Source organism: Microtus oregoni, unplaced genomic scaffold (assembly GCF_018167655.1).
Source record: "Microtus oregoni isolate MIOR12 unplaced genomic scaffold, Mior012 000014F_ref0000157, whole genome shotgun sequence".
Lineage (NCBI taxonomy): Eukaryota > Metazoa > Chordata > Mammalia > Rodentia > Cricetidae > Microtus > Microtus oregoni.
The window spans coordinates 8,796,417-9,084,774 of NW_024543073.1; the positions used below are offsets into that span (position 1 = coordinate 8,796,417).

General features: G+C 42.4%; 1 pseudogene; it reads right to left on the reverse strand.

The window, feature by feature from the left end:
• Positions 1-30,348: 30,348 nt before the first annotated feature.
• Positions 30,349-149,100, reverse strand: LOC121455603 (annotated as a pseudogene).
• Between the last annotated feature and the right edge of the window lie 139,258 nt (positions 149,101-288,358).

The window sequence follows — 288,358 nt, forward strand, 5'->3', positions numbered from 1 at the left end:
GGGTGCTAGACTACATATGTGGTTTATGGGATTGTCCCAAACCTGCTCGGGAGTGCCTCCATCTTGCAGAGGAGGAAGCAGAGTGGTTAGGAAGTGCCCCTGGTTTACACTGCCGTGGCAGAGCTTGAAGTGAACCTGGGCGGCTGCCTAACGCTGTAACTGTAGCTGGGCAACACTGCCCCTGCCGGGAACCTCAGTGGAAGTGCCAAAGTTCAGACCTGACCTGGATTAGCACCTACACTAGACCAGACCTGTCACTCCTGTGCCTATTGTGTCTTAGGAAAACCGCCCTTTGCTCTGTCCCCTCATGTGGAGAGATGCCACACAGATACATATTAAGGGCAGAGGTCATCTTGTTATAACAAGAACACACTGCATTTGCCAAGGCGAAGCACGCGGAGGGGAAATGGTCTCTGTTTAGCACTTTCTTCAGTCGTCAATTCTATTTTTCTAACTGTTGGCTTATTTACAGAAGAAGCCTTGTTTATTTGTCTTCCAACTCTGCCTGCCACAGGCCATTTTCACAGCCTTAATTCTTTTTATTTCATCGCCCAGTCACTGCCGTTTGTAAGTGATAATTGCTTCTTTGGCACCATTTTCCCTATCACCCCCTTTCTTCAAGGATTTAACTTCTGAATCCGTCTCAATTAAAGCAGCCTGGTTGTTTCCAGACCAATGGGCTCTGCAGCACCCTCTCCCTCTGCTCCTCTCCCGGTCTCCTTTTGTGGTTGTCCTGGAAAGCATTTAGTATGCATAAACTTAGCAACGAGAGCTCAACTCTCGCACGTTGCACGTGGAAACGCAGATTGGAAAACAGTTTGGCAATTTCTTGTGAACTTAAGCATATAATTTCTCTGTGACCAGCCATCCTGCTTCATAAGGAAATAAAAGCATACATTGACAGGAAAACCTGCATGCGGAATGTGTAAAGAAGTTGTATTAATGTTGCCAAAACCAAGAGCAACTCAAATGTCCTTTAAGTAAATGGGACTATAAAAGAGAATATTACTCAGAGTCAAAAGGGAATGAGAGAAGATATAAAGCTAAGTCAGCATGATAGAGCTATTTTTTTTCAGATTTAAACTCCATTATATTTTTTTTCTTTTTATGGTGGATAAATGAATAAGCATAATTGATTGTGAGTGTGTGGAAGCACAGCAAAGCTCCATCATTTTAGAATGACCATTCTAGCCGTGTAAGAGTTGGCTACAATATAGAGAGTTTGGGACTAGGCAAGTGTTTGAGTGGCCTCTTAATCTAACTGTGTGGTGGTTTTATTTGTGAGTTAATTAGAATAAATGATTTTGTTAAAGAAAAATTTAAAAAGTATCGAGCTGCTAAAACACTCAACAAAATGCATTCATCTCAAAAGCGTTATGCTAAGTGAAAAAGCCAGACACAGAAGACAGCTTCCCGTATATTTCCATTTATGTGAAACTCTAGAAAAGGGAAACCTGTAGTGATAAAAAGCCCATCAGTGGTTGGCAGGATGCCTGAAGTAGAAGCAGGAGGATGATTGCTGGGGCACAAAAGAACATTTTGATGAAAAAGTTATATCATGATTGTAGTGGTGGTTTCACTGTTTTATGCATTTGTTACCTTCATCAAATTGTGTATTTGAATCTGGTGAATTCAATCACAAGTAAATGGTGTTTAATAATATTAATAAAAGTATAAGTGTTTGGGATTTGTCATGTGTTGATATAAGGAAGAAGAGAAAGCACATCAGATCCACTACTGTAGCCGGGCACCCACCATTGCCAAATAAGAGGAGAGGAGGCAGACAAGTAGGCACCTCACGCTGGTGGAGGGCCAGACTGTACTCTAAAGAGTCTTACAATCCTGTGCTGGAATAAAACACATTCTAAACATGCTTTCAGTGTCCCCGAGGCTCTGGAATCTGAAATGAGCTCCAGATAGATACCATAAACATGTTGTAATTAAAGAACTGCTAAATGTCACTTGTATCAAAGCTGAGAGGAGAGAAATTCAACATCAGCGTCTAAAGCCATCGAGAGTCAGTGTCTCTTGATGAAAACTCCAGTCTTGATGGAATCAGGCCCCATCCCCTTGACTAGAGGGAAACTCTTTTCTGCAGAGTGCTCTTCTAAGAAGTGTTTATCAAGCAGTTTGTCACCTTATTTTGATAATTCGGGGCAAGCATTAGTAAGCTTTGAAGTCAAAGTCTTCTTGTACTTCTTAAATTAAGAAGAGCACCATTTCCATCACTTACTGGTTCCCTCACACGGAGCACCTGAATGGCCCTAGAAAACAGCCCTGTGAGTCTCACCTCTGGCACAGGACTGGTCTGGGGTCACTTTCAGCACTAACTGCTCAGAGAACCAGGGCTGTTGGACCGATGTGCCATGCCACAACTCCAGTCCTGTTTATCCAGAGAGTCCATCACCTTCACTCTGAAATCTGGCTCCCACTGGGCTTCCTCCAGTTCCCCTTGTATCTATAGATCCCTTAACATAAGTATGGGCAGGGGTTGCCCAAAGCCTCACCTTGTTCTTTGTGAAATTCAGGGTCCCTGAGTAGATGCCTAACACATTTATGCCAATAACACTGGGTTTCAATTCCTGTGCGGTCATGAACATATTAAATAGAGAAGGGCTTTTGTTCTTATTTTGTTTGGCTCTTTGGAGGTCTACAGACTATACTGTAGAATTGAGAAGAGGGTTGAATAGTCATTTTCTGACAAATGCAAGAACATGAACATCTCTGGGGGTCCTGAGTAGAATAAGGGAGGTATAGCCACATTCCAAACACATTGGCCAGGGGCAGGAAATACTGTAATGAGCAACTGCAGTCATTACCTAGTATTCTGAAACCACAGAAAGGTTGCTAGATTTGTGTCTTATTATATACTCGCTAGAGACTTTGAATACCCGCTGAATGCCTTTAGAAACGTCTTTGTCCCGAGCGTGGTACCACTGGGAGGTTATGGAACCATTAGGAAGGGAATTCTGCTTGGGAGTCTTGGATCACTGAGGCTAGGCCCTTGAGAGGGAGGGGATGCAGGTTGCGCAGCCTCTCTTCTGTCTCCTTTTGCTTCCTGGTCACAAGGGCAAACACATTTGTTCTACTGCATTCTCCAACAGTCATATGCTGCCTCAGCAAAAGCAGTGGGGACTCCTGGACTGACACCTAGAAACTGAGAGCCAGAATAATGCTTTTCCTTTCATAAGCTAATTGGAGGGTGATAGTTTGTCATAGTGCTGGAATACTGACCGATGTGATGGAGATCCTATATGGCACATCAAATATGGATGCCAATTCTTGTAGCTTTTTTTTTTTTTTTTTTGATTTTCGAGACAGGGTTTCTCTGTAGCTTTTTGGTTCCTGTCCTGGAACTAGCTCTTGTAGACCAGGCTGGCCTGGAACTCACAAAGATCCGCCTGCCTCTGCCTCCCGAGTGCTGGGATTAAAGGCGTGCGCTACCACCGCCTGGCTCTTGTAGCTTTTCACATCAAAGTTTTTCACATACTTTGCCTCCAGACTGGTCCATAATTTATCCACAAATAACAAGATCTGTTAAATGATACTACATGAATCCTAGTCTTTAGTCTTCTGGGAAGGGTTTTCCAGTGTCCTCACTCAACCTCCTGGAGTGATGCTGCTTTGTGAATCAGCTCATCCTGCCCCCTTGTCTTCCTTCCTCTTCATTCGTTATCCTGCCATCTATCCCATAATAAAGAGTTTGAAGATTAAACACTGCACTTCAACGACTCTTTGGAGGTAGTGATGAAGGTTCTGTCTAGGCGTGGCTGGGCCACTTACATGAGGCTTGGAAGGCAGGAGTGAGGTAGCTGATTTCCCACTGTGTCTATGGTCAAGTAGTATGGAGGGCTGTAGCTTTATTTGTGGCAGCAAGGCATGACGAAGAAAGCTTGAAGCCTCCACTGTCATCATAGCAGGAGCAGCATGGCTCTGGAGGTGGTGGCAGCTACAACAATAGCAACTTCAGCAACGACTCAGTCTTAGCACCCTCCCAAAGCTGATGCCTTCCTCTACAGAAACAGAGGAGGCTGGAGTTCTCTTGGTGACCTAGTTCTGCCAAGTGGTGCTCTGTTGGAGGTTCCTGCAAGCATTTTCAGCATTGCTACTCTGCCATTCAAAATTTGAGTTCACTGAGGGATGACCTGAGCTCTATTGCTTTTCAGTGGGCTTTTTAGCTGCATGTCAACCTCGTGCATGTTCCTTCAAGGCCTCTAGCCTAAAAGAAAAAGCAGCTATATAGGAAAAAGCCCATTATGGCTATGGGAGAATGACTAAAGGAATGAATACTTTTCAAATAAATTACTCTTTGGTAATTTCTTACATGAACACAGTGTATTTAGATCATATCCACCCATCATGCTTCTTCCAATTCCTCTGTATGCTGTGATCACTACAAGCTACAACAATGACTGGCTCTATGAGATATGAATGTCAGCAAGATGTGTCCTGACTCTCCCCTGACCCCAAACAGGCTACAAGGCACCTTGCAGCCAGCAAGTAGCTAGCCAGCAGGTAGCTTTCAGGTCAGTACCAGCTTGATGTTTCCATCTCCTATAAACAAAGCATGTGGTTTTCTTCAGCAATAGGGTTTGTGCCCATTAGAGAATATCCCTATGGAATAGTAAATCAGAGGGGTTCCAGAGACCCCCAAAATAATACAGGTTATTGTCATTGTCCTTGGCTACCCAGTAATGTACTGAACACACTTTATAAATTATACTTTCAAAAATTTAATGGAATATCACACATACAAAAAAAAAAAACCCTGCAGTACAATTCAGAACATTTTCCCCCTCTGAATTGTATGAAATTATTGCTACACATAGTTTCATCATTTCACCTCCCCGTATTTAATGTATATTTTTACAGATAGGGTGTGGTAATGTTAAGTGCCTATTCAACCCCTTGGTCTGGGCTAATTCCTTCATCTTTCTCAGATTTTGGTGGCTTAGGAATGTGTGATATTTCAGGCAGTATATTTGACAGAGACCCTGTTCCTACTTGTTGAATGGTTGGACTCCAGCACCTTTGGTAAGACTTTCACAGAACGAGGTTTGGATACTGAGACAGGTCAAGCGGTCCGCAAGTTGCATTTGACCTGCTATTGATGATGTTCACTGGAATTGGCCAGGCTTCTTTTCAGAAAGTTGGTTTTTATTCCTTTAAATTTAATAAACACATCTTTAATTTTATCCCCAAATCAGAAATTTTATTCTACTGTTTCTGTTAGAAGAGGCCGCTTGTTGGTTCCCAGTCCCTCGGCTAGCTTAGACCCGAAATAATCACACAGAAACTGTACTATTTAAATCATTAGCTCTAGCTTCTTGTTGACTAACTCTTATATATTAATTTAACCCATCTCCATTAATCTGTGTATCGCCACATGGCAGTGGCTTCCCTGCAAAGTTTTGACATGTCTGACTCTGGTGGTGGCTCCATGGCATCTCCTCCCTCCCCCTTCTTTTCCCAGCATTCAGCCTAGCTTTCCCTGCCTACCTAAGTTCTGCCTTGCTATAGGTCCAAAGCATTTTCTTTATTCATTAATGGTAATCACAGCACACAGAGGGGACTCCCACATCACTCTTTCCTTATTTATAAAGGCCTCTGCCAGCAGTGAGCATGGCAGCTCCCTTAACCATAGGGCATTTACTTACTTGAACCAGCTCTTCAAAAGGAAGAACTTCCCCGATGTTATGATTGTCATCCCTCATTGCATCTGCCCTGCTTACCCCTCATGGATAGATTCCCCTGCCTGATGCAGTGTGTTAACTGAGGAGAAAAGAAGACAGGGAAGAAACAACCTGTATTCTTAATTTCAATGCCTCTTCAGGGGATACTGAAGCACCACCCCCTTCCCCAGTGCCTATGGCTCTTAGATCTACTCTTCTGTGCCTTGTTGTCACTTCAGCTTTCTCCTGTCTTAGAGTCATGTTCCCTCAAACTGCTTTGATGTGGGATTTCCCCTCTGTATGTTGTGAATACCATTGGTGAATAAAGAAACTGCCTTGGCCTGTTGATAGGGCAGAACTGAGCTAGGTGGGAAAAGCTACACTGAATGCTGGGAGGAAGAAGGCAGAGTGAGGGAGAAGCTTTGTAGCCCCATGGAAGACAGATGCCAGAACTTTTCCTGGTAAGCCACAGCCACATGGTGATACACAGATTAATGGAGATGGGCTAAATTAAGATGTAAGAGGTAGCCAATAAGAAGCTAGAGCTAATGACCCAAGCAGTGTTTTAAATAATACAGTTTCTGTGTGATTATTTTTTTATTTAAATTTATTTATTTATTTATTAAAGATTTCTGCCTCCTCCCCGCCACCACCTCCCATTTCCCTCCCCCTCCCCCAATCAAGTCTCCCTCCCTCATCAGCCCTAAGAGCAATCAGGGTTCCCTACTCTTTGGGAAGTCCAAGGACCACCCATCTCCATCCAGGTCTAGTAAGGTGAGCATCCAAACTGCCTAGGCTCCCACAAAGCCAGTACATGCAGTAGGATCAAAACTCAGTGCCATTGTTCTTGAGTTCTCAGTAGACCTCATTGTCCGCTATGTTTAGGACTGAAATCCCAAGGTCCAAATCAGGAGCAGAAGGAGAGAAAGCACGAGCAAAGAACTCAGGACCGTGAGGGGTGTACCCCCACACTGAGACAATGGGGATGTTCTATCAGGAACTCACCAAGGCCAGCTGGCCTGAGTCTGAAAAAGCAGGGGATAAAACCGGACTCTGTGTGATTATTTTGGGCCTGAGCTGCCGAGCAGCCAGAATGACCAAGCGGTCCCTATAATGACACTGCTTTTTCTAATGTTCTCACAGACCGTTCCATCACCCAAGTTCTGCAGAAGAGCCTCTCAGGTCATCCACAGCCATCTGGCGTCTGCCTCTAACACCTGCTCACAGTGTCCTCTCCAACATCACTGAGGATTGTGGAAGGCTATAGCTGCTGTGGAGAATTGCCCTTCTCGCTAGCCTCTATGATAATGGCTCTGTGCAGAGAGCTTTTCGTTGTTTCCTAGTGGGTTCTTCCTCTGGCTGCCACCTCCTACCTTTACCATCCGTCCATCTCTCTATGCCGGCTCTGCCAACAACTCAAACTCTGTTTCTAGGAATGGATGTCCCCAGGGGTCTGTCACTGGGATTCTGCTCTTTTCAGTCCATATTTGCTCCCTCGGAAGTGGTATTTTGTCAAGGTCCTTTATTTCTAGGTGGATGACTTCCAAACTCATGTCACAAGTTTGATCTCGCTCCTGCGCTATAGGAGAATTCTCCACAATTATGCAATCTAAATCCTGCCCCCCACCAAGGTACCACAAGTTCAAATTTTATTCAGTGCCTCAAATTACAGCTTCTGCTAGGCGCTGTCAATACATAGATTAATAAAGCACACTTCATACAGAAAGAGGGACTTATCCAAGCTGATAGCCACAGAGACAGTGCTCCCTCCTACCAGAAGTCTATCCATACTAAATGTCACTGTAACACAAAGCTTCCCGAAGCATATTTTTTTAATCCTATTACTTCTTCCCCAAAAATGTTTTGGTCTTCTTACTGTGTATGGTTAAAAAATAAAATCAGGCTGCAGCTCTGGCAATATGCCATCTCTCGCCACAACTTGCCCTTCCTCTTTTCCAGGCAATGGGCTTCTTCCCACAACACAAAGAAAAGTATGTTTGCATGCCTCTGAACTATTGTCTGTGCTGTTTCTCCCAACAGACATGTTCTTCTTTCTGTTTATTGAACTCTTACTTTCTCCCCCCCCCCCCCCGATGAAGGGTCTCACTAAGTAACTCTGGCTGGCTTAGAATTAACTCTGTAGATCAGGCAGGCCTGAAACCTAAAGAGATCTGTCTGCTTCTACCTCCTGAATGCTGGCATTAATATTGTGTGTCACCATGCTTGGCTTAAATCTTATTCTTTTTAAAAGACTAAATTTAATAGCACCTTAACCTTTTCTGATTTTTAAAATGTTCTAGATGTTTTGATTTCTTCTATTTATGTTATGTTCAGATTTTTCATTGACTCTCTGAGCAAGTGAAAGGTGGTTGTCAAGTCGTTACAGTGGTTACAATTACTTTCCCATTAGAATAGGCATTTCCAAGCATTTTGGATTGCTGGATCATTCCCTTAACATGTTAGCATTTTTTTTATTGTGCCCATAGATAAAAAAAAAATCACCTGGTAGTTCTATTGATATAATAGTTCACCTAAATCAATAATACTTATGTCCTAATAAAATGGTAGTTTTACTTAAAAACATACTATTAAAGAGAAAGTAATATGTTCATTTTATTATTAGCCTTAATTACTTAGCAATGGGATGTGTGCACTTGTTAGACATCATGCAACGTAGATCTTAAGTCTTCACATCATTTCCTGTTCCGGCTGATTTCCTGGCAGCACTTCCAATTGTTAGTGCAAATGGCAAAACCCAGCTTTACAAACTACTGTGAACTGCAGTTCTCATGTAGCCTAATACCTATTGCTATGTTTCCCAAAGAAGGTAAGTGCCCTGCGGTGTCCCTGTGGCATGTAGGTGTTTGTCACTACTCCTGGCTAGAATACAGATTTAGTTAATAAGCCTGCAGTACTCAGAAAATTATTATTATCACGTGTCAGGATTAACTAAGACCCAAACCACACTGGCTTGATACAGTCTTAACCACTTACCTACTCACTTCACTAATTGAATTGGGTTCCCTGCCCTGTGGGGAGTCCAAGGACCACCCACCTCCATCCAGGTCTAGTAAGGTGAGCATCCAAACTGCCTAGGCTCCCACAAAGCCAGTACGTGCAGTAGGATCAAAAACCCACTGTCATTGTTCTTGAGTTCTCAGTAATCCTTATTGTCCGCTATGTTCAGCGAGTCCGGTTTTATCCCAGGTTTTTTCAGACCCAGGCCAGCTGGCCTTGGTGAGTTCCTGATAGAACATCCCCATTGTCTCAGTGTGTGGGTGCACCCCTCGCGGTCCTGAGTTCCTTGCTCGTGCTCTCTCTCCTTCTGCTCCTGATTTGGACCTTGAGATTTCAGTCCGGTGCTCCAATGTGGGTCTCTGTCTCCTTTCATCGCCTGATGAAGGTTAATATTCAGGAGGATGCCTATATGTTTGTCTTTGGATTCACCTTCCTATTTAGCTTCTCTAGGATCACGAATCTTAATATAAAAAACAAACCAGATATTGACTCCAAAATTAAAAAAAAACAACTTGTAATTTATCAGCTTATAATAAAATATTCAGTGTCTTCCATTCTATAAACCTAATATCTAACCAACTGCACTAATGGATACAGTAGTCAAGGATTAAGTAACTGCTGATAATAATAGGGATGAAAACAGAGTGACTCACTTCCCTGTCGCTCACTGTGTTGATCTTGCATTTCTGTCTAGCTCCTCTCTTGTACCATGTTCTGCCATTCTTGCTTTCCCAATTCAGGACAATACCTCTCTCCACTAAGGAATCATAAACATCTGTACCTTAAGAGAAAATACAGAGTCTCCTCCGTTCCTCAATTCCACATGTCACTTTTTAAAACATTACCTTGGTCTGGGGAGGCAGCTCAGTGTCTAAGAGAACTTGCTGCACAACAACAAGGACCTGAGCTGAGATGCCCCTGCATTCATGTAAAATCCAGGTATGGCTGCATGTGCCTGCCACCCAGCATTCCAGGGGCAGAGATAAGTGGGTCCCAGGAGCTCACTGGCCATCCAGCCTAGCAAAATGTCAAGCATCAGGTTCAGTGAGAAAACTGTCACAGAGGAGTAAGGCTGAGGGTGATGGAGCAGGACACCTGACATTGTCCTCTTATCACCATACTGCATACACATGTACACACAGAGAGACATGGGCACACACACACACACCCCACTCCCCTGTGGCATGAGTTCTAATAGGTCTTAATAATAAAAGTCCAGAGTCAGATATAGGGGAAAATGCTGAGAGACCAGAAAGATGAAGAAGCAAAACCACAGACACCTTACCTCTCTGCTTCCAGGCAAAAAGAGACTGTTTCTGTTTCCTCCCATCTTATACTTGCTCTCTCCACCCAACCATATCACTCCCTGCTGTCTGTATAGACCTCCAGACCTCTATGTTTAGCTTGTGGCTAGCTTTATCCTCTGATCTTCAGGAAAGATTTATTTGGGCAAACAAGATGTCACTACATTTCCCCTTTATGTCTAAAAATTAAAAAGGAAGTTTATAGTTAATATAAGAAAAACTATATACAATAAGTACAATGACTATATACAATATGTATATGCAATGAATACATCAACAATGTCTAGTCCATTAACAATTAACAAAATTCAGAGAAAATACTCCATATCTCTATCCTATCTTGGTGAGTTCAAAAGTTATACCTAATTTACTTTCTATTCTAACTTGCATTACCAAAGTTTCTGCTCCACAAAAGAAACTGCCAGACATTACGCTGGCAGAAGAAAGCAACCAATGAACTTGCCAGTGCAAGGTAGAACAGATCTTCAAATTTTCTGCTTCACTGAAAAGGCTTCCAAATGCTCTGGACCTGTAGATTGAAATGGATGCCCCAAAATTGCAAAAGAACTTTGGGTGACTGTTCAGACAGCAAGATGTCTCTGTCGTTTCTAAAACTTTGGAAGTTGCTTGCAAAACACTTCCTGTTTACTAAGGTAATATATTCTTTCGGTGTCTTTGATGGAGTTGAAGACTAGATATTTATAATTATAGTTTTCCTTAGTAATGAAAAAGGTTAAATTAGATTTAAAACTTTAGACTCACAAAGATAGGATAGATAATAGATTATTTTCTTTAATTTATCAAATGCAAACAGACTAAATATTGTAACTATAATTCTTGCTTAATAACTGTTTTGTTACATGTAATTTTACTATGTTAAAGTTAAAACCTTCTTTTTAATTAGACAGAAAAGGGGAGATGATGTGGGAGGTTCTTCTGTATGTGTGTTACTTTTATTGGATAATGAATAAAGCTGTTTTGGCCAATGGCTTAGCGTAGTAAAACTAGGCAGGAACTCCAAACAAAGATACAAAGAGAGAGTAGGAAGAGTTGAGGAGACACCATGTAGCTGCCAAAGGAGAAAGGGTCCAGACATTACCAACAAGCCACAAGCCTCATGGTAAAATATAAACTACTAGAAATAGGTTAATTTATAGTTAAAGATAAACATTAATAAGCCTACAACATTAACTAAACAATTGTATTTAATATATTAAATATATTATTTATTATATATTAATATATATTATATATTAGCCTTTGATTACTTCATAAGTGGCTGCAGGAGAGAAACTGGGGACTGGATGGAATAGAGAATACTTCTTGCCACACCCCCCAAGGAATCAGTTTGTCATCAGCCTCAATTTTTGACTTTTGTGCTGTTTCTCTTACATTGATAGACCATATATGTTCAGTAGTCAAGGCCAAAAGAGTTTATATTTCAAAAAATATATAAAAACTAGAGTGCTTTAATATCTACTGTTATATACTCAGCATAACATTATCATACATGTGTAAAACCACATAGATATAGGTATAGATCATTCCATTTTTTGTATATATCTACATGCATAATGGTATAGACCATTGTTCATATTTGCTATGCCCCTCACTGATAGCATTCCTGCAGAATTTACTCTTGTTATGTATTTAAGAAGTTCCTTGTCTCCTGTCCTTCTGTCCACCTTAGATGGACAAATCTTCCTACCTCTGTTTTCTTCTCCTAATCTGCTTAACACATCTTTGCAGTTTTACTCTGAATCAGCTCCTCTGAGTTGTTTGTGCTTCAAATGTCCTCTTAGGCTACCATTGCCTTTGGAAGCCCTGCCCACCCCCTGCCAGTTCCATGCATCATCTGTTCCTGTATTTCTCTATCAGAGACCTATATCCCTAATCTTCACATTGCAGCATCTTCTCTGCCCTTCTGTGGTTACATCATACCTAATCGAGTAATTAAATATACTTGTCCTACCAGTCTGCTCCCTTATAAGCTTTCTCCATGCAGTAAATTCCATCCATCCATCCATCCATCCATCCACAGTTCATTATTTAAGTGTGGATTGCTTAGCAACCAAGGCTGTCAAGGATACAATTCTCTGTCTTATTCCCTGGTGACAGTCTCTTGCGAAACCTGAAGTTTACCATCTTGGTTAGGCTGGCTAGCTTGCCTAAGGCTAGACCATCATGAGTAGGTATTCACTGAATTGTGTTTGTAATGACTTTTATTTATACACATATAAGCATTTTTGGTAAATTGAATTGGACCTCACTTTTGGTCCTTTCCTTTCTGGTATAATTAAGCCAGTCTTATCTCTGTAAAAATGGAGGAACTGTCTTTCTTGTCCGTGGTTTTCCCAGGTTATGCAGGCAGGTTAACAATGGACTTTCAACCAATCCACTTTTGCTGAATGGCTGAATGCTTCCTTTTCTTCTACAGACGCGATATAATGTTACCTGAGTTTGTCACAAATAACCAGAAAGTGTGAGCAGCTTCTGAGGGAGAACCTGAATTGACTATGTGAGATTTTTCAGGTATTTAATTTTCACTTTCACAGTCAGGGTTTTCTAAAGCCACGAGTATTTATAGTGAGCTAACCTGTTAGCCCATCATTTAAGTAGCTTAAATAACTGCTTAATTTAAAGCCCTTCCCGCTTTGATGACTGGCATACTTCTTGCTTTTTGGCTGATTCCACTCTCTGTGTGTAACATTCCTTGGCAGGTATCAGATGGCACCTTTAACAGTGTGGGATCTCAAGCACAATCCAGGCTTCACTTTCCTAACTTGGTGAAATGGCCTCTGTGGACCACCAGGCAGGGACTCCCCTGCCACACCTCTGATCTCAGTGTCTTGACTTAACCACAGAGTAAAACTCCACCACCCTTTAACTCCTGCATCCTTCTGGACTCTAAAGTCAGAACTGTGTGGCTGATGCTGCCAAGTTCTGCTGCTGGGAATGGAACCTAGCTTCCTCCGCTTCCTCCTTGAATTACATTTGCACAAGCCTTGACTTGTTTGTTGCTCTTTAGAAACAAAGAATTTCTTAGGCCTTTTCTTTTCACAAATTGCAAGATTAGCTGGATGGGGGTCTTGCCCTGAGGGCACCATTCCCTTATTTCCATTTTTCCTAATCTCTTTCCACACAAACCATGGCTCCAACATTAAATTTCCCAGTGCTCTTTTTCTTTACAAACTGTATTTTTTATTTCTTTTTGCCCTGCTTGCTCTTTTCATTATAGACCCAAATAAGAGTGACCACTAAACACCGCATGACAGAGTTCATATTAGTCTGTGTTGAAATCTCCTCAGCCAAAGAAATTTGTAACAAACAGTTCAATTTAGTCTCAAGCAGATTCTTAGGACAAGGACAAAAAGCAGACATATTCTTTGCTAAAACATCACACAAATAGTCTCTAGCTCAGTTGCTAATATTGTTCCCCTCTGAAACATTTTCAACTGGGTTGCTATAGTCCACACTGGTCTCAGCATTATTGTCTTCTAAGCTCCTACTAGCATGGCCCTTTAATTTCCCCATAGAGTGCTCAGTTGGTCCAAGATCCTCAAATCTTTCACACTCCTCCAAAAATCATATGACCATGTCTGCTTCCCACTTCCCCAGTCTACTTCCTGGCACCAACTTCTGTCTCAATTACTTTTCTATTGCCATGACAAAACACCATGACCAAGGCAACTTACAAACAGAAAAAATTTAATTTGGGACCCATGATTCTGGAAGGTTCGTTCGTGACTATCAATGTATGGAGCATGGCAGCAGGCAGGAAGGCATGGCATTGGAGCAATAGTTGAGAACCAACATCTAATCCATAAACACATGGCAGAGAAAAAGACACTAACTGGGAATGGCCTAGCTTTTGAAACCTCCAAACCTGCCCCCTGCCCCCGTGACACCCTTCTCCCAACAGGGCCACACCTTCTATTCTGTTTCATCAGAAATAATTCCACCAACTGGGGACCAAGCATTTAGATATATAAACCTATGTGGGGCATTCCCATTTAAGCCAATGCATTATTATTACAGTGTGAGAGACTGGGAAATGGCTTAGTGGGTAAAATGCATGCAACCCAAGAAAGAGAATTAGCGTTTGAATTCCTAACCCTATGTAATTAACAGGCAGGCACGTTGCCTGCCTGTAATCCCTGGACCCAGGTAGGGACAGGGCACTTTAGTGTACAGCTGACTATCAAGATAAGAGAAAGGCAAGATCACCAAGAGACTGTCTCACTGTGTAATAAGGCAAGTAGTCAAGGAAGACACTCCATGTTAACGTCTGGCCTTTAACATGCATGCATACACACATGGACCAGTGAACACACATGGACGCTCATACACACTCAGAAAAAGAAAAATCAACGTTAAAATAGAAAAATAGAAATAGTGAAGCACCTGATAGTAAAGACAAGGCTACAAGAAAAGAGAAATTATCAATAACCTATAACTAATGTGAAGCTCTGATCATGAACACAAGGCACACAATAAACATGAGATGATGGATCAATATTTCACTTGATCAATGTACCTGCTGAACATGCTAGTGATTTTTAATTATAGATAAATTGTAGTATACGAAAAACAGAAAAAACAGGATGGTAGACCATCCTGAAAGATGCTGTGGCCTTTGCCTGAGGCATCATGGGAATTCTTGGCTGTGCCTATTAGGAAGGTACACAAGGGAACAGAAGCCTAGGCTGGGACTTGTGAGGCTGGAAACTTGACCCCAAGAGCTGGCACTGCAGCTGGGCTACTCTGCCAGGAAATTGCCCAGCTGGGTGGAGACAGCCAGGAAGTTGCTTGGCCAGTCCTCAGGGGAAAGAAAGGATAGTGGTGCCAGGAATGACTGTCATCAACACCTACCTGATCAACTAAGCAAATGTGGAAAGGACCTTGGTAAATGCCAGCGGGGAGGATAGAATAATACTCCCTCACCACGGAAGCCTTCCCGGCATCGAGAACACACCATGCCAGACACTCCATTGCCATTTGTGTTAGAATTATGAAAAGCCTGATTGGCTGGGAGGATAAAGCTGTAACTGTTGAATGTTTCGATTTATTGAAGTCATAAGAATTAGCCGGGCAGTCTCATGACATTTTACTGGCAGAAGTTTGCTCGAACTGGTTTGGATCTGATTGTAATCACTGTGTAGGCCGAACACTGGATGGAGATTAAACAGCGCTTCCTGGTTTTGTGGAAAACAAATGCGGTCAGAGAATGGCCAAGGGTTGCCTTGGGGTAATAGTGGGTCTCCCTGTGGCTTCCCTTCCAGATCTACAGCCCCTGAAAGCAGCTGATGTAAGCTCTAGCCTTGGATACTGAAGCAGCTCTGGCCAGGCACTGAGACGATTCCTGGTGACATGTACACCAGCAATCGTGATAACTGGGAGGTTTTTAGGGAGTTGATGCCATTCCTGTTTTACCTCCAGGAAGAGTCCACATACTGAGGGGAGTTTTCTAATGAGGACTGTGTTAAAGCATTTTGTTATCTCATCATATAACCTCACTCAATTTGTGTATTATTATTTTATTGTGTTATAGATAAGGAAACAGGTTCAAAATTTTAACTTGAGTCTATTATAGAACCAAGCTGCCTCCTTCCCAGGCCCATGGTGTTCATCATTTGTGTGCCCTGCTGACTGTCTGCAAAGAAAGAATGAATCTGGGCACTCCCTGTATTCTGAATGGACACTTTGGATCATCACTGTTCTTCCCTCCCTAAGGAACTTGGAAAGCCCTATGGGCAGAGGAGATGCTGTTGTTGTTAATTTGAGAAGGGGCTTAGTCTAACGGTGGCTCACCTGCCAGAATTCGGAGACTGGTAAAAAAAAAATTCTCTGCTTCCTTTTTTCCCCATGGTAATGAACTTTAATCTTCAAAATATCTTTAGAGTAACATAAATATTATGAAAATTATGACTCCCAAATGGTTTCTCCTACTATTCAACACTCTATATACATATTCACAGTCTCTGTTAATGAACCAATAGTGATAAATTATTTGTAACTAGGGCAAATACTTCTTGTTTGCTTGTTTTTTTTTCCTGTTAGAGAATACCACATTGTAATTTATCCTTAAGATCGTTTTATCCAAGATTGTTTCTCATACTTTTTGTTGGTGACCTTGAAAGTTTTGACCTAATTAGATATTTGTAGGTTGGTCTGTCTTACCCTCATAATGAGATTGGTATTACCTTTGGAGAAAGACCTCCTGAGGCAAAATTTCGTTTTCATCATATTGTCCCAAATCACATGTGCTATGTACCTCTTGTTGATGAGTTAGTTACACTGCTACAAATTGAGCCTGGTCACCTAGTAGAGATTGTGTTTGCCAGGTCTCTTCACTGTTAACATGCTTAGTTTCCCCCTGGGTCCTCTGGAGAGAACGGACTATACGCAGCCCACGCTTTGGAGAATTGAACTGTCTACACGAATCATTCAGCCTTCTTCTGCAGGAAGGTTTGGTTTTCCTCCATTCATTCATAAGCTTACAGTATAGACTGGGGCTGTTTCTTTGCTTTGAGTTATAACACAATACTTCCATGTGGCTGTTGTGCTTTGAATGTCTCCACCTTTGGCTGTTAGGAACCCTTAAACATTGGTTCCTCAATCACTTTGAAATTTCTCCATATCAGCACAAGTTCAATATTTTCTTTAAGCATTTTCTTACTTTATGCTACTGCATGATGTTCCAGGTGCACCTCACGCAGCTCCCCAGTTCTAGAGCCAGCTGTTTCTACTACGAGATCCCCCAGCCACTTTGGGATGAAAGGGACCTTGAAGGATATTAGGCCAGAGAGTCTGGTTAGATATTTATTTTAGAATGATCACATCTGGCAGGATAAAGGTGAAACCGAAGGCCAGGGTAAGACAAGATAGGCTACTGCAGAGATCTATGCAGCAGGGACAGTGTGGAGAGGAGGTCACTAGGCAGGCAGAGGGGAGGTGACAAAGAGAAGGATCACTGTCTTAAACTGTGAGAGCAGCAATGCAGCACAGAGACGTGGGGGCCAGAGCTTACATTCCCAATCAAGCACCCTGGGTGTGCTCAGTACTAGGATTCAGTCTTCCTAAGCACACTGAGACTTTCTGGATGAAGACAGGAGATCCTATTAAGAGCTAATATTTACTGAGCACTTGGTATGTTCTATCTAGCTCTCTAAACACTTAATATGGTTTGGTTTGGTTTTGAGACAGTTTTGCCATGCCCAGTCTGGCCTCAAAGTCAACATTCTCCACCCCACTTTCTACAGTGCTGGTATTAGAGATGTGTCCCACTGTCCCCACTAACACTGAATGCACACAACTCATTCAGCTCTCACACACTTTGTACTAAATATTAACACTATCCTGACTTTTCAAATAAGGAAACAGGTGTTGAGTGAAGCAGCGAGGAGCCAGCTTCACAGTTAGGAAGTAGAAGCAGACGCTCAAGGGTGCCAACTGGTTGTGCTAAAAGATACTTCCCTGTTGAGCACTGTGCTGGTGAGCCACATATGGAGCAGATCTGCCTCAACCAGCTGCAGCCTTCAAATCCCCAAAAATTCTCCCAGCATCTCCGACCCACTGATTCCTTGCTCATCCCCAAAGGCCTACTGGATTGGCCAATGGCTGACTTGACACCTTCTTGCCTGGCCCAGTCCGGCTCACCATTTGGCTGAGTTCTTCCATTTCAAAAGCACTCTGGTGCTGGGCTCTTGGTGTTTTCAGACCCTCAGCATCCAGGTGTGTGGCCAGGCCCTGTCCCCCATCTCTCTATGCCTCTGAAGACTGTTCTTCCAGTCCATTACTACCTCCTGACCATACCTCCACCACTGTGAGTGCTGGGGACAGCTTCCTCCCTCTCTGCTGTTAATGGGTCAGGCTGGGGACAGTGCCTAACCAGCCTATTTCCTGACTGTTCTGTTTTTATAACAGACTTCAGAACTTTTTGTTCATTTATGCAACTCTTAGAGCTCCACATCATACTTCTTTTTCCCCAGAAAGATCAGGAAGTAACTTAGAAAGACTACCAGCTTCCATTTCTTCTTCCACTTCTCTCAGCTCTGTCTAGACAGAACAGGAAGTAACTTCGAATGACTACCAGCCTCCATTTTCTGCACCACTCCTCTCAACTCCATCTAGATTTTTTGATTTCATTCTTTTATGGTTTGAGCCTGAGTCATTCTATCACCAAACAGTAAAACTACTTAAATATTCTGCATTATTTGTCTGGTGTTTACATTTTAAAATCTAACTTATCCATATTAGTGAGTCCTATTACTGTCATTCCTGGTTGGTTTAGAAAAACGTCTTCTCAAGGTATAATCTGGAGGAGCATTTCTTCTGATTAGCATAGGAAAGTCCTTGTGAACCCTCACGAGGCCAACCTTCCTTTCCCCACCCTTCCAGAAGACTCCAAAGCCATCATAATTAGGTGATAGGAAACACCGCTCTGTGCAGTGACACATTTGAGACCCACTGTCCTCTTCTACATCTCTTTGGTCCTAGCCTTTTAAGACCTCATACAGTTCTATTTACTGAACTGAAAGCAAAAAGGCACCGTGGTTTTCTTTCTCTGACCTCTCTAGAAGAACAGTTACAGAATAAAGACTATGGGTCCTTAATTAAAAGACACATATAATAATATGTATAATAAAACACATATATAATTAAATACATATATTATAATTATAATAAAATCCATAATTATTAAATAATAATTACTTCATTATGTTGCTTGAGGAATTTATATAAGCATATAATGTCTTTTGATCAAACCTGCCCCTAATTTTCCCCTCCTAAGATTTCTCTCTCACTCACTCCCTTGCTCTCTCATTCTTTCACCCTCTCACTCTCTCTTTAAGCCCACTGAGTCCACATAATTAAGCTGCCAATATGTATATGGGTGTAGGGCCATCTACCATCTACTGGGCACGAGGGCAGCCTCTCAGGAACTGCATCCCTGAAGAAAACTTACTCCCCTCCACCCCCAACCCCAGAAGCCATCAGTTGCCAAAAGCTCACAGCTTTGGTGGGACTTCACCAGTCTGTCCATTCTAGGATTGGGGCTGGCTTACCTTTGTGATGGTCTTGTGCATGCAATCACAACCATTGTGAGTCCCTGTGTTTAATAGCTTTGTCATGTTTTGCTATGAACAGTCTACTCCCTCTTGCTGTTACACTCTTTCTTCCCCTTAGTTTGCAATGATTCCCGAGCCTTGCAGAGAGGTCGTGTGATGTGGGTGCCCATTTAAAGCAGAGAACACAGTGTGTATTCTCTACGTGTTTTCCTGTTGTGGATCTCTGTATTAATCACCATCTGTGGCCAGAAGAAGCTTCTGCACTGAAACATGAAACATGTACTAATCTCTGGGTAGAAAGATAAGAACTGAGTGGTCAATTTATTACTATGTCCATTTAACAGAATAATAGCACTAGCTTCTCTTCCTAGAGCCTATAGCTAACCAGTCACAAGTTTGGGTCCCAGTTAGCAGTACCAAGCATGAGTTCTGTAAATGGAATAGGCTTTCAATGCAAGTAGAAATGGTTGGTAACACTCATAACATTCATGCCTTTACTGCACAAGTGGGCCTATCTTACCAGGACAGTTATTGTTGTAGCTCAAGGGCTTACAAGTGGGTAAGACTACTGTTTACTTTTCTTCTCCACGAGCATACACAGGACTTTCCAGCTCCATGAAAGCCAGCAAGTAGGTAAAAAGCTTATAGGTCAGTATTAGCTATGATTAGCAGAATTAACTTGATTCAAGTATGTGGTTTCTCCAGCAATAGGGTCTCACCATGAAGTTCTGGAGGGTAGCCAAGAACAATGACAAAGGTCTGTGACATTTGGGAAGAGGAGGCTATGAGATTCCACTGATCAACAATTCAAAAGGAGGTAACTCATACCTGACACTGTGTGTTTGGCAGAGGAATTATGTTGTCTGGGTAGAGGCATCGCTTCCCCATTACAGAGTAACACCGTTTAAACTTCTTTTTTTTTTTAAATCCAAATATGTATATTTCAGGAAACTTTTATGGTAGTAGGTTGCTATATGTCCTTCTCAGAGGACTTTAGTGTTAGATATTGCTCCCACACTCCCTAGAATATGTGCGGAAGCTTAAGAGGGGACTTCTTAAATCAGTCTACACAATTTGAAAGCCTTGTGCAAGCTGAGGAACTGGGAAACCTGTTGCTGCTCTAAAAAGGAGGAGATAAGCCAGCCTCCTCTAAGACTGGAGACCTAGAGGTGCATGGAAGGATTACTGGAGCAAGTCCACCTTCAAAGGCTGAGCAAGCTCTATCTAATATTCATTCGCCATGCAAAAGCAAAAGATGTATCAGCTAAAAAAGGAGTAAGCAGACGCTTGAGTCTCCTCCTTCTACTTTGCTATTCCTTCCGGGGCCTCCATCTACGAGACAGGGTTTCCTACATTCAAGTTGGGTGTCCCCACCTCTATTCACTGGTACATGTAAGACTTTCTGTGCAAACCGCCACACCTATAAGTGTGTTTGATGGATTTTCTAGATGGGTCTCAATCCAGTCAGGTTGACAACCAGGATTAACCCTCACAGACATCCCTGTCCACATATCCTATCTCCAGGACAAACACTGGTAACTGCTTTTGGTAGTGCTTACTTATCTCAACCCCCAGCCAGAAAAATCTCAGCACCACTGTAAGATGGGAACGGACCAGCTGTGCAGTGGATCATGAGTGGACAACCTCTGCTAGGCCACAACTTCCTTTATGGAAGAGATTCGTGGACATCTCCTCTCCAGTGACTGGTAGTGACTGAGTGTGGGTGGAGCCAGAGACATACTCATTTGCCTTAAATGTGTCAAGAAGCTGGAGGGGAAAGAAGAGCGTGTTTGTCTTGCAGCGGACATGGGTCTAGGTGACTATTGCCCATAGGGACTGGAGAAAACCTTTTAAAGGTCTCTGTTTTTGGCAGCAGGGGGGCTAAGGCATAGAGGGTTGTGTTTGCTGCTTGTTTTCTTCACTTTGCTCTTTGAAGGGGAACCACACCACCTGTTCTTGCTCTCCTCCACCCATCAGACAAGTCCAGATGGACATTTCCACGAGTCTTTCCCATAAAGACAGTACGTGTCCACCAGAAAATGGGAAGCAGAGGCAGAAGCTGGGAAGGACAAGGGCAGGAGAATGTTTGGACAATGTTTTGCCTGTGTGCTGTCTTTCTGTAGCTAGCCACAGGAGACCCACAGTCAAGCAAATTCTGTTGTTAGTTCCCGTCTGTTTCAGAAATCAATATTAGGCGATTCTCCTTGTGCACCTTGTACACTTCAGGCATGTCTGCCAACGGCGCTGTGTGCTCCTTGAGAGCAGCCAACAGGGGGCTCCCCCAGGGCTTAGGAAGGGATGGGAGGCCAGTTCTTCTGTCTTCCTTGCCTTCATTTTTTTTTCTTTATAAGCACACTTTCAAACAGTTTGAAAAGATTTCTGGCGGCTGCTGAGCTCTGTGTCTGGCTGGTTGCGTACAGTCTGCTAGATAACCATCCCCTCTAGCAAGAATCTAGTTGTGTGTTCTGAAGCATGAAGTTGCTGCTTAAGGATATGACAGGGTGGCAGAGCCAAAGGGAGCAGGAAAGAGTTCTGATGACCAGGCGTCTGTGGGATGTGACTCAGGTCCCCGTACTTTATGTACCTAGCTTTCTGAATGTAGCTTACTCACTAGTGTGGATGAAATGATAATGATAATAATCACATTCTCATGCTTTAAAATTCCAACAAAACGTTTTTATGGCATTGCATTTTTGTAAGCTGGCCCCTGCGGAGTCAAACTTCAGCTGAAATTGTGTAGGTGAGTCTATGGGGGTGGGTGGGGGAACAAACCCTTATTCCATTGTCTTATACTGGTTCCCTGGTGCATGATAAAGACCTATTGAGAAAAAGTCTTTGGAAACAAAGTCTACAGAGGGAAAAGAGGGAGTCTTTAGAGGTTATGGTATTGGAGAAGCCATAGCCAGTTCCTAGTCAAGCCCCATAAACTACCTCTGCATAGATGTATAAGAGATCTCTGAAAGAGCTATGCTGTGCAAATAATAAAAACCCAGAGAGAGTAATTGGGGTTCAATCTGAAGATCAGAAAAGCAAAGCAGCCAACCACTAGAGAGAGCTTTTACGTCTACCAAATCTTCAGACTGAAAGGGTGAGATCCTGTTTCCATGAATCCTCAGACTTCACACTCCAGTGAGTTCCTTCCTGTCTCTTCCCCTTTGTATTCTTCTTTTTGCCCAGACATATTGCTCCTGACTCCACCTCCCTAGTGCTGGAATTAAAGGTGTGTGATTCCCAAACACTGGGATTAAAGATGTGTGCTATCACCTACTGGATCTGTTTCTCACATAGATCAGGGGAGCCTTGAACTCACAGAGATCCATCAGCCTCTGTCTACCACATCATAGGATTAGAGGTGTGTGCCACCACTTCCTGGCCTCTAGTGGCTTAGCTTTGCATTCTGATCTTCTGGCCAGCTTTATTTATTAAAATACAAATTAAAGCAGGGGAAGACAGATTGTGTTCAGATGTTAAGAAACACAAGTCCAGGCAACTTGTAAGTCAGATTTAGTTAACATTAGTATAAGACTCCCAAGTTAGCTCTATTTTACTACAAGACAAACAAACAAGCAAACAAACCAAAACTGAGGTCCCAAAGTTCAGTGGTCCTGGACAGACCCCACAGTGGTGGATCTAGAACATGGGTCTAAGTCTTCCACTTACAGGAACAGCACCCTTTTAGCATTTACATAACACCTCACACATGCCACATCTGTCTCCTCTCAATCCAGAGGCAGTCCTTTGTCCTGCTCTAGGACAAACAACCCTGCCTCTTCTCCCTTGGTCCCTTCCCCTTCTAACTTGGTCCTCTCTCTTGTCTTTTCTCTTATTGCCTGCCTCTGGAGCAAATGAATCTCCTTTCTGCTGAGAATTTAGTCTTGGGGGTCCTGAGCCAATACTGATCTCTTACCATGAGGAGCAGGCCCCTTATTCTTGTTCTTCTCAAACCTGTAACTCTAGTAGGCTGATCATAAAGCGTCAGACAAACATGAATTGAGACACAGTTGACAATGCTACTGACACATAATCCTTAGCCAGAAAGTTCGCAGAAAGCAGGACAAGAATGAGAAGCAGTCATGGATCAGAGAAGACTAAGGAATCCTGATGACTCAATGTGATATGCTCTTCTGGACAGAGCAAGACACGATGTGGAAAAACTGGTGACATCCAGATAAAGTCTGCACGTAAGTTACTGTATCTTCCCAGTGTCTATTTCCTGGTCTTGAGAAGTGTGCTGTGGTTATGTAAGATGTTAACGTCCAGGAAAGCTGGGTGAAGACTACACACGAACATTTTGTTCTAACTTTGCAATTTTTCCATAAAGTTAGATCCAAAGTTAAGAAAAAAACTTTTTAAAAATAACTAAGAAGTCAAAGCACAAAGAGAACCGGACAACCACGTAGAATAAATAAGCAGAGAATCATGGAAAGTTGGATGGGAGACACAGCATTCCTCAAAGGGTTTACTCCTCTGAACACTTGTGGGAGTCAACTGGATCATGAACGCTTTCCCACAGGGAGAGAATGAAGTCTGTGGGTGTGGAGATATCACAGACTACCCTCAAAAGTTTGAGATTTGAGAGACTGTGAATCCGTATATCATGGAGTAAACATTCTTAAATGCTTAAATATTCTTAAATACTTTAAAAGAACAATTTACATGGATTTTAAAAACAGGTTAATGATGCTTACTTTTTATTCACCCTTTTCTTGTACGAGAGGAAAGCTTTGTCATTACAGAAGCCAGGGCCCTCATTTATTGAAAATGATATGCCTGCACTTAGTACTATTAGTATAGAAAAAGCTAAGAACCTTCTCATTCCTTTCAAAGTGTAATACCTACTTGTTTGTGTCTTCCTTTGAAGCATGTAGAGATGGTAGCCTTAATGGCAATTCAGGATTTCTCCTGGGTCAATGGAAAACTGGACTATTGTTGGTTAGTTTCTTTTGTGTGTGTGTGTTGAGCACATCTCTTGATGGTCTCTATCATTTCTCCTATGTGTGACAGGGTGAACACAGTGGCTCCCACATCCTGGATCCTCTAGGAAACAGACCGAGAGTCTCTCAGGCTTGTATGCAAAAGGTTTCTGGGCATGTGCTCATAGGATTACCAGTTCTGGGTGACAAGGAAAACACAAAGCACTATTAAGAAGTCAAACTTTGACATAGTTGTTACAGAGACTTCAGACTCCTGCAGGAGATACTGGAGCTGTGTCGGCTCTGTACAAGTAGTTAAGCAGAGATAATGGGGTTCTACCCACGAGTCAGTGGTTAGATGTTAGGCATAGTCTAAACTTAATCAAGCAGGTGAAAACTACTGGGGAAGGATTTAGGTACAAGAGTTGTCAACAACCAAAGCCAGGCGGCTAAAAGGATGTGTACCTTGATCCTAAAAGGGACTCTCAGAAGCATATCAAAACATCCCACGCAATCCTACCATTGCTCCATTTATAAACTCTCCCAGACAAGCAGATGCTCAGGTTTTGACTGGTTTCTTTACAGAAAAGAAAAAAAAACCCTCACAATATTGTTTGGATTTGATTGTGACAAAGCAACAGATTTCTTTATGCATTCTCATCATCCTTTGTTTGGGTTGGTCCTCCTCCTCTGTTTCTCTCATGTCTCCTTGCCCCCCACTCCAATCTTTCTTTATCCTTCCGTTCCTAGTATTCCTCCCTTCCGTTTTAATGTCCACTCCTTCCTTAAAACCTCTCTTTCTCCTCCTGAGGTCCCCTTTCTATTTTCCTGTGCTGTAAACACACACACACACACACACACACACACACACACACACACACAAAGCTTGGCTCTGAATATGAGCCGGTACATGCACTATTTCTTTCTGAGGCTGGGCTGCCTCATTTAACCCAATAGTTTTCATTTTCCTGCAAATTTCATTTTTCTTGTGGATGGGAAGATCCCCCTGTGTATATGTACCACGATCTATTATCCTATCATCTGCTGATGGGCATACACACCGGTTCCATTTCCTTACTATTATGAATAAAGCAACAATAAACTTAGATGTGCAAGTATCTGTGTGGAAGAAATTGGAGTCCTTTAGGTATATTCCCAGGATATAGAGCTACACATTTTTAGTGCTTTGAGAAATCGCCACGATGATTTCCACAGTGACTGCACCAGTTTACACTCCCGCTAGCAGAGAGTGAGGGTTCCTTTTCCTCGTTTCCCTGTCCTCACCAGCGGTTGCTGTCATTTGTTTTCTTGATGGTAACTATCCTGTTAGATTAGATGGAACCTCAAAGCGGTTTTAGTTTGCATTTGTCTCCAAACTAAGGATCTTGAATACTTTAAGAAGCATTAGTTTGCATTTCTGCTTTTGAGAACTATCTGTTCAATTCATCACTGGCTAATTTGTTGATTGGCAGCTTTGTTTATTTTTGGTGTTTAAATTTTGCAGTTCTTTATATAATATAGATATTAACCCGGGTCAGAAGCATAGTTGGCAACAATTCTCTCCTGTTCTGTAGGCTATCTGTTTACTTAGCCAATAGTTTCTTTGCAGGAGCTTTTCATTTTTTATAACCCCTGTTTCTTGTGCTATCGGGATTCTCTTTGGGAAGTGATTGCTTGTGGGCTCTTTTACCCCAGTGTATGTATTTGGCTCCTTTGTCAAGATTAGGGAGCAGCTACAGCTATGTATACTAACTCCGGGTTTTTTATTTTCTTCCATTGGTCAGCATGTTTGATTTTATTTGGTTGTTGCCAGTTTCCAGCTATCTTTATCAATGTATGTATAGTCCGAGGTCAGATGGTGTTACACTTAAAGCAATGTTCTTTCTTCTTAAGACTGCTTTGGCTAGCTTTGTTTTTTTCATATTAATTTTAGAACCTAGTTCCGTGAAGAATGTCATTGGCAATTGTAGACACCACTACAGGCATTTTGATAGAGATTGCATTAAAGCTATAAATTACTTGTGGTAGTATGGCTATTTTTACAATATTAATTCTACCAACCCAAAGTTTTTTTATAATTTAATGTCTTTTTCAGTTGTACTTTTATTTATAGAAGTCTATCACCTCTTAAGTTTATTCCTGAGTATTTTCAAAGCACACCACCATACCCAGCTTAGAGCTTTTGTGAGTAAGATATTTTTCCTAGTTTGTTTCTCATTGAGTTTATTATTGATATTTATAAAAGCTGTTCCTGGTTTGTTTGTTTGATTTCATCTCTTGCAACTTTATGGAAAAATGTTGATCAGATCTAAAAAAGAAAACATCAATATGAAGTTGGTAGAATGAGTTATAACACCCATCAATAGCTGATTTCAAGGCCATGAATGACAATTTTAATTTCTTCCCTTTGCTAATCATCCTACATCCCCTACACTCTCAGCTGCATCTCAGATGGTTCTACTGGTTAAGCTGCTAAGATAAACCAGTTCTAATCCCTGAGCACTCTGAGACACTGTATTAGGGCATGGATAATTTTTAATTGTATTTACTATGAAGATTGGTCATAGGAATGTGAAGAGATGCACCAAATGGAACACTTGTGTGCCAGGGTGTTTCTTATTCCCATTGTGTAATCTCAAGATTTAGCTCAATGATGACTGCCAGGATGGTGACTCCATTCCTTGCTTGTGGTTTCATGGCATAAAGAATACAAAGGGATTGATGATAGCGGCTATTATACAATTTATAAGGTTTCTCACTATTTCCCATGGTAGAAACGATCACTCATTGTGGAACCAGCAACTGTAGACTTACAAAGCTTAGACGGAACTTTGTATCAGTAGGGACAGATAGCAGAACATCTCTAGATCACTGAGAGTAATATTATGATACGTGCATTTGATGGAGGAAGGTCATTGGTTAAATAAAAAGAAACTGCTTGGCCCTCATTGGTTAGAAGATAGGTGGGAGGAGTAAACAGAACAAAACACTGGGAGGAAGAGGAAATGAGCTCAGATTCCACAGCTCTCCTCTCGGGAGCAGACGCCTCAGAGAGAAGCCATGCCCCGCTTCCGGGTAGACGCATGCGATGAAGCTCCGACCCAGGATGGACATAGGCTAGAATCTTCCCAGTAAGCACACCTAGGGGCACTACACAGATGATTAGAAATGGGCTAAATTAATATGTGAGAATTAGCCTAGAAGAGGCTAGATAGAAATGGGCCAAGCAGTGATTAAAAGAATACAGTGTCCGTGTAATTATTTCGGGGCATAAGCTAGCCGAGCAGGCGGCCGGGGTGCTGGGAATGCAGCCCCGCCATTCTTATTACTACATGCATTATTACACAAGTTCCTGTGTGCATAGCACATTGTTGATTTCAGTATACTGCACCATGGAGGTTGATACTCATTCTGTTTCGGTATCTTCTCCAAGATTGTCAAACGATTCTTCCTTGTCAAAAAGGTATTTCAGGGGCTCAGGATATGACTTAGTATGTTAAGAGTATTTTCTCTGCAAACATGAGGTCTGAGTTCAAATCTGTAACACTCATACAAAAGCTGAGCATGGCTATATGTGACCACACCTCCAGTGTCAGGTGGAGATAAATATATTTGGCCAGCCAGTCTAGCCAAAGAGTGCTTGTCCTGTTCAGTGAGAGACTGTCTCATGGTAACAAGACAGAGAGTGATAGAGGAAGATATCCAGTCCAGCATCATGACCTGGCTTCAACATGTGTGCATCTGCAAACTCACATGTATGCAATACGCACATAATAGTTGTTCCAGAACCCCACAACTTGGAAGTGTCTGGACTCACACACCATAGTAGACCCTGTATTCATGTGAACACTGCTGTTCCTCCTTGGTAATGAAGGAATTTCATAGTCTAATGTACAATCTTGTGTTCGTTAGTCAGACACTGTAAGACAAACCCATCCCCCAGAAGCATGCCAGTTCTTATAAGGATAAATAGTTGCTTCTTTCAGAATGGAAGGAGTCAGCACAATCAGCTGTGACCACATGGCTGGTTAGTCTCTTCATGGCAGAGAATCAGGAAATGATAACATGTATTTTTAAAAATACTATAGCCTGCCTTCGAGCAATAGCGTTTAACTCCATGGTGCCATGACATGGTGATGACCTCAGTCAAGAAAGGCAAACCAGATCTAAAAAAGAAGGCAAGCTAACAACAAAAGTTATGCCAGAGAAATAAACAATATATTTTTATGTGCTGATGATAACAGGGGTCATAGAAAACAATAAAGATAATATGAACAGTACTGCCACCCCAGGCCACTTGCAGAGAATCATTAACACTTGTGCGTAAAAAGTTATTGTATGATTTTCCCACCAAAATAAATAAATACATAAATAATTCTCTATATCAACCAAATTGATTATAATGTGCCCTAGAGAATTTCTGTTTGTATTTTGTTGTTGTTGCTGTTAGCTTGTTTGGAGTCTGTTGAGATTAGTGTATGTGTGGGCTTATGCCTTCATCAAATTTGGAAGAATTTTTGGCTGTTATTTGTTGAGATTTATTTCCATATGCCCTTCTTACTCTGATGGGGACTCCAGGGTACCATAAAGTCTTCATCTCAAAAGCTATAGAAGGATCACTGGTGTCCTTTTCACCTCTGACATTGTCGTCTTCACTTTGGCATCTGCTTGGTCCCATCTCACTTGCTCCTGTTGCTCAGACACCAACAGTCTTTACTTCTTGATGTCCAATATCTTTAAAACTCAATTCAACTTTTTTTTCTGGGTTACCATATTTTTTCCAATAGTGTAGCAAATCTAGTCCCTGTTAATATTTCTAGCCAGCAAGTTGAAATCCCAAGTGGATTCTTTTAAAAACTCCAATCTTCTAAAAGTATAAATTTTGTTGCAAAAAAAAAAATGGCCCATTAAGTCCTTGGGACTTCAAGACAGATATTTATGGTTACCTACAATAATTAGCTATTATCATTTTTCCTTGCTAACATAGCCTCAGTTTTGTTTGGATATGAATGTCCTGAGCCTCAGGGAATATAATAATTTGCTCTAAGCTATTGGAAAAGTCAATGTTACCAAAGTATAGATATGTAACACAATGTGCTTGGGAATTTAGGGAAAATCGGTCCTCCCAGATAAAGAAAAGAGCTGGAGACGGAGCAAAGCTTGTTGTTGTCGTTCTTGCCCGTCTCCCATATTCTACACGTCTATTCCCATGTAGATTAGATCCATGTATGTCTCTTTTAGGGTCCTCTTTGTTGCCTAGGTTCTCTGGGATTGTGAATTGTATGCTGGGTTTTTTTTTTATATCTAAAAGCCACTTATGAGTGAGTGCATATTATGTTTGTCTTTCTGGGTCTGAGTTACCTCAATCAATAAGATGTTTTCTAGATCCATTCATTTTCCCAGATATTTCAAGATTTCATCATTTTCTTCCACTGTGTAGTACTCCATCATCTTTATCTATTATATCCACCATGTACCACATCTTTTTTTTTTTTAATCTATTCTTAGGTTGAGGGGCATTTAGGTTGTTTTCAGGTTCTGGCTATGACAAATAATGCTGCTCTGAACATAGTTGAGCACACATCCTTGTGGTATGATTAAGCATCGTTTGAGTATATACCTAAAAGTGATATTTCTGGGTTTTGTGGTAGGTTGTCTCCTAATTTTCTAAGAACTCGCCATACTGATTTCCAAAGCAGCTTTACCAGTTTGCAATCCCAGTTGCAATGGAGGAGTGTTCCTTTTACCCCAAACCTTTCCAGCATAAGTTGTCATCAGTGTTTTTGATCTTGGTCATTCTTACAGCTGTAAGATGGAATCTCAGAGTTGTTTTGATTTGCATTTCTCTGATGGCTAAGGATGTTGAACATTTCCTTAAGTGTCTTTCAGCCATTTTAGATTCATCTGTTGAGAGTTCTCTGTTTAGGTCTGTACCCCAATTTTTATTGGATTATTTGTTCTTTTGATTACTAATTTCTTGAGTTCTTTGTATATTGGAGATCAGCCCTCTGTCTGATGTGGGGTTGGTGAAGATTTTTTCCTATTCTATAAGGCTGTCGTTTTGTCTTGTTGACCATGTCCTTTGCTTTACAGAAGTTTCTCAGTTTCAGGAGGTCCCATTTATTAATTGTTTCTCTCAGTGTCTGTGCTACTGGGGTTATATTTAGGAAGTAATTTCCCGTGTCAATGCGTTCAAGTGTGTGTGTGTGTCTCTCTCTCGTGCGCGTGCTTGAATCTGCTTCTATTTCCTTCACATTAAGCCAATCATGAAATTCCACAGTGATTTCTGGGATGGGGCAGAAGGAAAGTGAATTCAGAATGATCCAGGCCACGGCCTGGTTGGCCTGAGAAGATGCAAGCAGGGGAGGCCTCACTGGGGAAGCTGGAGGAGCACCGACTGCCCCTGCTGGCAGGTAGGTGATGTTCCCAGAGCGGGAGAGCCTGTAAGCAATGTCCTCAGTTGCTTCCACAACTCAATCAGGCCATCGCCTGCCAAGGCCAGGAGTTGGAAATCAGCAGAGATGATGGCTGCCTTTTTTTGCTGCTCAGACTTTTCCAGCACAAATATGGCCCTCTCTGCTCCCTGCTGAGCCACCTGTTTGGCTTCCACTGCTTCTGTGAACTCCTTCCCGAAGGTCAGATGTGTCAGGGACACATCATCCAGGATGAGCCCAAATGTTGCTGCTCTCTCCATGAGGTCAGCACTCACCTGCTGGGAGACCAGTTCTCGCTAGGTGATCAATTCTCCAGCATCAAAACGAGCCACTACAGACTTGAGGATCTCTGTAGTGATGGAAAGCAGCACCGGCTCATCATAGCCCTCGCCGATGGAAGCTGGCTAGCCACCAGCCTGAAGAGGATACATAGTACTACCAGTGATGATTGGTACATTCCGTGGTCGCGAGTAGAAGTCAAAGACAATTGGTTTCTGTACCCAAGGGATGAGTTCCTTACACTACCATGACATCCAGCTCTGTGCCCAGCATCCACATTATACAAGGCGGTGTTCAGCACTCCTCCTGCAATACTTGAAGACATTGGCCAAAAGCAGCTCTTTATTCATTAACCAATAAAAGCAGCACATATACAGAAGAACTTCCCACACCAAAGTATATTCTTTTATGTTTCGATAGATGTTCTATAGTTGTCTGTTAAGTCCATTTGTGTCATACCGTCTGTTAGTTATCTTATTTCTCTGTTAAGTTTCTCTCTGGCAGACCTGTCTAGTGGTGAGAAAGGGTGTTGAAGTCCCCTACTATTAGTGTGTGAGGTTTAATGTGTGATTTAAGCTTTAGTAGTGTTTCTTTGACATGTGAGGGTGCCCTCGTATTTGGGGCATAGCTGTTCAGTATTGAAATTTCTTCTTGATGGATTTTTCCTATGACTAATATGAAATGTCCTTCTTTGTCTCTTTTGATTAATTTTAGTTTGAAGTCCATTTTGTTAGATATTAGGATAGTTACACCAGCTTGTTTCTTAGGTCCATTCGATTGGAAAATTATTTTCCAACTCTTTATTCTGAGGTGATGTCTGTCTTTAAGATTGAGATGTATTTCTTCTATGCAGCAAAAGAATGGATTCTGTTTTCATATCCGATCTGCTAGCCTTTGTCTCTTTATAAGTGAGTTGAGTACATTTATATTAAGAGATATTAATGACCAGTGATTGCTATCTCCTATTATTTTAGTTTTTGTTGTTGGTGATGTTAATTTGTGTGTTTTTCCCTTCTTTGGGATTTGCTACTGTGAGATCATCTATTGTCTGTGTTTTTGTGGATGTAGCCAACTTCCTTAGATTGGAGTTTTCCTTCTAGTGCTTTGTTTAGGACTGGGTTTGTGGCTAGTTATTGGTTAAATCTGGGTCTGTCATAGAATATCTTGTTTTGTCTGTCTATGGTGATTGAAAGTTTTACTGGGTATAGTAGTCTAGGTTGGCATCCATGGTCTCTTATTGTCTTCATAACACTTGACCATGACCTTCTGGCTTTCATTGTTTCAATTGAGAAGTCAGGTATAAATCTGATAGGTCTGCCTTTTTATGTTACTTGGCCTTTTTCCTCTGCAGCTCTTAATCTTCTTTCTCTATTCCGTATGTTTAGTGTTTTGATTTTTATGTGGCAAGGGGACTTTTTTTTTTTTGGTCCAGTCTATTTGGTGTTCTACAAGCTTCTTGTATCTTCATATTTATATCTTTCTTTAGGTTTGGAAAGTTTTCTTCTATAATTTTGTTGAATATATTTTCTATGCTTTTGCTTTGGACTTCCCCTTCTTCTATCCCTATTATTCTTAGGTTTGGTCTTTTCATAGTGTCCCATGTTTCCTGGATATTTTGTGTTGAACTTTTGTTAGATTTAATCTTTTCTTTCACCAATGAGTCAGTCTGTTTCCTCTATCATATCTTCAGTGTTTGTGGTTATTTCTTCCATCTCTTGTATTCTGCTGTTTATTCGTTTGTGGTTCCTTATCGTTTTCCCATATTTTCTGTTTACAAAATTCCCTTGGTTTGTATTTTCTTTATTGTCTCTATTTTGGTTTTCAAGTCTTGAGTCATTTCTTTCACCTGTTTGACTGCTTTTTCTTGGTTTTTAAGGGACTTGTTGATTTCTTCCAATTTTTTTGTTTGTCTTTTTCTCAATTTCTTTGAGAGAATTTTTCATTTCCTCTTTAAGGGCCTCAAACATTCTTCTAAAGTTATTAGAAATAACTTTATTATTGGGGTGTTCAAGACTTGCTGTTTTAGAACCCAACACACTAGTGTTGTGTTGCTCTTTGTGGTGTTGAGTGTGTTTCTACCTTATCTACCAATATTTTCCTCTTATTTGTTAGTTGGGGCTGTCTGTGTCACTGGTGATCACTCTTCCAGGTGCCAGTATATTCAAGGCTCAGATGGTTGCTCCTCATGGCGGAGTTGTGGCCATGGTTCCAGTCACCCTGGAGGTCACTTGGCATTCCAAGAAGTCATTCGATGCTCCTGGAGGTTGACGTATAATCCTGGAGGTTGTTTGGGCCTGGTCTCATAGAGTTGGCATATGTGTGCCTGCCCCCATGGAAGTCGCTTGCTCTGGCCTGCTCCTGTGGAGGTTGCTGGCTCAGGCCTGGTCCTATGGAGGTCCAAGATCCAATAACTTTAAAGATCATTATTTCACCTATGTCTTCTGGGTTATCGTATTTGAGAGAGGATTTGATGTCTGTGTCTGTGCCAAGTAACTTGCATCTCTGTGCTAACAACAAGAAAAATGTCTAATGCATAAGAGAAGCATGAAAAGTATAAATTGATTCCCCATTGAGAGTCATTCTTGGATTCACCTTCCTTTCCTAAATTATATGAGATATATATTACCTGTATTTAAGCCACTACTTTTCCATGACTTGTAACCAAATGTAGCCTGGTGAATACCTGCTTCTTTCATGGTTCATTTTCCTCACTCTTTGAATTTATTGATTTGTTTGTTTATTGTGTTCGGGGGGTTTTGTCTGCAAACCAGAAGAAGGCATGGTATCCCATGGGACTAAGTTATATTGTGAGCCTCCATGTGGGTTCTGGGAATTGAACTCAGGACTCCTGGAAGGGCAGGAAATGTATGATTCATTTTCTTAAGGTTTCCTGTTTGTTGTTCCTTCTAGAACAACAAAGCTAATGTTCTGGACATGAGAGCTGCCATCAGAGAAGTGGAATCTCAAATTCCTTACTTCATAGCTTTTCATAGGAATGGCATTATCTAGCTATGAACACAGGCAGAGAAACACAGGAGTTTTGCCCCTTACTGGTAGGGTTCTTTAACAGACTTGGGCTGTGATAAAGGTGTGCTCATAGAGAACCTGACGTCACTATCCTCAGAAAAACAGAATTGCGTTGTTCTCAAGGGGGATACTAACTTCCAATGACTGCAATCCACAGAGACAAAAGCTCTGACCAAAGCTACTTGAAATAAAATGTATTAATATAGTTCTATCATAAATAATACATACTATTAATATGACTTTAAATAATTTATCATGCTAGATTTACATAATAAATAATACATAAATATGTAATCATTCCATGAAGTCATGTGAAATTAGCAGTCATGTAAGAAACTTAACCTATTAACATTCTATGGGAGAGAGAGGCTTACAAATGGCTCAGGCTGCAGTCAGTATTGGTTTGTATTATCTCTGCCAAGAGAAACACCAGTCTTCTGTAAATTATTTGACTTATATATCTCATGACTGCAGAAAAGTAGCTAGAAATAGACTTTTCTATGCATAGCCAACAAAAAGCTCCCTTTGGTTATAATGGTAACACTTGTTTTTTCAAAAGGTCTCTAAGCCATCAATAATTGAAGGACTACAGAAGAATTACTCGATTAAAATTAAGCAATGCAAGCCATAGCCATCGACTCAATCCTTCCGTTTCTCTAGGGATTTGCTCCTATTGTTCCATCTAATCTTCCTGGGAGCCCTATGTAGTAGACATAATTATCCCCATTTTCTAGCTCAGTGACCAATGAATGGGACAAGTTGGAGCAGCGGTTCTCAATCTGTGGGCTGTGACCTCTTTGGTGGTCAAATTAGCCTTTCATGGGGATCACAAAGACCTTCGAAAATATCAGATATTTACATTATGATGCATAACAGTAGCAAAATTACAGTTATAAAGTAGCAACAAAAGTAATATAATCATTGGGGGTCACTGCAACATGAAAAACTATATTAAAGGGTCATAGCATTAGGAAGGCTGAGAACCCCTAGGTTAGGGAATTACCCAAGTCACATAGCTAGTTACTGCAGGCACAGTTTTTTTTAGCTATTCTGTGATTAATGCTTGCTGGTTTTCCTTGCATTTCATATCTTGTCTGTCTTGAAGAAAAACTTCCATGCAGTTTTTCTCTATGGATTAAGATTTGAGATATTCTCTAATTCAAATTCAACGAAACTTAAGAATCTCTTTTATGCACTCAACACTGTGTGAGGCCCTCTCATGCAGGTGAGATCATTTTTCCTTTGTAATAAACCAATAAACCTATGGGGTATTTGTATCTTCATTGTACAATGCAGGAAACTGGGGCTTGGGAAAGATGAAGATGCTTGCCAAAGCCGTCGTTCAAGATAAGCTGAGTAATGGGACTTAAAATGACAATCACCTCACAGACTTCATCTCTGGCAAAGGGAATGTTTTGTTTTTATTTTTGTTTTCTAATTTTTTTACCTTTTAAAAAAATATTTTCTTGACCCATTTCTATTCTCATTGATCCCTTTCCTCTTCCTACTTTCATGTCCTCTCTCTCTCTTTCTCTTTCTTTCTCTCTCCCCCAACCCTTTTTCTCTCTTTCTCTCTCTCTCTCTGCCTGTGTGTGTGGTATCCAGTTAGTTTGACTGAAGTTGCTTACAAAAGCATAGGTTAAGGGTTATTTAAGTAAGCATGGGAACCTTATCAGTGGCCACCCCACTAAAGATGCCACTCCATTCCCAACTAACCACTAACTAACTGCATATAAGTTCTCAGAGAGGTGCAGGGTCTTGTGAGCCCCTCCCAATGGTGGGTGTTAACACCAGGCTCTGGGTCTTCCTCCGGGAGCAAGCCCCTTTAGAGCACTGTTCTCTGACCTTCAGAAACATGAATAGATTCCTTCTTAATAGGAAAGATAATGTTCCAGGAGTAGAGCTTGTTGTCAAGAGACTTGAGGACAAATTTTCTATTTCATAAGTTTTCAGCAGGCTGGTGTTGAGTAGACTCGGGTACATCGGTAGCCAGGCCACTCAAGACTCTTTAATAAACACTCATGTGCCCAAATCTCCCTGCTCTGCTCTTCATAAACTATAGTTGGCTTAATGTCCCTATTCTTCAGAGAATAACATGTGTGGAAATTGTGCTTTGAGATCAGTCCTTCTGGGAAAGGTCCAACCTGCTGAAGAGGCACTGAGAAAGGCTGAGACCATAAATGTTGATCCTACCCGGGAGAGTAAATATAAACCGCCTGCCTCTTCCAGGCTGAATCATAGCTTATCAAGCACGCATTAAACCTTTAAGCTTTTTTCTCTTAAGTAAGAATAAATCTAAGTTGACTATTCCAGCATACGTATTTGTTTTCCCTGTGCCGTCTATAAACCATGTCCAAGGTGAGTATTTAGAAGCCTGCATGAGAACGAGCAAATTTCAGAGAATAACTGACAACCCTAACAGTTCATGACAAGACAGTCACAACAAAGGAACCGCTATGCATTAAGTGATTTCTCCTGCAAATCCTTTATGTGTACGTCAAGCTGTGTACCGGCAGAGCAAACGGGAATAAATCAAAGGCAGTACCCACACAAGAAAGGGGTTTTAGGCAAATGCTCTCCTCTTTGCATAAATCAAACAAATAGTGATTGAAAACACCCACAGGAACAGCCCAGATTTCTATGGAGTTTTAGCGATGAAGTTATTTTTTTCGAACTGTACCACAATTTACATTGATGAAACACTTTCCAAGTATTTGCTTGTGAAATCCGAAGACAGGCCTAGCAATTAGGTCAAAAATATTAGCAATTAGGCTAAAAAATATTAATTTTTTAGCCAAGGTAACAGAAGCAAAGGGTCGTTAAGTAACTATCCCAAGGTCGCAAAGCCAGATGGTGAACTGGGCAAGGCCTTCTTCAGAATCTCTGTTTTCATAGTCATGAGCTAGAGGCCCAAGTAATGGTGCTACTAAAGGCCTCTTAGTGACTTCCTCAGTGATCCCCAGAAGGGAGAGGGCAATTGCAGCAGACAATAGAGGCAGAGCCTCCTGGTAGTAACTCCAGAAGTGCCGCTGCTTTGCCCTGATGTTAGCCTTTCATGTAGACACGCAGCTTAGCATGTTAATGCATGCCTTTGGTATGCTAGCACATCTTTGTGCTGTGGCCTCCTGTGTGATGGTCAGAACAACAAAACTCAAACTGTGGTTCTCCATCCAGGCTGAGTACTGAGGGATTTTAAAGTAAGCCAATGCCCCGGGACCAATGAGGTCCAGTTGTCTGAGACTGCAGCTTAGATTACAAGGATATTGCTTTAAAAGAATAAACAAAGATCCAAGTTTCCCTAATATGTTGCCCGAGTTGAAACTCAGAATGTATGAGAATTCTTCCAGATTTGCAGGGAGTAGTTGGGTAGGCTGCTCACCATAGACAAACACCTAAACAAAGGAGCAAAGGAGAGCTGAAACCCAGCCCATACATGCTGTGCTGGGGGAGCACTTGCGCTGAAGAAGCCATCTTTATCCGGCTTCCAGAAAGGGGGTCTTGGGTGATTCTATTCTTCCATAGGCATCATTACATGTCCTATGAATTCTGTTTTCAGCTTCGTTTTATGCATCCAGTCAAACGTATATTTAGCCTCCACATATGCTGGCACTTGATATACATTGACCATGCAACTGTATAGTAACCACTGCTCCTGTATTATTGGATTCCCCCTTCCCAGTATATTGGTGAAAACATAAGATTATACAAGGAGTTGGTTAAGGCAATATGCAAAGTACTGGGATAGGTACAGGAAGCTGGGTAGACAGGGGTGGTGCCAGACCTGTCAATTAGTCCCAGGGCTCTGAGGGACCTCATCATGGAAAGGGTGCAGTTGCTGAGATAAAGAAGACACAGTGAAAGGTAAAAGAAGGGAGTGCCATTCAAGACTGAACAGAATTTTTATAGAGTGGGACTACAAGCATGAGATCTGCCGTTATCCCTGATCCTCTCTCGTTTGACTCATCACTGTTTCCATGCTGCCATCGTTTGTCCATTTTTAATCTGTTTTCATCTGATTTAGTTTCTACCTTCTACTTAAAAGGATCATGTTTGCCTCGGTTCATAAGCCATTTTAGAGAACTAAATTTCAAAATCTATTGGATTTGTAATTTAACTGATCAAAATTCACTTTGTTTAGGGGATAGCGTATTGTGCAAAGTGCCCATCCATCCCCCTCCTAATCCAGCCCCTCACAATGGACATCCCCCTTTCATTTCCTCCAAGGGCAGCTCCCAGAATTCAGTGAGACCAGTGCTTGAGATTATTTCTCCACTTAGGGTTGAAAGACTTCAGTGTGAATAGGAGAAAATGGATATTCATCATTTGAGCAGTTTCAGCCACCATGCTGCCCAGACTTTCTCATCCCTCTCCCATGAATTATCTTGAATAACTACCAAATCCCTAGGCCCCTACTTACCAGTACATGAAACCTTATCTCTGTAATCTAGAAGTTGTTTTCCTTATTTACAAATATCTATTTGAAGGCACAATTTACATGTTTGCCAAAAGACATGACCTCTGCTGAGAGGCATGAAACCTTGCTCATACATCTACCACCCATGGGTATTACATGCTCTACATATTTATCTATCCATGCTTCTTACCACAGAAGGGACTTCCTGAGGATAGGTCTTTTCTAATCCCCCGGTACCTTGTATTCTGTTGATCCATGGTATGTGATCCACATGTATGTAAGGAAATCATTAGTTTTCTTTTATTAAAAGTTATACCCATTTCCCTAAACTAGAAGGAATTCACTTAGAAATGTCATATTTCAAGATAAAGATTTTTTTAAAATGTCAGTATAATGATGTCTAATGATATTCTGCTATGCTCATAGATGGCTGCCTAGCCCCACTGTTGTCAGAGACTTCTCACCCAGCAACTGATAGAAACAGATACCGAGACCCACAGTCAAACATTAGACTGAACTCAGAGAAGAGAGGCAGGAACTGTAAAAGCCAGAGGGGTCAGGGCCATCACAAGAAAACCCACAGAATCAACTAACCTGGGCTCACAGGGACTTACAGAGACTGAACTGACAACCAGGGAGCCTGCATGTGACTGACCTAGGCACACTCTGCATATATGAGACAGTTGTATAGCTTGGTCTTCTTGTGGTACTACTAACAGTGGGAGCAGGAGCTGTCTCTGACTCTTCTGCTGGCTTTTGGGACCCTATTTATCATACTGGGTTGTTGTGTCCACGTAATACAAGAGAAGGTGCCTAGTCTTACTACAGTTTGATAGCCCATGTTTGGCTGATATTCAAGGTAGGAGGCCTACCCTTTTCTGGGTAGAAACAGAAAAGAAGTGTGATGTGGAATGCCCTTCTGTGTATGTGTTACTTTTATTGGTTATTGAATAAAGCTGTTTGGCCAATGCCTTAGCACAGTGAAGCCAGGCAGAAAATCTGAACATATATATATATATATATATATATATATATATATATAGAGAGAGAGAGAGAGAGAGAGAGAGAGAGAGAGAGAGAAAGTGTAGTCAAGGAGACGCCATGTAGCTGCCAAAGGAGAAAGACACCAGCACCTTACTGGTAGCCACAGTCTCGTGGCAACACACAGATTAATAGAAATGGGTTAATTTAAGATACAAGAGCTAGCCATTGGCCAAGCAGTTTTGTAATTAATATAGTTTTTTGTGTGATTATTTGGGTCTGGGAGACTGGGAAGCGAAAGCCCAGTCTCCTTTCACAGGATTGAATGGGGTGCAGTGGGGGGAGGGGCATTAAAAGGAGAGAAAGGAAGGGAAGCTGCAATTGAGATGTAAAATAATAATAACAATAATAAATCATTAAAAAATTTTAAAGATAAGGAGTAAATATAGAGTATATTTCAGCCCTGCAGCCTGCTCTCAGGGCTCCATTCTACCCATGTTTTGTTGGCTTCTGCTTCTCACTTGTGAGCTTTGCCTGGGCTTGTGGAAGCTGACCGGTTTGATGAGAACACGGTCATTCTGCCCCAACTCCCAATTCCTCAAAATCAGTCACTTCAATGAAAAAGAAACAAGGAGAAAAGTCAACTCTTTGCTAGTACTTGACAAAATTGAACACCTAATGTCCTGATGAAGGATGTCTCTTCTCAACCATTTCAACAGCTTTAGGCCAACACAGCTAAAGTCGCTATGGCCCTTGTTCAGGCACCAGGTCAATGCCGATTCATTTTAGCTCTGTGAAGTTGACTCAAAAGGGCACCAGGGAGGAAAGAGCCTTCTCAGCAACCCAACAGCAAGGAGGACAGCTTTCCACTCTGTGTGGGATTTTCTACAGGACATATAGGAAAAGGATGAGAATCACCATCCATAAAGAGAAAGGCCTTAGAGAAGAGTCGGGAGCCAGCAGACTGATCTACACTCTTGAAGCATTCCTGGATTACACAAGCATTCCCTTATTAATTTGCTTTCTCTGGCACAAACCCCACAGATATGACACAACTGAGCATGCACGGGTGCCAAGTCTGTGTTTGTGATTCTTTTGTAACCTTCTGAAGCCAGATCTTAAAACAAGAACTACACGGCTTTGAGCTTGAACCTTACATGCCCCCCATAAACTCCAAAAAAAGAGAGAACATCTAGAGAACGCCGCGCCCTTTCCCATCGCCCTTCCTGACAGTTCTGCATGCCCACCAGCCTCCGGACTGACTTTCCCACTATTCACTATTCACTGTAGTTCATTTCACAGATGATGAAACTGAGTCTCCATCCCTCACGGTGCTACTGTAGTCTCCAAAAAGATCACTCATTAAAACGCCATTTACCTGGGCCGACTCGGAGATATTTCATGAATACAAGGCAGCCCATCCTTCAGGCTGCCTGGGTTAGCACACTGCCTCTCTGGAACTCCGTAGCCATTCCTCCCGCCTTCCCCCTGCTTTTGTCACTGTCCTGACTGCCCTCAAGTTCCACGCCACATCTCTGTCTCATAGCACCCTCTCTCATTAGACAGTCAGGAACCGAACCGTTGTTGACTGACTGGCCGGCTGCCCATCCGGCTGAGATGGCATCTTTGACCAAGGACAAGTGTCCTTCAGTACCTTTATTTATGGCTTATGTCAAATGGTGCCATCAGCATGACATAATTTTTCCTGAAATGCATACCAGGAATGGTGAGTTAAAGAAATCAAAATTATTGGAGAGTATTAATGATTATCACCAACTGATCAGCAGCACCAGGGCTGTAATGTCTGATGAATGCAGAAGCCTTTGAGTTTAAACATGTTCATCTAACCCCAGTTTTATCTAACTGTCCTCAGACATTATAGTGACATTTATATGCATATGAAGGAATTTTCAACAGTGGTGTATCTTTAATGGGGGAAGTCAAAAAGTAGGTTTACGAACCAATTTCATGCTTTTTAATTAATGACGAGAATAAACCAACCGAAGCATACTCCCCATATGAATATATGCTTTCTTCTTGGCAAATTGTTAATATGCCTTGGAACCAAAAAGAAGGCATCTCTATTCCAATCCACCTACATCACTATTTTCGCCTATATGACTTGCAAGACGATGGGGGAGAAATATATTTAAGTTCTATCAGGCCTCTGGGCAGCTTTTACCTTACCAAAATATCAGATGAACACTCACACACAAACACATATATCAAGAACATAGTAAATCTAGTTTTATGAAGCTTATGAAATTATGAAATGGCTTTGAGTTTTAAAACAGCCCACCCATTTGTCAGTTGTTCCTGCTTGACATAAAAAAAAAATCCCCATCACTTTTTCTTTCTAAAGACTCCTAAGGGAATTGGGTTATCATGGCCTTGCACTTTTGTTCTTTTGTTCATTTGGGATAAAGTCTTTGAGTGTAGCAGTATTATTGAACTCATTTCTGCTTAGGTCTCAAGTTTCCATAGCTGCTCTATTACCAAGTGGCAGTGTACCCCATAGGCACAATAAATAAATAATACAACACCAAAGCTCTAACAAATCACCAAATACATTATTAAAAAAATTAAGAAATAAATATCCCCCTCTTACTTAAATAGAGATTGATTTTATCATGTGGAATGCTGAGGAGAGCTGCTGGGAGATATATTAAAGTCTGGGGACACGCACAACGCTCTGGAATGGGCATTTTGAACCCTCAGCTGGAGGGGGAAAGCCCTTCCACTGAATGGATGTATTTGTGAAATGGAAGCTGCGATTCTCTGTTTGTCCACAAGCCAGGTATGATGCACTGCTGGCTTCATCGCGTGCGGGCAGTAGGACCTCCAGGACACATCTGTCTTTCCTAAGCCCAAACCATTCGTCTGGACTACAGTGATGAAGACAAATGCTTTTCGGAAACTGAAGTTGGAGAGATACCGTCTCCCTGCTTTAACTTTAAATCTCGATGCTGGCTTCCAAAAAGATGTTCTCAACCCAGGATCCTGCCAAGCATCCTCCAAAATGTTTTACTGAATGGGGAGAAGATAGTGCCTGATCGGTCTACAAGGTGGACATTTCAAGAGGGAAAATTAAGCAGGAGCTGTTCTCCAAAGACTTACAAATTATCTGTTGAAAAGAGGTAGCATATGTAGTCCCTAGGTTCACAGGAAGTTGTCCTTCAGATTTGTATGGGATCCTGTGACTCCCCAGCTCCATCACCAGCCATGAAGATGCTACCACTGTCTTCATTCCTACTTCACCCTGGAAGAGTTTAGCATTTCTCTGTTCTAACCTTACATGTTCTGGGTCTTAGTCAATCTTGCTGACTTCCATGCATTCTGAGAATATAAGATTCGCAAGACCTCAACATAAGGGAAAAAAAGACGAACAAATGATCCTGACTTTTCTCCATTCCAGAGTTACACAGAAAGTTTATCCTTGTTGCAGATAGAAAGAACCACTTCATCTCCTGATCTCACTGTTCTCTGTAAAGGACAACAGCATCCTTTTGGGTCCCAAGCTTCCTCCCAAGGATGAGAGACTTCTTAACTATGGAATGGTTTATAAAAGACCACCAGAAATAATTACAATAAGTAGGTCCATCAGCAACAAGGAGTAAAGAAACCCTCTAACTCCCAGGTTCTTGGACACACCATTTGCCAGACACATGATTTATCTGTATGTATTTTATGTGATTGGGTACTTTATCTTTCTTAAGCACATACGGAAATACAGGGAAAAATCATGGTTATGATTAAACATTTGATATTTCTATTTTTGATGGAGATTGTTACGATTTGATAGAAAAATATCCCCCACAGGCTCATGTATTTGAACATTCATTTCTCAGCTGGCGTTGTCAGCTGGAAGGATATAGGAACGTTTGGGGGTGAAGATTTCCTGAAGAAAGTCATCACTAGGGGTGGGCCCAGAGCCTGTGAAGGATCCTGTTGTCCTTTAGAGAGAGCAGTGAGGTCAAGAGATGAAGGGCTTCTTTCAGCATGTAAGAGAGATAAACCTAGCGTGTGACTCTGTTTGTAGCCTCACCCCACTTCCAGTCTTTGCTCCCTCTGTTTCCTGCGTGCAGACAAAGATGCAGCGATCTTTTATCATTCCACTGCTGTCACTCGGTCCCTGCCGTTAAGGACCTCTGGAATCCTCAGCCAAAACAAACTCTTCTTTAAGTCGCTTTTGATCGTGGCATTTTAGCGCAACGGGAAAACATCTAATACAGATTTTCTGATCTATATCCAAAATTCCTCTGGTCTCCATAGATACAGACATCTTCATGTCAGGCTGTCTGATAGCTCCTTGTGCTTGGTAGCAGTTGGTAAGTGAATGAGAGATGGTTGGATAATTTAGGGGAGACTTTTTACCATGCCGTAACAAGTGTGAAGTGCTATTTCCATTCATGTTCCATTGACCAGAACCAGTTGCTTATTCTTACCTATTCCAGCTGGACGAGGGATTCTCTACCTTAGAAATTTATGAAGAATGCAGCAACAGAAAGCCAACTGATTAGAGAGAGCATCTGGTGACTGGTGACATCCCTGAGACGTTTACATCCCCCATGTGGATATGTGTAAATTATTCCCTAACCTGTGGTGAATACAAAATTCTAACCAAACTCCTGTGAATTCCAGAAGATTTAAACTCAGGAGATGGCCTAGCTTTTGGAGGCCCAGGGTCTGCCTGCCCTCTGCACTCTGCAGTGAGTTGGTGCATAAGGCAGCTTGTGATCAGTTTCAAACGACTCGAGGCACACACCCACACACACTTTGCTCATGCGAATAAAGCAGATTGTATTTAAGCTTATCGGTCTGGGAACTTACATTCTACTTGCAATGCACAAAGCAAATAACCCCCCACCCATACTAGTCCTGTCTTTTGAAAATTTCTCAGTTTCTGACACTTCTGAGAGGCATCCAAGTTGTAGAGTCCTCACCGGCCTGCTGGGCTCGTCTCTCTCTTCCCGTCTTCAGCTTTCCTTCTCTCTCCATTCTGGAACAGAGCACACGGTCTCTCTCAGTGTGTATGGGCACAATACCAAACCCACAGCAGGTTATCACGGTATTTTTCTGAGCGGAACTAAGAATGTGTTGAACTATGTTGCATCAGATGATTGTCACCAAGAGTGTCACCCTTTCTGAAGCACTGTCACAGCTGTTCCATCCAGCTACTCAACAGCAGCATCAGGACATGCTTGGTGCCAGAAAATGGTTCTGAAGGATACACGAATCCTCTGTCTTCCTGGAGTGTCTGCCTCTACAGAGATAGCTAAAAAACAGTACGTGCTATTGTTATAGCAAAAGAAGTATATAAAGGCTGATTAAAAAGATAATGGAAAGTGGAGTCTGTTCTACCTAGAGTACTTATTAAGTTCTGCTCGAAAGAAAGGGGTGACATTTCAACAGAGATGCGTAAGATGGCGAGGAGCTTACAGTGCAGAACCACTTCATACAAAAGAAAGAGCAGGGAACCCCCCGCCCCGCCCCAAAGAAGGGAGCTATGGGCCACATCCGCAAAGTCAAAGAAAAGAAGTTCAGAAATGTGAGTCTCCTCTCTACCGGAGCCCCCTTCTCCAGAACTCTCCTGGGGCTAAGAAGAGTTAAGTACCAGAGAGACAGTGTCTCATTTTACAGTCATTCTTGCCACTGCCCATAATGCATCGTAAAGAAACACACATGGGGGCTGAGAGGCACCTGTCTGCCAGCACAATCCTACACATTAAAGAAGACAAAGTTGGGGAGTTGACTTTGTCAACACAAAAACAAAATTCTCACCTGAAAGGGAATGAGAGATAGTTTATTCCAGAGCCAAATTTCTGTGGCCCAGAAACATAGATTTATGTTACCCCAAATCCACGTTAAAAGGTGGAAGCTTTCATGGAATTTTTGTAGTAATAACAAAGAAAGCTATAAATCAAGGCATTTTAAAATTTTGTCAGTAGAAAGATCAGAGAGGCAGGTTCACTAGACTGAAGAATCTCAAGTATAGGTCTCCCATGTTACCTGATAGCATTGTTAGTCCTTTAATTGGTGGAGAATGAGGTTTTGTTAAATTAATGCATTCCAAAAGGTTTTCATCTGCAGTCAGGATGTTAGAACCCACAGAGGTAGGCAAGGAATAGGTATTTAGGAGGCCAAAGGTCATCTACAATAAATTGTAATTTGTCTCTATAAAGGTAACAATCCAAATTCTACAGTCATTGAGATTTTAATTGGCCTTTGTAGACACGGCTTATTTTTGGGAATTTTCTCATTCACTGTTTTATATACCAGCACCGCTGAGCCTCGGTGCCTACTTATGAGACCAGCATTGCTATAGATGCTTCTGTGAGGGTGTTCAAAGATGAGATCAACACTTACACCAATGGGCTCTGCAGACTGTCTTTCACAGTGTGGGTGGGCCCTATCCAATCAACTGAAAGCCCAAATGTCACAAAAGACCAGAAACAAGAGTGAATTATGCAGCAGATGTCTGCTAAACCTAAATTACATCAAAGGCTTGGCCTCCAGTTCCCAGTCCACCGACCTGCCCTATGGATATGGGACTTTCTCCTCTGTAACCGTGAACTATTTTGTAAATAGGCCTCTGAGATCCGCTCTCTGTCCCAGCCCCACTCTGCAGGATGTTACACACACACACACACACACACACACACACACACACACACACACACCATCTCATCCAGTCATCTGGCTGAGAGACAGTTAGACCCATTTTAAAAAAATGAAGAGCTCAGAATTTAAAGAGTGAAGTGCACTACCCAAGGTCATGCTGAATAAATGGCACAATTGCCTGATGAATCTGTCAGGAACTCATTTTATTCAAATGAGTGAAGGAGGGAAAGAAAGAGTAGCAACAGGGACAACAATAGCAAACAACCTGATTCAGAGCCTCAAAGCTGAAACTCCCTTTTGCTGATGGTCAAAGGAAATTCAGTAAGCCCAGTGTGTTAAAATAACATTTGCAATCTGCGAGGGGGCTTTCTTTTTGCTTATGCGTGGCAATTATATCTTTATACTGCAGAAGCTGGTTTTCAGCCTCCCTATTTGTCTCCATATGCATACTTTTACAGCCAATTGTTAACAGATTAACAACTTTGGGCAAAATCCATCAGCCTGCTTTGCCTCGTGGCAGTGGCAGGGAGGGTCTGTCGACAGAACAGATCACAGGAGCTGGCTTTGAGCTGAGCAGGACAAATCCAACCCTGGTTTCTTGACGGGCATTTATTCCTACCTCTGCCAGTTCCTCCTCACTGCGCTGTGCCTGCAGAACACTACTTCAGCAGGCAAAACGAACCATTCTGGTCTCCTGGAATTCCAGGATTCAAAGAAGATTTTATCAGGAAGTGAATATATCTACACACACAAAAAAGTAGTATCAGAAATTCATTCTATTTGTATCCAAAACATGTCTGTTGATTATATATATATATATATATATATATATATCCATTTCTCACAACGGTTTCTGATTACTGGTTTCTTGATGTCAGTATTTTAAGATAATCAGTAAAATGTTAATATCTAAAGTCCAATCTCCTTTGAGCTTCTGTTCTGGAATCAACAGCTGTGGATCAAGTTAGCATAGAAGTCATTGAAAAGTGAGCCAGTCATTGCCAGCTTCCAACTTTTGTCCCCACACTCCAGCTTTTAAGGAACAGGAGCTCAGAAAAACATGCGTGTGTCCTAAGTGGGAAGGATAGATAGAGAAAGTTCAAGTATTTGAACATTCAGATTTTTCTTATATTTAAGTGGATAATATAATATTTTATTTATTTTTTGAGAATTTCAGACAAATATAGCACATATTTTGATCATAGTTGCCTCTACTTTCTTCCCCAACTCCTCTCATATCCCTCCAAGTTCTTCCAACTTCAGCTTCTCTGTCTCTCTTTTTCTGTCTGTCTGTCTATTTGTCTCTCTCTTTCTCTTTCTGCCTCTCTCTCTCTCTCTCTCTCTCTCTCTCACACACACACACACACACACACATACACACATACACACACACACGGGCGGGGGGGAGGAGTCTAGTTAGCACTATCCACATAAACATAGAAAAACATCTGTGAGAAGTCATCCACTGGAGCATGATCAGCTTATCAGGGATCACACCTGAGAGTATCTTGCTAAAGGGCTACACTTCTCAGCTTCTCTTGCAGCTAGGTGAGGTCAATGAGATACTGATAGGGAGGAGCTGAAGAAAAGAAACTTGGGCTGTGTGCTATATAGGGCTAAGTGGGTTATGTGCAGCAACCATTTCCACTTCTCACCCCACTCCCCCATAAAGGATGGCAGCCATATTTTTTTCTCAAACAGACAATTCAACTTACCAGGGTAAGAATTAGCCATCTAGATGTGTGTACCAATAAGCACAGTCCTGTCTGTTGAAGGTTAAGCTTCTGTCTCTTGTTCTGCCTCCTGTCCCTTTTAAGCTGCCTCATTAAACTAACAACACCCCTAAAGAAAACTGACTCTCTTCATAGCATCCAACAATGACAATCAATTGTTCCTCGGATAGGAGTAAGAACTTGTGTGACCTATTCTTACTCATACTGGTGTGTTGGCTGGCCCGATCTTGTGCAGGTCTTGTGACAGCAGCCACGGCTGCTGTGAGTTCATAAGCATATGGCTTCTGTTTTGTCCAGAAGACATTGTTTCACTGACCAGCTTTCCCTGACCTCTGCCTCTCACAGGTTTTCTACGCCTGATCTTTGATGATGCTGGTAGGGTATACTAAAGGAAGGGAGACCCAAAGACAGCACTCGACCTCAGCCCAGGCCTCTATGACACGGACAAGTCACTGCCATCACACACAGGACTAAATGAAAGCTTAAATAATAAAAGCCTGGAAAGGCAGAAAGTGGCTCAGGCCCAAGTGCAGTTGCAGAAGCCAAGTGAGGGCAGAACAAGCAGAAGGAGTCAGACTAGGTTACAGGAGTCAACTACAGACAAGCGTGCTTTGTATAATACAGAAGGGAGAAAAGCAACTCTGCTTCTCCATAAAATTCCTCCCTCTGCTCCACGGCCAGGGCACTGAAGGAGAAAGTATTCACAGACAATGACATTTTGGAGGAAGCGTTTTGCCCCAGGAATCAGCAGAATCCATTTGTCATCTGAAAGCAGCAGGTGGAGAGCTGCGCTCGCAGCTTCGCGCTGTCGGGAAGCATTGTGCAGTCACCAAAGGAACAGAAGAAGCCAGGAGGGAGTCGCAGAGGAGGGTGAGGCCGCAGGCACACTGTCGAAGGGAACTATTTATTCCAAGACTAAGTTTCTATCCATCGAGAGCTTCAAATTGCCCAGGACTGTGCCTCTTCTTTAGTGAAGGAAGTGGACTTTCTGGAGGGATCTAGCATGGGGACACCAGAGATCTACAGTGTGGGTCAGCAGTGAATTCCAGAGCAGTAGAGACAAGAGCAGCCAAAGGAATATGAAGGCTTGAGGAGCAAGCAGAGCCAATAAAGAATAGAGGAACCAGGTGGAAACAAAACCTCAATGCCTCATTAGAATCTCTACTTATTCATGCCTTCTTCCTCAACACTCTAACCTGGCAGTAACTAGCCATGCTACTGGTGAATATTTTATATGCTTCAATATAGTTTATGTTTATATAGAATTCAATCAGGTCAGTATGATGGTTCAGAAGTAAAAGCACTTCCTTAAAAAGTCTGCTGGGAGTTCAATCCCTAAAACCCACAGAGCAAACCAGCTCTCCAACTTCATGTAATTATGCCCTGATTCCCACACGAGTGCTCTGGCATGAACATACCCTCTTTTTCCACTTCACATCATGCACACACGATATAATGAAGAACTTAGAGAAGAGTATAAGCATAAACAACATATAACTTAATTTACCTACCTCAGGATAAGTGACATTGTTGCTAAAAGTAGCTCCATCTTTTTTAGCTTATTTAATGTGCCCACCAAAAATCTTAAAGTCATATCTGTAGTTCATGCTGGGTTTTTTTTTGTTCTTGTTGTTATTGTACTATACTACTTTGATACTTTGAACTTCTCTATTACAGAGCTTAATGGGGTAGGAGCCGGGTGTGTGTGTGTGTGTGTGTGTGTGTGTGTGTGTGTGTGTGTGTGTGCTTTATACCTGCATGTAACAACTGTAAACAATTGTCTGCAGCCATAATTTTCTTATAATATGGTAAGCAAATAAACATCATTCCACTTATGTATCTTAGGTACAAGCACCAATGGAACCAGATAACATGGTAGAAAAGACATCTATTTTAAAACTAACAAGGTATCCTTTAAAGATTGTAGGGAATATTCTATCTTTACTGGTATAGACATCAATTCACCTTCAAGAAAGACTTCCTTTGCTTCAGGAAAATAATTGGAAGAATATCCTTTCTTTGACCCAAAAGTAAAGCCAATGTATGCTCATTATTTTTGAAGTAGATTGTCACCCAATAACCTAGATGCAAATACTTCAAACTGACATGTGATAGATTTGTTTATCATTGCAAATTTATGTATTTTTTTTAGCAAGAGTGTGACCTTGAAAAGTTTTCTGAAGCCAAATTTTATTTTTAGAAACCCAACTGACTGTGTATTATTCTTTATTTCTGGTGTGTGTGTGTGTGTGTGTGTGTGTGTGTGTGTGTGTGTGTGTATGCCTACGTGCATCCACAAGTACACACACATGGGTTCCATCTTAAAGGTGGCCATCAAATATCTACATTCAAAACCAAATGAAGAAAGGATAGACAGGGAGGCATAACTTAACCTTATACTGGGCAGGGAGGTATATAAATCTAAAAGGAACCAGATGGCAAACTCTAAAGACTAGCCTGGTCTGAACACTCATATGTGATATTATTTCAGGTGGTGTGATCCGGACTTTGGGAAATCCACTGTGAAACTGTGTGACTGCCCTGTCTGGGCACTTAGAAGCAGACCACACAGTGTGGTGAGTTTGACGGCTCTTGAAGAGACTGTCTCTGGAGCTAAGAGAGAGAAGTCATTCTCATCTTTGAATGGCAGAACAAATAAGACCTCTGGATGAGAAGATCTGGAAAGCCACTGTGGTGAGAGCTGGTCACTACAGATGGGACAGCAGGCTAAAGAGACCAAGAACAAACAGGGTGACAGCTATGGTACCATCCAGAAGCAGAAATGCAGCTAACATCTAAGTGTCTCTCTCCTGCCTCAGAATTCTCTTTTAGCATTGCTAAGCTACCTGACCAATTGTATGTGAGGTTTAAGGCAATAGACGTGTCTGTACTGGAATATAGCAGAAAGAACAGTTCCGGGAAGTGAGATATGAGCAGGCAGGAGGTGCGCACCTCCCAGGGCTCCAGAAATCATCTAAAGAAAGGATGACTGGTAAAGGCGACCAGTGATCTCCAGGGAAGATTGGTGCAGCTTGCGATCATGACTGAGTAGCTGAAGAATTAATTCTCAGAAATTACTTGGCAGGGAGAACACTGTAGAAAAATGAAATTCCATTGGCTTTACTGAGTGAGGGTGTCGAGTATATTAGCTCAAGAACCTGGATCCTGATGCATGCTAGCAAAATGATCTAGCACTGTGCTATACCCTTAGTCCTGTTAACTACGTGTTGAAGTAGCTAATCTATAGGTATTAGAAGTAGTCATCTGTATCATCTATCCTGTGTATTCCTCCACATTCCCTAGTGTCTTGTACCTAATGCTGTAAAGGAGGCCATGGAGGAAACAAAGAATCCTTATGCCCTTCTGCACCACCCCTTCCCTGCTGTCACAATCTAAAAAGTGACATATTCCAGAAGCTCCAGGTAAACCATTAAAGAATCGCCATTTGCCTGAGCCCTATGTGTGGATCAGAGGCTAGTATCCACCTGTTTGGGGTATATAATATAAAAGAAAAATAAATGTTAGTGTTCATTAAACCACAGGGAACTTTAAAAATTACAATATTACCTAGTATTTTCTTTTTCCTTTCATAATGATGTCATGTAATCAATCAGCCCAGAAACAGAAATAAACACTTGGGAACATCAGTTGTGATGCAGGCCTGTTACTGCTTGTCCTCAGACCCTTTCTAGTCTTCTCCATGTTCTCAGTAGCATCACAAGAGAACTAGCTGCCTCTAGGGCTCCTGGGTTACAACCCAGTCAGCCAAAAAGAACTATGGGAGGCAGGGAGGAAGGGGGAAGCCAGGGTGCTCCACTCACCCACCCCGCCATCTTTGTACCTTGGAGAAAATCTCTAGCAGAAAGCCTGCCTGTAGATGGAGGGGTAGTGCATGCTTGTAATCCTAGCATTCAAGAGGTTGAGTATGAAGCCAGCCTGGGCTACACAGCAATACCCTGTCTCAGAAAGCAAATAATGGGCTGGAGAGATGGTCCAAGGTCAAGAGTGCTTGCTGCTCTTCAATAGCATCTGAGTTTAGCTCTCGGCACCTATGTAAGGAAATTCATCACTGTCTATAACTTCAGCTCCAGAGGATATCCTGCCCTGTGTGACCTCCATGAGTACCTGCACACATATTCCAGACACGCAGACACAAGCACACACAAAAATAGAAATAAATTAATAAAAAGTGGACCTTTATAATGTTAAAAGAAAATAGTGAATGAGCTAGAATGAAATATTCAACATAAATAACCTTCGAAATGAAGGCCAAAGAATAAGTGTGCAAGAGTTTTTTGTTCGTTTGGTTTGCAAACTTGTTCATCAGACCTGTGCTAAAAGAAATGCTGAAGAGAGTTCTTCGTGATCCAAACAATTGAAGAGGAAAGCACGGGTAAAACCTGAGTAGTCTAAACCACGTCAACAAAGGGGAGTGGAAAAAGCTGCAAACGGAACTGAATAGCAAGATGGTAAATATAAGTCAGATATATCATTAAGATGAATTACATGTAAATATATTAAACAATCCAATAAAATAAGTATTATATTATGAAACCAGTCTAGATGCCCATGAATAGATAAATAAAATACAGTATATGAACAATGGAATTTTTTCTCAGCTACAATGAAATTTAATTACATGTTTTGTAAGAAAATGGATGAAAAGGGAGATCATTACATTGGGCAAAATCAGCCAGACTGAACTCATCAACAGTAGAGTAGGGACTGAAGGTGTAGCTCAGTTGGTAGAAGCCTTCCATAGCATGCATGAAGCTTTGGCTTTAATCTTGAGTAACACATAAACAGGAACATATGTCTATGCGCTTAGCATTTGGGTGGAGACAGATTAGATGTTCAAGGTTATCCTTGGTTACACAGTGAGTTGAAAGCCTAAACTGCATGACACCCAATCACAACTATATATAATATGCTTTTTACCTAGAATGTGTGTGTTATGAATCTCTCCAGTAGTTTTCCATTACCCTTGCCCACTTACTTCAGTCCTTGCCTGGCTAAATCTCTCTGTTGTTTTTCTCCACTTCCCTCCTTTCGGCTCCTTGACATACCCTCCTTATGCTTCAGCCGTAACAAGAGTTTTTCAGCTCAGCAACTGAGCCAAACCCTCCCTTTGAGCTTCTTGGAACTCCACATCCAACAACCACTTTCTTCCACACGGTTATTCCTCTCATTTTCATCTCTACTCATCTGTCCTAGCTTGACCTGACACTAGCAAAGGCTTGGAAAGCACCTTCATATCAGGGTCTGTCTTCTCTCTTCCTTGTGATTTGGAGCTCTGTCACCAACAGGAGAAGAAGCCAATACTGCCTCACTAAAGGACTGGAGAGAGTGTGGAGTCAAGAATAGCCATCTCACTGAGATGCACACAGACCCACCTGACTGAACATCCCAGACCATCACCAGGCGCGTTGGTCTTCAGCTACAGAGCCACATCAGACAACCTAGTTATCTTACTTGACCCAGAGAGCAGTGGAGTAAAATGGAGGTGGTTATAAGAGACTATGTTTTGAAGTATTGTTTACATTATGAAACAATAATCAATAGAGAGCAACTTGTTTTTGTGTTAAATCCTAAAAAAACTTATAATTATGAAGATTCTTTTTTAAAAAACTAATTATCACAACTGAAATAAACTAAAATAAACACACACACATAGACCTTATTTTGAAAAGAGTATACAAAAAGAAACTGACATCTATATATGGGGACCACCTTCAACATTATTATTTTATCAATTATTATATACTTTATTAGGGGCTGGTGTTCTAGGGAGCACCAGTCTATCTTCTCCTTAAGACTTCCAACTCTAATAGTTGAGGCTCCACACTACTCTGCAAGTGTGAAAGGTGATCTGCTTCAGGTGTGCAGGTGCCATCTTCCTAGGATTGCCACTAGATCATTCTTTTTTTTTTTAATAGTCCATGGTTTCTGTTTATTTCCTCTAAAGAATGGGTTCAGAAAGCAGAAGCATACGTAAAAGGTACATTTCATAGATGTACTTGAATAGTTTTAACCTAGACATGCTACTAGATCATTCTTAATGAACCCTCTTGCTTATTTGAATCACAGATGTCTGTGATGAAGATACCCATACCTAGAGAGAGAATAACATGCCTGCCCTTGACTCTTGTATATAGTCTATATCTGAGTGTGATACCCAGAGTACATTAACGTTTTAGCTCAGATCTCTGTGTCGCTAACTGATACAACTGCGACCTTTGACATTTCATTACAGAGTTGTTCCGGGGGTATCGGTTGCCCTTATGTGTGTGTATCTGATACTGAGACATTTCTATTACAAAGGAGCAACTCTTGAATGCTTTTTGTCCCAGTCAGAATGAAGTTACTGAGCACAATGATGGCATGGCATCCTCCCCATTCATACCCGCAGCACTTGCAGTTCTTCTCCGTCTCTTCCTAAAGAAGCTTACTTACACAGTTACACCAGTTCACAGTAGAGACTTGCTCTGCAAAGGAGCAAACATAGCTAAGCAGCCCACAATCACAAATCAACTTATCAGATGACAGGTAACTCTTTTCTCTTGATCAACACATGTGCAAAGAAACAACACATTGAAAGAGAATGCAGTAGCGCCAGTTTTTAAAATTAATAGAAATGGATTTATAAGGAAATATATGAACTCAGAAATTCTACATCATCATTTGATGGGCAAGACATCTATTTTTCGAGATATCTCTTTTCTCTCCCTAAAGATGACAATGATACCAATACATTCAGTGCTGTGACAGAGAAAAGGGACTCAGGTGCTGCCAGCTTCTGAGTTGGGTCTGTGTCTGCATCTTCTGTTTCCAGCATGTTCGGCTCCTATTTCCAGGGCCTTTCTGTGTTGACAACACTTTGTTACCTGAACTACTTGCCACCTTTGCCCTAAGTGAGTAGATCTGTCCATTTGACTCTTACAGTAATCTCCTAGCAATCATCAAATTCCAGTCCCTGTTCTAACGCTCACTGGGTTTTCTGTTTGCCAGGCAGTATTTCTCAGTTTCTTTGTCACTTGCTTTTGAGCGATCCGTAAGCTCTAAGTCCTCTTGTTTATCACTACTTTAGAAGGTGATTATTTATGAGACAATACACACGTTGGCTGGCCTCGGACTACTACAATGACAGCTTATTCCAAGTATCGCATGTTACACATCCCTTTCAACGCAAGTCATCAGAAAGTAAAAAGAAACTGAACAATGAATTTTTGATCTGTGACTTTTCTGTTCTGGGAGTTTATTTTAGCTGGGCCTTCACCCACCCATCAGACTGCAGTAAAACCCTCAACTCCTAGGTCACCTCAATAGCAATCGCTAACTCTTCCTAAGAGTCCAAACAACAGAACGGAAAGTGCTTGGCGACTATACTCCTGACTCCGATGAAATGTCCATTGGGTACATATTCAAATACAAAGAGTAAATTTCAGTGTAGCAAAAATAAACATTTATAAGGTTTTTCAAATACTATCTTTTCCCCAAAATACAATTTGCATTTTCTACATTTGTGTGTGTGTATGTGCGTATGTGTATGCTTTTAAACATCTTGACATTTGAATCTCATGAGAACCTATTAGGTACTCCTTAATAAATTATTCTCAATCTCATTAATTTCTTATCTTCAAGGTGCTTCTTTTAACGAAAGAGCACTGAATGGTAAATCCATTTCAAGGCATTTATTAGGAGGCAATGCCTGTGACCTTTATGGCCATTATTTTGGCAGAACCATTATAAAAATAAACTTCGTTCCTGAAGTGTTTAAACTTTCCATCTAAAATCATGCGAAAATACTCCAAGGATACAGAAGAGCCATTTTGCTTAGAAAGTCAATCTTTTTAATTCTGTTTTTTCCCCCAGTGTAGACTAAACAAATAAGTCACCACAGGCACTGTGCGTTTTTTCTATTCCTTTCTCTTGGGATGAAATATGAAATAATCTACAAAGTAATTTGATCCAGCAATTAAAAACAAGGACATGAATTACACTAACAACTGTCACATAGGAAGAATTAATTCCCTCATAACGCCGCTTGATGTTACAGACCCTGGGTGATTACGAACAGATTGTAATTGGAAAAGAGCCAAACCAATTCAGGTATCTCCGAAACACAGGGGTAAGCCTCAACCTGCAAACAGACAGCATTTTTACTACCCACTGGAGTATCTTTTTGCAATCTGCATTCGGATGTTTACCTAGCAATTACCCAAGGCACCCAGCAATGCAGCCGTCCAAGGGACCGCACGTGGCAAGACCACAGATTCTGCGACAATGTGAAGAGTTAGCGTGCCACCGATGGAAGGCAGACTGTTTGGAGGCTGTTCTAGAAAGACCATCCCTTGAGGGTGGGACATTGGCAGCTTCCATTTCACTGTATAGTTTGTCGTTGGAGTTAATGTCCAATAGCTGGCAGAGTGTTGCCAGTCCAGGCACGCGAAGACATCAATATCTGTTACTTATTGGCAGACTTTTATTTTTTTTCCTAGTGGCATGCAGATTTCAAAGCCCTTTTCTGATGCTTGGTCCTTTCCAGTTTAAGCTAAGGTGTGAAATTCTTTACTGAGAAAGACTGTTGCACTTCTGTGTGGCAGGAAGAGCGCAGTCTAAGGGCTGAACGACCCATGGTGTCCCCAAACGCACCTACAAAAACAGCGCATAGGGTTGTTTTAAACAATAGCAAAAATAACCCATGACAAAGAAAAGAATTCCGCCATAATTAATCTACCCAGGACAACAAGCATCAATATTTTGGTGTGTTTTGCTTTTCTAGCGTCTGGTGTGGATTTTTTTGAGGTCAGGAATCATTCCTCTTATACAATTTTGCATCCTGTTTTGTTTTACTCTGTTTGCTTAGAGTTTGTCAGATACATTGTAGCATGTCATCAAAAATCCTCCTGACATGCAATTCATAGCAGCTGCATAACACTCTGTCTTTTGGATGGTCCAGAATTTATTTAAACAATTCCCTGGTGCTGTCTTCATTTTCAACCACAACATGTCAACATGTTTGCTTTTCCCTCTGAGTGATTTTTCTAAACAGGGAACCAGCAGGTCAAAGGATATGAGCAAATTTTACAAGTTTCTTCCTCTTTTTAAAGATAAAATTATTACCTTCCCTGATTGCAATATAGGAACACCGTAAACAAGCGACTGTGACATTTAAAGAAGAAAACAAAATCACCAGTTTGCCTTTGTACACACATATAATTAGCTCTCTTTTTTTCCTGTTTTCTTTCATCATTCCTTCCTTTCAAGAAAGAAAATGGAATCCCATCACAAAAAAAATAATGGTTTGCAATTTTCTTTTTCCAGCTGGAGATGTGCTATGGACTTGGTAGATAGAACAGTTTCAAGGATCATGGTGTAGTTAGGTCAGATTGGTTCCCAGAAAGGCCAACACTGTCAGCAGGCTGTGCCACCTCCTCCTGCCACCATTGCCATCACCAAACGCTGCCTTTACTACAGTGTTAGCTAGTTAATGAAAATGTGCGTGACTTTTCTTCATATGTGTTTGTACACATGACGTTCAATGATGCGTCTGTTTCTACTACCTGCCTGTTTTACTCACTACCGTCCTATTTGTATATTGATTTATAGGCGTTCTTTACATTATAAGTATCTTGGTTCTTTTTTCATTATTATGGCTTTTTTCTTGTTTGATGTTTGTCTCCTATTTTATGTATTATTTTAAATTTGATTTAAAATGTAATTCAGACTTTTATTTTCCTGTCCTAATTTTTTGTTGTTGTTGTAGCTTTTTTTTGTTTGTTTGTTTGTTTGGGGGGGGGGGGGCAATGTAGGCCATTCTTCTCTATGGAGACCAGGCTAAAACTGAGTTCATTTTCTCTTTATGATTTTTATTTGAATCTAGAATAGTCTGTGGAACATAAGGAAGGTCAGAATTTACACCGAATACTTTTTTCAACTATTCAACTTTGACTGTTATCATAGAGCATTGTCACACATGTAAAGATGGTTTTCTGAGGGCACCTTCCTTTCTACGTCGCTAGTTTCATCAGTCAGGCAAATTTCCCCCTTGTTGTGTTGGGCCTAGCACATGCTAGTCTCCCTTCAACCTAATGAAACACAGGGAAGCAAAGGAGAATTCAGCTCACGAGGGAAATGGGAAGCCAGCCCATGCTAAACTCACCAGAATTTGTTCTCCTGTTCCTACAATGCTGCAGATATGAATAAAATATTATAAACTGTGCTTGAAAGACAAAAGGGGTAGACAGAAATGTCAAATCCATGACGTGCAATTGTGTATAGGAAGAAAGAAGTCTGTCTGAAATCCAATTGTATTCTAGTTATATGGTGTTTTCCTGATGAATAACCATGGCCCTTTCATTTAATGTTAAGTGCTTAATCATAGGCCTTTAATTCTCCTTATTATGTTTTAAAGGGGAAATGCAAATGTTGCATGGGCTGGCCTGCAAGCAGCGGGGAGGAGATATTCCAGGTTAAATTTCTCTTGAAAGGGAAGGCCTTTTGGTTGCTTAGATTTCCTAGGAACCAGCTCACAAGTGCTGTTTATGTTCAGGTTTTGGCTTCTCATCACAGCCCACAGGGCATGGTGGGTTTTCATTCTCTGAGTGCCGTCCTTTTAATGACATTTTAAAGAGGCTACATTACTATTCGTTGAGTCTGTGGAATGAGAAGGCACAAACAGCTTCATTTCTGAGGCACTTGTAAGAATAAAACACTTGACCTTGTGGGAAGTAAGGTGAGAGAGAATTTGACCCATGAAAACCAGTCTCAAGTCATCAGGGTTGCTTATAGAGGTTATACCATAGAACCGTCACAGCCAATCACTTAAGCAGAAGGGGAGTACAAAGTATTAAGCCTGGGTTACGGTTTCATTTGGAATTAACACATTCACAATTCACTCTTGCTTATTATCATAGAGATCGCAGATTGCATCTGAAATCCCAGGCAGCACCAGTAGTAACACAGCATTGCTAATGCCACCTGCTGATGTTATTAAAAACTCTAACTCATACTTCCGATAACCTAGCTGTGCCCTGAGCAGTAGTATTAATGCAGAAAGGAAACACCCCACCCCCACCCCCGAAAACAAACAACAAAAAAAAAAAAAAAAAAAAAAAAAACTTGGGCCCAAATTTCCTGCATCAGAAATATTCAAAACGAAAGCAATTCTGCTGCCAATCAAACCTGCAAAGCTGTTCTGATGGAAAGACCAGATTTCCTGATCAAAACGTGCAATCAGAGCAGGGAACGGAAGATTCAAAGCCATGTGGGACGAGCAATACTAAACCTTTCAAAGTTCTAGTACAGGCACCTGAGGCTTTCCACCATGGCTTCTGGAGTCGCAGTCCTTTTGAAGGGTCTGCACCGTGTGTCTCCTTGATTATTATTTGGCATATCTGCCTTCATTGAATGTCACAACACTTCTCAAACTAGGCATCTGAATGACACAGCAGATATACAACTGCACAGAGTAACTCTTCCCCTAACCCATCCAAGCCTGTTAATAGCTATATTTATAATGTGGATGAAAAGATAATCTCATTTCAGATACAAAATTTGGTCATTACCCCTTTGAGATCAACCCCGGAATAAACGGGGGGGGGGGGGGGCATTTGGCTTTTTAAAAAAAAATCTAAGTGCTTAAGTAGCAATGGCAGAAAACAGAAACTACTACTTTGCACATTACAGAGACAAACGATTTTTTTTCCCCAAAGTGCAAATTCTTCTTTTCAAACTGCAACTGCTCTACCTAAATTTCCCTTGAAGTGTCAGACTTAAAGGAATCTGCTAGAGGAGGGGGCACCTCAGTATATGTTCTCGGTAATAAAAATCTTCCTGATATCTAACTTGAATCTCCTCTGTGCCTGCCAGGTAGCCCGTTCATCACTTCCCCGGGGCTATTCTGTGTCCAGAGCACCGTGGTAGTGCTCCTAGAGATGAAAATATGGCCTGGCTTTATCCTTAGAGCATCTTTAAAATATAGATTACAAGAGAGCCCTGACTACAAAGTGCTGCGCCGTGGTATTTAGAGCGCTCCATGCTCTGCAGACAGAAGCCTGCCACCACATTAATTCATCCCGCACCATTCTCTGTTCTCATTATAATTTTATCTTAGGAATTAATACATTCTGCCATCTTCTATTCTGGTTACAATCTAGAGAAATCCGTGAGGCTGAATACATTTTGTACCACTTTGTTCTGCTTATAATGTTAAGATGTTTTCAAGAATGGATTAGTTCAATGCCACTTTCCCTGCTTTATCTTGAGAATGAGAACTCAAACAGTTAGAAAACTCCATCCCGCATAGCTATGAATGTGTCTCTAGCACAAAGATTGGAAAAGAAGAGAAAGGAGGGAAATAGTTTCACTCGCCTTTGTTTTTAAGACTCTTTGACAAAGGGAACATGCAGCAGGCATACATAAATAGTGTTAGCTTGTGACAAAGGCCTAAGAAAGAGACATTCTCAGCAGGAGCTGCTCCCGCACTCCATGAAACAATTTGAAATTCCTCTACCACAACTCAATATTTAAAAAATAAAATCTAATCACTAGTAACACACAATAATCCTAATAAAGATTCAAATTCAGATTCTTTGGAACTCTCTCAAGACTGCAGTCACTGGGGCCATTTTGTTACCAAAATAAAACTGATTAAAAAAATGATTAAAAACAACAGCAAAAATAAAACAATAATAACAAAAAAACACCATAAAATTAGGAGAAAATGGAAAATAGCCCTCAAAATAATGGAAAATTTACAATAATGTGACAATCTCCCTTGGTTAGATTATGGGACTCGTTATTAATTGGACAGAAAGTCACACCACAGGGACAATTCCCTGCTTGAAGTCCAGCATAAACTTGTGGTTTGCCAGATGAAGTGTGTGCTGAAAACAAAGTCCGTTTCTTTTCCATCCTCTGCCCCAAGCTTCCTCCCCGTCACAAACGCCCTAGATCCTTCTGTGTGTTCTCCTCTTCTTCCCTCTTTTGTTCCACAGCACACATTCGTGACATGAATTAGGGGTGCATTTTATATCCTGAGAATAAGTAAAGGCAATTGGCTTTAGTGTCTCTAGTTAATTAACTTTCCGAGGCACAGACACCCTGCTCCATAAAGCCCTCCCCTCCATCTATCCAGTCAGTGCCCTTCTCTTTCCCTAGCGCCTGTTGCAAACCTAACATTTATTTTCTTATTTATTCCTGTTTATGTTCTCTGCCTCCCTGTTTCTCTCTCTCTCTCTCTCTCTCTCTCTCTCTCTCTCTCTGTCTCTGTTTCTGTCTCTCTCTTTCTCTCTCACACACACACACGCGTGTACCAAGTGGCTGTACCCACAGAGCCATCTCACCACTGGCCTATTGGTTTGTTTGGTTTAGTATTTTTTTTTAACCAGTTTCAGGTTTTGAACTTTTTAAAAATCTGTTTCATTTCCAGTTTCTTCTCTGTTCTCCATTGTAAGCTATAATTTTTGGAAATAGAAGTCGCCATGAAAGTCTTTCTCCAGCACCTGCCCCACAGATATGTTTAAATCCAGATCTCTCTCCCTCCCAGCCATTTAGGCACTGGGGTAGGTGTTCCTTCTCACCTTTGGAAGTTCACAATCCACCTGGCCGCTGCCTACAGTTTTGCCGCTCCCAGAGCTCCATTCCTTCCATTCCAGATTCGCCAGGCAATCAAATTCTCCTTCCATGGGGTTTTCTGTAAATCCAGTCTTTATTATTTATTTATTTATTTAAGCTTTTATTCCTTCATACACTAACTACATCCTGCCCACAGTTTTCTTTCACTCCACTCTGCCCAGCGATGATCCCTCACCTCCCCTCTTCCCCAGAAGAACTCCTCCTCTACTTCTCTGTAAGAAAGAAAAAGAAGAAGAAGAAGGCTTCCCTAGAGATATACATCCACTGAACATGACCTAACAAGAAACAATAAGACTGGGTACAAACCTTAAAATCACAGCTGGATGTGGTAATCCAGTAGGAGTAAAAAGGTCCCAAGTGCAGGCAAAAGAATCAGAGACACCCCCACTCCCATTGTTGGGAGTCCCACAAGGACACCAACCTACACAACCATAAGGTATATGCAGAGGACCTAGCTCAGACCTCACAGGGTCCCTGTTTGTTCGTCCCTTCAGTTTCTGTGAGCCCATATGAGCCTTGCTTATTTGATTCTGTGGGTCAGTCTGTAAACACAATCTTAATTATTTAAAATATACACAAAACAGAGAAGATTTTTTTCTCGCCCCTAACATTGCCCCGATTACCTTCCATTTTATCATCATTATTATTGTTGTTGTTGTTGTTATTTCACTTCACAGACAACCTTTTCCTCCCCTCCTGTTTTCTAACTTTGCAGTGCAGCTCCTGCCAGGGTATACCACAGACATTGCTATCAGAAACCCAGAGTCCCTAATGGCCCCAGCATTGACATATCTAATGAACATAGTTTCATCTACCTCTTACTTCTCCACAATGTTGACATCAGAGGTCACTCTTCCTGCTTAACACTCTGTGTCTTTGCTGAGGGACATGCCATTTCTTTAGTCTTTGCCTTCTGGTCCTTGGCTTCTTTATTCAATCTTTGTTCCTTCCTGAAATGTGGCTCTGCCTCGGGGTTCCACTGCCAACTATCTTACCTTCCATTCAACCTTCATGGATGAACTTGTTGACTTCTAGGGCTTCTCTGTGCCTTATAGCTCTGTTATTCAGATTCAGTCATTTCCCCTGAGCCTTGAGTGCTGATCCCCTGACTCACTCCCTCTCATGTGTCTGGTAACTTGCTGTGACAATTCATTTTATGTGTCAACCTAATTGGGTTACATGATATGGGATACACTGATGGTGGGCAAAGCATAATTTCTATGTTTTTCCATGAGGGTGTTTCTGGGTGGTTTTTGCATTTGCATCAGTAGCCTGAGTAGCAATGTGCCCTCACCAATGTAATGTATTCTACCAAGGGACCAAACAGGACAAAAAGAAAGATTCTCTCTCTCTCTCTCTCTCTCTCTCTCTCTCTCTCTCTCTCTCTCTCTGTCTCTCCCTCTCCTTCTCCCTCTCCCTCTCCCTCTCTTCTTCTTCTTGAGCTGCAACATCTGTTTTCTCCTATGCTGAGAAATCAATGCTCCTAAGTTTGGGATCTTATGACTCCAGAACTTACCCTTGAGGCCTTCAGGTCCTCAGAATCAGACTGAATATACCACAGCTCTCAGGAGTCTCCAGCTAGCAGCCGGCAGATCAGCCTCTAAAATCATGTAGGCCAGTTCCTATAACAAATCCTCTCTTACATATCTGTCTCTATCCAATTGGTTTTTATTCCTCTGAAAGACCTTGAGTAGTATAGTTGGGATCCTACTGGCTTTTGTTCCTCTGAAGGACCCTGACTAGTAAATTGGGATCAGCATGACTTCTTCATTGATACCACCTGTCTGTTAAATCCCAGCCACTTCCACACTGTGGCCATGTTGAGGTGAGATACAGTAGCTCATAACATTTGTGGGAAACCCCTTAAGTAATAATGCATGTTTTACAACTGGCCAGCTCCAAAACAAATAGCAGAATGACTCAATTTCTAAACTTCCTCAAGTCCTGTATCATAATTTTTTGGAATTTGTCTCATATGTTAGATATCTATCATGCAAACCATCACAGAAGCCCATTCAGTCCACCCCTGTATCCTGACTACCTTCCAATTCAAAGTCTCTGGCTCTTGGATTGTGAACATAAGCAGAATCTCCCATTGGGTACAGCTCACCTGTGGTGCTGTAACAGGAACAAGAGAATCACAGGAAATGGTTCCAAGATTAGGAAGTAGCTAGCATAGCAATAATCTTTCTGCAGGATTTTTCCCAGGGAGGACCGTTTTGCTTAGAAGAGTGGGAGAGTTAACATCTTACAATCAACTCTCAAGACATTGAGTGTCCATTTTAGACTCAGGGAAGACTTCAATGAGCTGCAAGTATATAATTTCAAATTTCATCTCACTTAGCAGTGTGAATATGAAGAAGGTAATTGCATGTCACCAATTTAGAAATGTCAATTGGGAGAGAAGTTGTCCACATCCCTTACGGCATTTCACAGGACAGTTACATAGTAGGAAACTTCTTTACAAATATGAAAAAGAGCCCAGGCTTAGTTCACGCCACTGTTTATATTGAGTTGCCTCTTTTATTCTAAAAATGTCTCATTGTTGCTGTTTATAGCTTAAATACAACCTCCAGTAAAAGAGGAAGTGAACAAACCATACCTCTAAATGTCCAACTAAAGTCAGTTTTAAAAGCCCTCGAATGAATGTTCTTCTGAAGAACCAGCATTGACGTTTATTGCCAGAACAAGCAGTAGTTAAGATTCTTTCCCCGGAAAGAACTCGGATTTAGTAGTAGCTGTCCACAGTGATACTTGATTCTCACTGGAAGTAGACTGATTGATTTACCTTTCCCTTGCCCATGGTTTCAACACAGATGGGACTTTGATAAAATGGAAACTTGTATTAAAACACTATTCTGGATGGGAAGAAAGGCTTTGAGACTAAATTTATGAGTAGACATTTTCACGCTTCCATTCATTTTCTCTAATCTTCAAAGGTGATTTTTTCATCAGCCTTGGAGAGGGGCAGCCTTTACCCGCTCTGAGCTATCTTGAATGGTCCACGCAAGTAATTTCAGTGTGCCTTCTCATCCAATACTGTTTCCCGCAACACCAGTGGCAATTAGCTGTAATTGTAATGGCAGCCATTCTGATGGAGACTCCAGGCTCTTTGGGGATGGAGCTGAAACCACTTTACTCATTTCCCCAAAAGATCCTGGACCTTCAGGGGGTAAAGACTTTGTATCATTAGATTCTGAGCCAAAATCCAACAGATAGACTGAAGGTTAACTGTTCTATTTGCCATTGCCCAGAAGTCCAGAATGGTAGTTCTTATTTGTGTCACTATCACACCCGATAAGTTCCTTATCCAATTTATTACCTCTTATTGCTTAAAAGGTTTCCTCAGTGCTATCCACATTAAAAACAAAGGAAGGTGTGTGTCCATGTGTGCATGTGTGTGTGGTGTATTTATGTGTGTGCCCATGTACATGAGAGTGCATATGTACATGTGGTCATGCATATGGAAGTAAGAGATTGACAGGTGTCTTCCTCAATCATTCTTCACGCTGTATTTGAGACGAGGTATCTTGCCAAACTCAGGGCTTGCTGTGTGACTACACCGGCTGGCCCATAAGCTCCCCAAATTCATTCCTTCTGCACAGGGGTTATAGACATGCACTGCCACTCCTGAACTTTTTTATGAGTGCTGGGCATCCCAACTCAGGTTCTCATGCTTGGACAGAAAGGGTTTTAGCAAATCAGCTATATCATGATCCTAGAAGTAGAGTTTGAAAATGGAAAGAAAAACTGTAGGGAGGGTACGTTAGCCTACGCAGCATGGCTTTCTTTTGTATATTAGCTGAGAAAGAGAAAATTATGTGGATGTCAACTCCATCAAAAGAGAAGCCCATCATCTTACTACATTATTTTCTACTATATTAGAGTTTATGTCGGTAACTAAGAAGATTATAAAACTTTATTCTGCATCTCAGACACTTTTTCACCAGTGTATGTAAAGTAGAAGCATAAACATATTGCTTATTTAAACTAAGCATTTGACTGTAGTTCAGAAATTCAGAGATTACTATAGAAAGTTGGTAAGTGGATCCCTGGGGCAAGAGAAAGCAGATTCTTTTATTTATTTTATTATTTGGTTCCCATAAGACTCATTTCCAAATCCTGTGGGGTTTTTATCAAGCTGAGCTCCAAGTATCCATCTCTTCTCAGACTCCAATTAACTTGTGCTGTTCTATGAGTTTTAATTTGACCCTGTGTTGCTCATCTCCAGTGAGAAGAAAACTAACGTTGGAAACATAGTTAAGCAAAGTGGTGGCTGGGAATTTATATATAAAAAGGAGGGAGAAAAGGAATTGGTTCCCAAGAGAGAAAACAAGCATCCTAAGCTACTTGGACAATTACACACAGAATCTGTGAAAACCTCAAGAATCAGAATAAGGGGTGACAATGTAAGTGTATGCCCACCCAAAGGCTCTTGCAGGATCAGGGATGGTGTCGGGCTGTCCTGCTGAAGAGAAGCAGGCTGACAGTGTTCTTCCTGGGTCGGGGGGAAGGATCACATTTCTTTGGTGTCCCTCACCCTTTGTACCTTGTATCTACACCTTCATTGCTCTCCTTTTATTGGTATCAGCCCATTCTAGAGCCTTAGAAAGAAGATTTGCTTTTGTTCCTGGCTGCTGCCTGGCCACCCTTAACCACCCAGCAAATTTAAACTCCTAGTTTGCTTCAAAAGGAAATTCAGGGGAAAGAGCAAGAGAGAAAGAGGGTATCCAGCTCTCAGACAGTAGGGAAGTGTCTCCAAAGTTTTTATAGAGAAGATAACCATTGCACATGAGCAGGCCAAACAGGGTTTGGAAAAGGACCTAGACTTGAGTCAACCATGAGTAAGAGCCTCTGAGCGTGGTGGCTGCAGCTGGTCATACACTTAGCAAGTCTTAGACTAAACATTGTGGCCGGAGTGCCTTCTCTAGTGTTTATTATATTTCATTTGCAGAAGGATCCATAACATTTTTAGAATTTTTCTGAACATGCAAGTTTATAACGTTTCATTTCCATGAATGCAGATGCTCATATAATGGCTGACATGAGTCAGAGTTTACCCTGACCTCATAACCAGCATTGGAATAAGCATTTGTCTTCTCTGGGTTTATTTTTACAACAATCATAGAAGACAAATGTCTCTTTCCAATGCTTATTTGTTAAAATAGTATAGAGTCACCTCATTTGGTTACTATGAAAACCAAGGGTAACTTGCTTACAGGGTTACTCGACGGATAAACGATGGGAGAATTGCACTCAAACAGAGCTATTTCTGGTCCCAAGGCCACTTTCTGAATCCTTACCCAATACTATTCTGAGGGTAAAGCTTTAGACCTAACCCTTCTTAGCCTTGGATTCCACAGTCAGTTTAATGAGAGGTTTGGATGCCACGATTGGTCAAGTCTGGGATGATATGGCCTCTTAAATCAAAGCCTGCTAACTTGGTAAGAGCAAGAAGTGCTCCTGGACCCTCCTCCACCCTGACTGCTCAGCTTAAAGACATGGGCACACAACATGGTCTTGATTTTGTTTAAAACAAACCCAAGATCTACAACCAGATCTGTCTTTTGGCGAGAACCCCAGATATATGGTTAAGTATATCTCTGTTTTCCTTCTGACACCTGAGTCTTAGCAGGTTCATCTTCTTACAAAAGAGTCCTCTCCAGATTTCATCTACTGCATATTGCCTCTTTCCTTTTTCTTTTCCTAGTTTTGTTTGGTTGGTTGGTTTGTTGGTTTGGGTCTTTTTGTTGTTGTTGTTTTGTTTGTTGGTTGGGGGTATTTCTTTTTGCTTTTAAAAATACTTATAAAAGTTGTAAATGCCCTTTTCCCTCAAGAATCAAGAGACATGGGTTCCAGGACGCCTATGGTTGCCAAAAACCCATGGATGCACATGATCCTTAAGACATACTATTATATAATCTACAAACATCATGCTATGTTGTTTAAAATTATCTCTAGATCATTGATAGCATGAACAGTTGCTATCTGGTTTGTATAAGAAGTGATGACAATAATAAAAAAAAATGGTACTATACATGCTCCATACATAATTTTTCTGAATATTTTCAACCTGTGCTTAGTGGAATTCCCAGATGCAAAACATGTAAATACAGAGGAGCAAGTATGCCTGCTGCTGCCATTTCTTCATTTGTGTGTGTTTGTGTGTGTGTGAGATGCGTGCTCTAATATTCACATGTGTGAGAGTAGACATCCACGTGGAGACCAAGAGTTGGCATTGAGCATCTTCCTTGGTTGCTTTCTACTTTATTCACTGAGGCAGAAAGTCACTGAGCCAGGAACCTGGCATTTGACTAACCAAGCCAGCACACCCTGGGGAATCCCATGCCTTCTCCCAAGCACTGGGCATATAAGCAAATCTCCATGCATTTCCAGCTTTTCTTTCTTTCTTTTTTAATTACATTCATTTCTTTATTGAGTAGGGCACACCACCGTGTAGGTGTGGCAGTCACAGGCTGACTTGCAGGAGCCCGTTCCTTTTCTTCAACCATGTGGGTTTTAGAGGTCTTCAGCCTCAGTGGCAAGTGCTTTACTCTCTGGCTCATTTTGCCAGCCTGGCCTGTGCAGCTTTCATGTAGCTGTTGATGATCTAAGCTCTCATCCTCACATGTGTGTAGTAAACACTTCATGAATTAGCCATCTCACTAGCCCCTCCCCTCCCATTCTAGCCATCTCACTAGCCCCTCCCCTCCCATTCTAGCCATCTCACTAGCCCCTCCCCTCCCATCCTAGCCATCTCACTAGCCCCTCCCCTCCCATCCTAGCCATCTCACTAGCCCCTCCCCTCCCATCCTAGCCATCTCACTAGCCCCTCCCCTCCCATCCTAGCCATCTCACTAGCCCCTCCCCTCCCATCCTAGCCATCTCACTAGCCCCTCCCCTCCCATCCTAGCCATCTCACTAGCCCCTCCCCTCCCATCCTAGCCATCTCACTAACCCATCCCATTCTTCTTCAGCCCACCCCAACTAGGTTTCCACTCTGTCAGGCCCACAGAAAGCTCTTATCAAGTTCACCATCAACCTCCATAATGTCCTTTCTTCGTCTGGTCTCTTTTGAAGTGAAACTTTAGTGATATGATACAGAGGAATGAATATTAAAAACAAAAACAAAAAAAAACTTAAGTATCTAAAGATTAAAAAAAAATACTCATGAAAGACCTTCAGTGAAATGTATAAGCTAAATGTTAAAAGCATAAATATGTATCTTTTCATAAAGTACCTCACTGTTTCAAACATTTATCTTTATGACAATGCTATTTATTGGATTAAATATATATTTAAATTTTATTGGATTACAAATTAAATTATGAATATATATTTATATATAATCCTAATACATACCAAGAGATATTTGAAAACATTTGAAACTACCTAAACTAAAAACAAAAAAAAATCCCAATGGTGTCTAGCCACAGGAGTTCCTCTGAATTGCATTTTCCATGCTCAGGTAGGAAAACAGATTAGGGAGTTAATAATGTCTGCAGTGCAGCACAGCTGCTAGGTGGGCTTGGGACTAGAAGCCATTGCTCAAAGTTTGAAGCCAGAGGCATCCCACTATAGAATGCTTCCTTGGTATTTCTCAAAAGATTGATAGGTTTGACACAGTTGCTGTTTCTTTACCAGTCAGTGCACGGTCCTGACAGGACTTGAGACTCTCTCTTCTCTAACCTGTCCATTCCCAACCTGTTCTGGGTAATTGCTTAGCATTTGGCAAGTGGTCCCACAACAGACAATGGGTGTGTTAACCATAGTAATTGGGTTTGGAGCTGTTTTACCATTTTAAAGATTAGCTCAGACTTAATACTGACAAGTGATACTGATACTAACGCCATTTTTATTCATATGTAGCCCAATATGCCCTACTGAGTAGCACATATTACGGGAGAGGGACTTAAATTTGGCACACTAGGAACTTGTCCTAAGGGCTTCATGTTTCAGCCTGTCACCCACATTCTCCCACAGGTATGGAATCTCCACATGTGACTGTCACCATTGTGTTCAGCAAATTATTGCCTTCAGGTTGGTTAAGAGGCAGCTTAGGAGACATTCTCATACTGCTTGGGTCTTGTGGTTATTAAACACACTAAAGCAGAGATTTCTTGAGAAAGAGAAAAGTTGGAGCTAAATTTTCCTAATTCTCTTGGTTGGAGGACCACTAGAGGACATAACTCTTCATGTAAATCTCATTGCATCTGGCCAAGAGCCAGCTGAGACACCTATTGGGTGGGTGGGTGGGTGTGGGGAGAGAGGGCAGCACTGGGAAGACAAAAAGATATTTCCAGAGAAAGGAGAGGTTGGGTTCAGGAGAAACACAAACCTTTGGCCATTTTCCAAAGCATGGTGCCACACTGAAAACCATGGTAGGTTGTAGCTATGGTAGGTTGTCCTTACTCAAATCTTTTCACTTCCATCTCTGGAATTAACATCAACAAGGGATTGCGGAAGAAACTACCCACCTCCACCTTCCTGCAGGCCCCAACAGCAGGTGCGCCTATTTTCAGAGGTAAGTGAAATATTTGCCAAATCATTTGGCACACTCCAACTCAAAATGTGCCAAATTACCTGTCAAACTTAAATGGCCTTTTAAAAAGAAAGACAAATGCCCCACCACCCGCACCTGCATGGACCCACAGTGCCATCCTGTGGCTTACTGTGGCAGTCACACTGGGGCTCCATTGTCTTCCAGGGTTTGGATTCAAGCAGTGCTCCCTGTCCATGGCGCTGGCGACCTTCCCTACTCAGAGTCTTTGAATTTTGAGAAGAGGCAATGCATTGGATATAAGCTAGGTTGGAAAGGAGCTGGTGCCAAGGCCTGGATGTCATACCTATGGCTTCCAAAAAAAGTGTAAGCTGCCTGTAGGATTTTCCAACCAGCAAATATGCAGGTACCTTCCTTCCACAAAATCAATGACAAAACAAAAAAGCAAAACCAAAGAAAAGAATCATTACCATTCCCAGGTGTTTGGGTTTTGCCCCTAAACACCTTCAACTCATGGGTAAGTAGACCAAGCAGAACACCCCAGGTCCATTTTACTTCCACACATCTATAAGGCCTTACTTGCCCAAGTTCTCCCCTATAATGCCCTGTTTAATGGAATGAAATTTTTCCCACAGTGAAGGTAAGGAGTTCTGGCCATATAAGCTGGTGGAGCATAGGCAAGGAAAAAGAAAGAACATAGAGGAAGGAGGAGAAAGAGATGAAGAGGCAGACTCAATGCTCTTCTAGGCACACAGCTGCAATACCAAGGCATGCCACCTAACGTTGGTCTCAAGAAACCATATTTTAAGTGGGGCTTTTGGAAGGAATACAGATCGGTGTGGTAACAGCCAAAACAAAGAGATGGGTTCCTTTTCAGCTAGAGACTATGAAACGTTTCTGAGCTGGACCAGTTTAAACTGAAATGAGAGCAGATGAGCACTAGGTTGGCTCTGAAGTGATCACAAACATTAATGTGAACAAGAACTATAGACTGCTGAAAACTCAGCTCCTAGCTCTGGTTTTTCCCAGTGTAGCTTAACCAAGACGGGTAGCATGGTCCACCTCAGGTTGATCTGAATCAGAGTCAGACAAACCACTGTGCCATTTCTTCATCTGTTTGAAAAGAGCCGGTGAAGAAGAAAGCATCTGCTCTGATTACAGGGCTCTCTACTTCCCAAATAAACGAAACCCATCTGCTTCCAATCTTGACAGACCCTCTCTAGCTTAGGCTATGTCCACACCCATTTTCCCATCACTATTTGGTTTTACTCATTTTTAACGTATTGTATAAAATAATCAGAAAGGAAGAGAACTTATTGCTTGTCAGCTAGGCCATCTCCACTTTACAGATGTAGAAATGGAGGACCATTTCTCCATCTGGAGTCCAAAGCTTTCCCATAACAGAAGACAGAAGAAAGGACATAGACTCTCTCATACTTCCTATAATGCAGAACTATTCCTGATCTGCCTAACAACACCCCTCCATTCCAACTTCTTATCCTCACATCCAAGGATAAGTAAAGTTTTCACCTCTCATCAACGAAGGTTCTCTTTGCAACATTGGAGTTCACTGCATAAAATCCCAACTGGTCAAAATTCTCAGTCAAAATTCCACAACACACCTGCGGTACCTAAGGCTCAGGAAACACAAAAGAAGAGGCGATGGAAAGAGTCTACATGCCAGAGGACCAAGACATCTGCTAGGAAGTTGCATCTCCTAGAAATGACAGAGAAGCCGTACCCATGAAACTTGAACACTATGTCTGCCTAAACAAAGCCTGAACAAGAACAACACCAACAGATATGTTAAAAAGTGGAAGGAGGAAGCCCGGGTTCCTCTCCTGGACAGGCAGCTAAGGAATGCTGAAAGTGGGAGAAATAGTTTTGCCCAGGAATAACCCCTTCCCCTGATTGGTTAGCCAATACCAAGTGGTCAGGCCTGAAATCAGACACATACAAGCAACATTAAATGGACTCCTCAGGTTGTGTGTGCTTGTATGTAACGATAACAATTCATGATTTTTAAAAAAAAAATCCATGAATTTAAGAACAGGGAGCTGGTAGAGAAGAATGGGAGACGTTGGGGGAAAAAAGTGAAGGAAGGAAACCATCTAATTATATTGTAATTAGAAATTATTTTTAAGAAATCATGGAAACAATTTCATCCACAGTAGCATCAAACACTACATCTCAGAATAATTTGTGAACAAGAATATTAATAACTCCTTCTTTGGAATTATTCTCTAGTACTATTTTAATAGCTTACATATTTATTTAACCATTCCGTTAGATTCTCAAGATATATCATATTAGCATCTTATAAATTCAATGTAGTTGCTTTACATAAGGACGGATTAAATCAAATGGTCATTAAAGAGAACAAAGCTTTAAAAAAAACAGACAAAAAGGAAATATACCCAAAGTTGTTATTAACAAGATAATCTAAGAATTTGGCAGACCAAAAGGTGGTATAATTACCAATCTTCTCCCCATCTCTATTTGGGAATGAAGGCAGATAGGAAATCTTCAGTGGAACATCCATTTGTGCTTAGGGACCAGAGATTTTTAAGTTGTCCAACTTTGGTGTGACTAATATAGACAAACCACCTCATTTGGACTTTGGGGACTTCTACTGAGGAAATTGTGGTTTTTCTGCCATTACAAAGCGGTTTAATAAACAATGTCTGCTCAAAGTCTAGGAGAATACTACATGAATGCTTGTCTTGTGAGTAGAACCGCAGTTAGGAAGTCATGTGGGAAAAATCCCTTCAAGGGGCCATGGTTAGACTCCAGGATGCCCAGAATATCTTGTTAGACAGGTTACACATGTTTCCCTGCTGGAACAGGGCTTTCTAAAGCATTAGCCGTAGGATGAAGTAACAAGTGTAAGTCATGAGCATTTGCTTAGCTGTGAGATTCAAGGAAGAGGTCCTCACATCAAAATCTCATGCTTAGAAACTCTTGTTACATCTACCTAAGATTCCAACTGCCTTGGTAACAGCAGGCAGATGCCCCATCTAAGCAAATCAGAGAGGAGAAACAACACCACTTAGTGATAGACTTCAGATAGCAGCTGCAGACTGCCATCGCAGAAAGCTAAGCACAGGTAGTCCTTATTGGGCCTGAAACTTAGCAGTCTTAAGACATTTTTCTCTTCTTACCTTAGAGAACAGCAACTAAGCATGACCAGCCATTCCAGTGACTGGCTAGCCTTGGGTCAGAACCATCCCTGATTTAGATTGTAGGATACAGCTATGCTGGTGTAGGCTGATTTGTGGGTCTCCAGTCATTGATGGGATCATCAACAGATACAGTTGCTAGAAAAAAAAAAAATGTGTATTTTTGAGGTAAATATCCCCAGGACATCTACTATAATATATTTTCTTTGTCAGTGTTCATAGAAATTTTGATTAGTTTTATGACAAGTTCCTGACTCCTTTAAAATGAAGTCCGCAACTGTCAAAGGTTCTTTCATTTCTGGACCATGATCCAGTTCTACCAAGTTGGTCAGAACTGAGAGTCAAATAGGAAGTTATCCCACGCCTTCTTGAACTTGTAAATTATGAAATTATCAATGGAACAAGTCAGCAATTTGCCAGGTGCTCTGTTTTTTGCAGAATAAGACTTCCAGCATCTGTCCAATGCAATGAGGCATTTCAGCCACTGTGCTCCTGGTGATTGTTGATGTGAGAGGGCATGGTGCACACTATCCTCAGTCTCTATGAGTCTGTGCCTAGTGATGATGCTATGGCAGCTAAATGTGACAATTACATTCTTATTTTAGTGGGTTTTTTTTTTTGCTTTTGTACTCCAACAAACATTCATTTACAAGTCTTATCCTTAGATTTTTACATATTTATCCCTCTCATAACAGGGTTACTTAGAAGAACAGTCCATACCGAAGTCATTTCCAATGTCTAACCATTTAGGAACAAAGTAACTAAGAGATGCAATATGATAAGGAATCAGAAATGGTTTTCTCTTCCCTCTGAGATTAGCCACTATAATTATGAGACCTTGTCAGGACTTGCTGTGAGCCATGAAAAATCCTTCCTAAAGCGTTTTGCTTTGGGAAAACTCACAATGAATGCCGAAGAATGGTTCAAATTCTGCTTTGCAACACTTGGGACTTGAAAGAAACTTCAAACTGGTTGATGCTCAGTTTTGTATTTGAAGGCATGCAGAAGGGTTAACAGGCATAGCTGTGGGGTCTATGCTCAGGAGAAGCCTCCGGGGAATGAGCACCTTGAGGAGGATGTGAAGAATAAACTGGATCACTCTGAAAGGGAATGGAGAGCACTTCTGGTGAGCAGACAACTGACAACTGACACACTTGCGATACTAGGGGTCTCCAATTTTAGCATCACAAATACAGGGTCCACAGACATCGACCGTGACAATCAACTTGTCACATAGCAGTACAGCAGTTATACATCTGCCCAGCTCCTGGCAGGATAATTTCCTTCATCAAATTTACCCAAACAGGAAATCTGTCTACAGCTGATGACAGCAAGAATTATCCTTTGCAAAGGAAATGGCAGCATCATAAGAAGGTGACTGGTAATCCAGGCAAGCTCAGGGCCTAGGGCACAAACGATTTCTCCTTCTGATGCTATTGCATTTGAACAGGCAAGACTCTGGAATGCCAAACTGAGAAACTTCTCTTATGCGACATCACCGTCTAGATAGCTGCTCTCACTGGGTCAGATACACATTGTTTTGCCGTAACTTGCAACAGTTTTAAAATGATACATGTTGCTCAAGCATCTACTAGAACTAAGCCCCTATAATAACCCTGTGAGAGAGAATGCTATTTACTCCTTCTCAGTAGAGGAAGACACTGAAAGACTTGAAAGATTGTGTCATTGGTTCGCAGACTTGAAAAATTACCTGTTATTCTCAAAGTCATCTTTCCTTGTGAGCAAGGTAACCAGAGCCTTTGTCATAATCTGACTCCTACCTTGCATTCTTTACCCTTGAAATCCATTTTCCTTTTGCACATTGAGCAAATCTGATCTCTGTACTCTTTGGGCTAAAACAGCTGTTCTGTCTCCTGCTTTCATAACTGTACCTCAGACATAAAGGATAAAGCCACAAGGTGCGACCTATCTACTTACCCTCCATTGGTGAACATTTAACTCCATAATCTACAAAATATGGGGTTTTGATGACCACATGCTCCACTAAATTCAAGGAGAGTTTATTTCTAAAAGAAGAAGAAGGTGGGTGATGGTGGCACAAGTCTTTAATGCCAGCACTCAGGAGGCAGAGGCAAGTGGATTTACGTGAGTTCAAGGCCAGCACAGAGCAAGTTCGAGGACAGGCTTCAGAGCTACACAAAGAAACCTTGTCTTGTAAAACCAAAAAGGAAGGAGGAAGAGGAGGAGGAGGATAAGAAGAAGGACAGTACAACTTTGAGCAGACATGTAGTTGTGCCCTGTGCATCTGGAGAGAATACCAGGTAGAAACAGGCCATTGGTGAATCCTAGCTGTGGCAATACAATTTTCAAGGCAGTATCTTCTAGGCTTGAAGTGGGACCTTCTAAAATGCCTCCCAGACTGTCCTGAAGCATAAGAATTAATCACAGTTGTCTTATATTTTGGAATTTATAAAATAGTGTAAAAAACATTTCATCAGCCCGTGTTTAATATGTATCGATTAGATGTCAAAATGGGGCAGTAAGGAGAAAGTCAAATCACAAAGGACAAAGGAAGTTGGGCCCTGAGGAAAATATTGTGTCATGGAAGAGCCCCGCACAGGCCTGGTGATGCTCAGCTAATGATGTCAGATGGTGTGGATGGTGATGGGTACCACTTGCCTTAACTGCCTTTACCTGTCATGGGCATTTTTGTGTCTGTCAGTTCCCCTTTCATTCATTCTCCCTACTTGAGGATTTCCATCTTCTCAATGTATTTTGAATCATCTTGCCTCATAGTTCGTGATGATGACTGCATCAGTAGTCCTTCACAAGAACAGTGTGTGCACGTAGAAACAAAGTCTTGCAATGATGTGAACGGTAAATAGCTAGAGTTCTTCCATTAGTCAAGGGCATTGTTTCTCTTTAGGAGTTCTCTGGAATACTCCTTGATAGATCAGAGAGCAACAGGTGGGCTACCCGCAAGGCAACCATCAGACCAAGTTCCACATGAGCTAGGCAGACTGGCTTCCTTCAACTCCCCACATACCTAGGATGATTATCATTTTTTTTAATTATTTATTTATTATGTATACAATATTCTGCCTACACATATGCCTGCAGGCCAGAAGAGGGCACCAGACCTTATTACAGATGGTTGTGAGCCACCATGTGGTTGCTGGGAATTGAACTCAGGACTTTTGGAAGAGTAGGCAATGCTCTTAACCTCTGAGCCATCTCTCCAGCCCTGGGATGATTATCTTAAATGCAGTTAAAGTTGCTACCTGAAGAAAACACCCAACAATGTCAGCGGACTGTTCCAAATCGAGAGTGCGGTCTACATGAGCTAAGGTTTACTGAATGTTTCATCTCAGCCCTGTCTTTCTCTCTGTAGACACTGGTAGTTTTTGTTTTCTAGTATGTTCTCCTGAATGAATCATCCCTGCTTATCACTTCAATACTAGATTTCTTTGGGTCAGTGTGCTGTCTTCTAAGCCAACAGTTTCCTCTCCCACCAAGAATAAAGCTGCAGGAAATGCAAGCCTATACAACTGTAGATAGCTTCTTCCACACCACTTCTAGGCTCCTGATGCCTTAGGCCCGCCACAGCTTCCCGCAGGCCCCTGCTTCTTTCATGTAAGCTGAAACTTAAGGCCCTGCCTCACTGGCCTAGAACCTATGCCTAGCACAGCAGCTGCCTTCTGATGCTGGCCTCTGGTGAGATTTCCTTTGACAGGATGCCTTGAGAGGACACAGATTCCTCCAAGTGATGTAGGAGTGTCATATATCAATCTGTTGATTTCATTGGTTAATCAGTAAAGAAACTGCTTGGCCTGATAGGTTAGAACATAGGTGGGTGGAGTAAACAGAACAGAATGCTGGGAGGAAGAGGAAGTGAGGCAGACGCCATGCCACTCCTCTCCAGGGCAGATGCAATGAAGCTCCAGCCCAAGATGGACGTACACTAGAATCTTTCCTGGTAAGACCACCACCTCGTAGTGCTATACAGATTACTAAATATGGGTTAAGCAAAATATGAGACTTAGCCAAGAAGAGGATAGATATAATGGGCCAGGCAGTGTTTAAAAGAATACAGTTTCCGTGTTATTATTTCGGGGCATAAGTTAGCCAGGTGGCCAGGAGCTGGGTGGCAGGACGCAGCCCGCCGCTCCTACTACATCCAAGGATCTCTGGGTGCTCGCTGTGTCCTGCACCCCTAGTTCCTCTCATATTCCTGCCATAGTGGTGCAGACTTTCTTATTTTGGCAATTTCCCACCCTACCCACCAATGTCCTGTGCATTATTGAAGACAGTCCCCCACCCCAAAACACCCTTGGCAAGAAACTAGGATGTTTTCCTCTCCCTGAAATCTTGTTCCCAAAGACTACCATTAATGATCCATGTGAGCTTGTTTGCTTTTAAGACAGGGCTTCACTATATAACCCTGCTTGGCTCAAAGTCATGATCTCCCTGCCTCAGCCTCTTGGGTGCTAAGACCACAGGCACATGCCACCATGCACAATCACTACACTCTTGGCTACTAAATCACAACTTACACAAGAAGAGGGGAAATGTTCATTTTTTTGTGTGGAATGTACATGCAGGCCCTGTGTTAGGCTAGAATTTGTTCTATTAGTAGCAGGGAATTACACACACAGGAGGTGATCTTTTATTTTAACTACCTTCAAAACAATACACACAAGGAAACATTGGGCCGCCCAGAACTGAAAAAATCACACAGAAATTGTATTAATTAAATCACTGCTTGGCCCATTAGCGTTAGCTTCTTATTTGCTAACTCTTACATATTAATTTAAACCATTTATATTAATCTGTGTATTGCCATGTGGCTGTGGCTAACCGGCTAATGTTCTGGCATCTGTCTCCAGTGGGGCTACATGGTATCTCTCTACCTCCATCTCCTTTCTCCCAGCATTCAGTTTAGTTTTCCCCACTTAGCTCTGTTCCCCTATAGCTCTGATATAAGCCCAAAGCAGTTCCTTTATTTATCAATGGTAATCACAGCATACAGAGGGAAATCTCACATCACAGTCCTTCATTTATGAAAGATTATGGAGGTTTAGGTGAGGTGGACTGTGCCAGCAAGGAACGTCTGCAGCCCGGCTTTCTTTCCCTGTAACTTCCAGTCAGGGGTCTCAGTGAATCTGAAGGAGAAATGTTACTGAGCCGTTTACTTTCCCCTCTACAACCAAGCTGCTTTGGGCCTCACTGTTCTCTTGCTTCCCTAAGCTAGTGCCTCTCAGGAAGCCTACCTGATGCACCACTCACCACTCAGGCCAACCTCATCACAGTGCCTCTCGAAATGGCTGATGGGTAGAAGATCCTCTTGCTCCTTTGGTGTTTGTATGTAGACCAAATCTAGTTCAAAGAATCAGTGGTGAGAGAGAAACGGCAAAGAGAATTCTGCAATTAGGCAAGCGGATCCTAAGGGAGCTGACAAAGATAAGGAATTGATTTTGGCTTTGGGAGGCGTTAGTTAATTTCAGGGCCCTGGAAGGCCAGCTTGTTGCTCGCTCATCTCCTTCATAAGATTTCTATGCATAGGGATCTCTCTCTCTCTCTCTCTCTCTCTCTCTCTCTCTCTCTCTCTCTCCCTCTCCTTCCTTTTGAGCACGTCATCTACTTATTAAGAGTTGCTATCACTGGAACACCACTTCTACAATGTTAGTTCCTCTGGAGCAGGGTCAATTTTCATGGGCAAAAGTAAGTTTCTAGATATGTCTACTCATTTGCCTTGCATAGATGGTGCCTGTGACACAGTAGAAAACCGAGACCCATTTGGCAAAAGAAAGAATGCAAGCATAAAACACAGATTCACTAAATCTAATTCTCACCCCTTTGCCATTTTTTTTTAACACATCAACTTTGTTTCCTGAACAAGAGTATTTATCAAAAAGAAAAAAGTCGGGAGGGGATTGGAGAGAAGGCTGAGCAGTGAAGAGTACTTGTTCTTGCAGAGGACCTGGGTTTGGTACCAAGTACCCTCATGGCTATTTACAAGCATCCATAAATCTACTTCCAAGGGATCTAACGTCCTCTCATGTACTCTGTGGGCACTGGGAGTATATATGGTGCACATATATACAAACAGGAAAAACATCCATATACATAAAATAAAACCAATATATATTTAAAGACAAGGAAAATATGTCAAACAGGAATGTCCAACCCATGGTCTATAGGTCATATGAGTCCAATGATGGATATGAACACAGTCCAATAAAAACTTACTTAGAATAAATATCTTTTGTGATTATTTTTGTAACTAAATCACACATTTTTTTTTCAAGTGTGAACATTATTGTCACAATGTGTCACAATGCCTTTTGGCTAGATATAGGGCTTATCTGGTAAAGGGCTTGCCACAAAAGTGTGAGGGCTTGAGTTTGGATCCCAGTATCCGTGTAGAATGCCTGGTGTGGTGGCAAGCTTCTGCTAAGCCAGCACTGGGGAGACTGAGGCAGGAAGACCCTGGGAGCTTGCTGGCCAGTGTGACTAACTCAGCTAGTGAATTCCAGTTCCACTGAGAATCCTCGCTCTAGAACCAATTGACAAGACACTTGACATTGACCTCTGACCTCCACATGAACGTGAACAACAGGCATATGTATGTGCGTGTGTGTGTGTGTGTGTGTGTGTGTGTGTGTGTGTGTGTGTTTGTGGGGAGACTGGCTCTAAGTAAGACTGTACAGGAAGGAACGGGTCAGGAATACATGACTTCTGCTCCATACCAGGTGGTGGCCTCACTGTTACTTCCTCTCTTTTTCTCCTCTGTTCATCTATTGCTTTTGACGAGGCAAATGCAACCAGCATTAGGAGTGACAAGCTCACCTCTCCCCTGCACAGATGCAAAAAGCCTGGCCTTGTTGCTGAGCTCTGAAGAATTGTGGGGGCTGATAGAACCAGTCAGCTGTGGCTGTGCAGCTGGAGGCTGCAGAGGGAAGGGCTGGGCTCTCATCCTGCTTCCCAAGCATCCCTGGGCACACAATCTGGTATATTATTGACAATGCTGAATGATGTGGATGGCATTTATTAGTTTTCAATGGCTTCTATAAAAATGAACCTCACACCATCTGCAGAATTAGGATGCAGAAGCAGCCCCGGATATAAAATATTTGCGGCTGCTCCTGCTATTATATAAGATTTTACATTTTATAGCCGCCCCGTGGGACTTGACATGTAAATTAAGATACATATTTAGAAGCAGTAAATAAACTTAGGAGAGCAGCAGTACAATTAATGAATGGACAGAAAATTGCATATGGGCGGAGAGAGAGCTTTTCTATAGAGAAAGTCGGCCATGAAATGAGGTTTAAATAGTCTCCTGTCACTATCATTAAGACATTAATAGTAAACATAACACACTGGAATTCATCAGGAAGATATTTCAGAGACGAGAATAAACACCTCTCTATTACGGAGAAATCCAGTGGGTATGGCTCCCTCTCTCTCTCACCGCCTCGCTGGATGGCAACTTGTCTAATCATACACAAGCCTACTGCCGACTCTGGCAGAGGAAATGTTTTGATCAAAAGGATTTCCACGGGAAGCATTCAAGGCCTTCTGCTGCCACCACGCAACTTTTGGAAAGGATTGCCAGGTTGCGCCACTTCCTCCTGAATCTGCACTCCTGGCGAAGACCACATCACTGCCTGCTTCAGAGAAGCAGAGGCAGACCAAGGCCAGCCCGAGAAGCTCACATTCGCTAGGCCGTGAGGTTGCCCTCTGAGCCCTCCTCCTGGGCAGGGCTGCCACTCTAAAATGACTGCTAATTACTGTAGTCTTCACTTGGCTCTGATAGTTTTTTTTTTTTTTTTTTTTTTTTTTTGGTTTTTCGAGACAGGGTTTCTCTGTGGCTTTGAAGCCTGTCCTGGAACTAGCTCTGTAGACCAGGCTGGTCTCGAACTCACAGAGATCCGCCTACCTCTGCCTCCCGAGTGCTGGGATTAAAGGCGTGCGCCACCATCGCCCGGTGGCTCTGATAGTTTTTCAGAGAAATGCAAACTCTCTAGCCAGACTAGGAGGTTTTGTCTCACGTCCCTCTTTCCACAGAGGCTTAGCCATCACTTAGAGGAAGCCATTCTTTCCTCTCCAGCAATGGCATATTGTGCAATCCACGCTTATTTTTGTCATTGGCAGTGTTTTCGGTGGTGGTGGTGGTGGTGGTAGCGGTGGTGGGTTTTACGAGGGACAAAGGATCGGTATATAGCGCTGACTGGCCTGGAACTCACTATTTAGACCAGGCTAGCCTGGAACTTTCCACGTTTACTTTTGACGCCTGTAATTTTGTGCTTTAGAACACGTGGCAGTGGAGTCATTTGATGGTGGTGGTGGAGTCTAGGAATAAACCTCTGTACCTCCCCAAGGCTGGGAGACCTGTAAACAGGATGAGCGGAAACTGGAGGTTATGAGAAATGAATCTTTTCATGTTGTGGCCAGCCAGGATGAGGCGGCCACTCAGGCTCCCGTTCTCTCCCCCTGAATCTACTCTTTCAACTCCAAGCCCAGCAAGCTTCAGCCTGGAATGCCAGCTTCTCTTGATCTGCCTTGAAAGGCTGATTGTACTAATGGCGTTTGGAGCCTTAGGAACCAGTCCCTGAAGCATCAGGGAACTAAAACATAATCCACAGATAGAAAGGGCTTCTGGTCCACCGCTTTATATTAGAACAAAAATAATCACGGTAATAGCTTGCATTCTCCTTGATACCTTTCATTCACTAATGTCAAGTAATTTGTACGCGAGTAATTAAGAAAACACTCCTTTGCGGTAAGTTACTAATTTAGCTCCCATTTTAAAGAGAGACAGGAAGAGCCTTGATGGTTTCCTCCAGGGAGCAGCAGAGAGGGGAGCAGAAGCGGTGGGTGTGTGCTGATTTGTGGAGAAAGGACCGCTCGTGTTCGGCTCTAATCCCCAATTTTGGGCTTACAAAATTGCTTCAGCGTGGGAGTTGGCCTCGGGTCTCTTGGGTGGTGTTGCTGTTGTTGTCAAGAGCTGCCTGGTTTTGCCGTGGCGCCGGCTGCATTTTCATAGCTGTCGATACAATTTTTTGTGCTCCCTTCTCGTTGTGTGATGTATAGCATGCCTCTGGCTGCTGTTTCCACTCACCTCGAGCCGTGGAACCATGGGATGAACTGGAATACTGTGATTTTTCCCCACTCATTGATTTGGGAGGAGGAAGGAGGTGACGGCGAGAGCAATGGACGAGGCGGACATTGCCCAACCACAACACACCTCCATTTCTCCCTGCTCTTTTCATTCTTTGTGCCTCACCTCCCAAGAGCCAATTTTAGCATTGTGTGACCTGAGTGACCAGGACACAGTACCCTGGACTCTATCTATGCATTCTCATCCCCCTCCTGCCTCTGGACTCTATTACTTGTCAGAAAGTAGTTTTAAATGAATAACTGGGAAGATGGGTTCAATGGATAAAGTGTTTGCCATGTGGGCACAAAGACCTGAATCTGACTCCCCAGCAGTTACATAAAAAACACAAATGACCATGTGCCTACACTCTTAGTATTGGGAACAGTGGCAGGATGATAGGTAGGGCTTGTTGGTGAGTTAGCCTAGCCACATTGTGAGTTCCAAGTTCAGTAAGAGATCCTGCCTCTAGGAATAAGTAGAAAACAATAAAGGAAGACACCTGATATCAACTTCTGACCTCCAAATGTATGAACAAATATATGTGCATTCATTCACACATATGCACACAAACACATGCATACGAAGACACACACACTAAAGATAAATTTTGGACGATTACTGAGAAATGACACTCAATAACAAGACAGCCTTCTTTTGACAGTGATGTCATTATTTGTAATTATTCTTTTCATGTTGGAGGGCTGTGTATTTTGAGACTGTTTTTATGAGATACGACATTCAATTTCTATCACATTTGTACAAAATTTAAGCTGACAAAGGGGGAGAGACAATTACTAAATTGCTTTTAAATGTATTTTTTCACTCTTAGGCAGAACAAGAACTTGGAGAATATTGGATGGAGGTATAAAATTTCTTTGTGAAAAAGCAGATCTTAGAAAGGGGAGATAGAATTTATTACTCTTATTAAAATAGTAGTTGGTAATCTGAAGGTAACTATGAGTTGTATTCTTAAACAACTTCACTAATTATAGCAGTAATTAGCATAGGTAGGCAGATAGGAAAGCATAAACATGGAAATAGATAAATATACTGGCAACTACATCAATAAAGCACTCTGCAAACATAAACTGCTATCTAAATGCTAATTAATTATGTAAGTAGGCATACAGGATGGAATGGTTATTCATGTTACTGCAAAGATAAACAAGTCACACAAATACACCACATGTATTTGGAAGCAGGCTTCTCCTCAATTTATATCTGCAGCCTCCTGAGGTCCCAAGCACACTGTCAAGAAGGCTGAAGGCTTCAATTTCTACTATCCAGCCCAACAACCAGGAGCCATGTGCCTACTGAGCACGTCAAATGTTGATAGTCCCAACATTTGTGGATGTGCTGAGAGTATGAACAAGGCACCAGGTTTTACATGCTTGGTTTTAGTATCTTATTAATAATTTGTGTTGACTCAAACTGGAAATAATAATATTTTGGACATCTTTGTTAACAAAGTATGTTATTGAAAAAAAAATTTCCGTCTCTGTTTCACTGTAGCTACTAGAGCTTCTCTGAACTGCTGAACCTGAGTTTGTTGAAGCAATAGAGGAAGTCTGAGATGAGGGATGCCCTTCCTAGACTGTGCTCTGTCACTATACTCCACCAGCCTATAGACCTGTACAGTATGATAAACCAAAGTTGTTCCATGATCTGATGGACAGTGGTGAACAAAAGGATCAGGCAATCTTATCAGCCTGGGAAAGACTGCTGTGGGAGAATGCTCTAGTACACTGTAAAGATTTGTCATTCATATTGGTTTAACAAAACACTGACTGGACAGTAGCCAGGCAGGAAGTATAGGCAGGGCAACAAGACTAGGAGAATTCTGGGAAGATGAAAAGAAGAGACACAGTCATCAGGTAGACACACAGGAAGCATGATAATAATGCCTTACTGAGAAAAGGTACCAAGTCACATGGCTAAACATAGACAATAATTATGGTCTAATTTAAGTTATAAGAGCTATTTAATAATAAGCCTGAGCTAATAGGTTAAACAGTTTATAATTAATATGTTTCTATGTGTTTCTTTGAGACTGAACGATAGTGGGATTGAGCAGGACAGAAACTTCCATCTACAAAAGACAGTCTTTGACACCAGACACACTAAAAATCAAGGGATTCAAGCTTGTTAGGATAATTTGGATACTTCTCTGTAAAGCTAAGGAAATCAAAATACAAAGTCTTTGGTCACTGGATATGACAGGTACTTATTTATGAGGGGAGAAGACAGTGTGGACAGAAAAGAAGGAATGAGAGATGGGAGAACTTTGGGGTCAGTGAGTCTTCAGATTCACCCTACTTGCCAGTCATTTGTGTGTCCAGAACAAAAGAAAATATTTTCAAGAATTCATTCAGGTGGTAAATTATTTGCTAATTTGTTAGATAGTAATACATAGATGGAAACCGCTACATTGTGGAGTATAAAATAAGTCTGACAATTGTGACATGAACTCTAGCTAGGCTGCTAACGATAAACATAACTCAAGTTTTGATACTTAGTCCTGTTTGAGTGAGTTGCTTAAAACACTTGAATTCATATTTACATATTGTTTTCATAAACTCACTCAGTAAGTCCAGAAGGCTGTAATATCAAGAAAGAAAATTAGCTCTATTAAGTTAATTACTTCAGCTCCCAACAATTGTGAGCAAGTATAATAGGCCAATGCCACTGTATTTGAAGAATATAACAAATTACCAAGCCATTCAGAACTGCATATTCAAATTACCCAGACCCAGCAGCATGCACGCTCCTTTTCAAACCAGGGCTCCTGTGGGTGCACAGGAGAATCTTCTTCAAAGACCCCCTTTCCCATGATGCTTATCTTCCCTTCATGTTCATCCAACTCAGTTTCACCCTAAGGAGGCATCTAAGACTCCAAGGAAACCAATTCTCCAGGATGATAAGACACTCAAGGCTGGCAAGAAAATATCCCTGCTCACGTACCCTTTCACTACTATTGATACAGAGGCTCAATGAAACTCCACAATGTAGAACCAGCTTCCAAAATGTCATAAGCAGAACCAGCAAACCACAGAATGCAGTTCATCATCCTCCTTTGACCAGAGGAGTGACTTCCTAACAAGTCAGCTAACTTCAGTGTCAGAAAGCCTCTATTTCCCCGGTGTCCAGAATGCAATGCAGAATGGAGTACAAGCTCTGGAGGGATACGTGCAGATGGCCTTGTAGAGACCCGGGCAGGGGACTGTCAGAGATGAGGCCTCTAAGCTGTGGCCTGGCTGGGCTCAGAATCAGAATTTAAGGGAGTTCTCCTCCTGCCTTGATTTCTAGCTCTGGGAATCTTTCCTGAACTGCAGCACAATTCGTTTCACTCCAATAGTAACTATTGCTCCAGACATGGCAGAGTTTTGGGTCTCAGGGAATAGTAAAGGCACATGAGGGGCTCCTTTCTTTAGTTCGGTGAAGTCCCATCATTGTCCTCACATCTTCTTCATCACTTTATACATGCTATGCATAAATACACACACTCACACACTCTCACACACACATGTACACACGCCACACACACATACACACTTACATACAGTTATACACACATACATGCTATGCATAAATACACACACTCTCACGCACACATGCACACACGCCACACACACATACACATTTACATACAGTTATACACACATACATGCACATACATACACAGTCACATGTACTCATTTACACATAGTCCGTACATACACCCACATTCACTTATAATCCTATGCACATTATACCCTATACCCATACACACACACACACACACACATTCATATACACTCACACACACACATCTTCCTCATACACAGACACACGCACACACAGCACACACCCCTGGACGCAGTCAGGAATCTCCCATTAAGGCATAGTAATCGCTCCCTTTCTTTCATATGTTTGTTTATTTGTTTTGAGTCACTAGAACTCTACTGATTTACATGCTGTTTTCACAAATTTGCATAGTGCATTCAAGAGGCTCTGTCTCTCCAGCAACCCTCACTGCCATGGAGATGTGGCTGCAAAGCACACAAAGGAAGTCTTTATTTCCGCAAACATTATTACAATGACGCTTTTAAATGCCACAGAACATAGAAGGATTTTCTTTTAATTAAAGTACCAGTGTGAGAAATTTTTATAAAGCCATCCCATTCTTATTGTGGCCATTGGGCAGCTTTGAATCCTGAGAATGGGTGGCCTTGGGGAGCACAAAGCCTCCCTCTCTGCAAAGAAAAGTTTTAAATGATCTATCTGGGACAGTCTCTAGACATCCTCTCAGCCACTGTGTCCTCAGAGCCTCTGGAATCGCACACCCCTGCGCTTCACAAACGAGAATTCCCATGGTCACACTCCCACCCATGCCGGGACCACTGCCCATCTGGCTTGGCTCAGGACTCCACCATCCATAAGCGAGGTTCAGCAAGCTGTGTGAAGTGCTCGTGCACCTGTTTAGGTCTCATCTGGGAACAAGGATGACACTGTGTGTGACAGACCACCTGATTCGACTCACTCAAAAGCATTAAGCAAAAGTCTTTTTCTCAGCCCCAACATGAATGTGATATTATGACGCTTGTTGAAAATTAGATTGTATATGCATAGCCCTTGTTGTCACTTACATAATAGGTTTGACTGTATACAGTGCCTCTTTGCCTCCAACCACGTAAGTCACCCCTTTCCTTTGGCTTGATCTTTTTTCCCCTCAACACCGAACCATTCACAGAAGGAAGAAGCAAAAGAAGATATAAGGGTGAGGTGTTTTTTTCAGCCACTGCACAAAAATGATCAAAAATGAATAGAAGGAACAAAAGTTTCTCCCATGGGAAGAGTAGGGAGGAAACTTGAGAGAGAGAGAGAGAGAGAGAGAGAGAGAGAGAGAGAGAGAGAGAAGCTTGAAGAGAACAGCCTTCCTCCAAGCCTCCTCTGTGAGCTGATGTACCATGGGTAGCACAATGGCTCTCCTTTGCTGTGGAGTGGCAAGTCCATCGGCTGAGAGCACCAGCCTGCTGGGGAAAACTCTACATTCTGACCAATGTGAACTGGGTCCCCTTGGCCAATTTGATGAGTTCTTAAAACTGAAATAGCCAACACTGGAAGGTCCCAACTTCATTGAGCAATAGGGTTAAGCTATGTAATACCCTCTTTCCTTTTTGTTGCTTTGAGACAAGTCTTGCTATACAACCTAGGCTAGCCTCAAACTCTTGATGTTCCTACCTCATCCTTCTCCTCTCTCTCTCTCTCTCTCTCTCTCTCTCTCTCTCTCTCTCTCTCTCTGGTGTGTAAGTGTGTGTGTATACCACAACTCTCATGTGGTGGTCAGGGAATAACCCTTAAGAGTCCTTTGCCCATTATGAGGGTTCCAGCCAGTACACTCAGGTAAACAGAGTTGGAGGCAAGTGCCTTTACCCACTGAATCATTTCATTAACCCATTTACCATAATATTTTTGAGAGGAGTCCACATTGACCATTTTCCCCTCATAAGCTAATCTACAAACATTTCTGGGCACTCTACTGTGTCTCGACCTATAGTATAAACTACAACATGCTTATAAACCCACTATCCTAGCCACTTCAGACCTCTCCACTGTGGGTTGCTAAGGTTCATTAAGCCGTGCCCGAGGCCGTTGCATAAGAAAATGGAAGAGTAGATGGGAGGGTTCATCTTAGCACTCGGGAGGCAGTCAGATAGCCACAAGTTTGAAGCTAGTCTATGACAGCAACCATGCTAGTCTTTCCGAAAATGGCTAAATTTACTTAGTATGGCTATCTCCAGTTTTCTACCCACTTTTCTCTAAGACATGCCATTATTCTTTATGACTTATAAAAACCAAATTACAATATGTCACATATTTTTATCCATTCTTCTGTTCTTAGACACCTACATTGTTTCATAATCTATATATTGTGAGTAACACTGCGATAAGTGTTGGTGTGCCACAGTCCCTGATTTGCTGACTTGGAAACCTCCAGGTAACCCACCACCACTGGTTCGGTTGCAAAGCCTGAAGTCTAAACCTCCGTATTGGTCATAACGGCTTACATTCCGGACTTTCTTCACATGTTATAATTCAGAAGTCTTACTCCCATCTAGACGGGAAGATGGAGTCTTCTTCCCACTTGCACTGGGCTCTTGGTGTGCTAAGCTAAGATTCTTTGATGGAGAGCTAAAAAAAAAAAAAAAAAAAAAAACTGCTACAAGCTGAGGGCTGCTGGCCTTGTGTCTGCTAGAAGTGAAACACATGCTGTACCTGGCTGAAAGGATCTTGGGGAGTCCACTATCCCACATTCTGATTTTAAACATAAGAACAATCAGAGGAGCAAATGGACTTGTCCAAGGCCACAGAGTTTTATATCAAATGCCAAAAGAGGAATCTAGATTTCATGACTACTAGCCCAGTGTACAGTGATATAGATATAATGGGCAGAGCACAGTAATCTATAGAAAAATTTCCCAAGTATATATCTTAAAGGCTGTATCATGAACAGTATAATTTATAAAAGCTATAAATATTTTATAGATATCTGCACAACTATCAAGTTGAAATTGATAAATTGATTCTACAGTCTCAAGGCCATGTAGCATTTGAACGGTCTGTGGTTATACACTGGGGTCTGGGCAGGCCTCCACATAGCACTTCAATGCTATGCCATTACGTCCCTAGCTTGTGATTGCATTTTTCTCCTGTGGCAGAGCTCATAATATGCAGGCCACTCACACTTCCATTCATAGCCACAGAGGAATTCTATCCATAGAAATAGCTGAGCACTGAGATTACACATTCCCAGTAGAGGAGGCTGCTTCAGCAGGTAAAATTCTGGCTGTCCTAAAGGACCCAGACTAGAAAGGCAGAGATGGTCAGACCTTCTGGACCTGTCCAGGCCACTGTAATCCCAGGCCGACCTGCCAAGTCACTCTGTCAACTTAATGTGATGAGGAGAGCGATCACATAGCCATACTGGAGAATGGAGCCCTAGGCTTTACCCAGTCTCAGAATGGCTTGTGGGACTCTGACTCTGGGCATTTTTTCCTCAGGTTTCCTTTTCACAAATCCTGTTTCTGATTGTCATTTCTCCATGAATTATAAGAGGTCAGTGGTGACCAACCACAATGACAAAAGCTATTACTTCATTGCCAGCAATAATCAAGACCTGCTCCTTCCCTTCATAAGCCAAAAGAAAGAAGGAGGAGGAGAAAGAGAAGAAAGAAGAAGAAGAAGGAATGGTAAGAGGAAGAAGAAGAGAAAGAAGGAGGAAGAGAAGGGGAAGAGGAAGAAGAGGAGGAGGAGGAGGAGGAGGAAGAAGAAGATGAAGAAGAAGAAGAAGAAGAAGAAGAAGAAGAAGAAGAAGAAGAAGAAGAAGAAGAAGAAATCAGAACAGCTATTAACCAGTCTGTATCACACTGCCTTCCTGAACTTGCACCCGGCCCCACCTCTGTCAGTTCATTTTGGAACCTCAGAAAGAACCTGGATTCCTCAGTTCCTGACTTCAATATCTCCTTCTAATCTGGGGTGGGGGAGGTTGCTCACTGATCTGCTGAGAAAACAATCCCATCTCATCTGTGAGGCAAATGAAACCCTTCGCAGCAGGTATAAGTAGGACACGCAGACGTTAGTCCAACTTGTTTCTGATTCTAGGCTCTAGCCATGGGACCCCTAGGGCTCTCTTTCTGAGATCAAAGACCCCAGTCCTTATTCCAGGAACTAGGCCCCCATCTTCATCCTCTTGTCTGAGTCTCTCATAAACTTTTAGCAACCTTAATCACACTAAATAACATTTGACTTCATCATCTTCCATTCTTTATCATGTGACTTAAAATAAAAATGCTACATCATAAAACAAAGTTCTGGAAATGACAGAAAACGTCATGGGTATGGACGGTAAAGATGCCTGCTGCCTTTCCTTTTGTTAATGAATATGTGTGACCTGTGTCCTTGCTTTGCTGAGGCCCAGACTAGAACCCAGTCTCACCAGATCCCACCCTCTCACCTGTAGCCTTATGTTTAAATGCCAGAAACCAGGACAAGCACTGGTTAGTGACAGCATTGTGTCCCTTGTGACCCACAGTCCTGTCTCAGAGACCTGGCCTCTCCTAAAGTCTGCTTCCCTTTCTCGTGTGCAGTTGTGAGAAGATGGCCATTACAAAGGATTCCATTGCTCAACCATAAGTGTGAGCATCAGCAACCATGTAACTGGTCCTCCCTTACAGAACATATGTAAGACTTCCATGTGTCTTTCAGGTCAAATTTTAAAGAAGCAGGGTCATTTTTTCTGTGTTTTCTTCCCCACCAGCCGGATGACTAGGATGAGGACCCAAGGCAATGACGGACGAAGATGATGGTGAGGTTAGGGAATAGAGAACCATTGTTGAAAGAGTCGTTGGTATCTAAGACTCATATCACACCATACCTGTGAAACCTCCTGCTGAAGGGGAACTCACCTTTCTCTAGGTAGGCAATGAAATGGGAGTGTCTGTTGTGCCAGGGCATTTGCTGTGGTGTAATGTTATCCTTACATTTCCCAATGCAGCTGTGTAATTACATATGATGGGCAACTACATACTTTTGTTCTAATTCAGAAGCAATCTACAGACGCAGTGATTCTGTGCACAAACGTTCTTCTTGAAAAGATGACGAGCCCTTCTGTGGGTCTCTCAGGGGTCAACATTATCTCTCTCCATTGAGGTCTGCCCCTGTCATGGGTCACTATATCTTTTCCTTCTGATGACAATGATTCCCTTTTCTGATCTCTAAAATATAATCACCTCCTGGTTCCTTTACAGGATCAATGAGTATAAAGAGTAACCACGAGGGGAAAAAATGTATACTTGGTGGATTCATGAAAAGACGGTAACAGTTTAAATTCACAAAAACACATGTTAGAACAGGTCTGTTTGAAATTATCCACAGAGGGTTCTCGGCTACTGCTACCTCAGCCAGCCGTAAGCACTTCATTTGCTGAACCCTCATCTTTCCATCTTTGAGGGAAGAGGGAAGTTCAACCATTGGAATTCTGGGAGTTCTTGTCCATGATAAACTCAAATCTATGCCAATCTCTTTCTTTTGACTTTTGGGGTGACAGGGAGGAGTGGCGTCTGGCTTGGCTGCCTCCAATTTTATGTTCTGTAATGAGAAAGAAAGAGGTACACCATGCAAAGATAATCTCACTCTTTCATAGCGAATTCCCGGGGTTTCCAACTCAGCGCAGGGATGTTGCCAGCAACCTTGCAACCTTGCGAAGACTGAGCGGAGCACGTGAAGAATGGGGAGGAAAACCCACCGAAGGAGCTGACATTAAGAAGGTGGGTAATTTAACTCCAGAGCTGCGTAGCTTGACTGTGATGCATGTGACCCAGGGTGTGGGACTCTGAGGAAGGACAGCCTGATGAGGTGGCCTGACAGGGAGAAGCGGAGTGATCGCAACCGTGCAGGGTGGAAGCTGACAACAGCAGCTCAGGGTAGAGGGACGGCAGCAGCGCAGGGTAGAGGCTGCTAGCAAAAACACAAGCACACTGGAGCTGCACTTCATCACCTGGACCATCTGCTGGACGGTTTAGAAAGCAGAGGACCATTTGCTAAGTGACAAGCTGATGTCACTTTATTCTAATGTGTAACAAAGGAAGAACTCCGCCAAGCAGCACACAATAACAACAGGCTCCTTTGTCACTTCACATCAAGCAATTTGTGGGATGTTTTGAGTCTCTTAAGTATTATCTTTGCATTATGTTTATTCTTTGATAGCATCTGTAGAACAGAAAATGTGTCCCTAAATATTGGATGTCATTTTGAGGAAATTGTTTTTCATTAAACCTACTGTAGACACTGTTTTGCTTGGATTTGTTTTAGCTGCCACGGGGATTCTTCATCAGCCTTTCCATGTCTCCTGCTCTTACCTTCTCATGCACGTGACCACATACACCTGACACACACAGGTCATCTCACAATGCTGACCATGACTTGGGCACGCACTGAAGCTGGACTGTCTGGAGCTCCAGACACATAGTCTGCACATCTGAAAGCAGAAGCCAAGTGCTTAGAAATCCCACAGGCACCCCTTTATCTTTGTGTTGGAGAAGTATGTGCATACATTTATATCTCTAGAGGGTGCCTATTTCTTAGTGCTCTGATATCCCTGTTGATCACACACACATACACACACACACACACACACACACAAATGGTAATTCTTTACACAGGGTGCTTTGGCTATACTTCTTTGTCTTTGTCTCTGAGGCATCTATACATAACTTGCAACTCCAGATTTAAAATGATTTAAGGATAAAACTGCTATTTTTAAAATTGCAGTGGGGGAGGCACATGCATGACACAGCACAGGTATTGATGTCAAAGGACAATTCGAAGGCATTAGTCCTCTTCCTTCACCATGTTGGTTCTAGGAACCAAAGTCAAAATTGTCAGGCATGGCAGCAAGCACCCTTATCCTCTGAGGCATCTTTTTGGCCCTAAACTAATGCCTTGTTTTGATTTTTGACCAAATGTTGGAGCTTGCCTTCTCCTTCACTCCCCTTTGTTTCTTAGAACTTGAATTTATAATTATTGGTACAATTGTTAGCTTGTGTGGCTATTAGCACATGGACAAGCTGCTGCAGAAATCTATTCAAAACTTTGGGCTGCTTTCTTGGCTGTGGGGACCCCTGACTTTTGTGTTGCCCTTTGGAGAGGTTAATTCTGAGTCACACTGGATCTGTATGCCATAGCCAATAGCACCATCGTGACACAAGGAGATGCCAGGGTGAGCCTAGATAGAAACCCTACGACAAGGAGAATCACACGTTACAGACAGAGGATACTCAAAGTCAGCTCCCACAGAGTGCAGAACCCTCAACCGAGAATCCCTGCAAAGGTCATACATCTTAAGACACCCTGTTCCGAGCTGCTGAGAGAACAGCCCCTGGGATACTGATTGGTGAACATTCCTGATCCTTGGCATAAGTGATCTACCGGCATAAATGTTTCTGATGGATTGTGAAAAGCCTGCTTTTTCAGGACAATCCCTTCTCCAACTTAACCAGCACCTTATACCTGTTTATCTTAAGCCTTCTACAACCTAAGCCAAGCCAGGACCACAACAGGCTGTGAACAGATGTGCTAGTATTTCCCATGTTCTACCAACTGTTCATGAGACTGTGAGTCCCTTGAGTTCCAGACTGTGTCTTCCTTGTGTTCAGACAGTACTGCGGTATCTCTATCTGTTATATAGTAGATTCTCTAGAAGTGTTTGTACAGACTAATGTCAACACTCTTTGCAAGAATTACATACCTGGGCATTGTGGCTAGTAATTATGCTGGAAGCTTTGATATTTTTTGGGGGGGGGGGAGGCAACAAAACCTTATCCCATCAATTTCAGTTCAGGCAGGGTTTGTTATTTTGAAATGTACTGTCTTGGACCTGGATTAAAACATGGTTAAATTCTTCTCTGATCCTAAAGGCTACCCTCATGTGAAGAATACAACATCGTGCCATGCCAAACCCAAGAACCAATTCGCATTTAGCAATGAGACATAAAAACAGCAAGCGTGCGGAGAAAGAGGAGGGGCAGCGAGCTTCTGAGGCTATGCAAACCCATTTCAAGCTGTCAGATCCCAGAAACTGATTGGCATGGAAAGATCTGTTGATTCTTCCAAGGGCTAAACAACCCTCCCTGCAGCAGAGTGTTTGTTTATGAGGCGTGCTGGAGGAGTAGGATTTCCTGGTTTCTCTGTGAATGTCTCACTTCAGAAACGACATCCTGGACAGCAGGGAGCAAGGAAAAGTTGGGGGTAAGAAGGAACGCTTTTCCCTAATCCCTGCAGTCGCTATCCCTGACAGTGTGAACTGGAGGGCTGTCATCTGCCAGACTAAGTCTCCATGAATCACTGATGATTTTAATGAGGATCTTTGCGAAAGCTCCCGTGCAGTTTGCCAAGATATAATCCTCACCCTGATGATAGCAATTAGTAATAAATGTTCTCTCTCGTTCCTTTAAAAATTCTGTTTGGAACTAATGTATGTTTTACACATTCGTTATCTTCTGCTTTTGAAGGAAGGATGGGAGGGAGAGAGGAAAGGAGGGAGGGAGGGAGGAATGGAAGGAAAGAGGAAGGAAGGAAAAAAGGAAGGGAGGGAGGGATGAAGGAAAGAGGAAGGAAGGAAGGAAGGAAGGAAGGAAGGAAGGAAGGAAGGATAAGGACAGAAGTAGGCGTGAGTGATCTGTGTGTACATCTCAAGCTCCCACTGACCCCTTCCTTCCGAGAGATCCTTCCAGCCAAAGTTGCCTTGATGGGATGGCAAATGTGGACACTTCCTGTTTCTCCTCTCTTAACAGGTGGCCAAAGATAGATTTGAAGATTAGAAGAAGCCAGCACGCAAGTCTAGCACCCCCACTGACCCCACCCTCCCACAGACTTCTCTTACCTTAGTTCTGAGCACTGCTAACCTTCCTGCCAGCCAGAACTGACATGATATGCCCGAGAGTTCTCTCTGGTACTGTGTCCCAGAGAGCTGACTGGACATCCTGAAGGGCCAGTGCACCCCAGAAAGTAGACCTTGACTCCCAACAGGATTGATGTATAAATACCCCCCTGCTTCTTTGCCCCCATAATCTACTAGACTCCCTGGGTGGTAAGTGGGTGGTGATAAGTCCCACCCACTTTGGGCACCTTCTTCGCTTCCCAGTAAATTACTTCTGCTCAGATCCTGAGCCAGGAGATGATTCTGGGGGTCCCAATCTGATATAGATTCTAACCACAACAAAAACAAAATAACAACAACAACAACAACAAAACCCAAGCTCCATGTTCAAAGGTTGTTGAACTTCATGACATCCTGCTATATCAGAGGACAGAGATCAAAAAATTGCAAACACACACACACACACACACACACACACACACACACAAACTGTGTCATAGTTCCCCAAAGATATGTATTCTTCACACAAAACCATGAGGGCTAACTTAATCTGACCCCATCTCCTATTTCTGTCCCTAGGATAGCCACTTGACAACAGCCACTCTGTCGCCCCTGCTGGTCTTGAAATAAACCTGGTATTCTGCCCCACCCCTGTGCCTTCACTCTTTCTGTTGCCATACCGAAAATTTCCTTTTCCATGTATCATCATGGTTTCCTCTCATCTCTTTCCAAAGGGCTCTGTTTCAATGTCACTCTCTCACTGAGACCTTCGCAGACCGCCTGTACAGAATCATCACCCTCCCACCAGACCCAACGCTTCCCATCTCCGAGAATTTCTTTATTTTTCTCCACGATATCTATCACTATTTGGCATGACCTATTCCTGGTGGGGTCGAAGAATATATTCAGCTCTGTCGTGGTTGACCTTTCAACACTTCCTCCCCAGGTTTCATTACTTTGACATTTTTTTGCTTCAGAATTTTATTCCTTAAACAAATAGATTGATACATGAGGCAATACTTTGAGGTTGTTCTGAGAGGCTTCCAAAGTAAAACATAGACTCCAGGAGAACTTTTAACTCTTGTAACCCAGGTCAACATCTCATTCCTTTACTGATGCAAAGTCTTGAGTGAGTCTCTGACCCTCACTTTTTGCATCTACAAAATGGAGACACTGGCTCCACACTTCAGGATTTTGTGATGCTTACATGAGAAGTGGGAGATGCACACTTAGCAAGTGGCTGTGTGACAGGCACTCAACGGTATCTATTAGGGTGATTGTCCAGAGCCATTTTACAAAGGCTTTGGCCCTAAAAGGTATAATGAATGTCTCTTGGAGATTATCATGAGACTCCTCAAGAAAGTTTAAATCTCTTCCCAAATCTTACCCTGAGCAAGTACCTTTGTGGATTTGTTTACTGTCTAAAGTACTATCAGCCCAATTAGGACAAGACGAATGATACATAACAGGGCAGTCTGACCTTAAACTGTAATGTTGATCTGCCAGTCACTGGGTCACTCACCAGAGGAGGCCCAGGAAAGCTGGAACAGTCAAAGTTATATACATAAGGCTTGATTTAGGTCTAAAACATGAACCAGACTTTTTAAGGCCAAATAAACCCAAGACAGATGGGCAGACAGCAAATGATGCAGGCAATGCTCAGTCTGAACCACTGGGACTGAGGGGGACACTGAAGGTCCGACAAAGGAGCAGGTGTGACCAACCTGAAGATGATGAGAGATCCAGTGGCATATGAATGATGTCAGTCATAAAGCTAGAAGGGAGCTACGAGTCATACCAAAAAATTCCTGCATTTGTAATCACCAACCCCCATAATTTTGTTATTTGTTTCCCAAATCCACTCTTTCTTACTCCCCCCCCCCCCCCGCCACACACACACACTTCAAATGCTATGGCTTTTTTTTTTTTAGCTTTTTTGTATTTTTTTAATTGATTTAATTGAGCTATACATTTTTCTCTGCTCCCTTCTCTTTAATCCTCTCCCATGGTTTCCATGCTCCCAATCTACTCAGATCATGTCTTTTTCTACTTCCCATGTAGATTAGATCCATGTATGTCTCTCTTAGGGTCCTCATTGTTGTCTAGGTTCTCTAGGATTGTGATTTGTAGGCTGGTTTTCTTTGCTTTATGTTTAAAAAGCACTTAAGAGTGAATACATGTGATAATTGTCTTTCTGTGTCTGGGTTACCTCACTCAAAATGATGTTTTCCAGTTCCATCCATCTGGCTGTAAATTTCAAGATGTCATTATTTCTGCTGTGTAGTACTCCATTGTGTAAATGGACTACATTTTCCTTATCCATTCTTTGGTCGAGGGGCATTTAGGTTGTTTCCAGGTTCTGGCTATGACAAACAAAGCTGCTATGAACATAGCTGAGCACATGTCCTTGTGGCACAATTGAGCATCCTTTGGATATATACCCAAAAGTGGTATTGCTGGGTGTTGAGGAAGGTTATTTCCTAATTTTCTGAGAAATTGCCACACTGATATCCAAAGGGGCTGTACCAGCTTGCATTCCCACCAGCAATGCAGGAGTGTTCCCTTTTCCCCCACAACCTCTCCAGCATAAGTGGTCATCAGTGTTTTTGATCTTGGTCATTCTTACAGGAATAAGATGGAATCTCAGAGTTGTTTTGATTTGCGTTTCTCTGATCACTAAAGATGTTGAACATTTCCTTAAGTGTCTTTCAGTCATTTTAGATTCTAGTGTTGAGAGTTTTTTGTTTAGAACTGTACTCCATTTTTTATTGAATTATTTGTTCTTTTGATGACCCATATCTTGAGTTCTTTGTATATTTTGGAGATCAGACCTCTGTCTGATGGTGTTGTGTGTGGTAGCACATGCCATTAATCCCAGTGCCTAGAAGGCAGAGGCAAACAGATCTCTGTGAGTTCAACGTATAGTAGCTTACACCTTTAATCCCAATGCCTGGGAGGCAGAGACAGGCGGATCTCTGAGAGTTCAAAGACAGCCTGGTCTACAGAGTTACTTCAGGTCAAAGATACAGAGAACCTGTCTCAAAAAGCAAAAAGTTAAAAGTAAAAAGAAACAAAATAGAGGTTAAAACAAAGCTGTACAAAGATGGAAAATACACAGAGAATCTTGATACTGTATGCTATTATGCTCTCTTTGAATTATTTGAATGCTGAGGAAGGAGCAACAGCTGCTAAAAGATATTTATTTATAAATGCTGCTGAACTAATCCAACATAGATATTTTGAATTTGGATCTAAGGATATGATACTTTGGAAAGGAGTTTCTTATTTTGTTTTCACAGAGGATGAGACGCTGTTCATTTCTTCTATTCCGATTTGGTATGATGGACCACATCCTCCTGAATGGTTCCTGTGCACACCTTCAAAAAATTGCTTCGCTCAACTGCCAACTGAGATGAAACTAGCACACAGGTTATACCATGAAAGACCTAATTAACGACGCCCCCATTCAGCAGGAAGCAGTTTGGAGAGAAAAAACTGCACCCATATTCCCAAATATGGTTTATAAATGTTCTTTTTCATTTAAAGGGGGATATGATATAGGTATGAATAATTTGCATTAGTATAGATTTTGCTTTATTGATAGAGATTTATGGTCAATTTTGTTATATGTATATGTATTTCTGATCTTTATTAAGGTATTGTGATTGTGTAGTTCATTATTAAAATGTAATGTATAATTAGGAAATATAGGTTGTTGATAGATAATCGTAATAGTCAAGTTTGTAGTCATGTTAGTTAATATTTTCTAGATATATAGAGATATATTGTAGATAGACATTCTTCATGTCTTTCAAAGATTACAGAATAGGACATTTAATGTTTTAATAACTGATGACTTTTCATGACAATGAGACACTCTGCTCCTGGCAGCACCAATGTACTTCAAGAGGAAGATGGGCATCGAAGAGGCACCTTATGGAGTTTGATAGCCATTTGGGCAAGAAACTGCTCTTGCCTGGACTATTGCATAAACTGGACACAGAGAACCCACAGAGAGAGGACTACTGAACTTGCCTAAGGTGAGATGATCTTTCGGGGTTCCTGATTCATGAAAGAGTCTGCGAGACATTCTGCAGGACACAACAGATAGTGACTGAACTGACTTTAAATTTTCCTGCTTTATGGAAATGTCTGCTGGATACCATGGGCCTGAAGGCTAAAGATGGATGCCCCAACGGTACAAAAAAACTTTGGGTGACTGTCCAGGCAACGAGATGTCTTTGTCATTTCTAGAGTTTGAAGTTTCTTAGTTCTTGTTTACTTAGGTAATATTATATCTTTCTGGAGTCTTTGATGGAGTTAAGAATAGTTAGTTATAGTTATAGTTTTCCTTAGTTATGATAAAGATTATTGTAACTTTTACTTGATAACTGTTTTGTTATATGTAATTTTGCTATGTTAAAGCTTTTTTTTTTGTTTAAACCGAAAAAGGGGAAATGATGGAGGAAGGTCATTGGCTAATAAAGGAACTGCCCTGGCCCATTTTATTGGTTAGAGGATAGGTGGGAGGAGTAGACAGAACAGAACGCTGGGAGGAAGAGGAAGTGAGGTCAGAGTCTCGACAGCTCTCCTCTCGGGAGCAGACGCCTCAGAGAGAGACGCCATGCCCCGCTCCCGGGATGAAGCTCCGACCCAGGATGGACATAGGCTAGAATCTTCCCAGTAAGCGCACCTTGGGGTGCTACACACAGATGATTAGAAATGGGCTAAATTAATATGTGAGAATTAGCCTAGAAGAGAATGGGCCAAGCAGTGTTTAAATGAATACAGTTTGTATGTTGTTATTTCGGGGCATAAGCTAGCCGAGCAGGCAGCCAGGGTGCTGGGGACGCAGCCCTGCCGCCCTTATTACTACATGATGGGGGTTGGTAAAGATCTTTTCCCATTCTGTAGGCTGTTGCTTTGTCTTGATGACTATGTCCTTTGCTTTACAGAAGCTTTTCAGTTTCAGGAGGTCCCATTTATTAATTGTTTCTCTCAGTGTCTGTGGTACCAAGGTTATATTTAGGAAGTGGTCTCTTGTGCCAATGCATTCAAGTGTACTTCTCAGTTTCTCTTCTATGAGGTTCAATGTGACTGGCATTATGTTGAGGTCTTTGATCCATTTGGACTTGGGTTTTGAGCATGGTGATAGATATGGATCTATTTTTATTCTTCTACATATTGATACACATTTGTTAAATATGCTTTCTTTTTACCATTTGATACTTTTTGCTTCTTTATCAAAAATCAGGTGTTCAAAGGTGTGTGGATTAATATTCAGGTCTTCGATTAGGTTCTATTGGTCCTCCTATCTGTTTTTATGCCAAGACCAGGTTGTTTTCAGTACTGCAGCTCTGTAGTACAGAAGTTTAAGCACAGGTCTTGATCAAGAATTTTGATGCAGATACTTCCTTGTGAACTGCAAATGAATTGGCCATTACTATCCAATCATAGTTTTGTATATGCTCTGTCTATTTTTTAACTCACATACCTGGGGAGAATGGCATCCCCAGAGTTATCTCCCGCTCTACTCATCTTCCTTCCTAGGTCAGTGGTCTTAGATGTCTAATTTAGTCCCCGACTTTGAGTGAAATCAGCAAAACATAATAAAAAATAATTATAACATCCATTTATTCCACATTCTAGGAGCAGGTGAACCCCCCCCCCCCATACTTCAGAATCTTCTGGAAGGTCTATCAAAACACAGATTGCCCCAAACTCCAAGTTCCAGATGTTGAGGCAGGTGATACTTCATGTTTCTAGCTAGTTCCCTGGAGATGATAGTGATTGGTCAACAGATGTCTTAGTCAAAAAAAAAAAAAATACATAGGGCACAGTATTGTGTTTCTCTTTGGGAGGAGGGCTGTAGTTTTGTCAGAGTCAGAAAAGAAACAAAAGAACTGATGTCTCAAATACCAATTCTTTGCTCCCAGCCATGTGACACCACTCTCACTATATACGTGAGTAAAGGCCAGCAGTTTGGAGTAACCTCACTTAATGCTCAGGTCTACTAACTCTTGCCACTAGTTTCCCATCAGCACCCCAGTACCCAGCATTTCTGTCCTGTGATGCCCTCTAGCCATGGCTGATTGTGAAAAATGAATTGGCAAAAACCTGAGGCCACTCGGGTGTTTGACCCCTGATATCTTTGCTGCTACTCTAGTAGTATTGTAATCCTCCCAAATCATAGAAGTTCAGTTTTAACTGAGAACAGCTAACACCAAAAACAATGGACCTCACTCACAATCTTTCCCAGTTACCTGAGAAGAGAATACCAAGAATTTAATGGCTTCTCGTTGAGTTCTTGGATTACTTATGCAAAAGCATAATTACAATGAGACATAATCCCAACTCTTTTAAAGGCAGATCTCCCTTAGCCACGATTTATTACCTCCGTGTCCCTCAAGTGCAGCTAACACAATTAACCAAGCGCCAATTGCTGCTCCCCATAGCTATTTCAATCCTTGTCTAGCTTCATCTGCTGTTGGAGAGCTTGTCAAGCAATCTTATCTGAATGTGAGTTCCCCTCTCTTCACTTACACCTCTTCAGGGAGAAATTGAATTCTTTTCTGGAGCAGGTTTGTTGGTTATTTAGAAAGATACAGGTAAGGCAGAGGCAATTGCGCGTTTATCCCTGAACTTTAAAGGGACCATAGATTTGAAAAGAAACTATATCTTTTAATCCCTCTACAGCTATTCTTCCTTTTAACAAATAACTGACATTTGAGAGAAACCATTATTGAATGTGCCTTCTGAGCCCCTTTGTAATTGTTACAAAGGACTTCTCAGAAGACGAGCCTCATTGTGAGTATTTAAGAAGAAGTCATAGTTAGTCAAAATAGACAATTATGTTTATGTCTTCCTGAGGTTTGTTCGCCCAAAGTGAGAACAACACAAAGATAAAATGGATCTGTGCCAACACTGCAGGCTCTTACAGACTTCAAGCACCCAAGTCAGAATCCATGTTGGACAGAAGGTAACAACGGAAAGTGTCAACTGGTGGTGTGTGCCAGTGTGCACGGGGGCAGGTGATGCAGTCTGGGGGTCTCAACAGCCACCTCTCATAAAGCCAGTGAGTTGGTATCAAGAGAAAAATTCTGCCAGTGAAGAAACTAACCGAAAAACTAAACAAGCAAGCACAGGGGAAACATAAGTGACCCCCCAAACCAAAATCTACCTCTAGGAAACAGCAAACTTACTGATGCAAAACCATAACTCTTACCTCAGAAAAAAAGATCATTTATTGTGATGTCAAATATGAGTGACTATGACCCAGGAACACAGATCTATTGAGGTCATTCTAAATTCCATGATCCAGCTTCAGTGGAGTCTCATGAAGTTTTTATAGTAGCAAAAGTCATAAATCAATATGCTTTTCAAATACATTGGAGGAAACAGTAGGTACTTATAGCTAAGTGGGGAAATCTCTACTGTAGGTCTCAGGTGACAATTTTAGTTTATTGGTTGATGGGTACTGGTGCTTTGTTAAGTTAATATGTCACAAAAGGTTTCAACTGCTATTCATAGTAAGTAAGTAAGAAAGAGAGGTGGGCAAGAGATGGCTATTTAGAGAACTAAATACAGCCCAAAATAAATTGTAATTAGACTTTGGACCCACAATATTCTAGCCTCTCCATAGTCATGGAAGTTTTAGTCAGTAATCAGCCTTGCAGAAGGGCCAGTGAGACACGAGCTTTTTTTTATTACACATACCAATCCCAGTTCCCACTCCCTCTCCTCCTCCCATTCCCTCCACCTACCCACCACACCCCCTATTTACTCCTCAGAAGGGCAAGGCACATCGCTTTGAGGAAGGTCCAAGGCCCTCCCTACTATATCTAGGCTGAGCAAGGTATCCATCCAAAGGGAATAAGTTCCCAAAAAGCCAGTACAAGCAGTAGGGATAAATCCTGGTGCCACTACCAGTGTCCCTACAGTCATTCAACTGTCACCCACATTCAGAGGGACTGGTTTGAACCTAATGCTGGTTCCTTCCCTGTCCGGGAAGTTGGTGAGCTCCCATTAGCTCAGGTAAACTGTTTCAGTTGGTCTCCCCATCATGGTCTTGACTTCTTTGCTCATAATCTCACTCCCCCCACTCTTCAACTAGAATTTGGAAGCTCAGCCTGCAGTTATAACTTCCATTTACAGCAGTTTACTGAGAAATATAATCAATGATTCTAATACAAAGACAAATTCATAACATAACATTTCTAACTAGAGAGACTAAACAGAGACTGTTGACTCTTTCTTCCTTAATATATTTAAGCATATTTATGTAATTCTAATTTTTTAAAATGCGAGTAGAGGTTCCCAGAAGAAAAGGAATTTGATTTAAAAAAAACCGTGTGTGTGTGTGTGTGTGTGTGTGTGTGTGTGTGTGTGTGTTGCTTGACTACAGCTTAGGGGCAAGAGGATCACAAGTTCAAGGCCAGCCTGAGCGATAGAATAAGAGTCTATATTTTAAAATGATAGCAACAAAAGCTATTTAGAATGCATGGAGTGGCTTTAGAGACACAGCTGAGAGCATCTGAAATGGAGGGCTGGTGTATCTAACACCAAACCTTTTAGCACCATCACAACTATCAAGACCAGAGGGTCACACAGGCAGAAGGATGGACTAGCACAGGGAACTCTACACAAGATCAATCAAGTAAAAATTTAACAACGTTGTGGCAATTTTCAATTTAAAAAAAAAATAAAGTTTTATTCAAATTACACCAGAATGAATTTCAGTTATAGTATCACTAAAAAGAAAATATTTGTGACTATTCTCTGATAAAATGGGGAGTTTCAATGCTACATATACAAATAAAAATTGTTGGCTGTTTGAAAGATGGCTTGGGGTTAAGAGCATAGACTGCCCCTGCAGAGGACCAGAGTGCAGTTTCCGTCATCAACATCAGGCTGCTCAGGGTCTCCTATATCTCCAGCTCCAACAGATCTTATAACCTCCTCTGGCCACACCCACAGAAGTGTACACACAGAGAGACACAAACAAAAAGTAATATAAAAATTTTAAATTATGCCTCACTCCCAAACCATGGTACATAAGATTTAACTTTGTTTTAGAATAAGGCATCAAGAGTCATGTTGGAAAACGGACTTCTGAGTTTGAGCGTGAGTGAAGGCCAACATTTTGATGGAAATGGAGAGCGAGAGCAGGTCTCAGTGTGCTGACTACCAAGAGTCCTTAGACACTGAAAGAACAACCTGACCACTTCTAACCACCAGGGGAAGCCAGCAGCAGATTGAAAAGATGAGAAAATGACCTGCAGGTGAATCATGAGGTTAGGTCTCTAGGTTCCACTGATGTCAAAGTCGGTGGCTGGGCCAATTTTTATCTTACCTCCAGCAAACAAAAGTAGCACCAAGTTGAGAGGTTCGTCCTCTGCAGGATGGAATGAAACAGAGACCGCACAGAGGTAGGATAGCTGTTGGTCCACATGGCGAACTCCTGCTCTCCGTTTGTCTGGGAGGAGAGAAAGGAATGGGAAATCAGAAATGGCATGAGGAATGGTAAATGCGTGACTTGCTTTGTACAAGTTAGGTCTATACAAGGAACCCCCTCCCCACTCTGTCAAAACACAGCTAGCGCCCCACTGAACAGCAGACAGGAGATGCTCCACGCTATTCTGCTTATGTGAGTCTTGAGAGCTGGAGCTTGGTAGTTTGTTGTTGCTGCTCCTAAAGTTGGAGACAAGCACATCTTTAATACAAAATAACGGAGTTTGAAAAGTTAGGGTTTTAAGTCACAGCACTTTTTTTTTTTAAAGACTTTCTTTGGTGTTAAAAGAAAAAGGTTCTAATAATGACATTTTGTTCCAAGAGTCGTTAGAACAAAGTACTCGCCTAAAGCAAAATTTTATAGCCAAGTTATGAACCTGCAAACAGAACCTTAACCACCGTGATAGGAGCTGACTGTAGTAATAAAAAATGAATTTGTTAAATAAAATATGTTTATAATTCACTGGGCCCGGAATCAGGGAGGTGGAAAGAAACCTCCAGTGAGTCGTTATGATTTTGCGAAACAGTCAAAAGAGCAGTTCACTCTGTAGGCAGGTGGAAGAGTCAGTGCCCTATTGTCGCTAGTACAGTGTGTGATTTCATTTATTCGTGGGGTGCCCGGGATATGGGGCCCTTTCATGCTGCTCAGACACAGCGGACACAAAGCAAGGGATTGAAATGAAATCTTGGCCTTAAAGAGACTGCGAGAGAAATGAAGGAGCCGGTCCGGTTCGGCTGACGGCAGGAAATACCGGAAGAACATTAAGGCAATGAGCTTTTTCCAGATCCTGGTGGGTTTAAGCAATGATTGTGAAGGACGAAAGGAAAGGAAAGATATAGATTCACCTGGAATTTAGTCAAGGCAACATGAAAAGTATAAGCCTACCCAGAAAGGAAGACTCTCACTGGAATGTAAAGATGAGATACAAGAAAACAGAGATCTAAGGCTGAATGTAGCAGAGCATAGGATTCGACTCTGACCTAGTGTAGAAAAAAAATAGTCTAGCCTTTCCCACAAATGACTGGTCCTGTGTAATTAGTTGGTAGGACATAAGGCTAAAACCCAAGGAATCAGGCCATAGAGGAGGGAATCAAAATTTAGAGAAGCGTGCATTTCCAAACACGCTTAGCCATTTCTGTTTCGGCATGGTAGGAACACCAAAGGAGGTACAAAAAAAAGTGGAAGATTATGTGCAAACATGCTTAACCTCCCACCCTTTTATATACTGAAGCCTTAATCCCCACCACCTCAAAATGTATTGAGAAAGAAAGCCATCAAAGAGATGTTAGTTAAGATGAAGCCCATAAGTGGGTCCTGGGGTGTTTTTGGGAGAAGAGGAAGTCAGATCACCGAGACACCAGGAGAGAAGACTGTGTTAGGACATAGCAAGGATGTTTATCTAAATGCCAAAGAGAGAGCCACGGCAGACACCAACCCTGCTGACACCTTGATCTCTGACTGTGAGACAATAAATACATTTCTGTTTTTCAGGCCACCCAGAACGTGCTATTTTGTTACAACATCAGACTGAGGGAGAGTGTCATATCCCATGTCTGGGTGACAATATCAACCAGGTCCTCCCTGGCTTATTTGTATGTTCTTCTAGGGATGTGTGAGGATTAGAAGCATTAAGCAGAAAAAAACAGAACTATAAAAGAAATAGACAGAGACCCAGAATAGAGTCAGGAGGGCAACCCAGTGAATACTGAATCCAGCTGCGTTTATTTTCCATAGCTGTATATACCCCAATCCAAAAGGGGAGAAGAAGACAAAATACTGCTTTACCATAATACAGACAAGGACCAAACAAAGTAATTACCTCTTCAGTACCTGAAACATGAGGTAACTATAACCTGAGTTAAGCATTCTGTTGTTTAGGCAGGACATGCAATGCCCACATCCTAGGCCAAGCAACCTGAAGGTAGCCACACCCTGGGTCAAATCTCCTGTCATAACCTTGAAAGAGCAAAAATAGGCCTGAACTCTTGGACCTTTGGTCAAGGTGGAACGAATCTACATCCACAGGCTCCAACTCGAGAGGAAGATGAGAGAAAGCAAGAGGTTGGGATAGGCTCACCTGGGACTTAGAAATGACACAGAAACCAAGTTTTATGCCGGTGATGGCTAATCTTGGTTGTCACCCTGACAGCATCTGGAATTCACTAACACTCAAGCTGCCAGGCACTCCTGCGATGGATTTCCTTAACAGAATTATTTGAAGGAGAAAGACCCATGCTACGTGTGAACAGTTCCTTCTGGTGGCATCCGGGATAAAAGGACATAGAAGAAGGGGGTGTGCTTGTAGCCTGCTTGCTCTTGCTCGGGGAAGTTCATTGTCCTGCTGCTGCAGCATTCCTTCTCCAGTATTAGAACCAGCTTCTCCAGGACTCCAATAAAGACCAAGACCAGCAGCGGTCCCGGAATCCCCCGCATCTTCAGCACCAGACTGGAATTCCTTAGCCTTGTGGACTGAGCACCTTCTAGACTCCTGGCCTCTCCAGTGTGAAAGAGCTAGTATCAGACTACCCATAGCACATCCTGTAAGACAATCTAACAAATCATTAAATCCACAGTCTAGAGTTAACCAGGTAAATTGGCAGCTTCTTTCCTTTTCAGTCTCCTCCCGTGCTCCCGTGATAACTAGAGCGGTCTTTCTGGCGGCTAGTGTTCTAGTTTCCTGTCTGTGATCAAATGCTGGGATGGAAAGCCACTCAGGAAGAAAGCATTTGCTTGGTTTCCTCTTCCATGACTTGGTTTCCTCTTCCAGGTCACAACCCATTGCTTCTGTGTTCAGCCATCACTATTTCAGTCTCCCAAGTAAGGGCTGTGCTCACCTTTCCAACAAGCCCTGGAGGTGCCGCCCTTTGTCTGGAGTACTTCCTACCCTGCCTTGCACCTCATTCTTCGTATGCTAAGTTGCTATCACCTTTCTGGCCATTAGATCCCCTTTTAAAGGTCACTCTTGTGATTTGGTTCTGAATCAGTGGCTGAATTTCCCCCACTGAGTGTTCATATTATATCATAGTTGAGATTCTTAGAGTCAATATGCCAGACAAAGACAAAGCCCATGTTTGTCTCACGCTTTGTAAATATAAATTGAGGCATTATTATTAGGTGTGTTTTGGAAAGGTTACATTTGGACTGCCTCAAATTTCACTGGATGTTCATTCAGCTGACTAGTCCATTGTAGTCACGGAGTGGAGTGATAAATACAAGTAGAATAAATAGAAAATAAGTGTGAAAAGACACCATGACCACAGCAACCCTTATAAAGGAAAACATTTAATTGGTGCTTGCTTCAAGTTTCAGAGATCCATTATCAGCATGGTAGGAAGCATGATGTCATGCAGGCAGACATGGTGCTGGAGGAGTTGAGAGTTCTACATCTGGATCCACAAGCTGCAGGAAGGAAGGAGACACTGGACCTGCTTTGAGCACTTGAAATCCCAAAGCCCACCCCTAGAGACACACTTCCTCCAACAAAGCCACACCTCCTAATCCCTGCCAAGTAGCCCCACTCCCTCATAACCAAGCTTTCAAATATATGAACCTGAGGCTGGAGAGGTGGCTCAGAGGTTAGGTTAAGAGCAATGACTATTCTTCTAGAGGACCCAAGTTCAATTCCCAGCACTCACATGGCAGCTCATAACTGTCTGTTCTTCCAGTTCTAGGGAACCTAACATCCTCACACAGATATATGCAGACAAAACACCAATGCACAAAAAGTAAAAATAAATTCATGTGTGTGTGTGTGTGTGTGTGTATTCCAATATAGACCCAGACTATCAGATGTCCAGGAATTCTCCAGACTTTCAGCACCAGACTGGAACTATTTAGATATTCAGCCTTGTGGACTAAGCAACTACAAGATTCCTGGCATCTCCAGTGTGATACAGCTTTTACATACATACATACATACATACATACATACATACATACACACACACACACACACACACACACACACGCATATATTTACCCCTATGGGGGAATTTCTATTCAAACCACCACATTCCACTCCCTGGCCACCATAGGCTTGTAGCCATAACATAATGCAAAAATGCATTCAGTCCAACTTCAAAAGTCTCCATTCACAGCTTATCACAATTTCAACACTGTTTAAAAGTCCAAAGTCTCTTCCGAGATTCATGGCAACCTCTTAACTGTAACCCCCTGTAAAAATCAATCAAAAGCAGATTACATATTTCCAATACACAGTGGCACAGAATATACATAGTGAGGAAATGCTGGAACAAAGCCAGGCCTAAGACTAGCAGGGCTCCAAAGTATGCATCTCCATGTGTGATGTCAAAAAGCCATCTTCAGGTCTCCAACTCCTTTCAGCTTTGCTGACTGCAAACCCACTTCTCTCTCTGGTCTGCAGTTTTCCTCAGCAGCTATCCCATGGCTGCTGTGGCATCTCCAACATCCTGGGGTCTCCAAGACAGTACAGGCTTCACCTTCACTGTTTCATGAAAAGGCTTCTCTGGGCCTTCACACAGGGACACCCTTGACACATGCCTGGCCTTTTCTTGTATCCTTGACTCTAAAACTGGAACCGCGTGGCCAAAGCTGCCATGTTCTGCTGCTTGCTGGGGCTGGAACATGGCTACTTAGTTTAATTACAGCTGTGTTCTGGTTCGGTGCTTTCCTTTGCTGCTTAAGCTTTTTACAATTTTCTTTTCCCAAGTTGGAAGCTTACTAGGTGGGGTCATACCCTGAGGTCACCACTCCTTATATTCCATTTAGGATCAGAATATTCCTTAAATTTTTTTTTATCTCCTTGAGCACTGGATTTAGCTCCATTCTACTTCCTGGCGCTCCTTTTCTTTTCAGACTATACATTTTGCAATTTCCCTTTGTTAGCTTGCTTGTTTTCTTTTTAGATCTGCCTAAGAGTAACCACGAATAGTCACACAACAGAGTCAGTACTGCTGCCTTGAAACCTCCTCTCTGCCAATGCCATTAATCCAAACACTCTTCAATTTAGCCTCAGGCAGAATTTTACAACAAGAGCAGAAAACAACCGAATTCTTTACCAAAATATCACAAGAACAGTCTCTAGGCCATTTATGAATATTCTTCTCTAGATCCTCTTGAGCTAAGTCATCAAAATCTACTTGACGTTCAGCACCACTATCTTCTATGCTCCTCTTAATTTGGCCCACTAGGCCCCACTTAAAGCATCAACTCCTTTCCTAATCCAAAGTCCACATTCCACCAACAAACACCATCGTCAAGCCTGGCACAGCAATACCCTTGTCCCTGGTCCCAACTTCTGTCTTACTCAGTGTTCTGTGCTGTGAAGAGACACCATGAGCCTGGTGACAACCCTTAGAATGGAAAGCATTTATATTGGGACTTGTTTACAATTTTAGAGATTTAGTCCGTTAGCAGCATGGTGAGAACTGTAGTTGCATGCAGGCAGACATAGGGCTGGACGAGCCCAGAGTAAAGGCAGCCAAACTGATCTGGGCAATGTGGGGAAAAAGGAGAAGGCAGAGCAAGAGAGGAGCCACCAAACAAAAGGGGAAAGTCTGGGTCAAGAGACCAAAAGGCCTAAAAAGGACTGGCATAGCCAAAATGGCTGGGTTATATAGGGAAGAACCTCTGGAGAAGGGCAGCCTAGTACAGGGCAGGGGGCTGGATATGCTAGCCAGTAGGGGCCTCTCACAGGTAGAGACTGAGGGATGCTGGGAGAATCTGGTGGCCAGTGTCAACGATAGTGTGTTAATAAGCACCTCAGCTAGCCTTTTGTCTCTGCTTTGAGACCTAACATCGTTCTCATGTCAGAACCTTTGAGGCCACAGAGCATAGGGAGATGAGGAGCTCTGGAGTCACCTAGGAAACCAGTCTGCTGCAAAGGGCCTCAAAAAATCTGGAAGGAAAGGAAAGAGAGGCAAAGTTATCCCCTGGAACAGGTGTTCCCAGGAATGGTCTAGATTCTTCACCATGCTAACAATATTGTATGAGCCTCAGGAAAAAAAGGACAGAGGTAGAGGTGCCCACTAGCTGAAAGGGTTCAAATATAGCCTAAGCCCCAAGGTGTGGAGAGGTGAGGTGGCTCATGGAAGATAAACAAAAATGCTAGCAAAGTTGGGAAGAAGTCTGAGCCTGGGGCATGGCTCAAGGGAGCATTCTATTGATCTGGACGCAGTAGAATGGACTTCCTGAGTTCTCACTGCTGGGAGGACTTGGTTGTATCAGGCTGTAGGCTCATACTTCCCTAACGGAGATGATGAGTCTTTGCTTTGCACATTAGACTTTTCAGAAGGCTCCAGCAAGCACTTTCCAAAGAAAAGACTTTCTCTCTGTAGGTCTGGGTTGCCTCAAATGGAATGTCACCAGTCAGAAGAGGCAGGTGGCAAATCTAAGCAATTAGTAGAAATCAGGACTCATAGTCTTGAAAATAATTAATGCTGCCTTCTAATCTCTTTTCTCCGGGGGAAACTTTGCATATTGCTTAAAAGAAATGTCATCTACACCTCACTGTTTCCAGAACCTGACTGTGAAGAACAGCATGCTTCTCTCAAAGCACTGCAAAATTATCCTTCCAGGGGCCTTTCCCTTGCTCCCCAATCAAGTCTATACATTTCCGTGCAGATAGGATGCCAGATCTACTGAGACGATGTGAAATAGCCAGGAATGGTCAGGGGTGAGACTGACGGCTGCAAGAAGGGAAGAACCTTTGTGGCTTCCATCACCATTGTCCTCCCACTGCCAGCAGGCCCCTGAAGGACGGTGACAGTGACCAACTGACGATGAGAGCACAGACACCTTCTTGCAATGGTATCACCTACAATACAGTCAATGTGGGAGGAATATTCACAGAACAAGGTGGGTCGGGGTCAGAGAATTTTGAAAGAGGAAACAGACATAGGCAACAGGCAGGGAGCGTCAACTCACTGTGCGTGTGGTGGTTGTGTTTGGTATGGGTTTGTTCTTGGGACCTGCCATACAGGTGTGGAGACTTCATGAAGACATATGGGCTCCAGACATTGAGAACAGTTCTGTGGCACTGGGTCCACTCAGGACACAGCAGAATATTTATTGCTGAAGTGGCCACAGACCTCCACTTCAGGGAGCACCAGAAGGGAACACTAGAGCACAGACAACAGATACTGTGGTGGCCTCTTCCCCCACTCAGTAAGCACCTGTGTCTGCTTCAGGGGCACAGTGAACCTAACAGCAGGTTATAGGAGATGGGGTACAAATACCATCACCCTCCATGTTCTTTGTGAAACACTGAAAAAGTGGATGGAGTAACCAAAATGGAATACCTTGTAAAGTATGGGTGACTAGAAAAATGAACATATTTCCCCAAGATTCCTTTAGTCACCTCTTTACCCAATGTCAGAAATTTGAATTTGGGGCTTATAGTAGCCCAGATTCTGTCATTTCTACTGCTTACACAAGAGATTAGGTGACCCGCTAGCCTAAATTTCAGTTTGGTAAAGCCAGCAAGGTAATTGAGTCTCGATCTTATTATCCTGGAGACGTAACTTGTTCATAAACCCCACACCTATAACCAGGGCTTCTGATAAAAGTATTTCCTCATTCTTAAATATAAAATATGTAAAAAGTCCTTTGATACTTGAGGCCTTGTGACTTTTCATATGAAATCAAGGTGATAAGAAAAGGAGGGTTCCCCAAAGCAGCCATCAGTGATGTGGGGCAATAAAAGACAATTGTATGTCCCTAAAATTAGTCAGGATACTCAGAAGTCTGATAGTAAGAGGTTTTATTTAAAAAGTCACATCTGACACCATAAATATATAGGCAGAAGCCAAGTGTTTTGACACATAACTGTAATTCCAGCATTTTCTAGGTGAGGCAGGAGGATCATGAATTTGAGACCTTATCTCAAAACAAAAACAAAAATAAATGCATAAGCAGAAGACACATTTGAAAAAAAATCCAAAAAATAGTTTTAAGGTAGACCTTTTTTGAAAAGGAGGAGTCTAAAGATAGAAAACAAGTAAGCCTGAACAAGAAAACAAAGTGATTCAGTGCTAGAAAGATGGCTCAGGGGGCAAGGAAGACTGTTGTGCAAACGTGAGGACCTGAGTTCAGATCCTGAGAACCTAAGTTAAAAAGAGAAGGAAGGAGAGGAGGAGAAATGGGGAAAGAGGAAGGGAAAAGGGGAGGAGAAGAGTAGAAGCAGGAAGAATTAGGAGGAGGGGGAGGAGGAGAAGGAGGAAGTTGCGGCTGCTGTCACCAGGTCTAGCGATACAGGTCTGTAGCCTCAGCATTTGTGGACAGAGGGAGGCAGATGGTGGAGGTTCTTGGCTGGCTAGTAACTCTTTCTGAAACGGTGGAGCTCCGTGTTTACTGAGGAACGCTATCTCAAAAACAAACAAACAAACAAACAAAAAACCAAGACAGGGAAGTGATTGAGGAGGATACTACAGTTTCAGCCTCTGACACATCCACACAAGGAAGCACACCCATATATCACAGACACACACATACACACACAGAGAAAGAGAGAGAGAGAGAGAGAGAGAGAGAGGAGAGAGAGAGAGAGAGAGAGGAGAGAAAGAGAGAGAGAGAGAGAGAGAGAGAGAGAGAGAGAGAGAGATCTTGTCCAAAAATTCTTCTGTGGCTTCCCTACAAATGTAAAAACACAATGTCCTCTGTGACCTAGGGCCTGTCACCTTTCTGATCTCATCCAGTCTTCAGGCTATTGTCCTGACTTCTTAGAATACACTTAACATCCAGGAAGAATGAGGAGGGCTTGCGAATCCAGCATATGATTACAAGGAGACCCTTGTGGCTGCGCTTCTCAGGCTGGTGCCTCGGCTACAGAACGATAAGCATGGTTATCTGATGGGATTCAGCCTCGGGGTGCAGGGACTGCCAATCGTCTCACCTGAGAATGTTCACGTAAGTGGCAACCCGATGGAGAGATCAGGGCCAAAGGTGGGCACCAGTCAAACCGAACACCAAGCAAATGGCCCCACCCCCTGTTTGGTCATTTTGTCAAATTTCTACTTACGGAGAGGAAGACAAAAATTCCATGTTTTATATCATATATAGATTCTAAATTTAAGTCTGAGAAAGAAAACATGGCAGTGGAAAGAACTTTACTTAGAAGAGAAGAGAAGTAGGGGGAGGGGAAAGGAACCAGAAAGGCCGGTGGGTATGAACATGATTATGTATATTGCATAAATGCGTGAAAATATCATAGCAAACCCACTCACTCATGTAAACAATATACTCCAATAACTTAAATAAAGTGGCGAGTATCAATAGCTGGTCTTTACCAAAATAAGCATAATAAAATCCTCTGTCTAGTACTTTACGTTTCTCATATGAGGCTCTCTACCTTCCTTTCTTGCTTTCCTCTATGAACTGCCCTGCTTACAGTTTTATTCCTGTTTTCTGAGCATCCTCCTACACCTGCGTCTTCCTACCTTCACCCCTTGGCTCATCCCTTTCATCATCTTTGAATGTGTGGCCATCAACTGCAGGAATGTAGATTCCCATTAAGGTCCCTGGTCTCACCCACCAGATGTGACTTCTCCCTCCTTGATTTTCGTTTAGCCTTCCCTTCGGGGATTTGCCTCTCGTCACCTGACCTGCCGGCTCTATCAGCCTTGTCTACAGCCTCCCGATAGACTGAATGTTCTCCAGCAAAAAATGTAGGTGCTGCATAGGTCGCTTCTGCTAATGCAGAATGAGCTTCATGATGCACTGCCTCGGTAGGCAAGAGACGATTCCTGGAATGAGGGGCTGGTTTTCTGGGACAATCTCTAACTGTACTTTGTCTTCCTGTCTATTTAGAGCCCCATTCATTCACTGTCAGTGTAGCACCTGTGATACCAGAAACAGCAGAGTTAAAAGTCAGACTGTCACCTTCCAACACCCAGACTCCCATAATTCCTCAGAACGCTGAGAAGCCTGATGACACTGGACATTCTCTCATGGTGACCGTCAGAAATGGCCAGTCCAGCCCTGTCCTCTTTGGATGTGGCTTGCCTGCCACTGACCCCACTCTGCAGTTCTCTGGGGGCTGGCTGCCTCCTTTACTTATGTCACCCACGGGGCCCTCCAGGTGTTTAAATCAAGTCTGGCCTTTGCCATTTCAAAAGAACCTATATTTGATGTTACTCGGAACAAAAGCCGCTACTTAAAGCCTTGCAAGTCATCTTTTCTCCAATCCACTCCTCTGAACACCAGCACTGAGAACCCTGAATGATTTCCCAATGTACTTCTTCCTGAATAGGTGTCTCTAAGCACCTTTAGAAACGGTAAATCACTAGCACACAAAGGCCACATGAAAGTCACTTCAATGAATATAAAAATAAAACAAAATTGTAACATGTGAAAATGTCAAAGCCTCATTAAAATACTAGAAATGTCATTGAATCAAAACAGCATGGAGATTCGCACAGTTGAGTGGAGATACCGAGGAACCGCATGCCCAGATTTTTAACACATAATCAAGAAGAAGAAAAAAAAACTGAACTGGGAACTGTAAGAAAAGTGATTTTTGCCATATGTACCCCAAAATGTCATAAATAAACAATGAGCAGAGATATGTTTTTATTCTTTGCGTACAGCAGCAGGTCCTCAGAGCTTGCTGCGAGTCGACGGTTTGTATTATAGGGAGAGAAGGAACTCACTTTATTAAGTATCAAGAGAAAAGCCGTCCACAAATGCCTGCTCTAATAGAAATCAGCTTCACTACTAATTTAGAGTTAGGAGCAAAAGCCTCTTATTAAACTATTTACAAACAGCATTTTATACTTTGGAATATATCACCATAAATCAAGCACAGACTATTGCATTAGTCTCAGATAGACTGTATTAGAGAACCTCAATAGAGATTCTTAAATGCTCTTCCTGCCAATTGTACCCATAATTCCTTGCAGTGCAACTTAATTTTCATGCCGAGTCTTTCATAAAAGTTCTATCTTGACTAACTCAAATAACACTGTCAAGAAATTTAAATGAAAAAAATCATGGCAAGGGGAAAAATTAATAGGGAGAGTCAAGAGACTCCCAGCACGTCTTCAAGTGAAAGCAGAAAGAATATGGAAAGTCAATAAAAAAAAAGTCGGAAAGCAGGTTCCCACATTTAAGTTACAAAGCTAATGAAGTCCCACCAGCAGTAGTTCCTGGCTTGAAGAAGCTCAACAGAATGATGAATGAGCATACATGTGAACACACATCTGCACACAAAGGAGGCATTTGAAACCAAATGGTCATTTACAAGTGGACGCTGCTATGATCCTTCCAGTAGTCCAATTTAATGGGCAAGAGCCCAGGCTTTGGAACTGAACATCCTAGTGATTGATACAAAGCTAGCTACTCTTCCTGACTTTGTTTCCCTAGCTATGCCGAAAGCAGTAGGATTGGGGCTGGCACAATAGCTCAGTGGTTAAGAGCACTTGCTGCTCTTGCAGAGGAATGAATCTCTTCTTGCTGATTCCTCCTCTCCCGGGTCTCTAAGTAGACTTCAGCAATTCCACCTCCTGTGTTTTAGGTTTGATCTCCCAGGAATTATACTACCCAGTTTGTACTTCTCCAGAGTCAGAATTCTCTAGGGTCTACCTTACTGCCTCCCTGGCCCTGTACCTTACAAAGGGAGGAGAGCAAGAAAGGGGCAGAGAAGACAACATGTTTCTACAGATTGGAGCTGAGCTTCCTGGCAAGAACAGAATGGAGATGCTATATCAAGAAAATGCTGCTCTGCCTCCTGGCCTTGTTTCTTTCATATCCCTCACCCAGGTTTTCTATAGGAAGATGATAGAAAGCTGATGGTGCCCCCGGATATCCTCTTAATGCAGAGCTACTCACGCTACTGCAAGCTTACTAAAATTACCTTGGCCCTTCAGGTCATGTCTGTCCTGGAATGAGCCCTCAGCTGAGGAGTGGCTGGGACAGAGGTACAAAGGCACACACCTTTTGTCTCAATTCAGGCCACCTGTGAAGGCCACGCCAGTTCCCCAGTGTTCTGCAGCACTGGCTGGTCCTCAGCGGCAGTGACTTGACACTGGAGCTTTTCCGCCAACCCTAACCAAAGAAATCCTACAATTCTCTGTCTCAAAGACTTGTTTCCATGGAACCCAATCAACAACAGAGACTACATATGTAGACATATGTCATATGACTTACATCAATTGCTGGATGAAGGTTCTATGATGACATTTAAGCTAGTCATCAATCTGACTACAGGGCAAGGCCAGTTAAGGGACCTCTCCACTATTGCTTAGGGTCTTATCTAGGGTCATCCTTGTAGATTTCTGGGAGTTTCTCTAGTGTCAGGTTTCTTGCTAGCGCCATAATGGCTCCCTCAATCAAGATATCTCTTTCCTTGCTGTCTTTCTCTGTCCTTCCCCATTTCGATCCTCCCATTCCTTCAAATTCTCTTTTCCCATCCTCTCCTCCCCTCCTCTCCTTCCCCCTCCCTCCTATCCCCACTCCCATGCTTCCAATTTTCTCAGGAGATCTTGTCTATTTCCCCTTCCCAGGGAGATCTGTATATGCTTCTCTTAGAGTTCTCTTTGCTACTTAGCTTCTCTGGGGTGGTAGACTATAGGCTCATTATCCTTTGTTTTACAGTTAGTATCCACTTATGAGTGAAGCTATATCATGCTCATCTTTCTGGGTCTGGGTTACTTCACTCAAGATTTTTTTTTTCTAGTTCCATCCATTTGCATGCAGATTTCAAGATATCATTGTTTTCTTTTACCACTGAGTAGTACTCCATTGTGTAAATGTACCTACCACATTTTCTTTATCCATTCTTCAGCTGAAGGGCATCTAGATTGTTTCCAGGTTTTGGCTATTATGAATAATGCTGCTATGGACACAGTTGAATGAATGTCCTTGTAGTATGACTGAGCATCCTTTAGGTATATGCCCAAGAGTGGTATTTCTCGGGCTTGAGGTAGATTGGTTCCCAATTTTCTGAGAAACTGTAATACTGACTTCCAAAGTGATTGTATAAGTTTGCATTTCTACCAGTAATGAAGGAGTGCTTCCATTACTCTGCATCCTCTACAGCATAAGGTAGAGTTGGTGTTTTTGATCTTAGCCATTGTGACTGGTATAAGATGGTATCTCACGCCGGGCGGTGGTGGCACACGCCTTTAATCCCAGCACTCTGGAGGCAGAGGCAGGCGGATCTCTGTGAGTTCGAGGCCAGCCTGGTCTTTAAGAGCTAGTTCCAGGACAGGAACGAGAAAGCTACAGAGAAACCCTGTCTCGAAAATAAAAAATAAAAAATTTAAAAAAAAGATGGTATCTCAGAATCATTTTGATTTGCATTTCCCCAATGGCTAAAATGTTGAACACTTTCTTAAGTGTCTTTGGCCTTTAGAGATTCTTCTGTTGAGAATTCTCTGTTTAGATCTGTACCCCATTTTTAAATTGGATTATTTGGTATTTTGAAGTCTAACTTCTAGAGTTCTTTACATATTTTGGAGATCAGTCCTCTGTCTGGTATGGGGTTGGTGAAGATCTTTTCCCTTTAAATAGTCTACCTTTCTCTGGCTTTGGGGAGCCTAGGCAGTTTGGATGCTCACCTTACTAGACCTGGATGGAGGTGGGTGGTCCTTGGACTTCCCACAGGGCAGGGAACCCTGATTGCTCTTAGAGCTGATGAGGGAGAGGGACTTGATCGGGGGAGGGGGAGGGAAATGGGAGGCGGTGGCGGGGAGGAGGCAGAAATCCTTAATAAATAAATAAATTAAAAAAATGAATGAAGTATTTTAAAAAATAGTCTACCTTTTTGTCTTATTTACTGTGACAGTGAGGGAACCAGCATATGGACCAAACTAGGCCCTCTGAATGTGGGTGACAGTTGTATGACTGGGGCAGACTGTGGGGGTCACTGGCAGTGAGACTAGGATTTATCCCTACTGCTTGTACTGACTTTTTGGAACCCGTTCTCTAGAGCAGAGCCTTGCTCAGCCTAGACATAGTGGTGAGGGCCTTGGTCCTGCCTCAAAGCAATGTGCTGGAATTTGTTGACTCCCCATGGGAAGCCTTACCCTCTCTGGGGAGCATATGAGGAATGGGATGGGGGAAGGTGGAAGGAGTGGGAAGAGGGGAGGGAATGGGAACTGAGGTTGATACGCAAAATGCAAAAAGATAGTTTTAAAAATAAATAAATAAACAACTTAAAAAATAAAGCAAACCCTTCCTCATTTTAAGTGATCACCTCAGGTTATAACACTGACACCAGCCATGCCCCCTTGGTTCACCAGCCAGTTAGACATGAGAGCAAGAACTGGGATTAGCCTCTCGGAACAGTTCCCAGCCACAGTCCTGACATAAAGAACAACAAAACAAAACAAACAAACAAAAAAAAACCCAGAGTTCTTCTTTTTTCCCCACGGACAAGAATAGACAACAAAACCAGGGCAAAGTTGCTACCTAGAAATATTTTATGATGTCTCATGTTGCTATGTAATTGGGATGTTCTCTCATTAAATATAGAATAGCATAATCTTACTGAATTCAAACAATTTTAGGAATATTATTCCCTCAAAAACTCAGCCTGCAAACTTTATGTAAAGCTGTGGCTAGCTGGGATTTAATGACTACCTTGGGGTTTGGTAAAACTGTGTGGTGTTATTTGGATGGTTTTGTCCAGGAATAATTGTTTCATTCGTATTGAACACCAGGAAGGCTGGAGGAATTAAATAATTTATATTGAATTAAGTTAAATAATCTAGCCAGCACACCTAATGAATCATGAACTGCATCGTGATTGGTGGAGATGAGGTATTAGCCCTCCAGAGAGTAGCTGCTTTCTCTATATAACCAACCAGGCATACTGCCGAGAAATTTGAAAGTTGGCCAATATAGCTGCAAAAAGATGAACTGAATATACAAGACAGATACGGAATTCCCCAGAGAGTGAACTGACCAGTGCAGATTTGGTGGTGAATACTAAACAATTATTATAGAAACAATTTAAAGTTAACCCTCAAATTCATTAAATAAATACAAGTTATGTTGCCGGAGAAATTAACCATGTTCGTCTTTGCAGGGTCGCTAATTACTGTTAGCAAAAGCATGTCTCTAAGGCAAGTGCAAGAATCTTAGATTGGCTTTTGTAAGAACGGCTGACCATCTATAGAGATAAAAGATCCAGTTATGAAGAGCAAGGAGACATCTATGGAACATGTGTATAAAGTCACCACTTATTAACTGTGGCCCTTTCAACAAGTCATTCAGAAATATCCCATAAGAAGTGAAGAATGAATGAAAAAGGAATAATGATGGGGCAATTAACGCGCTCTCTATAAACAAGTCATTTGATAGTTTACATGAACTCTGCGTGGTGTGAAAATAGAGATCTGATTGTTGCCGTTGCTTTGTAAGAGGGGCCTGCAAGCTTCTCATTTTCTTCTTGAGGGTTTTTTTATTCCCTAGGAAAATAGTCACTGCTGGGTCTGTGGCTAGACAGTCCAGCTATGCCTTCCTTGACATCAAAACCCACCACCTGGAGAGAAAGTGCTCACTTTCTCATGCCATTCTGCCCCTTGCCCCCATGGGACTGAATTATAAATAAAAGAAAATATGATATTTACTAATCAGTATGTCTATTAAGTGGATATATAACCTTGAACAAGACTTTGAGCCATTAAAAGCCATGTGTGCTTTCCCAATTTTTATCTAATAGAAATAGACAGATTTTCTAACCCGTATTTTCTCTCAAAGGCAAATCATAACACTGTAAATTTTAGCATCAAATAGCTCTTCCTAGATATTGTCACAGTCCACACTTTAGACCACCTAAAAAAAAATGTTGCTTAATGTTTCTTTTCTTTGATAGAAAACTCCACCTACCTTCTTGCCATTTATTCATAGAATGACTGCAGTCATACTTCCAAAGTCTAGCCCCAAACACCTGCTACTTCATTTTTAAGTATATCTACATCTGTTTTTGGCACAGTGCTTCCTGATTTCACAGGAAAGATACATTTATAAGAAGTTAGATATGACAGATATATTGCCACAGGGGAACAAAACTGAGGATGTTTCTGGAAATTACACTTAAGAAATCAGAAAAGCATTTGACATTATTTACTCAAAAATACATTCTGATAATGTCAGTAGCACTACAAACTCAAAGACTGCACAGTACATACAGATTCAGGAATTGCTGTAATTACCAGAGTCACGAGGACAGAGAGGAAAAAAAAATCCATCACACAAGAATGAAAAAAAGAAAGAAAAAATCCAATAATGATTTGAAAAGCTATTTCTCCTTAGTTTTTCATTCTCGTATTCTGACATATTTCTGAGACAGCCTTGCAATCACATCGCAGTGATGCATTCCTGAAGCTGCCAAGCTTACATCCAAAGGGAACTGCCAATTCCCCAAGAGGGTTACTACTTAGAGTGAGTTTTGTCACGCCACTTCATTCAAATGTTGGCATAAAACCCACCACGATCTGATGTTACCTCCTGCGTTCACTGGTTTGTTTTCTGAGCTCTTGGTCCCTTCACCTAAACTTACTGAAGGCACATTCTTTATCTTTTTTTTTTTGTTTTCTTTCAGCTCTGTCCCAAATACCACTAACATGAGAAGTATACAATAAAATATCTAATAAGTAGAAATTAATGAATCTTCTGGAACCCCAACTAAAATTATAGGCCTCTCCATTTATATCCTACAAGAAATTACTGGACCAGAAGAAATTACTGTGCTCGCAGGCAACAACAATAACCTAAAGATTCTTTTGGGTTTTTGTTGGGGACTTGAGACTACTGACAAGCTCTCTCAAAACAATCATGACAAGAATCAAAGTTGTTACTATTGACATAAAGTGATCATAATCCTCCTCAGAAGTTTGTGAGAACAGGAAGAGAATACACTTAATCAAATCACAAGTCTATTCATGAAGGTAAAGAGACAGAATAGTTAAAAGGATAATGCAGGATATCTCTGCAGTGTGCAGTAGGATAATAAACATGGGTGTACATAAATAGTCCTCCTCATACAAACGCTTCCAAAAGTCTTTGTGCTTAGGAAAAACATTGTCACTCCAACCCCCAGAAAAGACAATTCAAAGTGTATTCCCATTACTGAATTCTGGTCTTAGGTCCCACATTCCTAGATGATGTACCATCTACACCATCAGCCTGGATGATGCATACGTATGGGTTGAATGATGGGTTGTGTGTCTCTAAAACATGCATTATGAAAAGATGATGGAGGATATTAGCAATAAAACTCGTGTCTTAGGGGAATATATTATTGGAAACCAAAGTAGGTTGTTACTAATTTATAGTAAGATTGAGTCGTCCAAGAATTCTTTGCCTGGCCAATAAAGTCAGTACCTAGGTTACCTAACGTTAATGCCTCAGATCTGCTAAGAAGCATGGCCTTTACCCTTGCCTCCGCTGGACATATTAATGATAGACATAAAAGAGATTATTCATTTCAGGATCTACAAACTGCTGCCCTGCCCTCTCTTCACTATCCTCCTCTTCCTATTCCCATCCCCATTTTTTTTTTTTGTGGTCCTGTGTAATAAATCCGCAGCCACAGGCACGCTAGACAGGTGGACACTGACCACAGGGAAAGGTGGAAGAAGTTGAGAATACACCTCCTCTTAACCCATTTGCCAACACATCTTCATCAGTAGCTTTTTGACATGTCATGGGTGTTTACAGAATGCCATTTGCAGAAATGTCACAAATCAGGAGCAGAGGATGGGGTAGTTAGTGAAGATAACCATAGCGAAGTCCTCTCATAAAACTACGTGGCAACACTATTCAGGGATCCTTTGATTTCGGGGAAAAAAATGGGCTTAGAGTCTCCTTTAAAATAAAATAAGTTTTCCTTGCTTTCACTGTGTTCTCTTGAAGTCTCTGGAGGGACCTTAGGAAAGCCAAAGCTGTTATTAAAAAATCAGTAATATGTGCTGCTTTGCACGGTAAGGTCAGTGATCATTTGAGGTGGTGTGTATTCTAAATGCTAATATTGCTCGGGAAGCTTAATCTATGTAGGCTTCAGAAAAGAGAAAATCAGTTTGCCTTTTGGGAAAAGGATGGTGAAGGAAGACGGGGTTTGTATATTTGTAATTAATGGAGTTTACAAATAGCTCAATCTGCTTCCCACCTGAGTCTAGGCCACGGAGGGCTAAGTGATGAATGGCCAAGAGCACCGTGTTAGCCAAAGGTAACTGCGGTGCAGAGCAGAGCTCCATTCTTCCTGTTTCAAAGACTCCGCAATGCATTTAACATGTGTGTAGCTTTAAGTTCTACTTCTCAGGAGTTGGGGGCGGTGCTCAACAGTGGGCATACCAATTACTTTCATCACGGGAGTGCTAGGCATCCATTCCCTGGTGATAAAGTGCCTCGGCCATGATTAAGATCTCAGAATTATTAAAGCACCCTGAGTCATAAAGATGATTTAGAGGCAAACCCCCAGAGACTCGCCTAATTGGGCGCTAACAGAGGAAGGTGGTCCATGGGCACACAGTCAGCCTTGATCACTTTGCAGCCAGCAGCATCCTCACTTTCTTGATGTTTCCCAAGTGCTCTTAGAGTTTAACTTGGCCCTCACCTTTCGTGAAAGGCACATACATACAATTTAAAGGTATGTTTCTACAAGCACTCGGGAGGCAGAGGCAGGCGGATCTCTGTGAGTTCGAGGCCAGCCTGGTCTACAAGAGCTAGTTCCAGGACAGGAACCAAAAGCTATGGAGAAACCCTGTCTCGAAAAATCAAAAAAAAAAAAAAAGACATTTGTTATAACCGTTATTTTCATTTTTTCATCCGTTGGCCCCCAAATGTGTTTATACATCTTTAATTGATTTTTGCCACTTTCTCTTTTTTGTTGTTTGTTTGTTTGTTTGTTTGTTTTCTGGTTTTTTTTTTTTGAGACGGGGTTTCTCTGTAGCTTTGGAGTCTGTCCTGGAACTTGTGCTGTAGATCAGGCTGGCCTTGAACTCATAGAGATCTGCCTGCCTCTGCTTCCCAAGTGCTGGGATTAAAGGCGTGTGCCACCACTGCTTGGCTAGTTTTTTGTCACTTTCTATACACTTCCCTCTGTCTCTCATTCTCCCCACTTAGCCAAGAGCTCTTGCGCTTTCTAACCCCAGGGTCAGCTGTAAAGCTATCCCCCAACTTTGGCTGAAACAATTTCAATAGTCCCATTATTATAGCTTTAAATTTTCTGAGGGTTAATAAGATGCCTGGGTGGGTAAAGGCTCCTACTGACAAGTGCAAACACCTGAACTTGATCCCTGGGCTTCGCTTGGTGGAAGGAGAGAACTGACTTCCACAAGGTGTCCCCTGACCTCCCCACGTGAGCCACGGCATGTGCGCACATACCCACAACACCAAAATAAGGATTTTTATTAAAGATGTTTCAGATTTAAAAAGTTTTTGTCTAAGCCTTGGTTTCTTTTTCTTTCTTTCTTTCTTTCTTTTAAAATAACATTCTAACATCAAGGGGAATAATATCTCTACTTATATGTGTACATCTCTGTGTGACTGCTTAGTGTTCCGTGTACTTCCCACTAAATCAGCTGTGCTCTCTCCCTACCAATATAGATCATTCTAAAATGATGTAAATGGCAGGTGGGTTATCAATTTAATTGTGCCTAGCTCTCCTGGCGTGTGCCAGCTTTAGTTCCCACCTTTACTTTTGGAACTTACTCCTCCCTAGAATGCTGCCCCATGGGGGTCGGAGAGCCTTCTTTTGCCAGCCACTTGAGGTGACCTTCTGCTTCTGATGTCTTGCCCCTTCCTTCACCTCCTTGTTGCAGTGCTGTGACTTTCTCTAATGACTTCCTAGAAACATTGATGCATACGAAGAAAACCAAGACCTTGCACACTCCAAAATCCATGATCTCACCGTTAGTCTAAATCAGCGGCTTGCTAGCTTATAGAATTTTAGGCTTTAAGATAATTTTCCTCAGTACTTTGAAGGTGATTTCTCTATTTTCTACTGATTTCCAGGATGGTTACTGAGAAAGCTGATGTCAGTTTGGTTCCTAGCTTGCTTTGAAAAGTTCCTTTCTCTCTTTTAAATTAGGAATCTTCATTTAGTTAATAATAAATTGTGTTTTATTTATTATGTGCTCAAAATTATTTTACAGATCAGGTTTTTTTATTGTTTTTATTGAGCTAAACATGTTTATCCCACTCCCCTCCTTTCCTCCCCTCTCCCCTTGCACCCGTCCCCCACCCCCATGCTCCCAATTTGCTCAGGAGATCTTTTTCTCCTTCCTAAGTGGAGGAATTAAATATTTATATATGACCAATTTTATCACTGGTCATTTTAATACACTTCATTGAAGTAAGACATCTAAATAAAGTCAGGTTCTTTACTCAGAATTTAGTTTTCCTTCTAAAGAATCTTATATAAATTTAATATTTGAGTCAGGTAGTGGTGCACACCTTTAATTCCAGCACTCGGGAGGCAGAGGCAGGGAGATTGCTATGAGTTTGAGGTCAGCTTGGTCTACAGAGCCAGTTCTAGGACAGCCAGGGCTATGCAGTCTCAGGAAAAAAAAATTAATATGTTTTATAGTTACTTTTCTTTTCTCTTTTTTTTGTGAAAAATACATTTTTTTCATACAATATATTCTGTCTACGGTCTCCTTGTCCCCAAATCCTCCCAAATGCTCCCAAACTCCCCACCCACACAAATTCACATCCTTTTAGATCCAAATTCACACATAGATCCAAAGACACACATGTGTGCACATACAGAAATTTCACAAAATAAAACACCATAAACCATAACATAAACACAAAAAACCTGTAAGGAAATAAAAAGAAAAAAAGAATTTCGAGACTAAGCATTATGAAACAAAGGACCTCCACATATCTGTTGACTTTGAGTTTGTTTTGAGTGGGCTATCTACTGTTGAACACGGGTCTATCTTTTGACTGGTTTGTGTACCCAGTGAGACTGTTGGAGAAAACAATTCTTTTCTTTGCAAGTAGTTATCGACTGGAAATAGCTTCTGGGTTAGGGATTGGTGCTTGTATGTCATTCCCCTCTCAGTGCTGGAAGCCTGTCTGGCCCAGACCTGAGCAGGCCCTGTGCATGCTTCCACACTCTCTGTAAGTTCATATATGCATTGGTCCTGCTGTGGTTAGAAGGCCGTGTTTCCCTAAGCTCTGGGGGGCGGGATGGATTTAATGGAGACAGTCCATTTAGGGATGAGTGTTCCAAGGTCTGTCACTTTCTGTACGTTGCCCAGCTGTGGATCTCTGTATTTGTTCCCATCTACTGCAGGAGGAAACTTCTCTGATGAGTAAGCCATTAATCTATGAATATAGCATACTATCATAGAAGTCATTTTCTTGTTCTGTTTCTTTAACAGAACAATAGTATTTTTTTTCTAAGTTCTTGGCCTATCTAGTCTCAGTGTCTGGTATGGGTTTTATCTCATGGAGTGATCCATAAATCCAGTCTAATATTGGTTGGTTATTCCTGCAGACTTTGTGCCACTATTACACCAGTATATCTTGCAGGAAGGTCACTGTTGTAGATCAAAGGGATTGTAACTAGGTGGCTGCTTACCTTTCTTCTCTGGTAGTATGAAGAGTACATTCTAGTACAATGAACACTAGTCAGTAGGAGTGAAGGCTCTGGGTAAGTGTTGTCTCTGTCTCCAATGAGTTGTGTAGGTATTGTCAACAGAGCCTTACCATCAGGTTATGAAGATCATCCATCTCTGCTTACGACGTTTTATATATTGATACAATTTTAGGATATATTTATCATACTGCAACATACATTTCTACCTCTGATCAAGATATGTATACATTGTTTACATTTTGAGGTCATTGTCCTCATTTGTTGCATGGTTGTTTATTGCATAATAATCTAATATGAAGTCTTAGTGTTTAAGTTATATAGGTATTAAGAATTATAGATCAATAATCATCTATGTTTGTCACACTTATAGTTAGACTAATCAGGTTCTTTAGATACATATAGATTATATTCTGCATAGATAGGCAGTCTTCAACCACTGTGAGTGGTCTGTCAGTTACTCTAGGCAGGCCTTAGACAAAGTTTGTTGCTCCAGTGTTACAAATGGGACTTTGGGTGATTGCCCAGGTAGCCAGTTGTCTCTGTCATTTGTTGCACATTTTGGAAGTTGCTTGATTGTACTTCCTGCTTACTCAAGTAATACTATTTCCCATCTTGGGTCTTCACTGGGGTTGAAGACTAGATAGTTGTAGTTACTTTCCCCTCATAAGTTGGCCAAGTTATTTATTATACAAGACTTAAACTCATTAGGATAGAATAATTATTGAAACTTTTATTACATGTTTCTTGCTTGATATTGTTTATGTTGGTTGTAATTCTAATTTTTATATCTGATATTTGTTTTTATTGTATATAACTTTGTATTAAGCTTAGAACTTCCTTATTTAAACAAAAGGGAGAGGTGTTGTAGGAATTCCTACCACCAGTAGCCTTTGAGTTACCCGCCCACTTGGGTGTGGCCTCTTATACTATATATGCTGGTGAAAAGTACAAGTCCGGTCTCTTTCCTGGATGTTGGATTCGGTTGCTGCTCCCTGTTCAAGCAGAGGATTGTGATCTGTGGGTCTACTCCTAAATAAATAACCCTCTATTATTCCCAATTCTGAGCTAGTGTGGGATTTCTTTTAATCCTTCTTCATTTCTTTGGGTTCCTCATCATTTAAATCGATGCTGGCTATGAGCTTACTGTAAATTGTCTTTATTATGTTGAAGTGTGTTTTGTATTTCTACTCTCTTTAGGATTTTCATCATGAAGGGGGTTGAATTTTGCCAAAGGCCCTTTCTGCACCAAATGTAGCTTTTGTGGGTCAGTCTGTTTATAGGGTGGATTATATCTACTGAGCCACAAATGTTCAACTATCCCTGCATCTCTACCTGAATCTACTTGATCACGGAGAATGATTTTTTTGTTGTGTTCTTGGATTTCGTTTGCAAGTATTTAATGTGAATTTTTGTACTTTAGTTCGTGAGGGAAAATGGTCTGTAATTTCCTTTCTTTCTTGGGATTTTATGTAATTTAGGTATCAAAGTAACTGGGGCCTCATAAAAAAGAATTGGACAATGCTCCTTCTGCTTCTATTTCGTAGAATAGTTTGAGGAATATTGTCATTAATTCTTCCTTGAAAATCTGGTAGAAGTCTGTGCTAAAATCATCTGTCCCTGGGGTTTTTTTCGTTGGAAGACTTATAATTACTGCTTCTATTTCACTAGAGGTTACAGGTCTGTTTAAATTGCTTATCCGTTCTTGATTTAACTTTGGGAGGTGGTATATATCAAAAAATTATCCATTTATTTTAGATTTTCCAATTTGGTAGAGTATAAGTTTTAAAGTACGTTCTTATGATTCTCTTGATGTCATCAGTGTCTGTTGTTATATCCCCTCTTTCATCTCTAATTTTGTTAATTTGGATCTTCTCTCTCTACCTTTTAATTTGGCTAAGGCTTTGCCAATTTACTGATTTTCTCAAAGAACCAACTTTTGTTTTATTTATTTTTATTTATCTGTATCATTTTTATTTATATTTAATTAATTTCAGCCCTGAGTTTGATTATTTCTTTCTATATACTTCTTTTGGGTGTGATTCGTTTTTGTTGTTACTGTGGTAGAGCTTTCAGATATGCCATTAAGTTATTAATATGAAATCTCTCCTTTTATTTTCTAATGTAGGCACTTAGTGCTATGAAATATTCTCTTAGAACTGCTGTTATTGTGTCTCATAAGTTTGGGTATATTTTATTTTCATTTTCATTCATTTAAAGAAGTTCTAATTCCTTTCTGTTGTTTCTGTTGTTGCTAATATAGTGCTCAGATAGGAATCAGAATATTATTTCAATTTTCCTATATCTGTTGAAATTTGCTTTTTCTCCAAGCATGCAGTCAGTTTTGGAGAAAGTTCCATGAGTTTCTGAGTTTGGGTGAAATATTCTATAAATATAGTCCCTTTGGTTTATGACATTGGTTAGTTCCAGTATTTTCCTGTTTAGTTTTTGTCTGGATAACCTTCCTATTGGTGAGAATGGGGTATTTGAAGTCACCCACTATCACTTGGTGAGGGTTAATATTTTAGCTTTAGTAGCTTTTCTTTTAGGAATTTGGGTACCCTTGAATTTAGTGAATAGCTATTTTGAATTTTAGCATCCTCTTGGTAAATTTTTCCTTTGATGAGTATGTAGTATCTATCTCTTCTAATTAGTTTTGGTTTGAAGTATATTTTCTGACATTAAAATGGCTACACCAGCTTGCGACTTAGGTCTATTTGCTTGAAATATCTCTTTCCATTCTTTTAATTTGAAGTGATATCCATCCTTGATGCTAGCGTGTGATTCTTGGATGCATCAGAAGGATGGATCCTGTTTTTTTTTTTTTAATTTAATGTGTGTCACCAAGTGGCTATGGCTTACCAGCAAGGTCCTGGTGAGTCTGTCTCTGGTGGGGGCTACATGGCTTCTCATTGACTCCACCTACTTTTTTCCAGCATTCAGTTTAGTTTTCCTGCCTAGTTCTATTCTGCCCTATCACAGGCCAAAGCAGTTTTTTTATTCATTAATCAATGAAAGTAACACATATACAGAAGGACTTCCCACACCAGGTAACTGTGGCCTCATAAAAAGAATTTGGCCCTATTCCTTCTGTTTCTATTATGCAGATCAATTTGAAGAGTATTGGTATTCATTCTTCTTTAAAATTATGGTAGAATTCTGTGCTGAAACCATCTTCCCCTAGGCTTTGTTTGTTTGTTTTGGTTGGAAGACATTTAATTACTGGTTCTATTTACTTAGGGATTATAGGTCTACTTAAATTGTTTATCTGGTCTTGGCACATATTTCCTGCCTTCCTCATATTTATTTTTACAAGTATCTGTAGGAGACTTAATTTTATTTCTTAGCCTCCTGATTAGTTTTTTATTTCTACTCTCATTTGTTGTTGCTGTTTTCATTTCAGGAATTCTTTTTGTTTTTGATGCTTTCTTTTTTGAGGTCATGCTATTCTTGTTTCATAGGTACAATATTTTATTTTATCTCTCTGAGGAGATGCCATATTTCTTCAGGTTTTCGAATTATATGTGATCTCTGTTTCCTAAAAATTTCTTTTCCCTGGTGGTTTGAGCCTATGTATTCACATTATAGATAATCTTTAACATTGGTGCTGTGTCTGATCTTTTCTTGTGAGTGGAACACAGAAGTTCTTGAAGCCCTATGGCATGTAAGTAGAGGTTGTGAATGGGAAGCTTTCTTGTCATTTTTTTACTGAATACTGAATGTCAGTCTTGCTTTATTCCTGTGTTTGCCTGATTCTTCAGAGAACGTTTCAGTGTATTTATACTGATTGAACAGTTTGCCATCTTAAGTCTCTGTGAAAGTCTCTAATGCAGTGATGACACATGCACACAGCAAATGTTGGGTGCAAGTTTTTCCTCATTCTTTGCAAATGAACTGGTCTCATGGATGCTGAGACAAGAAGTCAGGCACTCCTCCAGACCTCCGAGTACTTGCAGATTGAGATTCTCTTTCGTGCTTCAGACATGTTGAAAGAATCACTGTGCCCTTTAACTTGAGTCTTGCAATATCAGAATCAGAACTCAAAACATTCAGGCTTTGAACATACACTATAACTGAGTTAACATTGCGTGTGATTTTTACTTTGCAGACATAGCCTGCACCTTTGGCTACCCTCTCCACCTATTCTCTCTTGGGCCTTGATTTAGGAGGCAATTTTGAACTTATCTCTTTCATCTCTCCAGTTTGTGATTGTCATTTAAAAACTCTCTGGAGTCCCTTGAAGAAAACACCATAAAGGTGTAACAAGCAAATCGCAGACCCCAGTGATAGAGTCTGGATGACCTAACGTGCCAACCAGGTTAACAAATACATCCAGCGATTGCATATTGAGAAGGTGCCAGCAGCTCAGAACATTTGTAGCACCTCTCTCCAGAGCAAGTGTCAAAGTTGAGCAGAGAACTGGGGGGTGTGCACGAGCCTTGTAGATCTCCACAGTAGACTGTGTTCAGAAGCTTGGAGGGAAATGGTCCAGCAAGATGACACTTAATATGAGACTCTATTTAATCGGAAAGGCATTTATTATTCTAAATATTCTTAATTTGAGTGAAATCTAATAATTTATTAATCAGGATCACTATTATTTTTTCAAAAAGTCTTAACTATCTGTCACTGAAAAGTCAACTCAAGCTTAAAATTATATACCTAAGTACAAAGTTTGGGTACATTTAAAGGTTGGGCTTAAAAGTTATAATTATGTTGTCCTACCTGCCTTAATTAGCTAGCTAATGACCTTCGCAACCCAATTTAGCTGCCAGACATCCCCAGTTTCTGTCTCTGCTAGTCCTACTGTGATTTTCCTGTCTGTGGTCTCCGTTAAAATGAGATAATTCTATACAATACACATTCGTTCATTCAGCCTGTAGGCATCCATTCCACAAGCATTTACTGAGTTCTCCCATGCAATAAGCACTGGAAGCGACACCGTGGCTACCATTAGGAGCAAAGGAGCACCTACCTGCTCTTCTGTGGGCCTTCGGGCTGAGAGAAAGACAAGCATTCATAGAGCATTTAGGAAAGTAGCTACAATACACCCTGTGTCAGAGGGTGTCTTGTAAGGGAACCAGAGTTAGGTAGGGAGAAGATTATGAGGAGAGAATTTAAGGTGTCATCTCATGTAAGATGCTCACTAGAATAAAGGAAAGGAATGAAGTAAATACTGTTTCAGAGCTAAAAGCCATACCTTGCCAGGAATCAAGTGTGAATGTTCTCTAGAGGTCAAGAAGGTGCGGCTCAAACACGGTGCCAGAAAGCACTGTGAGGCAAGCTGGCAAATAGTCACTCAAGGGAGCCAAGGGACAGTTTGGGATCCTAACTTTGAAGATGATGAGAAGTCACTGATGTGTCTGTATGGGAAGGGTACCTCTCTTGAGCACACATTTTGAAAGGGCCCCTCTGTCTCCAGAGAGCAGACTAAGAACCAATGCCAAGAGGCTCCACACCGAGCTGTTGTGGAGGTTCAAATGAGGAAGGGCTCAGTGATGATGGCAGCTGCCACTACTGGAAACGCGGTGGGCAAGGAGAAGGGAAGGCCTGCAAAAGGCTGACTGAAGTATCTTTTAGGTGTTCAACTCATCGACATTTTGGCTATCATTTTAATACAGGAATCCGTAAGTCAGATACCTTTGTGGTCCATACAGATAGAATTAGGAAGATATGGTATGATGGACAAGCTAGACACTAGGAGTCTGTGGGTCCAGGAAATCCCCATGTAGAAATGTCTGACACTCTCTGGTTAAAGCACAGAGTTCTGGTGATATCTCAGAACTACTGAATCAGAGTTCTTAAAAGTAGAGCCCAGGGAATCTATTTTCTGCAACAGCTGCTCCCAAGGGATTTCTGAAGCAATCTCCATTTGAGGTCCATTGCAGAGAGCCAAAGACAGGCTTTGAAGAACACCAACATTTCCCCTCCGAAGGGGGAAAAACACACACACACACACAAAGAAGACCACAATATTCTTCCCTCTCCTTACCAAATTTTTTCATTTTAAAAGTAAAACCCAGACATCTCTTTAGAGCTGATTAACTGTCGAGATTAATCTCGCAATTCCCCTACAATTAAAATTCTATGTCCCTAAGGTCTACATGAAAGCGGCTCTAACTCAGCTGACTTGTCCTGGTCCCCTCACTTCAAGGCCTTGTCCTTTGTCTCACACAAACCCTTCCCTTCCTCTCCCTCCTGGGCACTGACCTTTGGACTCATCCTTTCTCCTAGAAAGACAGCATTTCCAGTGAGCAAAATGTCACATTACCTTCGCCGAGCAGGACATTTCAAATAAAATATTAGCAATAACAATTACCTCTAAGCCACTAATCCTTCTGAAGCTACTTTAAACCACCAAAGGATTTAAGGCAATTCCCTGAAAAATATCTCAGGCTTAATAGATTATGGGGCCGGGCAATGAAATAGTGTTTCCCGTTGCCTTAACTCGCATTATGTGGCATTTTCACCTATAAAAGAAAATCATGACACAAGCTGGCTCAAATATTATTTAGTGTAAGAAATCGGGTCACGGAAATACATATATTCTCTATAGTCTTGCAGGACAAATCACACTGCAAGGCTATCTCCATGACTGGTGTATTACTGGCAAGTGAAGCCACTGAAAACAAAATATCTATTCTAATATTTATCTTTCTGAGCCAGTGAGCAGTTTGCTGCGCCCCACACATACAAGAGATCTCTGAAAGGATGCGTTCAGAGATGCTGTGGGACAGGGGCTAGAAGAAGGCGGGTCTTTGAAAGGTGAAGCTGCCCTTGTAGGCAGGCTATGTGTTTATGTTGGTTGCTCCTGTATAAATACGTACCCCATGCATACAAATATGTACCCCATGCCCATTTTGACCAGGAACTGTGCTGAAAGCTGACAAGAAACAGTGTCTGTCTTCTGGAAGTCAGAAGACAGGACACAGATGAGTGAACAAAAAAATAAAATAAAATGAGTATGACCAGGCATGGTAGCATATCTCTACTCTCATCCCTCGGGAGGCTGAGACAGAAAGATCATGAGTTTGAGGCCAGCCTGGGCTACACAATGAGATCCTGTCTCAAAAACTAATTAATGAACTACTAATAAAAAGGGAAAGACAAAAAGCAAAAGGAGTATGGACTAATTGTCCAGGGATAGTGTGTGCACAGTGAGGCCAGAAGAGGGCTCAGGGTCCAATCCTAAGCAGGACCAATGCTTTTAGGCTATTTAATGCATACATGCAACTTCTGTGGCTCGAAGAAGCCTTGGATGAATCTTTGAAGTTTGTCAAGTTTGCCTCTGGTTTCTAAAGTGACCTTTTAACCACCCGCTCCATCCTTATTAACACCTGCTTACATCCTTGTGTCCCTGTCCCTGTCCCAGTGCCTAGACCCCTGTGTGCAGCTGAAAGAGCAACTAACAGCCATAGCCTGACCAGGAACTAAACACATTTAGTCCTGCCATTTATGTTCAGAGAAGCCTCAGTAGACAATCTAGTGATAATTACCATGGTACATATGAAGGTTAAACCCAATTCTATCTTAACGATGAGCAAACCCATATTGATAAAATGAAGAGATTTGCCTAGAATTTCCTAGTTAGTCATGGAAAGGCCTTTATCTGAACCTCCTCTCCCAGCCTTCACCATTGTCCCAGGGAAAAAGATCTTCCTGGTCCACTGAATCAGACACAAGTCAGGGGCATATATGGTGTCTTAGTCATTCAAAACAAAGGCTAAAAGCTTCACAGTCTCAGATTCACACTCTCTACAGAGGTGTTTCTATTGTTCGTGGCCCTTGGAGTGAAACATAAAAATGAGTCACTCTTGCTCTAACTGTCCAAGGAGAAAATGGACCCAGCCCTTGAAATCTGTATTTTCATCCCTTACTGTTCAGTAAGGTGGGGTGGTTGCGTGGCATGAAAAAATGTCACTGTGATTTCTGGTACAGCTGCTGGCTGAAAGCAAGAGTGATGCAGGTTTTGACTAAGCTAAGAAAATAAACAGGAACTCCAGAAAGCACACAGACTACACCAAAGAAGCAACAGGTCTCCTCTCTAGGCACACAGACAGGGCTGTGGATAAAGTCAATAGTAGGATGCTTATTTCACCTGCGTGAGGCCCTGGATTCAATCCTCAAAACTGGGGCGGGGGGGAGTATTACTGATAATCATTGGATCATCAATACAAATTTTTAGTGGGATTTTATATCTCCCCTAAAGAAGAGGGCTGGATAAGGGAAGACAGTAACTTCTATTTAACAGTGGAAAGAGAGAGTTAAATCATTTTCACAGTACGCCAAAGGATATTCTCTGTCTTTTAATGGTTTTCTAAAGAAATCAAATAATATAACAGAAGCTGAAGAAGTGTCTCATTTCACTAATACGAAAGGAGATATATGCTAATGTCATATGCCTAGACAATAGATTTCGAGCAATAATGAAGATTCTGCTTTATTATACTAAGAATAATCCAAGCAATGTAAATGAGACCGCACGCAGAAGTTGGCGTTCTTAATGTTTAGCAACGGGAGCTCCTATTCACTGGGGGAAGTTGCTTATGGTTTGTTTTGTTTTGTTTTTGTCAAGACAAAGTCTCACTATATTGTGCAAACTAGCATCAGGCCCATGATCATCCTGCTCCAACTTCTTAAATGCTAGAATTACAGATGTGCGACCATCACACTTGGCAAAAATGAGAGCAGAGATGGAGAAGTGAGACCACCTAACACTTCCTCATTGCTTTTCCTCCTCAACTTTACCCCTTGTTCGTTGCCAGTGGGATTTAAGATTCTATAAAGAACATAATCAAAGGAGTGGTTTAAGCACCATGTTTAACGCTTAAATGGAAAAGCAAAAGGTTCTTTGGAGACTTTCTATTGGGAGCAGACTAAGTGTGGCATGCCAATGCTGATGTGGGTTGGAGGACCCTTCAGTGCACTTCTGGACATGGCCTTGAAGTCACAAGAGGCAGAGCTGGCTTCCACCCCAGCCAATATGACCTAAGGTGCATTTTTATAGCTCTGGTTCTCTGGAAAGATTTTCAAGCTCTCTTGGAATTCAGGTGAGCAGGTTGGATGAAGGAAGAAGGAGGCTGGTGAGGAAAGAAAGGTAAGAATACCATGAGACCACAATATCTACAATGATTTCCATGCTCATCGCTCAGGTCACAGAGTGGAGTGGCATCTCTGGGCAAGAAAGGAACCAAGTTCCAGCTTCCAGAAACTTTCAGTTATCCTAATTAAGACACAATTCTTCGGAAGATACCTGTAGGCTGTCAGTGATTTGCCACTCTGAATCTGTCTTTCCTACTCACTAGGATAAGTAGAGACAACCAGTTTCCTTCTTCACAACCTGTAGTACAGTTTTTTTGAAATACCGCTTCCCCATGGCGATTGCTTCCATTACCCAGCTATTGGGGAAATATTTGTATATTGCAAAATATACAAAATATTTGTATATTGAGGGGACTGAGTTCCCTCTCTCCTGTGAAAGCACACAGCCTCAGACACTGCTAGACGGCCAATGGAAGCCTAGCTTGTCTATGTGCAGGAAAGGGAGAAGCGGTGTAATCCTCTTGTCCTTTGTCCTGCTCCTATCAGCTGGAACAATTGGCTTAACCTTCTAGCCAACAGTTTCCTCTGCAGTAAAACTGAACTTTAATCTCCATTCAACGGGGAGTGATGAGGAGGCAGAGGGGAGGACCAGTCTACACAGGCTGTGTTCAGAGGCCAGCAATATTAGTTGCTGGAGAGGTTAAGCCTGTGGCCTCAACCACTGTGCTATGTCATGTCTGCAAGCTTGAATCTTTCCTGGTGCCTCACCTGAGCTCTTGATCAGGTGTAAAGCTGTCTAGTGTGGCATCTCGCCACCTGAGCAGACAATTCAGTTAACTGCCCGGTGTAGTGTTCTGCCTAGTGGCTTGGGACTCGGGACTTGGAACAATTTTGCAACATGTTAGCATAGGCAGGAGGAAGGAAAAAAAGCAATGGAGCCCTGAAGAGGGTGATGATAGCCCCTCGTGTGTGAAGGCTCCTGGAAAGGGTATAGGAAGATCACCAGGGCCCTCCTACTGGCAGGGTGCCTCTGCCCAGGAGAAACTTTCCAAAGGAGTATAGATGCCAGGTGGGGAGGGGGAATAAAAGCCAACCCTGACCGCCTTTCTAGGCCACTCATATAGTAGTAGTGTTACAGGTGAGGATCTCGGTTCTGGGAGGAACGAGTGAAGTTTCCCAGGTTCTAGAATCCCAGACTAAACGTGCCAGACTGAAGACAAACAGTAACAAAAAGACGGGTTATTAAGGGAGACACTTCAGGAGCTGTGAGCAGGCTGCGGAGCTGAGGGAAGGCTCACACTCAGCCGCTCTGGGCCGCGAGTCCTGTGGCCCTTTATATGTCATTTACAGAGTATCTGCCTCACCCACATTTGTATGTGGCAGGCTGTGCTTGTGCAAGTTCTGTTTGTTACGTGTAGGAAAAAGCAGGCTGTGGATGGGGCTCGTGGTCAGCCTTAAGGACCTTGGTCACACAGCAACTTCCTGCCCTCCTTCCTCTCCACACACGAAAGCTCTAGCATGCACTCTCTACGTTAGCCGTTAGCCGCTCCTCCATCTTACTTTGGGAAGCATTTCCTCGTACTCCTTATTTCTCATGCATTTCCTTTTCTTCTAATACATGCTATATAACACATATGTCAGGTTTTGCTATGGAATGGGGCCTCTGTGAATTACCAGGAGGCTCATTAGTTCCTTAAACGTCATGACCAAAGAACAATGGCATGGGCAGCAATTAGATACTGTGATTGTCTACACGATTATTACCCAGATAGAACTCACATCCGTTTTTTAATAATCAGATATCTCTGGGTTATTGATAACAAATAGCAATCCCAGCTTCAGTAGATGAAGCTTAGCTCTTTCCAGTCACCACGGCTCATGTCTCCTCTTCCCAGCCACAGTTCCCAATAATAGCTACCCACCAATTTAGAACAGACCGGGAACCACTGCTCCAACAATTTTGCCCACACAGACACTATTTACAGCAGAGTTTGGTATGCTGTGGCTACATTTACTTCCCTGATGAGCTCTCTGTTTTTCCTAAACATTCACATTATCTTAAAGTATTTGTTCACTTACGCGGCCTGGCACCTATATATCCTCATTAAAGAACTCTAATCCTGCAGAATCCCCACCTCCCGCATCATTTTGAGTTAGCTGCTCTCTACAAAGTGCTGTGTAACAGGATTTTCCGTGATAACAGAAGGGTTTGCATTTGTACTGTCTGGCGTGGTAGCCGTTAGTCGTGTGTGGCTATTAAGCACTTAAAGTGCAGCTCCTATCACTGCGGCATTAGACTTTTTAATTTTTGTTATTCTAGTGGAAGAGTTTAACACATTTACATTTAATCTGATCATTAAAATGATTGGGTAAAAGCCTTCCATTTTTTAAATATTTGTGACATTTATATTTTGCTCCTCTATCCATTTCTGGCTACTTTGGGATGAATTGATTCTTTTGTAACCATTTAATCTCTTATTGACTTATGCTATATAGTCATAGCTAGCACTTTTGCTATATTATATTATAGCTATATAATACCTCTCTCTTCCTGATTGTATTTTAGTGGTTTATCTAAAAAATTATAATGTACATTTTTAAGTCATCCAAGTCTGTCTTCAAACTGCACTCTCGTAGTACATATTTCTTCCTGTGTACCTTCATAATACATATTTCTTCCTATGTACCTTCACTTATAGTACATATTTCTTCCTGTGTCCCTTCACTCATAGTACATATTTCTTCCTGTGTACCTTCACTTAGTGTACAATAAGCTCTCAAAATGCATTTGATTACTACTGCTTTAGACAGTTCTCATCATTTTTCAAGTAATTAAAAATTTTATACAAATACACACACATGCCTATACACAAAAGTACCAAAAAGTAAAATCGCATAAAAATGTCCTTAAGAAGTTCCTTTTACTGTTCTTAATTCATTCCTAGATGTTTGGGGTTCCATGGTTCCGAAACCGTTGTCTCCCCAGACTAAATAGCTCTGCCTGCCTCTCCTTCGTCCTTCCTCTTCTCACCCATCTCTCCTTTGATTATTTAACTTCAGAGTCTTTGCATGACTGAGGGACAGTTACCTGTGAGGACCAACTCCTCTGTCTCTACTCTGCCTATTCAAAGTACCAGAACCCATTTTACTGGCCCCTAAGAGGCTCATTTTCTTTCAACCCTTCCTTCAAGGTTGTCATGTTGCTAGTTTCAAATGGGCCATGGTGGTGTATTTCCACCACAAAAAGCAGCAAGTGCTATACATGAAAGATTTCTTTCTTTCCCTTCAAAATCTCTCTCCATGAAGCTGGAGAGATACATCTGAGATTGAGAACACTTCTTCCCAGCACCCATATGCTGGCTTACAACTGTCCACAGCTCCAATTCCAGGGAATTCAATGCTCTCTCCTGACTTCCTCAAGCACCAGTTCATTTGTAATACACAGACGTTCGTGAAACCAAAACACTCAAATGTATAAACCAAAATAAATAAACCTAAAAATCTATCTCCTCTATCCCCCTCTTTTTCTCTCCATCTCCTTCTTCTCCTTCCTATTTCTTTTTTAGAGAGATTGTTACAAAGCATTTACCGGGACACCACTGCCTATACTTCACCTCAGAAATCACTTCTCTTCTTTGCCTGATAGCACTATGTTGTGGAGATGGAAGATGACTATTCCTGAAAAAACAAACACACGCATGCGTGCACTGTTCATGATACGAGTTCACTTGTCATAAACATGTGTATATCCATTGTCTAGATCCAGGGATTTGTCTTGAACCCTGTGAGTTTATATGCTCGTATCGCTACTCAGTGGAGCCTTAGAAGGAGGTGAATGAACTACATGTGTCTAATCTATCATCTTTTGGCTTTGAAGGTGGAAATTTCAAAGAAACGGAGCATCTTCAAGAGTCTGAAGCAAGACTAACAAAAATAATAATCTCCACATTGACCCCCAGCTTACCTTTGCATTTATTTTTAAGTAGAGATCACTTCGATGTCAATAATTTGATTCTAGTCAACATCTGCCAAGCAATTCCTACATGCTGTGTGTTATACCAGATGCTAGAAAGAACAAAGCAGACACGTTCCAGCTGTGGACAGCTTAGAAATCGACAGAGAAGACAGTCATTTAAGACCCTTGTATACGTGTGATACACCTAAGGGAGGAAAAGTGTAGAGCAAGGAGTTCCGTGTAACCTGAGCATCAAAGAGCACTTCCCTCCGAAGACTGTTCTGACTGTGACTACAAAGGGGAGGAAGTGCCCATCATTCAAGCCCTGGAAGAGTCATCATAACTTGTTAAAACAGATAAAATTGATGAAGGGATGCTGGGAACTGTTAACCCATCCCCCAGGAAGGTCAGAAACTAGGCCTGGAGACCATGTAGCCATAAATAATGCCCAGGTGAGATGATCAGAGCCCTCCAGTAAGGCCCTCCCCATCCCCCGCCCCTGCCCTGCCCAACACAGCTCTCTGCTCAGCACCTGACAGTACTTAGCATTAAGGCTGTTGTCAAATCCACTCCTAAGAATATCACCGTTTTCCTGTCTTCCTCACCAGAATGCCTTTTTTTTTTTAATCTTGTTACCTTTTTTTTTATTTTAATTTAAAGTTCAGAAAAGGTGTACTTGTTGCAAGTTTGGACTAACATGAGTTCTAGCTCCACTGGAAGCTGAGACATTGGGTTTGTCTCATCTGTTTGGCTTGTAGGAATCATGAGATGGGAAACTTCCAAACAATATGTCAAATAAGAAAATAAAAAAAAAGAAGGTGCTTAGTTGCCAAAGGACGTGAAGAGTTCCATCTCAAAACATCCCATCGCTAGCTTTCTCTGCTGTTTGGGTTTGATCTGTATGAAGCTAGCTGCTGCTTCAATGTGTCACCGTACCTGAGATCTTACACTGAACTGCAGATCCTAGCATTGTTAAGGGTCTTCCAGAAAGAAATCATCTGGAAGAAACTCAAGACAACCAATTACCCTTTATTCATTCTGCACCAGAGTAAACAAGTGGGTCGTTGCAGGGTATACACTCTGTCGAAGCTGACTTCTTTGCGATTGGTTGAGTCAAGATCAGACAGTTTATCTCCTGGCCATTCGCCTTTCTAGCCAATGACTTGGTGAAAGGCAGTGAATGGGCCTGGGTGTATGAGGATGGCTAGAGCCGGTGAAATGAAAAACGATGTCCTAAGATGCTATCAGGAAAGATGAGTCATGGTTGGACAGATGTGAGATATCTCTGGGAGACAGATAGGCAAAAGTTTGCCATACAGGGAGTGCTTGAGGGGGAAGGGTTAAGATCGGCCCCTATTTTTTGGCTCTCAATCCAAAGGGATGGTGATGAACTTTATTTTGATAGGCAATAGAAATAAAATCTGAAGCAGAAGTGGAATTTTGGTGAGGGAAATGGGGGATAAAGCAAATGACGATGTGTCCTGCATGAGGACAAAACGAGACACAAGCTTAGCGGCCTGGAGATAGCAAGACCGCAGGTCTGGGCGACTGATCCTGATTTTGTCATTGGTGGCATTTTCATGGTGGGTGAAGTCAGTCAGGGGGAACAAAGGCAGAAATGAGAGGAAAGTATGACACCCAAGGCCTAGCGAGGTTGAAAGCACGGAGAGGAAAACTGAATACAAAAGAGGGGATAGCAGAGCAAGGTGGGAACTGAGGTGCAAGGAGCCATAGGGACCATGGCAAGCCCTCTCTTCCTGAGACGCCTTGGTACATGGTCAGAATGGACTAGAATCCAATGCTTTTTTTGTGTGACTCTTTGGGGTTGAGAAACTGGACAGTCTCTTGAGGCTACGCAGTTTCCTTGCCTTTCTAAGGCTGTGCGTTTAGTTGGATACAAATGTCTGGGGCCACCGGTCATGACTGGTCTGTCTGGGTCTGTCTGGCTTTGGCTTTGCTCAACTCGGTTACTTGCCTGGGTTTCCCCCAAGGAAAAGTATCACGTGGCCCAAGTTGGCACTGGTTGTTTCTGATGAACATCAAGTAACAGACAAGAAAAGCATCATGAAGAAGATGAGGGTGGCTTGAGGGTTGTCCTGGGCCAAAACTGAATTCTGAGAGGCATTCCTGCGCTCCTGGATGTCTGGGAAGCCCCGCAAGCCGGTAGGAATGGATTGACTCCCAGCTCTACCCACGGCTTCTGTGAACTCAAAGAAGTTGCTTAACTTGGATGCAACTCAGTGCCTCATTTTGCAGAAACAAAAACAGCATAATAGTATTCTCTTCCTTTAATGAGAGAATGCCATAGCTATTTGCTCTTTGGAACCAAATGGGAAAAAAATAATAACAGTTCTGTGATTGCTATCCTTGAAACTTGGAGCCTTTATTATAGATCTACAGAAAATACTAAAGTAATAAGCCCATGTTATTAGGTTATATGAACCAAAGACTGGACATTCAGGATCCAAATGAGCTATTTCCCATCTGTCAAACACATTAGGAAGTTTGATTCAAATATGGTCTACACACAAGGACCATAGGAATCCTGACCCTTGTAAGCAGTCAGACATAGCGCAGAGTGTGATATAGCTTCCATTCTGACTGGGTAATTACATGAAATTTAACATCTCTCCCTCTTTTTATGATTGAAAAGAATGCTGGAATTTTCCAAGCCATAATTCCCATCTAACACAAACATTAGAGCTGCATGCTTTACTGCACGTTGGGGACCATTTCTAGGCTAAGTGTTTAGTAAGACACATTGGAAAGTGTCTGGTCTTGCACATCCCAGAGGAATTTACAGTGTTTCTTGTGACTTCCTCACCAAGCATATGACTGCGTTTCACATTGATTAATATTAGTAATATCTTAATAATACAATTTTGTTTTACATTGTGCCTTTATCTAAAGAGCCATGTACACTATATCAGCAAATCTCATAACAGCCAGAAGAGAGCAAAACTATATTCTTGATTTATTTAAATGAAGAAACTGAAGTAGTATCAAGACTAGCTACTGCGGTACGCCTTTGTCTTTCTGGAGACATCATCTTGCTAGTTCCTTTACAGAAAAGGGGGGCATTTGTAGTGAGAAAATGATGCTGGGATGGGAAGCAGGAGATCTAGTCCTTCCCTCTGGCTCAGCCACTAGTTGTTCAAGTTCCTAAGGACCCCAAGCCAAACAGATTCAATTGAGTGCTCAGAAAAGGATGTAGAGCCCCTTCAAACCTGCACTCTTGAAATAGACATTCAACTTTTAGAGGAAAGATTGAATATAGGGGGAAGGAAATGGACACGCCCTAGGCGCAATAATAAGCATGTTCATCCTGGCTTGTTCCCCAAGACCCTTTCTTAACCCTCTGCTTGACTTCACACACATGTCTCTTCAGGGTTAACTCCATCTTTACAAGCCCTAAAGAGGGCTGTTCCCTGCCCACTGTCCCCCCGACTCCTATCATAAGTCTATTACTTTCTATTCTGCCTTCCCCTGAAGCTAGGCTGCCCTGCTGGGTGGTCTTCCTCTGTTTTCACAGGTCACTCATGCTCACTGGTCCTTATCCCCACAGACTTCAGAGCAGTGCTAGAGAAACCCTTGGTAGAAACACAGCAAGGACTCGGGAGTCTGGCAGAGTTGAGAGAAGCACTGGAAACTCTCCACGCCTCCATTAGTGGTGTCAACCTTTACCTTTGCGGAAGGAGTAAAGACATCTACTTGTTCATGGAAACCTCTGAGCTGAGTTCTCCCCAGGGCGAACTCCGCCTTTCCCAGAGTATAACTCTGCTTGAATATCTTTATGAACTCGGTGTAGACAGGAGATGGGATGAGGCACATGGAATTAAATGGTGTCATGAGGTGGTTCCCCAACCTTGAGCTAGGTTGCCTCTGGAGAGTTGGACTGGCCTTATCCCCTGTGAGGCAGGAGTATTAGATGATTCCCCTCGTCAGATGCAAGGAAAAAGAAGAAGCATAAAGAAAATTGTTCAGACCAATGCAAGGCCTGTGGTTCACCAAAAAATAAGTCCCTCATCTTCAAGGAGGGCTGTCAATTGCTTCCATCTGCAGGTGGGAACTCCACTGTTGAAATCCAGACCTAGTCGTTAAGAGTCATGCCACTGCAGCTTCTGCCACCTTGATGACAGAATATATATATACACTACCTTGCTATGTAGATGCTTAAGTCAGAATGCTCAAGGTGAGGGACCACACGGAGACAGGACACAGAGACGAGAGCCCACCCACACATTCAGTAGCAGATTTAACTTTAATGAACCACATTCCTGAGCTCAGTCCACCCACTGAAAATGATAATAGAAAATCACTGCTGTTCTTCCCCATGTTTTTAATGGTTTTTGTTGTTGTTGTTGTTGCTGTTTGTTTTGCTTCTTTGTTTGTTTTTTGTTTTGTTTTTCCAAACAGGCTTTCTCTGTGTAACAGCCCTGGCTGTCCTGGAACTAGCTCTGTAGACCAGACTGGCCTCAGACTCACAGAGATCTGTCTGTTCTGCCTCCCAAGAACTGGGATTAAAGGCGTGCCTCACTGCTGCCTGGCTTTTGTTTTTTGTACGGTTTTAATGTTTGTTTGAGTTGGGATCTTTATGTGACAGCACCCTCGGGAACATGGGTCACCATCTTCCACATGCCAGAGGAGTGTACAGTGTTTGCTGACTCCCTTACCTTATCACACCGTTGCATTTGATAGTGGTTAGTGTTCATAACATTTTATTAACACAAATAGACAGATTCAAATTCAAAGAAAGCAATAGGTAAATGAAAACAATCACCATCAAATAGACCACACTCAGGAGGAGAGAAAAGAATCCAGGCCAGGTTTCTCTGTCCAGGGACTCTGCAGAGGGAGGACCCTGCAGGGTAGGTGTGTGACAGTCACAAGAGCATCAGTTCTTTAGGGGGGTGTGCCACCAGCACTGCAGAGCCCCCTGTGTATTTGGAAAACCCTCATTGCAATGGCAAAAGCAAGCGCTTACTTATCCAGCCTGCCTGATGCCAATGCCTGCTTTAGGGTCCTTGCAGGTCCCTTCCCCCTTCATCCACAGCAGCTCTATAAGAAACATGCTGATATCTTTCCGTTTTACAGACTAGAAAACAGACGCGAAGAGCTGAAAGGATATTTCATCTCGGGAGACTGGAGGACACAGCTGAATGTGGAAGGAGATAGACTTTCCAGCTCCAAAACTTACAGGACAGTGGAGCCTCCTTCCCCACCACCTCTGCGCTGTCTCTGGTGAAGGTGACAATGAACAGCATGGCCTTAGAAAGCAAGAAGTCCGGGGAAGTCTCGGAGCAATGGGACTGCATAACCCTGACCATCCACCTTAGATAATCCACATTGACTGCAACATAATTCCTTTTTAAAAAGGAGATTAAAAACCAACTAGACCATCTCACCCTACCTAAGAAGCCCTATTGTGAGAAGTAAGATAGATACATAAGTGAACTTGCTTTTCACTCTCGCCAAGTCTTACATGATGCACTGTGACACAGGAGATGAAATTTGAAAGGCAGAGATCATTCTAGTAGAAAGTAATATGTTGTTGCCCAGAACGTTCTCTAAGTTTTTCTCATTCCTGTTTTTATCATGTCCATCACAAAAAGTAAAGACTTGAAATTGTTCTTTGTTCCTTTAATGATTTTGAGTCAAAGCTGTCTTTAGAGTAAAGAAGCTGTGCCTGCCCCAAATAAGGGCAGCGCAGTATGTTTGCTCTTTAACCCCCGTAAGTCCTCAAACTTTTCTGAATAAATGGTGCAATCTTCCCTGGTCTTTCTTTGGGTCTCCATGTGTTCAACAAGATTGGAATCTGGGTGCCAGTAAGTCTCTTTCTGCTAAGATGCACAGCATTCTCAGCTGCTGACTCCTTAGAGACAAATGGCCTCACCACCATGCTTCTTCTTCAGATGAGAGAGATGCAGGACATTGTGTGCCTGGATCAAAGCTGCATGGTGAAGGAGGGAGGGAGAACAGGAGTTCTGACTCAGACAACAGAACCAGGGACGGCCACTCAAAGAAAGAAAGAAAAAGAATAAAAATAAAATAAAATAAAAAAAAAAAAAAACACTGGCCATTGGCTACCTGGCGACATCCTAAAAAGTAGGGCTTGTTTCTGAGAACCCAAATGTGAACTATGGGAGAAATAAGACCTACATGGTTTCTGCCTCTCCATCTCTCCCACATTCAAGGCTTGGAAAACCGAACACGAGCTCAAATCTTAGCACCAAATCTCCTTTTTTTCTTGACTAAGAATGTCTGTCCACCCTGTGTACCCATCAGCCCCACTCTTACGCCCTAGGCTGCAAGAGCAAATACAACGCCATGTTTCCCTCCCGTAAGCATTTTGATCCCCAGCCCGTCCCTGGAAGATGGATTGCTATTCTGCGGTTACCGCCAGCCTGTTTTAAATTCCACAGAAGCCCCACTCACTCCCTTAAGCCAAACCACACGAAACTTTATCAGACAGCAGCAGCTACTCTTCCATCCAGGTTCTAGGGAGGAGGAGATGCGCTGTTCTAAAACATCAGACTTGGGCACTGCGTTGGGTATGATCATGTGGTCTCATCTAAATGGTTCTCAATTTAATGTGTGACAGGATGAAAATTCAGGAGATTCTTTTCATTTCCCAAAGATATACTTATTCTTTGGGGACACATTCATGGTTTGCTTTTCCATAATCAAATCGGACATGTTACTTATCAGACTCTAAGTTCCCCCAAAGAACGGAATTAACTAGTCAGTCTCCATTAGACATGCGAGGAACGACCAAACAATTTTAAGTGCCTTTCTCCAGCTATCACAATCAAGAACTGTTGCTTCATGGTTTGGAAAATAATAAAAAAACTGATTTTTTTTAAATAGCTGAATATCCAAAGAAGGCCACAATCATAAGCAATTATCTTTGTAAAATAAAACAAAAGTTGGACAATTCTTCCTATAAATATAGTATCTTTCATTAGCAAGGTAAAATAAATCTACTCACATACACTGAGTCAGAAACACAGACCCAAGACCCAAGCCTCAAGTGGATAGACAGTGTTTCATGGAACGGTAAAATGCTTTTGCACAGGCTCCTTTAAATTCAGTGCCTGGTTTTATTTGGGTGCCACACAGTGGCACAGAAATGAGCTGCCCAGCAAAAGGGCTGTATCTGATCCTGAGAAACAAGCAGTCACCTCTCATGGAATGTTCTAAGATCTCTAATCTCTCTTTTTTGGCACAACTTGCCTCTACCTGGGTATTTTCCCACACACAAGACAGAGAAAAGTGCCAGCCCTTCCCTTCTCTTAGCAGCTTGTTCCACCAATCAGGGTTGACCTCTCGCACTAGGAGAAGATAATCCTCAATGTGGTAGATGGCGCTCCTGCGCTCTTGATGTTTCAGTCCACCTAGTTTGGACCGAGATGAGGAATGTGTCTCTCCAAAATTACCTTCTCCGGGAACTTTGTGATGTTTGTTTTAAAATGGCAGCACCTCCACAAAACTTCCTTTCCTGCCTTTCTTTTGCTTTCTATTGTACCATTTGCACCCATCTTTTAATCAGCTAACTCAAAGAAACCAACCAACTTATCTGATTCCTTATCGGTTGTTTGTTTGTTCTCACTCGAATTGAAGACCCAAGAGGGCAAGGATCTTGATTTGTTTTGTTCACTCAACTGTAACTATTCCAAGTGCTAGAGGGCTGCCTTAAAATCACCCCCAACACACAAATACACACACACGCACACGCACACACACACAAACTCACTCCCAGGGAAACGCTTCTTGGCAGCATGGAAAAAAGACGGCTGGAAACAAAGCACCACGGTCCAGTGTATAGACAGAGAGGATATTGCCATGGCTCCATCTTGCTGTTTATGCCTCTTGAAAAGGACTGTTTACTTTCTGGTTGCTCAAAAACCTTCACCTTACAGGAAAATAGAAAATATGCAGAGGGGGAGAGGGAAGGAGAGAGAGAGAGAGAGAGAGAGAGAGAGAGAGAGAGAAGAGCCACACTGGGAGAGAGAAGAGTCAAATCTAGATGCCTATGCCTGACTTCTGCCAGTGGTGAGCGGTCTATATTTCCTACAGTTGGCGGTGTTTCCTCTTAGGACAGCATATTCCATTCAGAGAACCTGTTAGCAGGAACAATTATTATTTCAAACACGATGATGTTCTTAAAATGGTGGGACCAAAAGATGGGAGAACTTACATAGACATAGAAGTTTTCCCCTCCCATTTCCACCCCCTGTAAATATTAGGAAAGTTGAGCAGGAAGTTTAAAAATAAACAGGAAGGACTGGAGAGGTGGCTCAGAGGTTAAGAGCACTGGCTGCTCTTCCAGAGGTCCTGAGTTCAATTCCCAGCAACCACATGGTGGCTCACAACCATCTTTCCTGAGATCTGGCGCCCTCCTCTGGCATGCGGGCATACATGGAGGCAGAATGTTGTATACATAGTAAATAAATAAACCTTTAAAAAAATAAGTAAATAAATAGGAAAATGACGAAGGAAAAACTCTATTATGGGTATAATAATATGGAATAAGCATGTATTTATTGTTCCTCAATTAGTCTGATATTTTTATTACTACATTTTGATCATTTTTTTTCTTCTTACTTTTATAAAATGACAAAGAACAGCAAATCAAATAGTATGCAATGTCAGTATCCCCTCCTTACCATGTCCAGGGCACTGCTGGCACAGAGGAAGTGAACTCTTCACAGTGATGGTTTTTATGAATGAGTTAATAAACATGAGAACACTGAAAGAACCGGGATGAAGGAAAGTGCAGAAATGAAAGCACTGAGATGTGAATGAGGAAGTGAAAAGAAAAGAGAAAGAAAGATGACTCACAGAGGCGAGGGAGGCAAGTAGATTATCCAGCGGTTCCTGTTCAAAGCGCTCAGAGGACTAAGCCCTTCAAAAGTCACTCACCGGGTGGAGCTAATCCTTGAAAGGACGATAAGTGAGCGAGAAAAATAGGGGTTGATCATGGTAGATTCTTTCGAAGCCCGAAAGCTAAATTTGATGGAAGAAAAAACATTTGATGTAGATGGTTTGGGACTTTTTATTAAGTGCTGGTAAGAGCTGTTCCCCTAACAGCTAACAACACTCAGCCTTTGGTGTATACAGGGAGTTGGCACAGCAAACACACCGCGCGAATATGCTCTAAAACTCAGAGCGTGGATCTCCAGCCCACCCTGGAGGACCACCTTTGTCCCTCCAGGGGATCCTTCAGTGCTCCTCCTCCTTGAGCTGCCAGCCTCCTTAGCTTGAGGGCCTTGGGCTCTAGGATCACTGAGCAAGCTTGCCTTTGGAAATTTGAAGTTCAGTGTACAAGTCGTGTGCTTTGATTGCCTGCGCACGGAGACTCTCAACTCTATCAGATGGAGTTTCCAATTGCTGGGACCTCCTGTAGGGAAGAGGAGGGCCACCCTGCTCCTGAGACAGGAGGATTGATTACCTGATTAGTGCACATGAGCAGTGCACAGCAGTTCCTCCGGTCTTCATGAACTTGCCTTTGGCCTTTTTGCTTGTCCAGGCATTATTAAAGGGATGTCAAGAAAGGACCACAAAACTAAAGATGATGTTTCTAGATCTTTAGGTAAGGCAATCTCCCCTTTAAATTTATCTAAACCAAGAACTACTGGTTCTGTCGTTTCTTTTATTTTATTTTTTTTAAAAAGCCCCGTGTCTTGTACTGAAACTGAAAGACCCTGTAGTTTTTCTACCAACCCTCAGAAATGCATCATGGGTATGAATAAATCTGAGCTTTGATCTGACCTTTGTCTGTACAATATAACACGAGCACAATAATAATTTATAGGGCTCAGTCCTAAGTGTTGACATTTCAATGAGCTGGGCAAATATCATTACCCGAAGCCAGTAGCCAGCATGGGCACAGCCCTAGAGGTGGTGGCTGCATTTTCTGGCAGAGGGTTGCTCATTTGATGATAGGGAGAGTCCTGAAAGTAACAAATGTCTCACTTGCCAGAGTTTGGGGTTACAACCTACAATAGAATAAAAACAAAAAGAAAAGGCCAGCAGGGACAGTGATTTTCATTTTGAAAAAAAAAAAAAAAAAGTTCTAGTCTGAGCCAGGGTGATTAAGCACAGACAAACGACCCAGAGACCTAGGTAACGGGCCAGGTTGTGTCCCCCTTTGATTTGTTTAAACAAGAATGTGACAAGAAAGGCAGACATGGTGTCAGGAGTGGAGCAGAATCCCCCAGGAAACTGGAGATTAGGAAAGAAGAAAATTGGGGAGTAAAGAGAAAAAATATGAACCTATGGCTCTCCTTGTCTTCAAAGCCTGACAAACGTGTAAATCACAGACATGGAGCATCCTGTCTTGCTTTACTCGGGAGTGCAAAGAAGTGTATGTCTGTGAGCAAGATTCTCTGTTGCCGTGGAAGTCAAACATTCTTTTCCTACCTTCCCAAATGTCTTTCCTGGTTGGCATGTGAGCCTGGGAGTTCACCAGTAGCTAAAACGCAGCCTTTTTTCACCTTCTCCTCTGAAGGGCTGTGGGAAACCCTGTTCCTTAGAGGGGCTGACGGTAGGTTCTTCCTTCTACGTAATGAAGTGTGGACTGTCCTGTGCTGACTGAAATGCTTAACAGCCAGGCAGTGCGTACTTTTCTTCCTGTTTGCCCATTAGCACTGACTCACAGGAGCCCCAGCTCCACACCTCCGCGTTGAGTTTGTCGTTGAGTTTGTCTCCAGTGTGGAGTGGCAGTTCTCCTGTACGCATCCTAATGATGTATAGAAAGTAATTTAAAAAAAAATCATAACTATCCAAAAAGAATGCTAAATAGCAAGAGCCTGTAATGACATGTTCTCATCGAGTTTGACACCTTTGATAAAGAAATTACTCTCCAAGAGCAAAAGTTGTCTTCACACTGCAAAAACACCCTTGGGAGTCCCCTGCCCTCAGTGAGCTCTGAGCCACTTCCCACCGCCAAGATTTCAAGCATCAAGCTTGGGTAGCTCTCAGCACTGCCTTGACAGCACTTTCCTTTGTCCTGGCAGAAAGGTTTAGATGTTTGGGGATTTGGTCTTTGGGGTTTTTTTGGTTTGGTTTGGTTTTTGGTTTTTCCATAAAATACATTCATACACTTATCTTTCCCACAATCAACAGGATAAATACACACGCATGTCACTTACGAAGAGTTCCAGCTGTTTAGATTTTCACCCGAACGTGTGACTAAAAACCGCTGGCGAAACAAGCCCTGCCTCTCCTACCTTTTATGGATTAACAAATAGCCCTTACCCCACTGCTGCCCGCTCTTAATTGGACCACACTGTGAGGAGCAATTAAGCCTAAATGGCCACTTGCTGAGAACTAGTGGAAGAAAGGCTGCTGGAGGCATTTGCATTCTCCAAATAGAGCACACATGCTCAGCTTCGGTGCCCATAGAAGAGAGAGAGAATGACTTAGTTCCTTTTCTTTTTCTTTTTTCCTTTTACCGCTTTTGAGAGTAGGAGAGAGCCATTGTTTCATGCACTCAGTCGAATTGTTAGACACATATAATTTTTTTTTTTGCAACTTTTGGACAAATAAGAGATGTGCAGATGAAAGAGCTCTTTCTGTGAGGGAAAGGCCGCTTCCAACCCCCGCCTCCCATCCTCCATGGCTCGGCTACACTGTATGTGCAAATGATAGATCCGTGCTGGCAAAATGAAGCAGAAAATGAGACAATTCCTGGGACACAAACAGACCCTCACCTGAATAGCGGGAGACTGGAGAAGGAACACACGGAGGCGTTATCTTTTGGTGTGTTTCCACTCCCGAAGATGAAGGGAAACAAGAATCAAAAGACTGATGTCGAAGCCATCAGCCCCTCACATCCCGGGAAGGTGACTGCTGGCAGCCTTCAAGACATTTCCAAACCATGGGGACATGCATATTGTTGGAAGTGGTTGCTGGGATTTGTATCATTTTTATTTTTTATACAGACAAAGGAACAGAGGAAATAAGCTAGAATTTTCTCCTGAACTGTGTCGAAAGAACCATTGAAAAGGTTGTTGTTGCAGTTGCTTTTCTCTTAGCAAGGAACAAATCCACCGCTTTTATAAACATTATATTCATCATTACAAAAAGTAGGCTTTAAGTAGTGCCGGGAGCAGGGGCAAATAATAGGAAGAAAATCACTCCAAATTCGACTACCCACAAATATCCACCATTTATTATTCTCTGAGCACCATTCAAACATCCTTATGCATACATGTATAGATAAAAGAAGCAGCAAAAAATCTATAAAACCAGAATCATAAGGCCTATGAGTTCTTAAGCTTTTCCGTTTTATTTTATTGTACACTAAGAACATTAAAAATCTTATATTAAATTTGATAAATTACTGAACTGCAGAAAAACTACTCTCCCCAACAAATAGTTTGTCAATGAAGAAAATAAAAATGGAGTCACACAGATTCAGAGCACTCAGAATGGAGTAGGGGCTGGGGGACATTGCTGAATCAGATCTCAACACACGCCCAACTGAGTCTTCAGACTGGACTGAAGGCCAGCTGACATATGAGCTTTGGTCTGGGTCTTCTAAAACATCACTTTGTAGACCTATGATGACATTTCGTGTAATAGACCATGTTGTAGACTTATGACGACATTATGTGTAATAGACCATGTTGTAGACCCATGATGACATTTGTGTAATAGACCACGTCGTAGACCTATGATTACATTCTGTGTAATAGACCATGTTGTAGACCTATGATGACGTTCCATGTAATAGACCATGTTATAAACCTATTGTGACATTCCATATGATAGACCACTCCCCTAAACTGTTTGACTGCTGAGACTACAGCCAATCTCTTATTGAAACACAAATTAACTTTTGCTAGCACCAATCCTAATTCCTTACGAACAATTGTTGTAATAACCAAGGTCCTTGGCAGTTCAAAGCTACACACACAGCTACCATTTTGTAAAAACACAGAATACCTTTTCCCATCTATTGCAATCTGCATTTCTCCAGATTGCAGTCCTAATTAGCCCCAAATAAATATAATTGCCCTTGTTTTTGACTAGGCTGATTTTACTATCAGTTGGCATATTTTAATATTTAAGACATGTCTCTTTGCTCAGTGTACTGAAAGTGTGGAGAAGAAAAAAATTTCCTCTGCCCACAGAGATTCCGATGGATGAATAGTAAGGAGCCTGAAAACAGACAACTAGAGGTTGACAAGAGTTTATGTTTACTCATATGTGTGCACTCATCAGTAGCTAGCTGAAATCCAGTTTAGACAAAGTAAGTATCTGTATATGTATGGATAGACACACACACACACTCAAAAGGAGGTAGGATTGGACTTCCAAGGAAAGTGTCAGGGTCTTCTGAACTCTTTGATGCTAAAGGAAGTCTTCTCATGACCTTATCTTGGAGAGGAGTCAATATGTGTCCACGGGCATGCTCAGTGTGCACAACTTGAGAAAGAACCAATGACAACTTTGTTATCAGAACTTTCTGCTTAACTTTAGGTAATGTTTCTCTGACTTCTGATTTGTTCAGATGCTTTTTCTGACTTGTTCACTTTAATCTTCATTGTCCTTTGGGGGATTATTAATCACTTTGTCGGTTGTTTTTTTTTTTAAAGTATCGTTCATGGCCTCAACTCACTAGGTACAAGTAGAAAAACGCACTTCCCTCAGTGTGACAACCACAATGTCTTCAAATGTAGCCATGTGTTCCCTGGAGAGAAATAGGGTAAAAACCACCTCAGTTAAGAGTCATTAAAACTGAGAAATAGAATGAAGGGCAGAAAAAAAAGCAATAGATTGTAATGATCATTTTTGACTATACAGTTGAATTATTTTACAACTGCTTATGGACTGCTTGTTGTTAGAGCCTGCCTGGACTAGCTAAGATTGTGCCCAGGGTCTAACTGAGGTTGAAATAACGAGGTCTATAAAATAAAACAAGAGAATTCAGAAGATAGTAAGCAACCCATATTCCAGATATGTCAACGATAAGATGTATGAGTTTCTTCTTGGGGAGAAGAAATGCGATTTCTCCTCAATCTTCATAAATCCATAGCTGGGACAAACTTCTGTAATACAAGACAGATGAGCAGGAGGAAGACCAAACATGCCTATTTATGTGTGCAGTCATATCACATGGGAGAAGATTCACGAAACTCACTCAAGGCAGTGGCTGAAAACTCTGGCTTTTACAGCATCTTCAACAAACAGTAATAAATTTTCAGAGAAACGACGAGACAAAGGGGAAGTGGTTCCAGCTTCCAAAGGCAAGAGTCTACAAGAAGATAAATGTTTGGGGAAAAAAACAAATGGAGTAAGGTTTGTTTGTAGATCCCTTAGGTGCCACCTCTGCGCTGCTGAGGGTTGTCTTCAGTAAAAGGGAATTTATTGTCTTGGGTGGACATAGAAGAGCTAGTTCTCTGTTGCTCCTTAACTGCTTTAGGTTAAGAAAATCTTCATATTTTAGGGAGGTATATTCTGGTCTCCCACAATGTCAAGTGCCCACAGGATAGCCACGGTGTTATAACTTAGCTGTAGCCTAAGGGACAGGCTGCTTCCAAGCAAGAGGATTTCAGCAACAACATTCTAGAAGACTTCAGAATGTTCATTGGAATCAATCGCCAGAGTTAAGAGCTGAGCTGGAGTTAGGAAAGAAATTTCTTTTCTAACATTGCTTGCCCTCTGGTCAGAAAGAGGACTTTGAAGGATGCAAAAAGAATTCACATACCCCTATTGAGAATGCTAACATTCCACTACAATCACAGAGAATGGGTCTGAGATAATAACCACAAAGTTATCAATTGGCACCACCAAAGTAGAACTTGTCCTATTTTTCCCATCTCTCCAGGCCAGAGGAGGAACTCAGAAAAGAGAATCTATGAGAAAGCTGAGGGCAAAAGAAAAGAATTTTTGGCGTAGGGCACTAAGTTTATATCGGAGAGCAAGTGAGGATTAAGGTATGTCTTACCCAAAGGTCATGTGTCAAAGCTTAGTCCCCAGTTTGTCCTACTGGGACACGACAGAACCTTTAAGAGGTAGGGCTTGGTAGGAGATTTTAAGTCATTGGGAGCTTGCCTCCTAAGAGACTCTGGGACCTCAGCCCCTTCACTTTCCTCTCTTTCACTGTCCCACCATGAAATAGATATTTCTGTTATGCCACACCCTTCTAATGTGACATTCTCTGCTTCAAAGACTTAAAGGCAATGAGTTCACCCAGTAATAGACTGGAACTCGCAAAAGTGAATTTAAATAAACTTTGTCTCTTATCTTGGGTATTTCACCACAGTAACTAGTGAGCTGACACAGACAGGATAGGAGTTCCACATCATTTTAACTGCTTGAATTTATTGAAAAAGTGGTAGGATTAAGATAATCTGTAGTTAAAAGATTTAAAAAGAAAGGCTTTCCTGGAAAAGTGTGAAGACCGTATTGGAGAATGGGGGGGGGGGGATTTTAGGTCTGTCTGTATAAAACTCAAACCATTTAATAAACTAAGTTCATTTATTTTAAAGCAGATCTTGATCCATTGGATTTTTTTCCCCAGGAATTCCTATACCTGTATCACGCAATACTCTCATTATGAACATTATCTGTTGCCTTTAGACTTGACTTTGCAGGGATAATCAATTATTTATCAACACTTTGTTGCCTTAAAAGTTTTGCCAGTATTTCTTTCATTTCATTTGGCATTTGAACACTGTTGCAAAGAAAGACAAAGACAGCCATACTTTCCTGAATCTGTGATTTAATTTGTTTTCTTCATGCCCATACAAACTCTTCTTTATTTCATGTTTAATATCTTTCTCAAGAGAGGCCATTGTTGTTGAACGTGTTGTTAGTCTTCCTTGAATTCCACAGTTACTCTTCCATGTGCTGAGCTGGGCTTTTAGCACGGGGAGATTGATCAAGAAGTGGATGCCTTTTATTATTGAAATCATTTCTGCTTCATTCTCTCCCTCAAAAATAACAGTGAGATTGTATTTCTTCTCTTTTATTTTTCTTCTGAATCCAGTGCTTTGCTGTAATCTTTTTATGCCTTTTTTTTTCCAATTTCATTTTGAGTGATATTGCCAGACCTGCCACTGTACACATAGTTGTGTTGTTGGTCACGTTTACTATTTCTGAACCGGGTTTCCTTCTATTTCTCTATGTTCATGCCCCATCCCTTTCTATTACCTTTTCATTTTTCTCCAGCCTTTTCTATTGCTTCTCGGAAATATTTTTCTCTGACTTTAATTTTTGCTATGGGAAACTTCACAAAACTGAATGGAAATCTTTTCTCAAATTCTCCAGGAAATTCTTCCTGTGGTGTGGCTTGCACTCACTCTTTCGAAGGCATTTCTCTCTTACTCATTCTCCTCTTACGAGTCAGCATCATCACCATTATCATTATGCACTCTATCAACAGGATTCATTCTGTTTACTGGTCACCTGTGGATGTCTTGCTAGTGTACTGCTAAAATTCATGCGTGAGTTTGCTAGAAAATGCTGTGTGCAGCGCGTACACTCATAAAACCTTTATTTCCTTTGCCTTTCAGCACTCCGCTCTGTGTTTTAGGTCCACAAACACACCAGCTGAACATTACTCTTTTTTCTCCCTCACCTCTGGGACTTTTCCCTCAAGCTGGAGTTTAAAGAATCCATTGAAGTTTTTAAAGGTTGGAATGCTGAGAACTGGAGTTTGGGGCCAGTGCTTGAGAAAGCAAGGTACAGAGCACAGAATGAAAACAAGTGCTTCTCTGACTAGCGGCGCCTTCCTCAGCCCCCACGTTTCTCAGTAACAGATAAAACTGAATTGTTTATTTTGTTGTTTTATTGCAAAATAGTTTTAATTAAAATTTTATTTGACAATTTCCCATGTATATACAATACATACTGACCGGTCTCGCCTCCCACCTTGTTCTCATTTCCCTACCACCCTGGTTTTCCTTCGCCCTTCCCTTTCAACTCTTTTTCTCAATTTCTGTCTGCTAGTTTTAAAACTGACTTCTTACCTGAATTTTTAGTCCCCTCTCCCTCCTCTCATAATTAAGAAGTATAAAATCAGAGTAAAAAAAAAAATGGACACGTCCTGACGTTCCTGTCAGTGAACAGTACAGCTCAGTCGCTGAGAAAGAGGTTCATAGAACAAGGAGCTGACTTAGAAGATAGCCCCACAAGGACTCTGTGTGGTCCACATCTTGTTGTTCCGTGTTGGTGGCCTAAGTTCAGAGTCCCCAGTCTCCCTTTATATCTTCTGCATCTTATTTTTCTTCAGTTTGCCAGAATCCTGAATCCTTTCTAGAAAGACACATTAAAGAGGTCGGAGGTAGAGAGAGGGCTGACCACATGCATCTCATGGATCTTGTGACTGGTTTTCTCCTTCGACAATACAGTGTAATGGGAATGTGTGCAACTTTTTCACAACTAGTGAAACCTCTGATAGACTGGATGATTTTTTTTTTCTCATCGAACATTCACAGTTTTCTAAAAGGCAGTTCTCAAAGCAATGTGGTCAGGGTGGAAATTGTCATGCTCAACACTTTGAGTTAGTAATAATCTGAGCAAAGGTGAGAACCCAGCCCAACTCGTCCCTAGGCTGCTATCTACTGCAACAAAGGCTACTCCTATACAGAAGAATACGGCTAGACAGACAAGCTAGCATCCTTAGCAAAGTCTAGGGAAAACATATTACTGGATGTCTTAGCAACTTTTCTATTGCTGTGAAGACACCATGACCAAGGCAGTTAAGAGAAGAAAGAGCTTGTTGGAACTTAGGATTTGAGAGGGATTAGGATCTATCCCACCATGGTGGGGAGCATGGCAGCAGACAGGGAAGCCTATCATTGGAGCAGTGGCTGAGAGCTCAGGTCTCAGTCTACAAGCATGAGCCCAAGAGACACTGGGAATGGAATGGGCTTTTGAAAGCTCAGATCCTGCCCCCATCGAGATATCTCCTCCAACAAGGCCACACCTCCTAATCCTTCCCAAACAGTTCCACCAAAGGGCACCCAAATATTCAAATACATGAGGCTAAGGGAATTCTCATTTAAACCACCACGGCAGAGAAGTTCTTCCCAAGGTTTTAGTAAACAGCAACTAAGAACCACTGAACTTACTTCAATGTGTTTCTTCCAACAAAGCAGATGGTAGATTGACCATAAACTTCTCATAATGCTGGCCGCACCTCTCCACACACTTCTAAGTGCTTTAAACTAGACTTGGAACCTCTCAATGCTACTACCTCTTGAATCTTCGAGCTGTGAGTAATTCTCCTGTCTGTGAGCTCCTGAGCATGTTATTGCCCCTGTATAGCAGCCTGTATCAATGCTTGCCTGAACATATCTTATTTATGCACCTAGTGACACTATTATGTTAATCTCTAAAGATAGGAGCCACGCCAGTCTCCAAATGGCCACTAAGTATCAGGTAATTCATGCTTGTAAAGCATGTTACCTCTAAGGTTTTTAGACCCTTCCTGTGCCATTCAACAATCTGGCAAAGCTACAAACTTCTTCTTATAATAATGTATTTAAATAAATTAAAAGAGGACATGGAATACCAAAGAAAACCAAGTTTTTAAAATGTTAGTAAGTAAAATATTTTTAAAATGTATTTGCCATGCTTCTTTATCCACAAATAAGCTTAATAGCAGATCTATGGACTATTAAAGTTTCTAAATATTTGGGCCCAGTGAGATGGCTCAGTAGGCAAAGGCACTTGCCACAAACCTCATGATCTGAATTTGATCCCAGTAACCTACATGGTGAAAGGAGAGAATAGATTTTTCACAAATTGTCCACTGACCTCACATGCTCACAAAAAAATAACTGAGAATAATATTTTAAGATATTTGCAACAAAATGATTTCTATTGGTGGAAAAGTCATACATCCTGCTAAAAGCACTGGGCTGTTTTCTGTTCACATTTAAAATGAAAAGAAATAATAAATTTTGATTAGGGATTAATGAATATAGATGTGATTTTTTTTCTACACACTGTCTCTGAACCCTGGGTTAAGCACCCCATATACACCAGAGAGTCAGCAAGTCCAGCTCAGAAGGGCCAGAAGGTAGCTCTCCAATGAAGCAGCAGGCTGTCAGATGGTCCTCAGTAGTTGAGGGAGAAGTTAATTACTGGGGAAAAGCAGGGAATTCTTAGCTATATCTTCCAGAGGGCCAGGGGCTTGGTACAGGACTTGGGTCTCTAGATCAAGAACTGAAAATAAGGGTTGTGACAGGGAATAGTAGTCCCAGAGAGTGATGGAAAAGAGGAGCGTACAGAAGGCCTGGTGACAGGGATTGTAAAGAATTTTCCATCTCCTTCCACTTTTTCCTCTCTTTCCTCCTCTTTCTCCTTTATTCCTCTCTTCCTGTAGTAGCAAGAATAAGAGAAAGGGCAGTAGACAAAATCTTTCAGAGGTTTTTCTCTAGTGGCTACTGAAACAGCTCAGAAGACCAGTCCTCTTCAGGATCACTCAAAAGAAAGGACAGGATATACACCATGAGGTCAGGGTTATGTTTCACAATTGTACTTCAAATTATGAAATACTGGATAATTAAAATGCTATCAATAAATAAATGACTATAAATTGAGGTAGCAAAAGACATGATAAAGACCAAATTGTCAGGTAAGACACACCCATTGGAGACCGTGCACCTGATCCAAGCTCTCCTATGATTTAGACGATCCCCATAATAAGGAAAAGTGGATACAGGAGCTTGAGATGCATCAAGACCCCCGGGTCTTTTCCCACCCTACAGCAGAGGGTCTCTGGCCTGAGAAAATAATGTGTTTTCTCCAGAATGGTGTGGCCACCTACTTGCCCAGAAGTCGCTGGAGTTCAGGAAGCATGCGAAAGATCTCCGCTTTATACTCAGAGATTCACATCATTTACAGGACATTTTCCAGAGAGCTAGGTCTCATAAACCAGCAGACTCCAGCTTTGTTTACCTAAGAAATCCTAGACACCAAAGTACACTCTGCTAAAAGCATTCCACGGATAAGGACTCTCCTGCTAGCAGAAAACATTTTGTTCACCAGGAGGCCTGCCATTAGTATCCTTATGAGATTAAATGGTTTGTTTATCATCTTCCCAGTGTAGGAATGTGCCCTCTCCCCTGGAAGACTGGATCGTGGGCGAATGTTTCCGAGGTATGCTACACAGACCGGGTTCTGGGTATTTTGGTTTTAGGTTGTGTTTGTTTTAAGGTACATGGTCTTGCTCAGGCTAACTTTGAACTTATGGCAATTCTCCTGCTTCAGCCTCTTGAGTACTGAGATATGGGCAGGTACCTAGGTATTTTTAACCATAAGAATTAACATTGGCCCATCCTCCAACAGTCAAACACAAGACCTTTGAGCGATGGCAACATAACACGCTGCAAATGTGAATTATCTTGTCAACAGAGAAATGAAAAGATTCCATGTTTAAAAGATTATTTTTTAAAATGGAGTTTCAATATGCAGCCCTGGCTAGCCTAGAATTCACTCTATAGATCAGGCTAGCCTCAAACTTGTGATGACCTTTCTGTCTCTAGCTCCTAAGTGCTAGGAATAAGGATCTGTGCCACCCCACCTGGTTTGAGGATATTATTTTAAGTCATTTCTGGATCCACAGATTGGTGATGATTGTTTTATAGTTTACATTTTTCTACAAGAACCATGTGTTCACTCTCACTGAATCCCATTCATTTTTTCACTGAAACGTGTTCATTTTTTCACTGAAATTAAAGCATCCAGAGGACCCTGTGAACACATCAGAGGACAGGACTTAAGAACAGACTGCTTTGGAGTCAAACCCTGACGTGGCCAGAGCCTGCTCTGGGATGTCAGACAGATTAGCCTATTTCTTCCATTGGGGATGGCTAACTCTCACCTCTTAGGGCCTTTGGACAACACAAACAGATACATGGGCACAAATCACACTTCTTCTGATACCCCCTGGTCCGTAGACACCACCTCCCCTTCCCCGGCCCCAGATCACGTAGCTATTCCAGGGCACCACCCAAGGACCTTCTTTCAGAAAAGCTCCTCCCTCCTCCACCATGTCTGCCAATTTGGCCCGCCAGCCTTGGCTTGGAGTTGCTCAGGTGTCCTGCCATTTCCAGATTTGAAAGAAGTGGAACGAGACCCGGAAACCTCACATTCTGGCAACTAAGAGTGTACCAGGGGATTCGCTCTCAATCATTTGACGTTTTGGTCAACAGAAAAGAGGGACTAAAGGAGACTAGGGGAGAGAGGGCTCAGTGGTTAAGACGGGGAGGACTGGAAGAATGTAGGGAAACAATTTGCCTCATGTTCTGTTCTCTGATCAGTTAGCATGAGGCATGGCTTCTCCACCCGGTCTTTCTAGAAGAACCACACCGGCTCTTACAGCACACCTGCTGAGTAGACTGCCCTGCTCTGCTCATCATGAAGACAAGGACAGGGCTTCCCATCTCTGCACATGACTTTTGCTTCTCTGAGTTCCCAAATAAATGACCAATGCTCTATTCCTTGCCTTGGGCCATGCTCAGCTACGGGGGAAACCTTATATATATAACAGCAGATAATTTATATAAAGTGTCAGCATGCATGCCCTCAGAACAGACTGTGAAATAGTAGGAACAAATTGTGGGGAAGCTACTGGTTTCCATTTCTAGCACAGCAAAAGAAAAAGATAAATGAAAAGGAACAACCCTTTGGGAATACATGAGGTGGTCCCTCCCCCAAGTGGGGTGTGTTATACTTCTTCCTCTGTACAGTGGGATTTAAATACAATTTGTTTTATTTATTTGTTTGGTTGTTTGTTGATACTGCTGTTCCCGTTACCACTCCTGGTGCACTCCTATCTATATGTAAGATAGAAACCCTTCACAGGAATTTAATTGTAAAACTGTCTCCTAGTATGAATTATTACATAAAGTTTTAACTCACATACCCACTGCATAGGGAGTCTGATATCTTGGCTGAAGCACAAGTTATAACATCAAACAGACTTGAATTAGAATCTGTATCTCTGTGATCAGATGGGAATCAACCCCAGAGTTGCTTTCTGCATCTCGAAGCTCACCAAATTAATATCTTCCCCATGAGGTTGAATTAAATAATAAATATAAACCCTTTAATAAAATCTTTAAATAATACAAGTGAAATAATATTATTATTTCATTTATTTCAATTATTACTATAATTATTTTAATTATTACTATATCTAATTATTATTATTATTATTTCAACTATTACTATATCTAATGTGACATTTATAGCTGGGTGTGGTGGTACATGCCTGTAATCCCAGCATTTAGAGGCTGAGGCAGGAGGCTAGCCTGGACTACCTAGTGAGACTATCTCAAAAAAATTGATAAATAAAGGGTATTTCTAATACATATTCTAAGTAAAAGCTATACTAACCCTTAAAAATGTGATCTTGAAGAGTGGACATCATTATGATGTGGATTGGATTTCATTCAGGTAAAAGTCTTATTTCCATGCCTATGTGAGGTCCAGGGGAGGTCTCATGTACTAAGTAACATGTCAGAGCAGTGATCAGATGTGTGTCATGCTAACACATTAACTCAAAAAGATGGATAGAAACTGGCAACAAGGGTGGGTGAGCAAGGCCTGAGGCCTGGAGACATTGGCCCTGATCTGTCTGAAACCAGCTGTAGGGGCAACAGATGGAGGAAGGAGAATCTACCAACCTCCACTGGGACAACACGGCCGTGGCCAAGTTCATTAGGATTCTTACAATTCCATTCCTCATTTATGCAGCACCGTGTCAGGTAGGGAAACTGAGGCAGTCATGTACTGTTCTGGGAGAAGCCTCCATATGCATACTCAAAGGTGCCCTCTGATGTCCTTGTAGTCTCCCAAGTGCCATGTCTCCAGAAGTGCATCTACTCCCAATTCTAAGAGGTCTGAGGCCACTAAGATAAGTGAGTGCCTGGGTTGAGTTGGGCTAGAGCCCGAGGTTGAAGAAGAGGAGGTACTTTGGGATTTAGGTCAGATCATTAACAAGCAGTAAGGATGAAAAATGGACCTGTTTCAGATGAGAGAAGCCAGTGCACTTAATGACAAGGTCAAAAAAAAAGAAAGAAAGAAAGAAAGAAAGAAAGAAAGAAAGAAAGAAAGACCAGAACCTTGGGATTCCCAAGACGAAGTCACTCTAAAAAGTCTTTGTACCTCATGTTAAGTGTAAGATCGGGCAAGTCACAGCAATAGCCCTAAGATGTGGTCTCTGAGGACATTGGGTCCAAATTATACTATGACCAATTTCCTGCCTAGGGACATTTGAACTCACATCTTTCCTGAATGATTCATTCCCCCAAGTAAACCTCTTAAGAGAGTAACAACCCAGAGAAAAGAGTCTCTGTTATTCTTCATCTTCACACGGAAGAAGTATACTGCAGAGCAAAACTTCAGCTTCTCTCCACTCCCAACAAATACTTCAAGCCTAGTATCATTTGCATCTTTTCACAGAAGGATCTCATCCATCTTGTGGCTTAACATGATGAGATGATGCTTGAGGACATTATTATTTCATGTTTCTATTCTGAGAAAGATGTCTCTCTTCAACTTAACTACTAGCTGACAAAAATAACGTTGAACATCTGCAAGAGATAAAACAACTTGAATCCAATTTCCTTTCACATAGATTAAGAGCCCCATTCTCCTGTCACTTGTGTAGCATATAACTCAATTTTCTGCAATATTTAAATGAGAGGCTAGTTTTTCAGGTCTGTCATGTGGATGACATAAATTTTTTATTTTGTCCCTTCCACCGATGTAGGGAATATATGAGCCCCTGTCAGGATGTGGCAGATCACAGAGAAAAGGGGATTCACACAGGAAAAGACAGAAAGACCAATGAAAGGGAGAAGCTGTAAGAAAACCTTCTCTCTTGAGAAAACAAATAAGTAAAGCACACAAGGGGACGAGTCCTGCTGGGAAACATGAGAGGAACCCAGGGCACTTGCGTGAATCAAAGACATCATGGTCTATGATTTGTAATTGATTGGACAGTCGAGACCCCTATACACAAAGGCAACAGTTAAGACTGGACCAAAGAGTCCTCTTCTTGGTTCTAGTAAGTGAAAGCCCAAAGCCATCTTGCATCAGATAGAGGTGGATCAAGGGCTTGCCCAAAGTCACCAGGATCTGTTTATCTTCTGGCTTAATTTCTTTTGTGTTGGTTTCGTTCTTATATAGGGCTCATCAAAATGGGAGAGAATTGACCACAATATCTCCAGGCTCTTAGGTTCATTAAGGAAAACCAGCTTCTTGGTCCATTTTCAGGGTTAAGTTAGGAAAACACTGGAGTCTCTTAGGTCTTTAATTCAATGGAAATTTAACTTTGACAATTGTTTGAGTGGGTGATAGAATAACTAAGGATGGAAAAAGAAAGAGTAAAGAAGTTAGAAACAGGGGAGAGGGCCACTGCCACCAGTCTTGGAGCTGCCAAGATAGAGGGAGAAGGAGAGGATGCTACCATCATCATCATCATCATCAGATTGCAGGAACGTAAGTCTTTATCAGAATCCAGACCATGACAAATATGTCACACAAACACTGCTCCTAAAGAAGAAATAACCGTTCATGGAGAAGCCACCCAAAGCACGGCTTCCTCCACCTGCTCTCCAAGCTGATCTCTGTGTCTCCCCTTGGTCAAGGCCAGCTGGAAGTCAGTGAGTAAAGCAGCCTTGAAGTGCGGTCACCTATATCACACATTCTAATAAGCAAGAGAGAATCTGTACGTAAGACCACTTCTGCTTTTCTCCCCCGGTTATTCAACCATGATCTGTTGACTCTCCTTTCCCTAGTCAATAGCATCCTGATAGGATTCCCCTAACTTAGTGGAGCCCTTGCTCTGTTTAGTGCCTGGGCAGCCTGTGTCCACACACTGCTGAGAGTGAGGGATTTCCCTTGGTCAGATAGTTATAAAGCTCTATCCAGCATGTATGGGGTAGGAGAGGGTGACAGAAATCTCTGTTCTCGGTGGAAACACCACTGGAACTGACAGAAACTACTGAATGCTTCCGTGGGTGAAGAACTTTCAGCCAGTAGAGGCTGTTAGGAATTCAGGCTTGGACAATAGGGGGCGCTAGACTAGCAAATGCCTGTGGGGAAAGGTATCTAAGCAGCATACCTTCAAGGGTGAGAGGGTACATGTGATCTGGAAGCAGCTTTGAATATGGAAAACAGGAAGACTATCAGATTGCAGTTGGAGATGCCTATCTAAATTAAATCTATAGATTAGAAGCTATAGAAATAACTAGTGTATGTGTATGCACATGAGTGCACACACACATATGTTTACTTGTCTATTATGTGACTCTGTCTGTCTATTGAGGTATAATCGCTAACACAGTGTTAACAATGAGCACTCGTCCCCACCTCTTGGTTTGCAAACACCACTTTATTTTTATCGAAAGAAGCCAGGAGTACTGGGGAAAATGCAGATTTCAGCTCTAGAAGACTGAAACAAGAAAAGCATAAAAGAATACCAGAACATCATGTATCTGAATGTAAGTTCTCAAAGAATAATAAGGGCCTGATGAAACTATATAGGTGCCAAACTGAAGAAGCTCCCTGTGACTCAAGCATAAGGAAAAAAAGCATTGCAATAAATAATAATAATGCTGGATTATGACACATCAAACAAAATAGGAGTCTAAAGGTCTATACTAATATAAATAAATACATATGCCTAAAAACAATGGAGTAAGGACAGAAGTCTGTGAGAGATTGATTGGTAAGTAAGTAAGTACAGGAGGGGTAATGGATTTAGAACACTACTATTCGGATGTTTGGTAGCCAGAAAAGTAGTGATTGACTTACCAAGGACTCCCTGAATGTTTAAGTGAAATTGTGATGAGAGTTAGGATGTCTACACCCACAAAACACTTATGCACAACAGAAAGCCAAAGGCAGATCTAGTAAATAGCATCTTAACCCATTATAAGTGTTAACATACCCAACAATGGAGCAAATCAAAGTCATGAACGCCCTGGCTCTCCTGTGTCACTACAAAAAAAAAAAAAAAAAAAACTCATCATGCAAATGCAATCTTGAGGAAATATCAGACAAAAGCAAATTTAGGGACACTCCACAGAGAAACTAGCTTAGATGTTTCAAAAATAACAAGGCCTTGCCGGGCAAGGAAAGACTAAAAAAGTGCCTCAAGTTGAAAAAACTAAAAGAAATAACGACTCAATCCAATACGAAATTTGGGGTTGGGCTCTTGACCCATAAAAGTTATTATTGTGAAAATATATGGTGACTTAAGGTCAGTGCCAATGTTTACTTTCATAGGTGCACCATGGCTTTATTAGAGGATTCTACTGTTTAATAAGAATACATGAAGTGGGTGGGGGCAATTCTCAGTTTATTGAAGAAAAAGAAATTGTGTGTGTGTGTGTGTGTGTGTGTGTGAGAGAGAGAGAGAGAGAGAGAGAGAGAGAGAGAGAGAGAGAGAGAGAGAGCAGCTTGTTGACAATGCCACTCAGGACTCCACAGTTCTCAGCTGGTGCTGTACTTTTCTGTCCACTTTTAAAAAGATCTAATGATAAAAATCTCCTGGACACCTGCCCTCAATCTTGCAAATCCTTGTATATGTCTGGAGCCCCCTCTTCCTCTGGATACCTATGTGTCTTCATTGAACTGGGATCCTGTTGACTGCTTAGAGCAGCCATACTGTATGCAGGAAGAGACCCCAACCTAACATGTTAGACAATTCATGGAAGTACTTTTTTAAAAAATGAATGTGAAATTTCAAGTTCCAATTTAGAAGGATTTAAGATTCTGAGAGCGCCAAAGTTCAGTCTATGTGAGTGCCATACCAGCGAGCAACCTCTGCGATGATGAGCCAGGTTCTACGCTGCCTTGGGCATGAGTAGGATGGACTGAGCAAACACAGAAACAGTCTGTTTCTTCCCATGTTTCTGGGAACTCTCACCAACCGAGCAAAAGCTGAAAAAGTTTGGGGGTTAGATTTAGGGGTGAAAGCAGCATGGCAGCTATCCAGCCTTTAGTGCGCTCAACCGGAAGCTACCCTTAGCAAATAGACCAGAAAAAATTATAGCTTTAGCCCTCTTACAGGTAGAAAAGACATAAATCTCCATAAGGAAGGAGGGGAAGAGTCTACCATTTGGCACAGTTCTCTGAGTCAGGACTTCTTTAACTTTTTCTACTCTTGACCCAGTTTCACACAAGAAATTTTTATGTGACCCTAGGTATATAAAACAGGTAAATAAATAAAAAATTTTGTGATAATAAATCATAAATAAATAAATGTGTTTTAAAATACTTCTGTGGTACATATAATTTTACCACTTACTAAAGATAAGTGTATGTTTACAAGACCATGGGATGTGTTTGTTTATTTTTACCTAATGAACTAATCTCACTTGAGTATTTTACACATGGGTCAGGGCATCTTCAACATTTTTCAAAGTTGACCAACAAATACTTAGACGTTATAGATACCAATTCAGAGAGCATACTTTGTGTGAATAATATATGGTATAATGTAACAGAAGCATGTTTAGGGTCATCTCAGAAACTGGTAGAAATTCTGTCTTAATTTTTAAGTCAAAACATACTTAATGTTTTTTTTTTTCTAAAACTCAACTAGAGAATTAAACATTGGCTCTTAAAATAAACCATTCTAACACAATACAGTGTAAGCAAACACTAACTTGGCACTTCCATGCTGAGGAATGATGGGAAGAAAATACTCAACTTCTTTTGTTTTCCGTAATGAAGTCTGTGTGTCTGTATTCGAGCAGGGAATACTCTATGTGAAAACATTGCCATTCAGAGTGTACCATAGCCTTGAATCTGAGTCAAGGTGTTTGAGGCAGCGCTTTCTGGAGAGCCTGCATTGTGTGTGTCGAACCAAGGCTAAACTGAAGGGACATCGAGGAACCCCACCAGCAACACTTCAGACCCATTGTATGCCCTTCTTCTAACCGGCATGCCAAGGTTGAGAAAACAGCTGTCCATACGCCGTCCTCTCCAGCCCCTCCCTGTCACATGACAATGGACCAAGAGAGGTCCTCGTCTATTCAAAGAGAATGCTGTTTGCTATGCATAAGGGGCGGGGGTGAGGGGAATAGAACGGAAAACAAGAGGGAAATGTAACTTGAGCGTCACACTAGAAATACTGTTCCCTCCACTAAGCACTTCACCAGGATGACTCTTCCTTCACTTTTATGTCACAACCCATCACAGAACTGAGACAGTTCATAATATTATCCATCACACCCTACGAGTGTCCTTGCACGCTACAGAAGAACACATGTGGGTGTATTGCCAGTTTGTTATTTTTAGTTCAGGAAAAATTTGACTATGGGGAGAAATTTCAGGAAAATCACCCAGTCTCCAGCCTACAGACCTGGTGCTAACGGCACATCTGTCACCGAGAACCACCAGACACTCCAGCAGGTGTATGCAGGCGACCAAAGCTTGCTTCCCGGCCTTTGCTTATCCCAGCTTTTCATGCATTTGCAGACAGCATCCCCAGGAATGGGTTTTCTCCCCAGAACTTCTGCATCTGCTTGAGACTCCTCCAGCCCGACAGCCAGAAGTCTAGTGCTTCCGGTCATGCCTGGCCCCTCCTTATGCTCTCGAACTCACCCAAATGTCAGCTCCGTGTGAATGTCTTTCTAATCATCTTCAAGAGTCACACCCGCTCCTAACAGCCACTGTTTGTCACCTCACCCTATCGATTCAGGTCATAAAACACACCACTACACAGAGCAGCTTGCTGCCGGTGTCCTCCACACTAAAGCAAGGACTTTGTCCTGTTCAACACTGCCTTTCAACCCAGCACATGGCCAGGCACACAGTATGTGCTCAAGACACTGGCAATTTAACAGCCACATTGAGAGGAGAAGAACAGAGACTCATTAGCAGGAGAGCACTTCACTTCCTATAGGAAGTTCTTTTGGTGAAACATGCCAAATAGGACCACATAACTTCAAAAGAAGCAGAGCACCCATTCTTCCTCCAGTTCCTTCAGCCATACTGAAACCCCAACATCATTTTAAAAAAGACATATGGGACAACCCAATCACTTTGCTACGGTGGCTGTAAAAATGGATGGGTGATCAATGGAGAACTCACAGTGAGCAATCAGATAGAAAAACTGGAAAGAACTGGTGACGTAGAGCTCCTGTTCAAATCCAGATGCTCAGCCAGCTATGGCCAGCTCCAGGTGGCCACCAACCCTATGGGGATGCAAGTTCCTAGCAGTCCTAGAACTGGGCGGATTTGGACCATAGTCATTAAATGGGCTCCAGTGAGGACAGGGCATCTGAAGGACTGAAGGATCACCAGTCGCCATATTCTGGATTATTCGACTACTAAAAGCTCTGGTCATTTTAGCATGGTCAACCTGTGCTCTGGATGGGAAAAGCAGGTGTTTCTTTAACCTGAGGCTTAGAATGGCATTACGTCTCTAAAACTACATTCTCAATAGGAAATGATTAACCTATTAAGCATCATTGTGCATCCTAACTTCAAACACTTGCATTCGCCTACGGTGGGTCAAAGCCATATAAAGCAAAGCCTATTTAAAACGAGTACTGAATATTTAAGGTAACTTATTGATTGGCTATATCCATAAAATGTTGGCAACTCACTACATAGTAGAATATTGATTATCTGCTCCCCTGCAGCTGCCCAAACCTACTATGTATCACTAGCTCAAGCAAAGACTGAAGTTCAAAATAGGAAGACAAATTTCTAGACCATCTCAAAAGCAAAGAATTATAAGTCAAATCATCCCTAAATAAGATCCATCTGTCCTTATCAAGCACCTACTATGTGCAAATAGTGTGTTAAGCAAACAGGGTGTTAAGTACTCCCTCCCTAACTCAAATTAATTTAACTCTTGAGCCTCAAATTTCAGTCTCAAGTACTGTTAGATATGTATCCACCATTCCAGAGTCTACCAGGAACATCCAGTCTTTGGATGTTGCGATGTGAGGGTGCTGTCTTCTCTAAAGGTGTGTTGTTCCCAGCTATCCTGGGATGCATGTGACACATCTAGACAGGGCAGAAATAATACCTGCCACAGCATCTGTTTATCACAAGACTCCATCCCCTCTGAAGTAGGCAAGGAGGTGCAAGACAGCCTCCTCCAGATTATCCCTGAAATGAGCAACCCCAAGTGGTCGCTCCAGCTGGGTCCTCAGTAAGTCTTGCTTTAGCCAGTAAAGATCAGGGCAACTGATCCCTCAAGTACTAAGGCTTCTGAACACAGACCATGACTCCCCTAGCTAGGGGAAAAGAGGGGAACAATATGAGCTTTATCCCTCAAGTACTAAGGCTTCTGAACACAGACCATGACTCCCCTAGCTAGGGGAAAAGAGGGGAACAATATGAGCTTTATGTTAGCATCCTTATCCCTCTATTGCTAGATACTCTTTCATATATGTTTTGTGGGCTTACAATACAGAGACAGTCTTTTAGATAATCACTGTGTTAGAGGCCTGACCAGTTTGCAGTGGTGGTTGCTTCTGTTTTATAGACCACACCTGCTTGGAGCTGAGAAGACCAAAAGCCATTGCTGTTGGAGTCTTCAAGAGAAAATCAGTGCGATAAACTGATGATGGCTGAAAGCTGTCTGTCTCCAAAAGGCATCGTCCGAGCCCCAAAGACTATACATGTGCTATGATCGGGATCTATCATATACATACTGAGGACAGACGCACACAGATGGCGCTGAGATCCTGTGTCAGAGGCAGGTCTACACACTCAGCTAAGGTTCATTAAGGCGCTAACTACCCTCCGCGGTGGGTGGGTGGGTGGAGTCTCCTCCTTACACAGCAGAAGCTAAGTTCTAGGATCTCTGGTTGTTTACTCCTCATTGCCTATATTTCTGACCTCCAGACAAGTTTGGGCATTTGTTTCCCCCCCCCCCCCCCGCGCCCAAAATGTTGGAATGCTGCAGTGACCATGGCTGTCTTGGGAAGGCCATCCTTTTTTTAAAAAAAAAGTTACTGTGGTTGCCAAAGTTTGCAGCTTTCAATGTGGCGCCTACCCTGGTGTGCGGTGGTCTTTCCCATAGTTCTCTAGCAAGGGAGCAACACTTTTTCTTCTGCATTTTGCAAAGTCTGCCACTGAGATTTCTCTGGATCTATAATGCCCTCCAGGGAAATCTGCAGCTTGGACGTGAACTCAGGAATTCAGACAGATACTGCATTTTAAGTACAGTCTGTCAATAATCAGCAATTTCTATCTAAAACAGTTGTGATTTGGTTGGGGGGGGGGTGTAGCCTTAAAAATACTTCATGTACTTGTAGCAGTGACTTGGAAGCTGCATTTTCTGGAAAGTGCTGACTCTTCACTTGGACTCCCCGAAGGAAGGTTAGAACCTGGACCTCTGTCTTCACTTCACGTGTCTCCTCTAAAGAGTCAGATTCAACTCGGTTCCAAGCTCGGGGATGTTATTCACAGAGGGGATTTTCCTCTAATAAATGGTTGTACAAAGCTGACTGGCCCTCAGTTTAGCAACATTTCCCATCCCACAAAGACAAAGACACAAAGACAAGGATGACTAAGGTATTTCAAGTCAGCTTTTACAGCATCTTCTTCCAGGCACCTAAAAAGATGCTTAAGTGTCTCCAGACACTCAAAATCTGCAGTCACCTTGGCGCTCAGGGACAGCACAGCCTAAAGGACAGATCGCAATGGAACCACTCTCCCGAGTGGGAACAACTGCCCTGTGATGGGACCTGAGGCTGGGTCCCAAGCATGACAGTCCTAATGGAAACCAGATTGTCCCCTAAGTGATAAGGACTTCCTGGAGCTAACTACCCTTCAGAAACAGGCCTAAGATAACAATCAACCAGATCACAATCTGGCCAAGACTCTTTGATCGCACATCAGCCACTCCTCTGCCTGTCCAGCCATCCTCCCTGATCAGTAAGCAGAGGGATTACGTCAGTTTCCCCAGGGTGGACTGGGATGCCTCATCTTCCCAACTCGGCCATGTTGATTAAAATCTCTTCTTCCTTTTCACTATTTCGTTGGCTTTTGCAGAGTGACTGGACCTGACCTGTTGGAACCCTCAAAGTAGGATCTCTGTCCTGGAAAGCCGGTCACATTCCAGCTACCTACACAGCTTCAATTCATGCTTATGTCCAAGTTTACATACAGGTGAACTGGGGAGTTAAAGGCTATAATACTTCCTAACAAATTCTCAAATGTTTCTAAGCAAATGTATTGCTTGCTATTTATTACTTTACACGAATTGTGGGCGGTGTGGATACTTTAACAACTTAGATGTTGGTTAAAACGATCTTCAGATGGGCTGTGACTGAATTTGGAGGAGGATTAACATTTCCCCAAAATGGATACAGTGTGTCAAGGCTCCGGGTGTCCCTTTTAGGAAAAATGATACAAGCATCTTTGCACCTAAGAAGGATATTTGAATTTTTTTTGAGAAGACTATACTGAGTGTTGTTACTATTGAACTCTACAGGAGTTCAAGTATAATCTAGAAGGATGGCTATGGACCCTGGGTACCTAACTGTGAGGATAATGAAACTGTCATATAAACATATATAATTTGCATATATTTTATTTATTTATTTATTTATTTATTAGCTGCACACTCACATTTCTATACAGGAACAAGGACCCTGCAAGCCCCAGTTCTCCCTTTCACAGCTCTTGCTAATAGGAAATGCTAGGAAGGGCTTGGGGACTTATGACATCTCCCTGGCTGCTCTGTCTCCTTGCTCCATCCATGATCCTTCATGGCAAGCAGCAGAGATTAGTTCTACCAGCAGTCTCCCGTCTTTAGTGTCTTCCCACATGGCCAGCCTCATCACAGGCCACTCAGCAGTACCAGCAACTGACAGGCAGATCACCATCTGAAACCCTGCCTCCTGTTGTTCTACCTCAGAGTTCATGAGATACCAGTGTTAGCCAGGAAGTTTTGCCTTCAAGGATGTGATAAATATATAAACAGGAGCTAGGGGAGGCCCCAAACTCTGAGGTATAATCCCAACTCCACGGGGTCTTTCTCAAATAATGTAGGTTCTTCAAATACCAATCAGGCCTCTTCCAGTAGCCATTGTCTCTGAACTGACTGGCTCTCCCTTTCATGATTTTTAAGGTAACATTTATTAATCAGTTTCTGAAAATGTCTCCATCAATATAGCCAGTGTGGTTTCCATCCATCAGATTGCTTCTTGTGTGTAATAACAATCTCAGGGAGTAAAAAAAGTAAAATAGGGGAGACTTCACCAGCCTAAGGATTATTTAATAACCCAATAACTTCAGGCATCACTGGGTTAAGCAGAGTTAAGAATGAGTTCTTTGGAAAGGACTTGCTAAAGCCTGGGCAGGGGCTGCTGTCATTGAGGGCTTACAAGTGAAGGGCATCCCTCAGATTGACTGAGCATCGTGCTCAGTGTGAGACATGTCATGAGATTCGTATTCCACAGAACAAGAGTTCACAAATGCTGGAATCAAACTACTGGCCCTGGACGACTCAGGATAACTTACCCATGATCAGTACCTTGGAGTATCTCATAAGGCACTTCCTTTAAAACAGAGAAAACCAAAAAGCTGATAGATGCACTTTACACTTTTCTTCCAGGTCGGCCCCCTCCCCTCTCTAGACACAGCACAAAGGAGACTACAAACTATCATTTTAAAAAGAAAGTGCTAATATTTTAGTAACAATCCCAGACAGGCAGCTTTGCTTTTTAAATCATGAAGTATAATGCTACATTCTGGTAATAATTTTAAGTTAAGGAAAATAACCTTTGTTTTTCTTTCTAGTAATGCGTTATTCCTTCTTATTAGTGAGAATTCTAGTCCATCTTCTGGTCCAGCTAGTCTCAGCATTAAGCCTCCAATTTCCTACAATTGTGAGTGCCACAGACTGAGAAAATATTATTTCCTTCTTATGCATAAAGCATACAAAAGTTTACATGTTTAATCTCAGGGGTAATGTGGAGCATAAAGAAATGACAAAGCCTGCTGTCAAAATCAAGTGGCAAGCATAAGAAATTGCCTAGTGAATGTGGCCACTTCCTGTCATCTGTTATTCTTGCAACCTCATCCCCTCTGTCACCCTCCATGTTTATCTGGGGCCTGCTCATTTTGCAGACACAGCTCAGGTACGATTTCCACCAGGGAACCTTGTTTAGCTGCCGTGATTCATCAAGTTCTCCCATCTCTGAACTTCTAACTTGGGTGTGTCAATAATGCCTTTGTGTGATTGTGGCCAAGTTTCAATACTGTGTGTTCAAGCACAGGTCGGACGCATTGACTGCAAGGAGCACAGCCTACAGTAACCACACCATCATGACATGGTCTGGAAAAGAATTGGCTTCTTGTTTTCTAAATTTTCCTATATAAAACTTGCATACACTTAATATCTAGCATTCACAGTGGTGCAAGAAATTTCATGGAACCCAATTTCCCAGACCTCGGTGAGTTATGAGGTCTTGGCGAACACCTGCTTATTTTAGAACTCAGTGCCTTGCTTGTAATGAACGCTCATCAGATGGTTGTTGCTGGTGACAATAATGATTGCAGAATCAGAATACTTGGGATTCCATCTGGGATCTCAAATGGCTTAGATGAAAGGTGTGCTTGTTTGAACAATATCTAAGTCCCAATGATGGAAAACTAAGCTTAACAGTAATATAAAAAGAATACCAATTCAGACTCAGTCACAGTGTGGTTCTTTAAAGCCCCAACTTACTATGTGACTTTGTGTAAATAGAACAATGGATCACTTAGACGAGGCAATGTCATCATTGTGCACATACTGTAGAAGGCTCTTTAACAACAATGACTGCAATGTCACTAGGTGACACAAATTTATGGGACTACCCTCTTATGTGCAGTCCAGTGCTGACCAAAACATTGTGGCACATGACAGAATCTGACTTTCCCTACAATCAATGTCCTTGTTTATAAAATAAAGATGACTGAACAAAGAGGTACATACCTGTTATCCCAGTATGTCAGAGGTAGAGGCAGGAGGATCAGGAGGTCAAGGACAGCCTCCGCTACATAGATAGTATGAGACCAGCCTGGGCTTTCATCCTGGAGAGAGAGTGAGCCAATATTCAAGTACTTGGTGTGATGACTGATTACATAAAATCAAGTGCTGTTCTGTTACACATTTGATCCATAATAAGTGATCAACAACTAGCAGCCATAGTTGCTATTGCTATTACTTAGAATAAATTTACACTCAAGTGAGCAAAACTGATAGTCCCCTACCTAGAGAGAAGGTATTCTCCTGCCTGAAACAGAGTTCATTCCTACAGGTTTAAAGACTACTCCTTATTAAAGCACTCAACACATCAATCCCCCATCAACATTTTCTACTTAATGTGGACTTGTGCAGCTCAAGTAGCTTCATAATGTATAGATTTACTCTTGTAGCAATCATGTACATCTGGGCATGGGAGCATTCCAGAAGTGTCAATACAGAGTTACATAAAATGTCCATGATCCTTTCTTTTTGGGAGCATGAAGTCTTGCATACTGCTTGACAAAAAGCAGAGAAAATAGAGGTAAACCAAGGTTCACCAAGGTAGCTAAAACACCAAAATGATGGCACCAATGAGCAACAGTGAGACTGTAACCACTAACTACCCACCATTAACTACTAACTAGCTACTACTAATATTACTATTAATGACAACTGACTACCCACGCATGCTGCCTAGAAACCAACTGCATTAGTTACTTCTATACCGCTATAACCAAGTACCTGACAGCTAAGGAAGGAAAGGTTTATTTGGGCTCACAGTCTAAGGGGATACAATCCACCATGTTGAAGAAAATGTGGCAGCTGAAACTCTGCCAATAGCACCAGGAACTTCTGGCATCTCTTTTTTTTTTTTTTTTTTTTTTTTTTTGAGACAGGGTTTCTCTGTGGCTTTGGAGCCTGTCCTGGAACTCGCTCTGTAGACCAGGCTGGTCTCGAACTCACAGAGATCCACCTGCCTCTGCCTCCCGAGTGCTGGGATTAAAGGCGTGCGCCACCATCGCCCGGCCTTCTGGCATCTCTTATCATGTCTTGGTAGATTGGGAAACAGAGAGCTTGCGTTGGAAGCTTGGTCCAGAAGAAAGATTTGACTCAATGTTTGGATAGTTAGTTCCTTTCTGCAGCTACACCTCATTTCTTAAACATTCTACAACCTCCCAAAACTACAGCACTAGCTGAAGACAAAGTTTTCAGACCCATGAGCCTATAGGGGACATTTTACATTCACACCTGTCCTTGTCCCCCATAGACTAACAGTCATCTCATAATGCAGAATTCATTCGGACTAGTTTTGAGACTCCATAGTTTTAACAATTTCAACATATTTCAAAAGTCCAACGTCTCTTCTGAGACTCAAGGCAAAATCTTAACTATGAGCACTTGCTTAAATTAGAAAACACATTATTATAGTTCCAACATACAATGGGGTAGCATAGAGACTCTTATTTCGGAGTAAACACTCTTGTGAAGTGGAAGAACAGGAAGACAGAAGAAGAAAAACATGACAGGGAGCAGGAAACCCCATAGTTCCATGTTGATGTCATCACCTGGGCTAAGGTGGGCTTGGGTTGACCCACCCCTATAGCTCTGATATCTAAAGTACACATGACCTCTCTCTTGTGCTGGATTCCTTCTTTGCCTAGAGCTTTCCTCAGTAGGTATCCTCTATCCCTGACATCTCCAACATCCTGGATTCTTCTGTTGTTTAGACTTCACATTCATGGATTCACAAGTCATTCTCTCAGCTCCTCCCATGATACATGTTGCTTGGCTTCTTGGGATTCTTCTGAAATCTTGGAACAAGCCCTCATGATCGACCCCATCGCTTCTGCATCCCAAATATCTACAAGACTAATATCATGTATCTGATGCCAAATTGTTATCAATCTGAGATGAAGTCTTGCCCCTTTAGACAATGATTATCCACCTCTGAGCACAGAAGTGGCTAAACCAAAGGAAATATTTCCCAAGGCAAACATGTTCAAGTAAAAAAAAGGCATGTGGTCCTCTCTCTTCGGGTCCTCTTCTACAGGCCCATCTGATGGAAGCATTTTTCTCAAGTGATGTTCCCTCTTACCTGACTACTCTAGTCTGTATCAAATTGACAGAAGACTAGCCAGCCCAGTGAGGAAGACATGGTAGGTGAGGTCCACCTGTGGCAATAAAAATTTATGGCTTGGCTTCCTACATCTTGTAGACCTAGAAGTCTGGATCTTGTACTAGAAACAAGGCCAGGCTGTACTCAAGGCCATCCTGAGTGAACCACTCTCTCTAGCTAAGCCCTACATTCTAGAGATTCCACAACCTTCCAAAACAATGCAACTAACCAAAACATATGCAAGGAACATTTTTATATTCTACATATAACACTGCCCCATCCGACTGAGCAGGTATGGAAGTAGTGGACATAGGAGATTTGGATGAATTATAACATATGAAAATGTTTATGTGTAATGGTGTTTTGCCTGTATGGATTTCTGTGCATCACATGTGTGTTTTGTACTGCCCACAGAGGCTAGAAAATGGTGTTGGATCCCCTGGAATGAGGTACAGACTGTTGTGAGCCTCTATATGGAAGCTGGGAATTGAACGTGGGTTCTCTCAGTGAACATCCTCCAGATTCTGATAAATACAGAACCATCTCTCCAGTCCAAATATAGGCAATTTTGTAAATATTTCACTATCTGGATATTTTTAAAAACAGGATAGTGGATATGTTTTGAATTCCCTAAGATGCTGTGAAGCTATTACAATAGCAAGACTAGCAATGTCTGGGGTTAGCCAGTCTGTACCTATACTAGCACAGCAGAAACTGGTGATTCATCCCTCTGAACATGGCCGAAATTTTCTCCTAAAAATGGGTGGGACTTATCTTCTAAGTTAGTTTGGTTGTCAATGATGACAATGAAGATCTTCTTCTTCTTCTTTCTCCTCCTCCTCCTCCTCCTCCTCCTCCTCCTCCTCCTCCTCCTCCTCTTCCTCTTCCTCTTCTTCTTCTTCTTCTTCTTCTTCTTCTTCTGGAAAACTTAAAGGCTGGAGAGAGATAGCTCAGCAGTAAAGAGTACTCACTACTCTTGCAGAGGACCTGGTTCCTGTACCCATATGCCATTTTAAAACTGCCTTTAAGTCCCATTTCAGAGGTTTTGATATATGTGTGATGTGCATATATACACACAGACACTTGCACATATACATAAACAAAGCCAAATAAAAATTTTAAAGTAAAGGCAAATTAGACCTATTTTAAAGAATGGGGGTGGGGGCTAGAGAGACTGTTCAGCAATTAAGAGTGTTTGCTGTTCTTGTAGAGAACTGGGGTTCAGTTCCCAGTCCCCACATAAAACAGTTCACAAATACCTGCAATTCCAGTTCCAGAGGATTCAATGCCCTCTGTCCTCCATGCATGCTTTCATGTATGTGGTGAACATGAATTCACATACATAAATAAGGATGAGCAAATCCTTAAGGAACTAACTGTTATAAAGTCTATACTAATAAAACTAATGAGTGGCATGGGAACAACAGTTAGCACAACTAAAGAGGCTTGGTCATGCCTGTGTTTTCCTTTTTTCTCATACCCATTAATTTTGCAAGTCTCTTCACTTCAAAGACTACAAAATTAGATGCCATTTAAAAGAGTGGAAAAGTCACTTTTTCAGGAGTCCCCGCTCCATTCCTCCACATTAGTTAGACATTCAACAGAGTTTCCCAAAGACTTCGAGGTCTGATTCAAATCCACTCACACCATCTTCCATTGTCTTGCGTCCCCTCCAACTCCATCACATCAAGTCAGCCCTCCCTCTGCCCGTTTTATTTTGACTGCATGCCTGTCTTGAGAAACTTGGGGCTAGTACTCTTATTCAAAACCATTTCTTCCTTTTACCCAGAAGATCATCAAATTACAGCTGCAAATTGGAGTTAATAACCTGATGTGTTTTACAATTTATGAGCATGTGGCATCTGATGAGAAGTGATCAAGTTTTATGATCTATGTCTGCGTTGGCAGTGTATTGACACAGAGTTTGGGTATTTAGCTTCTTAAAATGGATTTAATATGGACAGATTAGCTGGGCCTTTCTAGGAAGGCTATTCTAAGTAACTACCCAATGGTTATAGAGACCCTCCTAATCCCTCCAATATCCCCTCAATATTAAGGCTAAGTCAAGGCTGTGTGTGCCCTCCATCAGAATAATAACAGCAACAATTCTTCATATTTGTATAATGCTTAATATTTTTTTTTCCAAAGCCCTGTTGTTAAATGTCATACCTTCCCCATCCGGGTGCGATGATAAGAAACTGAGAAGAATTTCATTTTCCTCATTAAAATAAAGCAAGAAAATGTTAATGCCAGAGGAAACAGAGCTGCCGGCCCACGGTCCACATTCATTAGCAGAATCCTGCTAAAAATTGCTGAACTGCAGGACGCATCAGGCACCGTGGACAGCTGAACCTGTCTCGTTACCTCACCTCGGCTTCTCCAGAGAGCCTGGCTGCTCTTCTCTTTAGCTCTCCTCCGCCGATACAGTAGTCACCTGTCAGGGGCAGAGGGTGAGAAGCAGCAAGCTGCTGCGTCTCCTCAGCAGGCCCTGCCTGCTGTGATCAGCCTTACTCGGCAAAGGCCCCCACTGCCCCGCAGACTGGAAATCCCACTTCTGATTCGGCCCTGCTCAGCGCAATCAGCACAGAAGTGTGAGGCCTTCCCAGTCAGCGCAGACACGGCCACGATTCTTCACCTGCTAAGTGGCTCTGGGACATGCCCCAGTCCTGAAGATCTGACATGCCCGATTCCCTTCCATCGCAGCTTGGCTGAGGTCGCCGCCACCAGCGGAAGCAGTCACAACAGGCTCTGCTGGCCAGAGCAGAGTCTGCAGAACCCTGTGAAGCTTAGCAGACAGAGCAGGCAGGCAGGTCGGCTCGTGGACCATTCCAGAAGCCTTCTTTCTGCTGGTCCTCATATTGGCTTTGCTCTGGACCTCACACTGGGTGTGACCTCTGCCTGGCTCCAGGGACTGAAAGAACCTGGATAGCCATGTTCCTGATCTTACTGACCCTATCCCAGTGTCCTCATGCTGTGGCACTTCTTCAAAACTCTACACGTTATTTCAGGACAGCTCCTCCATTATTAGTAGGTAAGGAATCTCTAGGACCCTGTGGATTCTTGCTTTCTTCCCCAACAGCTGCGCTAGCGCACCTAGAGAAAGTACTGAGTGTCTGATGACTACCATGCGTACCGCCCGCTAGCATGTACACTGTCTGCCCATATTTCTGACAGGCCTGATCATCACTGATGCTAGCAGCATCTGTCTTTCTGTTCACTGAAACTGGGCGTGGCATGGGCCTATTCTGCCCAATGAGTAGAAATCAGAAGTAATTCTGGTACTTCCAGGGGATACTCTCACAGCCAGAGGGCCATTTATCACACCTCCAATTCACATCTGTGGTGATACTAAACACGTATATTGAAGCAAAGCCTCCATGAGTCTGACCCAGATTACTATGATGAGCCAACACCCTGACCAACTACCGAAGGACATACAGCATGAATAGAAAACACGGACATACTGTCTGTCCAGTGAGCTTTGAGTTATTTGTTACTGTGGCATAGCACGGCCTATCCTGACTAGTCCCTGAAAAGAGGGAGAATCAGACTGTGGAAACTTAGTCAGGTAGGTGGATAATGCAGGTATTGACCTGACTGCCAGTTCAAGAGGGAATATACCCAAGTTTGACCAGGTAAGACAGTGGACAGACACTGCTGCCTCTAGTGCCAAAATAATATGAGGGGCGCGTGGCTTGTGGAGACAATCCCACTCGCTGGAAGTCTCGTTTTGGAGAGGGTGCACATTACACATTTTCTTTGCTACATTTTCGGAAACAAAGGAAGAGGAAAAGGGATCCTGCCAAGAAGCACTTATATTTAGCAGGCTCCATATGCACATGTGCGGTGCAGAGCACAAAGACATGTGTGGTCCCGCCAGATTGAAATCAGCAGGGTGGAGCGCAGGAGATTCGGCACCGAAGTGTGAGACTCGCCGTAGCATAAATGGACGCATTTCTGAGAACAGAATGGCTCTTTGTGTCTTGACTTCACAAGTGTCTCCAGTAACCACTTCAGAATATTCTAACAGAGCCTAATCTTTACCTGCAAGGCCATGTGTGAGAGGAGGGGCTCTGAAGTCACACAGTCTTTGAAGTGGAGGGCAGTTACTTAGGGGCCCAGAAGCTTCTTACTAATCTATTTTTCTATATCCTCTCTTATGGAGTTCTCTTCAGAACCAGAAGCTTTCTCCTTAGAGTAACGGGGGGGGGGGGGGGGGAGAAATTTGGAGGCAAAGATGATGTCTGCCAACAACAAAGCCATGCTTAGGACGACCATGCACTTCGTGATTATGAAGGGAGCCCAAGAATGAGGTGTTGGGTCCCTGGAGATGGAAAAAGATCTTAGCAATCACAAATAAGGGGAGAAAAACAAACACACTACTACCCAGCTGACTGTAGGATGGTGTGACCACTGTTACAAACAGAGAGTTGAACATCAAAAGAAAAGGCTATTACCCTCCCAAGTTACCTCAAGGAGTTTTCCTAAATACATAACTGGTTGTGCATGGCCCTTAATGAGCCAAAGTGATTTAAAGGGTGCATATAACTGGACGGCAAATCAGGTATGAGTTTCTTCCTCTTGTGTGAGCAGTGCTATAATAGCCATATGGGAGAATCTGCCTTGTCTACATGACACTAAAGTCATCTCCCCCCACCTTCATATTTCTTTCAGGAAATGAGACAATGTTTCATTCACATTTTGCCTTTTAAAATCCTCAAATTGGGCAAACTGAGAAGCCAAAGATAATGACACCGGGTTTTGATTCTACTGCATGTACTGGCTTTGTGGATGTTTGGATGCTCACCTTCCTAGACCCGGATGGAGGGGGGAGGACCTTGGACTTCTCACAGGGCAGGGCACCCTGACTTCTCTTAGGACTGGAGAGGGAGGGAGGGAGTGGAAGGAGTGGGAGGGAAATGGGAGGATGTGGAAATTTTTAATAAATAAATAAATTAAATTAAATTAAATCCTCAAATTATTGTTATTCCCCTCCTATTCTTCTTTCCAAGCACTCTGAATCATCAGTCGTCATCACATTAGAATACCTATCTACTGCTACCAACACGCACGGACATGCAGTTGGAGTAATCAAAGGAAGCTACTTCTTTCTGGGATCTAGACTTGCGAGCAGCACGTGTTTTATGCCTCAGACTCATTAGACCGAAGCTGACTCTTACTGAAAATATGGCAGTGGGCTTGGTGTTTGTGCCACCGCCCCCTTAAATTCATCTACTAAAAGTCTAACTCCCAGGGATGGTTCGACGAGGTGATCCCTTTGAGCGGTGACTAGATAATGAGGCAGAACTCTCATAATGTGGAATCATTGGTCTTAAAAAAGAAGCATGAGGAAACACGGTCTCCCCTCTCATCACGTGAGCACGGGACCAGAAGGTGTCCTTTATGTAGCAGAGAATGAATCCTCACCAGGCACCCAATCTGCTGGTATCTTGATGTTGGTCCTCCTGACCTTTGTAACTAAGAGATAACTTTCTGTTGTCTACAAACCATTCAGTCTCAATATTTCTTCACAGGTGCTCAAATGATCAAAGATTAGTTTTAAAACAAAATGATCTTACATGATTTTAAAAAATCACTTTCTGGTGATATTTTAAAATTTCAAATATGATAGGAATATCTATTTCTATCTTCTGACTTATACAATGGGAGACTTGACCATGTCCCACCTTGCAGGTCAGAGTTACGCAGTCATACATTTGAGTTGTTCCAATGGAAACCAGGAAAATGAACTCCTTGGGAGAATTTATATTGAGGATAAGAGAGACCATAGAAATGCCAATAGGTTCTGGTTGCCCAAGGTGAAGATCATTCCAGTAAGTACAATGGCTTACACTGGAACTCTCGTACCCAAACCTGCCTGGAGGCTTAGAATCACAGTAGCAGAAAGGAGCTATGTGCATAAGCTGATTGAATTCTATAAATCCCTGTACTTTGGGGTGGAGGTCTCAATAAGCTAAGCAGAGCCCCAAAGGAAGAACCTTCCTGCTCAGTTTGCTGGTTGCATGATGGATTTCCCAGCCTTGAGGAGAGGCAGGTGCTATCCTTTCCACAGACGCCGAGATTCCAGCTGCAAGGTTATCCAGATGACACCATCGAAAATGATGAGCAGAGATGTGTTGAGTACCAGAGGAAGACTGTGGAATTGTAGCTCCTAAAGGTCTGGACTTGCAGCCCACATAAAATGCAGTCTGCAATAGAGTTCAGCGTGGGAATACAGCAGATTCCCTGGGTAATCTGGAGGTACCTGGAGAGAGGGAAGATTCCACTGCAATCCCTCTGTCCCCAGGAATGGTGTCATAGCACCGCCTTCTGAAAACTAATCAGAGAAAAGTCACCCATAGTGACTGAGACTCAGTTTAATGGGTTTTTTTTTGATACTGGGATTTTTCTCTTGAAATTTTTATTCTAACTTTGCTAAGAGTGGGCTGCAAGGTACAAGGCACGTTCAGCTCTATAGAGCAGAATTAGCTGGAAAGAGCCATTCTTTTTCCTCCCCACAAGACTTTTCCAGGTGACTCCCAACCTCATCTGCTCCATGATAAAAGATTTCAGGACCCATAAATTTTCAACCTCACCTTCCAAGAAGCCAGTCTTAGGACAGCATAAGTTCCTACACAAGTGGTGAAAATTAAAGATTCCCACAAAAGCTTCACTCATAAGCTGTTAGTGGAACAGGACAGTAATTCCTAGCACTCACTGGGGAGGCTAAGACAGGGAAATTATAAATTCAAGGCTAGCCTGAGCTACACTTTGAGACACTGTTTAGAATGGGAAAGTAGCACTCACTAATTTCCTACTCTCTTGTCAATACCTAACTCCCTACAGCTACAGATTCATCCATTTGACCTTAAACCTCATCCCAAGGAAAATGCAGACAAGGAAATAAAGGTAGCAGGGACCACTGATTGCCCACTCCATATCCATTCTTCACTCCCCCAATACTAATAAAACATCAATAAATTGGAGGTGGTTCATAGATTGGAGAGTAACGGCTAAAACAGTTGGAGGGGAAGCAAGACGATTTAGTATACAACAGTGTGAGTGTCTTTAAATCAGACTTCAAAGGCTTTGAGAAACTTTGTTAAACAGTTTACATTAAGAAACAAACAGCAAACAGGATTTCTCCAGAGCTTTAGGAATTATGCAAAGTATTTTTTAGGACAAAATGCAGTACCACAAAAGAAAAAAAATAATAAACCTCATTTCACTGAAATTAAGAGCTTCCTAGCCCAAATCATGGTACTCATGGGGAGGTGCTCTCTGGGACCCACTGTGTATATATACCAAGGAGCTGGTGACAGTTGATAGCCACCGGGGAGGGACAATCGTTGTTTTTTGAGGGTGTGGCCACTGGTAGGTTTCCCATGCTACTGTACATGGCCCCAATATCCATGCACACATGGACATCAATAAAAGGACTGAGTAGGCTATTAAAAAAGAAACTATGAAGTTGGGAAGTGGGAGGAGGTATGAGGGAAGATGGATTCAATATGTTTTTATTATATACATGTAAGAAATTTTCAAGGATAAAGAAAAATTTAAAAATATAGAGAAACTAAGAGTGACTGTTCATTACAAAGCACCTGAAGCACAAGGCATTGCTTCTCTGAGTGGTGCTGCAGGCCCTTGGTCCCAGCTCCTGGGAGGCTGAGGCAGAAGGATCACACATTCAAGGCCAGACTATCAACACAGTGAGATGGTATCTGGACAAACAAATGAACCACGAACACTAATGCAGCTATACCTCTCCAAAGAACAACAGCAACACGGAAATGGGCCTGAGGGTGAAGCTCACTCAGTGTGGGCTATCTACCCAGCATGCATTAGGCTCTGGGCTTGATTTCTAGCACTGCGCATAAGCAAAGCAGAGGCAACGACAAATAAAACGAGGAAAAGGAAAAGCCATAGAACAGAACTGTATGGCGTCGACACGATAACGGGCCATTTCTAGACCAGGAGAAGAACTTCTGAGTTGAAAGTAGAAAAGGAAATAACCTAGTAGTACCAGTGAGGAGACAGGAATAGGCAAGTCTTCATAACTAATTAGCATATGAAAGACAGGCTGTATATCTTTAGAAGGAAAAAGGTGTTTGACATAATTACAACCTTCAACTGAGACTACCCCACATTTACCACGAGTACTAAAACACAGGCTGCAAGCACAACCAACACACAAACCTCAGGGATAGTTCCAATTATTAGTGAGGCTATGGAGCAGTTATAACAGTGGTTCTCAACCTGGGGGTTGAAAGACCCTTACACAGGGGTCGCCTGAGACCATTGGGAAATATAGTTATTTGCATTACAATTCATAACAGTAGCAAAATTACAATTATGAAGTAGCAATGAAAATAATTTTATGGTAGGGGGGTCACCACAACATGAGGAACTGTATTAAGGGGTCATAGCAATAGGAAGGTCAAGAGCCCCTGAGTTAGAACCTTCCCACACTGATGGTAGGATAGTAATCCAGTATGGAGTGGAAGCCTATTGGGAAGTAGCTAATAAAATCATATGTGCTTTTAGCCCAAAGGCCAGGAGTTTCACACATGAAAGTAGACTTTACAAAGATAGGTCGGTATATACACTAATATATTTTAAATAAAGAACCAGCTGAAAATTTGCTTTTGTCCATTAAATGGAAAATCTATAGGTCAGTACCTTGTCCATTAGAAATCTGACTTGTACTGTATAGATGTGTGCAGATGTTCCTTTCAGGAATAGACATTTTTAGTCACAGTAGAAAACTCCACTGTGTTTAGCTTGCACAGAACAGGGAAGGAATGGCCTATGTACATCGGTTGGCATGTGCCCATAGTCTGACTCTAGGTAAAGATCTAGAACCAGATTTAGAATTGTCATCTGTCTCAATCTTCTATGGCTGTGAAGAGACACCATGACCATAGCAACTCTTACAAAAGAAAGCGTTTAATTGGGGCTTGCTTACAGTTTCAGGGGTTTAGTCCGCTGTCATCATGGTGCAAAACACGGCAGCATGCAAGGAGACGTGGTGCTAGAGAGGAAGCCGAGAGTTCTACATCTGGACTGGCAGGCAGCAGAAAGGAGAGAGACAGACACTGGCTCTGACTTGAGCATTTGAATCCTCAAAGCTCATTCCCAGTGACACACATCCTCCAACAAGGCCATCCCTACTCCTACAAGGCCACCCCTCCTAATAGTGCCACTCCCTGTGAGCCTATGGGGCATTTTCATTCAAACCATCATAACATCAAAACCCAAGTGTGATGACGGATGTCAGTCAAGAGAAATGAAATTGTGTGCCAGGAGAACAACTTTGAAAGCTTTCTCAGAAGGGCATGGTACCATTTGAATCTGCAGTGTCCACACAGACTCATGTTGGAAATGCTTGTTCCCCCAGCTGGTTGTGCTACTTTGGGGATGCAGTGCAGCCTTTAGGAGAAGAGGCATGGTTGGGGAGAGCTTACTGGATTCTGCCCAGATCTCTTTGCTTCATGCTCTCCCTTGACGTGAGACATCTCCCCCACCATACCTTGTCTATTATGCTACATCAAATTTTCTGAAGCAAAAAGCCAAAACTAATCTTCCCTCCTTAAGATGTTCTCTCAGATATTTGGTTACAGTGACAGGTAACAGTGCTTGATACAGGGGTAGCCGGAGGGGTGGTGATAACAGTAAGTGGCCTGGAAGGAGACTGGGTGACCAAATACTTTGAAATCTCCCATTTGTTAAGCCTTTGATTATAAGGATAACCAAACTGAAGGATATAGGATAAAAGACCAAGACAGGGGAAGGCTCTGTTACTGACTAATGGGGTTTCTTAAGGTTGACAGAAGCACCTTAAAAGACACGAAGGAATTAATTCATTTTATCAAGCTCACTTACTCTTAAATTCCCTTAATGTATGCTTGCATGGCTATTTTTTGGTTGCTCGAGGCTGTGTGTTCATATTCATGTTTACTCATGTGTATTCATGTTTATCTTGCCTTTTCTATTCAAATACTATTCTGTCTTGATTCGTGTGTTTGAAGGGAAGCTCAGATGAGAAGAATTTACCCACTGTGTTTAATGCCTGGTCCCTCTTTCTCCTTCCTGCCTGGACTCTGCATCTTCTCTTTTTATCTTGTGGTGACCATTATTGCACTTTCATTTCCTGTTCTCCCACAGGAGCCAGAATTCAGGGAAAGATCTGATCAATGCAATCATCAACCGCGTTCACCTCTGATAATGCTGCGCATCGGCGGTACAGGAATGCATTCAGTGCCTAATAGGGAAGACAGAGCCAAGGTGGCTTCAGAACGGGGTTTCCATTTCTCCAGTAATGAGAAGTCTGGAAGCTCACATAGGCGTTTGCTACAGAAGCTCGAGGTCTCTGTTACTATCTAGACAACAACCTCATGATGCTGAGAGGGCTCTTCCTGCTCCCACTTCTATCCATGAGCTTAGTTCTGTGTCCGCAGTCACAAGTTTTTGAAGTTGCTTCAGTATGGACTAGTAGCCCCCCAAAACTGAGCCAGGTGGTATTCTGGGACCCCCACACCCTTTATTCCTGCTAAAGCTATTGCCTTCTCACTACCCCCCTCCCACCCCTGTGTCCTTCTGTCTTGGTTCCACTCTCTCTGAGTGGAACACCTTCCTCAATTGCTCCCTTAGGAAATATGCATGCAAGGGATGCTGCCGAGATAAGACCTGCCAAAAATATATTTTTCCATTTCTGTTTGATTGGCAACTGCTTTAGAGATAGAATTCTGGATCAGAAATAACACTGAAGGCATTATCCCAGCAGAGTTGCTATTGAGACATCAAGAGAAATTCTGATTGCTGGTACTTTGTACGTGACCCACTTCTCCTCCTCCCACATGGAGATGTCTAAGAGGCCCTCCGTACCCTCAGTGCTCTGAGTTTCCCAGTAATCTGTCTTGATGAGAGTCTATTTTCATCTGTCTCTGAAGCATCTGGAGACTGGAGTTCTTTGGATCAAGGGAATTATTTCCAATCAGCATCCCCTTCATCTACCCCGCCCCCACCTCTCTCTGACTTTCTGTCTGTCTCTCTGTCTGTCTCTGTCTCCCTTCCTCCCTCCCTCCAGCAATGATTATCTGCCTGCATGTGTCTAAACTGCATGCAATCTGAAAGAAGCAGCCTAACCATGCCACCCAACAGGCAACTCTCCTGCATTCGGATCCCCTCGTCCTCTACAGGGAGGTGAGGGAAGCTGCTGAGTTCCGATCCAATTTGATGTAGCTGCTGGCAATACTTCTGATGACCTCCAGGTTATAGCGGCTCCTCATCCCCTTTCCTTCCCTCACAGGCCTCTGTGTGCCAGGAAGGTGGCACTGCAATGATGCTTGTGCCTCTGATTCCCCCCCCCCCATGCCATTTGCACACCCATGGCTCTACATTCTTCCTTTGGCCATGTTTTTAGAGACTGAGGAATGGCTGCTGTATTAATTACAATACCTAGTTGTAAGAGGAATATGGAGCTTGAGCTAGGGTGACTGAACAAACAAACTAACAAAGACTGTGGAGGAGAGCTTCCTGGACGGGTACACCCAAGCCCCAGAACATGGACGGGGGCTAAGCATTACCTACATCAAGCCTGCATCTCCTGTCTGCTTCTCTCTCTGCTTTTATTCTTTTCTCTAGAAGGTTCAGCCTAGGGCCAAAAGTCATGGCTACTAATAACTTCTAAACTTTTAAATTTACAGCTTAAGGCAGGTGATGAAGCAGATCAGCTCACGGAATCCCAAACTCCAAAATCCTGGATAAGACTTTGCCTAGCCAAGTCCAAAGGTGCCTACTCATGGGTCAGTCTGCTATAGGCAGGAAATTGGTCATGAGACAATAATGCTGGCTAGGTTGCAGGCAAAAAGGGCCAGACCTCATTGTTTTCTGGTGCACATTGGAGAACTCCATAAATACTTCTTGTAAGAAATCTTATTTTCAACACAAATGTTGAGCTGAGCCTTCACAAACAGACTTTGCTCTTCTCCGAGAAAGTGGACAAGAGTCGTCACATGCCTAAGGGACACTTTGGCATCCACAGCCTCCTGGGTATAATCGGCAACCAGGACAGGAATTGGACCCGACCACTATTACCTGTTTCCCTGTTCCTTGTGCACATACAAGGCATCTCAGTAAATTCTTCTGGCAAAAGCATTCTTAATAAAGTGTGTGTCTACACATACAGATTTGCCATAATAGGCTCTATTGGTAATTAACCACTGCCTACAAAAGGTCACCAGATAACCCCCAGACTCTATCTGACATCTGTGTAGAACTGATCTATCAGTCTAAAGGGAAAAGAATGTCTTGTGCTAAGCGGGTGTTGACTTCCCAAGTGGGTTCCGATTTTATACAGGGTGAAAGAGATCTTCAAAACCATCAACACCGGCGCTAATAACAGTGGGGGAATCCTTTCTGTGCCAGGCTTCTCTTATTCCTATATAATTGTGATGCTGAGTTCTTGGTTTTTTCTGGATTCTTTTTGGCTTCTCCTAAGTCATTTAGTATTCCTCTTACCTTTTGCTTTGTTCTTGATTCTTCTTTTAGTTGTTTCTCTCTCTCTCTCTCTCTCTCTCTCTCTCTTTCTTCCTGATTCTCTCCAACTTTTTGGTGAGATGATTATCTAGAAGAAAAACAGAATTTCTTCCAAGGAAAGCAAAGCTGAAACTTGCAGTTGTGAACAGTACTTTACACTATTTTCGTATAATTACTTTCGTTTTCTATAGTGGAGCAGCTGAGGAAAAAAATTGCTCTAATTGTGTGATTTTCTGCAACTACTCTGGGACAAAAATCTGGGTAATTGGATTTTTTTAAACTAACAAGTTGTCACAATTGGAGAGTTCTTAAACTATTGTGCTTATGCTTCAGGAATTTTCGCTTGGCTGTACAGTGTATTTTAAATGTTTTGCATCAGCTTGTGGCCTCAAATTTGATTTATTTTAACTTCGAGTTTTAAAATAGATTGACAACTCTGATTATACATTGTCTTCGGCAAGGGGACCTTTGCTAAGTTTCAAAGAGTGCTCCTCTCCACCCCACACTCCGCGGTTGCTATGGGAGCTGAAATTCTGGCATGTGTAACTCCAGCTCCCAAGTGGCTCCGTTTCCCAGAGTGCTTTGCTGTTACTATGGAAATGACTGCCCATTAATCTTGCTGTCCTTTTACTACCAAGGCACCTTTAACTGTCTGAAGCAATCAAGTGATGTTACCTACAACAGAGCGAGGAGGACGAGGACCGCTTCCCATTCAACAACTGCTGCCCTGATTTTAATCAAGATTTAATCAAGGAACCGAAGGAACTAAAGCTGCGGCTTGAGAAACATACAGAACAGGACGCTCCCAAAGGCTGAGCACGTGCTCTTGTTCATGCCCGAGGTTGGGACCTCGGAACTTGCACACTCTGTATTTTTAAGATTACATTTGTGCTTTGTAAATATTGTCAAATACCACCATGGAGTAAGGAGGATGAGTGACCAACCATTTTTTAGTGATGAGAAGAATTGCCAAGCTTACTCTAAATTGTCTGAATAATGTATTATTGAAACAGGAACACTACCCCCTCTAAACCTGCCTGCTGATTTGAACAAAACCTGATCATCCTACCATGATTGAGACATTGTAAACACAAATCCAAACAATATGAGCTAATGAGTTAAGGATGGTTTTATGAACTTTGCATCTTTTCCTCTTCACTGGTTAGGTATTTGTGTAATTTTTTATTTGATTGTGTGATCATTTGTCTAGGATGAAAACAGAATTTATTGGTAATTCTGGAAAGAATTTCCAGGTCACCATTGGGGAGAAATTACCTGAAAACAAACCTTGCTTGGGCCCACTGCCGGATGTGAGCATGCGTATGTGAGATGATTAGACGGACTCTGGGAAGCGAGATGTGCCCAATGTCTGTTTTCAGATTTAGGAAATTTTAAGTTGTATAAATATGGGATATAGTCAGTACCTACAGCACAGAGAAAGGCTATTTTTGCTCTGAAAATAATCAAATGGTATCAATGTTAGGTGGCTGAGGAAAGAATCATGAGGTAGAAATGAGCAGAAATGAGCATCTTCTCTCCAAATAAGCACAGGGAAAGGCACACTTGCCATCTGGAATGTTTTAAACAATGTTGCCTGTTTTCCTTCCACTCTGCCTCCAAGAAAGAAGACAAGGAGGAAGCAGGAAGGAAGGGGAGAGAAAGAGGGAAGGAGGGAGGAAAAGGAAAAGAAGGAAAGAAAAGTGTAAGATATGAGATTCATGCAAATGTGTGCGAAGAATGTGTCCATAAAATTACACAGTCTTTCCATAGAGTGAAGTTACTAGTACACCGGGAGAAGAAAATTGATTGGTGATCAAAACCTTAAGACACAATGTGTCTGATTTGCGGAATTTCAGCTTCATCTCGCTTCAGTGATCTGACTGGTTGAGTCAGAATCCAATTTGCTGCTCCCAGTGGTATCTTTCTGTTCCCTTCAATATCATTTGCCTATGGCTGCTGCAACCAGGTACCACAAACTGAGCATCTTACGAGAGGGATTTATTGCTGTGAGGTTTGGAAGCTAGAAATCTGAAATCAGGACAGGGCCAGGGTTATGTTCTTGAAACCCATGGGAAGGCACCTTCCATGCCTCTTTAGCTCTGGTGTTTGCCAGTGACTCTGGGCATCTGTGGTGTGGACATGTAGATTCTCATCACTACGTAGGTTTGCCCTTGTGTCTTCAACCCAACACCATCTTTGGGCACACTTGTGCCCAAGTCTCACCCTCTCCATAAGCACTCTAGTCAGGCTGGGTTGGGAGCCCCTACTCCAATAAGATGTCATTTTAATAATCACCTCAACAACGGGGTTATTCCCCAATAAGATCGCATCCTAAGAAACGAATGGTTAGGACTTCAGAGCATCTTTTGGGGAGATGCAATTCAACACGTGACACCTTTCTCCAAAAATACTGTGAGGAAAAGTATTGAGGGAAGTTAGTGGAAAATTCTAACAGTTATTGAATTTCTTTATTTCTTCAAAAATAAAGTTGGGGAACACAAATTATTGGAGTTGTATTTAAGCCCAGCTTCTTCTCCTGCCCAGAAGACTGCACATCGCATACAGATTGGTAAAGGTGATGACCATGGTGACCATGCCGATAATGGGGAAGATAAGACCAGATGCCCCCAAGGAAGGTAGTATTCTAGCTTACAGATATCAGTTCCTTTCTTTCTATGATTGCTCCATGAGCAACGTTGCTACCATTTTACACATTTTATATATGAGGAAATTGAGGCTTAGCAAAGTTAAATAACTGGCTTGAGGCAAATTGCCCAAAAGAAATGTAACCATTGCACCTTAATAAATGGAGCCCAGTTTCTGTACTAAGACTTCAATATAATCATGTTGGCACCTGGAAGTTCCATAAATGTAGGCCCATTTCTGAGTTAAAGATTTCTACATAACCATACCAATATCTGGAACTTCCTGACTTAGGAAGCAATTTTCACCCACACAATCCCTGAAAGATAATTGAAGGAAGGAACTACATCGATGACCTTTTACATCTTTACATTGGTCCCCTTTTCTCAAGAGAAAATACATTCACGTATCCCACCGTAGCCAATCTCTGTAAAAGGATGTAAAGGGCATTTTGACTGCACCTCGGGTGCTTAATATCAGCATTTCTTATTGTTTCTACACCGGCAGGATAGATCTACATCTAGGGGCATGTGAAATATGGGAGCGTGAGTTCCTCTGCCAATAGAAAAATAATAAATTCTGGGTCACTAGAAGTAATACATTTCAAAAACGTGTACTACTCACAGGTTATTATTTATTGAGATCTAGGAGAGCCGGGATGATTCATAGCAATTAAGGTATCAGTAGAGACAGCTTTTATTCCCTTGAGGTTCCTTGGATGAATTAGAGGAGCATCCTGGTTTGACTTATTTGTCCATCCATGTGTTTAATTAGTTCCACAAGGCAACAACAAAACAAATACTTTGTAGAATGTTCATCGGATCTCCAGTGTCCTAGGCTAGCTATGTTAAAGCATCCATCCTCAGAAACACAAAGCCATACAAATGTATTGTCTCATCACTGGAGTCCAAGTGGTAAAGGCAGAAACACACCATTCACTTGACCAACAGGGTAGCTCAATGAGAGAGCTTCTGTCTAGATGTGTGAGCCTTGGGTTCAAATCCAAGCACCACAAAAACAAACTAAAAAAGAAGGGAAATTTGTATATTATAAACATTTCTCTTTTTTCTAAGATTTATTTATTATGTATACAACATTCTGCCTCCATGTATGCCCGCACGCCAGAAGAGGGCGCCAAATCTCATTACAGATGGTTGTGAGCCACCATATGGTTGCTGGGAATTGAACTCTGGACCTTTGGAAGAGCAGCCAGTGCTCTTAACCACTGAGCCATCTCTCCAGCCCTATTATAAGCATTTCTATACAAACTTCAAAAGCTTATCAGTTGTGAAAATAGTTATGAGACAATATTTTCAACTAAACAGAAAGCATTCAAATAAGAACATTTAGAATGAGCAGACTGGGAGAAATGGCAAACATGAGGTCAGACATCTTTTCTCCCCAGCCCCATTTAGGGAAAGCGTTTTGATTGACTGGCAGTGATCTCGACCACAGTTCAACTCATCTTTTCCCCAGGTACCTTCCAACTTATATGGGCAGTAAATACACATCAATAACTACCCTTTAGGAAATGGTGTCCTGTAGACTCGTGACCACAGAAAAGCATGTTTTCAGCTCATTACAACAAGAAACAGAGCATTCTTAACTTAGCAAAGAATAGTGACCATGACTGTAGTTGCTGATACCTTTAGAAGCTTTAGAAGAAAAAAAAAAAAATAAGAAGAAAAATGGAAATTGAGAACAATTCATTAAGACCATAGATGAGCTACTGCTCCTGTGGTTGTAAGAAAATGTTCTGACAAAAATAACCTATGAAATGGAGGGGTTAGCTTGTCATGGTTTGAAGGGGCAGAGTACTCATGGCAGGGAAGGCGTGGAGATGGGAGTGTGGCCTGGTAGTCACGTTGCCTCCGTAGTCAGAGCGGAGTGAGAAGAGAACTAGGGCTCAGCTAGCTTTCTCCTTTCTCCCTCTTCTGACCCTTTCCTGAATCCCACCCCTTCAGGATGGGTCTTCCTCAGGGAATCCCCTTTGGAACACTCTCAAAGTTACACCCAAATGTGCACTTCACCGGTGCGATGGGCGTTTTTAATCCAATCAAGCTTACAACCAGAATTAAGACAGGCTTCTGCTGTGCCCCCGAGTTCCTGCCTCCCCCTTCTTGCTTCTGGATCAATGATGGTCACACAGCCCCAACCATCAGTGATGAGGGTCACACAGCCCCAGCCATCAACAACAGTCACACAGCCCTAGCCACCAATGATGGTCACACAGCCCCCGCCAAGAAATTGGGCTGCACGCCAAGAAAAAAAAAATGTACTCAGCAAGAGGACTGCAGGGCCACCTAGGGCAGAGACCACATGCAAGAAAGAGTGGGAAGCCTATTAGAAGGGTGCATGGACGCCCGAGAGAGGCATGACTTCAGAACTAGATGGAGAGCACCCTGTGAATATACCGTGGGTCTTGCTGTGCCTCTAAGCTTAAATATAGTGTGCTCAAACTAAATGGAGACAAAGTTGCCTTTTCAGGGTTTTGAAGAAGGCATCACAAGGTTCGGGGGATGAGCATGAGGAGGTTATAGTAGACAAATTGATTCAGATTCTATTTACCAGGAAGGTCCACAGAACATTCCTATTGTGGGCTCTACAAAGAGAACACTGGAGCAACACTGGCCTATCCTTTGGGCAGATCAGGCACAATGCTTTAGTAGTCTGTGAAAAGCATTTTAATTCCTTCTAAATTGAGAAAGAAAAATAAATGAACATTTAGAGTCAAGGGTCACATTCATTTGATGCCAGTATAATGGTAAATGTGTTTTTATGATTTGTGGACGTCGCAGGGAGCATGAAGGCAACAGAGTCCAGGTCCCCACATAAATATTCCCCAGTGCTAGCAGGAAGAGGGTACAGACACCAAGCCGTGAAGCTGGGTGGCTGTTCTGCAGGCCATGCAAGTTAAAGCGATGATAAAGGACCTTTCTGTTGAACTGGAATGCCTGGTTACTAAGGGATACATGGTGTGGGGGAAAGAGGCCAGGTAGCAGCACAGTGACCAAATTCAAAATGGATGTCATACGGGAAGATGAGTATATTCCCAGTGCAACTTGATGGTGTGACCCACAGCATCCTATGCTAACAGCTGGCAGAGTGTTTATTCCTGGCGGCAGAGCAGACAAGGGCTGGCTAAAGGGATCTTGGCTTACACAACAAGGAACATGTCCACACCAGGCAGAGAGCCTCTTGTCAGCTATTAAAGTGTAAAATTAATTTCTACATCCAAATGTCAATCATGAATCATTTCTATGACCTGGAGTCCATCAGTTAAGGATTAGACAAGTTCTTCCCCGAGGAAGATCCTGAAGAACTACAACAAGCATATGTAATAAATACGGTTCAGGTCCTCCCCAAAGGGACCCACCCATAGATCTTGTAGCAAGCAACTCCACACTAGGAAAAATAAAACACCCCAATGGTGTCCTCGGAGGGAGGATGCCTACAGTGGTGCCGAAAACAGGATCTGAACTGACTCCCACACCAAAGGGCATTAAAGTTGGGGTTCTAGGAGCCCAAGTAGGTATATTTTGGATCGGTGTCCCTGTTAAACCCTAGGCCTGTTGGATGCTAGCCAGGCAGCATGTTAGTTCTCTCCTCACTACTGTGACAGAATATTCTACTGTGAAGAAAAACTTATTTTGACTCAAGCCTTCAGAAGCATCAGCCCTTGGTCAGCTCAATACAATGCTATGGGTTTAAGGGAAGGCAGGACCTCATGGTGGGGAGAGAACAGAAGAGCAGAGCTGTTCAACTTCTGGCCTCTAGGAAGCAGACAAAGGAGCAAATAAAAGGGGCCAGGAACAAAAACACACCAAAGGCAGGTGCCCCTATGACCTATCTCCTCATACCAAGCCCCATCCTATAGTCTACTAACATAAACATGTCAGTGGTTTAATCCATTGATGAGGTTATTATGCTCATGACGCAATCTTTTCTCAATGGTGCCACCAGGTGAAACTAAGCCTTCAACATACTTTCAGGACATTTTGTGTTTCAACCACAACCCGTGAGACAGGAGGCATGTGCTCAAACAGGATTATGGGGCGCTGAGCTCACCTTCTTTTTCTTCCTCTTCCTTCTTCTTCATGATCATGAAGTAAATGGTTTAACTCCATACACTCTTGCCATATTAGTTCCAAAGTAATAGGATACCTGGTCACGGACTAGATCCTCCAAACAGTGAAGTAAATTAACTTTCCCCTCTGTTAATTATCTAAGGTGCCTCATTATGGTAACACAAAGCTAACTAATGCAGATAGTAAATGGAGTGTTAAGTCAACTTTACAGTAGGTCTCATGGATCAATGGCTCCATGAAGGACCACTCTCCTCGATCCTATATAATTGCTATAGATTTACCTACCAGAAGATGCTCACATTGGCTTCACAACCAAATGAACAAGAGTTATACTAGAAAGGATGAGACCAAGCCCTGGGAGTTTTCTTCCAAACCAAAATAATAAATTGGAAATGGTCCCACACCTTAGGTAGAGGCACAGAGGTCAGTGCCACGCTCAGGGTCTCAAGGCATTCCACTCTGGAAGAAACAGATATTTGTCCTTAATGAAAAATAAAACCTACTCTGTACATGCTCGCCTTCCCTTCCCACTCTGTGAAGACTTTCAGAGCTCGCGGTCAGCTTCACAGCATCACCTTGCATGAAAGAACACAGTTGAGAGCGAAAGGTGTGCATCATCAGAAAAACGTACAGCAGTGAGAACTGTGTGCCTGACACAGCTCACCTCTCCCAGAGGCAGTAGCTCTGATGGAATGATGGAGAGGCATTAAACAAACAATGGAGATGCAGTCCACAGACCCACTCCTCAGACAAGAAGCAGCAGCTGCTGCCTGGTACCCAGCCCCAGCAGCAAGTAGGACCAGAGATGAGATGTGGAGGAAATGGACTTCTGTCGTCATCATGCCCAGAAACTCACTGACTACTTTGCATTCTTTTCCTTCCATCCCTATGGTTACCGGGTGTGCTCAGCTTCTTGACAATGCATCAAGACTTTGCCATCTACAAAGTTCCTGATCAAAAGATGCACAATCAAGTTACAAAAAAAAGTGTTGGGCCTCATTTATAGTTATCCTAGGCCATGTGTACTCTGTGGGCTGTGAGTAGGACATTCCTGGAAGCCTTGGGTTGTGCAGATGAGGTGCCCTAGCTCCTGGATAGGTTACCCTTCTGCCAGAGTGTGGAAGAGAGTCCCACTGAAACGGAAGCCGTTATTGCCAACTGGTTACTCAAAGCTCATCATGCCTGAGGATAAACAATCCTAAGGAAGGAGACTTTTTCCTGATCATCATGGGAAGCTGGAGTGATGATTCCTCTTGGGGACACTAGCACTGTGCCTGCATGGAGAGGCTCCTGCATGTCCCTTGGTGCTTCCACTCGTGATAATAAAAGCTGATGGAGAATTTCAGCAAATGACCTAACCAAAGCAGGGTAGCCAGGAAGTCAGATCCACAGGTATAAGCCCTGGCTTATCCCACTAGAACCAAGGTGCTGGAGAAGGATGGAGACATCTTGAAAAGAGTTGGAGGAAGATGACAATACCAGTTACATCATGGGGGTAGTGAGGGTAAGATATTTCTCTGGATTCTCTTGTATCAATGTAGTGAGATGTGGCGGGCCGTGAGGCAGAATAGGTTTTGTGTGAGCTGTAAGCAGATCTGAGAGGGTCATACAGCAACCATTATATCTAAAAGTTCTTCCAAACAGTAGCTTGAGTAATTCACCAGACACAGTTGGAGAATACTGGATATTGCTTGTATCTTAAATCAGTTTTGCTCGAGGGTGGAGCCAAAGACGCTTCCACAAAGGGGAATGGGAAGAAGAGTCCCTGTCCCTGTCCCCATCCCCGCCACCCCAACCCCCCACCCCACCCCCGGCACCTGCTCCCATCAGTAACTCCTAAACCATATATGTGTGGTGCCACTTCTCTTCGTGTCTGCCTGACTCTGAGCTCCAGAGTTTGGTAACTGAGAGTTACTTTCGGGACATTAACTCTTCATTCAGCTTGTCTGATATCAGGCTGTATGGCATGTATCTATAAATATTTGAATCTACCTGTGTCTTCTTTTTCAACTTTTTGTTTTCCTCCTGGATATTAACTCCCTAATTTTCCCCAGTCCTTGTTCATAATAAATTCCAGAGCACTACAATATATCAGGTCTTCCGCGCACCGTAGAACGCACTCTCTCCCATCTGTCATTTGAAGGTAATCAGACTTCTGTCGTGACAAAACAACAAAGCAATGCGTCTTGAAAGCAGTAAGTGACAAATTTCCCTTCAAAATACAGTCGAGAGCAGTGTGGAAAACACTGTGTCCACTGTGACAGTACTGAAAAATAACAGTAATTCACTCTCCAAATGCACGCAACACATGGCTCATCCTACCTAATTCGCCCTAAACTCCATCATGTCCACAGAACCACTGTATGCTGACCTATTGCCAAGTTTAGTTGCATTTGTCCAAGCCAGTGATAATCATGAATATACGTGAAGTTCACCAGGTGGTTCCCATTTGCCGGGGGCTTTGCACACATGTGCACACTTAATCCCTTTCCTGCACCTCCACTCTTTATTGTAAGCTGTCATTGTCGGTGGCTTAGGTGACAGCAGCTTCCTAATGGCCTGATTTCACACTTAGCCCCCTTACAATTCATTCTCCACACAACAGCCAGAGTAATCTTTTATAAAGCATTTCAGATTATCTCAGTTCCTGCTTAAGACATTACCCACTGTATTTAGACTCCATCCCAACCCCAACACCTTACACTAACTGGCACAATAGTAGCTACTCTCCAGTCCATAGCTGTACCGGCTCTCCTCAAACATCAGACACAGCAGGCCAGGCCCTTCCTTTGCCAATTTACTCTCTCTCTCTCCTCTCCTCTCCTCCCCTCCCCTCTCCTCCTCCTCCTCCTCTTCTCCTCCTTCTCCTCCTCCTTCTTCTTTCTTTCTTTTTTTATGTTTGAGACAGGGTTTCTCAGTAGCTTTTTTGGTTCCTGTCCTGGAACTACCTCTTTTAGACCAGACTGGCCTCGAACTCACAGAGATCCGCCTGCCTCTGCCTCTGCCTCCCGAGTGCTGGGATTAAAGGCGTGTGCCTCCACTGCCAGGTCTCCTCCTCCTTCTTTTCCTCCTCCTCCTTCTTCTCCTTCTTCACCTTTCTCCCTCCTTTCTATTCTCTCTAGCATTTTATGCTGATTCACCTAAACTAACCACACAAAACTTCCTACTGTGTCACTTCTGTTTGAATTTCATCCATCCCATTGTACAGTCTGTTTTTCTGTTCTAAATATTTCCCTGGAATATTTGCTCCATGAGAATAGAAACATGTTTTTTTTACTCACTACTAAAACACATAAGCATGTGATGAATGAACAAATAAATGAACACACAAAAACATCCTGAGCAAAAGAAAAAGAAAAAAGAAAACAAAAACTATGCTAGGGGTGAAAACCCTTGCTGTTCTATGTGAGGAAAGCAAGCCTTACATAGGGCAAGTTCTGTGCAAACATCCAGAGCTTTAATTCTTGGTTTGAGGTAGAGGACTTAATAGAAAGGGATAAAGGTGTAGGTCAGGCAAGCAAGCCAGCATCTGTATTGTCAAATAAGGGGAAAGTTGATTTACTCAACGGACAAAAACAATAGCATCATTAACAAATACAACATTCCCACCGTAGAGAAAGCAGCAGACTGCGGCGGGAAAGAAGCCATTCTCTGGGGCCCATTTTCAGGACTTCTTTACCTGCGACTTTCTGAAAGAATCTTCTAACCCATTTTAAGAAAACATTTTTGGCGACACTTCTGCAAGAGTAAGAAGGCTGAGAACGGGATTTCAGAGGAAACATTTCTTTAAGAAAAACAAGACAGTTCGTATACAAATTCAGAAGACCGTAAAACAAATGAATAGTCCCAGCATTAAAAGAATTTTTGTTCTGCTCCCTTGCCCTGATGGCATTAGTAAATTTTGTCTCACTCTTCTGAGCAAGACAAACAGGCAGACCCTTCCCCTTTGTGCAGAAGTAACGGAGAAATGATAATACACTGATAGCTGATAATTCCTTAATTTTAAAGAGAGAGCCTTTTCTATTTATCTGGGCTGATATTTTGGGGATCATCACTTTTCTTTCATTTAACAAAATCTGTGAGCATCTCCCTCATGACCAGTGACTGGGCTCAAGGACACTGGTGTAATTCCTGCCTTCATGGGTTTCACAGGCCGTAGGGAAGGAAATGGACAGGTGACAGCATCCAGAACTCTATGGACACAGCCTTCCTGCTGTCAATGCAGAGTACCTAAGTGAGCAAGCATCCTTTAACCAGGGGAGGAAAAATCCACTGGCCTTGGCCAGGTCAAAGGCACTCTGGGTCAGTCTACAAAGTTATTTGTAGACTTTATAGGTTGTGTTATAAGGCATTCATGATTAATGCAAATTACACAGAGCATCTGGTCTCAGCCTTCCTTCTGGAGGAGTGGGAATAGGGCTGCAGGAAGCAACCCAGAATATTTATCTCTTAGTTCTACTCAAGCTGGAGGAGCTACATTTTTCTCAGAACTGAGAAGTACCTGGGGCTCTGGGGAGAGAAGATTCCTTTTAGCTAAAAGCACTTTATAAATGTTTATAGTACGGCATATAAACAGCTTACATTATCTGGCTACCTTCCCGCTATTTACCTCCATAAATGCGGAAAGTGACTAAAGAGGGAACAGTTGTGAAGAACACAGATGATGCCTCTCTCTACACCTAGGACTTGGGTGGGAGTGGGTCAGAAGAGCTCTCCTAAAGAAAAACCTAGAGCTAGCTAGCTTCTGCATGGGCTGTGCCCAGGGAAAGAGACAATCAAATACAAAGACGGCAAGCCAAGAAAACACCCAAAATTCTGTAGGCCACCTCCACCTTGCTGGGGTAGGTCTTCCTGTAAGTGATAGCACGGGACGACCACCTAAGTTTCCCCAAATCCCCTGCAATTCCAAGTACACATGTCCTTGTTTGTCGTTGGTTTGCAGCATGAACAAATTCCATACATTCTCATTCAAGTGTAATCGCCAAATACCTTCATATTTTGGGGCTAGAGATAAAAAATAAAACCTCTCATATGAAAATATTTTTGAATGTTTTGAAAGAAACAGTTTCTTGGACCAATTAATATAAGAATTCATGGTTCTTGTTCCAGTGCCTAATGTTCATGTACTAAGAACTTAGCACTTTAAAGGATTGCTTTACTAGAACTCACAGTATGTTCAAATCCCCATTCTCTCCAGCCCAGCCCAATAGGAGGCTATAAGGAAATAAACTTATTTATTGTGTTTACAGTAATGTCTTTGATTGGTTAACCACTTTTCATATCAATTTCATATATGTCCTCTCTGTAAGTCTACATACCTTTGGAACCACTTTTCCTGGGGTACACATGAGGACGTTGAAGCTCAAAGACACTAAGTGACTTACCCAAGGTCACCGTGCACAATGGCAGAATTTGGCAGCTGAACTCATTTTCATAAGACTTCTGGTCATTAAAAATCACCTTAGGTTTCATGAACCACCTAAAAAAATATATATAATTCTGAGCTCTGAGTGTTACAAGGTATTTCCTGTACTGGAATTAATTTACAAAAAGAGATCTCACACTAGGAAAACTGTCTCACTTATATGTGGAATTTTTAAAAGTCAAACTCACAGAGAGTGGAGTAACCAGCATTTGGTAGGGGCAGAGGCAGAGAAAAATATTAAAGTTTAGTTAGATACAAGAAAAGAGCAGATGGGTTGGGATGAGAGGAAGGTGAGGGAGCAGGAGGGGAAGAAGGAAGAACAAGAATTAGTATGTAAAATAAATAAAAATAAAAATAAATAAGTTCAAGAGATCTAGTGTACAACATAGTAGCTACTGGTAGTTACAATATATTATTTATATGAAAAGGCCCAAAGTAGGTTTTAAGTGTTCTTACCATAAAATGTAAGTATATGAGATAATACCTTTGTTAATTAGTTTGATTTAGTCATGACACAATGTGTATATATTTCAAAACATGATATGTACCATGAATTCATTTAATTCCGATTTATAGATTGCAAGAAAAACAATTGTTTTTAAAATGTATAAATGAAAACAATGATTTTGGAGGCAAATAAAATAGTAAAACTACTGAAAGCCCAAGATTATAAATTTTGCCTCCAAAATTGGCCTCCGAATGCCTGTCACCTTCTGTACTTCTTGAGTACATGAAGACCTTGCAAAGAAAATAATTCTTCCTTTCAAGGAACAAATCTAAGTTAAAACATTAACTCTTTAAAAAAAATTTTTAGATTTCCAGATCAGAAAAGAATCCTCTGCTTTTGTGACTCAGGAGTGAACAAAGGGGAAGGGTCTGGCTGAATGAACCTACCCACTTGATACGTGTGAATATGAAATGTCTTCCTAGGCTTGTGTTTTAAATGATGAGCGCCTGGCTAGTGGTGCTTGAAAGTGTGGAGCTTTTAGGGACACATGGTATGGCCAGAGGAGGTAGGACACTAGGAGCAGGACTTAAGTTCAAACCTGATTCTGGTTCCAGCAGGTTTTTTCTGCTTTCTATCAAATTAACAAACTTCCACAGCAAGCTCCCACCAACATGAACCCAGCTGTTCTCACCACCATGCTTTCCCACCCGTGGTGTGCGAAGACTCTGAAGCCGTGAACTGAAATGAACCCCTTCTCCCTTAAGTCACCACTGCAGTGTATTTTATCACAGCAAGAAAACAGTAGCTAACAGGGCACCTAATTTCTCACTTTACAATCATCCCCACTTGCCTTTTTCCTTTCATTCTCCTAGACTAGCGTCTCCTGGGCACTGGAGCTACTCCATAATCTATCCCAACCACTAATCTGCTCGGATTTTCGACGTTGTAATGAATGCTTGTAGGTTAGGCCTTCATTATGTTAACCAGGAGAGAGTCCGTGAACACCCAGCAAAAGCTAGTGGGACTCCAACCTAGATCAGGAGGGATTCATTAGACCCCAGCCCTTACTTAGGAGGTACTGGCAACAGATGACTGATTGAGAAAGCAGAGTCCGTTTCCTCCTTCCGGGGTATGGTTACTGGTGGGCTGTTCCTGTTCCCCAGGATGGCCCCACCCCCAAGCACATGCAGGTGTTACTAATTGGACTCTGGGTTAATTTTTAAAAAGAAAAGGACGTGACAGCGGGAGGGGAACATGTTGGAAAGATCTGAGGTTAGCAAGCGGGGGACCTGAAAGTGGATGTGGCCAGATACCTTGTGTATATGTGTGTGAAATCGTCCAAAAATAGAATTTAAAATTTCTTAAAAAAAGGAATTTCTGTTACATGCGCAAATTACTTCCTTTAAAAAAAATAATAACAATAATTTGTACTCACACTGAAAAATTAATGGAAGGAATTATATCAAACATGAATAATAGTTCTCGGTGGCAGCAGAATTATAGGTAATCAGTTTTCCTTTTGTTTTGCTATTTTCTATATTAGCTGTAATTTTCAAATTTTCTTCAATGACATTGGCACTCTTTAAATAATTGGAACAAATTATGTTAAAACATTGAAAAATCTAAATTAACTAGCTAACATACAAAGAGATGGTGAAGGGTTTTATTCTCTTCAGAAGTCGTTGCCTTTTGTTCGGGGAAGTTGAACTTCACGGGACTCTTTTCTAAACCCCACCACTATTGACACACACCTCTTTCCTTCTGAGTACTATGCGATTCCCCTTATTGTCCTTTCTCCTCGGTGACTAGTGCTCAGCACTCAAATTCCTTCAGATTTTCCTGTGCTAGAAAAAGCAAAGTCAAGAGAATCAAATGTGTCACTTTCAAATTGGACAATTTTGCAAATAGATTACTGAGGCCGAGCTGCAGATATCAAACACACCGAATGACACCGTTACCCAAGCCTACAGACTTTCAAGTCTGATGAATTCAGCAACTAAGGCTGACATACAATGAGATGGATAATTTTAAAGACAAAACAAAAGATTAAAATAAGAGGAGTGTGTGTCCCGAAAATATTGAGAACAAATAAGCCCACGGTGTCTGTGATTGCCTTGGTAAGTTGATCGTAGTCCTTACCGTTGTGGTTGCTATTTGTCAATAACAAATGCTAACTTTTCTTGCAGAGTGTTTTTCTATCTCTCTTGCTAAGAAGAATTTCTATTATCAATTGAGAAAAGTCCTGGCTAATATAAACTAGCACAGGCTTGAAATATTCTTTGAACATTGACTATATTGGTAACATATGTGTCCTGTTTCATCCACTAAGGTTACAAAATAAGGTCATATTTTTTTCTCATACCCTCACCATCATGACTTTGGGCTCTGAGATGCTGTAAATGAAAAACAAGCCAGAACTTTCTGCATGTTTTCCCCAGCCTAATTTCTTGGACATTTAAGTCTCACAAGTCCTTCTTAGTTTTCATTTATCTGTGTTATTGCTCTTCTTTTCAAATCTGCAATTACAGAACTTTCACACCCCCTTGTTCCATCTCAAAAGTTCCTCCCCAAACTCCTCACTCTGTACAGATCTGATACAAACACAGACTCTGCTATTTCCCTGATTGTCTTAAAGGCATAGTCAAGGCCAGCCAGTAGGGTTGACCCAATACAGTGAAAGTGTGACCTTTATGATACCCCATTGCTATGTCTCCTCTGGCACTCAAAACATCTGTCCTAGCTCTCCAGTGACACTCGACACAATGGTGGAGTGATAGAATCCCCTCTCCTGTCTTTCTCCGTCTACCACCTTGGATAAGAATCCCTAGACTATCCACCCCATGGATATGAGTTCCTGATCCTCTGGTCCAGATACTGAAAACAGCAGCTTCCTTCCCAAAGTTCAAGACTTACCTTTCTTTTCCAAGCACCACCAAAAGCAGCGATCTCTCAGTCCACTTCAGGGAATGTGTCAATCCACTCAAAGTAGAAATGAAACCTCCATGACTTAGAGATGGCTGCTAGAATGCAGACAGCACATCTCTCAAACACCAGGTGGCTCATTCTCAGCTATCTCTAGGGCAGCCACAATACTAGACAGTTCCTGCAGTCTTTAGATCTGAAATGCCCCCACCACTACATACACACCCATGTGTCTGAACACCTGGTCTCTAGCTACTAGCACTGTTCTGCGGGACTTAGTAAGCCCTGAGTGCAAAGGGTCACTATGAGTAGGATGTTGAGGGTTATTGCCCACCCCCAGTTCCAGTCCCATTCTCTACATCCTGTCTACTGCCATGACAGGACCAGCTACCTCTCGCTCCCATTGACCTGAACTGAGATGCTCTGCTTTTGTGCCTTCTCAGACATGATAAACTGAAATCTCTTTAAAAAAAAAAAAAAAAAACATGAGCCAAACCAGCCTTTCCTCCTTATGTAGCTTTATAACAGCAACAGTTCCCAGTCCCTTTGCTCCTGAGTGCATGAGAAGATAGGATTCTCCAGATTCCCTTGTAACTATGTTCGAGCCATATTGCCTAGCTCTAGCCCATGGTCTATATAGAAAGTCTCTTGGCAGAGGTACTGGAAAGTCCTTGTGCGACCTTCCAGCTCTTTTTTCTTCTGCCACAATTACCACAGAAATTTTATTTTCCAACTGTAAATGAATTGGATAATCAAGTTGTTTCTCTAAAAGAGCCACATTGTGGAGTTAAAGTCACCTTGGAGATGTGTGTCAAGGGTTTAGAATAAAACTTTTCTAAGTGCTACCACTTAACAGACAATGCATTGGGTTTGAAAATATACAAAGGGACTCATCCTGCCTTTGTGGTCTAAGGAATTTTATTTTGTGCTCAAGAGTCTGTAATTAATCTTTAAAATGACTTTGAGAGAGCTTGAATGATTTTTTCATAAGTAAGAAAGATTATTTTTTTTTTTAGTCAGAGTCCTCCAAAGGACACCTGTGGTGAAGTCTAACAGCCTAAGAGCCTGGGAACGAGGGTGTAGAGTCTAGTCTGGTTTACACGTCATGGAACCAGGAATGCCAGGGGCAGATCAAAGTTCAGTTCAAGCAGCCTGAAAAAGAGAAATTGAACCCTCCCCTCTTATACCATTTTGTTCTATTCAGACCCTCAAAGAATGGGGGAGGCCTAAATAGAACAATGGGAAGAACAATTAAAAGAACAATCTGCCTTTGCTCGGTGTGTTGAACAAATGACAATCTCTAGCACAGACACCGTCACAGGTCTCTGCATAACTTTTCCTGGGAAAGCCAATGTCTACTCAACCCAGACAGGGACAGACCAAAGACATACCAAAGAAATGAATCCAACCAAGTCTGGCTTGGTAAGCCAAGAAAGTCATTGCGGTTACTTACAAGAATGGAGGAGAGAGGGGTTATTTACAGATGTGTGGGTGACTCTGTCACATGTAACATCACAAGTCCCAGCCCCTAGCATCACAAATGCCACATCTCTGGAGTTCCCTGACAGCACCTCTACCAAAGAGTCGCTACCCTCTCTGTAGTTGTCTACTGTTTCTGTAACTCTGGAAAAGGAGGGTCCATGGCTCTTATCATTCTTAGGAGATCTTTTAGCTTCCTTGGTAGTTTCATGAGCCTCTGTTCCTCCTCTACCAAGAAGGAAGCAGCCACAAGCTCAGATGCATGAAGAAATTCTATTTAACCAGATATACTGTTACTTCCTGATCCAAGCAGGTTGACAATGGACACCACAGAAGTATTGTGAGCCAATATTCTTTTCAGAAAGACTTCTTTAAAAGACATGTAAAAAATAGGGATTGGGAGGAGTAGTCCAGACAGGAGGAGCTTGCTATGGACTGAAATAGTGCATAGGCAGAAATAAGAAGAGGCAGTTGAAAACACAATGGGAATAGAGAAATAGGAAGAGTCTGATAGGTACTTTTCCTATGTTCTTGAAAACTTAAATTCTCATTAAACTGTTTTTTTCAGAAGACTGCCTTATGGGAATTTGACTTTTCTTGGAATTAATAGAACATTTTTCAAAATAACCAAAACTAAGCAGCCCTTATCCTGAACCAGTATCTCTTGTAGGTCACAATCTCTACCTTATGGTCTCCATTGAAGACCACTCACTCGGTGCTCAGCACCATCTTCTAGACACCTTTATTCGTAGGCTAGGGAACTCCTGCCTCTGGTACCAAATAGCCTCACACTACCAAGTTCTATAGTTAGAACTTAGGAAAAAAATAGCAGACAAACAAAAACTCTTTAATCCCCTTTTTCTACCTCAGTATTTTTTATTGTACAAAATGCTAGTTAGCCCTTTCAGTTGACTGACCCTTACCCTTATCCAGAGCATTCATAAACTGTTTCCTGTTTCTTTGATGTGTGATAATTCAGGATTCATTGCTCACTTGTACCTCCCTTATGTTGTCCTCAGCTTCCCAGAACAGCTGAGTGTCCACCTCCACCCCCTCGTCATACCTGTAAACTCAACCCTTCATACATGGTGACTATGTTTACACGTATTTCCAAATTGACTCCTGGTCTTAGCTAGGTGTCTATTACTATGATAAAACAGCATGACCAAAAACAACTTGAGGAGGAAATGATTTACTTCATCCTATACTTCCACATCACAGTCTGGCATTAAAGGAAGTCAGTGAAGGAGCTCACAAAAGAACCTGGAGGCAGGAGCTGATTCAGAGGCCATGAAGGAGTGCTGCTTACTGGTTTGTTCCTCCATCACTAGCTCAGTCTATTTTTCTTTTCTTTTTATTTTTTATTCTTTTCTCATGTATTAAATTCCAACCACAGTTTCCCCTCCCTCTACTCCTCCCAGCCACTCTCCTAACCTCCCCTCTTCCCCAGATCCATCCCTCTATTGTTTCCCTTCAGAAAAGATCAGGCCTCCCAGGGCTGTCAACTAAACAGGGCATAACAAGTTACAACAAGACTAGTCACAAACCCTCATATCAAGACTGAACAAGGCAACCCAATAAGAGGAATAAGGTCCCAAAAGGAGGCGAAAAAGTCAGAGACAGGCCCCACTCCCACTATCAGGAGTCCCACAAAAAGCTACATAACCCTAACATATATGCAGAGGACCTAGCTCAGACCCTCATTGTCAGTTCAGTCTCTGTGAGATCCCATGAACCCTGCTTGGTTGATTCTGTAGGCTGTATTCTTGTGGTGTCCTTGACCCCTCTGGCTTCTGAAACTCTTTCTCCCCATCTTCCACAGGATTCTCTGAGCTCCACCTAAAGTGTGGTTGTGGGTCTCTGCATCTGATCTTATCAGTTGCTGGGTGAAGCTTCTCTGGTGGCAACTAAGCTAGATTCCAGTTTATGAATATAGTAGAATATCATTAGAAATCATCTTATTGCCTGTTTGTTTGTTTGTTTGTTTGTCAGTCGTGTTTGGTTCTGTCCTAGGCCTCTAGGCTATCCAGCCTCCGATTCCTGCCCATCTAGGCAGTATGAGGCATGGGCTCCCTCCCATGCCATAGGCCTCAAGTTGGACCAGGCATCGGTTAGCCACTCCCACAAGTTCGGAGCCTCCATTCCCCCAACACATCTCATAGGCAGTACAAACTGTAGGTCAAAGGGTTGTGAGTGGGTTGATGCCCCAGTCTCACCACTGCAAGCTTTGCCTGGATGCAGAAGACTGTTTGCTCATGATCTGTATCCCCCATTACTAGGAGTCTTTGCTAGGGTCCTCACAGGCTCCTGAGAGTTTCCATTGCAGTAGGTTCCCACATCACCCTTGAAATGTCCCCAATTCCAGTCATTTCTCCCAGTACTTTCTCCCTCCATCCCCCCCGACAACCTGATCACTCCTGTTCCCATTTCCACCTGCCCTCCAGTCCACTCATAAAATCTCTTCTTTTCCCCTTCCCAAGGAGCTCCACATGTCCCCACTTGACTCCACCCCACCCTTGTTTCTTAGCCTCTCTGGGTCCGTGAATTGTAGCATGATTATCCTTTAGAGCTAATGTCCACTTATAAGAGAGTACATACCATGTTTTTCTTTCTGGTTCTAAATTACCTCACTAAAAATGAATTTTTTGCTAGTGCCATTTTCCTGCAAATAATTTCACAATGTTCTTTTCCTAAAATAGCTAAGTAGTATTCCACTGTGTAAATGTACCACATTCTCTTTATTCATTCTTCATCTGAAGAACATCTAAGTTGTTTCCAGTTTCTGGCTATTATGAATATAACCACAATGAACACAATTAAGCAAGTGTCCTTATGGTAGAATCAAGTGTCCTTTGGGTATATGTCCAGGAGTGGTATAGCTGGGTCTTGAGGTAGATTGATTCCCAGTTTTCTGAGTAACCACCATATTGATCTCCCAAGTGGCTGTATAAGTTCACACTCTGAGCAGCAATGGAGGAGTGTTCCCCTTGTTCCACATCCTCCCCAACACATGAGCTGTCCCTTGTGTTACAGATCTTAGTCATTCTGACAGATGTAAGATGTTATCTCAAAGTTGTTTTGATTTTCAGCCTATTTTCTTATACCATTCAGGACCACCTGCCCAGAGATGGCACCACCCACAATGGGTTGGACCCTCCCATATCAACCACTAATTAAGAAAATACCCCCTTGAGCTTTTCCACAGGCCAACCTCCTAGAGATTTCTCAATTGTGGTTCCCTCTTTTCAGATAATTGACTCTAGCTTTTGTTGAGTTGACAGGAAACACAAAACAAAACAGGGCTCTCCTTTTTAAGAAGTTTGCATTTTGTTTGTCTTTTCTAGAAAGTATATTAAGGAGACTCAAAAAAAGTAAAATTTGCTAATGGATAATGGAACCCAATTTATATGGAACCATAAGGAATGGATTAGGAGACCTTGGAATGGGAAAGCAGAAGGTAAAATATGGACCAACTATATAACTCCTTTATCACTCCAAATAACGTATTTTAGGTAGATGAAGGACAACCCATAATAGTCACTTCTTGCCTCTACTGCTAATTACATAGTAGAGGCTATTACCACTCTAAGCTGCCTTGCCTTAGATCATGCCTAATTTTAGGATAGACAGATCTTATTGTGGGTGAATGGTTCCTAGTGGCATACACTAATTCTGGTGGGTAGAAGAGTTTTCCACTGTGTTGAACAGTTCCTACATAAATGGACCCTTCCCCCAGGTGGACTTTTCTCAATGGATTACATTATTCCCACTGGGTTAGATGGCTCCCACTGGCGTAGACTGTTCCCACTGTGGTGTAGTGGGCTATTTCTGCCGGAGACCAGGCTTGCCTTACCCTTGGCAGCATCCCAACTCAGCATCCCACTTCAGCAAGCTGCACATCTTTCTCCTTTCTTCTTTCTTATTCAGGTTTTTCTCTAATGCCTTTGGTGTTTATGTGAGCCTGGAGTTGATGTCTCTGAAGAAAACCTTCAGTCAGTCAGAAGCAGGAGCTGGTGGGTAAATGTCCCATCAGCAATCCTGTACCTGGAAAGTTCTAGAAGGTACTTTGGAAGGCCTGGAGGCCCCAGAGTCAGTGCATCACGCTACTGCTCACTGCAACAATCTCCTATGCACGACACATTCATACTGGCCTTTATCCCTCCCTCCCTCCCTCTTCACAGCCTCTGCTTCTCACAAATGCACCCACAGTCAAGTTCCGCTCTCACATTCTGGTCATCCATGGGGAGTATCATAGTAAGACAGATGATTACTGTCTAAGAATGAACAACAGGAAGAGGTCATGTGAGGTGAGGGTTTAGTGAGTGTTTCCACTTGAAGAGGAAAAGTTACAGGACAGAACAAAACGTCACTCCCATCAACTCAGGAAAAAATGGATTGTACATGGCAGGACCTAGATGTGACACACCTGGCCTCCTGTTCTAGTTTGCTTTCTGTTGTTGCTATAAAGACCAAAAACAAAGGGAGCGTATGGAGGGAAGGGTTTATTTGGCTTACATATCCTGGTTACTGCCCTTTGCTGAAGGACGTCATGGTAGGAACTCAAGCAGGGAGCAGAGATGAGAACTATAGAAGCTAGCCCTGGCTTACTTTATATAAGCCAGGATCCCCTGCCAGGGGTGACATCACTCGCAGCAAGATGAGTTCTCCTGCATCTATCATTAATCAAGAAAATGCTCTCATAGACTGGCCTATAAGTCAATCTGATGGAGACATTTTCTCACTTGGAGTTCCTTTTCCAGTATGACCCTAACTAATGTCATGTTGACAGAAACCTAACCAGCACACCTCTTTACATGGACAGATAAGAAATCAGTCTCAAGCTGGGTTTGAAAGAGCACATGAGCATTTCCCTTCTGAGTGCTACCAGAAGTTTCCTTCCCTTCCATCCTCTCCTTCCCATGGACCCTTCCCATCTGATGGTCTCATCTAAGGGCCATGTTGAAGGCTGTGGACCCAGTTCTTACTTGACTTTTGGGGGTTTAGTGCTGGTACTGAGAGAAGAAAATTGCAAGAACAAAGAACAGGGAAAGAGGAAAGAGAAAGAAAAGAGAATGGAGAGGAAAGAAATGGGACGAGAGGGGAGAAGAGGGCACTAGAGAGCTCTTGTACCCCCTCTCACTTTAGACCAGTGGCTCTCAGCCTTCCTAACGCACTGACCCTTTAATATAGCTCTTCATGCTGTGGTGACCCCAAATCATAAAATTATTTTTGTTGCTATTTTATACTGCAATTTTGCTACTATTGTGAATTGCAATATAAATATCTGAGACGAGACCCCTAGAGGGGCTGCGACTCACATCTTGAGAACCACTGCTTTAGACCCCGAGAGCTGCATTGACAGAACTTCTCCCATCAGCCCCTCCCCGCTTGACAGCACTCATGTTTCAAAGGTTTTCCTACCGGTGATGATAAGTGAATGTCAAAAATAAACACACTCCTGTTGTATACCAGTGCGATTGTTCATTTGTGTTTACATACTAGGGTCAGAATCGAAATCAATGACAGCATGAGTTGATAAAGCTAGAACCTTCATCAACCTTCTATTGGAGGCAGGGGAGATTTGAAATGATGACTAATATGACCAGTACTGGTAATATTGGAAGGGACTAGGAAGCCATTTATAGATAGTTCGGTGGACCTTGTTAAATAAGCCATGAAAGCATCAAATGGTCCTCAGCACAATAATGTCAGGGGTTATGGTTTTGAAATGGAAAAGGTCAAAGTCTTGTTATCAAGAAAAAAGATGCCTTCTTCATCTAAGAATAACTTGTATGGACATCAAAAAGAACAATCTCAGAATTGGAATATTGGGTTGGATTCTTGGGAGAATTAGGAAAAGGGCACTTGCTTCACAGGAAGAATGAACTGGAACAAGAGCATTCTCGATTCAGGGGCAGTACCCTAAACCCCTGCTCTGTGTAGCAGAAATGGCCAAATAAGGAAGGGATATATCATGTGCATCCAACTGAAGTCAGAGGCTTTCAATTCTATGGGACACGAGGTATCTGGGGACAAGGGATTGAAAAGCCTTCTGTGTACAGTGGGTCAGTGGCCTGGGGAATCTCAAAGGGAAAGCTACCTGAAAGGGAAGAAAGAGGGTACATCTGGAGATATAGTCTCCGGACGCCTCCGTCACGTGATACAAATACAGATTATGTTAGCATCTCTCCTCCTCCCACACTGAGCTAGCTTCTTGTGATTGGCATGGTCCTTCAAGAAAACACCATCTATGGCCCATCACAGTTTGATTTACGTTGATTTGGGTGGTGCTGGCAGAAGTTTGATGGAGACAGGACTATAGCATACCCTCTTGGGGCAGGCCTCCGGCTCACACTCTCTTCTGATCTTTCCGTGCTCTACACAGTCCATGCCTTCTTGCAAACTAGAAGAAAGACTCCCTTGCTTGCTCGTGCCTAGCTACACCAGCCAAAAATAGTATGTATGTTTTTCAGATGAATGAAGCCCTGCTTCTTCCATAAGACACAAACCAAGCTACATGTCTTTTTTTTTTAATCAAGAGTAGCTTTATTTGTCTTGGGGGAACAACACTTTAAACAGGAAAGGGACCTTCAGTGGCAAAAATGTACAAAGGAGACTTAGTTGCTCCTGTTCTAAATCTTCAGCAGATCTCGGGATTCCAGGCTGGGAAACTATGGTGTTACAGCTCCGTGCTCTCAGAGGGCCTCAGAGGGCAAGCCAAGAGCAGAAGCTTACAGAGAAAGTCTATCCATCACTACAGGCGTGTCAGAAATAGTTCTACTGTCCCCAGCATGTCTTTTAGGGTTTGTTTTGGTATTTTTATTTGTTTTTGCAGTGCTTTTTCTGGTAATGTGTTAATTTTTTTCATTCAAAAATTTTATACAATGTATTTTCAATAGTTTTCCACTCCCCCCAGAATAGTTTTCCCCCAAACATTCCCACTTCCATACCCACCCAACTTTATGTTCTCCATCTATCTACCTATCCATCTATCTCTCAAAATAAGACTCCAATTATCAATTGCAAATAGCCAAGCTATATGTCTTAAGGAGCAGGTTACAGGCTACACTGAATCCTTTATTAGCCCTGCTTATCAAGGGGCCTTTATGCATGGAGACCCTGAGCAAAAATGATCCTCAGAATAGCAGCATCCCCCTTCCTCCATCTAATGACTATGAGAGGAAAGCACAACGCCTGCAGAGTGCGGAGGGCCATTCCTACCCCCCCCCCACACACACACACATACACACCCTGCAATACCTGACTAACACCCTGCATTGCATTCTAATGATGGAAGTGAGTCAACTTTCAGAGAAATAGATGGAAGACATCAGGCATGGGTTAGTTCCTGTGTGAGTCAGAGGAAACAGAACAGAATGGATCTAAGGAAGAAAAAGGAGAAGAAAGGGGAGACAAAAGAGCTTGTTGGGATGAGCAGAAGCACAGAGTCCAGCTGGGAGGCAGTGAGGGGCAGCAGACTTTCCTCTGCTTAGCTTGGTTCTCTCAAAACCTGCCCTCAGCTCGGTCCCACATGAGATGGGAAGTGAAGCAGAGGCCTGGGCTACCACAGAAAGGGAATAAAGATAAAATGTAGAAAACAAAACATTTTAAGTACCAAAATAATCCCACATTCATTAACAACACACACACCTGAAACCTCCCATATTTAATACAGCACAAATTACAATAGCTAAGATATGGAATCAACCTGTCTATCATCTGCTGAGTGGGATGCTGCTGCCTCTATACCAAAAGAGAACCATGTTAAGCCATAGAAAATGATGAAGTTTTCATTTGTAGCACACCATTGAACTTGGAGAGCACTATATACTAAGTGAAATAAGAACACAGAAAGGCCAGTTCCAGGCCAGTGAGATGGCTCAGCGAGTAAGCGTGTTTCCACCAAGCCTGATAACTTGAGTTTAATCCTTAGGTCCTGCGTGGTAGATAGAGAGAACTGACTCCAACAAGCTGACTTCTGACCTCTATGTGTATGCATGTTCCACACATGCCCACTAAACATGTATGACTTTCCATTTCTAAAAGGAGAAGGCGCATATCACATAATATCACTTATTTGTAGAATCTAAAACAGCTCATCTCGTAGAAATACTGTGTAGGATGATGTTTACCAGAAACTTGGGAAGGTCAGAGGGTCAGTGGGACTGAGGAAGGTTGGTCAATGGTGTAGTTAGGTAGGTGAATGGGTGCTGGAGTTCTTCTGAATAATAGGGTGAGTATAGTTAGCAATATATATTATATAGTTTAACATAACCTAAAGAGTGGACCTTGAAGGTTCTTGCTGCAAGGATGTGATAATTATTTGAGGTGATGTGTATGATAACTCCCTGATTTGATCATTATACTATATATATAGATATCCATATATATACACCACACACATATATATTTATATTTATACCCACACACATATGGGTGTATCACACTCTATCCCATAAGTAAGTGTGATGGTTAATCTTGCTTATTTGACAAGATAAAGATTCACCGTGGAGAAAAAAAAGCTCTGGGGATGTCTGTGGACCATTATCTAGACAGGGTAGACTGAGGCAGGAAGACCTGTCCTATGTGTTGGCAGCAACTTTCCCTGCCTTAGGGGTCCTGAACTCCGTAAAAAAGAGAAAGTGAACTGAGCCCCAGCATCCCTCACTCTCGACTTCCTCCCTGCTATGTGACCTTACTCAAGCTCCCACCTCTGACTGTGCCCTCAAACTTCGAGCTGACGTGAACCCTGCTTCCCCTTCCACCCTTAAGTTCCTCTTGTCGGGTATTTGGAGGACGTGGTGAGGAAAGTAGCTAACGCCGTGTATACAATGGAATGAGCTCTAAAGAGAGGCTGCACCTGCTTGCGAAAGAGTTGCTCCAGACAAGTCCAGCTGCTCATCACAGCTCCGCAGCCGTGGACCATGCCTATGTCTTTTATTTTGAAGAGATAACATGGACTCTAATCTCTGATTAGCTAGGGTCCTATGCCTTCCCCTACCTCTACTAAGAAGCACACATACACACACACACACACACACACACACACACACACATACACACACACAAATTCTTCCATGTGGAAAAATACAAACTTGTTTTCCTTTTTGTACAGAGGGAATTAATATAGTGACCTTTTAGATTTCTTAACTGTGCAGCAAACCCTGTCCCTATAATTATTGACAAATACCAATAGAGGGGAATGAAAAGGGGAAAAGCACAAAGGACAGAGATAAGAGAGGACATTTGGTGACACTCTTCCTGACCCCTCTTTAGAGAAACCCAAGCTCCAATATGGGCCAAATAACCCTTGACTCTCAGAGCCCAGCGAGCGCCGACGAAAAGCCCATCAGGAAAAATAAATAAAAGGCAAGGAAAGAGAGCGTTCGCACAAAGTCCTCACGCTGTGGCTCTTGAATAGAAAATGGTACAGAGAGGAGGCTAGAGAAGACACATGGCAAAGCCTACTAACCTCCAGCCTGGCTAAATGGAATACACAGAGATTCACCACAGGGCAATTCTATAAAGCCACTCTGGATGCCATTTTGCTAATTGTGTTTGCTATGACACCAAGCACCGCTTAGCTGGGCTCCCAGAGTGTCTCTGTAATGGCAGTCACTTGCCAGGAGCGAGAGTGATTTTTATTTGATATCCATACAAAGCGGCAGCAAATGAATTTCCATAATGAGAAGCAGCATAATGATGTGGAGATGTACAAACTGCCATTGTGTTTAATAACAGCAGAGCCTTCCCGTTTGAATTAAATTTGCAGAAAGAATCTTACTGAAGCATCATTGTACTGAAACCAAGTTGTTTAGAGCATGCATACACACACACACACACACACACACACTTATTTCAAACCTATGATTACTAGAAAGGTTTTTCTGGAGATTTTTATTATTATTATCATTCCATTTCGTTCTCACTAAAATCGACTTAGTTGCAGCACACTCCACAGCTGCGATTTGTGAAGTAAATGGCAAAGCTAAATGTGCCGAAACCCAACATGTTCCCCAAGCAACAAAGGGATGGAAGGCAAATGTTACAGTATTATTGTCAACAGTGGTAATGCTTGTATAAGCATCTGCTTCGTAAAGGACAGAAACCTACATTATAAACAAAGGGAGCTCCCAGCAAGGCCAGCCACCCTGAATGCTGGCTGGGATTTAAATTCAAGACAGTTAGAGCAAATATTGCCACTCTGTATCTTTTCCCTCCAAATTAAAAACGATCTGATTTGCATCCTGGAAATCTCCCCATGTCTGTCTCCCTTACAGCCAGTCTCTCTCTCTCTCTCTCTCTCTCTCTCTCTCTCTCTCTCTCTCTGAAATGATTTCCAGCAATCACCTATTTCCCAGCACTTGACTGTCATTGGCGAATGGAAATAGTATTGACTACATGGCTTTGATTTAAACCTGTCTCCAGGCTCATCGTGAGGGCGTCGTCCTATTGGCTGACTGGCAGCCCAAAGTATGAGTAGCTTATGTCCTGCCCTACCCTGACCCACCTTATTCTGCAGCATTGCAATTTGTGTCTATGCACACCAAATCACAAACAGTTTCATTAATAGAAAAACTCAGAGCCAGGCCAGCAACCTATAAATGAATGAGACTGAAAAATCCAAAGGACGGTGTTATGGAAGGAGAAATTAGGAGTCCTGGGTCTAAACCTTGCTGGAAGCAAGGCAGTTTCTTTGTGTGTGTCTCAGTTTCTCCAGCTGTAAAATAATAGACATATGATCTGCTCTAATCCGTCTTGAAGAGTAAGTCATATTGAACTGATGTTTTATTTGCTTGTTTTTAAAGACAAGGTCTTACTACTATGTAGCCCAAGATGGCTGTGAACTGGTTGGCCTACCTCAGCCTCCCAAGAGCTAAGATTTTAGGTTTGTACCACCATGTTTGGCATTTCAGGTGTTGTTATTGTGTTCATGGCACGTGACAAGCAGTCTTTCGATAAGCTCAAATTTTTTCCACAAAATCATGTCATTGTAATGCTCAATATTTTGGTTTCTGTCATTTGATCAGTCAGAAAATATATGCTGGGTCCCTGTCTGATCCAAGGCACAATTCTTTGTGCTAGGGAACTACATGTGCCACACGGCTGGAGGAGTCAACAGACCAAGTATAGCCACAGAAAAAAAAGCCAGTATGAAACAAGTCACACCTAAGTACCAAATGGGAGGTGAGGAACTCTGGGACGAGATGCCCAGACTTCAGGATCCTGCCTTTGGGTCTTGAATCTCACTTCTGCCACTGATTAGCTGCGTTGATATAGAGCAAGTTGTTCAACCTCTTTATGCCTCTATTTCCTAATCTGTAAAATGGAAATGATTGCTATAATCCTTAGCAATAGTTTATCATTATGAGCCTCCCAGGTTTGCTGTAAATGTCTTAATACAGCTTTAATCTTACAACAGCACCAGCGCACACAGACAATACAGTTAAGGTCACAGGAGTCCCGATACACGCTTGAGATCCAAGGGGCCTCTAATGCACAAGAATTCACCTTCTTTGTCAAATTCTTCCTGGTCAAAGCCAGAGTGGAGAAGGAATCTTGCTTCACAGATTTCCTATCTCTCTATACATTGACATTTCCATATAAAGTTGTGCTGCTTTTTTGATGTGAGAAAAAAAAAGCAAACATTTTAATGAGCTGTTGGTCCTACAAAGACAGATCTAAACATACCACTACTAGAACTATAATGTGTGTGACAGTGAGAAACCAGACTGCTCTGTGAAATAGCTGAGTTCATCGTATCAGGTTTGCATAAAATTCCAGCGCTCCACCTGCACACTTCTGGAGAAGGGAGGACAAAGAAGAGGCAGAAGCAAAAAGAATGGGAGAAACAGGTTAATGCATAAGCCATTTTTGCCCCAGAAGCAGGTAGGGAAAGGTTCTGTGGCACAGCCACGGTCTTCAGTATCTACGCCTTCCCCAGGGAACAGATTCTAACTGAACATAATCCTGGACACAGGATGCTACTCCTCTGGTTCTGCTGGAGAAATGACGGTTCTTTCAGAACTTCCCATCCTCCTCTGTCAACCTCCCGAGGACTGGTGTTACAGATGTTCACTACCACGTAGTTTGTACGGTCCTCAGGATTGAACTCAGGGCTTCCCTGCACGCTAGACAAAACTCGACTGAGATAGCGCCCAGCCCTGGTAGTCTTTTCTGAATTGGAAGTGTCAGTGGGCGAGCTTTGTTAGGTTTGCTAAGCACATGGTTCCATCACAATGTGCCTCTCCTCCAAGTCATTTTCAAGGTCCATTTCTTACATAGATTTTTGCCATGCACACTGATTTTATAATCTAATCTCCAAGAAATACCTGGTTTTATTGCATAGTAGAAAATTCTTTTCTATGGTAAAGTAAACCAGTGCAGCTAAGGTGGAAGGAAGACGTGGGTCTTCTTCAGCCCTGCGTACTTGGAAAGCTCGTGTGCTCTGCCCTCAACTCAAGGCTGGGAAACCACACTAAAGGTCTGGCTTCAGGAGCACTCCAATCCTGCAGAAAACCTGCAGGAGCTGAGAAACAAGACTAAAACTGTCCCCAAAGTTCTGTCATCTAGATCCCAGCAAGATTCATCTTTATTATCTGAAGTTCAGAGACATGAGAGATCTCTGTTTTAATTTCCTCTTCCATCCCTTTCTGCTCATGGAGTATTTGGCTTTTTTTTTGTTTTTTTTTTGTTTTTTTTTTTCTTTTTCCCCCTCCTTCCACCCTTCTCCCCCTCCCCCCCACTCCTCTCCCCCTCCCTCTCCAGCCCAAAGAGCAGTCAGGGTTCCCTGCCCTGTGGTAAGTCCTAGGTCCTCCCCCATCCGTCCATTTCTAGGAAGGTGAACATCCAAACTGGCTAGGCTCCCACAAAGCCAGCACATTACGTAGGTTCAAAACCCCGTGCCATTGTCCTTGGGTTCTCATCAGCCCTCATTGTTCGCCATGCTCAGAGAGTCCAGTTTTATCCCATGCTTTTTCAGTCACAGTCCAGCTGGCCTTGGTGAGCTCCCAATAGATCAGCTCCACTGTCTCAGTGGGTGGGTGCTCCCCTCGTGGTCCCGACTTCTTTGCTCATGTTCTCCCTCCTTCTGCTCCTCATTGGGACCTTGGGAGCTCAGTCCAGTGCTCCAGTGTGGATCTCTGTCTCTGTCTCTGTCTCCATCCATCACCAGATGAAGGTTCTATGATGATATGCAAGATATTCATCAGTATTGCTCTAGGATATGGTCATTTCAGGTTCCCTATCCTCAGCTGCACAAGGAACTAACTGTGGACCTCGGCTTGGGCATCTGGGAGCCACTCTAGGTTCAAGTCTCTTGCCAACCCTAAGGTGGCTCCCTTAACTAAGAATTGTGCTTCCGTGCTCCCCTATCCAACCTTCATTTATCCCAATCCTCCTTTTTCCCCAAGTTCCCCCCATTCTCCCCTTCTCCCTTTTCTCTCCCCATCTCCCCTTACCCCCATCCCACCCCACCCCCAAGATCTCAATTTTCTCCCCGGCAATTTTGTCTACTTCCCATAGCCAAGAGGACAACTATATGCTTTTCCTTTGGTTCACCTTCTTACTTAGCTTCTTTGGGATCACCAATTGTAGACTCCGTGACCCTTGTTTATTGCTAGAAACCAGTTATGAGTGAGTACATCCCATATTCATCTTTTTGGGTCTGGGTTACCTCACTCAAGATAGTGTTTTCTATTTCCATCCATTTGCATGCAAAATTTGAGAAGTCATTGTTTTTTACCGCAGCATAGTACTCTAATGTGTAGATATTCCACACTTTCTTCATCCATTCTTCCATTGAAGGGCATCTAGGTTGTTTCCAGGTTCTGGCTATTACAAATAATACTGCTATGAACATAGTTGAACAAATGCTCTTGTCATATGATAGGGCATCTCTTGGGTATATTCCCAGGAGTGGTATTGCTGGGTCCAGGGGTAAGTTGATCCCGAATTTCCTGAGAAACCGAAACACCGATTTCCACAGTGGTTGCACAAGATTGCATTCCCACCAGCAATGGATGAGGGTTCCCCTTCCTCCACAGCCTCTCCAGCAAAGGCTATCATTGGAGTTTTTTATTTTAGCCATTCTGACAGGTGTTAAAATGATATCTCAAAGTTGTTTTGATTTGCATTTCCCTGATTGCTAAGGAGGTTCAGCATGACCTTAAGTGTCTTTTGGCCATTTGAACTTCCTCTGCTGAGAATTCTCTGTTCAGTTCAGTGCCCCATTTTTTAATTGGGTTAATTAGCATTTTAAAGTCTAGTTTCCTGAGTTCTCTATATATTTTGGAGATCAGACCTTTGTCTGTTGCGGGGTTGGTGAAGATCTTCTCCCAGTCAGTAGGTTGCCTTTTTGTCTTGGTGACAGTGTCCTTTGCTTTACAGAAGCTTCTCAGTTTTAGTAGGTCCCATTTATTCAATGTTGCCCTTAAAGTCTGTGCTGTTGGGGTTACACATAGGAAGCGATCTCCTGTGCCCATCTCCTGTAGGGTACTTCCCACTTTCTCTTCTATCAGGTTCAATGTGTTGTGACTGATAGTGAGGTCTTTAATCCATTTGGACTTGAGTTTTGTGCATGGTGATAGATATGGGTCTATTTTCATTCTTCTACAGGTTGACATCCAGTTATGCCAGCACCATTTGTTGAAGATGCTTTCTTTCTTCCATTGTATACTTTTGGCTCCTTTATCAAAAATGAGGTGTTCATAGGTTTGTGGGTTAAAATTCGGGTCTTCTATACGATTCCATTGGTCGACTTCTCTGTTTTTATGCCAGTACCACACTGTTTTCATCACTGTAGCTCTGTAATAGAGTTTGAAGTCAGGGATGGTAATGCCTCCAGACAATCCTTTATTGTATAGGATTGTTTTGGCTATCCTGGGTTTTTTGTTTTTCCATATAAAGTTGATTATTGTCCTCTCAAGATCTGTGAAGAATTTTGATGGGACCCTGATGGGGATTGCATTGAATCTATAAATTGCCTTTGGTAGAATTGCCATTTTTACTATGTTGATCCTCCCAATCCAAGACCAAGGGAGGTCCTTCCATTTTCTGGTATACTCCTCAGTTTCTTTCTTCAATGCCTTAAAGTTCTTGTCAAATAGATCTTTCACTTCCTTGGTTAGAGTTACCCCAAGATATTTTATGCTGTTTGTGGCGATCGTGAAAGGTGAAGCTTCTCTGATTTCCCTCTCTGCTTCCATATCCTTTGTGTATAAGAGGGCGACTGATTTTTTGGAGTTGATCGTGTATCCTGCCACATTACTAAAGGTGTTTATCAGCTGTAAAAGTTCTTTGGTGGAGTTTTGGGGGTCACTTATGTACACTATCATATCATCTGCAAATAACGAAAGTTTAACTTCTTCCTTTCCAATTCGAATCCCCTTGATCCCATTATGTTGTCTTATTGCTATTGCTAGAACTTCAAGCACTATATTGAAGAGGTATGGCGAGAGTGGACAGCCTTGTCGTGTTCCTGAATTTAGTGGGATGGCTTTAAGTTTCTCTCCATTTAATTTAATGTTAGCTGTCGGCTTGCTGTATATAGCTTTTATTATATTTAGGTATGACCCTTGTATCCCTAATCTCTCCAATACTTTTATCATAAAGGGGTGTTGAATTTTGTCAAATGCTTTTTCAGCATCTAATGAAATGATCATATGGTTTTTTTCTTTCAGTTTATTTATATGCTGGATTACATTGATAGATTTTCGTATGTTGAACCAGCCCTGCATCCCTGGGATGAAGCCTACTTGATCATAATGGATAATTTTCCTAATGTGTTCTTGGATTCGGTTTGCCAGTATTTTGTTGAGGATTTTTGCATCGATGTTCATGAGTGAGATTGGTCTATAATTTTCTTTCTTGGTTGAGTCTTTGTGCGGTTTTGGTATCAGAGTAACTGTAGCTTCATAAAAGGAATTTGGCAATGCCTCTTCTGTTTCTATATTGTGAAATACATTAAGGAGTATAGGTATTAGGTCTTCTTGGAAGTTCTGGTAGAATTCCGCATTGAAACCATCTGGTCCTGGGCTTCTTTTGGTAGGGAGGTCTTTGATAACCTCTTCTAATTCTTCGCGACTAACAGGTCTATTTAGATTGTTCACCTGGTCCTGGTTTAACTTTGGTATATGGTATTTATCTAAAAAAGTGTCCATTTCCTTTACATTTTCCAGTTTTGTGGCATATAGGCTTTTGTAGTAAGATCTGATGATTCTCTAAATTTCCTCTGTGTCTGTGGTTATGTCCCCCTTTTCATTTCTGATCTTATTAATTTGCAAATTCTCTCTCTGCCGTTTGATTAGTTTGGATAGGGGTTTGTCAATCTTGTTGATTTTCTCCAGGAACCAGCTTTTTGTTTCATTGATTCTTTGTATTGTTTTCTGTGTTTCTATTTTGTGGATTTCAGCCCTCAGTTTGATTATTTCCAGTCTTCTACTCCTCCTAGGTGAGTCTGCTTCTTTTTTTTCTAGAGCTTTGAGTTGGGCTGTTAAGTCTCCAATGTGAGCTTTCTCTGTTTTCTTTAAGTGGGCACTTAGTGCTATGAACTTTCCTCTTAGGACTGCTTTCATAGTGTCCCATAAGTTTAAGTATGTTGTTTCTTTATTTTCATTGAATTCCAGGAAGACTTTAATTTCTTTCTTAATTTCTTCCTTAATCCAGGTATGGTTCAGTAGTTGACTGTTCAGTTTCCATGAATTAGTAGGCTTTCTGAGGCTAGCATTGTTGTTGAATTCTAACTTTAATCCGTGGTGATCTGATAAGACACAGGTGGTTACTAATATTTTTTTGTAACTGTGGATGTTTGCTTTGTTACCGACTATGTGGTCGATTTTTGAGAAGGTTCCATGAGCTGCAGAGAAGAAGGTATATTCTTTCCTATTTGGGTGGAATGTTCTATAGATGTCTGTTAAGTCCATTTGATTCATTACCTCCATTAATTCTCTTATTTCTCTGTTAGGTTTCTGTCTGATTGACCTGTCCATTGGTGAGAGAGGAGTGTTGAAGTCTCCTACTATTAGTGTGTGCGGTTTGATGGCTGCCTTGAGTTTTAGCAATGTTTCTTTTATGTACGTGGGTGCTTTTATATTAGGGGCATAGATGTTCAGGATTGAGACTTCATCCTGCTGAACTGTTCCTGTTATGAGTATAAAATGCCCCTCTCCATCTCTTCTGATTGATTTAAGTTTGAAGTCAACTTTGTTAGAGATTAGTATGGCCACACCTGCTTATTTCTTAGGTCCATTTGCTTGATAAGCCTTTTCCCAGCCCTTTACTCTGAGTAGGTGCCTGTCTTTGTGGCTGAGGTGTGTTTCTTGTAAACAGCAGAATGTTGGATCCTGTTTTCGTATCCAATCTCTTAGCCTGTGCCTTTTAATAGGTGAGTTGAGTCCATTGACATTAAGTGATATTAATGACCAGTGGTTGTTAACTCCAGTCGTTTTTTTAGTAGTAGAGTTTGTGTGTTTCCCTTCTTTGATTTGTGTTGGTGAAGGGTCTCTAGATGTCTGAGTTATTGTGGTCATTGTTGGACTCCTTGGTTAGTGATTTTCCTTCTATTACTTTCTGTAAGGCTGGATTTGTGGCTGCGTATTGTTTAAATTTGTTTTTATCCTGGAAAATTTTATTTTCTCCATTTATAGTGAACGAAAGCTTGGCTGGGTATAGTAATCTGGGCTTGCATCCATGGTCTCTTAGTTTCTGAAGTACATCTATCCAGGACCTTCTGGCTTTCATGGTTTCCATGGAGAAGTCAGGTGTAAGTCTGATAGGTTTACCTTTATAAGTAATTTGGCCTTTTTCCTTTGCAGCTCTTAATATTCTTTCCTTATTCTGTATGCTTTGTGTTTTGATAATTATATGGCGAGGGGAAGTTCTTTTTTGATCCAGCCTATTCGGTGTTCTGTATGCTTCTTGAACCTTCATAGGTATATCTTTCTTTAGGTTGGGAAAGTTTTCTTCTATAATTTTATTAAATATATTTTCTGAACCATTGAGCTGCAGTTCTTCTCCTTCTTCTACTCCTATTATTCTTAGGTTTGGTCTTTTTATTGTGTCCCATATTTCCTGAATGTTTTGTGATGAGAGTTTGTTGGACTTGCTGTTTTCTTTGATCAGAGTGTTTATTTTCTCTATGGTATCTTCAGAATCTGAGATTCTTTCTTCTATCTCTTGTATTCTGTTGGTTATGCTTGTTTCTGTAGACTCTGTTTGTTTACTTAAATTTTCCATGTCCAGCCGGCCCTCTGTTTGTGTTTTCTTCTTTGCCTCCATTTCAGTTTTCAAGTCTTGCACCGTTTCCATTATCTGTTTGATTGTTTTTCCTTGGTTTTCTAGGGTATCATTCACTGATTTATTCAGATCTTCAAACTTTCTGTTATATTTCTCATCCATTTCTATAAGGGCGTTTTTTACATGCTGTTTAAGGGCGTCAATCACTTTCATGAAGTCAATCTTTTCTACTTCTTCTTGATTAAGTTGTTCATGTCCTCCCGTTGTGAGGTCGCTTGTTTCTGGTGGCTTCATGTTGCTTTTCAGCTTGTTGGGCGAATTCTTGCCTTGGCGTCTACCCATCTCTTCTTCCAAATGCTCCCTTATGGTTCTTCTTTACCAGATCAGGTCTCCTTGCCTACCCAATGCTGGCTCTCCCCAACGTTGTCTCTCCACAACGCTGGGTCTCACCAACGCTGGGTCTCCTGGAGCCGAGAGATCAGGCCTCCATGCTGATGGGCAGGTGGCAAACAAAGTGCCTACCCTGCTTGGTGCAGGCAGGCCAAAGAAACAAAGGAACTCCCACCCGCTTGGGTGCCCCAAGGATTCGGACCCAGTGCCCAGACAGGCTGGGCTGGGTGATGTTATGTGCAGAAAGAGGGTGGTGGGGCAAAGTGGGGAGGGTTCTGGATGGAAGCTGGGTGGGCTAGGAAGAAAGAGGAGGTATGCAGGGAGTGGAGGCCCTGCAGAGAGCTCAAGAAGGATAGGGGGCCAAGGAACCTCTGAGCTCCCCTTCCCAGGCTGGCGCCTTGGGCCAGAAACTCACCCCAACGCTGGGTCTCCTGGAGCCGAGAGATCAGGCCTCCGTGCTGGTGGGCAGGTCGCAAACAAAGCGCCTACCCTGCTTGGTGCAGACAGGCCATAGAAACAAAGAGACTCCCGCCCGCTTGGGTGCCCCGAGGATTCGGACCCGGTGCCCAGACAGGCTGGGGAGTATTTGTTTTTTAAACTGGAACACAAAGTAGGCTACGTTTTGGGCCAGTAGAAACAGAGCAGCAGTCTAGAAACACCAAGGTCTACACCAGAATGCCCATGAGGAACAGAGCCGCCGACTAAGCACTGCCTACTGCCTCAGCTCTTGGTTGCACGTTTGCATTGAAAATATCCGACTACCTAATCTGAAACCTGTCTAAATTAGATATCCCCAAAGGACCCACATGCTTTATTCCCGATCTGTAGGGCTAATAGTGGGTGAGGTCTAGTGAAAAAAAAAAAAAAGTCACTCCCTTAAAGGCAATATTGAGACCCCAAGCCTTCCTCTGTATTTTTGTTGCCAAGCCAAGTGTGAGGTAAACAGATTCCCTCTATCACACACTTCCACTATAAACTGTGCCTTCATGGATACCAGGCAAAGGACTAAGTGACAATGGTCTGAAACCATGAGCCTTGTCATTTAGGTTCTCTGTTATTTTTTCATTGTAGCAGAAGGATGAATAGCAACGTACCTGTCCTCACGAAAACAGGCTAAGTGGAAGACATCACACATTATCCCAGAGTGGAACTGTGAGGACAGCTGTCTCACAGGAGAAAGGACTGGGCCCTGAGGAAAGTTGTCTCTGGGACTTTTTCTATGCCCTGTCCTCTTATTCTGCTGAGCTGTCTCATCTTCTCATGGTTGCTGGTTCCATCTACGTGATGATGGTTCAACTTTCCAGCCCCACACCTCCCTCTGAAGCCCTAGAAGTCAATATCTATTGTTCTTTGTGTATCTTAACTTGGAAGTCCCATAAACACTCCCAGGGTCCCCCACTGAGTCCCTAGCCTCACAGATCGCTAACATCTCCCCACTGCCCTCTGCTGGCCAGAGCACCAAATCTCTCTTTGAGATTCCTGCCAATTTTGATCTCTTCTAAATCTCCAACAGTCACGGGGATTGTCCTCAAAGAAGAAACCTGACACCAGGTAGGTTGTCGGAAGTTCCTTCAATACTATCCCACCCTAAAGGGTGAGGCTCCCACTTCTTTATAGGACGTGTATAAGTGTTACAATCTGGTACCTGACTACCTCTGTCTCAGGTCTTGGCTCTTCCCGCCTCCTCACCAATTTACCCGCCATCACTCTTCAATACAGACTGTTCACAGCACTCAGACTGAGCTTTTTGTCCCTGTGTCCACATTCTCACTCACACGAGTTCCTGTGGCCTCTGCTTAGTCTTCATGGGAGATAGGGTTTCACCTGAAGAGTTCTTTTCCTCACTCCCCAGCTCCCAGCTGACACATCGCTTCTGCCGGAAGTCCTCAGAACTACCCAGAGACTGCCTTTTCCTCTGGCAGTGCACCTGCAAAGCCCCCTCGATGATAAGCTGCTGGGTTTTATACTTGCCATCTCTTTGGGTTTTGTTTTTGAAAGTCTTGTGTAGCCCAGGCTGATGTCAAACTCAGTGTGCCACTGAGGTTAACCTTGAACTTCTCGTCCTTTTGCCTCCACCTCTTGAGTGCAAAGCTTAGAGAAGGGAGCCACCTCACCCTGCTTGCAGTTGCCCTTTCATTCCCCGAAAGGAAGAATCAAAGTAAGGAATGCTAAACAGACAGGAGTAACCAACAGGAAGACTGTGCATGGAAAACAGACCCCCCTTTTCTGTCTCTCTGTTACCCCCCACACACACCCATATACACACCATCTCAGGGAAACCTGTGGTTGCATTCTATCTCAGACATCACATATCAACAGAAAGATTAGGACTACTTAAAAATGGTGGCCCTAGGGGTGAGTTTCTGGCCCACGGCGCCAGCCTGGGACGGGGAGCTCGGGGGTTTCTTGGCCCCCTGTCCTGCTTGGGCTCTCTGCAGGGCCTCTACTCCCCGGGTGCTGCCTCTTTCTTCCTGGCCCACCCAGCTTCTGTCCAGAGCCCTCCCCACTTCGCCCCCACTGCCCTCTTTTGGCGCGTGGCATCGCCCAGCCCAGCCTATCTGGGCGCTGGGTCCGAGTACCCGGGGCTCCCGGGCGGGCAGCAGTTCCTTTGTTTCTGTGGCCTGCCTGCACCAAGCGGGGTAGGCGCTTTGTCTGCGAGCTGCCCAACCAGCACGGAGGCCTGATCTTTCGGCGCCAGGAGACCCAGCATTGGGGTGAGTTTCTGGCCCAAGGCGCCAGCCTGGGACGGGGAGCTCGGGGGTTTCTTGGCCCCCTGTCCTTCTTGGGCTCTCTGCAAGGCCTCTACTCCCTGGGTGCTGCCTCTTTCTTCCTGGCCCACCCAGCTTCCGTCCAGAGCCCTCCCCACTTCGCCCCCACTGCCCTCTTTTGGCGCGTGGCATCGCCCAGCCCGGCCTATCTGGGCGCTGGGTCCGAGTACCCGGGGCTCCCGGGCGGGCAGCAGTTCCTTTGTTTCTGTGGCCTGCCTGCACCAAGCGGGGTAGGCGCTTTGTCTGCAAGCTGCCCAACCAGCACGGAGGCCTGATCTTTCGGCGCCAGGAGACCCAGCATTGGGAGAGCCAACATTGGGGAGAGATAGCGTTTGGTAGGCAAGGAGACCTGATCCGGTAAAAGAAGATCCATAGGGAGCATTTGGAAGAAGAGATGGGCCGACGTCAAGGCAAGAATTCGCCCAACAAGCTGAAAAGCAACATGAAGCTACCAGAAACAAGCGACCTCACAACGGGAGGACAAGAACCCCTTAATCAAGAGGAAGGAGAAAAGATTGGCCTAGGTCTGAAAAAGCATGGGATAAATCCGGACTAGCTGAACATAGCGGACAATGAGGAATACTGAGAATTCAAGAACAATTGCAGTGGGTTTTTGATCCTACTGCACGTACTGGCTTTGTGGGAGCCTAGGCAGTTTGAATGCTCACCGTACGAGACCTGGATAGAGGTGGGCAGTCCTTGGGCTTCCCACAGGTCAGGGAACCCTGATTGCTCTTCGAGCAGATGAGGGAGGGGGACTTGATCGGGGGGAGGGGGAGGGAAATGGGAAGCGGTTGTGGGGACGAGGCAGAAATCCTTAATAAATAAATAAATTTAAAAAAAAATATTAAAAAATAAAAAAATATATAAAAAAAAGATTGACTTCATGAAAGTGATTGACACCCTTAAACAGCATGTAAAAAATGCCCTTATAGAAATGAATGAGAAATATAACAGAAAGTTTGAAGAATTGAATAAATCAGTGAATGATACCCTAGAAAACCAAGGAAAAACAATCAAACAGATAATGGAAACAGTTCAAGACCTGAAAACTGAAATGGAGGCAAAGAAGAAAACACAAACAGAGGGCCGGCTGGACATGGAAAATCTAGATAAACGAATAGAGACTACAGAAACAAGCATAACCAGCAGAATACAAGAGATAGAAGAAAGACTCTCGGATTCTGAAGATACCATAGAGAAAATAAACACTCTGATCAAAGAAAACAGCAAGTCCAACAAACTCTCATCACAAAACATTCAGGAAATATGGGACACAATAAAAAGACCAAACCTAAGAATAATAGGAGTAGAAGAAGGAGAAGAAGGGCAGCTCAATGGTCCAGAAAATATATTTAATAAAATTATAGAAGAAAACTTTCCCAACCTAAAGAAAGATTTTCCTATGAAGGTGCAAGAAGCATACAGAACACCGAATAGGCTGGATCAAAAAAAAATATCCCCTCGCCATATAATTATCAAAACACAAAGCATACAGAATAAGGAAAGAATATTAAGAGCTGCAAAGGAAAAAGGCCAAATTACTTATAAAGGTAAACCTATCAGACTTACACCTGACTTCTCCATGGAAACCATGAAAGCCAGAAGGTCCTGGATAGATGTACTGCAGAAACTGAGAGACCATGGGTGCAAGCCCAGATTACTATACCCAGCCAAGCTTTCGTTCACTATAAATGGAGAAAATAAAATTTTCCAGGATAAAAACAAATTTAAACAATACGCAGCCACAAATCCAGCCTTACAGAAAGTAATTGAAGGAAAATCACTAACCAAGGAGTCCAACAATCACCACAATAACTCAGACATCTAGAGACCCTTCACCAACACAAAACAAAGAAGGGAAACACACAAACTCTACGACTAAAAAAAAATGACCGGAGTTAACAACCACTGGTCATTAATATCACTTAATGTCAATGGACTCAACTCACCTATAAAAAGGCACAGGCTAAGAGATTGGATACGAAAACAGGATCCAACATTCTGCTGTTTACAAGAAACACACCCCAACCACAAAGACAGGCACCTACTCAGAGTAAAGGGCTGGGAAAAGGCCTATCAAGCAAATGGACCTAAGAAACAAGCAGGTGTGGCCATACTAATCTCTAACAAAGTTGACTTCAAACTTAAATCAATCAGAAGAGATGGAGAGGGGCATTTTATACTCATAACAGGAACAGTTCAGCAGGATGAAGTCTCAATCCTGAACATCTATGCCCCTAATATAAAAGCACCCACGTACATAAAAGAAACATTGCTAAAACTCAAGGCAGCCATCAAACCGCACACACTAATAGTAGGAGACTTCAACACTCCTCTCTCACCAATGGACAGGTCAAACAGACAGAAACCTAACAGAGAAATAAGAGAATTAATGGAGGTAATGAATCAAATGGACTTAACAGACATCTATAGAACATTCCATCCAAATAGGAAAGAATATATCTTCTTCTCTGCAGCTCATGGAACCTTCTCAAAAATCGACCACATAGTCGGTAACAAAGCAAACATCCACAGTTACAAAAAAATATTAGTAACCACCTGTGTCTTATCAGATCACCATGGATTAAAGTTAGAATTCAACAATAATGCTACCCCCAGAAAGCATACAAAGTCATGGAAACTGAACAGTCAACTATTGAACCATCCCTGGATTAAGGAAGAAATAAAGAAAGAAATTAAAGTCTTCCTGGAATTCAATGAAAATAAAGAAACAACATACTTAAACTTATGGGACACTATGAAAGCAGTCCTAAGAGGAAAGTTCATAGCACTAAGTGCCCACTTAAAGAAAACAGAGAAAGCTCACATTGGAGACTTAACAGCCCAACTCAAAGCTCTAGAAAAAAAAGAAGCAGACTCACCTAGGAGGAGTAGAAGACTGGAAATAATCAAACTGAGGGCTGAAATCCACAAAATAGAAACACAGAAAACAATACAAAAAATCAATGAAACAAAAAGCTGGTTCCTGGAGAAAATCAACAAGATTGACAAACCACTATCCAAGCTAATCAAACGGCAGAGAGAGAATTTGCAAACTAATAAGATCAGAAATGAAAAGGGGGACATAACCACAGACACAGAGGAAATTCAGAGAATCATTAGATCTTACTACAAAAGCCTATATGCCACAAAATTGGAAAATGTAAAGGAAATGGATACTTTTTTAGATAAATATCATATACCAAAGTTAAATCAGGACCTGGTGAACAATCTAAATAGACCTGTTAGTCGCGAAGAATTAGAAGAGGTTATCAAAAACCTCCCTACCAAAAAAAGCCCAGGACCAGATGGTTTCAATGCGGAATTCTACCAGAACTTCCAAGAAGACCTAATACCTATACTCCTTAATGTATTCCACAAGATAGAAACAGAAGGGTCATTACCAAACTCCTTTTATGAAGCCACAATTACTCTGATACCAAAACCACTCAAAGACTAAACCAGGAAAGAGAACTACAGGCCAATCTCACTCATGAATATCGACGCAAAAATCCTCAACAAAATACTGGCAAATCGAATCCAAGAACACATCCGAAAAATTATCCATTATGATCAAGTAGGCTTCATTCCTGAGGTGCAGGGCTGGTTCAACATACGAAAATCTATCAATGTAATCCAGCACATAAATAAACTGAAAGAAAAAAACCATATGATCATTTCATTAGATGCTGAAAAAGCATTTGACAAAATTCAACATCCATTTATGTTAAAAGTCTTGGAGAGATTAGGGATACAAGGGTCATACCTAAATATAATAAAAGCTTTATACAGCAAGCCGACAGCTAACATCAAATTAAACGGAGAGAAACTCAAAGCCATCCCACTTAACTCAGGAACACGACAAGGATGTCCACTCTCGCCATACCTCTTCAATATAGTGCTTGAAGTTCTAGCAATAGCAATAAGACAACATAATGGAATCAAGGGGATTCGAATTGGAAAGGAAGAAGTTAAACTTTCGTTATTTGCAGATGATATGATAGTGTACATAAGCGACCCCAAAAACTCCACCAAAGAACTTTTACAGCTGATAAACACCTTTAGTAATGTGGCAGGATACAAGATCAACTCCAAAAAATCAGTCGCCCTCTTATACACAAAGGATATGGAAGCAGAGAGGGAAATCAGAGAAGCTTCACCATTCACAATAGCCAAAAATAGCATAAAATATCTTGGGGTACATCTAACCAAGGAAGTGAAAGATCTATTTGACAAGAACTTTAAGGCATTGAAGAAAGAAATTGAAGAGGATACCAAAAAATGGATGGACCTCCCTTGCTCTTGGATTGGGAGGATCAACATAGTAAAAATGGCAATTCTACCAAAGGCAATTTATAGATTCAATGCAATCCCCATCAAGATCCCATCAAAATTCTTCACAGATCTGGAGAGGACAATAATCAACTTTATATGGAAAAACAAAAAACCCAGGATAGCCAAAACAATCCTATACAATAAAGGATCTTCTGGAGGCATTACCATCCCTGACTTCAAACTCTATTACAGAGCTACAGTAATGAAAACAGTGTGGTACTGGCATAAAAACAGAGAAGTCGACCAATGGAATCGTATAGAAGACCCGGATTTTATCCCACAAACCTATGAACACCTGATTTTCGATAAAGGAGCTAAAAGTATACAATGGAAGAAAGAAAGCATCTTCAACAAATGGTGCTGGCACAACTGGATGTCATCCTGTAGAAGAATGAAAATAGACCCTTATCTATCACCGTGCACAAAACTCAAGTCCAAATGGATTAAAGACCTCAATATCAGCCCGAACACACTGAACCTGATAGAAGAGAAAGTGGGAAGTACCCTACAGGAGATGGGCACAGGAGATCGCTTCCTATGTATAACCCCAGAAGCACAGACATTAAGGGCAACATTGAATAAATGGGACCTACTTAAACTGAGAAGCTTCTGTAAAGCAAAGGACATAGTCACTAAGACACAAAGGCAACCTATTGACTGGGAGAAGATCTTCACCAACCCCACAACAGACAAAGGTCTGATCTCCAAAATATATAAAGAACTCAAGAAACTAGACTTTAAAATGCTAATTAACCCAATTAAAAAATGGGGCACTGAACTGAACAGAGAATTCTCAGCAGAGGAAGTCCAAATGGCCAAAAGACACTTAAAGTCGTGCTCAACTTCCTTAGCAATCAGGGAAATGCAAATCAAAACAACTTTGAGATATCATCTTACACCTGTCAGAATGGCTAAAGTAAAAAACACCAAGGATAACCTTTGCTGGAGAGGCTGTGGAGGAACAGGTACCCTCATCCATTGCTGGTGGGAATGCAATCTTGTGCAACCACTGTGGAAGTCATTGTTTCGGTTTCTCAGGAAATTCGGGATCAACTTACCCCTGGACCCAGCAATACCACTCCTGGGAATATACCCAAGAGATGCTCTATCATATGACAAAAGCATTTGTTCAACTATGTTCATAGCCAGAACCTGGAAACAACCTAGATGCCCTTCAATGGAAGAATGGATGAAGAAAGTATGGAATATATACACGCTAGAGTACTACGCTGCGGTAAAAAACAATGACTTCTCGAATTTTGCATGCAAATGGATGGAAATAGAAAACACTATCCTGAGTGAGGTGTCCCAGACCCAAAAAGATGAACATGGGATGTACTCGCTCATAATTGGTTTCTAGCCATAAATAAGGGCCACGGAGTCTACAATAGGTGAACCTAAAGAAGCTAAGTAAGAAGGTGAACCCAAGGAAAGACATATAGTTATCCTCTTGGCTAAGGGAAGTAGACCAAATTGCCGGGGAGAAAATTAGGATCTTGGGGGTGGGGTGGGATGGGGGTAAGGGGAGATGGGGAGAGAAAAGGTAGAAGGGAAGGAGGGGGGACTTGGGGAATCAGGAGAATTGGGATAAAGGAAAGGTGGATAGGGGAGCACGGAACCACAATTCTTAGTTAAGGGAACCACTTTAGGGTGAGCAAGAGGTTTGACCCTAGAGGGGCTCCCAAGTACCCAACATGAGGTTCCCAGTTAGTTCCTTGGGCAGCTGAGGATTGGGAACCTGAAATGACCCTATCCTAGAGCAATACTGACGAATATCTTGCATATCATCATAGAACCTTCATCTGGTGATGGATAGAGATAGAGACAGAGACCCACACATGAGCACTGGACTGAACTCCCAAGGTCCCAATGAGGAGCAGAAAGAGGGAGAATATGAGCAAAGAAGTCGGGACCACGAGGCGTGCACCCACCCACTGAGACAGTGGAGCTGATCTACTGGGAGCTCACCAAGGCCAGCTGGACTGTGACCGAAAAAGCATGGGATAAAACCGGACTCTCTGAACATGGCGAACAATGAGGGCTGATGAGAAGCCAAGGACAATGGCACGGGATTTTGATCCTACTTAATGTGCTGGCTTTGTGGAAGCCTAGCCAGTTTGGATGTTCACCTTCCTAGATATGGACGGAGGGGGGAGGACCTAGGACTTACCACAGGGCAGGGAACCCGGACTGCTCTGTGGACTGGAGAGGGAGGGGGAGAGGAGTGGGGGGAGGGGGAGAAGGGTGGGAGGAGGGGGAGAAGGGTGGGAGGAGGGGGAGGGAAATGGGAGGCTGGGAGGAGGTGGAAACTTGTTTTTTGTTTATGTTTTTTTTCTTCTTTTCTTAATAAAAAAAAATTATAAAAAATAAAAAAAAAAGAAAAAAAATGGTGGCCCTACTATGCCAGGCAGTTACAAGGAGGTCCGGATAATGTAGTCTCTGCTTGCTTTTCATCATAGGACAGCACCTTCCCAGAGACTATGTCATCTGGTGGATCACTGGGAAGCAAATTACATTCTCCTATAGGAGCAATGTTATAATCAGAGGCCATATATTTGACAAAGGACTTTGGCTCCATGTAAGTAGTAGACACAAACAAAATACTTCACAAAAGCAAAGATTCAAGTAACACTAAATTTCTTTTTTTTAATTTATTTATTTAATAAAGATTTCTGTCTCTTCCCCGCCACCACCTCCCATATCAAGTCCCCCTCCCTCGTCAGTCCAAAGAGCAATCAGGGTTCCCTGCCCTGTGGGAAGTCCAAGGACCACTCACCTCCATCCAGGTCTAGTAAGGTGAGCATCCAAACTGCCTAGGTTCCCACAAAGCCAGTACATGTAGTAGGATCAAAAACCTATTGCCATTGTTCTTGAGTTCTCAGTAGTCCTCATTGTCCGCTATGTTCAGCAAGTCCGGTTTTATCTCAGGCTTTTTCAGATCCAGGCCAGCTGGCCTTGGTGAGTTCCTGATAGAACATCCCCATTGTCTCAGTGTGTGGGTGCACCCCTCGTGGTCCTGAGTTCCTTGCTCGTGCTCTCTCTCCTTCAGCTCCTGATTTGGACCTTGAGATTTCTGTCCGGTGCTCCAATGTGGGTCTCTGTCTCTGTCTCCTTTCATCGCCTGATGAAGGTTAATATTCAGGAGGATGCCTATATGTTTTTCTTTGGTTCTCCTTATTTAGCTTCTCTAGGATCACTAATTATAGGCTCAATGTCCTTTGTTTATGGCTAGAAACCAAATATGAGTGAGTACATCCCATGTTCCTCTTTTTGGGTGTGGCTTGCATCACTCAGGATAGTGTTTTCTATTTCCATCCATTTGTATGCAAAATTCAAGAAGTCCTTGTTTTTTACTGCTGAGTAGTACTCTAATATGTATATATTCCATACTTTCTTCATCCATTCTTCCATTGAAGGGCATCTAGGTTGTTTCCAGGTTCTGGCTATTACAAACAATGCTGCTATGAACATAGTAGAGCATATACTTTTGTTGTATAATAAGTCGTCTCTTGGGTATATTCCCAAGAGTGGTATTGCTGGGTCCAGGGGTAGGTTGATCCCGAATTTCCTGAGAAACCGCCACACTGCTTTCCAAAACACTAAATTTCTATTATTATTTCAAATAATAAAACCCACCAAGTATTATAAAGGAGAGAGGATGTGGGGCACATATATGCATACACTGATTACTGAGAGACTGCAATGTACCGTAAAGGTATATTAGAATACAGCCACTGTGTTATGAGCTAGAATTGGAGGCTACCTTTAATGCAGTCATTACACACTTAATTAACTATGGAGATGCAATGAAGTGCCATGGTTAAAGTGTGGTGCTAGGGACTGGGGAGCTCAATCTCAGCCCTGCCTTTGCCCAGTGAGCTCTGTGAGGACAGAGGCTGGGTATCCTGCTGACAAAGGCAGCATAGTACCTGCACAGGGCACGGCTCAAAGGAGCACAAACATACCATCTCTGAGCTGGCAAGTTGGGCAAGCGGATCGCTTTGAGCATCTGCATTTGTAAAGCAAACAAACCAAACAGAAAGCATCATCTAACTCCAAAAATCCTCCAAGGGCCCACTCAGAAATTTGAGCGTTTTAACTACAGTTGAATGCCACCTTGGTGGACTTTAGTAAACAAAGCCACTGTATTCCTTCATATCTTCATGTGGTCCCTGCTTACAGTCAGAGCTTTGGCCGTGTGAATGACTTCGGGCTATTGAGACTTCAGCAGGCATAATAAGCAGAGATTTGTAGATATTATAGTGTAGATATTATATCATAAGTACTTCTGTACTGAGACTTGTTTCTGATTATTTCTTGAACCTTGGGCACCTTGTTGTGAGGACCCCAAGCCCCATGGAGAGACCAACATGGAGGAAAACCAAGACATTCTGATAGACAACCAGGTGAACTCCCAGCCTACTGACAGTACCAACCACCAGTCATGTGAGTGAAAATCTAGGGCAATGCAGCCCTATGAGTCCCTCAGGTGACAGCAGTCCCAGGGGAATTTATGTAGAGTAAGAACTCTCCACTGAGGAGTCAACCCTCAAAGTGATGAGAGATAATAAAACAGCTGTTTCAACGTAGTAACTTTTGGGAGGGGGGGAGGAAGGGGCACAGAATGCTATGTAACAACACCTAACTACGCAAAGACATAAATAGTTTGGACATAAATAAATGGAACTGTCCAAGAAGGACTAAATCGTGTGTGTGTGTGTGTGTGCGTGTGCGTGTGTGTGTGTGTGTGTGTGCGTGCTCACACATGCATGCATGGATGCACATACTATTACTGTGCATGTAAACTTTCCTAATTGAGAGACATTCAAAATATTCCAACCATGTGAAAATAGATTGAAAACACTGGCAAAGTGCTCAGCAAATATTTATCACAGATGAAGATGTTTCCTCTTCCTGAAAAATGTCTTCCCTCTCTACCTTCTCTTGAACAGGTAAGAGTTGCTCAAATGCACCATCGACTAAAGGTCGCCAGGAAATGATGCGCACTACTCAGTCGCTCTACAGAGCGCTCCCCTGACAGTTCTCAGGGCAATCCCCCGCTCCTGCTTATCTATAAAACAGCCATCAGTCAGAGCAGACTGTAAGCCAGGCATCTAGTAAGCCAGAACTCTGTGTGTGTGTGTGTGTGTGTGTGTGTGTGTGTGTGTGTGTGTGTGTGTGTACATATCCCATTGACATTCCAAGCTAAGGGGAAGTAGACAGACATATATGAGACAATGGGCTTCCTTAAGGAAAAGCATTCTTTCAGGTTGGCATAGTAAAATTCTATCAGTGAGATGACTCATAAACAATAGATTTTTATTTCTCTTGAGTTTGAAGGGTGAAAAATCCAAGATCAAGACCCTGGACGGTTGAGAATCTGATGACCCCATTTTCTGGTATGTAAAATGTCTTTTTACTATGTCTTCACATGGAGATAAGAGGCAGATCGTAAGTGTGGTCATTTGAGGGCACTGCTATTGTTCCACTGGGGTGTGCCCCTAAGAGTTTATATACTGAAATCATGGTCCCCAATATGGTGATGTCAAAAGAAAAAGCATAATCAAAATAGGTAAAAACTTAATCTTGGTAATTAGGTCACTGAGAACAATTACCCTTGAAAGGGATTAATGTGGTTCTCATATACTGTGTTAGTTCTCAAGAGAGTGGGCTGTTATGAAAAGGCAAGATTAGCGCACCTTGTTCTCTGGTTTCCTGTCTCGCCATGATCTCCCCCTCTGAGATGCTCTCACCATGATCCCCTGTGCCACTCATCAGAATGTGGACTGATGTAATCACGAATCTTATCCATGGCCTGATTGCCTCCCAGACTTGAATTTGTGAATTTTGACACAAACATTCAGATTTCAACAGGATGAGACCCCCCCAGCCTTCCTCTAGGAAATTAAAAGCCACTGAAATGTGCCACGGCACCCTTGATCAAGGTTCAGAGGCAAAGACAATGTGGCTACTGAAAGAAATTAGCATGGGGAACAGAAAGAGACTGAAGCAACGTGCAATTGAAAGATTAAAGAGACTGGGGTTCTGGAGAAGCAAGGGGGTGGGTGAATTTAAAAACAGATGCAATCCCATATAATCAGCCCTCTCGACCTTGATGTGAAATGTTTCTGGCCAATGAAGACTAAGAGGTGGAGATGCATCTTTCCTTGGACCTCAAAGAGTCAACCTAGCAGGGTAACGAAGCGGGCTGATGGTATCAGCCACCGTTCAGGTTTTTGTCCCACTGACATCTCAAGAATGATGATAGCTCCCAGGTAGTAAATGGGGACTTACAAAAGGGCACTGCTATTGTCTCCCTTGGGTGTGCCCCTAACAGTTTATATACTGAAAGCATGGTCCTCAGTATGGACTTGGAATTCTCGAGTCTGTTGAGTTTGTAGCTTGTTGTGCTAGCCACAGAGATGCCATTGGGCAACGGTGGTTCTACCAACTCTCACGGTCCCAGGGCATCCCTGACTTCCCGCTCTAGCCGCAAGGGACACCTTCTAACACCCGGCTCCTGCACCTTATAACAGGAGGATGGATCCTGAAAGTGGTACATTCTGATGGGCACAATGACTCAGGCCATATAATCAGAACCTGAAGAAATGTGGTTTTATTTCAGGTCTCTAACTTTGTAAGGTAGATTGTGTTATTTTGAGCACTTCGTTCCTCAGAATCTCTAAGCAGGGCATCAGATGTAGGTAATATGTAATGAGTGCTTCCTGATACTTGGTACCTTTCTAGATCTTTTAGTTAACTTTCCATTTAAGTCTCACACATAATCCTATGACAGGCGCTTCACAGAAAAAGGTTGAGGCCTAAGGAAGTAATAGTTTTCCAGAGGACCAACCAGTAACTAATAGAGACAGCATTCAGGCACAGTCATTTCCAAACTACATTTCCTCACCCCTGGACATCACACAGGTTGCTGCTGGGCTCTACTATATTTTAGAGGGTCTAACATGGACAAAACCACAAAGGACATGAAGGGGGAAAACCATCCCTTAATGTTCAGTAGCTGGTATCTCCAGACCTACAGTCTCTGCATCCTCCACTGTGATGGACCTGCTACATAATCTTAAATGATTTTTTTAATGCCCACAGGTCGTTAGCAAACCCAACCAAACCTGGCACCTCCCTAAAACTTGTCCTTCACTGGAGTTGAAATCAGTGCGTCTGCTGTTTGGCGGGCATCCTGCTGTGTAGATGAACACCAGCTCTGCAGTTTCTCCAGGGCTGCTGCATTTTTGCCTCATGTGCTGAAACCCAGTTCCCTTCCTGCTCTGGGCTTTTGTGAATGTGTTGTTATTATCAATTAATTAGCAGCAGTACTTGCTATTGATATAGCACTTGGTATTTGTAAGCCCTTTCCTCTGGGTGTTTGTGCATGGCTGGTCTTTACAGCTGCAGATATGTTTGCTCTGACATCACCTTCCCAGCGTTATCCCTATGGGCTAAATGATTTGCTTATGGCAATTGCAGAGGAGCATGCTATAGAATGCAAGATGAGCAATAAAGAGAAAGCAAAGAAGGCAAGAGCACACCACAGGCTCGCTGCATCTGGGGCATCCAGCAAGAGGCTGAGAAGGCAGGGCTACTTACTTGCTGCATTTATGATCATAAAAGTGCAGTTATTGATGATGCTGTTTTACATTTTATGGCTCGTGTTCTGTTGAAGAACTCCCTGGGGCATGGGGGTTACAAACTCCATGCTCATGCCTTTACCTTGTTCACATAGGTACTGCGCTTTCTCTCCTCTCAGGGATTTTCGTGCCAATAACAGCAGAAGCAATGACGGCGGCAAGAGTCCAAACTTAAAGGGAAGGTGTAGACATTGTGATTTTTCCCCTCAGTTCTTCCCTGTGTTAAGAGGGGCTAAACTTTGTCCCCAGGAACTATTCTGCCTCCTACGAGAAGAAGGTGGTGGGTGGTTCAGCATCTCTTTGCAAAGGCTGATGCACCATGGGGACAATTAGAGCAAATGAAACTGCAGACATCAATGGGGAAAGGCTGGAAGGAGTTCCAGCGAGAAGTCTTGATATTTGCTCCTGGTTCACATAGTGAAATATAGATTTGAATGCCCTAAAGACACTAAAACCATCATGCAGAGAATGTGACGCATGGCAGAAGCACGAAATAGGATTGGAAGAGGGAAACTTGGAGGAGGAAGAGACGATTAGGTTGAAATAGAAAAACAGAGATGTATGCCTTGTGAGAGGGACGTCTCAAGGCGAATAGCCGCATCAACAACCCTGAGCGAGCATCAGATTCCAGGGTCTCCCTGTCCCAAGCCCCAGAAACCCAAGTACATTGCTAAGAGCAGGCTGTCTTTGGGGTCTGCTTCCTATTTGCTATTGAGCCCAGATCTCCGTAGGCCCAGAGCCTATTTCTTGAGAATCATGATCACCTGCTTGAATTAGAAGATTTCCAATTACCTGGAAATTATAAAAGCTGTGTTTGGTGTTTCTTTTGCTAGCTTGGGAAGAGAATCTAAGAAACACAGCTACCTTTATTTTTCGATCTCGCCTTTAAAAAGGTTTAATGGATTAGACATCATTCATATGGTGGTTGTGAGACACTTTTAATTGTATAGTATACTTTTGCTGGTTTTTTTGGGGGAGGGTCCTCATATAATCCAGGCTGATCTCAAATTCACATGTAGCCAAGGATGACTTTAAACTTCTTTTTTTCAGTCTTTCATTTACCATATCCCACATGCTAAGTTCTTGACAATATTATTCATTTAATTGTCTTAACAACCATAAGAAACAAGTATTACTCTTCTATGGATCAGGAGATCTACAGATAAAGAAACTGTGACACCCCCACCCCTCAGCAGGATGGTGCAGGAGCGCTAGACCCCGATGACACGGGGGCGAAAGAGCTGGACTCGTGCCTTGCCAGGGTGGTGGGGGAGTACTGGCTCTGGTGGCGCAGGTGCAGGAGAGCTGGCAGCCGGACCAACTCAGGTGCCATCCAGGCCCAATCCAGCGCTTCGATCTGGCCCACCCCAAAATCTACCCCATCTATGTGCTGCGGAAGCACGTGAAAACCTCCGGATACGCAGTCACGGGATCTGCACGACTGAGGGCCACAGCAGGATATACGAGCGGAGGCTCCATGAGCGTCCAGAATTGAGAGTGTAGCAGAACCAGAGGCCTTGAACTAGACTAATGGCTCATTGCCAGGAATATTTGCAAGTAAAGTTGTTTGGGCAAATTGGTACACCACGTGACACCCCAAAACTTCCAATGCCACTACAAGGAACAGATATGTGATGGAGAGGCGGGAAAGATGGTACATGCCCAGAAGGCTGTGGTTGATTGGGGAGCAGGTTGTTGCCCAAGGGGGTCGGTAAAGTGTTTTTTTTTCTAATTTTTATTTTATTCTTTTCTTTTGGGAGGGAGGTTCAAGGGTGGAGGGAAGATATGGAAGGACTGGGAAATGAGTGGGATTGGGGTGCCTGATGTGAAATGCCCAAAGATTCAAGATTAAAATTATATTAGAAAAAAAGAAACTGTGGCACACAGACCTTAAGCATTCTGTCTGAAGCCACACTGCTCATATGTAATAAAGCCAAGATCCAAACTCAAGGAGGCTGGCTCCTGTCTGTGTTCTTACCTTTGCATTAGAGAAATGCTATCAAAGCAAAGGGTAATTTAAAACAGAAAGTAAAAGCAAAGAGCAGAAGGTGAAGTATCCAGGTTGGGGTGGACAGGAGGAGAAGGAGGAGATGGTGGTCAAAAGCAAAAAGCCACATTTAGATGAAAGGAGCAATTCCGGTTTCTGGTTTTCCTTTCCATCTGTGGCACTGTCTGCATGGTTAATACAGTGCATTGCACATTTCAAAATTACAAAATTTTTTCATGATCTAACCACATAAAAAAAACAAATAAAATGGCAGAGGTGTTAACTAATATAACATATTCCTGGCTGTTTTCATAATCATTAAATCAATGTTTCGACATTAAACTACAACTATAGAGCTATGAATGTAGCATGGACACGGCCCTGAGTCTAATCTACAACACAGGAAAAAAAAGTCACATTAAGTAAATACACCCATTATTTTTCCATTTACAATAATACGGGGGCTGTGGAGATGGCCCAGTTGGTTAGACCCTGTCTGCACGAACATGAAGACCTGAGTTTGGATCTCCAGCACATGTGGAAGCTGAGGCAACACCTGCAACACGTCCCCTGAAGGAGCAGAGATACCTGGATCCCTAGACAAACTCTAGGTTCCTTATGCTTTCTGATTACATATGTGGTACATGTATGCTAAAAATAAACTGTGAAGTGATGTACCAATACAGTGAAAGAAAGCCCTTCATTATCCCTCTGTTTTATAACACTTTCAAAAACCAAAAAAATATAGTTAGCAGTTTGGAGAATTCCTTATCACCCTGCTTTTTGTGTATACACAGAGAGAGAGAGAGAGAGAGAGAAACAGACACACACACACATGCACGCACACACACATGCATGCACATGCGCATACACAGAACATTCTCTTCTAACACAAAATGGTAGAGCAACCCCTGTTATTGAGCTTGCCCAAACTATATATTGTATGTGCTTCAAGACAGAAATACAGACCTCACTTTCATGAGCTCCTCATTTTCCACTAGAGAGAATTCCAATCCATGTTCAGCCATCATCCCACAGGTCATTTCCAGTTCTATTATCATTGTGAACTTCCTTGTAGAAGCATTTCTTCAAGAATGGAATCACTCTTGATTCCAAACATGCAAATTCTGGACCACTAGATATGTAGAAGATAGATAGATAGATAGATAAGTGCAGATGTGTTTAAATTTCGGTAGGCTCTTTATACTGAAAAAAATCCATTTTCTAAATAAAATGTAAGCCTCCATTAGGACTAACTGTCAAAAAGTAAAAGATGAGCTGGGTGGAGGTGACATACACCTTTAATCCCAGCATTTGGGAGGCAGAGGCAGGCAAATCTCTTTGAATTTGAGGCCAGCCTGGTCTACAGAGCAATTTTCAGGACAGACTCCAATGCTACAGAGAAACCCTGTCTCAGAAAAATAAATAAACAAGCAAACAAAAATTCAAGATGACAAATAGAAAATTTCATGTTTCAAATAAAAGGCACTGGATTCTGTTTTGTTTTTTAAATCATCTTTTTTTCTTACTTTCAATACTTTTTTAAACTCGTGTTCTAGAAATTGCATATATAACATTCACTTTGAGACAAACGACATCAGAAGATCTGTGTTATGATTCTAATATGAAATGTCCCCCAAGTAAACAGAGGCTACTTATTCATTTCCCGGCCACCCGGACCCAAAATAATCATACTGAAACTATATTAACTGCAACACTGCTTGGCCATGACTCTAACGTATTCCTAGCTAGTTCTTACATCTTAAATTAACGCATTTCTATTGATCTGTGTATTGCCATGTTGCCACACCAACTCCAGTGTCATCTGTGTGACATGACATATGTCATTATGCAGGATGGGAGCTACGTGTCCCATTGGACTAGGCTTCCTGGAGGTCAATGGCAGACAGCCTGGTATTAGCCACAGCTGAGGCATAGACGGGTTTCTCGATTAGCTGACTATGTGGGATATGAGCTTTGCACAATCTCTTTTATAATAATGATATTATATATATATATATATATATATATATATATATATATATATATATACAAGACAAGGATCATTCTCTTCAGAAACAGCTCCGGGATAGGAAAGCACAGTATGGGAATGTATAAGACTACAGCAGAACGAGCAAGGGAATAGATGGGTTAATGTTGATGGACAAAGACTGTTATATTATACTTTGAACTTTATGGATAGGCTTGCTAGACCCCAACCCCCATGATGTCTGCTGCATAAGAAGGTACTAAAAAGTATAGTTCAACAGGTGCAGAGAACTGATTACGTATATTTGGTCACTAGATGAAATAAAGGGTTAGGAAGAGGAAGGGCCATGATAGCGATAATGAGACAGAAACTTTCTATTCATAAGATGAAACCACTTGCCTGAGGTTTACATTCCCAAGGACAAGATTTCCTCTTCTAAGGATGCTTTAAGTCTAACACCTGTTCCTGATAATATACTTTTCTTAAATATTGCTGATGTGACTAAAAGAAGCTTTCATACTGTGCCAACTAATGATACATGACCTTCTGATTTGTTCTTTGTTTGAATACTATATAATGAAAACATAAATTCAGTAAAATCGCAGCAGATTCCAACCACTCTCTTGTGTGTTGTGTCTGTCTGTCATTCGCCGAACTTGTGCCTTCCTGTTACCAAGACCCTGTTTCTCCCAAGGTCTGAGTGGCTCCCCTGAGCCGGTCCGTGGCACCATGTGGTTGTGGCCTACTGGTAAGGTTCCATCTGGCATCTGTCTCCTGTGGCAGCTACATGGCTTCTCACTGACTCCACCTACTCTCTACATCTATCTGCTTGGAATTCCTACCTTGCCCTACTCTGCACTGCAATAGGCCCAAAACAGATTCTTTATTAACCAATGGTATTCACAGCACACAGAGGGAAATCACACAGTCGGTTTGAGCCCTTGAAGCCCAGCTTTTGATGCTGTTTTGTGAAGTTAGAAAAGTCATAGTAGGTGGCACCTAGATGTCAAAAGTTGTCACAGGGCCAGAGGCCATGCCTTGAATGTTAGGAGACAACTCCTCTTTTGTGCAGCAGTTTCCTGAATGCCATGAGGTGAACAGCTCCTCTCTGAAACAGCAAACCAAAATAAATACATCCCACGACGTCTAAGAATTTTCTCATGTAAAGCTAACCAATGCTCTGGTCAAAGAAAGATAACATGCATCCACACCACAGACAAACACTGCTCAGCATTAGCATGTGTTCAGGTCTCTGCACTCTGCACATGTGTCTCTTTCCTGTCATGAGAAGGTCATTCACGCACCAGACTAAACCCAAGAAAGGTCTCTGAGGACATAGCTTGAGTTGCAGCTCTAAATGTTTCCGAATGATCCTCAAATGCAATGAGGTTGAGTGCTAGTTTTGTAATTTTGGAAACTTTAGCAAAAAGAATGATAACAGTTGTTCAGTGGCTTCGTATCAAAGGAACGTTAGAGGCAGTCATAAGTGCAGCATGCTCTCGCATACAAGTTGGCAGAATTTATTTTAAACATAACTTTAATTATTTTCATGTTCACGGATGACTTCTAAAAGTAGTTATGGCCCTTTTCTGTCTCTCTCCTGAAGAGGTAGCTTCTCCTCTCCTCTTCCTTCCCCCTCTCTATGTTTCTCTTTCTCTCTCTCTCTGCGTCTCTCCGCTCTTCCCCTTCTCCCTTTTTCCCCATTTCTTTTCCCATCCACATCCCACTAAATAAATACCAACTTTCTCTGCCAAAAAAAAAAAAATAAAAGTAGTTATGGTTTCATTCATTGCACTAACAACAGACAGATATTATGGGTCAGAAAAACCAAAACAATAGAATAAACTGGAATATGCAGGAAAAGATAGAAAACACAGAGTTTGCACAGCTTCAGTTTTTTAAATGTTTTTAATTATTCTTTTCTATTTTTATCTACATGTGTGTAGGTGTTTCTATGTGAGTATATGACAGGTATGTGTAGGTACCCATGGAAGCCAGGAGAATACATCAAATCCCCTGGAGACAGACTTGTAGATGGGGGTGGTCAGAACCAAATTTGGATTCTCTGGAATTCGGGTCCTTGGGAAGATCAGCAAGTAGTCTTACCTGCTGAGCCATCACTTCAGTCTCCAATTTTTAAAAATAGATGGATACAGCCTAGTAAGAGTAATGTAACAATGGGGCTGGAGAAATGGCTTAGTGGCTGAGAGAATGTACTGATTTCCCAAGGACTCAAGTTCAGTTCCCAGGGCCAACATCAGGTAGCTTACAACCATGTTTAATTCCAGTCCCAGGGATGTACAACATCTCTGGCCACTGTGGACAACACCTACACTTAATAAACACACACACACACACAATAAAATTAGAAATAAAAGATTCAGATAGCAAGCTTTAGTGATCATAAAACCACCTCATGAGATATTGAAGAGATAAGAGATGACCAGAATAGGAGAATGTCAGGCCAGCAGCCTACAGCTAGCACAGGCCATGACAAAGCCAGCAGCAAGTTGGAGAGGCTTAAGAGGCACTTATAAAACAGGAGCTCGGGGAGTACAACTGCAAAATCCAAACTCACACTCTCTTCTGCCTGAGGAATGTGCCCATTACTTTCTCCTTCCACTAGGGTCCTTATCAGATAAGAAGTCAACTATTTGAAAGCCACAAAGCAGACTGCATTCCACTCTGTGCAAAGTCCAGCTGAGTCTTGTGAGTTAAAGAACACTCCCTCAGGTCAGTGTGGCCACAGCCTAATCGTCCGTAACTAGGTGATTAAATATTCATATTCCAGTTTCCTTATAATACTATATTCCACACTTGCTTCCTTTTCTTGAGATCTGGGTATGGTTATGAGGTTCTCAAACCTATTTTGGTAACGGTTCAAGGATGGAATCAAACACATTCAAAGAGTGGAACAGCTCCTGGAATCTTAGAACAGTAATAGAGATAAGAAGACATAGGCTAAGCCTTGAGTTGCAGCATCCTTCCTGTGTTGATGGCCAGGCTCCATGAGGACTTTCAAGAAGGGAACCAGTGAGGAGCCAATCAAAGCCATTCGATCCATTAGGAGGATCTGAGCCAAAGCATGGCAGGGGACTTCAGGTGATATAAATAAAGCACATGGCTGTGACTTCCAGAGACCATCAAGACTATGGGAGCCTTGGTGGGGAGACAGAACATCCCTACTTAAGTCTCCCTCCATCATGTGACCTGTGTATGAGCCCTGACATCATGGCATGAAGGGTTGGGGATTCCTGCCTTAGGGAGAATGGGGAAGAAAGCCACTTTAGAACACCGTAAGGTTAGATTCTTCAGTGGAGAAACCTGCCTAGGAGGATATATATGTGTATATTCTGATTTTTTTTTTAAGTTATTTTGGCTTAGATGCTGGTGACTAGAAAATCCAACCAATATGGCGTCAGCATCTGGTGAAGACCCTGTGGCTATATTAACATGGTGGGTCATGTCACATGGGGAAGACACTATGAAAGAGAGAAAGCGGAAGGGTGAGGAGACACCAGGGCTACTCTTTGATAATAATCCACTCTCTTTGGCTCGCCTCTATTCCTGTAAGACATAATTAATCCACTCAGGAAAACAGTCACGATGAAATCACCTCCCTCTGGGCCCTATCTCTTAAGAGTTGTCCTGGATAGTTTTATGTCAACCTGACACAAACTAGAGTCATATGAAAAGATGGAACCTCAATTGAGAAAATGTCTCCATAATATCTGGCTGTAGGGTATTTTTTTAATTAGTGATTGAAGAGGGAAGGCTCAGCCTATTGTGGGTGGTGCCACAGCTGGGCTGGTAGCCCTAGGTTCTATAAGAAAACAGATTGAACAAGTCATGGGGAGCAAGACAATAGGCAGTACCCCTCCATGGCCTCTGCATCAGTTCCTGCCTCCAGGTTCCTGCCCTGCTTGAGTTCCTGTCCTGACTTTCATGGATGATGTGGAAAAGTAAGCTGGATAGATCCATTTTTCCCCAACTTGTTTTGATCATGGTGTTTCACTGCAGCCATAGGAACCTGTAAGGAGCCGGACAGGATCGCCATTACAAGATGGCGCCGACATCCTGTCTTGTTGGAAATAAACAACTCCATATTTGGCTATGCCTTTGGGAGCTACGCGTCCCCCGCTTCCCGCATGCGAGGTGGATAAGGGTCCTTGGGCCTATCCCGATGCAGTCTGGTGTCAGCTGATGGTGGCAGCCAATCACAGGGCGACCCGTGTGCCAATTCCCTATATAAGCAGCTGCCTTAGTGCTCTCGGGGCCCCTCGTTCCCTGCCCCTCGTTTCCTGCCCCTCATTTCCTGCCCCTCGCTTCCTGCTCTCTCTCAACCAAGGGCACTCCATTAAAGCGTAATCTGAGAAGAATCGTCGTGTGGTGGTTGTTCTTTCTCGCTGGTCGGCTGGTGGAGAAGTTCGCCACAGGAACCCTAAGATAAGGGTCTATATCTTTTAACACCTTGGCTCCAAGTTTTTGGGGAACAAAACTTTATCTAAAGCATAGCACCAACACCTCACTGAATATGGCGCAAGGCCTCTGTGACCACACTGTGGTTTGCAATATGTTGTTTAGGCTACCGTACTATGAGGATAATTAATCTTGATTAGTTTTTTAAAAAAATCTTGTTCCTCTACTTTGACTTAGATAGGTTTATTTGCATGTTTACGAACATTAATACCTGGATTGAATTTTCAGTCTTCCTCACCACCCAGTCTGTCAGGCAAAAATCTACAGGATAAGCACAAAGTTTCCTGTCTTCAGAAGCAGATTTTCATCCAAATTTTGTAGAGAGGAAATGGTCACTGGAAGGTAAGTTGGGGGTAAGAATGGGAAGTTACTCAGTAATCATATTTTGCCCACCTCCCTTTTATGTGCAGTCCTGTGCAGTTACAAAGACTACCTGTCTATCTGGCTATGGTGGAAGGAAATAGCTGCACGCCACTAGGCTGGACCAAAGAGGGGAAGAAGCAGTCTGCCTGGGTGGACCAGTACAGCTGGACGGAGGTTGCGGCTTGCACAGCTCACTTCTCACTGGGTGTGTGTTGCCTTTGCAAGGTTGTTTTTCAGCACAGGGGTTTTGTGTGTTGATCCCTCCTTAACAGCCAGCACAGCCAGGCAGCTTTAAAAGGAGAAAGACACAAGAGGGACTAACAGCTATTCCAGCTTTTCCTCGAGTGAACACTCTTTTTCCCTCCCCTTCTACATTATCAAATGCTACGGTACTTTAAACTTCTCCCATCATTAAGCCTTCTGAGTGAAATATTGAACTGATTAATGTGGCATTTTCCACTAAACTGTTTCAGGAAATGTTGTACCTTACCAGTGGGATGCCTCTGAATAATGTAACCTCCTTAGTATAATTAAAACTAAGTTCTGAAGTTAGTACCTTTTCTCCCTCGAGGCACTCATCAAAATGTCAAGTGCTCCTTCTAGTAAAACTGCAATCCCATAATACAAACAAATATATTACCCACTGCTCCTCGTGAGCAAGAGGCCCTTGTTCCTTTTTTCTTTTTTTCTCCTTTTGTCACCTTATTTGGAACCCGAGCAAGAAGCATAAGATATATACTCACCGAAAGCAATTTGAATCCCCACATTGACCCATGTTCTGTGCCCGTGCCTGGCTTGCATTTACTAATACGTCTTTTGATTGTCTTCAACAGATTAACTTTTTTGTTGCTGTGTTGTTATGGACGCATAGAAAACAGTATGGATATTAAAAGTCATTTGCTTTCCTAGGGATTTTGTGCATTTTTTTAAAAGGGCGGGGGAAGGGGGAGTCATGGTGCAGCGCCCTCTTCTGGCAGAGAAGCATTTAGACCATCTCATAGATCCAGTGGCTAGGTTTTTGGTTGTTGGCTTTTGTTGTTGCTATTGTTGTTGTTGTTGCTGCTGCTGCTGTTTTAGGAGATTTTTTTTAATCATCTTGGTAGAATGTGAATTATAAAATGAGTAATCAACAATATTGACAACATTTGCAACAGTACCTCCTGCAGGGACGGGGTCAGCCTACCCTCACAGGGCTGCTTGCAGAAGCCCTGCTCTTATGGCTCTAGAGGAGCAAGATGGATTGCAAGAAGGTAAGGAGAAATGGTATCAGAGCCTGTCCTCTCTAATACAAATACTAAGTTTGTGAGGCGATTTCATTATGCAGGCTTAGGACACTTATTTCTGGCTATCAGAGAACCTGGTATCTTCTCACAAATTATTGACGTTTTCAAGAAAAACCTAAGAGGTGTCAAAGGTTCCCAAATAACAGCCCATTATTTCCTTCCATTATAACTACTCTTCATTTTGCTTCCCAGAGATGATATTAGTTTCTCCCCTAGAGCCTACACCTGCTGTGCAGGAGCCCCAACCCCAAATACGATGGCCCTGCCAGTCTCCATCTGGGAAGGAGGCGGGAGGAAGTGACAGCGGAAAGTGCAGACACTTGGAGACAGAGGGAGCCCAGCGGGACTCTGAAAGAGAAATATTCAGTGCTGGAACGTGCTTCTTACCAAATCATGTTTTCATTCTCTGAAAAACACGCTTCTTTCCAGTCGGAGGGCCAGGCTGGCTGCCACTTCTCTCTGCCTGCCAACTAGTCATTAGCAAAAATGAGTGGCCGTGTGGCTGCACCAGAGAGAGGAGGTGGGCCTGCGCAGCACCAAGCAGGGGAGAAACGGGTGTCAGTGAGGACAGAGCGCTCAAGTGCCAGCCTGGATGAGGCTCTCGGGGAGCCGCAGAGTGAAGAGAAAGGTGGAGCTAGGCAGAGCCGAGAAATACAGCCTGGTGCGTGCAGCCGAGCAGGTGTGATTACCTAAAGAAGCAGGCAGCTCCGCGTGTGTGGGGCTAGCACACTGGCTCGGGTAGAATGCTTCCTATTGCCCACCCATGACAGAAATGCTTAGAGCAAATAATTCAAGAAAGTTGTTCCCTGAACATCCAAGTCCGAGTTGAGTTGTTTGAATGAGAGACTCTTTAACATCGTTTACATGAAAGCAGCGGTGTGTTGAAGGGAACCGAGGATTTTCTCATTATGATCCAAGGGGCTGGTCTGCCCTTGAGCCAGAACTAAACCACCGGTAGCAGCCCAGGCAGCCGTTCTGGCAGTCTGCTCAGCGCGTGGGCACCTGCACTGTGTGGTCTCACCCTCTCCTTGCTTGCCCATGCTCTGTGTTTCTTTCTCCAGTTCCTTTTTAATGTTTAAATAGCCAAGCACGGTGGCCACATCCCCAGAGCTTAATTGTCTTCTGTTCAAATGAACCATAAAATTGAATCAACTATTCATTCTCATTCACAATTTCCAGAACAGATCATTTGCTCCGCCTGACCTAGGCTCGTCTGTTTCCTAAGCTGGCATATGCTGGGACTTGTGATCAACGGCCACTCCTAGACTTGGGGACAGAGGCCTGAGAAGAGAGCTGTGGACTAGGAAGCAGGGATGAATGTAAACTCGCTTTACTAGTGACTCTGGAGGACTTTAACATTAGCAAAAGTTGTCTTTTGAGATGGCAAAATAATCAACATTTTTTATTTTGGGGGAAAAAAAAGGTTTACCGGAATTTTTCCCATTTCTGAAAACTTTTAAAGGGAGCATGAAGTCACTAACTTGTAACCTATCATATGGGACAGCAGTGTTTAATATGGGGGTCGAATGACCCTTCCGCAGTGGTCACCTAAGACCATCTGCATATCAGATATTTACATTACAACGCATAGCAGCAGCAAAATCACAGTTATGAAGTACTAAAGAAATAATTTTATGGTTGTGGATGTCACCACAACATGAGGAACTGTTTTAAAGGGTCACAGCTTTCGGAAGGTTGGGAACCACCGATAGAGGGGAAAGATAACTAATTTAGGAGCTGGAAGATGTGAGGACTGATCCCAGCTCCCCTAAACCGGCTGTATGAGCAAACTATGCAATCTTTTCTCCACAGATGTGACATGAGAAGAGCTGACTGACAACCACTGTGCACCTGGGGTCAAAAGCGGGGAACAGACAGTTTGGGTGTCCCATAGCTAGTAACTGCGAGCCCTGTAGCCCGTCAGGCTACAGTATTTTGGATACAAGAAAGACAAACAACGCTGTTGCTCCGGCCACTGTCAGCCTTCCTTGGAGGTCTTGGAGCGAATCTAACAGCATTCCTAGAGTGAAAATCAGGCAGAGCTAGAATAATTGTGCCTTTAGTGATTCATTTAACAAATAATAAAACCAAGGTTGAGAACAGTGTGAGCAGATGAGACATGAATACTCATGGTTGGGTGTGTAGCGTGGCAGACCTGGGACCGATTCCTTTGTTCAGCATAGCTATTTAACAGGGCTGAAGTGATGTTTGTACAACTGAGTCAAGGCTAAATACTCAACACCTAAGTGGCAGAGGGGCAAGAGGGGGTGACCTCTGCCAGTCCGTACGACTGCAGCTGGCTTGCCACCTGGTGTCCCTTTCAAGCTTCATGAAGCTGTGTGCTTATAAAGACGGTATTCTCAGTAAGAGGGCCATCTTCAGGCAAGCCTGTCCCCCGTCTGCCGTGAAGATCTAATAAGATAATGGAGAGAAAACTGCTTTAAAAACTGCGACGTGCTAAACAAATGTAAGTTACCATAATTATTATGATTAACAATGTCATAAAGGGAAACCGTTAAGTCAGTCACACAAATTGGCACATGTACTTGCACCTAAAAGTAATCAAGCAGGGAGCCTAAAAGCAATTTGATAATCTTCGCCTTTCAAGTTTCTTTTCATTAAGCTTGTGTGGGGTTGTGCATCTATGAAATTGGAAGATATATTTGGCTCCCAGCTTCACTGGCCTAGTGGAGGGCTTAGTGCCTTCTTTGATTGCTCCTCATTTCGGATCCATAAAAGCAAAAGCACACGTCCACCTCTGGGACGCATATCGTGGCATCTAACCGTTTTTCCGGAGAAGCGTCAATCAGAGCGGGCTTCTGGGTTTTTTTTTTTTTCTCTCTCTTTGAGATTGCTTGTAGCTGATAGAGAAAGTAAGTGTTGAAGAGGTGAGAGAAATAGACCAACAGAGAGAAAAGGAGAGAGAGGGATGAAGAAGATGACTCTTGACTGCTTCCCTTGAATCTCATCTGCTCAATACAGGTCAAAGAAAAGTATACCTAATAATTGGTAGGGAATTGTAGTCATATATATATATGACATTATATATTGGTCTGTTTAAATATATATTTTATGCTGCTTATACGTGTGTGGACTTATATATATGTATGTGCATATACGTGTGTGTACATGGATGGATGTGTGTGTGTGTGTGTGTGTGTGTGTGTGTGTGTATGCAGCATACAAGACTTGCATCTAGGTGTAATCAGTACTGAGAGGTTAAAGTTAGCCTGTTTTTATTAGTTCATTTTCCTCCAAATTAGACAGCATCTTCCTATTCAATTCATGTGAGGGAAAAGTAGCAGCTGGAAAGGGGTCTGTTTAAATGATTATGGCAAAGTGGATCCTTTAACAACTCACAAAACTTCCCTTTCGTGAGATGAAAGGTGAAGGGGAGAAGAAAGGCCTAATTCGTTTCTGAAAAATGAAGATGTTAGAAGCTTAAGAAAAGAAGGTGGTGAAAATTCTGGGAAGAGAAAATGTGTACCAGGTCCTAAGAGAAGGACCATCTCAAGAGACCCTTCCCTTCAGCGCCTGTGTCTGGGGTATGCCAATCGGAAGAGTTCTGTTCATCTGAGATTGCAAAGATGTTGCTATGTTTGTCACTTCACCTGTCACTGTGACAGAATGCCTGGTATAAACAGCTTATGGGAGGTGAGGTTTATTTGGAGGCTGTGGTTCAAGGGATCCAGTCCATCATTGTGAGGAAGATGCAGTGACTGACAGCTCCATCTGTGGCAGCAAGAGCTTGAGATGAACCTGTTCTGTCTCTGGGGACCAGGAAGTAGAGATTTCCCCGGAATAGAGGTGGGCTCAATCCTCAAGGCCCACCCCCAGTGGCCTACATCTGCCTCGTAGGCCCTATATCTCAGAGGTCCTACAACCTCCCAAAACAGTATCAACAGCTAGAGACCAAGTATTTAAGCAGACTAATCCATGGGGAATGTTTTACACCTAAACCATAACAGAAAGCCTTCTGTTCAAACTCATTGATTTCATAGGAAGGGCCACTTCAGACTTTATAGTCAAAAGACATAATTTTAGTAAGATAAACAGAAATAACAAGAATATAGAAGAACAATCTTATAAATTGTCTTGTAAAAAAACTAAAAACCTCATGTAACAATACACATTTCAATTTATGCCTTCAGAAATTATTTTCCCTATGGATTTTCTCACAGGAATCAGTGGGGAAAAACAAATATGTTTGGAGCTAGAAGAACTGAGAATGAACTTCGCCTGCATCAAGATGAGTGACCTTGGGAAGTCTCGGAATGTCAAGCCTGTGACACTCATGTGAAGATACATCCATGGAGAGAGAGCTGTAGGGCAGAAATGTGTGTGGCAAGGAACATAAAGAATACAGTGGCCCACCCAAGTGATAAACCAATTTTCAATTTCATAAGATTAGAGGGATGTGCTTTATACCAGCCCAATCTAAGGTTCTCAGGCCTTCCAGATGAGAAGACCTAGCTATAACCCAATGTTCTAACATATGTAATAGGCTGACTGGCTTCAGAACTACGAAAAGTCATTTCTCACATTCTCAAGGCTAGAAGCTTGGGGCCACCAGGTTGGGTTCTAATAAGGGCTTTCTTCTCAGAAACAAGCCATCCTTCTCAGAAAGGCAGCAAGAGAGTTATCTGAGATTTTCTTTTCCTTCCAGCTTGCAATTCTGTTCCTAGGGACTCGACATGGTAACACAGGTACCTCATGAGAGCCCCGCATCCTGAGAGCATCACCTTGAAGGTTAGGATTTCAAAATAGGAAGCTGGGGAAAACACACGCAGGTCATAACAAACCTCAGAGTAAAACCACATATAGCAGAAACTGGAGCTGTTCTGTTATACCAAGAAATGCCAAAATTTAAAGATCAAATTATATTTATAACATCCTGTTGGCACTTAGGAGGCAGAAGCAGGCAGATCTCTGTAAGCTCTGGGTCATTTTGGCCTACATACCAAGTTCCAAACCAGTCAAGGTCCATAGTAAGATCCTATCTCAAAATAATAATAATAACAATAATAATAGACTCAAATGAAATAAACAGGCCCTAACTCCATACAGCCCTAGAGATGACTCCTTTCACAAATTTTAAAACTCACCAATCTTGTCTAATCTGTCTAAGTTATGTAAAGAAAACTGAGGTCACCAAACAGCTGACAACCAGCTCTGCTATAAAAGCTTAAAAAAAAAAGCTTAAAAAAAAACCAACTCTGTTAGCTTATACACAATTGGTACATAAGGGAATTATGCCAGTAAAATATGGAAGTCATGCTATCATACACACATACACACACACACACACACACACACACACACACACACACATAGTTTTTAAATGGTTTGCCCCTCATCTTATTTTTCCCCATATATAAAAATTTAGACAAAGGGAGTTTGACAATCAGGTAGAAATAAAAAGAAAAGGCCTCCAGCTAGGCTGCTATGTAAGCAGGAGCCCTTTCAGCTGTATTAAAAATAAATAAGTAAACACAAATGCCCACCTGGCTCTCAGCTTGTGGCAGCTGAGTTGCTTCCTACGCCTACCTTGCTTGCAGCCCCACTGGCTCAGAGCTCTGCTTCCGTCTGTGTTTTCACAGGGTCCCAAGTCAGCATTTTCAGACTATTACTTTTGTGCCTTTTTAAATATCCCCTGCTATAGCCTCTGGACATGCTGAATGCCTGAGTTTTGCTAAGAATCTCAAAAGGCACTCCATTAGTCTGTCCAGGCTGCCATAACAAGTTACACAGCGTGGACAGGGCAGCTTATAACAATACAGAGTTGCTTTCTCACAGTGCTGGCAGCTTTAACATCTGGTAAGGTCACGCCTCCTGGCTCCCAAATAGCCATTTTCTGCATCCTCACATGACCTTTCCCAGGTGATCGTGCAGGAGAGCAAGCAGGTGTCTTTTCTTCTAAGAAGAGCAGTCCTACCGGATGAAGAATTAAGAGCCCTGGCTTCCTGGTAGTGTCAGGGGTGGGGTCCCTTTGTGGCATGGGCCTCAAACTGGACCAGTCATTGGTTGGGCACTCCCCTAATTTCTGTACCAGACCCAGGATAAAACCAAACACAACCAGAAAAAAAGAAAAGAATGAGGAGAAGGAGGAGGAGGAGGAGCAGAGGGAGGGAAGGAGGGAGGGAGGGAGGGAGGGAGGGAGGGAGGGAGAGGCCAATGAAATAATCCCTAATGATATTCTGCTATACTCATAGACAGGAGCCTGGCATAACCATCATCAGAGAGGTTTAATCCAGCAACTGATAGGAACAGATACAGAGACCCACAGCCAAACATCAGGCAGAACTTGGAGAATCCCTCAGAAGAGGGGAAGGAAGGATTGTAGGAGCCACAAGAGTCAAGGATACCACAAGAAAACACAGAATCAACTAATCTTGGCTTATAGGGGCTCACAGAGACTGAACAGACAACCAGGAATCACTTATGGGTTCCACTAGACCCACTGCATTTATATTATGGTTGTGTAGTTTGGTCTTGTGGAACCCCTAACAGGGGCAGCAGGGGCTTTGCCTGCTTTGGGGACCCTATTCCTTATACTGGGTTGCTTCCTCCAGCCTAAATATGAGGGTTTGTGCCTAGTCTCATTGTAACTTGTTATGTCATGCTTGGTTGATATCCCTGGGAGGCCTGCCCTTTCTGAAGGTAAACAGAGGAGGGGTGGACCTGGGAGAGGGACTGGGAGGAGGAAGGGGAAACTGCAATCAGGGGATAACATATGAGAGAAGAATAAAAAATGTTGAAAAAGAAATCAAATAGAGAAAAGGTACAATTCTACAAGAACAGTAGAAACACTGCAGTAGTCCCAAGACTATTATTTCCTTGAAAATAAACACTGAACCTCAAATAAATAAATAAATAAATAAAGGTTTTCCTCTCCTGACCTCATTTAGCCATATCTGCCCCTTTAAAGCCCGTTCTCCAAACTTGGTCTCAGGAAGGGTAAGGGCATCAACAAATGTGTTTAGAGAGGGACCATTTAGTCTCTAACAGGCACAAGCTCTTGTTAGTGTTACTTAGTTTTCCCGTAGAGCTGAAGAGATCTTTAAAGCCCTAGTGTGGTGACTACACGGGAGTTGTTTACTGTGACGCTTCTGGTGACAAAGGAAACATCGCTCTTACAAACAGCAGTGTGATGGTGATGGTATATATGAAAAGCCTGCCCAGTCAGCAAAGCCCTTCATTTAACCACTTAATTTCCAACCATTTATTTATCTTAAAGAAAAACTGAATTTACCTCCAGGACGCTTACCATAACAATACGATTTGGAAAACTGGCCTTCTGTGGTGGCGCATCCCTGCAATCCCTAGCAGTTAGGAACTCTAAGACGGAAGGATGATAAGTTCAAAGCCAGGCTAGGTTGTCTCACAAGAACCTATATCTAAAGGCTCAGAGGGGCAGCAGGAGACACGAGAGAGCAGGCTCAGCCGGTAAAGCATTTGTCATGCAAGCTAGAGAGCTAGAGTTCGGGTCCTTAAGACCTAGCCGGACTTGGCGGCCTGTGCCCCATCCCAGAACACAGAGGACTGGGACCTGAATCTCTGCAGCAAGCTGGCTAGGAAGCTCACTGAAGCAAACCTGGATCTCTCAAGAGACCCTGCCACAGTAGAAGGTGCAAAGCAACTGAGGTAAACCCTGAACATTCGGTGTCTGCCCGTGGCCTCCACAGGCCTATGTACACACGTGTGCATGCATTTGCACACTCACGTATGCATGCCCTACACACATGAACCTAGAAGTCCCAGTAACTCACACTGCAATTCTGTAAAGCTATCCATGTAATAATACATAGCATAGAGCATAGAAACACACATTCACTACAATACAAATATATCGAGGGGAGTCCATAAAAGGTTTATACTAACATGCTACATTGTAAATTATGGCTAGAAGACACATTAAAAGACAGCAAGATAGTTCAGTGTGTAAAAGCACTTGCCAGAGGACCCAAGTTTCTTCCGGAACATACATAAAGAGGCTAACTACTGTGACATGGGGGAGGGGGGAGCCTAAATAAAATAAAAATTTTAAAACAATTTTTTTTAAAAAAAATTACTTCTAGCTAGACATGATGAGGTACCTGTAACCCCCGCCCTGGGGAGGGTGAAAATGCAAGAAGGATTGGTTCAATGTATTTCTCTGCTACATAGTGAGTTTGAGACTAGACTGGGCTACACGATGCACTCTCTCAAAACAAAACAAAACAAAAACAAAATGCTCTGTTCAGAAAGAGAAGTGGGTGACGGGGAAGGAGAAAAAAGGACAGGAAAGAATAATAAGAGGGTGTTTTCTGCACCTGGGATAATTCTTAGTGAAACTCTTATTGTATTCAATTAATAACATGCTAATGAGGTTTTAAATTACTGCTGAGTACTACCATTAAAGGCAATATTTATTTTCTCTTCTCGGTTTACTTTTATTTCCCGCAATGAACAAGCATCACATTTGTAAAAAGAATGCGTGTTATTTTGAGTTTAAACTGGAGGAGCAATTGAGGCTTCAAGGTACATTAGACATTTTATCTAAAGTGACCTCGTGCCTACAGCACGCATTTCTTAGCATCTCCGGCATGCTATGAACTCCCTGAAGAATTTCTCCCTCTTTCAGAAGAAAAAGCAACAAAGAGATTATGGCGACATTTTTTGAAAAGCCTGTCTATATATCGATTCTTTTTTCAATTTCAATTCCAAACAATCAATTCCATCTTGTCCTGCCTTATGCTCCCTCCCCTGTGCCTAAAATCGGAAGCGAAAGGGGAGCCGGCACCACGGTTTGTCAAGACCACTTTCGGAGCACAGAGCAAGCATAGCGGCTCCAGCAGCCGGCGCACATCCCTAGAACTGTTCTGAAAGGTAACTTTATAAACAAACACCACTCTTGTCAAGCCAAGATCGCCTTTCCTTGGGAGCGCTGAACAGCTCCTTCAGAGTGGTTCTGGTCTCCGAGGCAAATATGTATCCAGGCGCCGCGTGGAGAGTATTTGCCAGGGAGAATAGCAATGCCCAGGTACACACACAGTATGTGTTTTGCTATGCAAGTTTTCCCAGTAAACAAGAATGAAGCCATCAAAAGAAAAGAACGCTAATTTTAAATCAATTAAATTTAAACAGAAATCCTTCCTTTGAGGATAGTTGCTTTTTGGTTAGCACACTAATTTTGGAGACTGTGTTATTTACGAGCAAAGTGTTTTTGAAACACATATCAGTGGCGTTGAGAGAGGAAGTCCAAGTGGCCTCTCCTGCGGCTCCTTTTTGGCCATGAATTACTGAGGGTGTGGGCCTAATGGGCTGTTATGTTATTTCTCCAGCCTAGTTCCAGTCAAGCAATGTGCAGACTCAGTCTCGGCGTAAGAAAACCACCCATATATAATGTTTACTATCAGGAAAGTGGAAACCAGGAAACCAGAAAGCGTGATTCTCTTCCAGATCACATATGCACCACTAGCCCGAAGGACACTCACTGAGGTCAGGCATGGTCTAGCATATCCATCCAGGCTAGGGAGTGGACTCTGCACTCTGAATACTGCCGAAAGAGATTCTCTCGCCCAGCCTTGTTGGAAATCTGCCTCTGATTATGCCTGGGTCCCATGGGTAGAGAGGGACCGAGCGAAGCCCTGGTCAAAGGCTGAATCAAAGGGAGGATTTGTCTGTAGCTTAGATCTTGGCTTTACTCATGAGGAAACCCTTCCAAAGATGACAACCATCTCGCAGCCGCTTTAAACAAACAGATCAAAAACGGTGCAAGGATCCCTGCAGAGGGCGCCTCACCTGCCAAAGCTCCTGTCACTAAACCTCCGCTTTAGATTTGCTGCCGTTGTCTGGGATAAGTTATTTGACAGAAAGCAATTTGGATATTGTCTTCCTCCGCAGGGCTCTGCAGCCACGGAGATTGATGAAAAGCAGTGGTTTGGGGGAGGGGTCTAACACGGGCTTTCTCTGCACGGTACAAATGATAAGACTTGGGGAAACAGCAGGCCACAGGGACTGCACTGTCTCCAGGGGAAAGAGTGGGCGTAAACTCGTGGCTTTGCGTAATGACTGACGGTGGGCTACTGCATACGCCTGTTTCCGCGTAAGGATTTCTCAGCATTCGCCGGGGCCGTGTTTCAGCATCATCCGGGAGTATCAGGGCAACTTGGCAGTACTGGGCAAGTTGACCCATGTTACCTGGACGTGTTACCCAACATTTAAAACACATCAGCACAGCTGACTCTCCTCCAGCTCACATTCCAGACGGACAGGGAAAACACGCCTAACTTAGTAAAGAAGACCAAGAAGAATAAATAAATAACTTGCCTCAGTTTACCCGGCAAGTATGTTACTTTTTACACACCAATACATCCTCTCATAGAATGGAGGTCAGGAAACTGGGTGCCTTTTTTCTTTTAATCAACTATTTCATGAGCCTGTGTTATATATCTGTCTCCCTGTGAGGTTATTGATAACAATGTGTCAAATCCTTGTTTAAGAGTAGGAGCTGTAGAGCTGAAGCAAGTCGGGATGAATTACCCGCTGCAAGGAGCACTGTAACCTCGTCTATAAAACCCCATGTCAGCACAGCAAGAATTGCGATCAGCACCTGAAAGAGGATGTGACACACTGTGACACACGCAACTTTCAACTTTCAGTCTTTTTAAATTACATTTATTCATGTGCTTATTTATCCTCTCTTGTTCTCTTGCTTTCTCTCCCTCCGTGTGTGTGTGTGTGTGTGTGTGTGTGTGTGTCTATGTGTCTATGTGTGATTGGGCATGCATGTATGGCATGCATGTGTAGGTCAGAGAACAACTTATAGAAGCCGGTTCTCCTTTCACCATATGGTCCCAGGGATCAAACTCAGGGCATCAGCCTTGGCACCAAACAAATGTGCCCACTGAACCTCTCAGTCACCTTCAGTCACGGTTTCAGTATCAGAAGCTCTGACTAGATTTGAAGAGAAGAAAATCTCATCTCAATCCTGGATTTATCTTCATAAATACTTCTAGAAAATTTATAAAACCTATTTACAAAATGCAAGGCTAGCTTTTATTTGTATTAGCGACCTGTGTGTGTGGGGGGGGGGGGGGGAGGATGGCACCACCAGGAGTTCCAGGTTCCTGTGTTCCCAAACGAAGAGTTGAGCAGAAACACACAATGCCGGTGAAATCAAGAGCTGTTTGTGAAGACAGAATACACTTCTGAGTGGGAAAGGGAGAGGAGGCTGGAGCAGAACGAGGGGATGATGCTCAAACCGGACAGCCCTGCTACACGAAGGACGGGAGTTTTATATCACTGTTTAGAAGTAAGGTCTTGGGGCATCTTTTCATGGCATGGGCTCTTCTGCACATGCTCTTACTGTTCCCACGTGACTACACATAACTTTACCTATTGCATGTCTAACAAACATCTGAACTCTCCATACAGGGTGGACTCTTCGGTGTTAAAATGAGCCATGGGTGATTTTTCAGACATTCTGGGGTGCCTGTACCAGGGACATAAGCCAGTTTCGTGGTCTAAACTGGGGTTGTTCAGCTTTCGTACTTTCTCGAATGCTGCCTCTGCAGTCTTCTCTCCCTACCCTATTCCCCTGCCTCCTTCGTAAGACCCAAGCCTCCTATGGCTGGGATTTAATTTGATCCCCATCTCAGAAGGTAGGTAAAGATGAACTTTCTTACCGTCTGCCACTGGAGCCCCGGTGGTGAACAAGTACATAATTCAGACCCAGGGTGGTGCCTGGTGCCCACATGACCCTTGACATTGGCAATATGAGCTAGAAATGCAGGCCAACCTTTTGCTGGTAGCCTTAGTGCCAGTTCATGACTCTCCTTGAACGTACAGGGGGGAGTTAGTGAATTTACAAGAGGGGCCCGTAACTTTCCTGTTTCTCTCCGTCGGGCATCCTCCCTCCTTTTCTGCCATGCGCTACCAGCCCAGGGAAATGCCAAGCCGCATTCCCCAGGAACCCTCGCTGCTTACTGTCTATTATACAGTGAAGATCAAAGCAGGAGAGCAGGGGAGACATCTTCAGGTTTGTGGGAGCAACTCTACAGGCGTCTGCCTCCTCTTGACTCTAGGTCAGCTTCTCTGCATAGTGTCGCTGGGCCCTCTAACCTGACAGCCTACCTGGAATTGAGACTGACCCTAAGGACCAATGTCAGACAGACCTCTCCTTTATCAGAGTTCCTCCAACACGTTTTCCCCACTGGCTCTTACAGTGAGCCCAACAAACACTTCTGTTTTGCTTTGTTTTTGTTGAGATGGGGCCACTTTATGTAGTCCTACCTGTCTTAGAACTTGCTACATAAACCAGACCGATCTTGAGCTCACAGATTCTCCAGCTTCTGCCTCCTGAGTTCTGGGTTAAAGGTGTGCATCGCCACACCCAGCCCATCAAACACTGCTTTTTAAAGTATCTAGAGTGAATTTTTTTCCCTAGTTGCCCAGACTAATACACAAAAAGAATATCACGAGAAACTCCACGTAGTATGTAAACATCAAAATAATTAAAGAACTGCCAAGTGTTGTAAGCTGAGAACTGGAAGCATAATTCCCTCCCCTGTGGCCCTACCAAGATCTGCATGTTCGGCGGAACGGCTATATGAGAACTGTCTCCGCTCACAGGTTGTTTCCAAATATCAGGAAGTTTAAGGCTTTCTTAATGATGCATGTGCCGATTTAATATGATTTCTAAAATAGGGATGATAAAAATACTGACCTACCTCATAGAGCTGGTTGGAGCAACTAATTATCTCTCATAAAAAAACACTTCAACCTCCTAAAGTACCTCATAAAGGTTTATTACGAATAGTAATACTAATAGTTAAACATATAATGTGGTATCAAACGTCGGCCTGCTCCACAAGCTGATGGAGTTTTAAATTCTCTTTACGACTGCGCTGTTGTTTAGCAGTTCCAACGCTGAAAGCTCTTCACAGCTGTAAATTAGTCAATCCCCATGGCGTGCACTCCTGAGAGATAGGTCAGTATTATTTTCTATTACTATGGCAACAAATCTTATGTAAATGCCCAATGATGGGAGTTGGAGATGAGAAGCAGGAAAGGTTAAGTGACTTCTTCAAGACCACACATCGAGTAGGTGGCAGGGTCAACTTTGAAATGCAGAAGAGCTGACCCCCAAGGGGTACCCCAGTCCACCTGGTCAACACCAAGGAGATCGCTGACATTCATTTGCTTAGAAATGCATGGAAACTGGAAACACCAATGTCATCCATCTGCGAAGAAGAACACTTATAATTTGTTGGCAGACGATTAATGGCCACGTTTTGTTAGTCCATGGACAAGAGGCAGTAGCAGGCAAAGCAGTATGAATTTTGGTCAGACTGCTCACATCCATTCCTCAGCCAGCCCCTGCCTGCCACCTACTTGCTGGGTGGCATTGGGCTAGCTATTTCTGTCCTCTGAACATCAGTTTCAGATCCTAGGTTAGTAAAACAGAGCCAACAAGAAGACAGATTACTTTATATGGTTACTCTGAGGAGTTACCGTAGGCACATACAGCAGAACCAAGTGACTAATAAGCCTTCAATAAGCATCATTGTTAGATCCTATGAGACAGGAAATGCTCACTGCATGACAATACAGTGATACAAAGTCCAGAGATGCCTGAGACACAATCCATGCTCTCAGTATAACAGGCTTGTCAAACTGTAATTTGCCAGGTCATAGTGGGAATAGGTGATGGAATCCAGGGCTGGGGATGTTAAAGTAAAGCCACGTGTTATCAAAGGAAAGGAAGCGAAGGCTTAATCCTCCATGACAGCTTCTCTGCTCGCTGTCTTTCACTTGTCCTTGGGTTTCTGTTTCCACGTAGTTAATTTTATTTATGCTTTAGCGAAGAGGAAAAACCACAAGTAAACCATCAGTAAAAAGCATTAGAGAGTATCATGTATGTTCAGGAAAAAAAGGGGGTGGTGGTCATTTCTTGCTGGTGACCTTGGAGCCAGTTCATGGCCCTCCCTGAACATCCAGAGAGAAGTTGGTGAATTTACAAGAGGAGCCCGTTACTTTCCTGTTTCTCTCAATCAGACATTCACCCTCCTTTTCTGCCGTGTGCTACTAGCCCAAGGGACCCCCAAGTCACATTTCCCAGGCACCCTCACTGCCTTTCTATTACACGATGAAGATCAGAGGGAAAGATCAGGGGAGACATCTTCAGGTTTGTGGGAGCCTCTCTACAGGTGTCTGTTTCTTTCTGACCCTAGGTCTTGTAGCAGCTTCTCTGTATAGTGTTCCTGGGCCCAGTAACTTGGAGGCCTTCCTTTTGCAGCCCTCCTGCAACCTGGGAGTGTTGAGACAAGAGGTATAGCAGAATTTGTTCCTTATATATTTAAAAATAAGACAAGTTTTTACCAGTGCACATGACTTGACCCCAGCGCTGAGGTGGTAAAGAAGCAAGCAGATCTCTATGAGTTTGAGGCCAGTCATGGCTATCTAGTGAAACTGTCTCAAAACACAAACAAATGACCACACACACACACACACACACACACACACACACATCAGATTTTAAAACTTCAAGAGGGCTGTGAGGATTGGAAGAGGAGATGAGGATGATGGATCCCTCCTGAAGGAGTATGGAGAGATAGGAGCAAAAGTCTGCCAGAGCCTCTCCCCCACAAATAAAGAGGGCTGGGGGATGGTTATTGAACATCTGCCATGGTCCTGCACTGGTCATAACTTCCTTAGCAGAGGCCAGATAAGTGGTGAATGACCAAGCTGGGACTCAAATCCATTCACCTGTTCCAAGTTTCAAACAACGGGAAACGTTTCTTGGTGTGGGAAGTGTGATGCACGGCGGAGCCTTTGCAACAGTATGAGGTTCCAGGATTTAAAGAGGACTGCAGAGACAGCTGAGGGGGTGTGGTTACACCAAGAGAGGCACAAGGGCTCCAACTTTATAGTCAACTCACCTGTTAGCACCTGTTTTGCTTTAATGGAAGCCATTGGAATAGACATGAATAAGAGCATTTTAAAAGTTTAGCTATGAAGATAACCTCTAAAATAAAAATATAAATTATCTTAAATATGAAAATAATGTCAAAGTGAAATAGGAGAAAATATGTGATAAAACACAGCAAACATAGCATAGGCGTAAAAATAAAATAAGGTAAGTCTGACATGTTACTTTTGTCAGTAGAAACATACAGAATTAACTCACCTGCTGAAAGATTTTCCATTTTACTCACACACACACAAAAGATCCAACTGTGTGTTCTATTCTAGACACACATGCAAAACAAAGTAATTCAAAAACGGTAAACAGAGTCAGGCACACCCCTTTAATCCTGGCACTCGGAGGGAGAGGCAGGCAGATCTCTGTGAATTCGAGGCCAGCCTGCTCTACAGAGTGAGTTCCAGGACAGCCAGAACTATTACACAGAGAAACCCTGTCTGAAAAGAAAGAAGGAAAGAAAGGAAGAAAGGAAGAAAGGAAGAAAGAAAGAAAGAAAGAAAGGGCGCAGGATGAACATAAAAGAATTGGCAAAGATTTTCCAGACAAATAGGGGTGTGTGTATGTGAGTATGTGTGTGTATGCATGTGTGTATGCATCTGTATGTGTGTGTATGTACGTTGTGTAATATATATAAATATTATATAAAGTATGTGTATGTATATACTTAATATATATAAAAATATATATAAAGTATGTGTATGTATATGTGAATGTGTGCATACACGTGTATATATATGTATGTATGCCTGTGTGTGTTCACATGTATATGTGTGTAGATGCTTGTGTGTATACATGCATGTATGCATGTGTGTGGGGGTGCTGTGTTTGTGTGTGTGGACTGCAACCCAGCATCATCCTAAGATGAGAAGTAAACTGTGTTGTATCTACCTTACGTTCCTGATTTTGGCAACGGTACTGTATTTACGAACTCTTATTCTTAGATGCAGATACTGAAGAACATCCCGAGGTAAGGATCTACCCTCAAGTATTCAGTGGGGAAAAGAGAATGGTGGAATGAGTGGAGAAAGCCCTGACTAGCCCTCTACAGGTATCAGTGAATATTTGTATCTCTCTTGCAACTTTTCCATAAGTTTTAAATTTTGCCAAAATAATTAAGGTTTTTTTAAATAATAATGCCCAGAACAAACTTCTTAGAAATGGTAATTCTTTTACCTTCAAAATGGAGCCAAGATCATGGCATTTTAAAAGCTGCCTAAATTATTCTAATATGCATCTGGTATTGAGAACGTCTGAGCCAGTCAATCCATGAGACTTGGTGATTGGACTTATGAGGTAACACGAAAAGACACTGTGGTAAGCCAAAACGTGGCACCAAGTCATGTTCAAAATTGAGGAGAGGTAGATACAAACATTCAGTCTATTGCATTGATGCATGAGAGGTTTCAAAACATTTCTGCTAAATGGAGCATGGATGGGAGTCATGGTAGTTGAAGCAAAGACATGGGACCACAACCCAAAGCACTGTTGGGGGGATTGCAGAAGGTGGAATGTTGGCTTGCTAGCTCCAAGAAAAGGAGAAATGTCAAAATGCTGTGTTGTCTGGAGGATTCTTGGCACATCTACGCATGACACCAGCGTGTTAAGGCGTACCATATCCCTCACTTCTTCCCGCCTGCGTGTACAGCCTAGCATTAACCCCCATCAAAAACTCCAGAGAGTTTCTCTTTACAGAAGCTGAACAGAGTTTGGTTTGTAACAAGCAAAGACTCTGGATTAAATACTCTTGCCCACAGAGATGAGCTCCACCTAAGGAGGAGCTCAAACCTACTTACCCCAAAGCTAGGCAACTAGGAGTGTACCCCAACTTTCCTGTTCATAACCAAGCAGAAGACCTTCTTGATAAGACAGAGGAAGTGCAGAACATTTGCTTTTAAACTTTTTATTTTATTTATGTGTACACGTGTTTTACCATCATATTGTATGTACTCATTCATAAGTGAATATTAGACATAAAGAAAAGGATACTCAGGCTACAATCCACAACCCCTGAGAAGCTAGGCAACAAGGAGGACCCTAACAGAAATAGGCATGGATGCCCCTGAGAAAGGGAAATAGATCAGATCTCCTGAGTAATTGGGAGGGGGATGGATAAGAGGAGAGAGGAGGAGAACATGAGGGAATGAGATGGTTGAGTTGGGGGAGGAACAGAGAGAGAAAACAAGGAAAGAGATATCTTGATAGAGGGAGCCATTAAGGGGTTAGGGAGAAACCTGGTGCTAGGGAAACTCCCAGGAATCCACAAGGATGACTCCAGTTAAGACTCCTAGCAATAAGGGAGAGGGTGTCTGAACTGGCCTTCCCCTGTAATCAGATTGATGACTACCTTGTCATCACAGAACCTTCATCCAGTAACTGATGGAAGCTGATGTAGCAATCCACAGCTAAGCACTGGGCTAAGATCCCAGAGTCCAGTTGAAGAGAGTGAGAAGGGATTGATTTTTATGAGCAAAGGAGTTGAGATCATTATGAGGAGACCCACAGAGACAGTTGACCCGAGCTAGTAGGAGCTCGCTGACTGGACTGACAGGTGGGGAACCTACATAGGACCAAACTAGACCCTTTGAATGTGGGCAACAGTTCTGTGGCTTGGGCAGCCTGTGGGGCCACAGTGGGACTACGATTTATCCCCAGTGCATGAACTGGCTTCTTGGAACCCATTCCCTATGGAGGGTTACCTTGCTCAGCCTAGATGCAGTGGGGAAGTGCCTTGGCTCTGCCTCAATGCGATATTCCAGACTTTGTTGACTCCTCATGGGAGGCCTTACCTTCTCTGAGGAGTGGATGGGGATTGAGTGGGAGGGATGTTGGAGGGAAGTGAAAGATGGGTTGGAGGGGGAACTGTGCCTTATCTGTAAAATGAAAAATACTATTAAATAAAAATTAAAAACAAGCAAAAAGAAAGAAAGAAACAGTGGAGGAATTCTGCTTACTGGCTTGCTTTACCATGGATTGCTCAGTTTACTTTCTTAAACAACTAAGGACCACCTGCCCATGGGTGGAACCACTGTATTGGGCTAAGTCTTCCCACATCAATCATTAATCAAGCCCACAGCCTCGCCTACAGACCAAAATTAAGAAGGTATTTTCTCAACTGAAGTTTCCTCTTCCCAGGTGACCCTAGATTGTGTCAAATCAAGAAAAACAAAACAAACTAAACACATAAGGAGCACAATAGCTCCGTATGCTTCCCTAGCACGTGTCCTAAGTCCTGCTACCCAACCATACCATCAGGCCTTTTTCTTCCTTTTTTTAGTTTGAAGCCCTGACATCCCTCTTTCCTCTCTCAAGAAGGCCTACACAGGGCTGGCCTTCCAATAAGGAATTACACTTTCAGAGCCGCTAAAGTAATGGCCAACTGAGATGGCTCACACCAGTAATTGCAACATTCAAAAGGCTGAGGCAAAAGGGTATCACAATTTCAAGACCAACTGAAATACACAGTTCCAGGCTAGTTGGGCTACAGCATGAGACTTTGCCTCAAATAAAATAAAATAAACCAGCAAAAAGACAAAATCTTAGTTTTGACTAAAACAAGTTTATCTTCCTACCTCGATCAAATTATCAGGAGAGAAACCTAAGACACTCTGCCTATCCATTTTGTGACATGGCTGTGGCCACTGAGACCTTATAGGATTCCAGGCGCTTTTAGTTTCTGGGGCAGGAGCCAGGGGTAGGGAACTGAAGAGGTAGAGTAGTATAGCTGCTGCCTTTTGTTCCAGGTGATACCCCACCCCCATCTAACGTGTAGATCATTCATACAGCAGGCAAGAGTTCATAACCCTTAGGTCTGTCCTGATCTGACCTGGCCTCTATTGCTGAGCAAGCCTGGTTCCAGGGGAAACACCCAGCTGCACTTGACATTGTCTAGAGAAGGGAGGGCAGTGTGCTGGTATCCCCGCTCCTGGTTCATCCCTCTCTCCTTACAGAGTCTATTGTGTGATTTCTTCTGATTATTTTTGTGTTTACACCAGGGCTATTTGTTTTCCTTATGTTCACAGACTTCGTGCAAGCTTGGGTCAAGGCCTCTGCTCTCAAAGGAGGCCTGTCAGCACCACTCCCCCTGCTGCCCCTCACATCATGGCAGCCTCCCCCCACACACACACAGCACGTGTTCATCTGGAGAGCACCAGGCAGCCAGCATGCTCAGACAAGCTGAACAGAAGAAATTCTACCGTGTATAAGAGAACGGAGCTTGGGACATACCCTACAGCCCTAGAAATAGCAATGGTTTTTGTAGGACGATAACTTCACCTTCAAAGCGTTGTTTGAAACACAAACCCATGGGGTTGGAGAGATGGTTCAGAGGTTAAGAGCACTGGCTGCTCTTCTAGAAGTCCTGAGTTCAATTCCCAGCAACCACATGGTGGCTCACAACCATCTGTAATGAGCTCTATATACCTTCTTCTGGACTGCAGGCAGAACCCTGTATACATAATAAATAAATCTTAAAGAAAATAAACACAAACCCACACCTGACTTAACTGTCTTTTCACCCTTGCTTGTGAAAGAATTCAGAGGACAGGACACTTCTGAGGTGTCGAGACAGGAGCAGGCCCATCCCTCACTCATTCGGTGACTTCTTTCCCTTTGACAGTGCAGGCCGAATTCAAAGGAAGACTTCCAAGGTAAGAATGAAGAAGTGGGAGTCAAGGAGCAGCGAGTGACTGAGTCGCCCGCTACCCCCCCCCCAGTTCCTTCTCTGTCACCACGCTTTTCCCCAGAGCGCCGCCTAATTGCGCCGCGGCATCATTTCTTTTCTGTACAATTGCCTCATCTTCGTCTGAGACCAGGCTTTGTTTAAAAGTCCATTCAAGACCAGCTGTACTTCAGCTAAGGGTCACTCGAACCATCCATGTAATCTGCTGTATGTCAAATGTCATTTGCCAAGCGCCCCAAACCAGCAAATGAAGAAAATATATTCACCTACATACATAGATGCTGCAGTGTCTCTCGCTAGAACTTTAATGTCTACAAGGATGTGTCAAGGAGAAAGAGAGGCCGGCCCCACGGCATGCTCTGCTGTCTGATGGGTGACACTCATCTCTGGCATGTGAGTATTTATGTAGACTTTGTGGGAGACTTGCTAATTGTAATTATGATTGCTTACTACAGTTTCCAAGGCAACAGTTGTCACTGCAAATGCTTCACTGCCAACTCAATTTCCATTCTCCTGTTGATATAACAAATATTATGTGACATTTTAACTGAAAATATCTGTAAATGGGCGTCTGAGTGTGGCGTGTTTCTTTAAAAGGGAAGGAAAATAATTATTAGCTTTTCATTATTCATCTCGGTGGTGTGCTTGATTGGTAATTATTTCCATTTGATATTTAGGAAAGAATGCACGGAGGGTCCCATGAGGTCTTTAATTTCAAGGTCCTGGATTCTGATCATGTTTTTCTCCGAATGACCCCTACGTTTGATTCAGCGGCCAGGAACTTGTCGGGAGACTGCCCCACATCAAAAGCATTTCCCCGGGGGTGTCACTGCCCTACCCATTCTGTTCTCAAGCAGCTCCTTTGACTTAGAAGTCATGTGACCAGAGAGAACAGATAAAGCAGGAGTCCTCCACTAGAGTTACCTCTGTCAAACCTTGAAATCACATCAGGTAATTGATCAGAAATACCGTGTGAGAAGGAGGTGGGCCTTGTCATCAAATCTAGTAAGAGCTGGAATTAGGAAATGCCGCCTACGTCCACAGTGCTCTCTCTAGTCAAGGATCCTAGAGGGACCCATGCTTCCAACCCAAGCTAAGGTCACTCTCTGCCTTACTAGAGAGATGTACACCTAGTATACACAAGTATCTGTGCACTGTGTCTCTGTTTAGTTTGAATTTGCACATATTCTCCCACTTCTGTGAAGGCATGATACTGGTCCTTGCTAGCCTGTGCCCTGTTCCTTCCCTGGAACATCTCCTATCCCCCTTTCAGGCTGGATTTTTAACAATGTCTTTCATTCATCTGGCTTCCAGATCCTTCTAGCTGGATCCACGAATCCAAAAGGCAGGGCTGTTCAAATCTTTGGCACTGTATCCATTCAGAATCATGATTCCTACCCAAGATGTTCCCATAGTCACCCGCCAGATCAAGCTATTCTTGCTTCCCTTTTAATTCTCTTCTCTTTGTTCTATTTTGTAATCTTCTGGAAGTCAAACACTATGCCTCTCACCTTCTCTCTACCCTCCAATAAGATGTGCTAAATGTTCAATAAACAACTGATTCAAGGAATGTCTATAAGCGCTCTGTGTGGATGTTCAAACAGCTCAAAGAGTAAGCTGAGTTTGAGCAGCTTCAAACCTTAAAAGGCTTCTCTTGTACATTATAAAACAATGTTGAAAGCAGGGATTCGCAGAAAAGACAGGAACCTCCTGTGGGGTTTCATTTAAAAATACAGATTATAAAGAGTCTGAACCGGTTCTATGAACATATTTAAAATCATTGTTAGAATTATGAGGTGTGATGCTCTCAGCATGGTTAGGCTTTGTAAAAGACTCCTTTATCCTCGGTCATTTCACAGCCCAGACTGAAGTCTGTGTTTAAAAGACAATGTTTGGCATTTACTTTTTAATAATCCCTATTGTGAGGAAACTGAGTAACAGACCTTGTAATAGACGTGCGGATGAGTTGGAGCTGGGCGATAGGACATAGGAAGTGATGGTACTGTATTTGCTGCTTTTTATGCATGAACTTTTAGTAATAAAGTGCATCTAAAACACATAACTGTAGAGAAACAGCAATCAGCGTTAAAGCTAGGTGGGACTATTTAATCTCCCAAAGATGAGAAACTGCTCCATAGTTACATGTGTGTTCAAAAATTACAAATTACCATTTCAGTTTTTTGGTAAAAATTTACTAACCCTGAATTTTGATTGTTTTTTCCTGGACCCAAACCTCTAGAAGTAAATACAGATAGATAGATAGATAGATAGATAGATAGATAGATAGATATCACATCACTGTGTGTGTACATAAATATATAAACTTTTAAAATCTCAAGAGAGGAGCTAGCCACCAACTCTTTATTAATGTAATTTTAGCAGTTTATAATACTCAAAATCTGTACATCTACATGTGTTATAAAATATTTTTACATATTATTGAAAATAATTTTGCTATACAATGTATGCTGATCTTGGTTACCCCTCCCCCAGCTCCACCCAGATCCTCTCCACTTCTCTACCCACCCAACTCCATGCCCTTTCTTCTCTCTCTTTTTAGAAAGATTAAAAAAAAAGAGGCAGGCATACAAAAAAATTAAGAAAAGAAAAAAATACAAGAAACACATACATACAAGGCATAAAAATACAAAACTGGAAACCATAATATAATATACAAGCAAAGTCCAGTATGACAAAAAAAATGCCCATACAAAACCATATGAGACAAAAAGCCTACAAAAATACCACTGAGTTTGTTTAGAGACATCCATCTACTGCTGGGCATGGGGCCTACCCGTAAGTGTTATTAATATGCACAGTGAGACTCTATTGAAGAAAATTAGTTTTTCCTTTGCAGGTGGATGTCAATTGGATATTGCTTGTTGCTTCTGGATGGGAGTCCATGTCTACTTCCCTCTTCCAGTGCTAAGACCACATCTGGCCTAAGACTGTGCTGACCCTATGCATTCAGCTACAGTCTCTAGATCTATGTGCTTCAGTCCTGTTGTGCCTGGTTATCTCATTCACTTGGACCTTTACCACCCTCATCCATGTTCTGTTAGCCCTAGATTAAAAGGATGTACTTTGTAATGCATGTTTATTTTTCCTTAGTAATGTACATTCAAGTAATGCTACCATCTCGATTTTCCCACCCTAACAAATGAGTTTGTGTACTTTAGAAAATACATTTTCTGAATATATTAGTAGGGCAATGTATTACTGTAAATATAAATATTTTTCTATAGCAAAGAGAAAAGATAGTAATTACCTGTTTAATCATAATAAATTTGTATTAATTTCCTATTGCTGTTATAATAGATTACAACTTACTGACTAATAGTGCAAACTTATTGTCTTTTATTTCGAGAGGTCAGAAGTGCAAATCTTATAGGACTGATGTAAAGGTGTTAGCAATGCTGATCTCCTTCTAGAAGCTCCCCTTTTACAACTTCTATGGCTGTCCACTGTCTTTGATCTCTTGACCCCATGACTCCAGGCTCTGTTTTTTCCATAGCTATTTCCTCCAAGTTGGACATCATCATTGCTGTCCTGGATCACAGTAGCTGTGATCAGCTGTAAATGACCTAGCCTATTTGCATTCCCTCCTAGAGGAAACACGGGCTCACTGGATCATAGGGTCATGGGGTTCACAGGGTTCTAGGACTCTCTGAGATCCTTACAAGCGCCCTCTTCTCCCCAACATGATAAAAGAGATAACAACTGATAGGGATGGGATTCCTCAATAGTGCAGCTGCCTGTTAACTGCACAAGAGACTCTTCAAGAGTATAATTTCTCATGAGGCATCCACCTGCCTAGTAGCATCCTTCAGTGGTACAGTCCCTTGAGTCATGCATACTATGAATAACCCCAATAAACTCGTGTGTACACCAAGCTTGAATGGATGGAATCCTGTCTTTGGGTTGTAAGTACCCTCACTACTGGGGTGAAGAGTCTGCCAGGAAGTACCAGATGACAATTTCCGTTGTCACATCTCCTTCCTTTCCTCACCTGCATCCCCAGCATAAGAACACTGGGCTCAGACTGATAATCCAGAGCAGCTCTGCATCCAGATCCTTAGTCATCTCTGCAAAGACACATTCATCATGTAAAGTAATGTTCTGTAGGTTCCAAGAATTGGGTATGGACATTTTTGAGGGGTACATTAGTCCTGTCTTCTACAATACTCCATTATTTGGCACCCATAAATTTAACGTACTAGACAGCTATTGCTACAATAATATATAATAACAAAATCAACAGCTCGTGGCAGCAAGCTTGTATTTTTTTTTCTCACTTGTGAGTTACAGGTTGTCTACAGAAACTCTGCTTTGGGCTGAGAGTTGAATGGTTGAGCACCAAGATTAAGACTGCTTTTAAGCCTGCTCTACATCTTTCAAACTGGGGTCCAGGCTGAGAAACAGTGAAAAGTTTGGTCTCCCCACCCCCTGATCCTTACAAACTCAATTAAAGTCTGTCCTGATTAGTATTTTACCAACCAACCCAAACAGAATCATTTGAGAAGAGAGATTCTCGATGGAGAAAATACTCCCACCAGATTGGTCTGTGGGCGAGACTGAAGCATTTTCTTAATGGTTGATGTAGAAGGGCCCAGTACTATGGGAGTGGTGAACAGGTAGTCCTGAGTTGTATGAGAAAGCAGACTGGGGACTGGAGAGATGGCTCAGAGGGTAAGAGCATTGACTGTTCTTCCAGAGGTCCTGAGTTCAATTCCCAGCAACCACTTGGTGACTCACAGCCATCTGTAATGAGACCTGGTGCCCTCTTCCTGTGTGCAGGCAGAACATTGTATACATAATCAATCAATCAATCTTTAAAAAAAAGAAGAAGAAAAGAAAACAGAGCTAAAATAAACCATAAAAAAGAAAACAGAGTGAACAGGATGAGGTAAGCAACATTCTCTTTGGCTTCTGTTGGCTTTATGTCAACTTAACACAAACTAAAGTCATTTGAGAGGATGGAACCTCAATTAAGAAAATGTCTCCATGGGATTAGGCTGTTGGCAGACCTGTAGGGAATTTTTCTTAACTGGTGATTGACGAGAGATGGCCCAGACCACTATGGGTAGTGCCATCCCCAGGCTGGTAGTTCTGAGTTCTATGAGAAAACAGGCTGCAAGCCATGAGGAGCAACCAGGAAGGTGTGCTCCATCAGGGACTGTGCATCAGTTCCTACCTCCAGGTTCCTGCCCTGTTTGAGGTCCTGTCCTGACTTCCTTCAGTGATGAACAGTGCTGTGGAAGTGTAAGCCAAATAAATCCTTTCCTCCCAAAGTTGCTTTGGTCATGGCATTTTGTCACAGCAATAGAAACCCAAACACAGTTTTTATTTCAGTTCCTACCTTGAGTTACTGCCTTGGGGGGTCCGTCAATGGGCTGTGATTCAGGATATGTAAGCCAAATAAGCCATTTCTTCCCCCAAGTTACCTTTGGTCATGGTTTTTACCACAGCAATGGCAATCCTAAGACAAACCTCTGCTTCCATTTTTACTCACTTAAATTTTGCTGACCAAATTCTTCAGTCAAATCAAAAGTTAATGAGATAGGGAAGTGTACTACATCCCAAAGAAGAAGAAAGTACAGCAGCCGTGTGATCAACAGCAATTCAGCTTCCTATTCACTAGGCTTTATATCAGCCAGCTCGAACCTCCACACTGACTCTGATTTTTGAAAATTTTGAACTTTGAAAAGGACTTTGAGAAGTTCAAAGCTTCTGACTGAGAAGGAGAGTTATCTCAAAGTAATGAACATTGGCATGCCTTCCAATATCTAGGTCATAGATAAATACAGAAGTAGCCAAAAATGCTACCAAACATCACTAAAGTATATAAACTAGGGTGTGCTGCAGTTCTCACATAGAAGAAATCTTTAGAGCTGGTCACAGTGGGTTACACCTCTAATTCTAGAACTCAGGGATCTGAGGCAAGATCTGAATCTTGAGACTATGTTTCAAACATCAAAGAGGGGCTAGAAAAATATTCTAACAGCTAAAAACCACCTATAAGTCTATCCCAAGGGATCTAACACCCTATTCCCACCCACTCTGGCACCAGGTATTCCTATGGTGATCATGCATAAATGCAAGCCAACACTCATAACACATAAATGAAAGGCCCAAGCCATCTACTGTTTGGACTTTCAAATTCATACTTTATACACATAGTGGTTGTTTCATACCTAAATTCTCAAGAAAAATCGTGTATATAAGGTATATAATACCTGTAATCCCAGCTCCAAGAGAGCTGATACCCTCTTCTGGCTTCTGTGAGTGCCTGCTCTCAAGTGCACATACCCCCACATAGGTATAACTTTATAAATATACATATACATAATTTTAAAAATCTTTTTTTGAAGAATGACTGAGCTAGAATGTATGATAATAAGCTCTCTCTTCCCTCATCATCTTCCCATTGTCTAGGACATTGCTTTACACAGAACACACACTCACTAAATGAATATGAAGCTAATGTCTGCAGTGTTGAAATTTCAAACCTATTGATTATATTTCATTTATGATACCATGGAAGAATTCCATGCAAGTATCTGAACCAGCATGAGCTTAGCTGAGAATGGGGGAGTTGCGAGAGAATTTCTAAAAAGGCAACAGAGAGAACTCTTAAAACCTAAAGGCAGAAGAGCAGGTGAGAAGCCAAAGAAGGCTTTCTGCCTGTATCATCTGTTCCTGTCTGCAAAGCTTCATTCTCTACAAAGATTAGCTTCCTTTCCAGGAAATAGGGAGGGCAAAAGTTTTCTATTTCAGGACGAGAAATGTACAGAGGCTGGATAAGTCTCTCCCAGCTTTCCTGGAATTCCTAGTAGGGAGATTTTTCCCACTCTTTCCAGTCAGCCAATCATGAGACAAGCAGAGCAGGCATGGCCGCTGAGAGTCTGTGGGAGGCAAAATTTTGTCCTTGTGTAAAAATGCCTTTTGAATGTAGGCTAGACTTCAGAAGTCACTTCTAATTAGCCAAACGAAAAGAAGTAAGAGGGTGCCACTTCTGAGATTAGATTGTAAAAACTTTGACTTCCACCTGAAGCAACATGCTCCCTAGAATTTCTACCTCTGGGGCTATCAGCTGCCGAGTGAGTGGTTTGGTCCATGGATCTCCACCCACTGCCCAAGTGAAACTTCAGCTATAACCATAAGCCTCACCACCACCCTGCCAACAACTTTGTTGCAATTTTAGGAAGGACCTTGACGTAGAAACACCTGACTAAGTCATGCCTAGATCCCCGATTCAGAAAAAAAGCAGATAATCAATGCTAGCTATTTTTAAATCTTGAAATTTTAGGATAATTTATTTCTCAAAGTAAATTTTCCCAAGGGAAAGTGAGTTATTTGTGGGGTCAGTGGATCATCTAAAATACATCTCCTAAAAGTCTGCAATGCACTCGCAAATACTTCTACCCCAAATAGCGAAAACAGACAAGCCTCTTATTTAAAAGCAAATCTTTCCATCATGGAGGTTTAGCTGCCCTTAACAAATCATTCCCTAAATTTCTAACTAGACTTCTACTATGCAAATTCTGAAATGCTCACAGACATATCTACTTGGCCACTCTTCTATTTGGGCAAATGATCCAGGCCTCAGACGTTCCCTCCTTCACCATCCTGCTATCCTCATGTGGTTCTTCCACTATCTATTACAACCCCACTTAGGCTGCCTGTGAATGTGACTGAGCCTGCTACATATATCAGAAGCTCTCCCTGTAAGCATCACAGGGATGCAGCTGCCAGAGAGAATGTTAGTGTTGGGTATGAGTTTGGTTTTTCCACAACCTGTTGCTTTCTCGATTGTTGTGGGTAATCAGAACTTGCAGATTCAGGATTTTAATTTCAGCACTTAGACAAGATTTCTGCAGCTACGTTGTATCTGCAAGACCGGAGAGGTACAGAGATGTACCTCTGAGGATGGGCTGTCTCTAGGAAACTGGGAACCTGAATTGTGGAAGGTTTGAGAGCAATGCATGTATGGTGAGTGGATGGGAAGTCTGTGTGGAACTGGAGAAATCAGAGGAAGATTTAGGAGGTGGTACAACTTGAGCTGGGTGTAAAAGGTACATAAATTGTAGAAAGGAGAAAACAGAGATCAAGTATTATCAGTGTTAAGTAATGTGTTATTAAAGCTTTCTAAAGGAACAGAACTGAGAGAATAAATGTATTATGGGATTTACTTAACTGACTTAGAGAATAGACTCTGATAATCTACCAATGACTGTCTCACGACGGAAAGGTATTTGTTCAATCTAGGAGGCTGGATGTGTCTCCCTATCTGGTGCTGGAGTCTGGGAGGATTTTCAGAGACTGACTGAAATCCTGAAGAAGTTGAATTATACTGGCCACAGCAACAAGACAGGCAAACTTGCCATTGAGAGTGACGATAAGCAGACAAAAGCAAAACCCTTCCTTCTCCCATGTGCTTTCTTGTGGGTTGCCACCATAAGGTGTGGCCCAGATCAGGAAGGGTCTTCCTTCTTCTGCAATAAAACCTTGCAGAGATGGCTAGCAGATTGGGTGTGAGTTGATTCCAGACGTCATCAAGCTGACAAACAAAAGTAGTCAACACAAGTACATGGAGGAAAAAAATCTCGAATCTATTTAGGGTTTTGCACACACATAGTTATGTTAAACATAAAAGCCATTTGCTATTAAAAAAGAATGTAATTATAACAGCTGGAGAGGTGACATAATAGCTCAGTGGCTAAGAGTACTGCTGTTCTTCTAGAGGACCTGGGTTCAACTCTCATCACCCACCTGGAGACTCACAATCATCTCTAACTCCAGTCCCAGAGGGTCCAGTACTCTTCTGGTCTCTGTGGGCACCAGGCACACACATGGTGCATAGATAGACATGCAGGCAAAACACTCATACACAGAAAATACATGGTACATGCAAATATTTTAAACTTTTAAATTTATTTTAAATAATTTTATATAAAGAATATAATTGTGTTCAACAGCCATGATCTTTCACTCCTGGGTAAAATTAGGAGGACAGTCACACATATCTCAAGGAGAAAGAAACGAATATCTCCTTTCAGCTCAGAAACTGACATTCTAAGCCAGTTACATGAAATGGCTTAAGAAAAACATCTCTGCCCATTGTTTGACATATTTGAGAGATTCTCGTAGTTTCCACCTGTCAGCACCCAGTAGTGCTCCAAAAGGAATAGTACTTTCTTCCTCCCCTGATCTCTGGGCTTCTATCTGCTTATTGCATCTTAGGTTCTTATATCCATCTTGCCAGGAGCCATGAAAGGTGCATTTGAACACTGAACAAAGAAACCTAACAGAGGGAAATCGAAATGGTTAAAATTCAGCCTAGCAGCTCAGAGACTCTGAATTTACCCTGAAGAGAAGGTGAGTTTGTAATTCATCTTCCTAGGGAACTCATTTTCTTGTCATTTGCAAGAATGCTATGTAGACACGCGGCGTTTGCTAGCACTGCCAGACCAGCATTCTGCTAGACAGTTTGAGGTCAATACCATCACTTGGGTCCTCCCCTCATGCTCAGCATCCATTGATCTGACAAATAGTGAAGTGGCGTAGACCCTACATATCAACAGGGAGAATCTGGCCAGTTTCTGTGTGATAGAGAGGGGGCTTAAGTAGCTCAGTTTGCTGTAAAAGGAAATGCAGGGTGTCAGGAAAACATACAAGGAGTCTGAAAAAGATTTGTCGTCAGACCCCGAGCCCAGAATGGCTTCCTCAATTTTGATTGATGCCACCATTAGCAAAGAGTACATACTCTACCGCTTGTTGTATGAACTAGAGAAATGGTTTTCTCTGAGTACAGGTGCTCTCTAAGCTACCCAGGTCCAGGCTGATCTGATACAAAGCCCTCTTGCTGCGACTCACTGTCTAAGACCTCATCAACCACAAAATAATAGGCTTGAAAAAGGGATCATTTCAAGATTTGGGAATGGGGAAACCATTTACTGTCTTAATGGACCTCAATGGTTAGATCCTTTTGAAATCAACATATAACATGGTGATAATAATTATGATGATAAATCTTTTTTTTTTCATTTTAAAAAAAATGGCCTTTCAGCACAAACTGAACGACCACTTCACGAACAATTGGGCACCCAAACAATTGGAAATATTTCAGAAGAACAAATGAAGCAAGGGAGATCAGAGAAAGCAGGAAATATATGGGTGCAATTTTGAGCCTAAATGAACATGCAGGGCCATATACAAAATAACCAGTGGGATGTGAAAACTGATGTGGGTCCCTTTGATTCAAATCAACAGTGTGTGAAGGACTCTTATTATCACAGGAAAACCTCAGTGCCAGCCCGCCCTTGTCCAAATCCAGGCATCCACCACCCCAGCTTTGTAGATGCACAAGCCTAGGGCTGAGGTGCACCCTGCTGGGAAGCTAGTGAGCAAGTCTGAGGCCAGTACTCTCACAGAAGCTGGCTCACAAGTCTTCCTCCTGCCATTCTTCTCCTGGAAATGGTTCTACCCATCGGAAGTTTGAAAGTTCTCTTGTAATGTGGGAGTTCTGCTTAGAGCAGAGAGGTGGACTATATTTTCACACTCGATGCAGTAGAATCAATAAGCTGCAGCATGTGGAATAATCATCCATCCATTCTTCCAGATAACCAAGGGCAACGAAGAGCAGTGTCCTTTCTAGCCCAAAGGAAGAATCAAAGACTGTTTCCAACCCACCAAGAGGCCTAAAGACTTTCTCCAGAAGCTTCTAAACTGGAAGAGGCTAAGTTGAGGAAAGTGCTAACCTACTCTGTGACCATGAAAAGCATTTTATGTACATATATTTATTCTGTACATGTAGAGGGTATGTGTGTACCACAGCATACATGTGGAGGTCAGAGAACCAATGGCAGAGTCACCTCTCTCCATCCACTATGTGGGTTCCAAGGATCAATTCCAGGCTGCCATGCATGGTGGCGTGTACCTTTATCCACTGAGGTATCTCAGCAGCCCGGAAGGCACTTAAAGCAAGAAGCATTGGTAGCTTACTTCTAGGTCACCTTAAAATGACAAGAGAAAATTGAACAAAATTGTGTCAGCGTGACAGGATTCTACTTTAGAATCTTAATCTGTCCACGGTTTCTTTGTTTGCCACTGCTTTCTTAACAGTCCTCAGGGACATTTATTTTCCTTTTCTAGCCAAAATAGAAAGGGAAAGGAAATTCAAAGACGACAGCCCAAGAAGTGAAAAAGTTCAATAAAAACACTTTCTACTTCAGAGAAGGGAGAAGACAGGTAAGGGAGAGTAGTATGCGGGAGTGAGGAAAACTGCAAAGGAGAGGGGATTCATGCAAGCCCTCCAACTGGAAAAGATCAGAGGACTCTCCATCTTGAAGAATGGAAATGGGAGAGGATGAGGCCTGCAGGAATTGACCCAGCTGTGAGAGATAATCATCCAAGAATTCTGAGCACCATGAAGTCCCCCAGAATTGAAGGTGGGAAACTTGGCCACTAATAGAACAGTGTGGTTGAGAATGAGAAATTTGCCCCCAACCTAGGCGACAACAAAACAGAATCATTTTGCGTGTTTCTTTCCTTAGAGCCAGGGTAGAGGGGGACACATTGCCAGGCTGCACTTAAGCCCCTCATAGAACAAATTGGATGACTCTAAACCCAAAGAAATTGCTGGAGGAGCCTGATTAATGCTTATACTTAATACTAAGATTAATCCAATTCCTTTGACCACAGTTCAAGAGCATATTGAAATAAAGGAGCATTCCCTGTAATTGTTTTTATTTCCTGTATTTATAATAAAGAAGTCCTGTGCTAGTATCCAAAGTGTTTAATGATACTCTATCATTCTGCCTGTTTTTTTTTAACAACTAAGGGGGGAAACAGGCGTGCACATGGACACATGTATGAGCAGCATCAAATCTATGATGAGCAATATTTCAGGAATGGACCAAAAGCATTACACAGTCTGGTGAAAACAGTAGCTATTGTGTCCTCCCAGGATGCCTTGATGCATACATAATATCTGCTCCTTATCTTCTCACTGTGTTCAATGAGCTGGGGAAAATGGAGAAGACATTTGTCCCGGCCCTGTCACCAGAGGGACTTGACCATCTTTTGTTCAGATGCTATAACTACTGAAATTACAATAATAGTTGCCTGAAAATTCTCTGAGCCTCCTCCTCTGCATTGCCACAACCCAGAAAACTTAAAAGTCTAGGACAGAGAATGTGGGGGAGATGAAGAGAGAGGAGGGAGGGGCAGAGGAGAGAGAAAGGGTATGGTGAGTTGTTAGACACTAAACAGATGTGTGGGGCTAGATACCTATCACTCATCTTACTGAATAATCTTATTCATTAAGTGGTGAATCAGATGTAAATAATGCATGTTTCCCCATGGTTTATCATTTATATTTTTACATGAAGGCAGAAAAAGCTATACTCCAGAATTAAAATTCACTTGAATTTGTGATGTAACAAATAAGGAATCTCTGTCTTTAGGAGGACAAAACTGGAATATGGTCTCAGATATCTAAAGATATCGATTAATGACCATGCTACTAGGGAACACTAACTAGGAAAGGTTAAGGATCACCAGTCTGGAGTCTCAGAAAGAGGAATATAGGAGATACTAATATCTCAGCTTTTGTGACTGTTCATACAAGGAGAGGCAGCGCCAGCAACTAAAACCCCTTCAGCAGAGGTAGCTACTTGAAAGTGTCGACTAGCATTTCAGAAAACGCAGAAGTGGGGACACTTGAGCAGGCAAATGTCTCCACTTCAGTAATGACAAAAGCTCTGCTAGAAAGGGAACAGTCTGGAATCCATACCTTCTAAACCCCACAAAAACAAACACCCGTTAGTTGACAGTATGTTTCAAAGGAGAATGTTCTAGAGGACACTAATGCTAGACTCATCTCCCATTCCAAATCATTAAGTATTAGATGTTTTTATCTACACTATTTCTGTGTTGTGCTCTGTTAAGACTGTTCAATCAAAATCACCATGTAGAGACTTCCATTCCCTAGCTCAGACAACCCAGGTTTCAGCTTACCTCTATAGGTTCAAAATGAGTCCTACTAATTCTCTGCCATCTTCTGCCTTCCGCTATGTCCCTACCCACCCTCCCTGACATGGTACTTACCGCACTGCCTCAGTTACTTATGCTGTAATCAAGCCTGTGTCTTGGGTGGAATTTTAAAAATAATGCAAGGAAGATTACTTTAGATTAAAATGAAAACTTCAGTAATTTGATTTGCAGGAAATGAAGAACAAAGTGTCACCACCCAAGTGCTTTTAAATAAGTCATAATTAATTAAATATGCATCTATGTTTGGATGCTCAATTTATGACTAATTATGCAGAAAATGTAATTGCACACTGAAGTATTCCATCGCATCTTATTCATGCCAGCCAAAGGTTGTGGGGGTTTTGGAATTCTGTTGTTGTTGTTGTCAATGGTGTGTGCACCTGTTGAAGCTGCTGAGATTTTTGTCAAGATACAAGTAATCAGATGAGTCTCCTAAAAATATAGCTGCTCCTGTTGAGAAAACTGCAGAAAGACATAAAATCATTTCCTAACCTACCCTACTTTTATTTTTAAAATGTATAACTGGGGACATATCTCAGTAGTAAGGACCCTTGCCTTGCATATTGAAGACCCTGGATCAAGCAACCGTACCACCAGAAGATGTATTTCTATTCCTTTGTCCTCTACACTTGCTAAGATATCAATTAGGCACATCTTTCCAGCTCCATTTCTCCAACAGGCCTGTGACATAGACGTTTTATTTTCTTGGAAGAGTCACAAAGCTCCAAGGGATCATGAATGACCATCACATTTATGTCATCCTAGACAGGCTTCTTTTTAATAACTCTAAAGGGAATTTGTAACCTTTTCGCCATCTTAAGATGCCTAATAAAGTGAATATCAAGGAAGCAAAGGAAATAAAACCAAATTTAAAACTTCCTCTGAATAAGTCATGGGAATAAGAGCATTTGTGAATATTTTCTCACTGAAAGGAAAGAGAGGCAGGGAGAGCAAAGGGGTAAAGTTTCAAAAGCTCTCATAATATCAAACAATACTACAGCTACTTTATTGTATTTCTCGTACACTTCTATGGCAGCTTTACTGCAAACAATTACATTATGTTCTTTTCCGTGGAAGGAAAATAATTCCTAGCATACTTTATGGCCCAGTGACATACAGGTATCACCTATAAGAGACTTTCCAGCTGGGCGGTGGTGACTCACACCTTTAATCCCAATACTTTTGAGCCAGAGGCAAGAGGATCTCTGTGAGTTCGAGGTCAGCCTGGTCTACAAGAGCTAGTTCCAGGACAGGCTCCAAAGCAGGAAGCCTGTGAGGCAGCTCCATGCAATGGGTAGCAAGAGAAAGACTCTCCTAAGATCCTCCCCTGCCATTCTTCTAAAAGGAAAACCTATGATCAAAGCAGCTGGGGCCACCAAGTCAGTGCCCTCAGGAATTCACCAGAGCCTCACACTAGACCATGAACAAGATGTGAATTTGGGTTACGGGACCACAGGGATCTAGGAGTTGCTCGCAGTTGCAGTCTAAGCAGAACGGTCCTGTCCTGACACACAAGGGTCAGAGGGAATCTAACGTGTACTCTCCACAGAACTCCATGAACCCCTCTATCTGCTCCCCCTTTAAATTCTGCCCCAGCCTTCCCTGCTCCACAGCTTCAACCTCCCAACATCCCGTCAAGCCTAGCCACCAGGACTCCGAATTACTTTGCCTTGCCTTGTCCTCCCTGTTCTCAACATAGCCTCCTGGTTCTGTATTGCAAGGTCCCCAAGAGCTGCACCCACAAAAGTCAAACTCTATTTAGAGAGGATGGAAATTTAAGGATTTTCCATTTATTTAAGCATGGAATAAACTGAGTCTTCAAGGAGAAAAACCCAATAGTAACAGCACCAAAGCTGTTGGGCAGAATGGGGCAGAAGAAATGAACACATAAATTGATGAAAATATTCTGCCTATCATGTTTGGTTTGATCCCAACACAATGTATGAAGATTGACATCCTAGTGGCTTCTCCCCATCTAGCCTGTTGCAATTACTAACATACATCTTGTCTTTCAGCATCAATGCTCCTATTCTTCGGCCTCCATATGTCAGAGCCATCAGGAGCACTCACAGTAGCTGTCATAGATGTGAATAAACCCTGTGGAGTTGTTCAGTGTTCAACCTGAAAAATCATTACGGCACAGTCTTCTTGGCGCTAATAACATGAAATTTAGACTCAAAAAAGAATTGTGGCCCACCTAATAGCTGTTGAGGAAAAACTATGCAAAATTGTACATAAGATGTTTTATTTAATTTTTCAAAAATATCATTAAGACAATCCATTAATATTGGTCTTATGGTTGCAACACCATCACAGGAGAGGACAATTTTTTTTTTTGTTTCTGAGACAGGTCTCACAATGTGTAGCCTTAATTGGACTGGAAGTCATTAAGTAGACCAGGCTGGCCTTGAACTCACAGAGATCTGCCTGCATCTGCACCCCAAGTGTTGGAACTAAAGGACGCCCATGATGCCCTTCAGTAGGTGGAAAATTTACAACAAAAAAAAATGTAAGTCTGTAACCTTGAAAAGAATTACCTCTACATGGAAAGACAGGGCACATTCAGAAAAGAAACACCTATCTGTGAAAAATAATGTTTAACCCAGGCAAAGTAAATGAAATTCCCTAATAGTACATTATAATCAAAGGGAACTGGAGGGATTGAGAAAAACATCATAAATGAGCGTTGAACTAGACATCAGCTACATGTGTAAGTCAGAATACAAGAAATGTGGGGCCTGTCTTTCACTGTGTTTGCTGATAGGACCATGGAAGAAGGCTGTTTGTCACTGTGCGGGATTAAACCATTTCCAAGGCCACCCAGAACAAACTGGAAGCAACATTACTTTCATATTTTACAGAAATGCTCGCTGGTGACAAGTTCACACCCGGGAAAGAGCACTCCTTTGTCTCCCTAACCAAACGTATCTAATCCACACTTGTTTAACTGAGACAGCAAAAAAAAAAAAAAAAAAAAAAATTCATGGCACAGACGCAGCCCTTGCCCTCGAGGGGATTACAGTCCAAAGCTGGCAAATTGGGCTTTGGCAAGCCAGCAGTATAATTAACACAGCTAATGATGAAGAATGGGTCTTCCACAAGCCTCACCGCCACCAGACAGAACGATTTGTAGTCATCACTGATCTGAGCTGAATTCAAATTGGTGACCCAAAGGCTCCACTAGCTGGGTGTTATTTTCAATCTCCTTGGCTATCCAATCTCCACAAGTTTCATTTTTCATTCTTACTGTGCAGTCATCAGCAGCCACCAAAGGGAAAGCCCGCAATCCAGACACACTAAAAATAGCATTCTTGCCTCCTGAAAGCCAGACTCAGATTTATGACAGTTTTAAAATTTGGTTCTTCGTCTTAAAGTTCAACAATCTATAAGAACTGCACAAAGTAATACCTACCTGGTCTTTAGAGCATGAGAGACCATAGCCTAATGTAGTGAGCGATCAGGCCTTGGTGCGATCCGTTCTCATCAGGGAGAGAGTGTGTTCCTTGGCCTGACAGGTTGACGTGCCTGCGTGTGTTTTCCACTTAATCAGCAGAATCATTAAAGCACTGAGGCCTTTGATGGCCTCAATAAAGAGCATCTATTTCTGTAGAACCCATCACTATAAATAATTTAACCAACATAGTTCCCCCCCCAAAAAAGCCTATAAAAAGAGGAAGAATTACTCTTTCATACTTAAATCATAGACCACTCTGAAGTCAAGCCAACAAGGAGACTCCAGGTTTAAAATGAGGGCCGGTGATGTCCAGTACTAAATCCTCAAGTGAAAAGCAGGATACAAAAAGCGTGATCCACTTTCTCTTTTAAACGTGTGTGTGTGTGTGTGTGTGTGTGTGTGTGTGGTATCATCCCACTGAAAAGCTCTGGGAGAAACACAGTACTATAGTCAGTCAACACAACCATTGTAACGGTGACTTGTGGAAGACAAAACATTCTCATTCTCTGCCTATTTGGCATTATCCTTGTCTTAGAAAAGTAAAAGGATTTCAGCTAGCAAGTATACATACACACATGTATAAACTGTACAAAGGCATACCCGTTCTACACCAGTGCCAATGAAGCTGGCTTTTGTGTCTCCATCTGACCGTGAACATATCAGAAATGGAGTACCATGGCACTGTAACATTCTTAAAGAAGAACCTCGTTCAGGAAGATAAAACAACCGATAGAGGCCAGAGTGGGAGAGCTAACCTGGTGATGGGCTGCATCTCACAAGTTAGAATACAGGACACAAGTCTGACTCCTGGGCGGTCAGGAGAATGTTACTCTGGACATAGGCAGGAGGGTTTCGTCAGCTAGAAGTGGGATTTTAGTCACCTGTGAAGAAAGGATTGTCAAGGTTTGAAAGGTCTCTCTGGACCGGCAATCAATAGGGCTCTGGCTTCCTAGAAAATTAGCATAACAATCAGGGAATGGTGCAGAATACCAGCCAGACCTAGAGCAGGTTTGGGGATCTAGCAAGAAGAATACAGCCAGAGGAGACACTTGTCCCACCAAAGTCCAAAATGCATCCTGATTCCACCTGTGATGCTGGCGAAGGAAAAAAAAAATCTTGTCAGCTCTCCTTGATTTTGAGTCTGGACTACAGACCAAAAAAAAGGTCTCAGTGTCTAAATTAGAGCAGCACCGAGCAGGCAAAATCGACACCACCTTTCTCACCAAAACTGATAATTGATAATTCTTCCTCTGGTGTTAGCAGTTAAAATGTAGAGAAGACAGTCTACTTCCAAAAAGTAGGCATTCCGAAAACATATAGAAAATCCTATCACCAAGGCTAAGACCACCTGAAAAGCAGCTGAGAGTATTTGAAGTCCTAAATGTACTTAACAGAAGACAAACGTCTGTTTCACCTCATCTCAAGACTGTGTCGATGCCACAAGGTCCATGTGAAAACCAAGTCATCAAGCATGGGGCCTTGCCAGTCAGCTTCACCAGTGACAACGTATAGATTCTGACAGAGGAAATCCTTCACCCAGGGTCTAGGATCTTTCCCTTAACTTTATTTGCTCAAGGAAAGCTGCTCCTCTCCTATCTTCCCACCAAACAGCATCTGAGACATATTAAATGGGTAGACAGTTTAACCTCCAGCTTTTGCAGAACCAAGAGAGCAAATTCATTTCGAGTTCAAATCAAAACCAAAGCCACTGCTCCCATAAATAAATAAAAGGGGGAGGCAGAATATGTTAAGACTCTAGACAGAGTTTTTTTCAGTTTTTTTTTTTTAGGTCTATATATCTGACAAAATAAAATGTATGTGGGGCGCATAGTGTAGTAGTTTGTTGTAGGTATGCCTGTGTGCTTGGGGCTTCGTGACTCGTAACTGTAATCCCAAATGTGAAAGGCTGAGACAGGAGGATCACTTTTATAGTGTTTCCCACAACCAAGTTGATAACATCTCTACCACACGACACTGTTGCCATTTTGGGTACACTTGCACATGTTTGGGTGGTGACAGCTTGGGATCCATTCCCTTAGAAGGCTTTGTATACTCATCACACTACTCCTAACTGCCTTCACGTGCCGCACATTAGATCGCCAGAACTTACCCAGCGCACACTTGAACTTGTGCATTTCCCCACTCCCCGTACCTGGAAACCACCATTCTACTCTGCTTCTCCAAGTCTGAGATTTTAAGATTCTGTATGGAAATGATGTTGTGTGTATTAATCCTCTGTGTCCTGGTAATTTCACTCCACGTAATAACCTATCCTCTAAGTTGATTTGTGATGTCCCAATGGAAGGATTGAATGATTCTCTCTCTCTCTCTCTCTCTCTCTCTCTCTCTCTCTCTCTCTCTCTCTGTGTGTGTGTGTGTGTGTGTGTGTGTGTGTGTGTGTGCGCGCGCTAAAGTCTCCTTCTTTGTCAGTTTGTTGGGAGGGAGGAATGTGCATGCCCAAATGCACTTGTGTACATGTCTATGCCTATGGAGGTCAGAGGTCAACACTGGGTATTGCTCTCCGAGAGTCATGCCCTTTATTTATTGCAATACAGACCTGGGGCTCATCAGTAAGGTTAGGCTGACTGGCCAGTGACACCAAGGGATCCTCCTATGTCCTCCTCTCTAGAATTGGGGTCACAAGTACACACCTAAATTTATACGAATTGTTGGGTATTGAACTCAAGCCCTCATGCTTCCAAGACAAGGAGTTTACTGACTGAGCCATCTCCTCTCTTTCATCTGTGCATGCACCCTTTTTCTCCATGCCTTGGGAACTGTGGCTAATCCTGCAATGATCATGAAGTACAAACATCTCTCTGAGCTGCTCAGTAAACTTCCTTCTCAGACACATACTCAGAAGCAACAAAACTGAATCCATAGCAGCCCTTTTTGAATTTTTTGAGAAATCTCCATACTGTTTTTCTATAATGGCTGTCTCACTATACATTCCAAACAACTGTGAGCAGGGGATCCCTTTTGTCTACTTCTTCATCAGCAGGTTCTTTCTTTCCTTTCTGATAGTAGACACCATTACAGGTGCGATATGGCAGCTCATGGCAGTTGTCACTCTTAATTGCCTGATAGCTGGTGATACTGAGAGCCCTTTCATAAACTGATTGCCACCTGTATGTCTCCTTTAGAAGACTGGCCACTGACACCTTTACCAGTTACTTAACTGTTAATGTTATTTTGTTTTCTTCTATTCGTTTGCATGAATTCTTTATATTTTTAAGGTTACCCCTTTCTCAGAGATACTGCAGTGTCATCACTAATTCAGTTACAAGATTGATCGGATTAATGAATCTAGCAAATAAACACTATTTCTAGAAAAGACTGACATATACAGATGATTGAACTGCAAAGATCTCTCTTCGATGACAGTGGATACCACCCAATCAGCTAGAGACTCTCACCACACCCAGAGGGAAGAGAGCAACTCTCCCCTTCTGCATGTGTGTATATCTGTGTCTCTGTGCTCGTCTGTGTATATGTGTGTGTATGCTGGGCACACACACACACACACACACACACACACACACACCTCTGTGCTGGAACACCCTTCTGTTCTACAACCTGCGGATCCCAGGACCCACACCTCCACTTGGCCCGTCCCCTTTCCCAGGCTTTCAGTCTCAAACTGAGAATTACACCATGCCTCACTGGTCCTGAGACCTTCAGACGGGATAGAATCACTTTAAAATTTTGATTTCTAGTGCCAATACTTTTGGCATCATCTC